General features: G+C 44.3%; 1 protein-coding gene across 5 annotated transcripts; it reads right to left on the reverse strand.

Moving 5' to 3' along the window:
• Positions 1 to 13,621: 13,621 nt before the first annotated feature.
• On the reverse strand, positions 13,622 to 240,599 carry cdc42se2 (CDC42 small effector 2). 5 transcript variants are annotated; one of them, XM_068030164.1, is made up of 5 exons: positions 240,350 to 240,599; positions 81,950 to 82,264; positions 28,337 to 28,441; positions 17,893 to 18,013; positions 13,622 to 15,549 (listed from the first exon to the last, which is right to left on the reverse strand). In XM_068030164.1, the coding sequence occupies exons 2-4, from the start codon at positions 82,001 to 82,003 to the stop codon at positions 17,912 to 17,914; spliced, it is 261 nt and encodes an 86-aa protein (XP_067886265.1). In that variant the 5' UTR covers positions 82,004 to 82,264; positions 240,350 to 240,599; the 3' UTR covers positions 13,622 to 15,549; positions 17,893 to 17,911. The 5 variants fall into 5 exon arrangements, with proteins under 5 accessions (XP_067886265.1, XP_067886269.1, XP_067886268.1 ...); XM_068030168.1 differs by lacking the exon at positions 240,350 to 240,599 and adding an exon at positions 175,281 to 175,370; XM_068030167.1 differs by lacking the exon at positions 240,350 to 240,599 and adding an exon at positions 82,636 to 82,777.
• Between the last annotated feature and the right edge of the window lie 47,759 nt (positions 240,600 to 288,358).

Raw genomic sequence — 288,358 nt, forward strand, 5'->3', positions numbered from 1 at the left:
TTAAAAATTCATTCATGGGATGTGGGCATCGTTGGCTAGGCCAGCATTTATTGCCCATGATGAAGGATCAGCTGTGCCCCAGGGGACTTGGTGGAAAGCCAATGCCATTGGCCCTGAAGGTCACCATGGTACTGAACATCTATGCCTCTAGATCATTCCAGGGATCCAGTTGGGACATGTGTGGAATCTCACTTTCAGCAGCCCATCGTTGCATCAAGGAGGTCACCAGTGCCCGTTTCAGGAGGGGCGGCGACTATGTGCACTTCCACACGGATCCCAACACTCAGGCTGAGAGGGCCATTAGGTTCAGGACCATCGCTGGATTCTCCCAGGTGTCATTGACTGTACAGGTGGCCATCAGGGAACTGGAACACCTTCATCAACAGGAAGGCCTTCCAACCCCCTCAATGCACAACTGGTCAGCGACCACAGTAAACAGATCCTGCAGCTCTGGGAAGTTGCCACAATGCCTACATTTTGAGGTAGTCCCAAGTGCCAGAAGTTTTCCGGCCACACATGTGCCTTCAGGGATGGATCCTTGAAGACAAGGGCTACCCACTGAGGACATGGATATTGATGCTGTGAGGAACCCACAAAAGGATGCAGAGGAGAAGTACAACACCTGCCATGGGACAAATTGAGTGACCAGGCCAGTGCAGCCCAGTCTCTGCCAGTCATGGATGAGCTGGACGAACAGCCAACAAAATCGGAACTCAGTGATGCCATTGATTCTCTAGCCAGTGGAAAAACCCTTGGAAAGGACGGCAGTACCACTGAAATAATCAAGAGTGCCAAGCCTGCTATACTCTCAGCACTCCATGAACTGCTTTGCCTGTGCTGGAATGAGGGAGCAGTAAGACAGGACATGCGTGATGCCAATATCATCACCCTCTATAAGAACAAGGGTGACCGCGGTGACTGCAACAACTACCATGGAATCTCCCTGCTTAGCATAGTGGGGAAAGTCTTCGCTCGAGTCGTTTTAAACAGACTCCAGAAGCTGGCTGAGCATGTCTACCCTGAGGCACAGTGTGGCTTTTGAGCAGAGAGATCCACAATTGACATGCCGTTTTCCCTTCGCCAGCTACAGGAGAAGTGCCATGAACAACAGATGCCCCTCTACGTTGCTTTCATAGATCTCACCAAAGCCTTTGACCTCATCAGCAGACGTGGTCTCTTCAGACTACTGGCAAAGATCGGATGTCCACCAAAGCTATTAAGTATCATCACCTCATTCTGTGACAATATGAAAGGCACAATTCAGCATTCAGTCCTCATCAAACCCCTTTCCTATCCTGAGCGGCGTGAAACAGGGCTGTGTTCTCACACCTACACTGTTTGGGATCTTCTTCTCACTGCTGCTTTCACATGTGTTCAAGTCTTCAGAAGAAGGAATTTTCCTCCACACAAGATCAGATGGCAGGTTTTTCAACCTTGCCCATCTTAGAGCGAAGACCAAAGTACGGAAAGTCCTCATCAGGGAACTCCTCTTTGCTGACGATGCTGCATTAACATCTTACACAGAAGAGTGTCTACAGAGACTCATCGACATGATTGCGGCTGCCTGCAACATATTTGGCCTAACCATAAGCCTGAAGAAAACGAACATCATGGGACAGGACGTCAGAAATGCTCCATCCATCAATATCGGCGACCACACTCTGGAAGTGGTTCAAGAGTTCACCTACCTAGGCTCAACTATCACCAGTAACCTGTCTCTCGATGGAGAAATCAACAAGCGCATGGGAAAGGCGACTGCTGATATGTCCAGACTGGCCAAGAGGGTGCGGGAAAATGGCGCACTGACACGGAACACAAAAGTCTGAGTGTTTCAAGCCTGTGTCCTCAGTACCTTGCTCTACGGCAATGAGGCCTGGACAACGTAAGTCAGCCAAGAGTGACGTCTCAACTCATTCCATCTTCGCTGCCTCCGGAGAATCCTTGGCATCAGGTGGCAGGACCGTATCTCCAAAGCAGAAGTCCTTGAGGCGGCCAACATCCCCAACATAACAGCCTACTGAGCCAGCGGCGCTTGAGATGACTTGGCCATGTGAGCCACATGGAAGATGGCAGGATCCCCAAGAACACATTGTACAGCGAGCTCATCACTGGTATCAGACCCACCGGCCGTCCATGTCTCCGCTTTAAAGATGTCTGCAAACGCGACATGAAGTCCTGTGACATTGAACACAAGTCGCGGGAGTCAATTGCCAGTGATCGCCAGAGCTGGCAGACAGCCATAAAGGCGGGGCTAAAGAGTGGCGAGTCGAAGAGACTTAGCAGTTGGCTGGAGAAAAGACAAAAGTGCAAGGAGAGAGCCAACTGTGTAACAGCCCCGACAATCAATTTTATCTGCAGCGCCTGTGGAAGAGTCTGTCACTCTAGAATTGGCCTTTATAGCCACTCCAGGCGCTGCTCCACAAACAACTGACCACCTCCGGGCGCTTACCCATTGTTTCTCGCGACAAGGAGGCCAAAGAAGGTCTGCTGAAGATGAGTCTCAGGTACCTAGATTGGTCCGGTGGAGCCCTTCAGTATGCCCCAGCGAGGGTCTCAAGTATTGTGGTAGTCTGCTGTGCACTGCACAACCTGGTAGGACAGAGGGGGGAGCCACTGAGCAACGAGGAACGTGAGGAGCGGGTTGTCTTCTGAGACGATGAGGATGTGGAATGGAAAGATGGGTAAGCCAGGCCAGATGAAGGAGTAATCTGTTCAGCCATGAACTTATTGAATGGCAAAGCAGGCTCGAGCGGTCGAGTGGCCTACTCCTGCTCCTAACTCAAATGTTCATATATCCTAGGGGTAAACAGGAGAGTGGCTTTGAGATACATGTAAGGGAGGCTCGCGATTGCCATTGACATTCTCGTTTCCTTTGTTCTTTATCGCTAGTTGTAGCTTGACAAATAAATACCCACCTTTATGCAGCCATGTTGTTGCCTTCCTTCCTTAAGGACTCATTGGCTTATTAAGCATTCACGCAGGGTGGATCTGATGAGGCTCGAGTTGACCCCGCGCAACATGCTCCAGTGCCTCCGGATGCAGCAAAGGGCCAAAGGCTTGATGGAAGAGAAAGGGAGGGAGTCCATGCTTAATAGAAACAATGTATTAACATTCACAATAGAGCCTGCCCTTTTCATGTGAAAGACGCACTCACCCGTGATAACCCTGTGATTCTATGTGCACTTCTTAATTCCCTTACATGAACTCTGCGCTGTCAGCTGAGGTGGAGGCTGGCTGCTGATCTTGCTGCTTTATTGCTAGGGATGACCTTGGCGGTCTTCCTCTGGATGCCTGGAGAGCCCGGCCTGCTGTGGGCCTCCTGCACAGAGCCTCTGTCAGCAGGGATGAAGGAGAATCTGGCAACACTGGCAGGGGGTTGGAGGAGCAGCTGGCTAAACCAAGAGCAGCCTGTGAGGATCCCCCAGCTGTGGGAGGCGGCCATTGCTCCTCCCTAGCAAGGCAGACCTGCCACCTGGCTGACCTGTGAGTAAAAAGGTCCTGTTGATGACTCCAGATCCCTCATCTCCCTCTCGTTTTGCCAGTGCTGTCTTGTGCCCATGGTCAGGACAAGCAAGACGAGGGTATGCAGGTCTACACAAATCTCGTGTCGACACTGAGTGCTCTGTTGGATGTGGCTCTCCATCAGAGCTGCCAATCTCTCAATGGAGGACACCACTTGTGCACCAGTCAGAGACAATGCCAAGCTGAAGGCCTGGATGGACTCCTCCATTTTCCACCCTTGGGCACGTGTTGCCTCTGGCATCTCTGCCAGATGTTGCTGCACCTCTTGCTGCAGCTGCAGCATTTCCCATGACGCTGCTGACACCAGAGGCACGTCATGAGCCTAGGGCTCAGCATGAGCCTGTTCTCCCACAGGTCTCTGACTGTCAGAGGCCTGGGCTGTCACAGCCTCCGTCAGCTGCTTGGGTGCATGTGCGCTGTGCTCACTAGCTTGTGTGTCCAGATCTAAACTCGAGTGCAATGTCCCAGTATCTGCTCTATTCGAAGGTGCAGGAATATGAGGTGCCGATGGACTGTCTGAGACTCCTTCCTCTCCCTCAGAGGTGACAGGCTCTCCCACAGATCCGGGGCTCTCTTATTTGGCACCTCTTGACCTGCATGAGAAAACAGACATGTAAGGGTCAAGGGCCTCCCCTCCCACCATAGCACACACACCCCTGTGATGCAGACCCCTGTGGGTACTGGATGCCTGATGAGCAGCATAGCTCCATTGCTGCTGGTGTAGCCTTGTGCCCCATGGCGACCTTACTCACCGTCTTGGCAATGTGGAATGAACTCGGGGTCTGAACATGGAGAATGGGCAGGCCACTGCCACTCTTGGCCCACTCTCTCTAATTATGTGCTATCTTCTCCTGCAGGCAGAAGGAAGGGAGATGTTGGTCCCCAAGTGAGATCAATTCCAATATATAGGCTGCTGGCAGTCCAACAGCCACTGACAGGGGCACACAGATGCCTCTTGCCTGTGTCTCCTTTCCAGGGACCTTGCGAGATTGTACTATGACAGGGGGTCTTGGAAAGCGGACCTCGTTATGCCGCGGTCAGTCACCTTGCATCCCCTGACCCTTTGACTGCGTCTGGTGGGGCTTGATCCCTCTCCTCCCAACGCACCTTCCAGCTTTACCAGGTGCAAGGCCCAAGAGGATGCAGGCATTAACAGGTACTCACTTTCGCAGCCCGGATGAGATCGTTGAACTGCTTGCAGCACTGCATCCATGTGTGCGGTGTGACCCCGCTGCTGATGACCTGCTCTGCGATCTGGAGCCAGGCCTGTTTGGTTTGGATCCCAGGTCTCCTCCTACCATCCTTCAGGAGCAGGATGTCCTTCCTGTCCCTTGCAGCCTGCAAAAGCACCTGCAGCGAGGCATCAAGGAAGCGTGGGGCCGCCCGGCGTCTCCTCTCAGCCATCTCTTCTGTTTCTCCAACACCTCCTCCTCTCCCAGACTTTCACAGTGCAGCGTTTAATGGAAGACTGGCAGCCCTTTAAAAATGGCGCCAGCACCTGCTGAGGCATCACCTGACGCTGCATTCACCGCCTCCGACCATGCAATTGGTTGGGTGTCACGGCTCATTAAGCTTAATTGGCTGGCTGCCGCTGAATTGCATACAGCTGGCCCACTCCTGCCCGACATGCCTCATGCCCAGTTCCTGTCCCAATGGTGGGACTGGCATCTTCAACACAAAATTCAGCCCTAATGTCTTAACTCAGAATCAAAGCATCTCTTCTTGCGCTTGGGCATATTAGATTGCCTGGGTGCTGTGGCTAGAGGAATATTGCAGGGAAAGAATCAAACACCCATCATGGAGCCCACCCGATATCCATCCGTTTATATATTTTCTTATTCGTTCAGGGGATGTGGGCATCCCTGGCTAGGCCAGCATTTATTGCCTATCCCTAATTGCCCTTCAGTTGGTGGTGGTGAGCGGCCTACTTGAACCACTGCAGTCCTTGGGGTGTAGGTACACCAACAGTACTGTTAGAAAGGGAGTTCCAGGATTTGACCCAGCAACAGTGAAGGAACTGCGATATAGTTCCAAGTCAGGATGGTTAATTAATAATGATATTAACACAACAGAGAGGGATGACCTAAGTTCAGGAAACCAGGATGTAGAAGCGGTTTCGGTCTAGATGAGAAATGATAAAGGCAAGAAATCACTTTTGGGAGTGTTGTACAGGCCCCTGAACAGTAAGTACATGGTAGGATGGGATATAAAGGAAGAAATGATGGGAACTTGTCAGAAATGGTACAGCGATAATCTTGGGGGATTTTAATTTACATATAGACTGGAAAAATCAGATGGACAAAGGTAGCCAAGATGAGGAGTTCATAGAATGTTTTCAGGATAGTTTCTTAGAACAGCACATTCTGGAGCCAACTAGAGAGCAGGCGATAATAATAATAATAATAATAAAAACAAGAAATGCTGGAACCACTCAGCAGGTCTGGCAGCATCTGTGGAAAGAGAAGCAGAGTTAACGTTTCGGGTCAGTGACCCTTCATCGGAACTGACAAATATTAGAAAAGTCACAGGTCTTAAGCAAGTGAGGTGGGGGTGGGGCAAGAGATAACAAAGGAGGTCTAGATTGGACCAGGCCACATAGCTGACCAAAAGGTCACGGAGCAAAGGCAAAAAATATGTTAATGGTGTGTTGAAAGACAAAGCATTAGTACAGATTAGCTGTTAATACACTGAATATTGAACAGCAGCAAGTGCAAACCTGAAAAAAACAGTGGGTAAGCAAACTGAACAAACTAAGATGAAATGAAATAAATGCAAAAAAAAGATTGTAAAAAATGTAAAAAAGAATGTAAAAAAAAAAGGAAGAAACAAATAACTAAAAATGAAAGTAAATGAGGGGCTGTCATGCTCTGAAATTATTGAACTCAATGTTCAGTCCGGCAGGCTGTAGTGTGCCTAATCGGTAGATGAGATGCTGTTCCTCGAGCTTGCGTTGATGTTCACTGGAACACTGCAGCAATCCCAGGACAGAGATGTGAGCATGAGAGCAGGGGGGAGTGTTGAAATGGCAAGCAACCGGAAGCTCAGGGTCCTGCTTGCGGACTGAGCGGAGATGTTCCGCAAAGCGGTCACCCAGTCTGCGCTTGGTCTCCCCAATGTAGAGGAGACCACACTGTGAGCAGCGAATACAGTATACTACATTGAAAGAAGTACAAGTAAATCGCTGCTTCACCTGAAAGGAGTGTTTGGGGCCTGGGATAGTGAGGAGAGAGGAGGTAAATGGGCAGGTATTACACCTCCTGCGATTGCAGGCTATACTAGACCTGGTATTGTGCAACGAGATAGGATTAATTCATGACCTCATAGTGAAGGCGCCCCTAGGCAGCAGTGATCATATGATTGAATTTTACATTCAGTTTGAGGGAGGGAAGAGTGGGTCTGCGACTAGTATTTTAAACTTTAATAAGTGCAATTATGAGGGCATGAAAGCAAAGCTAGCTAAAGTGAACTGGCAAATTAGGTGAAGGGATAGGTCAATAGAGTGGCAGTGGCAGACATTTAAGGGGATATTTCAGAACACACAGAATAGATACATTCCAACAAGAAAGAAAAATTCCAAGGGAAGACCCACCATCCGTGGTTAACTAAAAAAGTTAAAGATAATATCAAACTTAAAGAAAAAGCATATAATTGCGCAAAGATGGGTGGCAGGTCAGAGAATGGATAGAATATAAAAAGCAGCAAAGAACGACTAAAACATTCATAAGGAGGCAAAAATTAGAGTACAAGAGAAAGCTGGCTAGAAATATAAAGACAGATAGTAAGAGTTTCCATAGATATTTAAAAAAGGAGAGTTAAAGTGAACGTTGGTCCTATAGAAAGTGAGTCTGGGGAATTAATAAGGGAAAATAAGGAGATGACAGATGAACAGGTATTTTGCATCGGACTTCACCATAGAGTGTACAAGTAACATCCAACCAATAGCTGCAAATCAGGAAATGGAAGGGAGGGAGGAACTCAAGAAAATTACAATCACCAGGGATGTAGTACTGAGCAAATTGTTGGAGCTGTGGGCTGACAATGTCCCGGGTCCTGATGGACATCACCCTAGGGTTGTAAAAGAAGTGGCTCGTGAGATAGTTGATGCGTTGCTTTTGATTTTCCAAAATTCCCTAGATTTGGGGAAGGTTCCATTAGATTCTGCAGTCTCTGCAGTCCTGCCACATCCAGTCGGGAATGGCAGTGGACAATTAAACAACTAACTGGAGGAGGTGGCTCCACAAATATCCCCATCCACAATGATGGGGGAGCCCGGCCCATCAGTGCAAAAGATAAGGCTGAAGCATTTGCAACAACCTTCAGCCAGAAGTGCCGAGCTGATGATCCATCTATCCTCAGCCAATTCGATTCACTCCGCGTGATATCAAGAAATGACTGAAGGCACTGGATACTGCAAAGGCTCTGAGCCCTGACAACATTCCGGCAATAGTACTGAAGACCTGTGCTCCAGAACTTGCCGCACCCCTAGTCAAGCTTTTCCAGTACAGCTTACAACACTGGCAGCTACCCAGCAATATGGAAAATTGTCCAGGTATGTCCTGTACACAAAAAGCAGGACAAGTCCAACCCAGCCAATTACCACCCCATAAACCTACTCTCAGTCATCAGTAAAGGGATGGAAGGTGTCATTGACAGTGCTATCAAGCGGCACTTGCTTAGCAATAACCTGCTCACTGATGCTCAGTTTGGGTTCCACCAGGGCTGCTCAGCTCCTGACATCATTACAGCCTTGGTTCAAACATGGACAAAAGAGCTGAACTCAAGAGGTGAGGTGAGAGTGACTGCCCTTGACATCAAGGCAGCATTTGACTGATTATGGCATCAAGGAGCCCTAGCAAAACTGGAGTCAATAGGAATCAGGGGGAAACTCTCTGCAGGTTGAAATCATACCTAGTGCAAAGGAAGATGGTTGTGGTTGTTGAAAGTCAATCATCTCAGCTCCAGGACATCACTTCAGGAGTTCCTCAGGGTAGTGTCCTAGTCCCAACCATCTTCAGCTGCTTCATCAATGACCTTTCTTCAATCAAAAGGTCAGAAGTGGGGATGTTCGCTGCTGATTGCACAATGTTCAGCACCATTCACAACTCCTCAAATAATGAAGCAGTCCGTGTACAAATGCAGCAAGACCTGGAGAATATCCAGGCTTGGGCTGATAAGTGGCAAGTAACATTCGCACCACACATGTGCCAGGCAATGACCATCTCCAACAAGAGAGAAACTAACCATCTCCCCTTGACATTCAATGGCATTACGATCGCTGAATCTCCCACTATCAACACCCTGGGGGTTACCATTGACCAGAAACTGAACTGGAGTAGCCATATAAATACCATGGCTACAAGAGCAGGTCAGAGACTAGGAATCCTGCAGCAAGTAACTCACCTCCTGGCTCCCCAAAGCCTGTCCACCATCTACAAGGCTGAAGTCAGGAGTATGATGGAATACTCTCCACTTCCCTGGTTGGCTGCAGCTCCAACAACACTCAAGAAGCTCAACACCATCCAGGACAAAGCAGCCTGCTTGATTTGCACCCCATACATATACTCCCTCCATCACCGACGCACAGTGGCAGCAGTGTGCACCATCTACAAGAGGCACTGCAGCAATGCACAAGACTTCTTAGAGAGTACCTTCCAAACCGGCAACCTCTACCACCTAAAAGGACAAGGGCAGCAGATGCATGGGAACACCACCAACTGCAAGTTCCCCTCCAAACCACACGCCATCCTGACTTGGAACTATATCGCCGTTCCTTCACTGTCGCTGGGTCAAAATCATGGAACCCCCTTCCTAACAACACTGTAGGTGTACATACCCCGCATGGACTGTAGCAGTTCAAGAAGGCAGCACACCACCACCTTCTCAAGGGCAATTAGGGATTGGCAATAAATACTGGCCTAGCCAGCAATGCCCACATCCCAGGAACGAATAAAAAAAAAGATTGGAAAATAGCCAATGTCAGACCTTTATTCAAAAATGGAGGGTGACAGTGTTATGAAAGTGACTGTTTTGTCAAAATATTTTTTTTTTAAAAAAGGGATTTATAGTTAAGCTAAATAAATGTTTTAATCAAGAAGACAGTGAGGGCTGGATTGGCAACAGTATTATTGTTTGTCACCTGGTTCGGGTTAGGCTTAGGGCAGAATCCATGACAACAGGAGCAGAAAATTGACAACTTTCCTTTGATTGGACAAGCCGAGTAGCAGGCACAGAATATCTGGGTGAGCAAAACTGCCAAGCTGTTCGGCTTTTTATCAGTGCGTGCATCAAGCCTGGAGGAGAAGTCAAGGAAGAACAAAAGACTACAGCCGTTGCACCTCTTTCAGCTGAACAAATAAATGACAGCCATTCACTGGTTCATTCCTCAGGGAACCTTCATGCCTTGACCAGTCAGAGTCAAGCTGCCTGGTTTAAATTTCAAATAAAGCTTGCTAGTCAACTGTCAGTCACCGTAAACTGGTGCATTCTCCATGGCAACGCCTCTACCAATCAGAGTTCACTTGCCAACCAATCAGCACTCTCTTCTCATGCAGTCTCAGCAGTTTTCCCTTACATTGGTTATACTTGGGGATTGTCCTGATGAGTGCAAGATGAAAAGCTTCGACAACATGTCTCTTTTTCAGCAATACTCTGGTTCGGTACTACTAAACAACTATTTAGATACTACAATTAATTAAGTAAACACGCAAATTAACTTACCTGGTCCTGGTGGCCGTCTCATGCCAATATTACAGGCCTCCGCTGCAACTCGCACGCCTTCAGAACTCTGTTTGGAGTTCCGAGACGAGTTACTGGTGGGGAGGGGGGAGGAGTGAAATTAGCAGGGCGGCGGGGGGAGGGGGAGTGGGAAAAACATTTTTTATTGGCTGTAGGGATGGTGGGAAGGGGTTGAAGGGCAAATGTGATGAGGTTGGGGGGGGAAGTTCGGGGTGGGAATAAAGTTATTGATTGTCATATTGGACAATAAAAAAGCATTGGAGAGGTTGGGAAAGGGCATCCAGCTTTTGATCATTTTTATTACAAATTTTAGAGTAATGTTCGTTTAAAAATTCAAATTTTTGCTAAGGGCTTGAAGCCCTTTAAAAGTGGCGCCAGCACACGTGCAGTCGTGTCGGATGCCATTGCTGCGGATGGAGCAGCCTCCCTCTTACGTCATTGGGGGTGGCCGCTCTGCCCCCTCCATTTAAATGAGCCCCCACGCGAGATATCGCAGGAACTCAGCAGCAGCGTTTCCGTTTTGAAGGCCGCCGACTTCAAAGCGCACTGCCGCGATGTGCAGCACGCTAATAAATTCAGCCCAGTGTATCCAATTAAATTTTCCACTTGTTGAAACAGTTAAAGAATACGTTGTGAATGGTGGAGAAGTGGGACTGAATTAACAGTGCACTCTTCCCACCTTGGTCATAACTTATTTAATTGGGGGCTCGTCCGGACAAAACTACAGGCCAGTTAGCTTAACACCTGTCATAGAGAAAATGTTCGAAGCCATTATTAAAGATGTTGTAGCAGGGCACTTAGAAAAATTCAAGGTAATCAGGCAAAATCAACATAGTTTTGTGAAAGGGAAATCATGCTTAACAAATTTATTGGAGTTCTTTGAAGAAGTAACATGTGCTGTGAATAATGGGGAACCAGCGGATGTACTATACTTAGATTTCCAGAAGGCATTTGATAAGATGCCACATCAAAGGTTATTGCGGAAAATAAAAGCTCATGGTATAGGGGGTAACATTTTGGCATGGATAGAAGATTGGCTAGCTAACAGGAAACAGAGATTAGGCATAAATGGGTCATTTTCTGGTTGGGAAGATTTAACCAGTAGTGTGCCGCAGGGATCAGTGCTAGGGCCTCAACTTTTTACAATTTATGTAAATGACTTGGATGAAGAGACTGAAGGTATGGTTGCTAAATTTGCTGATGACACAAAGATAGGTAGGAAAGTAAGTTGTGAAGAGGGCATAAGGAGACTACAAAGGGATATAGAGAGGTTAGGTGAGTGAGCAAAGGTCCGGCAAATGGAGTATAATGTGGGAAAATGTGAAATTGTCCATTTTGGCAGGAAGAATAAAAAAGCATCTTATCTAAATGGTGAGAGATGGTGAGGGATCTGGGTGGCCTCGTGCATGAATCACAAAAGGTTAGTATGCAGGTTCAGCAAGTAATTAGGAAAGGGAATAGAATGTTATTGTTTATTGTGAGGGGAATTGAATACAAAAGTAGGGAGGTTATGCTTCAGCTTTACAGGGCATTGGTGAGACCACAAGTGGAGTACTGTGTACAGTATTGGTCTCCTTATTTAAGGAAGGATGTAAATGCATTGGAAGTAGTTCAGAGAAGGTTTACTAAATAAATACCTGGAATGGGCAGTGTCACGAATGGATGCGAATCCCCTTGTGAATTATGTTGTGCATTTGAGTGTTAATGTCAGCTTCCATTTTGTACAGCATATTTTAAGTTTGTACTTCTGTGTTCCGATCGTCAAAATGGAGGAAAGAGTCTAGCTTTAGGACCCAGGAGAGCCCATATTCAACATGCATGGATAATTTTCTATTTCATAAATGTCCTTTTTTATGCCTTTACCCTTTTCCTGAATGTTTGCAAGCATGCGTGGCAAGGTTAAATGCATTCCCGAGTTTAAGAGTGTGTTAATAAACCCTACCTCTTTGTTTTAACTTTAAAATCAGTGTTGTTGAAGTGGTCATTTATTATTAGGGTTTAAGGGAGGGAAAGAAATTCAATCACTAATTTAATTATGGACAGGTGGTTGAAAAAATAGGGAAATTTGTACATAAGAAAAAAAAATTTAACTGCCTGTTCGTAACAGCGGGTTGTCTTATGAGGAAAGGACAGACTAGACTTGTATCTGCTGAAGTTTAAAAGAGTAAGAAACAACTTGACTGAAACATAAGACTCTGAGAAGTCTTGACAGGGTGGATGTGGAAAGGATGTTTCCTCTTGTGGGTGAATCTAGAACTAGGGGTTACCATTTAAAAATAAGGGGTTGCCCATTTAAGACAGAGATGATGAGAAATTTCTTCTCTCAGGGGGTCGTGAGTCTATGGAACTCTCTTCCTCAAAAGGTGGTGGAAGCGGAGTCTTTGATTATTTTTAAGGGAGAGGTAGATAGATTTTTGATAAGAAAAGGGGTGAAAGGTTATTGGGGGTTGGCAGGAATGTGGGGTTGAGGTTACAATCAGATCAGCCATGATCTTGTTGAACGACGCAGCAGGCTCGAGGGGCGGAGTGTCCTACTGCTCATAATTCGTATGTTCATATGAACTTGCAGGTGGCGGTGTTCCCGTGCATCTGCTGCCCTTGTCCTTCTAGGTGGTAGAGGTTACGGGTTTGGAAGGTGTTGTCGAAAGAGCTTCATGTCTGTGTAATTTGGGTGGGCTATAGTTAACATATATTTAGAGTATGATTTACTGGATCCTGTAAAGTTGTGCTGAAGTCCCTACAACTGCTTTTATTTTCATATTTAAAATATCTGTAAACGTTCCAGAAGTTCTTTTCGGCTTGAAAGGTAGAACTATAATAGGCTCCAAAATGTCAGAAAAAGCACCAAATCATGTCAAAATCAAAACTTTCTGGGGATGCTCCAGGTCCTCCACAGAAATAAATCTGTTACCTCCAGCAACCTAACCCCTTCAGTAATTTTTATATCCACCGCTGCTGCAAATTAAGCTTTTGTGAACTTCAGGGTTTTTTCCCCGTCTGGAATTAAATAGAAACAATGGAATATTAGGTATCCCTGCAACTTAAGTTTGACAAGCCCACATCCCACTGCACTTTAACTCCTCTTCTTCGCATGTCATTAGGAGTATATTTTGCTGGCCATCTGAACAACTTTTGCTCGTTTTTTTTCACATTGGTATGTATAGTTTTAGTGTCCATGTTCAGGAGTTCTGCTTCTAAACGGGTTCCTGCGATCACAGCGTTAATGAGTTCAGTTCCTGAGCAAGCTGCGACAGTGGAGTTGGAAAATTCTGTTACTGAATGTTTTCTAAAGTGACAGTGAGTACTCAGCAACAGTCATGCCAATGAATTCATCTAGTGAACAGTAAACAAGAGAACTGCAAGAGCAAATTACACTTTTATTTTAATCTGAAGTCACTTTGAAACTATAAGCCATTATGAACTAAACCGATTTCACTCAGGAATGAAGAACATGTACAAAATTGTATGCATTATAAAAATATGCTAAATCAACCTTTCAGTTACGTAGCTGACAAAATTATTTGCCTGCATATGAAATGATAAATTATATTTCAATTAATGGCTTGCTATGGCAGCACTAAGTGATAACAATTTGCACACCCCTTTACATAACATTTACCACAGAGAGCTCAGGGAACCAGTACTGGGATGTATTCAGATCAGTCATAACATATCCCAAAGGCTGTCAAGCCACAGTATCCAGCTAATTCATTCAAGTAATTATTATCCTACTCGTTAATATTTCAAAAATACTTTATATCTTGGTGTCAGACATTCTGTCACAATTTGTACTGCACTGCTCCATGTAATAATGTTTCCCGATCCGTTAGACGTACGTATCACAGGTTCCTGCAAATCAGTACTTAGCAAAATATTCTGGATTGTGAAGATTTTGTGCTAAAATACTAGCTCTAAAACTACTTAAAATATCACGAGTCACATTTCACAGAGTACATTCTTGAGTTAGGCCAATATTTCACTTACTGAAAACAATTTTTTTATTCAGCTCTTTGTTTTTAAAATCACTAAACATGCACAATTAACATTATTATGAAACAGTGCAATATTAGTACACCATATGTGAGTGGAATGGGTGCCCTGATAAACCTGAGCAAGATATTTGCTTTCTTATGCTGGAGAGCGAAAGCCACTCTGTTGAACAGAATTTTCTCTGGCGTTTGTTCAGACAGCTCACAATATTGCCTATGGCAACTTGTACAATTCCATATCGCACCCTTCCCCTTCCCCCCCATCCCCGGAAAAAGGTACTTTTTAAAAAAAGTTTGATATTCACCCAAAGAGCTGCAGAGAAAAGTCTACAAAACTGTACAGAAATTTATGTGGACTGCACTCTAGGGTGCTGGCAGGTTTGTAAATTCAGAATCCAGGCATTTTTTAAACAGCTATTGCAGCACAGCTAAAGGGTGATACACAGAGCACTACCACATCACTGCGTTACAGGTGTAAATGGCCTGGTTACCTGCTCGTGGTCAAATGTATTTTTTAAAAATCTGTTCATATAAAATACAGGAGTATGCTGAATTGCACATTTACCACAGGCCGTCATACAAATGCCAGTTAATGTATTCAGTTATTTGCAAGAGGAGTTTGATAAACTGAACAAATGTAAAAGTATGTAGGCAGCTCGGCTAAGAGGAGTGGGGATGGGAAGTAGAGGCAGGCATTTGGCAAAACTGGCATGTTGGCTAGAAACTTGTCAGCAATAGTATCATCATTCCGCTGCAACAAATACATTGGCATCAGTGAGCCACTGGACTGAGCTACATTACATGCAGTCATCTACCATGCTGACTTTCTAAGAGGGAGCGCAATAATGTAATTGTGCTTTCAGGTTCCAGACCTTTAGACATCCTTAATAATAAACTAAAATTGCAAACAAATAAAAAAAAAGCAAAATAAGAAAAAAGATGCTGCATGATTTGAGAAAGATGGGCAAATTCAAAAGATTCATGGGAATGCTTTGCTCTGGCACTTGTAGACCTTGAAGAGAAGAACATGCTAAAAGTCTATTTTGTATTCTTTTAAAAAAATATGAGAAGCTATGTCCATAACTTCGGCAAAGGCCAAATCCATGCACGTCACTGAGGGGCAGGGCAGGACCAGTCCCATTAATGACATCTTCAGAGCAGAACACAAGACTTTAACCGAAGAACAGCCACAGGAACAAGTGATGGGTTGTTGTTAGGCCTTTCTCATCATGAAGAACTCAGAGAAACAGTCACCAAAGTTAAAAGGAGGATGAGAGGAGGAAACACATGAACTCAGAAGAATCTGTGGAAAATAAATTGTACATTCTGTTAGAATATTTATCACCTGATTAAGCTTTCACTCTTTAGGCAGACTAGGTATATCATCATAATGTTAGGGCAATAACAACTTGCATTTACATAGTGCCTTTAATATAGAAAAGTGTCCCAAAGCACTTCACAAAGTGTGATCAGAAAACAATGCACCTTGAGTCGAAGAAGGAGTAACCAAAAGCTTGGCTGAAGAGGTGGATTCTGAGGAGGGTCTTAAAAAAGGACAAGGAGGTGGAGATGTTTAATGGGAAATTCCAGATTCTGAGACCTAAATGCCTGAAGGTACAGCCACCGATGGTGGAGCGAAGGTGTGGAGGATGAGGGGGATGCAGAAGAGGCCAGAATTGGAGGAATACAGATTGCTGGGGTGGGGAGGCACAGAGGGTTGTAAGACTAGAGGAAGTTACAGAGATAGGGATGGGCGAGGTCATGAAGGGATTTAAACATGAGGGTGAAAATTTTAAACTGGAGCCATTAAAGGATAGGAACCATTGTGCATCGGCAAGCACAAATGTGTTGGGTGATTTCACTCATTGCAGGGCAACACATGAGCAGCAGAGTTTGAGATAAGCTGAAGTTATAGTGAGTAGGAGCTCTGATTAGTCAGGTCCGAAGGCAACAAAGGCAGCAGATAGACTGAAGTAGTGGCAGAGGTGGGTGATGTTACAGAGGTGGAAGTAGACGATCTTTACGATGGAGAGGATATGAAATTGGAAGCTCAGCTCGGGACTGAATAGAGCATTAATCTGAAAGCAGTATGGTTCAATGTGAGATAATGGCTGGGGAGGGGGATGGAATTGGTGATGAGAGTACAGGGGCAGAAACTGATGATTTCAGTCTTTTCAAAGTTTAACTGGTGAAAGTCGCAGCTCAAAGACTGATAAATAGTCTGACAGGGCAGAGGCAGTGGAGAGATCTGGAGAGGCGGTGGGGAAAAGCCAATCAGTACTAGAATCCCTTAGTGCTCCAAAAAGGCATGATTATGTCTGAATGCTGACCAGATACTCCAAGATTGACAACATCCAAAAAAGTTACAGGCTAGATTTTATATCTGTTAGAAAAACTAGCTAAAATGTTTTTCAGCAACACCAAGTATATCAGGAAGCCTTGTGACCAGTTCACTAAGCATCTCTCTCCCTATATTCATGTGATTATTTTCTAAAAGAGTTTTCTCTCCCTTCCTCCTCTTACTGTTCATCACCATCAAGCATCCTCTTCCAAGGAAGAAGGTGGGCAAGGTCATGGACTGCTTCATGCTCAATATTAATATTCCTCAGCTGCGGACAGGAGGAGACAGGACTGAATTTGGCTGTGCTAGATGAATTTCAGGGAATAACATTATGGTCAGATCAAGAGTTCCACTGACTGAGACTTGCCCTTCCACCCATCTTCAGAGAAGCCAGTGGAAAGGAAGACAGAAAAATCCTTAGTTAATGACTTATTTGATATGAATTGCTGAATGTGGTCCTCAGACATATCTACCTGGGAGGTTGCAGGTTCAATTGCTAATCTGTGCTAAATTAGTTGATCTCATCCATGAAGAATAGTAGCAGCATGACAATTAGTCTCTGTATTCCTCAGCTAGCGAGGAGAAAAATCAGCCAGAGTTCCTGCTTCTGATCACCATCCAGTGATTTTTACTGGAATGTTCAGAGGGATCGGTATTGATTGAAGGTAGAATTCGACTTTATTGCGATAATGCCCTTGTTTAAATATTCTCCCCTGACTCACTATCTAGGTTCACACTTGAAGAATGACCACTTATGTGACATATGAGAGGGTAACTGGTCTTTGTGCCCAGTATATGTCTAATGAGTCTGCGCTTTCAGCAGAGGATGTGAGAAAATTGGATGTAAGGGAAAATAATAAAAAAGTAACATTCCATTAAAGTTAATAAAAGGGGACCATGCATTTAGAATAAAATGCTCCATGGCCAGGTTTGATGCAATGAACATTAATAGTTTTGGGATAAAGTTACATAAATGTAATTCCAATTACAAATCGATGCACATTAAGTCAATAACTTAAGATCTCATGATAGTATTTCAAACGAACTTTTGAAGACGACAAATGGCGCTCTTTAGAGCATTTTCCTAGTTCTGCACTCTTGTGAGCCAGTGCACCTGAAGTCATACCCCAGAAAATCCCTCTAAAATGTCTCAGGCTGTACATTGCATCCTACATGTGACATATTTATCTTAATTGTCCTGCTGAAAGATCACTCTCAAATTGTTAATGATGGGGAGTTCTTTTCTCCTCACCAGCTGCAGTACCCTGTTTAGTCGATTCTGGGAGATTAGGCCTTAGTACTTACCACAGGTTTTATGTAAATGTTATCCGGCCTTTGTGTCCACGAGCTGCATCTGAACATTAACTGGTATGGGAGGACCCGCATAACCGCCCTTGGACTGCATTTGGTTCTGAATTGAGTTCACCTACAGATAGAAACAGAGGAGGTCAGATGCAAATTGGCTAGTTTTGACAGCACTTGTCCACCACAGCTGCCACTGCGTGCTGTGAGAAGATGCCCACCAGCAGGCTCACTGAAACTTTCACATAACTCTTACTTAGCAAGTGTTCTAGTGTAAGATTGCAAGGGTGATGCTGACAATGACTGACTGCTTTTGTTCCCATCTCATGGTTACAGCTGCAATCAATGGCACAAAGGCCAGAGATTTCATTAATCTTTGCTGAAGTCCTAAAACATACAATTGGTCTTTTTGAGGCAGAAGATAAATTGAGTGCCTCGAAGCTGATGTATTCTGCAGTGTCCTGAAGCGATAATGTCTGCCTTTCATAGACGTTTTTCACATTATTTGGTGCTTGCTCCATCCTTTGAAGATCAGAGGACTTTGTGACTTCCTCACACGTGAAAGAACAAATAGAATCTGAAGTCACCTTGTGTGATAATCTGTTTATTTTAAAAACAGCTGTTTATTGTCTCTGAACACCTACACAGGAGATAATCTCCATACATCTAATTAGGCAATTAATTAACCAAAAAGTCTTTATAAATTTACGATTTTGTGATAAATAAGGCCATGATATGTAAGTGTTAATTTTGTTATGGAATTTCTAATTTTTTGTGTTAAAACTTGGGATTCTATATTTTTCAAAAAACCAAACAAAAAAGTTTGCATGGACATTGAAACATCTGGAGATAGCTGAACTTTATGGATGCTTTAAAAAAAAAGAAAAAAGGAAGGTCAACAAGAGGTTCCTGGTTTTGACCAGTAAACAAGGTGATTTCAAGTAAGCACCACAGGAGGGGTTGACTTAAGATCTATCCTTTGTTTTGACTTGAAAGAATTTATGATTAGCATGAGACGTGCTTGAAAAAGCATTTTCATTTTGAACTGTTAAAAGCCAGTGGGTTTGGACTAAAGCAGGCAATTGGAATTTGAGATGGACCTGCCAGGAGTTCAGAAGAAAGCTAGTCCCTCTCTTTGAAGGGTCCCTGCTATTGAAAAGCAAAAATCTGTATGAAGTGGTACTCTTCCTCCTGCATTGTTAAGAAAGCCTGAATATTTGCAGAAACCTTGCATCTTCAAATGAACTTTGCATTGAATGTGTTGGAACTAAAACTCTGTTGCTGTATACCTGATTGGAAGACCTATGTGAAGCCTTCTGCAGTTGAACTTTCTTGAACACCTACCCAAACAGATTGTTCATCAACCTTGCCTGGAAAATTCCTAGTGGCAGTCAAATATTCGACTTTGGGGCAACTTGCCAGAACAAAGGACTTCCCATCTCTTTTCTTCAGTAAAAGTTATATTTTTTATTCCTTCTATTCCTTTTTAACAGCTGTAAACAAAAATCCCTTTTTTCCCAGTTAACTGTTTTTTGGATGTATTTGAGTGTGTGTGAGAGGGCTACAATATAAAAAAAAGGGGCTTTAATATTTCAATTCACGTATATATTTATTTCATTATTGGTTAAAACGCGGTTTTATAATAAATGGATAATTTTGTTGTTTAGTAAAGAAACCTGGTTGACGTACTTTATTTTGGGGACAAATAGTGTATCTAATTGGCTGCTTTGGTAAGTGGGAAAATTTATTGATATGCTGTGACCTGTGGAGAAGTGGGACTGAATTAACATTGCACTTCTCCCACCTCTGTCGTAACAATTTCTAGTAGAAAAGCGAAGTGTTTCTCACTGAGATGAGTACCTTTTAGGGAAGAATATGTTTTGTAGATAAATCAGGACTTTCTTCTTTTTCATGGAGCCATTACACACAAATTTCTGCATTCAACAATTGAATGATCAAACTTCCCATCAGTTATGCTTGCTAAACAGTACTTTAGCTACTTGAGAAGTGCAAAAGGAGCATTATTACAGGTGTGATGTTCCAAGTCAATCTGTCTGTACATTAATTGTGAGTTTTACAGTGTTGTCAGCCAATCAGAGGCATTCTGTGTCCATAATTGCATTAAAAAAAAACAGCAGTGCAGAATCTCCCTTTAGCAGAGAAAAATGCTTGGATCCTCTAAGTCTTCATTTTGTACTGAGAAGATTATCAATGGTTTCTCTATTCATGAAAACTGATGTTTTATAAACATTATTCTTCCCTCTTTGAGGTCTCAACTGTGCCAAGCACCATTCCATAAACAAAAGCTTGGGCAAGATAGCTGCTCTCAGGCTTCCAGCATTCTGTAATGAGATGTTAAGAGGTTTGCAGAAGCAAGCCTTGATCAATTTTCCATCAGACTTCTACTCTTTTTTTCCTGATTGCTTGGCTTATCTCCCACACAAGCCCATGTATGACAGGGGAATCCATGTCCTATTACTGCACTCTGGTACAATGATGCAACTATGCAGAGTGGAGATACAGTGCATCATTAGCCATTTTATGGCAAAGAATGTTCGTGATGGACTCCTGCCATTTGAAAGCTCACAAAATAAAGTGCATCAAAACCATAGTAAGGAGATATTTTACTAAAATGCTGCAACTTTCTTAACAGCTACAATTTTAACTTATGCATTTGCAGTAAAGATAACTTACAGTTCAGATTTGTACTGCAGAAGCTAGCTTGGCTGTGCCTCCTGCTTCAAACGCACTGGCTATTTTTGCAATGGTAGCTGCAAACCTGAAATCCTTGTTGAGACAACACTTATCTTTTTACAGAACAAATCCAGTCCAGAAAAACTATTTAACACCAACAAATAGTAAGTTTCACCCAGAAAGGAAGAGGGAATGGTGTTACAACTCCAATGGTGGATGGACAACATTTTCACAAGATATTTTTCCCATAGCCCTGTAGTAATAGAACCCACTGACGTCACCTCTTTTCATGTGCGTCTTGTAAAGAGCAGAGGGCAATGTACCATATTCTTGAGCCAAGAAAAGCAATATTTCTTGAGTGTACAGGGAATGAGGTTCTGTAGCTCTGTGGGAGTTCACACTTGATCCCGAGGTCAACATTTTGGCTCACTTTTCCAAGCATGATTAATATGAGCCTTTTTTTTCCTGATCAAAATGGACAATCAGCTTGTTGGCTTTTCATTACTCAATCCGTAAAAGTTTATAAGTTTTGCAGAAATATTACAATGTTCCTATACACTTCAAAAGATGCAAAATGCCTAGCCTGTTTTTTAAAAACTTTAGCTACGTTCTCTGGTGGTCTGACACATCAATTGATAAGTCCTGTCAGAAAAGAGGAACACGAGTTCTTTAGTAGCTTTAAAATGTATTTTGACAATACTTAAAAATGCTTCAGCTACATTATTTACCATAGAGCAAATACAAAACTTGAATACTCGAACTGTGGCTGAATTTTAGGATATACCAATGAATTTAAACTCTAAACAGAATCTCGACACTGTTGTTGTTTTAATGCTGTGTTTTATTTTTTGTAGACTTGTTTTAAATTTGATAGCTGATGCGCTAATGTATTTCTTGATGATGACTGTACGCCTACTGTTGATTCCCTAGACTGCATGTGACTATTTTAGCTGGACATATTTTATATTTCATGTTAAAAAGTAAGTTACTGCACCTCCTATGGGATAGCTCAAATGCATCGCAGCCAGAGGACTGGCAGCAAACCCAAACTCATGCTGGCCAAACCCAAAGTATGAGATAAAGATATTGTAAAGATTTAATTATTTGGCTGATGCACATAATGAAGTAGCTTATTGAGCCCAACATGTATTACCATTTACAATTCCCAAAGGGACTTCAATATAGGATGATCAGTATTTTAGTTCCTCATATTCATACATAACATCACTTACAGAAGGAATAAACAGTGTTTCATGAAAACATACCAGACACTAAAAGCAGCCTGAAAAGAGGAAGCACTACTGTTATCATATAAAACAGAATTCAACTGGCAGCTGCAATACCAAAAAAAAAGACTTGATTTGAGCTCTTTATTTAATAAAGCAAGAGAGAGATAAATATCGTAGTCCTGAGTTAATCTGAAGCAACGAAATTCACCTCTTGCACATTGTGCATCCAACACAAGTCTGATATGCTGAAAGACTCATTGTTGCCAATCAAGTTGATACCATTTCCAGTAGTAACGTGGTTTTATTGGGCAATTATGCTTTACACTTGGTGTCCACGTGAAACAATTTCATATTCCACTGGTACAAGAAAAGACAACCAGCATAACTGTAGCTTAGATCTGCTGCAGTCACATCAATATGTTGTTAATCTGGTAGTGCGAGATCACCTGGAGGAGTTATGATATTGCATTTGGCTTTGCACTGGATGCAAAATAAATCAATAACTGGCCATAAAGCTGAATTAAAAACTATCAGACAGTCATATAAACAATTTTAAATCTTAAAATGTAACTTTTTTTTTTAGAAAAGAGCTGGGGGGATAACCAGCACTTTTCTAACTCTAGTTATATACATGCACAGAGCTGTCCTTTATTAGAGGTCAGTTCTGTGCTATCTGCTCCTACTACTCCAAAAATACCAGTGTAATAAAAATTAGGTTTTTTTTTACAAAATAGAGGATTATTTTTCTCCTTTCCCTCCTTTTTCCTTTACATTTTAAATGTTGCCCTCCTGTGATTGATGGCATTAATCCCTGCTTGTATCAGAACACAGCCAGTAGAATTGTTCCCAACCCTTATTAATTTCAGGAATTACATGAGTACTGCCACATACAATGTTGATCTATATCCCTTTACAATTACCAGTATAGATATTAGCCAAATGCAACTCTGGCTGTTGAGTCATATTCCAGCTGAATTGTAGCTGATAGTAGCCACTGAATGAGACCTAACACATAACCCATTGCCATCAGAAACAAATACACAGGGTTTTAAGATAACTGCTTAGTCCTAGTAAAGCCACAAAATGAAGTCTGGCCACAACTTTCATTTCCTGTTATTTGAAATGTATGTTAAGCTTCATGTTTATTGGGGAGAAGGGGAATATTTTGCTTTGATTTTTGTTTTTTTCAGGAGTGAACCTTATTTTTTTTTTCATTTGTGTAATACTGGAAATGGGACTTCACTGAACATTGTTCTTGTTTGATTCAAACTAAAAACAATCCAAGTTAGTTCCAATTTAAAATTCATTCGCCATATACTTTACTTATGCCAAACCTGATACTAATTCATATTATTTTGGAAATCAGGCCTCTAAGGCTGAGACCTTAAACTTAAGGCTTAAACTTCACAAACTCATTTTACTATGATTAGAAACTACCAGTTATTCTCTCAATCTTTGAGTCAGACTTCAACCTTTAATGGAGTTGTCAACATTCTGCTCAAGAGATTTTAGGTTGTATGGCTATAATCCTACTTCCTTATACCAATGCTTTTTCAATTTTTCCATAGTTTGAGAATTTACTTGAGGGAACAATAATGCCTAAATTCACAATAGATATGGATGGTATAGGGCTTTAGCAACACTAACCTTTCACCCCTGGAATTTGAGCTTGAGTGGGGCCCAAATTATGGGAGGCGCTGGCACAGTGGCAATGTCTCTGGACTAGTAATCCAGAGATCCAGGCTAGTTCTCTGGGGACATGGTTCAAATCCCACCATGGCAGATAGTGAAATTTGAATTCAATTGATAAGTCTGGAATTTAAAAAAAAAGCTAGTCCAATGGTGACCATGAAACCATTGTTGATTGTTTTAAAAACCCATCAGGTTCACTAATGTCCTTTAGGGAAGGAAACCTGCCGCCCTTACCTGGTCTGGCCTACATGTGACTCCAGACCCACAGCAATGGGGCTGACTCTTAAATGACCTCTGAAATGGCCTAGCCAGCCACTCAGTTCAAGGGCAGTTAGGGATGGGCAATAAGTGTTGGCCGAGCCAGCAACACCCACATCCCATGAATGAAAATAAAGATCAAAGTCTCATCTTAAACACTGGCTGGAAGGATAATTGAAATCTCTTTGGTCAGGCTCAACTCAATTCATTTGTCACATGACTCTACAGTACAAAACTATATATACTTACCACAGATGGGTACAAACAACAAAAATAGCAGATATAGAAACTGGTGGGTGAAGGCAATGGAAATAAAGGGATTTAGACACTGAGCGCGTACATGAGATTAGAATTTCTGCTCATGTGGAGAACAAACAGTTGGACCTCATCATCACAAGTCTCCTTAAACAGCATTCAAATCACATGCAGATTCCACAGTGCACACTGCAACACCGACCACTCCCTGGTGTACAGCAAAGTTAGACTCAAACCAAAGAAGTTACATCACTTCAAGCAGAATGGCTGCCCGCGCTTTAACACTACCAGAATTTCTTATACACAGCTGTCACAAAAGTTTCTCAATTAGCTTGAAAAAGCCCTTCAAAACACTCCTGCAGGGGATGCAGAGACCAAGTGGACCCACATCAGAAACATCATCTATGACTCAGAAATGACCACCTTTGGCAAACGTGAGAAGGAGAATGTAGACTGGTTTCAATCTCACTTTGAAGAGATGGAACCAGTCATAGCCGCTAAGCGCACTGCACTGCTAAAGTACGAGGAAGACCCCCGTGAGTTAACATCCTTAGCACTTAAAGCTGCCAGAAGCATCGTGCAAAGAACAGCCAGACGTTGTGCAAATGACTACTGGCAACACCGATGCAGTCGTATTCAGCTGGCCTCTAACACCGGAAACATCAGAGAAATGTATGACGGCATTAAGAGAGCTTTTGGGCCAACCATCAAGAAGATCGCCTCCCCCCCCCTCAAGTCTAAATCAGGGGACACAATCACTGACCAATGCAAGCAAATGGACCGCTGGGTGGAGCACTACCTAGAACTGGACACCAGGGAAAATGTTGTCACTGATACCACCCGCAATGCAGCCCAGTCTCTGCCAGTCATGGATGAGTTGGACGAACAGCCAACAAAATCGGAACTCAGTGATGCCATCGATTCTCTAGCCAGTGGAAAAGCTCCTGGAAAGGACGGCATTGCCTCTGAAATAATCAAGAGTGCCAAGCCTGCTATACTCTCAGCACTCCATGAACTGCTTTGCCTGTGCTGGAATGAGGGAGCAGTACCACAGGACATGCACGATGTCAATATCATCACCTTCTAGAAGAACTAGGGTGACAGCGGTGACTGCAACAACTACTGTGGGATCTCCCTGCTTAGCACAGTGGGGAAAGCCTTTGCTTGAGTCATTTTATACAGACTCCAGAAGCTAGCCTGAGCGTGTCTACCCTGAGGCACAGTGGGGCTTTCGAGCAGAGGGATCCACCATTGACATTCTGTTCTCCCTTCGCCAGCGACAGCAGAAATGTAGCGAACAATAGATGCCCCTCTATGTTGCCTTCATAGATCTCACCAAAGCCTTTGACTTCGTCGGCAGACGTGGTCTCTTCAGACTATTAGCAGATATCGGATATCCACCAAAGCTACTAAGTATCATCACCTCATTCCATGACAATATGAAAGGCACAATTCAGCATAGCGGTGCCTCATCAGACCCCTTTCCCATCCTGAGTGTTTGAAACAGGGTTGTGTTCTCGCACCTACACTATTTGGGATCTTCTTCTCACTGCTGCTCTCACATGTGTTCACGTTTTCAGAAGAAGGAATTTTCCTCCACACAAGATCAGATGGCAGATTGTTCAACCTTGCCCGTCTTAGAGCGAAGACCAAAGTATGGAAGGTCCTCATCAGGGAACTCCTCTTTGCTGACAATGCTGCATTAACATCCCACACAGAACAGTGTCTGCAGAGACTCATCGACAGGCTTGCGGCTGCCTGCAACGAATTTGGCCTAACCATCAGTTTCAAGAAAACGAACATCATGGGACAGGACATCAGAAATGCTCCATCCATCAATATCGGCGACCACGCTCTGGAAGTGGTTCAAGAGTTCACTTACCTAGGCTCAATCATCACCAGTAACCTGTCTCTCGATGCAGAAATCAACCAGCACATGGGAAAGGCGACTGCTGATATGTCCAGACTGGCCAAGAGGGTGTGGGAAAATGGCACACTGACACGGAACACAAAAAAGTCCAAGTGTTTCAAGCCTGTGTCCTCAGTACCTTGCTCTACGGCAGCGATGCCTGGACAATGTATGTCAGCCAAGAGCGACGTCTCAATGCATTCCACCTTCGCTGTCTCCAGAGCATCCTTGGTATCAGGTGACAGGACCATAGCTCCAATGCAAAAGTCCTCGAGGCAACCAACATCCCCAGCATGTACGCTCTGCTGAGTCAGCGGCGCTTGAGATGGCTTGGCCATGTGAGCCGCATGGAAGATGGCAGAATCCCCAAGGACGTATTGTACAGCGAGTTCGTCACTGGTATCAGAATCCCCCAGCCGTCCACGCCTCCGCTTTAAAGACGTTTGCAAACGCGACATGAAGTCCTGCGACATTGACTACAAGTTGTGGGAGCCAGTTGCCACCGATCGGCAGAGCTGGTGGACAGCTATAAAGGCGGGGCTGAAGAGAGGTGAGTCAAAGAGACTCAGCAGTTGGCAGGAAAAGAGATAGAAGTGTATGGAAAGAGCCAACTGTGTAACAGCCCCGACAACCAACTTCACCTGCAGCGCCTGTGGAAGAGTCTGTCACTCTAGAATTGGCCTTTATAGCCACTCCAGGCGCTGCTCCACAAACCACTGACCACCTCTAGGCACTTACCCATTGTCTCTCGAGACAAGGAAGCCAAAAAGGTAAATGCAGGAAAGGAGAACAAACACCAATACAGACTGGTTGGGCTGAAAAACTTGGTTCTGTGTTGTAATTTCTATGTAATGATACAGCTGCTTTAAATCACCTGGTGTGATACTGGCTCTGAATTTGCAGTTGTAACAACAGAAAAAAAACATGGTCAGCGTCACTGCCATTACTGTGTCAAACTGACAACATCTGCACATCCACTGTTAAACGTGGAAATACAGAAATTGCTATCCGTGATATCCTACTCGTCCATAGGACGCACTGTTGCAGTCCTCGCATATGCAATGATTTGACATTAACTTCAATCTTTTATGCACTGTAACAGCCAAGGAAAATGTAAAGTCTTGTTTGATCAGGAGCAACTGAGTTTTAATGACTTATTAAGTCAATATTACTGATGAACAACCTCTCTGGCCCTGAAAAACTAATTTTACAAATGTGGAGTCTCATTACCTCAGAATAACTTTTAAAATGTACCTGATTTTTAAAATCATAAAAAAAAATAATTTCAAGTTTGATATTGCACTTCCTCTCATTAATACCATGTGTATATCCCCAATCTTTGTTTTGCTTCCTTTACAATGATTAAAATGTGAATTATAATTCCTGCCTTTAACGTCCTGCTTTGCTGCCTGTAAGAATAATGCAATCTGATTGGCCGATCAGCCTGCTTGTTCTCTGCACTGTTGTTGAATGCCACAGGTGGCGTCAAACTCAAAGTTAAATCAGACTCGAGGAAGAAAAGCTTGAGAGCTTGCTAAATCTTTGTGGGCATCTTTTCTCGAGGTCAGCAGCGAGCGCTCTGCCTTCGCCCCTGACTGAAAAATGTTGGCCATTATTAATAAAGGCATTGGTGCGTTCATGTGAAAGTTTTTGGTGCACTATTTTCACAAAGGCAATTACCCGATTAGAATAAACACATCTTCATTAAAATAGGACACATGTTTATTACTAGCATTGCACAACAGAATTTCAACCCATTTATTGGGGTAAAGCAGAGTTTGTAAATACACTGCCTATAGAGCACAACTGAGCAATATAAACCAGGAAGGTGCCAGGTTTGATCCCTGCTCTGCAGTGACTTCATTGGTCAAGTTCAGGTAGATGGTAGGGTACGAGAATGGTCCTCAGTGGCCCCGAGCAACTGAGAGGAAAATCATCAAGGATTTCTATTCCTAATCGTTGTACAACGACCCCTGATGGAAAGCGATTAAGGGATTTGGAGCAAAGGTGGATAAATGGAGTTGTGGTACAGATTAGCCATGATTTAATTGAATGGTGGAACAGGCATAAGGGGCTGAATGGTCTACTCCTTTTCTTATGATGTTGGGTGAGAACAGGATCAGTCTTGGCTATTGTGCTCAAATTCTCAGATATCTGTCAGCACTCTATTTCTTCACTTACACATGGAGAAAGGGCTCTTGGGTGAGTTACTGTAGAGGTGAGAGCACATATGGGAACATATGCCCAGAAGGCGTCTATGCTTTCAGGTCAGGAGAAAATTAGAAGGGGAGAAAAAGGGACAAAAATAAAAACACCAAGAGATGGTTAAATAAAGGATTGTTTAGCCTAAAGCAAAAGCTGTCCAATCTGCTTTTACAACATTACTTCAAAGGGAACTGTTTGTACTCACGGAGTTCATTCCACTATTGAAGACATCTCCTGATCCTACATGGGCTGTGTGAACAAAGTTTGTCGGCTCTCCTATCATGCTTCGGTCAATCCGCCGTCGCCTTTTCTGAAAAAGAAAGGGTCATTAGAACTTTCCCAGTTACACAGCTTGGTGAACAGAACAAAAAGACAAAAAGAACATTGCTTCAGTTTCCATTAAAAGCATGGCTGCTACACGTGCTTCCATTCGGCAGCAACACTGACATCCTTTCACCGCCCCAATGAATGGTATTCAACTCGAATTCTGCACCATTATAGAAACTAAAGAGCTAACAAGCCTAAATGGTCTCTGGCATACACAGCATGTCTTACTAATGGCTTCTGCCTTTATCCCAACAGTATATAAATCCAGCAATTGTTTGTGCCTTTTGTCCCAGGGCACATACTACAAGTTTATTAATGCATATGTTGGTACAGTACAGGGTGTTTGAGACTTGATCGCATGCCACAGAACTGCAAGACCAGAGACTCGATTTTAACTTGAAGCTCATTCAGGGCAGCTGGGAAAGTCCTGCAGGAAGTTGAGTTTGATGCCCGGACTAGCTTAGCTTCCGGCCCTCAATTTAATTGTTCTGAACTACCTCTTCCCAACCCTCCCACCCCTGAAGCCGGCAGGAAGGATGTCAAAGCTGGTGGGAGGGAGTGGGAATTTAAGCAGGAGCCAGACACCACTAGGAAGCAATGGAAATGGTCCCTCGGCATAAGGTTAGTGCTGGGGAGAAGGTTTCCTAACAGATGCCGATGCTGGAAGGGAGAGAGAACGCCAGGTCTGAGAAGCTAACGAGGCCATAAGGACCGATCCTGCTTCTCAAAGAAATTAGCACAAAATAATTACATTTGCCCCTTCTGGCCACTTTGCTGCCTCCCAATGAGTTTCACTGAGGCATTGGTACACTGTGGGCCTCCTGATATCTGGAGTTAAAATTGTAGTGTGGTGGTGATGATATCATTGGGCCTCAACTTCAGCATGTTACGTAGGCCCAACCATGTCCAAATTCTGCCTGATTAAAATGGCGGGGGTTGCAGTGGGCCCCACTCAGCAAAATTTTAATGCGCACAGGATGGGCTGAGTTAAAATTGGGGCGAGAAGGACTGATCATGCTAATGAAACTTTAAATCTACCTTAAAACCCTTCACAGTCAACTGCTCACAAGTAGTTACACACTTTGTAGTCCTTCCGACCATCAAATCAGGTAATATTTCCCAGTAATTATCCAGCGCGTGTTAACTGTGGCTTAATTAGTTGCACTTGTGCCTCTAAGTCAGAAGGCTGTTGGTTCAAATCCCACTTCAGGACTTGAGCACTAAATCTAGGCTGACACTTCCTCAGTATTGCAGAAGTGCTGTCTTTCTGATGTGACTTTAAACCAGAGGCCCATCTGCCCTGTCAGGTGGATGAAAATGATCCTATGGGATAATTCTGAAGAGTAGGGGAGTTATCTCTGGTGTTCTGGCCAATATTTATCCCTCAATCAACATCACAAAAAAAATTATCTGGTCATTATCTCATTGCTGATTGTGGGAGCTTGTGTGCAAATTGGCTGCTACATTCTCTACATTGCAACAGTGACAACACTTCAAAAGAAAATACTTTTTTTGGCTGTAAAGCACTTTGAGACATCTGATGGTCATGAAAGGTGTTATATATAAATCTTTGATTTTATGATTAATTGTAAAATAAAAGGCTAAAACTGCAAATCCTGGAAATGTAAAATAAATACAGAAATGCTTGATAAACAGGTCATTTAGCATCTGTTATGAAGGAAAGGACAGTGTATCCTTCATTGGACTGAAGGCAGAGATAAACATACATCTTAGTAAAGCTGGAAAATAAAGAAAGTGTGAGGACAGTGGAAAAGAATGAGCAGATAGATCAGAGAGAGAATGTGCATGTGCTAAATGGCCCATAAACTGTCTTATAGAAAACAATTATGCGATATAAAAGATTAGAGATAATGCAGACAAACAGAAAAGGTCAAAAGTGCAAATGGTGCGGGTGGCAGAGAAGTGCAAAGACACAGAGGGGAGGCCCATTTACAGGAAATACATGAAAAATGAAGAAACAATAAAAAGTAAAAGTGACTTGGACACTGACAAACCTTCCCCCTCATCACAAGGACCCACTACTAGGAAGAAAATAAGAGAGATTAAATCTGAAGTTACTAAAGCTATGGTTAAGACTAAAGGGTTTTCAGGAGGTATAAAGTTAAAATAGCAAAAATGCAAGTGGAACATGGTGGATCTTCCGCCAATCATTAGAAGAGAAAAATAGGTTCACACCATGGGCCTGTTCACTCTGTAATGCTCAGTGTGATGATGTAAGGCCCCAATGGCAACTTGGACACTGACAGACCTTCCTCTCATCACACTGTCTGTGTGGAGTTTGCAAGTTCTCCCTGTGTCTGCGTGAGTTTTCTCCGGGTGCCTCGGTTTCCTCCCACAAGCCAAAAGACTTGCAGGTTGGTAGGTAAATTGGCCATTATAAACTGCCCCTAGTATAGGTAGGTGGTAGGGAAATATAGGGACAGGTGGGGATGTGGTAGGAATGTGGGATTAGTGTAGGATTAGTATGAATGGGTGGTTGATGGTCGGCACAGACTCAGTGGACCGAAGGGCCTGTTTCAGTGCTGTATCTCTAAACTAAACTAAACTAAAGGACCCATTACGAGGAAGAAAACAGAAGGAGTAGATTAAATCTGAAGTTACTAAAGCTACTGTTAAGAATAAGGTTTTTGCAGAGTGCTCAGCAGTAAGATAAGATCCTGCTCTTAAAGCTTATGATTGGTTTACCTGTTAGCTCTACCTCTCTCCTCCCCTCTTTCCTCTTTATTTCCCCAACCTTACTACAATGCTTCTAATTCTGATGAATGGTCATAACCTGCTTTTTGTCTTTACAAATACTGGTTGACCTATTGCATTTTTCCAATATTTCTGTCTTTTATTTCCGAGTTTAAATTATGTCTCTATGTAGTATGTGTCATTAAAGATTGGGTGGAATGCAAGACTGCGAGCACACAATAGCCCCGATCTTAACCAGCCATCGCTGATGAGATCGGGGCATGTAGGGGCGTGGGGGTTTAAAACCCCGGCACCATTGCACCTACAGAGCCACACTTCATTGGGCAGCATTGAGAGGCCTTTGCTCCAGGCAGGCGAGGGTCTCATTGAAATTGAAAAGTCAGAGTCTGATGATGTCATTCAAGAGGGAAGACATCACTGTCTGGTCATGACAAGGTAGATAAATCTATATTAAGGAGGAATTTTACAGTAATGCTTGGAATTTCTAATCAGGAGGGTGAAATGATAAAAGCTTTAAAAATAATTCTAAATAAATTCTAAACTATGCTCAACTTGTACAGCTGTATGTAAGCAACATATACCGTACAATATCTGGCATGCAAAATACATCTTTTGCTGGATTTAACAGGCTTAATTGTTACATTGTGTTGGCCCCAGTACCTGCATTGTTAAATCGACAGCCCAGTGCAGTACTGAGCCATCCAAATCAGGAAGGTTTGATTCCCAATCTGCACTGACCTAGTTGATCTCAGATAGAATTGCAGAACTGGTGCAACAGCAGGCCTGATCTAGTTACTGGGCAAAAAAACAAAGTTCCTGTTTGCAATTGCTATTTATTAACTTCTGCTGGAAAGGCTCGAGTGTCCAGCACTTGGGTAAGATGCTGCAATGCACTTGTGTATCGCACCATGGATCCACCTCTTCAGGAGAGGGAGGAGAAAGAACTGAAGAACAAGAGCCAAAAGGAAGTGTAAAAACCCACATCACTACTTCCCTGCTGCACCCACGGAATTGCCACAGCAAAGCACATCTTCCTCAGCAAGCACTCTGCGGACTGCTCCAGTTTATATTCAACAATGTCCAAATGGGCAAATCATAAACTCTGCCAAAACTTGAACAAATGCAGTGCAGATGACAAGCTTGTGGATAGGTCTTCAATTGAGGACTGAAGAATTCCAGACGGATTTTTTTTAAATATAGTAATACTAGCCCAGAAAATTAAAGTGCAACTGCTTATTGAAAGTTGAAAAATGTATTTATTTGAGTTCTGTTTAGCCTGTGGATTCCATTCACAAATGATTTCATAACAGAGGATCTCCTTACAACCACAACATTATTTCCTATCCTTTCCTCTGTGAATTTTATAGTAAACCTCTAGAAAAGTAGAAAAATGATTTCAGTTCTGTGGCTGCTACATGCAGGAAAGTTATTGTTTAACATATTTGAACAAACATTCTGTATGAGAGAATTCAGATGAAGCTTAAGGTGAACAATGTATATAAACAGACACATGGAAAAAATGCCACTGAGTCTTGATCATTATTCTTCTGTCAAAACAAGTCCTCAAACCTAATATCTGGTTCTATGCAATCAAATGTCCATGACATGCATGCACTGCCAAAACTGAATTACTCCCAGTCATTCCTTGCCCTTCCTGATAGGCTTGCCATTTCAAGAGATGCAAATCCACAACAAAATTGCTTTTTGTGAGCTGCTAATAAACCAAAAGGGAAGATTTCCTTTGTTCACCATTTGTACTAAAACTGGGGCTGCCGCTTCTGCCAGAAACTTCAGTGCAATCGGGACAGAATTGGCCAAATCAACACAAAATATTGGGGAATTTTAAACCTGTTACGCCCAAAACCGCTTATGCTTGTGTTTTCCACGCTCTCTTACATCGGTTTAAAATTAAATTCACCCGGATCAGGTCCCTCCCACAAAATTGACCACACCCCCAGATCAACATTGCAAGATTCTGCCAACTATGCTGGTTCGGGAAGGCTCTTCCAAGTTGTACTTTTTTTTTAGGCACACAGGCATGGGCAGGAAAAATATTAAGTTTTTTTCATATCAAAACATATTAATTTACCAAGAAAACGACCAGTGCTCACCAAATGGTTTGCTTTTTTTAAATGTTATTTTTAGTGATTTTAAATCAGGTTTTGCATAAGTGGAGAATTGGACATCCCTATTAAAAAGGCTTATTTTTGATAATAAAACCATTTTCAGCTGTATTGACAAAACTGTACCAGGTTACCACTCTTAAATAAAAACAGAAAGTGCTGAAAATACTTAGCAGGTCCAGCAGCATCTGTGGTGAGAGAAACAGAGTTAACATTTCAAGTCTGATGTGGCTCTTGTTCCGAACCTAAGGAAGATAGAAATGTAATAAAAGCAAAATACTGCAGATGCTGGAAATCTGAAATAAAAACAAGAAATGCTGGAAATACTCAGCAGGTCAGGCAGCATCTGTGGAGAGAGAAGCAGAGTTAACGTTTCACGTCAGTGACCCTTCATCAGAAATGTGATAGGTTTATGCCATTGAAAGGGGAGGAAGAACAAAAGGGAAGGTCTGTGATAGGTCTCCTGCCCACATTTCTGTCCTTGGCCTGCTGCAGTGTTCCAGTGAAGCTCAGCACAAGCTCGAGGAACAGCACCCCTCATCTTCTGATGAGGCACTTTACAGCCTTCTGGACTCAACATTGATTTCAACAATTTCAGAGCATGACCTCCAATTTAATTGTTTTTTTTCTACCATGTGCTGGGCTTAAACTTGTTTTTTGTGTTTTTGCTGTTGGACAGAGCTGTCCACTATTCTGCCATTCACACTCTCCCTGGACAAATGCTTTGTCTTTTACTACAACTATTACCACTCCTTTTGCATTTTGTTCCATGACGTTTGTCATTTAATCTCTCCTGCCCTCTACCATATCACAGACCTTCTCTTTTGTTCTTCCTCCCCCTCCCCCCCTTCAATGGTATAAACCCATCACATTTCTATCTTCCTTCGGTTCTGAAGAGTCATATCAGACTCAAAACATCGAATCTGTTTCTCTCTCCACAGATGTTGCCAGACTTTTATTACCACTCTGAAATACATTGAGGAATGGAAAGAGAAAAAAAGCAATTGAATCCTATCATGCTGATTCATGTGAGATTTTACGTTTTTGTTGTCTGAGGCTGAACCAAACTGCTTGAAACCTTGGTGTCACATTTGACCAGAGATGAGCTTCCAAACACATGTTCATGCCATCACCAAAACTGCCTACTTTCACCTCCGTAATATCGCTCCACTCCGTCCCGCCTCAGCTCAACTGCTGTTGATACCCTCATCCATGCCTTTGTTACCTCTAGATTTAAGTATTCTAACGCACTCCTGGCTGGCCTCTCACATTCTACCCTCCACAAACTTGGTCATCCAAAATTCTGCTGCCTCTGTCTTAATTCGCAACAAGTGCTGTTCAGTCATCACCCCTGTGCTTGCTGACCTATGTTGGCTCCCGTTTAGTGATGCCTCTTTCATAATTCTCAACCTTCTTTTCAAATCCCTCCATGTCCTGGCCCCTCCCTATCTCTGCAATCTCATCCAGGCCCACAACTCGCCAAGATATCTGCACTGCTCTGTCTCTAGCCTCATGAGCAGCCCTGAGTTTAATTGCTACACCATGGGCAACCTGGTCCCCACGTTTTGGAATTCTCTTCCTAAACCTCTCTGCCTCAGTTTCTTCCTCTAAGACGCTCTTTAAAACCAATGCCTTTGACCAAGCTTTCAGTCATCTGCCCTATATCTCCTTTTGTGTTTAGGTGTCATATTTAGTTTTATAATGCCCCTGTGAAGCACCTTAGGACGTCTTATTACGTTAAAGGCACTATATAAATGCATGTTGTTATTGTTGGTTATTATGCAAATAAATTTTAGAAAAACTTGAACTTTAACCTAACCAGTCCATTTTGAAGTGCATTTTGTGTGCAATTTCACAATTGTGCCGAAAGGAGAAACTCCACCCCTCATTTTTTAAATGGCAATTACAATTTTACTATGAATAGTTATACAGGAACTAAAAATATCTGGGTATTTCGGCGGGCCACGGCAGAGCTCTGCCCTTCCCTCCTGTGACCAGATGGCTAGTTGAGGTTGTTATTTGTGTTGACTACAAAACACTTTTGCACCCACTGTATTCTCATGTTGGTGGTAATTCATTGTAATACTTGTAAGATACATGAACATTTGGCAGGGCCTAACCTCTGCTGTATATATCTTGAAATCAGCACCCATTCTGGCTGGGAAATGAGTACACATTTACTTAATCAGGAGCATGAACCAACTGGGTTCCTGCAAGATTATTTGACAAAGATTAGATTAGACCAATTGATACAATTAAGACTGACACTTTGCTAAAACAGGAAGATAAACACAACTCAACCCAACCCATTCAAGTCTGCATACTTGTAATTGTAGAACAACAGCACAACCATTTTGTTTTAAAAAGTGTTAAAATTACTTGGGTGGACAAGTGTAAACTCAGGTTCCTGTGTGCCATGTGATGTGGACCTAGGATTAGGTTTTTGAGCTCAGCACTGGTAATCTAACCATTGGTCCTTTGGGCAGTCAATCTATAATACTGTAACATCACATTGAATACTGGTCACTGGATTACAACTGAGAACAATCAGTTCTACTGATTTTAAAATTCTCACTTGTTTTCAAATCCCTCCATGGATGGCAGAACCCCAGGAAGTACCGAGGGACCTTGGTGTACTTGTCCACAGTTCACTGAAGGCAGCAACACAGGTAGATAAGGTGCTTAGGAAGGCATATGGGATACTTGCCTTTATTAGTCGAGGCATAGAATGTAAGAGCAGGGAGGTTATGATGGAGCTGTATAAAATGTTAGTTAGGCCACAGTTGGAGTACGGTGTACAGTTCTGGTCACTGCACTGGAAAGGGTGCAGAGGAGATTCACCAGGATGTTGTCTGGGCTGCAGCATTTCAGCTATGAAGAGAGACTGGATAGGCTAGGGTTGTTTTCCTTAGAGCAGAGAAGGTGAGGGGGGACCTGATTGAGGAATACAAAATTATGAGAGGCATTGATAGGATAGATAGGAAGAAACATTTTCCCTTAGCGGAGGGATCAATAACCAGGGGGCATAGATTTAAGGTAAGGCGCAGGAGGTTTAGAGGGGATTTGAGGAAACATTTTTTCACCCAGAGGGTGGTTGGAATCTGGAACACACTATCTGAAGGAGTGGTAGAGGTAGAAATCCTCACAACATTTAAAAAGTATTTAGATGATCACTTGAAAGGCCATAGCATACAAGGCTACGGGCCAAGTGCTGGAAAATGGGATTAGAATAGATAGGTGCTTGATGGCCGGCACAGACAAGATGGGCCCAAGGGCCTGTTTCTGTGCTGCATAATTCTGTGACTCCCTGACTCTGTAACCTCCTCCAGTTCCACAACCCTTCATGATCTCTGCGCACCACCAATTCTGGCCTCTAATGCATCCCCGGTTTTAATCATTCTATCATCGGTGGCCATGCCTTCATTTGCCTGGGCTCTAAGCTCTGGATTTCCATCCCTAAACCTTTTCGCCTGTTTCCTCTTCCCTCCTTTAAGATGCTTCCTAAAACCTACTTCTTTGACCAAGATTTTGGCTATCTGTTCTAAGATCTCCTTATGTGGCTTGGTGTCAAATTTTGCTTGATAGCCCTCCTGTGAAGGGCCTTGGTGTGTTTTACTATGTTAAAGGTGCTATATAAAGTAAGTTGTTGTTATTGGAACCTGAATGGCAGTACACTTGGCCACCTATTTTTCTGAAAACAAGTTTTGATATTCTTCTCATCAGTAGCATCTATTCACCAACACCAGCACCAGACCAGCCCAACCACAGGGCCCCATTACTGCCATACATTTTAGCATCACACGCTGATCTTACATCAGGCTTTTATCATTAGTTTGCTGGCAAGAAAATACACACCTTACAACAACACTGCAGTATAAAATGGGCAAAACACTCTGCTGAAAGTGGGTGAGCCAAAACTTTTCTTTCCTGAAGAAATACCTCCAGTGAAATTCTTACGGAGACGACAGTGTGAGATTACAATGTGATTGTCCTTCGACACTTTTCTTTTTCCTGGGATTTTGATCATAAGCACTCCTTACTGCAAAAGAAAGAATCGAATTTCCTAGTGGTAGAGACGGCAATATTGCTAAAAGACAGCTGTCGCTGAGCAGTTATGCAAAGAGGCCTGAGGCTGGCTATTTCAATTCAGAAAATGTTATTTCTAACATATAAGCAGTACAGAGAACTATAAGAATGTTGAAAACTTTCATGATGTCCATTGAAAAATCAGAGAACAAGTTTGGGCCTTCAAGGGTGCAAATTGGTCAGAATGCTCGCTCACCTCCCAACTTATCCACGGTAATTCATTAGCAGAATGGCCCAGCATAATAATTATGGCACCTCTGATGTCATTTCCAGTTGCAGTTTTAATATCTCTACCATAATTTTTGCCAGAACTGCTTTCAGTGCCGTCCTCTTAATCATTGCACTCTGTGCATTGCTTTATCAGTTTCTCTAAACTATTTAAACTCAGTTTAAAAACACTAGAGTCATACATCTTAGAAATGTTTTAATAGAGGACTGCAGAAAATAAATACTCTGTTACAACAAGGTTGTTCACAGCAACACAAAAGAGTCAATCAACGATATGCTTTGGGACTAATAATTAACATTAGGAATAATCTCCATTATCCAAAATGTGCAGCTCTCACTGAAACGTACATGGTGCACCAGCAGCAGAATTGAGGGAGCTGCAGAATACTTTCTTGAAGTAGAAAGATAAATGGGAGTTCTCCGCTGGCATAACATTATTTACATCTTTCCAGTTTTTGGCAGTAGATTTTAGACACAAATGCAGTTGCATTTACAATTCTGGTGAAGTTTTGTACTGAAGCAGTAGGGGGGAGAACCTTATTTAAATATGCTTGATGGGTGTCCCACCACTGAAGGCACATTTCAAGTGTCCGTCAGACAGATAATGTATTGGTGGGTAGGAGAGCTGACCATCTCTAAAATATTCAGGAGTCCATTCAATGGCCTCCTTTAAAGGTCGACTGAGAAAAATCTGAAAAATAGAGGTGCAGGCCATGTCTGAGGACCACAGGTGGACCCCATCCCTCCCTAGTCAATAAGTCAGTGTGTCTCTTCAATGCTCCATCAAGCTGGGGATGAAGAAACTCCCAAAAACAAGGCCCTTCAGTAATTTGCAACAAAGACTAGGATCCAGCCCTCCCACCACACTCTCATAGCAGAACACCAGAAATGCCAGTGATTTTCAGCCTCATTTTATAGATAATTTTGATCATTCTTTGGCAAATTTCGTAATTTGTAACTGTTATAAACATTATTTCCTTCCATATTTGCTCCATTTGGTTCGGAAATCAAAATGGCCATGTAAAGGATTTTCCAAAATCTCGCCTACTGATTTGATTTCTTGTCTTCTTTCTCTTACTGGCCGATTTGGCAGACTGCTTAGCTTTTGATCTTTTGTTTTTGTGTGTGCTTATTAGTTTTTTGTTGGATATTAATAAGTTAATTTACCAATTTTCCTTATACCTGATTTGTATATTCCCCTCCTCTTCCATTGTAGCTTGTTGCTGTTTTATGAATAAGAAATTTGAGCCAATCAGGTGCAAGTCTGATACACTCTTTGCATATCGTGTGTGATTACTGAGCATTGAGTGACCAATCTCGTTGTCCTTAAAAGGGACAGCTGCAGGCTGCTTGCAATACACACAAACAAATGCAGCAAATATTGGGAGGATCTGAGGGACATGCATGCTCCACATGACCCTAAAAAAAATCACATCTGCTGCCAATCCCTCTGTGCCACCCCATCTCCCCCATGCCCTTTAAGCTCCACTTCTGGCTCAGCTCACGTAGGAGCTGTCAGATCTCCCATCCCTCCTGATTGGTGGGATGTGTCCGATGCTCAGTGTCGGTAGTTAACTACAAAAGTTTCAATGAAGCCTGACTATGAAAATTGGTCCAGCTTAGTACAGATTCCATCAGTTAGGTTTACAATACCCAGCTCCTGCCAAGTGGAATTGGACACACCTCCCAAACCCATGCATATTACAGACTACAAGATGCAGATAGGCTTATGATGCAAGAATTTTAGAGAAACCACCGTGGTCAACCTCTGAATAGATTTGGCATTACGCGTCAATTAAGATGGCAAATAAGCCGAGTAGTGAATGAGCAGCTTTTCTAACCATATTTATCTTCTAGAGTGTGGAAGGCGTGAAGCAGCTACTGACACTGCGCAATGAATAAAGAGTCAAGGACACTGTGTACTGAAAACATTGGGATGGCCTATAATCGTAAAAAGACCTCAAATCCAACACAAATTGCCACAGATTATTTTGCTGAGCACAGTTACTGCCTCTGCATGGAATGTCCCTACTTTACTCGTGCTGATGAGGTCAACATGTAATGAAAGCATCGATTTTCTGGAAATTCTTCTTCCTGTTTAATTAAAATGGTGAGTGGAACTTCTCAAAGTATGCACGTGGCTGACTGCCTCACTGTGGTCTTTAGTGGCTTTGACACCGGGGAGAAAGAAATAAGGACTAAGAGAAAAAGAGCCTTCCTTCATACACCCACACAACTACAATTACAAGTAACCTCCAGTAACAGCTTTCCAAACAGTAGCTCTATTTGCTCCTTGCTGAATAACCTAGCTTTGAGTCAACTGCGCTGGACAATAATACCAGCTGTTAAGTTCTGGAGGTGTTGCAGGAAGCAAGAATCATTGTACTATGTTTTCAAGAAACTTTTCAGATAGTTTTACAGTGTACTGGCATGATACAGGCCCTTATTAAAAAATTTTATTGAATATATGACATTCACACTGAAGAAGCCCACAATGATCTTTGCGAATGTCTTCAATAAGTTACATTTTCAAAATATAGTTAAACATTCCCATGCTTTTTCTATTCCATCTTGACTCAGCATCTGGGTTATCTCCTCCCCTTTCTGTGAGAAAATATTGACTGTCCCATCAATAACCCTCTCCCTACTCTGGACAAGACCAATAACAATTGTGGCTGCAAACTGATTTTCAATGCCTTCATAGCCTGGTGGTTTAATGTGTCAGCTCAGTGTACCAAGCCCTTATCACTTATTTCATAACAGTCCAGTCATTTGACCATAGAACTAAGCTATGAGAAAACACAGTGGAAAGTAATTGCTTCACAATCTAGTGGCCAATCTTCGCATGCATTGAGAAGCATTGGAAAGTTAACACAATGGAGCTTTAGGTGTTTAGACAGTACCAGGTACCTCAATTTTATTAAAAGCAAAATACTGCAGATGCTGGAAATCTGAAATAAAAACAAGAAATGCTGGAACCACTCAGCAGGTCTGGCAGCATCTGTGGAAAGAGAAGCAGAGTTAACGTTTCGGGTCAGTGACCCTTCTTCGGAACTGACAAATATTAAAAATGTCACAGGTTATAAGCAAGTGAGGTGGGGGTGGGGCAAGAAATAACAAAGGAGAAGGTGTAGATTGGACAAGGCCACATAGCTGACCAAAAGGTCATGGAGCAAAGGCAAACAATATGTTAATGGTGTGTTGAAAGACAAAGCATTAGTACAGAAAAGGTGTTAACGGACTGAATATTGAACAGCAGCAAGTGCAAACATGAAAAAAATACAGTGGGTAAGCAAACAGAACAAACTAAGATGAAATGAAATAAATGCAAAAAAAGGTTGCAAAAAATGTAAAAAAGAAATAAGAAAAAACAACTAAAAATGAAAGTAAAATGGGGGGCTGTCATGCTCTGAAATTATTGAACTCAATGTTCAGTCCGGCAGGCTGTAGTGTGCCTAATCGGTAGACGAGATGCTGTTCCTCGAGCTTGCGTTGGTGTTCACTGGAACACTGCAGCAATCCCAGGACAGAGATGTGAGCATGAGAGCAGGGGGGAGTGTTGAAATGGCAAGCAACCGGAAGCTCAGGGTCCTGCTTGCGGACTGAGCGGAGGTGTTCTGCAAAGTGGTCACCCAGTCTGCGCTTGGTCTCCCCAATGTAGAGGAGACCACACTGTGAGCAGCGAATACAGTATACTACATTGAAAGAAGTACAAGTAAATCGCTGCTTCACCTGAAAGGAGTGTTTGGGGCCTGGGATAGTGAGGAGGGAGGAGGTAAATGGGCAGGTATTACACCTCCTGCGATTGCAGGGGATGGTGCCATGGGACGGGGACGAGGTGGTGGGGGTAATGGAGGAATGGACCAGGGTGTCGCGGAGGGAACGATCCCTTCGGAATGCTGACAGGGGAAGATGCGTTTGGTAGTGACATCACACTGGAGGTGGCAGAAATGGCGGAGGATGATCCTTTGGATATGGAGGATGATGGGGTGGAAAGTGAGGACAAGGGGAACCCGGTCATGGTTCTGGGAGGGAGGGGAAGGGTTGAGGGCAGAGGTACAGGAAATGGGCCGGACATGGTTGAGGGCCCTGTCAACAGTGGGGGGGGAATCCTCGGTTGAGGAAAAAGGAGGTCATACCAGAAGCACCGTCATGGAAGGTAGCATCATCAGAGCAGATGCTGGGCCCCGTCGAGGCAAGGGGGGTGAGTGTTGTGTAGTGAGGGGGGTTGGACCGTTTGGGGGAGGGGGGCCCTCTGTGGGTTCAGGGTGCCCAATCTGGAGGGCCTCCCAGCCTGCAAGGAGGCCGCCAAGTTTTATTTGGTGGCCTCCTGAGGGACCTCAGCCGCCCACTGGTGAAATATATATTTTTTTAGGCCACTTAAGGGCCTTAATTGGCCTGCGGTGGGCAGACAGTTTCTCGCCACTGTCCCGCGTAAATTTGCTGCAGGGCAGGAAGGCGTCGGGAACGACACCCCCGCCTCCAACTCAAGTTTATGCTCCCCCCCCACCACCCGCCCACTCCTGCGGCGCAGGGGAGGGGGTGTAAAATTCCAGCCTACATGTACCAGTATCTCTCCATTATTCTGGTATATGGATTGTTAGAGCATGGAATGCTTTGCCACAGGGAGTGGTTGAAGCAGGGACCACTGCAATATTTAAGGAAAAATTAAAAACAAATATTTGAGACAGAGGAAGATACGAAGAGTCAGAGGATATGGGGCGAGTGCACAGCTGTGACATTAGATTTAGATTGCACAAGCAAAGAGCTAGCACTGACACGATGGGCTGAATGACTTCCATCAGTGCTATAAATGTGTTTGCTTTAATGGTTCAATGGCTGTCTTGCTAAGTCTCACTTTGCAAAAATAGAAAGCCTTCCTAAATCTCACAGGCAGCTAAACAGAGAAAGAGAAATGCAGTGAAAACAAGAAACAAAGGAAAAGAGACACAGAAAAGTGGGGAAAAGAATAGTAATCTATTAATGCCTTTTTACCATCTCCTACAGACCATTTGATGGCTGCCACTTTTAAACATGTTTATGTTTTTAACATGAGGCAATGTCCATGGTACGTGGTTTGTGACTGAAATTTGCTCACCTAAGATCTGTCCAGTGTCACTGCAGTGTACATCCTCAGGCTACTATACCTCTGTTAACTTTTAAACATCAACATGTTGTGCTCGACACGCTTCTACACACTCACAGCGTGAGCTGGGATTTTATATTGCTGAAGGGGACTGGAGTTCCACAGCACATCTATAGTTCCACAAATCTCAACCAAGAATACAGTTCAAGTCTGAGGTCATCATGCTGAAACTGTATAGTGCTCTAATCAGGCTGTATCTTGAATACTGCATTCAGTTCTGATTATGGAGACACAAGCGAGACCATCCATGTTTAGAAGCAGTGCACAGAAGGACTACAAGACTTTAGTCCTCAAAACCCAGTCTTCTGGGACTAATGAAGGATAGAAAAACTTGGGCTTTTCTGTCTGAGAAGGATACAAATGATAAGGGATCTTATAAATTTATACCATGTAGAATGCAGAAAGGTCAACTATTTCAAGTTAAACCATGACTAAAGGTCAAGATGACATGGGGACAAACTGGCAAAAGCCAAATTCAGAACTGAAGTTTGAAACATGTCTTTGTGGAAAGGCTAATTAATACCAAGGACAGTCTTCCAGTTAGGGGTTAGGAGAGCAAAGGCAAAAACTCAACTCATTCAAAAGGCAGTGAGATGGTATAAGGGGGTGGGTCACAGGCTTCCACAGGAGGATGAGCTTGATGGGCCAAATGGCCTTCCTCATCTATACCTATCTTTGCAATCTTTATTCATATTTGCCACAGATATTTTTTACTTAGAGACCGAATCTCATAATCCCCCTCCCCACTTCAACAAAATGTTGGTTTAAACCAACTCCCTTCAGAAAAAAAAAGCAACTGCCTCCCTTGATAGCTCAGATAGCAGCTAAGCCATTCGGAGCAGAAAGATTCCAGGTTTGATTCCAGACTGTGCCAACTTAGCTAGTCTAAGACAGGCAGTGATAGGAGTGCTGCAATTGGTCTCAAAACCTTATGGGTTAGAAAGGGAAAAGTCAGCCATGGTTCCTGTTCCTGATCATCAGTAAGGAGTCAACACCTTTAAAGGAATTGGAGGTGGTCAAAAACTGGTGAGGAAGAAAGATTCTGGCCCACCACTGCCCCAACCCACCTCCAGACAGATTGTACAATTTATCCATTTTGTAATAACAATAAAATTGAGGTTCTTTCTATCTCTACCCCTTACCCCCCCCCCCACCCATTGTGTGCATGTTGGTGTTTTGCTGCATAAGAGTCACATAACTATTTAATTTTATTTCTGGGAGACTCCTATGTTCCCACACTAGCTGCCAAGCCTGTAAGTGTGCTGTTTTGCAACTTAAAATCTTGTTTTCTGTAAAAAAAAACATCTGATTTATATTGACCCTGGGAGATGTATATGTGTCACTTAGATTTACATCAACTTTGAGGGAGGCCTGGACTTTCTTCCAGCTGCAGCAGGTATAAATATGTGGCACCCTGTTTCACAGTAAATGCTTGAAAACAATAAAATCACTGAAGTACTTGATGAGATTCAGCTATTTTCAAAATGAAACAGTGGAAATCGTGGGTGGGGTGGGGGTGGGGAGGTGGGAAATCCCTCTAGGCATGGAATGTGTTTAATGGATTTGTCTGCATACTTAATGTATGAGAGAGAAAGAAAAACGGAGGCTGAGAGAGCAAATTTTCCATCTAATTTTTGGGGCTTAATAGAAAGTGTAAAGGTGGCTGAGTGAAACACTCTCTGAAATACAAGGTATGGGCAGCAATGAAATTTAGCATGATAAATATATTCACAAGGGACACTGGATAAATCAAAAGTGATTTTGGCTCTATAGGATAAGCTTTGAACTGGGAACAGAGAGGAGAGCAAGTTTTCCAGTATGTCAGTAAAAGGCAGTGAGTAGCCACTGCTTGTATACATGGTCTGTGTGTATAATTTACATACATTGGGGGAAGGCCACAGTCTAAGGCCCTCCCGCCATAGTACAATGAGGGGCTGGACCCGTGTAAAATCCCTTGGGTTGTATGCAGAGAATGTTTTGACAAAATGTAAATTTATATTGTAAATAAAACATGTAATTGTAAGTGTAGTGAGGCACCTCATGTAGTGTATTGAAACAAATTGATATGTATTGCACTTTATGTAATGTCATTTGAACGGTTTTGTAATGTACCTTTACAAATTTTATGAATAATGTATATCTTTGAAACAAAATTGAGGACAAACTGATACCAATGGTCAACCATTTCACACAGGAAGCTAAGGAGGCTTGTTAAGAATGATTAAAACCTTTAACATAGCTCCATAAACAGCTGCAGAAGTCTCATTTTTAGTACGTTGGAACTCCAGAATTGTGCTCTCCCTTGAAATGGGAAAATGTACTTAGCCATCAATCTTTTATGTATTTGGGAGGGTCAGGGTGGTAACTGCTTAAACATTACTGCCCAGTTACTGAATGTCTGCACTCATTTTTACCATTGACTAGAAGCATGATTTCACATGCAAAAGGGTGAACAAATGATGGGTACTGCACAAGTTTTTATCTCTTATGTTTTCATCAGAATCTGCACATATCCAAAATTTTAATCAACCTGTTGTTTTGAATTAAACATCATCTCTCTGTGTATTAAGTTTTTACTCAACAAGGTCAGAGATACACTGTGCCAAATTATTGATCATGTCTTACTGGATACCACAACACTCTCAGAATGTTTTATCGAGAAACAAACCGAAGAAAAACAAAAATGCTTCGTGATATCCCTGGCATAAGAATATTGGATGTAACAGCAGCAAAAAGGGGCAAAATTCTTCCATCCATAAAGATTTCCTCTGGTGGTGACTTGTTAGTGACACTGTTAACCATAGTGGGGCAATTTCTTTTGCTAAATATTTCTAGAAAAATCAGGAATCTTTTGCTTTTCAAATTAATGATGATTTAGTTAAAAATAGCCAATGTAAGAAATCTTCCCACCAGGTTTATGATGTTATTGACAGTGTCCATCGGAAATACTTCCCAAATATCACCTCAACAGCACCTTTTCTTGTTAGTCAATGAACACGAGACCAAAGCAAACCTAAACCTCCATTAGTAATTAACTTTTATGCAAACACAGTATACTAATGACATATGTTGCTATACAACCCTTAATAATCTGTGTCACTTTATAGGGAACTACATTTGCTAAATTATCTTGGATACACCAAGGTTTGTTTACCTCACAGTTTAAGTGGTGTTTTTTAAATAACTTTTAATTTTAAGATAAATTATTTCTATAGTGATACACTGATCCTCAGCCATTGCTCATTGGGCTTTAGTGTGGGATAGAATCATCAGGAATAGAAAATAGTTTACTATGTTCCAGCTGTTAGTACTGTGAGGATCCTATTGGCGGAATTTTGAACTCTTAGTCCCACCCAAAACAGCCAGACAAGTAGCGGGTCGGGAACCTGAATGTTGAAGCAGTGGGCTTTGCCATGGCTGTTCAACTCAGCCACGTTACTGGCACTCATTGCAGGAGAAGTAATTCCACAATCCAGGAAGAAGCAAAGAACCAAGGGTGGACCTGCAGCCATTGCCGCCCTGTAGATCAGCAGCGTGACACACTTACTGGGCATTGGCAATGGAGAAATGGAGGTGGCCCTGAGACCTGGTGTTAGCATTAGATGATGGCCTACTCCTGCTCCTGGTTTCTATGATGCACTGCCACTTGACACTTAACTGTCACTCCTGTTGATGTCACCACTATCTGAACTGTCATGATAAGCACAATTTTTTTTTATTCTTTCATGGTATATGGGTATTGCTGGCAAGGCCAGCATTTGTTGCCCATCCCTAATTGCCCTTGACAATGGAGTGGCTTGCCAGGCTATTTCAAAGGGCAGTTAAGAGTCAACCTTGTGGGTCTGGAGTCACATGTCGGCCAGGCCAGGTAAGGACAGCAGATTTCCTTCCCTAAAGGACTTTAGTGAACCAAATGGCTTTTTACGACAATTGATGGTAGTAATAATGCTATGAAACTGAGACGAGCTTTCAATACCAGATTTTTTTTAATTAATTGAATTTAAATTCCACCAACTGCCATGGTGGGATCTGAACCAGTGTCCCCAGCGCATTTGCCTGGGCCTCTGGATTACTAGTTGAGTGACATTACCACTACGCCACCATCTCCCATAGCTGGAACCCTTTTTTCACTTTCAGCACAAACTCATGTCTTTCATCTCCCAAAGGTCCTCCATGGGTCACAACGGAGATGATGAGGGACCAGCATGAGGAGTCCTCAGAGGAGGGCGAGTACTCTGAGGATGTACCATCAGATGCCTGCTGTGCACCTTCCCCCAGCGCATATACACACACCTCAGTGGGTCCTGCATTATAGATAGGTAGGTTATCACATGGTGAAGAGCACATCATATGTGAACACCTGCAGGTGCAGGAGACAGGGACAAAGAATCTTGATTGGAGGACGCAGGATACACCAAGCTCTGCTCAGCTGGACATATACGCTGAGCCTTGGAGGTCATCCATGACAAAGAACAAAGAACAAAGAAAATTACAGCACAGGAACAGGCCCTTCGGCCCTCCAAGCCTGCGCCAATCCAGATCCTCTATCTAAACATGTCGCCTATTTTCTAAGGGTCTGTATCTCTTTGCTTCCTGCCCATTCATGTATCTGTCCAGATACATCTTAAAAGACGCTATCGTGCCCGTGTCTACCACCTCTGCTGGCAACGCGTTCCAGGCACCCACCACCCTCTGCGTAAAGAACTTTCCACGCATATCCCCCTTAAACTTTTCCCCTCTCACTTTGAACTCGTGACCCCTAGTAATTGAATCCCCCACTCTGGGAAAAAGCTTCTTGCTATCCACCCTGTCTATACCTCTCATGATTTTGTACACCTCAATCAGGTCCCCCCTCAACCTTTGTCTTTCTAATGAAAATAACCCTAATCTACTCAACCTCTCTTCATAGCTAGCGCCCTCCATACCAGGCAACATCCTGGTGAACCTCCTCTGCACCCTCTCCAAAGCATCCACATCCTTTTGGCAATGTGGCGACCAGAACTGCACGCAGTATTCCAAATGTGGCCGAACCAAAGTCTTATACAACTGTAACATGACCTGCCAACCCTTGTACTCAATTCCCCATCCGATGAAGGAAAGCATGCCGTATGCCTTCTTGACCACTCTATTGACCTGCGTTGCCACCTTCAGGGAACAATGGACCTGAACACCCAAATCTCTCTGTACATCAATTTTCCCCAGGACTTTTCCATTTACTGTATACTTCACTCTTGAATTGGATCTTCCAAAATGCATCACCTCGCATTTGCCCTGATTGAACTCCATCAGCCATTTCTCTGCCCAACTCTCCAATCTATCTATATTCTGCTGTATTCTCTGACAGTCCCCTTCACTATCTGCTACTCCACCAACCTTAGTGTCGTCTGCAAACTTGCTAATCAGACCACCTATACTTTCCTCCAAATCATTTATGTATATTACAAACAACAGTGGTCCCAGCACGGATCCCTGTGGAACACCACTGGTCACACGTCTCCATTTTGAGAAACTCCCTTCCACTGCTACTCTCTTGTCTCCTGTTGCCCAGCCAGTTCTTTATCCATCTAGCTAGTACACCCTGGACCACATGCGACTTCACTTTCTCCATCAGCCTACCATGGAGAACCTTATCAAACGCCTTACTGAAGTCCATGTATATGACATCTACAGCCCTTCCCTCATCAATCAACTTTGTCACTTCCTCAAAGAATTATATTAAGTTGGTAAGACATGACCTTCCCTGCACAAAACCATGTTGCCTATCACTGATAAGCCCATTTTCTTCCAAATGAGAATAGATCCTATCCCTCAGTATCTTCTCCAGCAGCTTCCCTACCACTGACGTCAGGCTCACCGGTCTATAATTACCTGGATTTTCCCTGCTACCCTTCTTAAACAAGGGGACAACATTAGCAATTCTCCAGTCCTCCGGGACCTCACCCGTGTTTAAGGATGCTGCAAAGATATCTGTTAAGGCCCCAGCTATTTCCTCTCTCGCTTCCCTCAGTAACCTGGGATAGATCCCATCCGGACCTGGGGACTTGTCCGCCTTAATGCCTTTTAGAATACCCAACACTTCCTCCCTCCTTATGCCGACTTGACCTAGAGTAATCAAACATCTGTCCCTAATCTCAACATTCGTCATGTCCCTCTCCTCGGTGAATACCGATGCAAAGTACTCGTTTAGAATCTCACCCATTTTCTCTGACTCCATGCATAACTTTCCTCCTTTGTCCTTGAGTGGGCCAATCCTTTCTCTAGTTACCCTCTTGCTCCTTATATATGAATAAAAGGCTTTGGGATTTTCCTTAACCCTGTTTGCTAAAGATATTTCATGACCCCTTTTAGCCCTCTTAATTCCTCGTTTCAGATTGGTCCTACATTCCCGATATTCTTTCAAAGCTTCGTCTTTCTTCAGCCTCCTAGACCTTATGTATGCTTCCTTTTTCCTCTTAGCTAGTCTCACAATTTCACCTGTCATCCATGGTTCCCTAATCTTGCCATTTCTATCCCTCATTTTCACAGGAACATGTCTCTCCTGCACGCTAATCAACCTCTCTTTAAAAGCCTCCCACATACCAAATATGGATTTACCTTCAAACAGCTGCTCCCAATCTACATTCCCCAGCTCCTGCCGAATTTTGGTATAGTTGGCCTTCCCCCAATTTAGCACTCTTCCTTTAGGACCACTCTCGTCTTTGTCCATGAGTATTCTAAAACTTACAGAATTGTGATCACTATTCCCAAAGTAGTCCCCTACTGAAACTTCAATCACCTGGCCGGGCTCATTCCCCAACACCGGGTCCAGTATGGCCCCTTCCCGAGTTGGACTATTTACATACTGCTCTAGAAAACCCTCCTGGATGCTCCTTACAAATTCTGCTCCATCTAGACCTCTAACACTAAGTGAATTCCAGTCAATGTTGGGAAAATTAAAATCTCCTATCACCACCACCCTGTTGCTCCTACATCTTTCCATAATCTGTTTACATATTTGTACCTCTATCTCACGCTCGCTGTTGGGAGGCCTGTAGTACAGCCCCAACATTGTTACCGCACCCTTCCTATTTCTGAGTTCTGCCCATATTACCTCACTGCTCGAGTCCTCCATAGTGCCCTCCTTCAGCACGGCTGTGATATCCTCTTTGACCAGTAATGCAACTCCTCCACCCCTTTTACCTCCCTCTCTATCCCGCCTGAAGCATCAATATCCTGGGATATTTAGTTGCCAATCATGCCCTTCCCTCAACCAAGTCTCAGTAATAGCAATAACATCATACTCCCAGGTACTATTCCAAGCCCTAAGTTCATCTGCCTTACCTACTACACTTCTTGCATTAAAACAAATGCACCTCAGACCTCCAGTCCCTTTGCATTCAACATCTGCTCCCTGCCTACTCTTTCCCTTAGTCACGCTGACTTCATTATCTAGTTCCTTACAGGCTTTAGTTACTACCTCCTTACTGTCCACTGACCTCATTTGGTTCTCATCCCCCTGCCACATTAGTTTAAACCCTCTCCAACAGCGTTAGCAAAAGCACCCCCAAGGACATTGGTTCCAGTCCGGTCCAGGTGTAGACCGTCCAAATTGTAATAGTCCCACCTCCCCCAGAACCGGTCCCAATGTCCCAAAAATCTGAACCCTTCCCCCTCCTGCACCATCTCTCAAGCCACGCATTCATCCTGACTATTCTTTCATTTCTACTCTGACTATCACGTGGCACTGGTAGCAATCCTGAGATTACTACCTCTGAGGTCCTACTTTTTAACTTGGCTCCTAACTCCCTAAATTCTGCTTGTAGGACCTCATCCCGTTTTTTTACCTATATCATTGGTGCCTATGTGCACAACGACAACTGGCTGTTCACCCTCCCCCTTCAGAATGTTCTGCAGCCGATCTGAGACATCCCTGACCCGTGCACCTGGGAGGCAACATACCATTTGGGAGTCTCGTTTTTGACCACAGAACCGCCTATCTACTCCCCTTACAATTGAATCCCCTATGAATATAGCCCTTCCACTCTTTTTCCTGCCCTTCCGAACAGCAGAGCCAGCCGAACCTGGCTACTGCTGCCTTCCCCTGGTGAGCCATCTCCCTCAACAGTATCCAAAACGGTATACCTGTTTTGGAGGGAGATGACCGCAGGGAACTCATGGGGCAGCAATGTGAAATGTGTGTGCTGCTGTTAGAATTTCTAGAGGCAGTGCAAACCCTTGGGAGAGAGTTTAGAGGAGTCCATCTCTAACATGAGTGCTATGATGTCTCAGGCCTTTGCACTAATGTCCACCTCCGTGGAAAGAGTGGTCACCCTCATGCAGAATCAGATGTGGCAGGCCACCTAGTGCATGTTGGCCCAGAACAATGGCCTACAGACACTGACTGCCACTTTACACAAGATGGAGCAAAGCCTCACCTTGGTGGCTTACCACCTTGTTAATGTACAGCCAAGTACTCTCCACATGGAGAGGGAAGATGGAAAAAGGCAACATGGCAGTGGGGAATCTTCTCAAGGCACCCCCACTTCTCATCCCCTGCCATCCTCAGACAGAGCCGCACATGCTGCCTCCTGTCCCGATGACCGAGACTACCCCCGCAGGTACAGGTGGCGCAGTCTTTGGCAGGGCCCTCATGGGCTCCAAAACCTAGAGGAGGTCTGTCATGGGCATTTCATATGTCACAGCAGGGGAACGAATAGCCTGCCTCCAGCTCAGCTGAAGCCACAGGAGTTGCACCATGTAGGGTAATACAAAATGAATGAGAAAGACTTAGTGGTTGCAATCACCCAAGTGCTTCACTTGGGTGTTTATAGCAATGTTAATGGAGTGATGCTGATGTTTATTTCAATGAATGGAATACATTATTTGAAATCCGCATTCGCATAGCCTCTACTTTGTTGCATTGGAAAGGGTATGGGGGAGCGGGGGGGGGGGGAGGATACAGGGGGGGGATGAATCTATCAGATGGTTGCACACACACATACTCAGTAAGAATTGCCTGGACGAATCTTTCATGGGCTTCTCTGGCAGCCAGGTGTGCAGCTGCTGAAACACTGGGCATATCTGGCTCTTCCTCTCTCTTTCTATCCTCTTCCATGGATGCTGGTCACTCTCCAACTTCCCTTGCTGCAGTTCCTCTCCTCTCTGCAGTGCCATGTTATGAAGGGCACAGAAGATCACAACAATCCTGGGGACCTTGCTGGGACATGCGGAAGACTGGCTCCAGACCCGTCGAAGCACCTGAAGTAAAGGCCTGCTACCTGACCCGAACCCGACGGGATCCAACAGCATGTGTCAGGTTCAGGTCGGGTCCACCTTCCAGGTCCGGCTTTCGGGCTCAGGTTGGGCCGAGTCCAGGTCAGGCCAGGCTGGATACACACGGTAAGTGCTCTGTTGGTAAGTATTAAAAATAAAAAAACGTACCTGAGCTGGGAGTCCGGGATGAAACTGAGTCTGCGCAGTGAGCGAGTGACGTCACTGTGACGCCATCACACATGCGCTGCAGCTTTCTGGAGCTTCCCAGTCGGAAAGTAAGTAAAGGGATGGTCGGGTCGGCTCGAGTTGGGGTCGGGTCGGAGCAAAGTTGGAGGGACTCAGGCTGGGTCGGGCTCGCGTCCGCTGTGGTTTGGTCGGGTTCTTTTTCCCAACCTGAGCAGGCCTTTAACCTGAAGCACATCTTGAGAAAGGCAATGGCTTCTCTAATATTGCCCTGGTAATAATGTGGCTCCTGTTGTATCTCTACTCTGGCTCAGTGGTAGGGATCCTCACAGGAGTCAGCAGCCAGGTCTTCAATGGTAACCATTATCTCCCAGAAGTCAGGCACTGAGGCTGCGTCATAGATAAAACACCGACAATAGATATGATTGGCACAGAATGAAGGAGTCATGGCAGCACCCCAGCAGACATGCATAATTACCTTGCAGTGATCACAAATTAGTTGGACATTAAGGGAATGGAAGCCCTTCCGATTCACGAAGATACCTGGCTGATCTGATTGTAAGCATGTGGCAATCACCCTGGACCTATGGAAATCCAGCCAATGCTGCGAAGCCAACAGTCCTCTGGGCTTGAGTGGCCTCATCTGTGGCTAAGATGATATAAAAACAAGAAATGCTGGAAATGCTCAGCAGGTCTGGCTGCATCTGTGCAGAGAGAAGCAGAGTTAATGTTTTAGGTCAGTGACCCTTCATCAGAACTAAGATGATATAATTGGCATACAAGGCTTCGGTGACCTGGGAGTTTCAGTTGTGAGCAGTAGACTGAAATCCTGGAAATGTCTCCAGCAGATCCCTGGAAGGAGCCAAAGACAAAAAAATTCAGGGCTGTGGTGACTTTGATAGCCACTGGCAATATGTGCCCACCTGGTCCTATTAGGAGGAGGTCTGGTTCTAGATGGCTGCAGATGTTTGTCATGACCTACTGCAAGAGCTTGAGACTCCTGATGCACTGTTACTCAGGCATGTTCAAGAAGCTCACCCTCAGCCTATATAACCTATGCAAGGGGTATTGCCTCCTTCGAGCTGTCCAACCCCTCTGCTCTGTGGAGTGGCATGTGGCTGCGGAGAAGGCAGCGACAGCTGCCGGTGTGGCTGCTCCTGATCAGAGATCCATGCTACTGCTGTATATGTTGCTCCCATGTTGCAGTGAAGGCTGACAGCAAGGAGATTAAAATGCAGCTCAGTATAATCCAAGGCACTTGAAAGTAACTCCAAAAAGTTGCAATTCTCTCTGAAACTCTTGACTTCAGCCTGACAGAAGTGTCAGTACAAGCCTTTCACTGTGGCTAACCACAAACTTGCCGATTTCAGTCTTTATAGTCTTTGCAGCAGGTCAATTTCAGTAAGCAATCACTCCCCACTGTACTCTTGCCTCCTGCACCCTGGCAAAATGCAGACAGACTGGGGAACCCATGTGCTAAGACAGACTTAATTGGGTGTTTGAATATTTTTTTTAGTTTCCTGAGAGCTAGTCAGGGCTCCCCCAGTCACCTCCGAAGCTGCCCGGGTGAAATTTGGAAGAGGGCGGGACCATATTGAGTTCTTGACTCAGACGCCACTTTTTGGGGATCTCACCCCTTCCCCCCGCCCCCAACACACCAGTGCCCACCTCCCCTTTCTCATTAAAATTCCTTCCTACAGATCAGATTTGGCCAACCCTGCAAAGATCAAGAGCCAGAGCAAGAAACTCTATTTTGACAGTGTTAAACTTAGCATGCTCACCAGTGTTCTCACTGTAACTACAAATGCTACACCATGCAAAAAAATTGAAACCTAGCCTATCAATGTGATTTAACATGCCTTGCTTCAAATCATTTTCTTGAAATCCAGATTGTACTTTCATACCCTGCTCCTGTTTCATTCTCTCCCTTTCTAATTCTTTGACTCTTCTTATTGCCAGTCTTTCCTTTTCTTTCCCTCTCCTTTTTCCCTGTCTGTCATCAATCTTCTTCCCTCATTTCATACATACCCTCTCCATTCCTCTGGGTGCTATGTGAATACAAGTTGTTGTTGTACTCCTCTCAGTTTACGAAAAAGCTACAAAATGCAGGCACGAATTGCATTGTTGGGACACAAATACTTTAATTCAGTGCCATTCTGCTCCTCTCCCATTGGTTGTGGTGTTGTGGAGGAAGTGATGAGCTTCCAGGGGTAGTCTGATCTTTTCACCTTGGCACAGTGAGGTATTTGCAGCATGCAGCACATAATTGATAAAAATGCATTTAAAATTCCTTCCCCTGCGTTTTTACTGTGGGGTGGGGAGGGGGACTGACCTCTGGATATGTATGGCCCTATAAATTTCCTGCTTGTTCAACAGAGGGAAGTAGCATTCTGTGCCTACAGGGTTGGCATGGACCCTGACACTCCAGGTGGGGTAATAAGCTCTTCAGCTAATAGGTTACCAGTTGAGTAGTGCTCCAATAAATCTAGCCAACAACACATTTAAATGCATTTTTACACAGCTAGAAAACGAATGCAGTTCAATAAAATGTAACAAAAATCTGCTAGATTTTATATTACAATCTTTGACAGTATCGTCATTTGAACAGATTGCACAAATCTGCTTTTAGGGTGTGACATTTTCTGTTTCTCAGCTCCATATAAAAATGTGACAGTCAGAAGTTAAATCACGGTGTAGAGATGAGCTCAGAATAAATAAAAATAGAACCATAACTCACAGATCACCATCTACTGGGAATCAACATTCAGATACTGTCAGGTTTATATTAAATGTTTGTACAGGTTTTTAGACAATACTGGCAGTGGGTTTTGATTCAAAGTGTTCATATCAATTACACTGAAGAGTCATTTCCTGCTTTTGCAATACACTGTACTAAGGGACCTTATGAAGTCAGACGCTTGGGGGATTAGATTTCTTGTTAAATTAATCAATTAAGAGCTCGGAATTAGAGTTGTCCTGAAGCTATGGGCTGATTTTCATCCCCATTGCTGAGCGGGCACAAGAAGCCAGTGCGCTGAAATAGCAGCACAGTACTTATCGCCCTGTTTTCCATCTCCCCACCCACCCAACATCTAGGTTGCCGACATTTTGATGTGAGCCTTGAAATGGGTGAATGAGGCGTGTAGGGGAGAAACATTCAGAAGCCTCGTTGACCCGTGTAAACTGGGCGCCTATGACATAAATTGGACCCTGATCCAATTTTGACAGATCAATAGGTGGAGTGTGTGTCGTGCATGTTCCACATATTGGTACATGCTATTGATTAGCCTGATCAGCATTCCATAAAGAGACAGCTGTAGGCCGCTCAGAAAAAGTTTATAAACAGGTTTTGTTTGGCAGGTTTTGCTCCTCCTTCCCCACAAATATCAACCCCATGATGCCCGACCCTTGGCCCCCTTCCCTTGAGATCACCTCTTCCTGCCCTCACCTTACCTGGACTCGCTGGGTTCCGCATTGGAGCTGCCAGAGTTTCAGTCCTTTCTCTCGATCGCTGCAGCACAGCTGCCATTTCCCTCAGAGTTAATAGCAGGCTCCTGTTTTTTTGTTGGTGGTATCCAGTCTTGATAATAAGTCCCGGCTCAGGGTTGGGTTTGGGGTGGAATCCAGGGATAGGCAGAAGTTCTTCCCTCAAGAGGATAATCCCAGCCACTGGCCCAGCAATTCAGTCGAGTGCATTTGTGGGCACGAAGGGGGTGTAGTGTACATTCTTGGCACCTGAATGGTGAGGCCCAAGGCTCCCCAGATATAGGGCTTTAGGTCTCATTACAATGGAGGAATGTATTGGCATCCTTGCATCTATGAAAGATGATGGACACACAGCAAACATTCCATTTAGGTGGAGTGTCTTCTCGGTGCACCTTTACTGATGGCTGTGAAGGCCAATCCTTGAGAGGCAGGTTCTGCCATAAGCACCGCACATGAAGCTGCCAAATGACGCTGAGAGTTAACAACTAGTGCTGGAAATGCTCAGCAGGTCAGGCAGCATCTGTGGAAAGAAAAGCAGAATTAATGTTTCTGGTCTGTGACCTTTCATCAGAACGCTCAGAGTTGTTGTTTTCGGTGTTGGCGTCGTTGCCAAGCTACTGTAGCCATTGGTCGTCATGGTAGTGCATGCCAGTCCACAGGCCATGTCATCATTTCCCTCTTTCGTCAGCTAGTGACTCCCAGGTGCAACAGTCAACATTTAGGGTCTGCATGTCATGCTTGCAAGCATCCTTGAAGCAGAGCTTTGGCCCTGGCTACCTCACCACACAGAAGGTCCTTGGGTATGTGATCATCTTCCATCCTGCAAACATGTCTGATCCACCAAAGCTGCCTCTGTTTGATTAGTGCCAACACACTTGGGAGCTCTGCCTTTGAGAGGACTGCCACATTTGTGATTTTGTCCTGCCAGTATATACCCATAATGCACTGCAGACTACGGAGATGGAAATGATTTAGCCTCGTTTCTTGGTAGCTGTAAGTCACCCATGTTTCACAGCCATTCAGCAAGGTGCTAAGAACACAGGCTTTATAAACCATCAACTTGGTCGTAGGGGTCTGCTTGATGTTATTCCATGCGCGTTTCGCAAGTCGACCAAATGTGGTAGCTGCTTTCCCAATGTGCGTATCAAGCTCTGAATCAAGGGACAGATTGTCTGTCACTGTGGACCCAAGGTGGCAGAATTTGCTAACCACTTCCAGTGGTGGAATACAAGATATGTTACCTGGTCCCAGGGTTCAGGTTCGGGATTGGGTCGGTCAGGGAGAGATTGGGCGTTAGAGCTGGAAGGTGGCGATCAGTTCTTTTAATGTGTGGTCGGGAGGCGCACTCCTGTTCCTCCCGGCTCCACATTCAGATAAGTTACTTACCTTCTTGGTTGGGCCTCACGGACAATCTCTAGGCTTGGCTTTCCTGTTGCTGATGCCTCAGGGAAAACCTTTTTGGAGTGAGAACCTCAAACTGGAAATTTATTTGCTTTTGCAAAGGGACTAACACTACTTCAGACTTAGAAAAAGGAGACATATTTTTTATCCTTACCTAATATGGTAGTCGGTACACTTCTGGCTGGAAACATGTGCAAGCTTCCTGCAGGCCATAATGAGACCCTAGTAAACTGAGTAGTGCCTGTTTGGATCAATTTCTAGGCCATCATATACTTATAATGGGCTTGTGGAGGAGTCAGTCAGGGTTCTCTACTCTAGAGTATCAGCATTTTGGAATTCTGCTCAAGACATTTATATATTTTTTAGAAATACAGCAGTATTACAGTAGGGAGAGGACTGAAGCACATCCCAATTTAACCAAATCTCTTAAATTGCTTTAACATCAGCACAGGAAATGATAAAACTTTAAAGTGACAGAAAATTTAAGCACAACAGGATGTCTGCCAATACACATGACCACAATGCTTCCTTTTACAGTCAAGCAGCACAAAACCAGATGCAAAATGGGTCATTTTGGAATGAAAGGCTCCATCAGTTCACATACAGCCAGAGATGGACAGAAGTTTATACTTTTTTTTTCAGCAGCATATCCACCAAGGGTTTTAGGACACTTGTCATGAGTGCGTAACAGATTGTAACCCAACCCTCAAGGTACTTATCTCATCTGCTTGAATCAAGTGAAGCAACATTAAATTAATAATACCCCATCAAAGTAACTCCTCTGGGCTTTCCAGTTCATATCTGTTACCCTTCTCTTCTCTTTGGCCTACTTGTCTCGAGAGACAATGGGCAAGCGCCTGGAGGTGGTCAGTGGTTTGTGCAGCAGCGCCTGGAGTGGCTATAAAGGCCAATTCTAGAGTGACAGAATCTTCCACAGGTGCTGCAGATAAAATTGGTTGTCGGGGCTGTTACACAGTTGGCTCTCTCCTTGCGCTTCTGCCTTTTTTCCTGCCAGCTGCTAAGTCTTCGACTCGCCACGCTTTAGCCCCGCCTTTATGGTTGCCCGCCAGCTCTGGCGATCGCTGGCAACTGACTCCCACGACTTGTGATCAATGTCACAGGACTTCATGTCGCGTTTGAAGACGTCTTTAAAGCGGAGCCATGGATGGCCGGTGGGTCTGGTACCAGTGACGAGCTCGCTGTACAATGTGTCCTTGGGGATCCTGCCATCTTCCGTGTGGCTCACATGGCCAAGCCATCTCAGGCGCCGCTGGCTTAGTAGGGTGTATATGCTGGGGATGTTGGCTGTCACGCGGACTTCTGTGTTGGAGATACGGTCCTGCCACCTGATGTCAAGGATTCTCCGGAGGCAGCGAAGATGGAATGAATCGAGACGTCGCTCTTGGCTGACGTACGTTGTCCAGGCCTCGCTGCCGTAGAGCAAGGTACTGAGGACACAGGCTTGATACACTTGGACTTTTGTGTTCCGTGTCAGTGCGCCATTTTCCCATACTCTCTTGGCCAGTCTGGACATAGCAGAAGAAGTCTTTCCCATGCGCTTGTTTAATTCTGCATCGAGAGACAGGTTACTGGTGATAGTTGAGCCTAGGTAGGTGAACTCTTGAACCACTTCCAGAGTGTGGTCGCTGATATTGATAGATGGGACATTTCTGACGTCATGTCCCATGATGTTCGTTTTCTTGAGGCTGATGGTTAGGCCAAATTTATTGCAGGCAGCCGCAAACCTGTCCATGAGTCTCTGCAGACACTCTTCAGTGTGAGATGTTAATGCAGCATCGTCAGCAAAGAGGAGTTCCCTGATGAGGACTTTCCGTACTTTGGTCTTCGCTCTAAGACGGGCAAGGTTGAACAATCTGCCATCTGATCTTGTGTGGAGGAAAATTCCTTCTTCTGAGGACTTAAATGCATGTGAGAGCAGCAGGGAGAAGATGATCCCAAACAGCGTAGGTGCAAGAACACAGCCCTGTTTCACGCTGCTCCAGATTGGAACGGGGCCTGATGAGGCGCCGCTATGCTGAATTGTGCCTTTCATATTGTCAAGGAATGAGGTTATGATACTTAGTAGCTTTGGTGGGCATCCAATCTTTTCTAGTAGTCTGAAGAGACCACTTCTGCTGACGAGGTCAAAGGCTTTGGTGAGATCAATGAAAGCAACATAGAGGGGCATCTGTTGTTCACGGCACTTCTCCTGTAGCTGGCGAAGGGAGAACAGCATGTCAATGGTGGATCTCTCTGCTCGAAAGCCACACTGTGCCTCAGGATAGACACGCTCAGCCAGCTTCTGGAGCCTGTTTAAAGCAACACGAGCGAAGACTTTCCCCACTATGCTGAGCAGGGAGATTCCACGGTAGTTGTTGCAGTCACCGCGGTCACCTTTGTTCTTATAGAGGGTGATGATATTGGCATCGCGCATGTCCTGTGGTACTGCTCCCTCATCCCAGCACAGGCAAAGCAGTTCGTGCAGAGCTGAAAGTATAGCAGGCTTGGCACTCTTGATTATTTCAGGAGTAATGCCGTCCTTCCCAGGGGCTTTTCCGCTGGCTAGAGAATCAATGGTATCACTGAGTTCCAATTTTATTGGCTGTACGTCCAGCTCATCCATGACTGGCAGAGACTGGGCTGCATTGAGGGCGGTCTCAGTGACTACATTTTCCCTGGAGTACAGTTCTAGGTAGTGCTCCACCCAGCAGTCCATTTGCTTGCGTTGGTCAGTGATTGTGTCCCCTGATTTAGATTTGAGGGGGGCAATCTTCTTGATGGTTGGCCCAAAAGGTCTCTTAATGCCATCATACATCCCTCTGATATTTCCTGTGTCAGAGGCCAGCTGAATATGACTGCATAGGTGTTGCCAGTAGTCATTTGCGCAGCGCCTGGCTGTTCTTTGTGCAGCACTTCTGGCTGCTTTAAGTGCTACGAATGTTAACTCGCTGGGCGCTTTCTTGTAGTTCAGCAGTGCAATACGCTTAGTGGCTATGACAGGTTCAATGTGAGATTGAAACCAGTCTGCATTCCGCTTCACACAATTTCCATAGGTGGTCACTGCTGAGTCATAGATGGCATCTCTAATGTGGGCCCACTTGGTCTCTGCATCCCCTGTGGGAGTGTTTTGGAGGGCTTTTTCAAGTGAATTTAGAAACTTGCGTGACAGCTGTGGATGAGAAATTCTGCTAGTGTTGATGCGCAGGTGGCCCTTCTGCTTGGAGTGATGCAGCTTCTTTGGTTTGAGGCTAATCTTGCTGCACACCAGGGAGTGGTCGGTGTTGCAGTTCGCACAGTGGAAGCTGCGTGTTATTTGAACATTATTTAAAGAGGCTCGCCTTGTGCCAACGACGTGATCTTGGGTGCCTCCAAGAAACCTGGTGACAGGGTTTAGTGTGAAAGAATGAGTTGGTGATGCAGAGGTTATGATAGGTACACAACACAAGCAGTCTCTGTCCATTCTCATTCATCCTTCCAATGCCATAGCGCCCAAGGCAGGAGGGCCATGAGTCATGGTCGGCCCCAACCCTGGCGTTAAAGTCCCCCAGCAGGAATAGGTATTCGGTGTTGGGGATGCTACTAATGATATTATGGAGTTCCTCATGTAACTGGTCTTTAGCTTCAGGTGGGGAGCAGAGTGTTGGAGCATAGATGCTGAGTGGGTGTACTAGACCAGAGGCGGTGAACAGTCGGATGGACAGTATGCGTTCCGAGTCATTTGAGGGTGGCTCTATCATGCTGAGCAAAGAGTTTCTGATGGCGAAGCCCACTCCATGCTGTCTTGGTTCTTCAGGATCCCTACCCTGCCAGAAGGTGTAGTCTTGCTCTCTTAGAGATCCGCTTGCAGGGAGGCGTGTCTCCTGAAGTGCCGCAATGTCCACATTGAGTCTACTGAGCTCGTTGTTAATGATGGCAGTCTTCCGAGAATCGTTGATTTGTGTGAAGTCTTCCGACAGGACAGGACACATGGTTATGACGTTCCAGCTTGCAAATCGAAGGGCTGGTACCTTCTTTCCTTTTTTGGTCGTGCTGTTTGGTGCGGTGTTACAGTCCACTTGTCGGGCAATGACCCTGAGCTCCAAGCACCCATTGAAGCAGGTGGATTGTAGCGGGACAGAACCTTACTGACCGGGGGCTGCCCGGTTTGAGGCGGGCGGTAGCTGTCCAGTGAGATGCGATGGCCTCTCCCACCGACAAAGGCAACCCGTGGCGCCCAATCTCTACACCAATTGGGCTGGACTTATAACCCGTAACTGCTGCCTTCCGTGTTGATTTGGTTGCTATGAGGCGACTATGGAGTGACCACTCCATGGCGCATGCCTGGGTGGATGTACGGAGGTTGTGAGTTGCCCAAGCGTCAAAACCCCCCTCTCGGCCTTCCTGGGGTCCAAAGGAGTGCAGAGCACGATGTTTGGCACCAGTGTGGCTGCAGGAACTGCCGGAAACATGCCAAAGGTGACACATGACCGCCTTCGGGGTTCCGCTCCGAATTTTCTGTTAGGGTTGACGCCTTCTTCTTCCCGAGACGCCCACAAGGCAGTGGGGATGATGGGGCCCCTACACAGGGGTAGGTGGATGCCGGTGGGAAGAGGTGGAGGGAAGGGGAGGGGGGGTGGGGGGAAGGGGTGCGAGGAGGAGGAGTGCGGTAGGAAGGGGTGGAGGGAAGGGGGTGCGGGGGGAGCTGGGAGGGGTCTACAGGGGGTAGGGGAGAGGGGTGCAGGGGAAGGGGGTGCAGGGGAAAGATGGTGCAAGGGGGGAGCTGGGAGTGGGGGGGGGGGTGGGGGTGGGGGTGCAGGTAATAAAACATTGCATCAGCTCCCACCATTGTCCCTTTTACAATGCTGCTCGTCGTAGAAATGCTAAATTTAGCAGCTTCCATTCCCCTCTCCAGCCGCCCATGCTTTTAAATAACGAGTGATGCAGGCAGAACAGTTAATATTCTCTTTCGTGCAATATAGAGTCCAAGCGTTACTCGTTCTTAAATGTCCAATTTAATTGAAATTGATTGACGAGTCGCCGAGTGAGCGGGAGCCGCTGCCGGGACCACGTGACCGCTCTTCCTCCTGATCGTCGCCGTGGACGTGCTCCCTGAACACAACCAAGTGGCCTTCCAAGCTTGGCCACAACTGGCAGGGTCTTCATCAGCAGTCCTTACCCGGATTGCCAGCCGTTCACCCTCTCTCTGCGGTGAGTTCCTCTCGCGGCCTTACGCGACCACCGTCCTGGACGTCGCCATCTTATTACTATTCTTATTATTACTATACCTTCACTATTACTGTTATTCAAAGCCCCCTAAAGGTACATCTTTTGGCATTGTCGGACCTCACTGTAAAACTCGAAGAATGTACTAACCAACATTCAATTTACCATGCATTTGCATGCCTGGGTGAATTTCTTTCCCTCATCACACTGGGTGGATTTTGTCCGGCCAGCAGGAGCAGGAGCGGAGGAGTGGAATACATGAGAATACCACCCACTAAAAAGATAGACAGACAGATGGACAGGAAGACCGAGCCGAGTGTTTATGTTATAAACTCTGGTGGCACTGCTACCCTTAATAATGCAATTAGTCCATGTCAAAATACTTTTCTCTCTATGTATCTCATGGTTTGAGAAGTTGGTGATCAGTGCATCCCATACTTTCCAATTTCACATAGAGGTGGATTGAACCTGCCCCTGATGTTTGAACCAACCCATCAGATAGCCCTGTTCTTTATCTGAAACTTTTTTAGACAGTAACAACCTTTTCTGTAACATCTGAATAATTTTCCCACGTATGTTTCCTTGCTTTTTTCTTGGGCTAGTTCCAGAACCTTTTCATAAGTCATTATTCTTATCTGACTAGTTTTCAACGCAGGTATGTAAATCATACAAGTGAAAAACCTCTGGTCTTTTTCTTACTTTACTGTTCAAGATCCAATTTTCAGTCAAATTGCAAGTGTATTTTGGTGTACATAGGTTTATGATATCTTCAGAGGAAAGAATGTCAGTCTGCTGTGACTATACCAAAGTCAATGGAAATAAAGAGAGGAAGGGATGTGACAAGGGCTATCAACTTGCTATCACCTGTTTTACGCCATCATACAAACCACAATCTACACCAATGTTTCTTAATGACCAAATGTAGTTATAGTATGAGAAGCTATTGCTCAGAGCCAACATAAGAGAAATACAGCTGCCAAATCCCCACAGCCAATCCACTGGACTTCCATAATGATTTGTAAAAAGACCAGGACCTGGATACACTGAATCCCAACCACAGTTGAGAATTCCTGTTTGATCTTTTAAGGGGTGGAGTCTCTACCCCCAGGTTACAGGGAAGGAATGAAGGCTTCCTATGCTGGGAGTTCCAATTTCCCAGGTGCTTAAGAGATCTGGCATAGCACTGCAGGCTGGTACACTGATGAGGTAAAGCAAACTGTCCTCCAGATGTACCACATCTGTAGCTGGAGGATTTGGAGGATAGAAAGGATCTGGACCTCTGAAGTTGGCTAGGTTCTTAATTTTTTTTATGGGTTAACCCCTTTATAGAAGGCTATAGGAGAGATGTAATGCATGGGGTCTCTGGGGTAGGGAAGGGTCAGGGACGCCTCTACCCAACGGTGTTCAAGAGCCATGATTTTTAACTGCATGGGACAGACAGGTTCCTGAGATGTGCTTGTCGTGGCGTGGCAACCATTGGTCCCATGCAAATCAGGTGTCTGTCAACTGTATAAAAATTTGGTGTTAACCGTATTCAGGTGGAGGGTATTAATTGGGTACACACTAATGCTTATAAATAGGAGCAGGCTGAAAGAGGGCTGTGATGTTGGAGGTGCATGGTATTTATTGTGTATTGCTGCAAATAAAAGCTCATAAGTGAATAAAAACTTGACTTCAGTGTTCTTTCTTTTACCGCCTGGCTGTCCGAGTTTTGATATTGCCTTCCTACCAACCTCCCAAACAGTGGCAGGGGTTAAGTTTAAAATTTCCCTTCCAGACTACTGAATGGGTTACATGGAATTATTTCAACAAATCTATATAAAATTTTAAAATGTAAGTTTTTGTTTAAAAAAGGCATTTTGCTTTTGCCCATTTATTCTACTAATATTTTGGATTTTGAAAATGCTGTGAATAAATGCGTGTTTTAACTTTTATTAACATGACTATCTGTGCTTAAATATGTTATGCATCATATAACACATACAGACTTTAAAGATAAAGTAGTTCTGAGTTGACTGGGAATCCCCAATATCTACCAGGGTCCAACTGTTGTTTTTCTGGATTTCTCAGTAATTACTAGATGTTCTGGGACAATCTGGCTTATATTTTCACGCTGCTCTGTGAGGTTTCATGCCACTTTGTGAAGATAAGACAACACTGAGAAAATGATTAAATTAAAAAATCACATCAATCTATTTAAGATTTCCACCCACAGTTTTTTTTTTCTTCCAATTTGAGTCAAACTGACACCATATTTGGTGATTTTGTTATACTGGTTCTATTGAATGATGTTCTATTCATGCATTTCACCAAATACAAACTCAGAGCATACAGGGGAGAATGCTACTTGTTTGACGTTGTTGTGAAAATATGCTTACTGTGTGAATACACTTTTGCGGCATACCCAGGAAGTGCTACATTTTCTCTCCCTCCTCCTCACTGCACATTTCAAGGCATTAACACGAAGTTCGTGCTGCATTACCCACATTAATGAGCCACACGATGTTTAGATTAACCACCATCCTACACTACAGTAACTGCTCTGCAAATGGTCATATAAGCATTATAGCAAAATTAAATTTACTTCCAAAATAAAGAAAAACAAAAACAAAATTTTTACAACTGTATATAGGGCTCCAAGTATACAGATCCACATTTTCTAGTCTAAAATACATTGCATTTTCTCTTCTGAAAACAGAATTTCTGATGTACTACAACCGATTGAAATCTTTTGCCCCGATCTCATCTGTTTTTGACCCAATAGTTTACCTACTAATTCCTACTCAATCCCAACCTATTTTTTTCAAAAACAGAAGCAATTAAAAGTATTTATATATTATTAAAAGAGCAGGTGATAGAGCGAATACAAGTGTGCACGCAGTTTGGTTTGGGTTCTGTGTGGGCTTGAGCAACTGCGTCATCTCTGCATGTTCAGCTTTAAACCGAAGAGTAACTCAGAGCCTTGTCTATCTCAATGAGGACCTTCCCTTCTCTGACTGCACACATGTACAAGAAACAGATTTGGCTGTTCAGTAGATTTAGACACACATTCAGGGTAGTTTTGACTTTGTGTGATGGTGTAAAATGAACGAAAGCAAATCAGCAGCATGTTTTACACCTCTTTCAATAAATATTTCCACAAAATAAGAATGAGGAGTGATGTAAAATGGACTGCTAGCTCACAATCACTCATTTCACCCCCATTCATTTAAAAATAAATTGACACTAGATTGCGCAATGTCTGTGCATCTGTGGGCATCTGCACAAGAATGAAACCAACTGGATTTCATTCCATGCTTTATTATTGATGGATATTAATAAATATGAATGATATGCTGATTTCTTTTCTAAGAATCAATGGAAATGAAAATTGGCAGAGATGTAAAATAGGTTGTCAATTCACTAGCATCCATTTTACGAACGGAGTAATGACAGGCAGAGAGATCTGGGTGTACAGGTCCACAGGTCACTGAAAGTGGCAACGCAGGTGGATAAGGTAGTCAAGAAGGCATACGGCATGCTTGCCGTCATCGGTCGGGGCATAGAGTATAAAAATTGGCAAGTCATGTTGCAGCTGTACAGAACCTTAGTTAGGCCACACTTAGAATATTGCATGCAATTCTGGTCGCCACACTACCAGAAGGACGTGGAGGCTTTGGAGAGGGTACAGAGGAGGTTTACCAGGATGCTGCCTGGTCTGGAGGGCATTAGCTATGAGGAGAGGTTGGAAAAACTCGGATTGTTTTCACTGGAACGATGGAGGTGGAGGGGAGACATGATAGAGGTTTACAAAGTTATGAGCGGCATGGACAGAGTGGATAGTCAGAAGCTTTTTCCCAGGGTGGAAGAGTCAGTTACTGGGGGACGTAGGCTTAAGGTGCGAGGAGCAAAATTTAGAGGGGATGTGCGAGGCAAGTTTTCTTACACAGAGGGTGGTGAGTGCCTGGAACTTGCTGCCAGGGGAGGTGGTGGAAGCAGATACGATAGCGACGTTTAAGAGACATCTTGACAAATATATGAATAAGAAGGGAATAGAGGGATATGGGCCCCGGAAATGCAGTAGGTGTTAGTTTCGGCAGGCATCAAGATCGGCGCAGGCTTGGAGGACCAAATGGCCTGTTCCTGTGCTGTACTGGTCTTTGTTCTTATTATTTTACACAGTCAAAACGACCTCCAATATATGTAAATCCACTGAACAGCCAAATCTATTTCCGATACGCGTGTACAAGAAGCAAAAAGTAAAAATACAGCCAGCTGGATTTTTAAAGGATCCTCCAAAAAATCTGAACACATTTGACAAATTATACTGTATTAACAAGTACAATTCCCTGCCACTGACCCACACTATTTTCTCCCCAACTCTCCTGAAGAGTGTTGGCAGCCCTTCAGTGCCTGGTGGCCAAGTGGGCATTCTTTGTGTGTGAGCCTAGAGAAGTGGATATTACACTATTTCATGAGGTGCAGGAATCTGGACTGATTTTATTTCTACCTTAAAAGGTGATAGGCCAGCTGTAGAACTATTACTGTTGCCCTGCCTGAGTTTAGCTGTCTCAGCACAGAAACTTGAATATGGGGGGCTGGATTTTAAAGCCCCTCCACTGTCAGGAACAGTGGCAGGGGGAGGGGGGGCAATGAAGATCGGTACGGTGGAGGCCCGCCACCAGTCCCGATGGCGGCAGGCCCCGTTCAGATTTCGGCGGTGGCAAGGCCTCATGGCGGCCACCCTGCCGCTCGGCGGGACCCCCACTTCAATATGTAAATCAATTTACATAGCTGATTTAATGAAATTCCCGTTGCCTCATTAATTGCCACACCGATCTTCATTCGGGCGGCCAACAATGCTGCGCCTTCGAATCCCCGTTCGGGGAAATATGGTGCGACACCTGTGGGGAGGGGGGGGGGAGGAGGTTTTTTCCTCTGTGCGGGAGGGAAGGAGCAGGGTGACAGCGCTGCAGATTGGTCAGTGAGGTGGGGGCGGTGATGGGAAGAGGTAAAGGGAAAAAGTGCCAACCTTTGTGGGGGGGGGGGGGGGGGAGCGTGGGAAAAGGTCAAATATTCAATGTTGGAAATCCAGGTGCGGGGGGGAAAGGGCAGGAATGTTTGGAAATGCCTTTGGGGGTGGGTGGGAAACTGCATGGGAAGGTCATTTAATTGTGTTTAATGAAACTTTAACTTACCTGGCCCTTTAACTTCTAAACGCGCATTGAGGGCTGTAAGCCCTTTAAAAATGGCGTGGCGCCTGCGCATTTACATCAGATGCCGTTGCCTGTGGCGGCTCACCTGCCCACTTCACGGGGGGCTGGTCCCACGGTATTGTAAATGAGCCGCTGCGTTTGCCGTGATGTGGTGCCTGTGCACGCAGGCCCATTTTTTTTTTACATCCGCCACCGACTCTTAAAATGCAGCCCAGGATGTCTGATCCACATGTCCTGGTGTAGAACCAGGTGGCACCTTTATCCACAAGGCCATTGAGGAAGCTGTTAATCATATTTTTACGCCACCGCCACATGGTAAAATACATCTTTTGCATTTTTTCAAATATAATAAGCTGTCAAAGCTCCCAATGCTAAAGTTCTCTTGTTCTTTTAAAGTAACCACAAATACCTCCTAATTTAGAAGCTCAAGGAAGCCATGACTGAAAGCAGAATGCATAAAATTTCCATTTACCACCATCATTTTCTCTTGCTTATTTTGAGCTGTATTTATGTAGATCTTAGCTTCTGTATCTCGTCAGGTATTCCTAATTATTAGGAAGACCAGTTAGATTTCCCATGGCACGTCCCTCAATAAATTGGCAGATTATTGTTCCAGCTCGGTTTCTTTTTCATTCTGGGTATGTGGTGGAGGCTTTTGCAGCAGCAGTGGCATTGTTTGAGAGTTGAGATGCTGCAAGTGGAAATGCTCTGTACATATCCAGAGGGATTCAGTGGCCTAGATTATCAACTATTCATCCTGTATGTCAGAACTTTTATGGAGCAGAAACTATGTAGCTATTTTGATACAATAGCTCACTAACTCAACAGGATTCTCTCCTCTATCCAAAATCTATTGGCACTTCTCCCTTTCAGGAGAAATGAAAAGAACTGGAATACAAGGAAAATAATCAATCCTTGATAAGCACACATTCCTGTCTGTATAATTTTATAACACCCAGCAAAATTAATCTTAAAAATTGCAGCTTGCCTTCATGAAGAATTTGGTTGCAATGGAATCACTAAAATATGATTGTACCAACAATCTCTCAGGCTAAACTAATCTGTTCTGATGAAAAGTCACAGACTTGAAACATTAACTCTGCTTCTCTCTCCACAGATGCTGCCTGATCTGCTAAGTATTTCCAGCACTTCCTGTTTTTATATGATATATATACTGACTGTTATACTCTGGGAAGCACATGATGTGGGTTGCCTCCCCAAGGCTGATTAGGGAAACGCACCTGTAGACTCCATGGTCAATTCCCAGTCTGTACCAAGGTAAGTGGCCTCAGCCATGGTACCACCTGAGTGCTATAATTTGCCTCAATGCCTACGGACTAAAGAGTGAAAAAACAAATTAGCCATCATTCTTGCTCCTGAATTCTGCCAGTGAGAGCTGCTGGAAAGGTTGTGTGTGTGGATATTGGGCAAGGGCAGGATTGAGCTCAGTTGTGATGATCTTCAAGTTGAACAGCCTCATACTCACTCTCTCGGTGAGATAGTACATGCAATTATACGGAATTTACAGCACAGAAACATGCCATCCGGCCCAATTAGTCTATGCCAGTGTTTATGCTCCACACAACACTCCTCCCATTCTACTTCAATTAACCCTATTAGCATATCCTTCTATTCCTTTTTCCCTCATGAACTGACCTAGCTTCCCCTTAAAGGCATCTGTGCTATTCACTTCAACTACTCCATGTAGCTAGTTCCACATTTTCACCGCTTTCTGGGTAAATAAGTTTCTCCTGAATTCTTTATTGGATTTATTAGTGTCTATATTTTATTTATGACCTCTACTATTGGACTCACTCACAAGTGGCATCATCATCTCTATATCAACCCTATCAAACCTCTTCATAATTTTAAAGACCTCTATTAATTCACCCATCAGCCTTCCCCTTTCTAGAAAAAAAAAAGCCCCAGGCTGTACAATCTTTCCTGATACCGCTCTGGTATCATCCTTTCAAACTTGAAGACCAGAACTGTGCAGACTATTGTCATATCAGACAACCTGTGGAAATGTACCCCAAGGAAGAGAGGAGGGGAAGAAAACTGGAAATAAACTGGAAAAGGAAACAATCCAAAAATAGAACAGTGGCTCCACCAACTCGCTATGTTATTAAAATTAATTGCTACATTGATGGATTTTCCAATTCTGATTTCATCTCAGGGATCAAACAATGGTTATCTGAACCCCTAGGTGAGATTACCGCCCTGCATTCACTCGCAGGTATCTACTTATTATATCAATAGTTTTCCACCATTTTAGAAGTACACTGTCAATGGAATGAAAATCAGATGGGTTCTGAATGGGTGAGCGATCTGCTCAAACAGATTATTGCCCGTGAGGTGAGGACAAAAATTTGCAGATGATGGGTTATTTGTGAGGAGTGCAAAGTCACTTCCATTGGGAAAATATATATTTATAAATTTATACAAAAGGTGTTTTCACATTGACACTTATTTAGTTTGAATGGCAGGAGAGTGGCAGTCTGCCCATTTACTCACTCAAGTTGGTTCCTGCAGAATAAGGGAGTCGGTTTTAGCAATGTAAACATAGAAAGCTGATGCACCATGCTATTCTATGATCTGAATATTGTCAATACAAAAGTGCTCTATAAAATAAAACAGCAGATTGCATGAAAACTGACACAGTTGCCCTTCTCACATCATCCAATGCACATTAAAGTCCGAAGCCAGACAACAATAGATAGGTTTCATCACAATTCACAGAAAAAAACAAATGGTTACAAGGGTAAGAAAAGAGAGCAGTGTATGCCTGTACCTGTACATTGAGTGCACCTGGCGTGCGATCTAGTTTTGGGACTGGTGAACATAGGAATTGTCCCTAGTTTGCCTGTGGACAGGGTTGACCTGCTCCTAGCTAATGATCTGGCGGGGGTGAAGTGGTAGCCTTCCCAGTAGTGAAAGAAAGACCGCAAGAGGTCAGAGAGACAGGGCAGTGGAGGGAGACAATCCCCTGCAGTTTTCCTGAATGTGTAATGGGTCAGGCCATGATCAAACCAGCTCCCCCAGAGGAGACTGAATTAATACTGCAGGCAGATGACCAGGTCTGAGATTTTCTTTGGAAAGTTAGGAGACCCAGGGAATGAATTAAATGGATTTTCTCTAGCTGAGGCTCAGCGGGCCGACCCAGTATTGCGAGAGTTAGCACAGGCTGCCCAGTCTGAAAGTGAAGCAGAGGGAGTCCCTGACTGCTACTATTTAAAGAATGAGGTACTGATGAGGAAATTGAGTTCTCCTCACAGACCTGAGAGCAAGGAGTGGACAGTTAGTGGTGCCGCAGAGGTACCGGAGAGAAATATTAAAGGGCCCATGAGACTACAGTGGCTATACATGCTGGTATATGAAAGATCAAAGCCTGCATAAGTCAGCTGTTTGACTGGCCAAAACTCCGCAAAGATGTGGTGGAGTACTGCAGGAGTTGCCACATTTAGATTAGAGATACAGCACTGAAACAGGCCCTTCGGCCCACCGAGTCTGTGCCGACCGTCAACCACCCATTTATACTAATCCTACACTAATCCCATATTCCTACCAAACATCCCCACCTGTCCCTATATTTCCCTACCACCTACCTATACTAGTGACAATTTATAATGGCCAATTTACCTACCAACCTGCAAGTCTTTTGGCTTGTGGGAGGAAACCGGAGCACCCGGAGAAAACCCACGCAGACACAGGGAGAACTTGCAAACTCCACACAGGCAGTACCCAGAATCGAACCCAGGTCCCCAGAGCTGTGAGGCTGCGGTGCTAACCACTGCGCCACTGTGCCACCCTAATGTGCCAGGCTGAGGGGAAACACCAACCTACAGTGAAATCTGTACCCCTAAATCCTGTACTGGTGTTAAGAGGACCCTCCAGCAGAGGGCTGGTGAACTGTAAGGGAGCCCCTCCAAGTACAAAAGGGGACAGGCAGGCACAAGGCTGGCAAAAGTTTAGAAAGGGAATGGAAAAAGTGACCAAGAGGACAGGTTAAAGGAAGGCCAGGAGGAATCTCAGATGAAAACCCTTATTGTCCGGTCAGCCAATCATGAAAAATGTGAAAAGTTAGACCTCACACCCTCCTGCATAAATGCAGACAATAGAAGCACCCAACCAGAGTTTTTAACAGCATTTACAGGAACCTGCAGAGACAAATAAAGACCTCTAGAGGGGCACAGAAATCGTGAGGGTGATGCTTCACCTAGCCGAAGTGCCATAGGGGAGGGCAGTAGAGTCTGCACAAATACATGCAGGCAGGAGTGTCCTCTGGGACAAAGGGGAGATTAGCAAAGGATCCTCCCCCACAATCAGAAGAAAACAAACCACCACCCCCCTAACGTCAAAAGCCTTTGCATGACTTAGCAAAGCAGTGAAATAGTGTTCAGGCGGGCCCCTCCCACTACTGCCTCTTCCGAAAAAAATTACCTTAGCAGGAACAAAGACCCTAGGCAGCCATGGACCTGGGCAAACGGAAGAGAAACTTCCCCAAAAAATAACCACATGTTTATTGGGACGCCAATAAAGGGGCGATTTTAATACGTTTTGGGATTTGTGAATGGCTTTGTCAGGGGGAGATCGTGCCCAACTAACTTGATTGAATTTTTCGAGGAGGTGACTAGATGTGCAGATGAGGGTAAAGCAGTTGATGTAGTCTACATGGAATTCAGTAATGCTTCTGATAAGGTCCCGCATGGGAGATTGGTTAAGAAGATAAGAGCCCATGGGATCCAGGGCTATTTGGCAAATTGGATCCAAAATTGACTTAGTGGCAGGAGGGAGAGGGTGGTGGTCGAGGGTTGTTTCTGTGAGTGGAAGCCTGTGACCAGTGGTGTACCAAAGGGATCGGTGCTGGGACCCTTGCTGTTTGTAGTGTACATTAATGATTTAGACGTGAATATAGGAGGTATGATCAGTAAGTTCGCAGATGACACGAAAATTGGTGGTGGCGTAAATAGCGAGGAGGAAAGCCTTAGATCACAGGATGATGTAGATAGGCTGGTAAGATGAGCGGAGCAGTGGCAAATGGAATTTAATCCTGAGAAATGTGAGGTGATGCATTTTGGGAGGACTAACAAGGCAAGGGAATATACAATGGATAGTAGGATCCTAGGAAGTACAGAAGGTCAGAGGGACCTTGGTGTACTTGTCCATAGATCACTGAAGGCAGCAGCACAGGTAGATAAGGTGGTTAGGAAGGCATATGGGATACTTGCCTTTATTAACCGAGGCACAGAATATAAGAGCAGGGAGGTTATGATGGGCGGCACAGTGGCGTAGTGGTTAGCACCGCAGCCTCACAGCTCCAGTGACCCGGGATCGATTCCGGGTACTGCCTGTGTGGAGTTTTCAAGTTCTCCCTGTGTCTGCATGGGTTTACTCCGGGTGCTCCGGTTTCCTCCCACAAGCCAAAAGACTTGCAGGTTGATAGGTAAATTGGCCATTATAAATTGTCACTAGTAGAGGTAGGTGGTAGGGAAATATAGGGACGGGTGGGGATGTTTGGTAGGAATATGGGATTAGTGTAGGATTAGTATAAATGGGTGGTTGATGTTTAGCACAGACTCGGTGGGCCGAAGGGCCTGTTTCAGTGCTGTATCTCTAATCAAAAAAATCAAAAAAGCTGTATAAAATGCTAGTTAGGCCACAACTGGAGTACTGTGTACAGTTCTGGGCACCACACTATAGGAAGGATGAAATTGCACTGGAGAGGGTGTAGAGGAGATTCACCAGGATATTGCCTGGGCTGGAGCATTTCAGCTATGAAGAGAGACTGAAAAGACTAGGGTTGTTTTCCTTGGAGCAGAGAAGGCGGAGGGAGGACATGATTGAGGTATGCAAAATTATGAGGGGCATTGAGAGGTTAGATAAGAAGAAATGTTTTCCCTTAGAGGGTTCAATAACCAGGGGGCATAGATTTAAGGTAAGGTGCAGGAAGTTTAGAGGGGATTTAAGGAAAAGAAATTTCACCCCCAGAGGGTGGTTGGAATCTGGAATGCACTGCCTGAAGAGGTGGTAAAGGCAGGAACCCTCACAATATTTGAGAAGTTTTGAGATGAGCACTTGAAAAGCCATAGCATACAAGGCTACAGGCCAAGTCCTGGAAAATGGGATTAGAATAAGTAGGTGCTTGACGGCCGGTACAGACACGATGGGCCAAAGGGCCTGTTTCTGTGCTGTATGACTCTATAAAAATATACCTTAAATTTAAAAATTCACTGTCTAATTCACGTGAGAGCAAAGATATCCAATCTTAGGTGTTTGATTCAGCAATTATCACGTGAGCTTTCCTCTCATAGTCAAGCACATGATCTGAACCCTTTCAGGATTACTGGCATCACTCACCATCTGGTATCCATCCATCAGTGGTTATTCTAGAACTGGTGTCATGAGCATTATTCAGAACAGCATCAACTTAGAATCAAAGGATTTTCTAATAATACAGCAAAATGTCCACACTTCCCACAAAAGGACAAATAAAACAAATTACTTACAAAATGCCATGCTTTGATATAGCTTGCTCTTAAAAGAAGTACAAGCAAGATGCTGTTTAAATAAAGTGCAATCGATGACTGCAAAACCTTGGTGCTATATCCCAGAATGTCAGTATATGATTACCTACTTGTGATTTCCCGTGTCGCAAGATGCTGGTTGCCAGTGGCCTAACTCAAGGGTTTACCAGCTAGGGTTGGTTGTTTTAAATTTTAGGGATTATGATGTCATCCAGTGCTTTAACAGCATGTCTAACTTCTAATTGAAAGTGTTAGAAGTAAGATTTCAAAAAACAAGAAGTCTACATTTTGCGTTAAAGATCTCAATTCTGTGAAAACAAAGCCGCTGACCCTGTCTATTAAATATCCTTCTGATGTACTATGTTTACATATTTATACATGAGTTCCAAAAATAGTGGTTTGTATATATTTTAAGCCATCACACATTATGGCAGCATAGGGTTGGATCTTTAACAAGTAGCTAGTGTTTTAGATCCTGATCTTCCCAGCTCCACATTCAGGTACGTATTTTTAACAAATTTACCTTCTTGGTGGCGGCTCGTAGTGCTTCTTTTAAGGCTAATTATAACAACGGGAAGGTTAATTATAACAATATTAGGCAGGAACTGAAGAATTTCGATTGAGGGCGGCTATTTGAGGGTAAATCAACATCTGACATGTGGGAGTCTTTCAAATGTCAGTTGATTAGAATCCAGGACCAGCATGTTCCTGTGAGGAAGAAGGATAAGTTTGGCAAGTTTCAGGAACCTTGGATAACACGGGATATTGTGAGCCGAGTCAAAAAGAAAAAGGAAGCATTCGTAAGGGCTGGAAGGCGAGGAACAGACGAATCCCTTGAGGAATAGAAAGACAGTAGGAAGGAACTTAAGCAAGGAGTCAGGAGGGCTAAAAGGGGTTATGAGAAGTCATTGGCAAACAGGATTAAGGAAAATCCCAAGGCTTTTTATACGTATATAAAGAGCAAGAGGGTAACCAGGGAAAGGGTTGGCCCACTCAAGGACAGAGAAAGGAATCTATGTGTGGAGCCAGAGGAAACGGGCGAGATACTAAATGAGTACTTTGCATCAGTATTCACCAAGGAGAAGGACTTGGTGGATGATGAGCCTAGGGAAGGGAGTGTAGATAGTCTCAGTCATCTCATTATCAAAAAGGAGGAGGTGTTGGGTGTCTTGCAAAGCATTAAGGTAGATAAGTCCCCAGGGCCTGATGGGATCTACCCCAGAATACTGAGGGAGGCAAGGGAAGAAATTGCTGGGGCCTTGACAGAAATCTTTGCATCCTCATTGGCTATAGGTGAGGTCCCAGAGGACTGTAGAATAGCCAATGTTGTTCCTTTGTTTAAGAAGGGTAGCAAGGATAATCCAGGAAATTATAGGCCAGTGAGCGTAACGTCAGTGGTAGGGAAATTATGAGAGAGGATTCTTCGGGAAAGGATTCACTCCCATTTGGAAACAAATGTACTTATTAGCGAGAGGCAGCATGGTTTTGTGAAGGGGAGGTCGTGTCTCACTAATTTGATTGAGTTTTTTGAGGAAGTGACGAAGATGATTGATGAAGGAAGGCCAGTGGATGTTATCTATATGGACTTCAGTAAAGCCTTTGACAAGGTCCCTCATAGCAGACTGGTGCAAAAGGCGAAGTCACACGGGATCAGAGGGGAGCTGGCAAGATGGATACAGAACTGGCTCGGTCATAGAAGACAGAGGGGAGCAGTGGAAGGGTGCTTTTCTGAATGGAGGGATGTGACTCGTGGTGTTCCGCAGGGATCAGTGCTGGGACCTTTGCTCTTTGTAGTATATATAAATGATTTGGAGGAAAATGTAGCTGGTCTTATTAGTAAGTTTGCGGACGACACAAAGGTTGGTGGAGTTGCGGACAGTGATGCGGATTGTCAGAGGATACAGCAGGATATAGATCGGTTGGAGACTTGGGCGGAGAAATGGCAGATGGAGTTTAATCCGGTCAAATGTGAGGTAATGCATTTTGGAAGTTCTAATGCAGGTGGGTAGTATACAGTAAATGGCAGAACCCTTAGGAGTATTGACAAGCAGAGAGATCTGGGCGTACAGGTCCACAGGTCACTGAAAGTGGCAACGCAGGTGGATAAGGTAGTCAAGAAGGCATACGGCATGCTTGCCTTCATCGGTCGGGGCATAGAGTATAAAAATTGGCAAGTCATGCTGCAGCTTTACAGAACTTTAGTTAGGCCACACTTAGAATATTGCGTGCAATTCTGGTCGCCACACTACTAGAAGGACGTGGAGGCTTTGGAGAGGGTACAGAAGAGGTTTACCAGGATGTTGCCTGGTCTGGAGGGCATTAGCTATGAGAAGAGGTTGGATAAACTCGGATTGTTTTCACTGGAACGACGGAGGTGGAGGGGTGACCTGATAGAGGTTTACAAAGCTATGAGTGGCATGGACAGAGTGGATAGTCAGAAGCTTTTTCCCAGGGTGAAAGAGTCAGTTACTGGGGGACATAGGTTTAAGGTGAGAGGGGCAAAGTTTAGAGGGGATGTGCGAGGCAAGTTCTTTACACAGAGGGTGGTGAGTGCCTGGAACTTGTTGTCGGGGGAGGTGGTGGAAGCAGATACCATAGCGACGTTTAAGAGGCATCTTGACAAATACATGAATAGGATGGGAATAGAGGGATACGGACCCCAGAAGTGCAGAAGGTTTTAGTTTAGGCAGGCGTCAAGATCGGCGCAGGCTTGGAGTGCCGAATGGCCTGTTCCTGTTCTGTACTGTTCTTTTGTTTAAGGGGGCAGTTTTGTTCGGCCATATGTAGACATAGTTTTCTTGAACGCAGTAGGTCTAGTGCCGGCATCGTGTTCAGGGTAACCCTATATTGCAGAGAGGGCCTCAAACAGGGAAAGGGTTTCAGGTGCAGGCCCTGGGTGTCTATATTTTTGTCTATATGGCAGGAGGGTGGAGTTCCAGCTTTTTTAAAAAATTCTTTCATGTTCGGGAGGGAGTTCCAGGATTTTGATCCAGCGACAGTGAAGGAACGGTGATATATTTCCAAGTCAGGATGATGTGTGACTTGGAGGGGAACTTGCAGGGGGTGATGCTCCCATGTGTCTGCTGTCATTGTTCTTCTAGGTGGTAGAGGTTGCGGATTTGAAGGAGCCTTGGTGAGTTGCTGCAGTACATCTTGTAGATGGTACACATTGCTGCCACTGTGCGTTGGTGGTGAAAGGAGTGAATGTTTAAGGTGGATGGGGTGCCGATTACGCAGGGTCCTTTGTCCTGAGTGTTGTTGCAGCCGCACTCATCCAGGCAAGTGGAGAGTATTCCATCACACTCCTGACTTGTGCCTTGTAGATGGTGGACAGGCTTTGGGGAGTCAGGAGGTGGGTTACGTACTATAGAATTCCCAGTCTCTGACCTGCTCTTGTAGCCATAGTATTATGTGGCTGGTCCAGTTCAGTTTCTGGTCAATGGTAACACCCAAGATGTTGATAGTGGGGGATTCAGCGAGGGTAATACCGTTGAATGTCAAGGGGATATGGTTAGGCATAGAAAAGGAATGGATGCATCCAGTGCCCGTGTTTCTAGTCGCTTTCGTAATCATTACTTGGTTCCTATGCCTAGTCCTACAAATGATTTCTATCGTTTTACGTTTATGTATGTACCTGCCTTGTGGGCGTCTCGGGAGAGACCAAGGCTAAGGGAGTAAACCCTAACAGAAAATCCGGAGCGGAACCCCGTAGGCGGTCATGTGTCACCTTTGGCATGTTTCCGGCAGTTCCTGCAGCCATACTGGTGCCAAACGTCGTGTCCTGCACTCCTTTGGACCCCACCAGAAAGGCCGAGAGGGGGGTTTTGACGACTGGGCAACTCTCAACCTCCATAAATTTGCCCAGGCATGCGCCATGGAGAGGTCACTCCATAACCACTGACCACCTCCAGGCGCGTATCCATTGTCTCTCGAGATAAGGAGGCCCAAAAGAAGAGATTAGAGATACAGCACTGAAACAGGCCCTTCGGCCCACCGAGTTTGTGCCGACCATCAACCACCCATTTATACTAATCCTACACTAATCCCATATTCCGACCAAACATCCCCACCTGTCCCTATATTTCCCTACCACCTACCTGTACTAGTGACAATTTATAATGGCCAATTTACCTATCAACCTGCAAGTCTTTAGATTCTCTTTTATTGGAGATCATCATTGCCTGGCACTTGTGTGGTGCGAATGTTATTTGCCACTTATTAGCCCAAACCTGAATGTTGTCCAGGTGTTGGACACGGACTGCTTCAGTATCTGAGGAGTTACGAATGCTACTGAACAGCATACAATCAGCGAACTTCCCCACTTCTGACCTTATGATGGAGGGAAGGTCATTAATGAAGCAACTGAAGATGATTGGGCCTAGGACAATACCGTGAGGAACCCCTGTCGTAATGCCCTGTGGCTGAGATGATTGGCCTCCAACAACCACAACCATCTTCCTTTGTGCCAGGTATGACTCCAACCAGTGGAGAGTTTTCCCTTGATTCCCATTGACTTCATTTCGGCTAGGGCTCCTTGATATCCAGGGTAATCAATCTCACCTCGCCTCTTGAGTTCAGCTCTTTTGTCCAAGGCTGGAATGAGGTCAGGAGTCAAGTGGCCCTGGTGGAACCCAAACTGAGCACTGGTGAGCAGGCTATTGCTGCTTAAGTGGTGCTCGATAGCACTGTTGACAATACCTTCCATCACTTTGCTGATGATGGAGAGTAGACTGATGGGGTGGTAATTGGCCAGAGTGGATTTGTTCTGCTTTTTGTGGATAGGACATATTTGGGCAATTTTCCACATTGCCGGGTGGATGCCAGTGTTGTAGTTGTACTGGCACAGCTTGGCTAGGGGCACAGATAGTTCTGCAGCACAAGTCTTCAGTATTACAGCTGGATGTTGCCAGGACTCATAGCCTTTGCATATCCGGTGCCTTCAGCCTTTTTTTGATATCACATGGAAACTGTAGACCAATATGTTTTTAGAGATGATAACTGAAGGATAAATGTTGGCAAGGACACAGATAAAATTCTACTCTTCTTCCAACAGTGCCATACATCTTTTACATCTAAACAAGGCCTTGGTTTGTCATCTCAACTGAAAGATGACACCTCCAACGATGCAGTACACCATCAGTACTGAAAAAGGAGTGTGAGCTTAGATTATGTTTTCAAGTCTACAAAGTTGAGGAAAATGTCTTGCAGGTAATGACTGCTGAACACAAATTAGGTTTTGGTAACATTTGAGCTTCTGATTAGCATGATTTGATATTGAAAGAACACTGAAAGGACCAGGCATAATTAAAACTAAGTAGGCTGCCTTTGTCCTTTGCCTGATGGCTGCAGCTGAGGTGAGGCTGCCACTAACTTCCCTGTGTCTGGCCATCAGAAAATACCCAAAGGCCACTCACTTCTCCAATTTTCCCTCCAACCTCTACTCAGTGCCTTCCTGATCAATAACTGGGAGCTGCACGGAAGAAAACTGGAACCTCTGTCAAATGGCACAGGACCAGACATGAGATCTAAAAAATATAAGGACCCAACTGCCAAAATTCGATTCAGGGTTGAAAAACTAAACCGCCTCTCTCTTCCTGTTTCAATGTGAAACAGCAACGAACACACTTCTTGTGTCAGGCAGGAAGATTCTGAGAAGTCTAACATCAGAGTGATGTGGTCTATACATTCAGAAACTGCCTCTATGAGCTTGTACTCAGCTCACAGCGTAGCAAATTATAAATAATGCAGGAGATTTTTTTTTTGGAACTGGCTTAAAGTTAGATTTTGCTGAAGTTTAAAACTGAGTTTTTTGCTTCGCTTGGTCTGATACTTTCTTTGATAAATGAGCTGGTACAAGGGGTTATTCTCCACCACAGTGACAAGATGGAAGAGTGCGTGATGGATAACTGACTAAATTTATTCAGCCAGATTGGCCTTAATTAGAAAATGAGCACCTAATTAAGGAATGCATTTGCGAAAACCTTTTTTTGAAAGGCTTTCTCAGTGCAGTCTTGTGAAAACAATTTTTAAAGAGGATATTTTTAGTACGGGTAAAATAGATTTCTTGCTGTGTAATGCATATTCCCATAACACTAATCTGTGCATTGTGTTAACAAGTAGTAGTGTACAAGCCAGGATATTATATCATCCAGTCAGCCAGAGGTTTAGCAAGTGTTGCTTGGTATGAAGTTTTATTTTCAGATGTTCTACTGCATGATTCACATATTACAGTAATTGTTTTACATTTCCCCCCACTATTACTGCTTGCTTCTGACCCTTGATCGATGTTTGAGTGAGCAAGTCAGACAGAACATTAGAAGCAAAATACTGCAGAGGCTGAAAATCTGAAATAAAAACAGAAAATATTGGAAATACTCAACAGTATCAGGCAGCATCTGTGGAGAGAGAAATAAAGTTAATGTTTCCGGTTTGTGATCTGTTAAAATGTTAAAAGATGTAGTGGGTTTTAGGCAAGACAGAGACAGGTTAAGGGTGGGCAGGAAGGTCTCTGATAGGGTGGAAGGCAGGAGAGATTAAATGACAAAAGAGATGATGCTTCAAGGCAAAGGGAGTGGTAATTGGATAAGTTAAAAAAAGAAGCTAAGTCTAGAGGAGGTGTAGGAACAGGACTCATCACCAGCAGCAGCTATCTGAAAAAATGGGGATAAAGGTTATGATAACTGGTTTCTGGTTAAGAAACTACCATCATTCCTTTCGTCATCATTTAACCTCTCCTGGCTTCCACCCTACTCCAGACCTTCCCTTTTGTACTTTCCCAGCTGCCGTCCCTGCCTCTGTATTTGCTTCAAACCTGTTACCTCTCTAACTTTTTCTAGTTCTGACAAGAGGTCACCAACCTGAAACATTAACTCAATGTTTCTCTTTCTACAGATGCTGCCTGGACTGCTGAGTATTTCCAGCCTTTCCTTTTTTGAGTCAGATGTCAAGTCTATCGTATCTCCATGATCATCAGTGATGGCATTTCTTGTTCAATGTACCTGGAGCTGCCCATGCATTTATCCTTTGAATGAAGGACTGAAGTACAGAGTGCTGCTAGACTCACCCTCACTTTATTAATGGAAGTAAGAAAAAAGATAACAGCTTGGGACACTGCAGTCTGCTGCAGATAAACTGCAGTTGTGAATTATAGCACAAGCAGTTGAGCAACATTTCCCATCACTGAATGTCCAAATATCAAAGTAAAACTAATGGAATAGTAGTTACTGCAGATAGCGATGTTGGTTCTGACGGGGAGGGAGAATATCACTGCAGCAATGCCAGGTGATTGGGACGTTACTACAGATAATGATGGCAGGTGAGGGCAGTGGCAACTTTGGGAAAGGGATGGGTGGGATGAAAAAGTATCACTCTGGATGTCGACAGTCGGGGAGCAGGGATATTGCTGCAGACAGTGATGTCAGGCAGGGGCAAGAGGAAACATTCTACAGACAAGTGATGGCAGATGGTGGAGGGGAACTTTACAATGCAGCAGGATGCACTAAGTATAAGTGTAATGAGCACAAATGCCTCATAAAATGGTGTCTGCTGATTGTTGGATGACTGAAAATCTTGTGGAGATGGTCTGGGCACCAAAAGGCAACACATTTACACATAATCTAATGCATGCTCAATCAAGAGACAGTTAATGATGTGTTTAAACCGGAATACAAAGTGAGAGTTTCAAATAATGACACTCTAGGGAAGAAAGTTCCACAGCACTTGAACTACAGAATTAGAAACTATGGTGTAAATGGCATACTAATCCTGTTTGGATTCAACCCTCCTCCCCACCAAACCAGGCAGTTGTTATGATTTGCTTAGAACAACTGACAAACCTAAAATATTTTAGACTTTTTCTCTGAAGCATCTGTGGTTTGATGATACTTAAATTGGTTGGGAGGCTTTTTATTTAAAAAAAAAATTTCATTAACTGAATTAGGTCACACTTACCGGTTGAGGTTGTTCTGCAATACAGCAATTGAAACACAACCAGAATTCACTCATGATTTACAGTCCAACACCAAAACGTCCTCTCAGTGGCACAGAATCCAGATTCTAAATCCCAGTGTGGGAATGTCCACCTGTCCTTCACTAGGCAGATTAGCGTGTGCAATACTGAGAGAAAGCAAAGTTCTTCCTAGTGCAGGGAAGCAGCTAAGGTCACAATGGTACAGATGTGTTAACAGTCCAGCCAGTCCGTATTGGAAACTTCACTCAGGATTTGGGCAGCTTTTCCACCTTACCTCCAGGGCTCAGGATGACAACCTGCAGGAAATTTAGAAAAAAAAGAGATGTTGGCAAATATAAGGATGAACAAAAAGAAGTGATGGACTATTATTCCCAGTCTGCATCATGAGCTGACAGCACAGCTGCCTGTTACACCACATACACACAGACAGTATGGCAAAAGGCAGATAGAAATCGCTCCTGCATATTTGCCAGCTTGTCTAAATCGTTTTGTAAAAAATCTCAAGCACAATCACCTAATCTCCTTTGACTGCTTCGCTCGTATCCTGCTCCTGGTTTCAAAACATCAAAGCAGAAGAAAGAGAAAGGCAAGTTGATGCAACTAAGAAAACAGCTGAACTCAGGTGCTAAACATTCTTTTACCACAACCTTGAGAACCTTTTTCTCACTTGATTGCGTCAGGAAATATTCCAGGTATGAAGCTTCCTTGTAATGATTGATAGCAGCCTCCTTTAAAGCTTGTGAACCAGAGGCTTTTGGGCTGAACAGACCGCCGTGTGGGTCTGGCAGCAAGTGTGTTAAAGGGAGGAGGGCTATGACTGCACTGCAGCTTGCTAGGAGAGAGGCGTACGGCAGGTGGGCGGGGAATAGCAGGCATTGTGCAACTCTACATGCCACAAAGCAAAATTAGCTCAAGAGCTCTAAAGAAAATCAAAAGGCTGCTAAGAGAGAAACCCCATTATGATTCTGGAGCAGCAATGTTTTGCTCTAATTCTCCATTTAATGAATGTATCAAAATATAACCACTGCACCAATCATTCTTATTAACCCACACGCTTGGATGATATTACAATTAAACAATCTCATTAAAGTATGGCCCCCTCCCCTGTGAAACTGTTTCCTATTTCGATAAAGCATCTAAAAAGAAAACTACTGTGTAACACAGATTAAAATATTCAATAATTTAAAAACATTTAAAAGATTAAAAATATGAAATTATTTATAGAAACATTTTACATTTTGACACTGATTCAGCAGAGCAAAATTTCCACTGGAGAAAAGGAGCACTGTGCAAGCCACAGCTGTTTCTGCTGTGCTGTTAAACAGCGGAAATGTTCTTATCAGGGACAAGCAGATGATCCCTAGAATCATGATTAACCACACAATTAAAAGACTAGTTCTAAGATGCACCCTATGGTATATCCTTTCCATTTTTTAATCCAGTCTATGACATTGTAGCATTATGACACACTTATAGCAACACTCAATTATTCATTTTACAAAAGGAAGTGTTTCCACATTTAAATCTTATTCTATAAATAGAGTTTTTGAATTACTAAAAGCAGATTGACTTATTCTACTTCTGAGACAGTTTATAGATTTTTTGACACACCTTTTACATGGTTATTTATCCATGATGGCAAGGATAAGGAGGGATCCTGCACCTGCACCTCTTCATCTGTCACTGGAGATGGTTTAAAAGGGGATGGTGAATGGCTTTCCAGCTGGAGAAGGGCTCTCTCTATTAACAAGGCTGAGACTGGCAACTTATGTGGGGCAAATCTGAACTGTGAACTGGCACTCTTCCACTACCTAGGCACATGACCTTAAATAGGAAAAGTTTATTGAACTTGTCACACAAACACTTCAACTTTATTTTAAAAACTCAAAGTGCTCAAAATATACAGTGCCATGGAAATGCATGTCATACTCCATTTACAATATATATACACACGTGTGTGAACTTTACAAGTACTGTACTTCTGGTCTTTTGAGTACAGTCATGAGATTGAAAGGGACACGATCATTTCTTTGGGGAGATTGGGGTTCACAGTTTGAGAGAGAATCTGCTCGTGGCACAGGAATAGTAAGTACCAAAACATCATAACTTTGGCCACTTCAGGAAAGTTTGAGAGCTTTTGAATTTATGGCGATACCGATACGAGGTGCCAGACACAAATGACATCTTATAGTTAATGGTAAAGTCACTACGACCCTAGAAAAAAAGACTTACTAAACAGTTTTGTCCAGATAATAATTCCCCTTAAAATATTGTATCAAATGCCAACATACATCCACATACAGCACAGTTGCATTGCAGATTGCGTGAAATGGAGCAGATGGTTTGGGCATGCTGAAGAAAAAGCAGTCCAATCATATTAAGGGAATCAATGTGTGTTGGGGCATCTTGATCTTCTGAACACTGCTTCTATATTTTATCAGTGCTTGAAATCAAAGATTAGTCTTTTAAGCTGGTCTTTCTCAGATGAAGTTATGAAAATTGGATTATTGGTAGAGATATCTATCCTAATAAATCTAGATGCAATAGTCTTGAAAGTCCATGGGCGTGATCTCAGGATTGCCCAGAGATGGCGCCCGCTAGGACCATCCAGAGCCGACTCCATCAAAATAAGCAAGTTCAATTTAATTAATGTCAGGCCTCTGAGAGGCTGGAGCTGAGGAAACAGCCAGCCTGGGAATTCCTGTTCTTAACATACCCTCTCTGATTGGCTGGCATCTCTGCAAAGCCAGAACTTCTGGCTATGGGGTCCTAAATCCTATGGAAGGCCCACCACTGTCCAGTTAAATGCCTGATTGGCACTAAATTCGGCGGGCCTTCCATAGAAGAGGCGATGCGGGGATCTTGGCATTGGTTTCCCCCGATGTCGAGATCCCTGCCACCTGTAATTTCTACTTGCCACCCAAAGCCTGCCTGATGCGAATTTCGAGCAGGCCTCAATTTAGATGGCCAGTGCTCCCACCCAAAAGAGGCAGATTTGTTAATACATTTAAATCAGGGTGCTCAGGTGCATTTAGGACTCTCATACAATTTTGTCTTTCATTAGGCGGCATGCGTGTATAGTGGAATTGAGCGTATAGAAGCCTAACCAACGGTCCTTACTGAGACAACTGGAGGTTGCTCCAGAACAATTACACTTCTGGCCCCACAAAAAGCATGCCATCTGATGCCTGTTCCTCCCTGCCCCACTGCTTCCATCCCACTTCCCCCCCCCCCCCCCACCAACAATATACCACCGCTCAACTCAGTGGTGGAAATCACCAGATATTCCATTCCTCCCGCCTCAAGCAGCTTGTCAAGAGTTTCTTTTGTGCTGATACCTTGCAGTAATGAACCTAGACCACAAAAAATGGATTGGGCCTCCAGCCAGTGGCATTGGGTGGCACATGCAGTCGCCCCACCCATGACATCCACCCAATGTCCATGCAAGGGAAAAACCAGTACCCACTACCCCACTTCTCCTTGAGAAATGAGTGAAAAGTAAACTGATGTTCCTTAGTTAGAAATAGTTTAAAGTGAAGAATAATTAAGAAGGTGGAGTTGAGTTAGATCAGCCATGATCTTGTTGAATAACGGAGCAGACTCTAAGGCAACTGGCCTACTCCAACTCCTATTTTTTGTGTTCTTATTCTACTGTTGCCCCCTCCTCCCTCCCACCTTCTGATCAAACCCAACATCCACTTATCCCTGAGCTTCCGGTTGCTTGCCATTTCAACACTTCCCCCCTGCTCTCATGCTCACATCTCTGTCCTGGGATTGCTGCAGTGTTCCAGTGAACATCAACGCAAGCTCAAGGAACAGCATCTCATCTACCGATTAGGCACACTACAGCCTGCCGGACTGAACATTGAGTTCAATAATTTCAGAGCATGACAGCCCCCCACTTTACTTTCATTTTTAGTTATTTTTTCTTCCTTTTTTTTTTACATTCCTTTTTACATTTTTTACAATCTTTTTTTTGCATTTATTTCATTTCATCTTAGTTTGTTCAGTTTGCTTACCCACTGTTTTTATCAGGTTGTTTTTCTTCAGGTTTGCACTTGCTGCTGTTCAATATTCAGTATATTCACACCTAATCTGTACTAATGCTTTGTCTTTCAACACACCATTAACATATTGTTTGCCTTTGCTCCGTGACCTTTTGGTCAGCTATGTGGCCTGGTCCAATCCGCACCTTCTCCTTTGTTATCTCTTGCCCAACCCCCACCTCACTTGTTTATAATCTGTGACTTTTCTAATATTTGTCAGTTCTGAAGAAGGGTCACTGACCCGAAACGTTAACTCTGCTTCTCTTTCCACAGATGCTGCCAGACCTGCTGAGTGAATCCAGCATTTCTTGTTTTTGATCCACTTATCCTGCCTGATCCCTTGCCATTCTATTGAGTCTCTCCCATCTCGTTCCTCTACATTCTCTCCAAGTTCATTCTTTCCATGAGACCAACCACTTGTTCACCTGACTCCTTCCCCACACAACTCCTGATCATTCAATTGCCTTTCTTGGCCTCCACACTTGCCAACATTGTTAATAGCTCCTCTCCAACTATTTATCCATTTCTAACCTATGTTTTGTCTAAGGTTCTTAAATATGTTGGAAATTGCCAGCTCCATGTCAAACTTTCCCAAAACCCCCTCTTCAAATTCCTTCCACCTGGCTCCCTTCAAGCTCACAGCACCAAGAGCATTCTTTCCTAACAATATTGTCTGTGATAGCTATTTATTTGTTTTTGTCTTCAACATGTTGATGGTATTTGGTACTTGTCAGCCATACAATCCTTCTCAATCACCTCACCTGTGCTGTCCAGTACTGTGGGACTGTCCTTGCAAGGTTCCACTCCTACCTGTCCTAGCGTAGCCTGCATGGTCCTGAACCAAGTAGCCTGAAGATATATCCATGACCATTCCCTCTTCCTCATTTACATGCCACCCCTTATCAATAAAAAAAGGGATCAGCTTCCATACGCAATCACCTCCATGTTGATAGATTGGCTGCCTGAAATTAGGTGATGAATGTGTCAACTTATCAGGATGGCTCGACCCATCATTTTCTGCATGCCCCCAAATCCTATTCCTTTGCCATCAATTCCAACACCCTCCCTGGCCAGCTGCCGAGGTTGAAACAGGCTGAGCAGAACCTTAACATTCAATTCAATCCATAACTGAGTTTCTATCCCTCAGCAAGATGACTTACTTCTGCCTCCAACATATCTCAATCCCAGCATGTTTATGTCACCTCCAGACTTCTTTCTTTAGGAGTTCAAGCCACTATCTGATTTGGATACCCAACTGGGCTCCACAACTACCAGCAATCCAGGAGATACTCTGTCTCTGCTGACCATAGGTAGGACCTCTTAGAGGTCCCAGGACATGGGTGTTCCCGACTAAAGTCTACTTTAGCAAGAGGCCTGGACTTGGTGAATCTAGGCCAAGGTTTAGAATCTGCAGACTAAAATGACAGATTTTGGGCCTGAATTTTTATCCACTTTCTAACTCAACCATCATCAGCAGAGTAGGATCTTGTGGCATTTATAGCAGTCATGTTAAATACAGCTGCATTGAACTAAAACTGAGTGTCCTCTTTGTCTGCCTCTTACCCATGTTATACAGTCCTACCTCTGTTACAGGATGAAAGGGTTTACTGTCAAAAATCAGGGAATTTTGCCTTCAAAATCAACACAAATCAGAGTTTACATTAAGAGGAGCTCACAGGAATTAAATCCAAATACAGCCCACGCCCCGGACGTGGCGAGTGAGAGACACCCGAACTTCAGTTCTGCACAGGGTAGAAGTGGTGCGTGACTCGTCGGCAGATCACCTAGTACAGTGCTCACACCCACTCACAGTTAATCATTCAAAGTTTTGCTCCCTATAATATGGACTATTTCCAATGAATGTGGTTGCTTAAAGGAGTGAAAATGAATGGGCAGTTTACCATACCTTTGCAAAAAGTTTGGCTGGAAAGACTGCAAAATTCAGAGAATGTGTTTAACGATGGTTAGAAATTTACCAAAGGATTAGCTCAGATGCTGTGGTGTCTCTGTGGTTGCTGATATTCTGACAACTGATATACCTGCCTATGCATTATCTGTTGCACAGCTAACCTTCATTTTGAAAGAGGTGAGGATAAGCAGAAAAATGATCAAGTCATGTCTTACATTGGTGCCTGGAGTTACCCCACAAAACTTTAATCTGGGCACAGTCAAGAAAAGGAACAAATGTTCTGTTCATAATTCTTCAAGAAGGGTATTTCTGATCATAAATGAAGTGCTTCGCACAGTCATCATTAACAGAGGTTAGCATGATGAGATACATGTATCGCAGGGCGGCACAGTGGCGCAGTGGTTCGCACCGCAGCCTCACAGCTCCAGTGACCCGGGTTCAATTCTGGGTACTGCCTGTGTGGAGTTTGCAAGTTCTCCCTGTGTCTGCGTGGGTTTCCTCCGGGTGCTCCGGTTTCCTCCCACAGCCACAAGACTTGCAGGTTGATAGGTAAACTGGCCATTATAAATTGCCCCTAGTATAGGTAGGTGATAGGGGAATATAGGGACAGGTGAGGATGTGGTAGGAATATGGGATTCGTGTAGGATTAGTATAAATGGGTGGTTAATGGTCGACACAGACTCGGTGGGCCGAAGGGTCTGTTTCAGTGCTGTATCTCTAAATCTAAAAATAAATCAATGCAAATGTCTACTTCAAGCAGCACCAAGGATTTACTTGATAGGCATCCGGTCTTAAACACAGGAATGGTAACATGGCCAGCATTACCATGTAAAACTAGGTATACCCACGATCAAATCTGTTTTTGAAGGTGGAATAAAACATTTGATGAATTTATAGAACTGCAAGGTTGCAAGATTCAATAAGGCCTGAAAACGGGCGCGGGGATTGCGGTGCACTATTAACTCATGCCCGTTCCTTCCGATGCAGGCAGGTGCAAACTTTGTGCTACCTACTCATGTGCATGACTGCAGGTTGCTGCCAGCACTAAAATGCACTGTTGAGTGTCTGCACACCTGAACAGTGGGTGCAAAATCATGACAGGCTAGCATGAGTTAAAGCTAACATGCACTTTTTAAAGGGGAGGCACAGTTTGACTGGAGCAGGTGCTGGAAGTCATTCTAGCAGCAAGTTTCCCCTGAAAAAGAGACAAGAATGACACAATATGGCAGAGAATGGATCCAAGGCTCTCCAAGACAGCACTGTGCAGGAGGTGGACAGGAGGATAGAGGGCCTCTATTCACAGAGGATCAGGAGGCCCTCCAAACAGACACTGCAAAGCTGTCCCAGTCAATGCCAGTAGTCAGCCCTGAGAACCTGGATGCCATGCTGCAAGCAGCTCAATGACCTCATACGAGTGGTTAAGGTAAGTGAATGCATATCTATACAACTGAACTACTAGCCTCACACACTTTTCAATGCGCCACCCACTTCACCTACTTACCAACAACCTCTATCAACCACGACGCATACCTCACAATCATAGCTTCACCACTTAGCACAGGTGCAAGCCTCACACCCAGATCTCTCAGCTCGCACACACTACCAGCTATTCAACTATGACAAGCACATCACCCAAACAGATTGCATCACACTTGATGACACCCTCTCTCTTGCAGAACAAGGTGGCACACAACTGCGGGCAGCAGCACCTAACTGACTGCATGTCCTCACCCCAAAGGAGGAGCTGATGCCATCATTGGAGCGGCCATGACTGAGGCTGTGGGCAGCAGTGGGTCTGAAACCATAGATAATGACAATATGCTGATAGCTAATTCTCCATCTCACATCCGACTTCTCCTCATCCCAAATTTCTCATAATATATAGTTGCAAAGGGTGTCAGCATGCATCTCTTACTTTCCAACCTTCTCCTCACTGCTCCTCTACCCTTGCCCTTTTCTCCTTTCAGATATCCAAGAACTGCAACCTGGTCAGACAGTGGTGCAGGAGGAAGAAGAGACTGATGATGAAGAAACACTGTCACTTGTTCTCACACTCATAGCCACCAGCTCAGACAATGACACTGTGCATACTTCATAGAATAGCTCAGAGGGGGGGGGGGGGGGGGAAATCTGCACACGATGAGACACTGGGCATGACTGGCCTGTAGCCAGGGCAAGGGGCAAAGGTAACACAGGTGCCAGCTTGCTGGAGGGCAAGGTCACGCAAGTTCTGCTACTGTGGACTCAGCTGAGAACTTTGATAGGGCGGCCTACAGAAAAAAGTTGATGGGCATGCACACAGAAATGCTTAGTGCATCAGAGGCCTGCCAGACAGCCTACTGTTACTATCGAGCATGGAGGAGACCGGCACCAACTTTGCATATAGCTTTGTGCAGAATTTGGAACCCATCCTTTCCAGTGTGGAATTGGTAGCCAATTCTATAACCACACTTGTGGATCCAACCATGATGCAACATTTGATGTCTCAGCTTCCATTGCAACACACACAGAAGCCACCCAACATCTGAATGCTGCAGCGGAAGCTCAGACTGAAACCATGCACAAGAGTGCTGCCATCAGCGCTCAAAGGGACTTGCAGTTTCTCACAGTAGTCCAGTAATCTGTCCTTCAACAGACTTCTAGGATTGCTGAGGTTTGGCCTCAGGAGAAATGGCAGTGGCTCCATGGAGCACGAACCTGCTATCCTCTCCCAGGATGATACCATTTGACCTTCCACCACTGCAACTCCATGGGTGTCCTTGATGTTGCCTGTCAGTCAGCCAGCCCAGACTGCTACTTCCAGTGCCCAGTTGGTGCAGTCCAAAGCTGGGTCTTCTAGGGTCAGAGCCTCACGAGATGGTCCTGCAAGACCATCTGCAGCCTCCACCAGTCATACTGCAGCCGCTGGGGTAGCACTACATGGAAGCACCAGAACCGGCAAAGGCACACGGAAGGCACAAGAATGATTAGTTTAGTTTTTCATGCATATTTGATGGTTTGATTGAAAATGTTGGTTTGGATTATTTGTTTTGCAGTGTCTTTTGTTGTATCATAGTCATGGTCAGTAACAGAGGAAAGATAAGGTATGGAACTTTTGGTGAATGGAGAAATGGGGGTTGCATTGCAGTCAGACGAGCTGATCATTAACAGCCCAGCTAGAAGGGGCTGTATAAGTTGCCTGCTCCTCAGTTACTCGCTGTATACCTGGTGGCTAGGGCTGTGTCTTCAAGAGGGTGAGATTGTGCAGGATGCAGAACACCATGATGAATTGTTAGATGCAGTCTGGAGAATGCAGCGGAAGTACTCCAGGGCAGTCCAGGCAGCAGAAGTGCTGCTTAAGCACCTCAATGGTCTTTTTTTAATTCGTTCCTGGGATTTTGGCTAGTCCAGCATTTATTGTCCATCCCTAGTTGCCCTCGAGAAGGTGCTGGTGAGCTGCCATCTTGAACCGCTGCAGTCCACGTGAGGTAGATATACCCACAGTGCTGTTAGACAGGGAGTTCCAGGATTTTGACCCAGCGACAGTGAAGGAATGGTGATGTAGTTCCAAGTCAGAATGGTGTGTGGCTTGGAGGAGAACTTGCAGATGGTGGTGTCCCCATGCGTCTGCTGCCCTTGTCCTTCTAGATGGTAGTGGTCGCGGGTTCGAAAGGAGCTGTCTCAGGAGCCTTGTTGCGTTGCTGCAGTGCATTTTGTAGATGGCACATACTGCTGCCACTGTGCGTCGGTGGTGCAATGAGTGAATGTTTGTTGATGGGGTGTCAATCAAGGAGGTTGCTCTGTCCTGGATGGTGTTGAGCTTCTTGAGTGTTGTTGGAGCTGCACCCATCCAGGCAAGTGGAGAGTATTCCATCACACTCCTGACTTATGCCTTGTAGTTGACAGACAGGATTTGGGGAGTCAGGAGATGAGTTACTCGCCGTAGGATTCCTAGCCTCTGACCTGCACTTGTAGCCATGGTATTTATATGGCTACTCCAGTTCAGTTTCTGGCCAGTGGTAACCACCTGGATGTTGATAGTGGGGATTCAGCAATCGTAATGCCACTGACTGTCATAGAGTCATAGAGTCATACAGCACAGAAACAGGCCCTTCGGCCTATCGTGTCTATGCCGGCCATACAGCACCCAACTATTCTAATCCCATATTCCTGCACTTGGCCCGTAGCCTTGTATGCTATGGTGTTTCAAGTGCTCATCTAAATACTTCTTAAATGCTGTGAGGGTTCCTGCCTCCACCACCCCTTCAGGCAGTGCATTTCAGATTCCAACCACCCTCTGGGGTGATAAAATGCTTCCTCAAATCCCCCCTAAACCTCCTGCCCCTTACCCTAAATCTATGCCCCCTGGTTCTTGACCCCTCCGCTAAGGGAAAAAGTTTCTTCCTATCTAACCTATCAATGCCCCTAATAATCTTGTACACCTCAATCATGTCCCCCCTCAGTCTTCTCTGCTCGAAGGAAAACAACCCTAGCCTTTTCAGTATCTCTTCATAGCTGAAATGCTCCAGCCCAGGCAACATCCTGGTGAATCTCCTCTGCACCCTCTCCAGTGCAATCACATCCTTCCTATAGTGTGGTGGCCAGAACTGTACACAGTACTCCAGCTGTGGCCTAACTAGCATTTTATATAGCTCGATCATAACCTCCCTGCTCTTATATTCTATGCCTTAGCTAATAAAGGCAAGTATCCCACTTGCCTTCCAAACCACCTTATCCACCTGTGCTGCTGCCTTCAGTGATCTATGGACAAGTACACCAAGGTCCTTCTGACTTTCTGTACTTCCTAGGGTCCTACCATCCATTGTATATTCCCTTGCCTTGTTAGTCCTCCCAAAATGCATTACCTCACACTTTTCAGGATTAAATTCCATTTGCCACTGCTCTGCCCATCTTACCAGCCCATCTATATCTCCCTGCAATCTAAGGCTTTCCTCCTCACTATTTACAACACCACCAATTTTCATGTCATTTGTGAACTTAGTGATCATATCTCCTACATTCATGTCTAAATCATTAATGTAGACTACAAACAGCAAGGATCCCAGCACCGATCCCTGTGGTACACTACTGTTCACATGCTTCCAATTGCAAAAACAGTACTCGACCATCACCCTCTGCCTCCTGCCACTAAGCCAATTTTGGATCCAATTTGCCAAATTGCCCTGGACCCCTGGGCTCTTACCTTCTTAACCAATCTCCCAAGCGTGACGTTATCAAAAGCCTTACTGAAATCCATCTACTGCTTTACCTTCATCGACACATCTAGTTACCTCCTCGAAAAATTCAATCCAGTTAGTTAGACACGATCTCCCCTTGACAAAACCATGCTTACTATCCCTGATTAATCCCTGTCTCTCCAAGTGGAGATTAATCCTGTCCCTCAGAATTTTTTCCAATATTTTCCCCTTCCCACACACAGAGCAGGTGAACGGCTGCTCCCCAGTGTGAATGCAGTGGTGTTTCAGCAGATCATTTTTGTGTTTAAATCTCTTCTCACAGTTGGAACACTTAAAAGGTGTCTTATCAGTGTGAATAAGTTGGTGTTCAGTGAGTTGTGATGACTGTGTGAATCCCTTTCCATACACAAAGCAGGTGAACGGCCTCTCCCCAGTGTGAGTGTGTTGGTGGTTCAGTAAATTCTTTGTGCTTTTAAATCTCTTCTCACAGTCAGAACATTGAAAGGGTCTCTTATCGGAGCGAAACTGCTGGTCTGTCCAGAGGTTTGATAAAGCATTAAATCCCTTCACACAGTCAAGGCAGGTGAACGGTCTCTCCTCAGTGTAAACACGCTGATGTGTATAGAGGGTGGATGACTGAGTGAATCCCTTCCCACACACGAAGCAGGTGAATGGTCTCTCCCCAGTATGAGTGCGTTGGTGGTTCAGTAAATCAATTTTACTTTTAAAGCTATTCCCACAGTCAAAACATTGAAAAGGTTTGTTACCATAGAGAACACGTTGGTGTCTCAGTCAGAGTTGTGATGACTGTGTGAATCCCTTCCCACACACGGAGCAGGTGAACGGCCTCTCCCCAGTGTGAGTGCGTCGATGAATTTCCATCTCGGATGGGTAATTAAATCCCTTCACACAGTCCCCACATTTCCATGGTTTCTCCATGGTGCGGGTGTCCTTGTGTCTCTCCAGATTGAAGCCTCATCCACACACAGAACACATCTAAAATTTCTCCCCGCTGTGAATGGTGCGATATTTTTGCAGGCTTGTAACTGGTTAAAGTTCTTTCCACAGTCAGCGTACTGGAATACTCTCACTCGGGTGTGTGTGTTTCGGTACTTTTCCGGTTACACTGATGTTTGAAATCTTTTCCCACAAACAGAACAGACAAACATTTCTCCTCCATATTCAAAGGCCGATGATATTCAGGTCCTGAAGAGGAGATGGTTAGATTCTCTCTTGTTGGAGATGGTCATTGTCTGGCACTTGTGTGGCGCAAATGTTACTTGCCACTTATCAGCCCAAGCCTGGATATTGTTGTTGCATTTCTACATGGGCTGAGTATCTGAGGAGTTGCGAATGGTGCTGAACATGGTGCAATCATCAGCGAATATCCCCACTTCTGACCTTATGAAGGAAGGTCATTGATGAAGCAGCTGAAGATGGTTGGGCCTAGGACACTACCCTGAGGAACTCCTGCTGTGATGTAAAAGCAAAATACTGTAGATTCTGGAAATCTGAAACTAAAACAAAAAGTGCTGGAAATACTCAGCAGGTCTGGCAGCATCTGTGGAGACTGAAGCAAAGTTAGCGTTTCAGGTCTGTGACCTTTCATCAGAACTGGCAAAGGTTAGAAAAAAATTCAGTTTTAAGCAAGTGAAGGGGAGGGGGGTGGGGGAGAGAACAAAGGGGAAGGTGTTTGATAAAACAGGAGAGATTAAATAACAAAGCTGTCCTGGGACAAAGGCAAAGAGTGTGTTAATGCTTGTGGAGAAAGACAAAGCATTAGTCCAGAGAGTGCTAATAGCAGAATAATGAGCAGCTCTGACATCATGAAAAACAGGCACATGGTTAAAAAATAAAATATTAAAAAAAGGCCAGTCATGCTCTGAAGTTATTGAACTCAATGTTCAGTCCGCAAGGCTGTAGAGTGCCAAATTGAATGATCAGGTGCTGCTCCTTGAGCTTGTGTTGATGTTCACTGGAATACTGGAGCAGGCCAAAGACAGAAATGTTGGCATGGGAGTGGGGAGGATGTTGAAATAGCAAACAACCGGAAGCTCGGGGTCATGTTTTCGGACTGAGTGGAGGTGTTCAGCAAAGCGATCACCCAATATGTGTTTGGTCTCCCCAATGTAGACGAGACCCCATTGTGAGCAGCGAATACAGTATACTAAATTGAAAGAAGTACAAGTAAATCGCTGATTCATCTGAAAGGAGTGTCTGGGGCCTTGGATAGTGAGGAGAGAGGAGGTAAAAGGGAAGGTATTACATCTTCTGCGATTGCATGGAAAGGTGCCGTGGGAAGGGGACGAGGTGTCGGGGGTAATGGAGGTGTGGACCAGGGTGTTGCGGAGGGAATGATCCCTTCAGAATATTGACAGGGGAGGGGAGGGGAAGATGCATTTGGTGGTGGCATCACACCGGAGGTGGCGGAAATGGCGGAGGATGATCCTTTGGATGTGGAGGCTGGTGGGGTGGAAAGTGAGGACAAGAGGAACGCTGTCACGGTTTTGGGAGGGAGGGGAAGGAGTGAGAGCAGAAGTGCGGGAAATGGGCCAGACACGTTTGAGGGCCCTGTCAACCACAGTGGGGGGGGGGGGAATCCTCGGTTGAGGAAACAGGAATACATATCAGAAGCGTGTTGTGGAAGGTAGCATCATCAGAGCAGATGTGTTGGTGATGGAGAAAGTGGCAGAATGGAATGGAGTCTTTACAAGAGGCAGGGTGCGAGGAAGTGTAGTCGAGATAGCTGTGGGAGTTGGTGGGCTTATAATGAATATTAGTGGTCATCCTATCCCCAGAGATGGAGACAGAGAAGTCGAAGAAAGGAAGGGAAGTGTTGGAGATGGACCATGTAAAGGTGAGAGAATGGCGGAAATTGGAAGCAAAGTTCATAAAGTTTTCCAGTTCGGGGTGGGAGCAAGGAACGGCACCGATACAGTCATCAATGTACTGGAAAAAGAGTTGGGGGAAGGAGCCTGAATAGGACTGGAACAAGGAATGCTTAACATATCCCACAAAAAGACAAGCATAACTAGAACCCATGTGGGTAGCCATTACAACACCTTTTACTTGAAGGGTGAGTGGAGTTGAAGGAGAAGTTGTTCAATGTGAGAACAAGTTCAGCCAGGCAGAGGAGGGTGACGGTGGATGGGGACTGGTTGGGCCTCAGTTCAAGGAACCATCCTGGTGGAGGATGAAGTTGTAGAGAGATTGGATGTCCATAGTGGAGAGGAGGCGATTAGGGCCAGGAAACTGAAAATGTCCAAATGATGTAGGGCAGCAGAAGAGTCACGGATATAGGTGGGAAGAGACTAGACCAGCAGAGAAGAGAGTCAAGATAGGAAGAAATAAGTTCAGTGGGGCAGGAGCAGGCTGAAACGATGGGTCTGCCAGGACAGTCCCGTTTGTGGATTTTAGGAAAGAGGCAGAAGCAGGCTGTCCGGGGTTGCGGGACTATGAGGTTGGAAGCTCTCCGGAGGAGATGAGGTCAGTGACAGTCCTGTGGAGAGTAGATTGATGTTTGGTGATGGGTTCATGGTCTGGGGGAGGTAGGAAGAAGCGTCTGAGATGTGGCACTCAGCCTCTGCAAGTTAGAGGTCGGTATGCCAGACAACAACAGAACCACCCTTGTCTGCAGGTCCTGCAGTGATGTCCTGGAGCTGAGATGATTGGCCTCCAACAACCACAACCATCTTCGTTTGCGCTGACTATGACTCCAACCAGCGGAGAATTTTCCCGATTCCCATTGATTCCAGTTTGCGAGGGCTCCTTGATGCCATACTCAGTCAAATGCTGCCTTGATGTCAACGGCAGTCACTCTCACCTCACCTCTTGGGTTCAGCTCTTTTGTCCATGTTTGAACCAAGGCTGTAATGAGGTCAGGAGCTGAGTGGCCCTGACAGAACCCAAAGTGAGCGTCAGTGAGCAGGTTATTGCTAAGTAAGTACTGCTTGATGGCACAGTTGACGACACCTTCCATCACTTTTTTTAATTCATTCCTGGGATGTGGACGTCGCTGGCCAGGCCAGCATTTATTGCCCATCCCTAATTGCCCTTGAGAAGGTGAGCTGGTGAGCTGCCTTCTTGAACCGCTGCAGTCCATTGGAGGTAGGTACACCCACAGTGCTGTTCGGATGGGAGTTCCAGAATTTTGACCCATGGACAGTGAAGGAACGGCAATATAGTTCCAAGTCAGGATGCTGTGTGATTTGGAGGGGAACTTGCAGGTGGTGGTGTTCCCATGCATTTGCTGCCCTTGTCCTTATAGTTGGTAGAGGTCACAGGTTTGGAAGGTGCTGTCTAAGGAGCCTTGGTGCATTACTGCAGCACATCTTGTAGATGGTACACATTGCTGCCACTGTGCGTCGGTGGTGGAGGGAGTGAATGTTTGTGAATGGTGTGCCAATCAAGCGGGCTGCTTTGTCCTGGATGGTGTCGAGCTTAAGTGTTGCTGGAGCTGCACCCATCCAGGCAAGTGGAGAGTATTCCATCACACTCCTGACTTGTGCCTTGTAGATGGTGGACAAGTTTTGGGGAGTCAGGAGATGAGTTACTCGCTGCAGGATTCCTAGCCTCTGACTTAGACTGATGATCGAGAGTAGACTGATGGGGCGGAAATTGGCCGAGTAGGACTTGCCCTGCTTTGTGTGTACAGGACTTACCTGGGCAATTTTCCACATTGCCGGGTAGATGCCAGTATCGTAGCTGTACTGGAAAAGCTTGACAAGGGGCATGGCTAGCTCTGGAGCACAGATCTTCAGTACTATTGCTGGAATGCTGTCAGGGCCCATAGCCTTTGCAGTGCCTTCAGCCATTTCTTGATATCACACAGAGTTAATCGAATTGGCTGAAGACTGGCATCTGTGATGTTGGGGACTTCAGGAGGAGGACGAGATGGATCATCCACTTGGCACTTCTGGCTGAAATTTGTTGCAAATGCTTTAGCCTTATCTTTTGCACTCAGCATTAAGGATGGGGATATTTGTGCAGCCACCTCCTCCAGTTAGTTGTTTAATTGTTCACCACCATTCACGACTGGATGTGGCAGGACTGCAGAGCTGAGATCTGATCTGTTGGTTATGGGATCGCATGCTGCTTATGCTGTTTGGCACACAAGTAGCCCTGGGTTGTAGCTTCACCAGGTTGACACCTCATTTTCAGGGATGCCTTGTGCTGCTCCGGGAATGCCATCCTGTACTCTTCAGGAACCAGGTTTGGTCCCCCAACCTGATGGTAATGTTCGAGTGGGGGCTATGCTGAACCATGAGGTTACAGATTGTGGTCGAGTACAATTCTGCTGCTGTTGATGGCCCACAGCACCTCATGGATGCCCAGTTTTGCATTACTAGATCTGTTCGAAATCTATCCCATTTAGCACGGTGATAGTGCCACTAGGGCGGCACAGTGGCTAGCACCGCAGCCTCACAGCTCCAGGGGACCCGGGTTCGATTCCGGGTACTGCCTGTGTGGAGTTTGCAAGTTCTCCCTGTGTCTGCGTGGGTTTTCTCCGGGTGCTCCGGTTTCCTCCCACAAGCCAAAAGACTTGCAGGTTGATAGGTAAATTGGCCATTATAAATTGTCACTAGTATAGGTAGGTGGTAGGGAAATATAAGGACAGGCGGGGATGTTTGGTAGGAATATGGGATTAGTATGAATGGGTGGTTGATGTTCGGCACAGACTCGGTGGGCCGAAGGGCCTGTTTCAGTGCTGTATCTCTAATCTAATCTAACACAATGGAGGGAATCCTCAATGTGAAGACGGGACTTTGTCTCCACAAGGACTGTGCGATGGTCACTCCTACCAGTACTGTCATGGACAGATGCATCTGTGGCAGGCAGATTGGTGAGGACGTGGTGAAATATATTTTTCCATCTTGTGGTTCCCTCACCACCTGCCGCAGACCCAGACTAGCAGCTATGCCCTTTGGGACTCGGCCAGTGCTGGTGCTACTGAGCCACTCTTGGTGATGGACATTGAAGTCCCCCACCCAGAGTACATTCTGCACCATTGCCACCCTCAGTGCTTCCTCCAAGTGCTGTTCAATATGGAGGAGTACTGATTCATCAGCTAAAGGGGGACAATAGGTGGTAATCAGCAGGAAGTTTCCTTGCCCATGTTTGACCTGTGACCATGAGACTTCATAGAGCCTGGAGTTGATGCTGAGGACTCCCAGGGCAGCTCCCTCCTGACTGTATACTACTGTGCAGCCACCTCTGCTGTGTGTCCTGCCGATGGTGCAGGACATACCCAGGGATGGTAATGGTGGTGGCTGGGACATTGTCTGTAAGGTATGATTCCGTGAGTATGGCTGTTCCTTGACTAGTCTTTGGGACAGCTCTCCCAACTTTGGCACAAGCCCCCAGATGTTAGTAAGCAGGACTTTGCAGGGTTGACAGGGTTGGGTTTGCCGTTGTCATTTCCGGTACCTACGTGGATGCAGTCTGTCTGGGGTAGTCTGTCTGGTTTCATTCCTTACTGACTTCGTAGCCGTTAGATACAACTGAGTAGCTTGCTAGGCCATTTCAGAGGGCATTTAAGAGGCAATCACATTGTTGTGGGTCTAACAAAGCTTGTTGTGGGAAGTAGAAAAGCTGTGAATGAAAGTGGAAAGCAGCAGAAACAAATGCGAGAACTAACCAGGGTCAAAATACAGAATAGTGTTAAAAAGGCCGAATTAAAGGCACTCTTTCTGAATGCATGCAGCATTTGCAACAAGGTGGGTGAGTCGATGGCTGCAGAGTGACCAAGACTGGGAACTGAATATTAGACTGGCTTTTTCTTAAATACCAGATTTATTAACTGAACTCAAATTCCACCTTCTGTAATGGTGGGATTCAAACCCATGTCCCCAGAGTAATACCCTGGGTCTCTAGGTTATTAGTCCAGTGACAATACCACTACACCACCACCTCCCCTCTGATTAATGACATGTCGTATGGCAGCATGGCTCTCGTTATACACATGCTGCGCACTGGAGTCATTAGCTTGACAGTCATTGGATAGCCCTGGTCACCCAATAACCATCCTCTGGTTTCTCTTTGTAACTCAAATGCTGATGGCACAGTGAACTGGTGCAGAATCAAGGCATCATGACTGCTGCCAGGAAATGGGTTATTGACATGCATCATGCTCAGAGTATGGTTGCACACCAGCTGGACACTGAGGAAACGTAAACCTTTGCGTAATATATCTGAATTTATATGTAGTTCCCACATTAGGCCAAATGGCCTAATCCTGCTCCTATGGCACACTGCAGCATCAGGAAGCCCACTATCTTGGCAATGCAATGTTCTCGCTCTGCCTGCTTGTCTCTAGAAAGAGAGAGTGCAACATATGTTTTGCATAAGGATGTCTTGCTGCAATTATACAAGGCCTTGGTAAGACCACATCTGGAGTATTGTGTGCAGTTTTGATCTCCTTATCTGAGGAAGGATATTCTTGCTATGGAGGGAGTGCAGCAAAGGTTCACCAGACTGATTCCTGGGATGGCAGGACTGACGTATGAAGAGAGATTGGGTTGATTAGGATTGGACAGACTAGATGCAGGAAGGATGTTCCTGATGGCAGAGGAGTCCAGGACCAGGGGTCACAGTCTAAGGATAAGGGGTAAGCCATTTAGGACTGAGATGAGGAGAGATTTCTTCTCCCAGACAGTGGTGAACCTGTGGAATTCTCTACCACAGAAAGCAGTTGAGGCCAAATCATTAAATATATTCAAGAAAGAGTTAGATATATTTCTTAGGGCTAATGGGATCAAGGGATCCGGGAAGAAAGCGCGAACAGGTTACTGAGTTTGGAAGATCAGCCATGATCGTATTGAATGGCAGAGCAGGCTCGAAAGGCCAAATGGCCTAATCCTGCTCCTATATTTCTACGTATTCCCTCTCTTTGCATACAGAGCGTCAATGACATCCCTTACACAGCAGTGGATGCTGAACTGCGAGAGGTCGGAGATGTTGCCTACTTCAAACTGGATGGAAAAGAAAAAAAAATTGCATTTATATCATGCTTTTCATGATAATTGGATGTCTCAAAGCGCTTTGCAGCCAAAGAAGTACTTTTTGAAGTGTAGCCACTGTTGTAATGTAGGAAACGCAGCAACTAAGTTGTACACAACCAACTCCCAGAAATAGCAATGTGATAATGATCAGATAATCTGATTATTTTGTAATGATGATAGAGGGATAAATACTAGCCCGGACACTGCGGATAACACCCCTGTTCATCTTCAAAATATTTCCATGGTTTCTTTTATATCCATCTGAGAGGGCACACAGGGCCTCAGTTTAATATAAAACAAAAAGTGCTGGAAATACAGATCTGGTAGCATCTGTGCAGAGTGAAGCAAAGTTAGCATTTCAGGTTTGTGACCTTTCATCAAAACTGGTCACAGACCTGAAATGTTAACTTTGCTTCTTTCTTTTGGTTTTGTTTCAGATTTCCAATATCTTTAGTATTTGGCTTTTATACTGCCTCAATTTAATGGCTCATTTGAAAGATGGCACCTCAGACAGTGCAGCACTCCCTCAGTACAGCACTGGAACATCAGTTCTGGAGTGGGACTTGAACCCAGAACCTTGCGACGCAGAGGCAAGAGTGCTCCAACAGAGCCACGGCTGACACTAACAAGGTGCCAGACATGAAAAAGTTGAAAGCCGCCGTCACTTTTAGAGCCACTGGCAATGCCACCTTCGCGCTGCTCTGAGGCTGCAGGTCTGCATGCAACAGGTGCAGATTTCAAATGAGCACTTCCTCAGTAAAATGGAGATAGCACATATACTGTTCATTACTGAGGTTCAGTTCGGAGAACTGCTCCCTGAAGACTGTGGGGGGAAAATGGTCACCTGCTGAGAACCCTATTCCCCCTCCTCCTCTTCCTCTCTGTGCCACTTCTCCTTATTCTCCCTGTCATGCTGCAGGCCAAGGGAGATAGAAACTGCAGCATGCATGACTATGAGAGAGCCTTGTGAGAACACTTGAAGTGAAGACTTCACCACGTGCCACACCATTCCTTGTAGACTACATCAATTTTAAATAGCAGTACAAACCACCAAACACTATTAACTCAGCAACAGTCAGCAGAAATCAGCACTGAAAATGGTTGATGATCGCTTTAAATAGTGCTGGTCGGGGTGGGGGTGTGGTGGGGGGCGGGGTCCTTCCTGTTGCTGATTGCAAGTTCAATTGGGTGAGGATAAGAGAGGGAGTAGCTGGAACATTCAGGTGGAGAATGGCACCATTAGATTCAAATCAGCATTTCATGCTGACCGACATCACGAGCTGCCTCTACATACTTCAGGCACATGCTCCCAGCACTTGTATTAACAATCTGCCCAAAATGGTATCTGGCACGGTCAGCACCAGAAGGGTGCACAAGCAACACAGATGCCATTTTGGAACCAAAGCGGCACCCGTAGTACTGAATATATGGGCGTCATGCAATCAAATTTTACAGCCCAAGCTTATACTGGAGATTACAAGTCATAGTGCATCCCAAGTCTTCCAGTCAGAATCAGATCTCTGACTCACTAGGTAGATGTGGAAAATTTTGTGCATGCAACCAATTTTAAGTAACCAATCTCTCTGAATAGGTTTCATGTCAAGAGTAATTTGAAACTGGCAATACAGTCTCAACACTCTGATGCCATAACTCACTCACACCTGCAACCTTCAGAAGTTAGTTGTCCAGTGTTGATTGCTGATTTTTTTTCAGCCCACTGGGCTCTTGCTGTGCTTATTCTATCTCGTCAGAATCTGAAGCAACACATACTCTATAAATAGGTAGTAAAAATTAGAGTACTCAGCACAACTTGTGATATTGCTTGCTTTCATGGTCATGAAACTCCTGTGTTTTAAAAACATATATAAAATACAGTAATACACTGTGTGATGAACGGTGTCTAGACATGAGGGCCAAATCTTCCACAGATGCCTTTTTCATTCACCTTAGCCAAATGCAAAACTATAATTAACAGAATGGGATCAATCAAACACACACAGGGGCCAGTGTTTTTTCTGCATAGGTCTTTTGATTTTAACTGTTGTTTAAGTAAACTAACCTCAAAAATGTTGTAATGGCAAGCTTTGAAAATCTGACACTTTTGGCAAGTTCTGTCATTGTTTAAATTTCAGATGCTCGAGTTGCATCATAGGAAACAGTCAAACTCTTGTTCCTTATGTCGCACGTTCTGGCTGCCCAACCAGCAATTGGGGGAATCTCATTAGTTCTTGGCTAAAACCACAGGACATAGAATGGTATTCCAGCATCGTGAGGGAAAGAGAAATGACTGAAGTCGAGCAATAATGCATTTTGAGACATTATTCTTTGTAAAGGTGTGTGAATATGTATGTAGGCTTCACAGGAATTATGAACAAGTGTGTGCCCAATACTATCCTACACTCTTGGCTGAAAGAGTGGTCAATAACTAGGGTCGTAGATTTAAAGTAATTGATAGAAGGATAGGAGGGCAGTTAAGAATTTTTTTTCCCCAGAGGGTGGGGGATGGGGTGGTCGTCGGAGGTTCTGGAACTCACTGCCTGAAAGGCTGGCAGAGGCAGAAATCCTCGTCGCATTTAAAAAAAATTCTTGGATATGCATTCGAAGTGCCGGAACCTACAGGACTACAGACCAAGAGCTGGAAAGTGGGATTAGGTTGGCTAGCTTTCTCAGCTGGCACAGACACCATGGACCGAATTTGTGCTGTAAAATTTCTATCTTTCTAAAAGCAGAAAACCAGATTATTAACAAGTTGCTTCAGCACTGTTGGAGAATAATCTTTTGGAAGCAAACACAAACTCGAGTTCCACTCTGCTCAGTCATGACTCAACCATAAGGTACAGAAAAGTAACAAATGTAGGCTGCAATATTATAAAATCGAGAAAGATAGGCAAACCCCAACAGTCTTTGGCAACGCCTGTCAGTACGTTACAAAGAAGCTTGCTGGCAGCCTGGGTGCAGGAATTGAAGTGAAGAAATGGGCATTGAAAAAAAGAAACCAAAGAAAGAAAATTTACCTGGAAATGAAAGTTTTTAAAAAGTACAGCCTTTCAATCCAGCAGGTCTGTCCATTCCTCAGTTCATACGTAGTTTGACATATGATTTTGAGTCCATTTCAAGAGCTGAAATAGTTCTGTAAAGTCACTCACAATGGGTGCTCTCTTGTGGGCTGAACAATGCAGACCATGCAGTGACATTGTTGCAAGTTGCATTAATCAGGACTATTCACATAATAAATGTACTTATCACAGGACTGCAGCTCATAGCTTCATTAGTTGCATTAGCTGCTGACTGCTTTGGCTTAGTTGCATATTACAAGAGCAGGCTGACAGTAAAGAAAAAAAATTATCAATACATTCATAATTTATATTAACAATTTAAATTTTGAAATCGAAAACACAATTTCTAAATTTGCAGATGACACCAAATTGGATGGATAGTCAATATCGAGGACAATTGCAACACATTATAAGACATTAAGAAACTTGCAGAATGGGCAGATAATTGGCAAATGAATTTCAACACAGATTAAGTGTGACGTATTACATTTTAGTAAGAAAAATAAGGAGGTCACACATTACATAAAAAATAAGAATCTAAATGGGGTAGAGGAACAAGGGGATCTGGGAGTACAAGTACACAATTCACAAAGTTAGGACACAGGTCAATAAGGCCATAACTAAAACAAACTAAACACTGGGATAGAATTGAACAGTAGAGACGCTATGCTAAACTTGTATCAAAGTTTGGTTAGCCTACATTTAGTGTACTGTGTATAGTTCTGTTTGTCATATTATAGAACTAGAGGCACAGGAGAGGGTACAAAAAAAGATTTACAAAAATGATATCAGAACTGCGAGATTATATCTATCAGGAAAGGATGAGTCTCTTTGCTCTTGAGGGATGAGGGGTGACCTAATAGAGGTCTTTAAAATTATGAAAGGTTTTGAAAAGAGTAGACATAGATAGTGGAAACACTCTAATGGAGCTAGAGACCATCAATACAAGAGCATCACCAAGAAATCAAATAGTGAATTCAGAAAAAAACATCTTTACCCAGAGAGTGGAGAGAATGTGGAACTCAGGACCACATGGAATGGCTGAGATGAATAATATAGATGCATTTAAGGAGAGGCTAAATAAACATATGAAGGAGAAGGGAATAGAGGGTTATGCTCATATGAGTTAGATGAGCAAGGATAGGAGGAGACGTGAGGAAGCATAAACGTCAGCTTGCATTGGTTGCGCTAAATGGCCTGTTTCTGTGCTGGATATTTGATATAATTCTATGTAATACAAAAAGACAAATCTTTAACTGTTTGTGTTAATTTGTTATTTTGTTTTAGGAAATAAAAACTTGTTCGAATGATGACATTCCCATTCACTGGGCTATGGCCCCAGATTCCTTGGAGAGGGTAACTTCAAAAACATTACAAGATCACTAAGTGTTAGGTGAGTGAAGCAATTTGTCCAGATGGTAGGTGAGTAATTGTTTGAAGTGGTATATTGGGAAGGACCTCTTTTCCCTATCATTCACTTGTAAGAGGCCTACCTAAAAACATGCTGTTCAAACCAAAGGGTAAATAAAAGTAAAATAAGTAAAATCCTCACGATCCAGTTGTGTTTGTCCTTTGTAGTCAAAGATGACCATAACATACATACATATATATATATATATATATATATATATATATATATGTATGTTATGGTCATCTTTGACATATATATATGTATGTATACACAAATATCCTTGCAGAAAGGTTTGCTAGTGCTGTTGGGGATGGTTTAAACTAGTTTGGCAGGGGGATGGGAACCTGAGAGCAGTTTCAGATAGAACAATTTCAGGGCAGGGAACGGAAGGCAGAAAATTAGCGAGTGACTTGGAAAGACAGAAGAAGCAAAGGTTAAAAAGTGTGCAGCACAGGAATTTGGCAGTGTTAAAATGTATTTATTTAAATGCAAGGAGTATATTAAATAAAGCCAATGAGCTGAGGGCACAGAGAGACACATGGCAACACGATATTGTTGCTATAATGGAAACTTGGCTTAAAGTGGGGCAAGAATGGCAGTTCAACATCCCTGGATATAGAGTTTTCAGGCGGGATAGAGAGGGAGATAAAAAAGAAGAGGGTGTAGCATAATTGGTTAGGGAATCAATAACAGCTGTGAGGAGGGATGATATGCTAAATGAATCATCTAATGAGGCCATATGGGTGGAGATCAAAAATAAAAAAGGGGCAGCCACACTACTAGGAGTGTACTATAGACCTCCAAATAGTGAGAGGGAGATAGAGGAACAAATATGTGGGCACATTTCTGAGTGTAAAAACTATAGGGCAATAATAGTTGGGGATTTCAACTACCCTAAAATCAACTGGGATACAAATAGTGTGAAGGGCACAGAGGGCACAAAATTCTTGAACTGCATTCAAAAGAACTTTTTTAGCCAGCACATAACAAGCCCAACAAGAGGGTGCGCAATTCTTGATATAGTCTTCAGTAATGAAGCTGGGCAAGTAGATGATGTAGCAGTGGGTGACCATTTTGGAGATAGCGATCATAATACAGTTAGTTTTAGCATGATCATGAAAAAGGACAAAGATAAGACAGAAGTTAAAGTTCTAAATTGGGGGAAGGCAAATTTTACAAAACTGAGAGGCGATCTACCGAAAGTGGACTGGACACAGCTACTGGAAGGAAAATCAGTGGCAAACCAGTGGGAGGCATTCAAAAGCGAGATACTACAGGCACAGTGTAGGCATGTCCCCACAAAGATAAAGGGTAGTACGGCCAAATCTAGAGCCCCTGGTTATCTAGAGGCTTACAGGGTATGTTGAAGCAGAGAAAGCTTATGATGGTCACAAAAAACTTAATACTTTAGAAAGCCTAAAGGAGTATAGAAAGTGCAGGAGTGAAGTAATAAAGGAAATTAGAAAAGCAAAGAGAGGTCATGAAAAAATATTGGCAGGTAAAATCAAGGAAAACCCAAAGATGTTTTATCAGTACATTAAGAGCAACAGGATAACTAAGGAAAGGGTAGGGCCTATCAGAGATGTACAAGGGGACTTATACGTAGATGCAGAAGATGTGGGCAGGGTTCTTGATGAGTTTTTTGCCTTTGTCTTCACAAAGGCGAGGGATGATGCAGACATTGTAGTAAAAGAGGAGTGTGAAATATTAGATATGATTAGCATAATGAGAGGGGAAGTACTAGAGGGTCTGACATCCTTGAAAGTGGATAAATCACCAGGGCCGGATGGATTGCATCCCAGGTTGTTAAAGGAAGCGAGGGAGGAAATTGCGAATGCGCTGCGGATCATCTTCAAATCCTCACTGGATACAGGCGAGGTGGCAGAGGATTGGAGGTCTGCGAACATTATATCATTGTTTAAAAAGGGTGCAAGGGATAGGCCAAATAATTATAGGCTGGTCAGTCTGACCTCGATGGTGGGTAAATTATTAGAATCAATTCTGAGGGACAGGATAAACTGCCACTTAGAAAGGCACGGATTAATCAGGGATAGTCAGCATGGATTTGTTAAGGGAAGGTCATGTCTTACTAACTTAATTGAATTCTTTGAGGAAGTAACAAGGAGGTTTGATGAGGGTAGTGCAGTGGATGTGGTCTATATGGATTTTAGTAAGGCATTTGACAAGGTCCCACATGGCATACTGGGGGTCAGTAAAATGAAAGCCCATGGGATACAGGGGAATGTGGCAGGTTGGATTCAAAATTGGCTCAGTGACAGGAAGCAAGGGTAGCAGTCGATGGATGTTTTTGTGAATGGAAAGCTGTTTCCAGTGGCATTTCACAGGGCTCAGTGTTGGGTCCCTTGCTGTTTGTGGTATATATTAATGATTTGGACTTAAAGGTGGGAGGCATGATTGGGAAATTTGCTGATGACACAAAAATTGGTCGTGTAGTTGAGAGTGAAGAGGATGGCTGTAGACTCCAGAATGATATCAATGAATTGGTCGAGTGGGCGGAAAAGTGGCAAATGAAATTCAATCCAGAGAAGTGTGAAGTAATGCATTTGGGGAGGGCAAATAGAGCGAGGGAATACACAATAAACAGGAGGATATTGAGCGGGATAGAAGTGGTGAGACACATTGGAGTGCATGTCCACAGGTCCCTAAAGGTGGCAGGACAGGTAGATAAAGTGGTGAAAAAGTCTTATGGAATGCCTTCCTTTATTAGTCATGGTATAAAATACAAAAGTAGGGATGTAATGCTGGAACTGTATAAAACGCTGGTTTGGCCAAGTTAGAGTATTGCAAGCAGTTCTGATTGCCACATTACAGGAAGGACATAGTTGCTCTGGAGAGAGTGCAGAGGAGATTTATAAGAATGTTGCCAGGGCTTGAAAGTTGCAGCAATGAGGAAAGATTGGATAGGCTACGGTTGTTTTCCTTAGAACAGAGGAGGCTGAGGGGTGACTTAATAGGGGTGACACAATTATGAGGGGCCTAGATAGAGTAGACAGGAAGGACCCGTTTCCCCTAGCAGAGTGGTCAATTAGCAGGGGGCACAGATTTAAGGTGATTGGTAGAAGGATTAGAGGGGACATGAAGAAAAATGTTTTCACCCAGAGGGTGGTGAGTGTCTGGAATTCACTGCCAGGAATGGTGGTGGAGGCAGAAACCCTCAATTCTTTTAACATGTACCTGGACATATACCTGAAGTGCTGTAACCTGCAAGGCTATGCACTAGGTGCTGGGAGGTGAAATTAGATTGGGCTGCTAGTTTTTGGCCAGCAGAGATATGACAGGATGAATGGCCTCCATCTGTTCTGTAATTTTTCTATGGTTCTACAGTTCAACTAGAACTCATGGAATTACGTTTCGGGTGCAATGTGTTCCAAGGAGACTAATCAGTCCAATTTATTTTTTATTTATTTAGAGATACAGCACTGAAACAGGCCCTTCGGCCCACCGAGTCTGTGCCAACCAACAACCACCCATTTATACTAATCCTACATTAACCCCATATTCTCTAACACATCCCCACCATTCTCCTACCACCTACCTACACTAGGGGCAATTTACAACGGCCAATTTACCCATCAACCTGCAAGTCTTTGGCTGTGGGAGGAAGCCGCAGCACCCAGCAGCAACCCACGCAGACACAGGGAGAACTTGCGAACTCTGCACAGGCAGTACCCAGAACTGAACCTGGGTCTCTGGAGATGTGAGGCTGCAGTGCTAACCACTGCGCCACTGTGCCGCCCAAATTTGAGCAGGAAAAAATCTGTTGCATGTTGGCCACACATGTATTGTTGTTGTGGACGAGGTGTTTGTGACTCCGGACTTGTGAAGCTCATATTTCCTATTGGTCAGTGCGACTCTGTTCTGTTCATAGGCGGTGGTGCTTTTGCTGATGAAACTGCGCCATATAGAACAATCCTGTGCGAGATTCTCCCAAGTCTCAGGGGTGATGTCGAAACTGTTCACGGAGACCTTCAGGGTGCCCTTGAAGTACTTTTTCTGGCCTCCACGTGAACATTTCCCTTCAATTAGCTCACTGCAGAAGAGCTTTTTTGGCAAGTGCTCATCAGGCATTGTGGCAACATGTCAGAACTTTGCCATCTGTACGATATCTAATGTAGATGCCACTTTCACGAACACAATGCTTCAGAAAGCATGGCAGAGAACATCCTGCTGAACAGGTTAGGACCAAACAGACAGCCCTGCTTCACTCCATTTGTGACTGGGAAGGCAACAGAAGACTCTCCACCGGCCAGGACATGAGCAAGCATGCCGTTGTGGAATTGCCATAGCTTAATGAGGAATTTTTCTGCACAGCCAAATTTTGCCAGGATCTTCCATAGGCCCTCACAAATAACTGTATTGAAAGCTTTAGTTAGATCAAGAAATGTTGAGTACAAATTTCAGTTCTGCTGTTGGCATCTCTCCTGGAGCTGACATGCAGTGAACACCATGTGGACGGTACCATGACCTTTTCTGAAACTGCACTGACCCTCTGGTAGAAGGTTCTGTTTGAGATGCAGTGTTAAGCGATCTAGCAGGAGTCTTGCAAGTATTTTCCAAGCAATGCACAGTGGAGAAATTCCTCAATGGTTGTTGCAAGCTCGATGATTTCCTTTCCTACAGTAAAGGTGGACAATTGATGCATCCTTGAATTCCTGAGGAATGGCTTCCTGGCTCCATATTACCTGGAATAGTTTGGTGAGTTTGTCAGTGAGTATTGTGCCTCCTGCTTTGTATATTTCATCTGGTATTGTATCTGACCATGCTGCTTTACCATTTGACAGGAGACTGATTGCCTTCAGGATCTCAGCTTTGTCAGCAAGTGACATGTTGATTTCAGTTTGCGAAAGCAGGCAACCGCCTCATCATTGATTGTTGAGGGACAATTCAGAACATTGTTAAAACATTCTGCCCATCTCACCAGGATTTTGGTCTTGTCTGTAATCAGTGTGGTCCCATCAGCGCCGAGGGGAGGAGAATGTCCAGAGATCGTCTTCAGAGCATCATAGATTTTGTATCATTTCTGTCTGTGTACGATTGCATTTCTTCTGCCTTTTTGCTTTTTGGAGTGTATAGGATGTATCTGGGAGGGGTAGTACTCTAAAAATGGGGAGGAATTGTCACACTCTTTGGAGTGGTTCGCCTTTCATTGAAGTAAGCAGGAAACTGCTGTGTAGCTGAAGCACGTTTAGAAGCCCCTTAATGAAACTGTACAAATACATAAACCAAATGGAGTGTGTTGCTTTTGGTGGCTGGGTGTACTGGGATTCTCACCCTAACTTTACTCCACACCCCAGTCAACAAAGGAATAGTCATGGCCTTTTCCAAGTGCTGTGCTAACTCCAATTTCAAAACTGCATAATAATGTCTGATATAGAATATATCTAAGTTTTATATTAAATGATACATCTGAGATCCTCTCGCCATGACTGGATTTACTGTGGTCATGGAGAACTGCTTATAATTGTGTATATTTTAATAAACATCCTTAATTGTACAGTTTATTCTTATTCCTGTAAAGTCCAATATTTTACATTTCCACTGGTCAGCCTCCCTGGTGACATATATTGTGAACTATACCCATATGTCTTGAAGCACTGCCACTGGCCTTCTGGACACCTGTCATTTGCAACTAGCTGACCGGTCAGTTTGGAATTATTTAACATAGAAAAAATAAGTGTTCTAGATAGAAAGAAATGCTTTTACCAAGCCTAATGCCCTTTTCTTGTTTCAAAAGGTTTTAGGCATGTTCCAGAGGTCTTTCTGGAGTTGTGTAGCTCTGGACAGGCTTGCTGATCTGTACAAAAAAAAGCTATCCTTATTTCAAATCAAGCAACCTTTGGATCCTTGTAGTCAGCTACTGTAACATACGTTACGTCAATGGTCAGAAAGGAAGTAGAGACTTAAATTGACAGCCTCCGTGGATATAAACATAAGCTCTAAATCAACGACTGTTTCTATGAGATGATGTGGCGACTATAGTTACAGCAAGAAAAAAAAACAATCTGTAGTAGAGTGATCCCGGCGCTTGCCACTGGCATCCTGCCCAGTGGACTCTCTCGAGTCAGGGGCATGTTCCGCCCTTACCATGCTCCTCATAGGTGCCTGTACTCTTAGGGATGCATACAGAGCTCCTGCCATTCTGTTGAAGACTGGAGGGCACCAAAAGATTGGCGATATCCCTGTGGCCCTCTTTGTAAATGGCCACCTAAAAATTTGCAGCCAGAACAAACACATCCTCCACTTCAGATGCCCAGGCTGTACTTCTGGCCAGAACCCTCAAACTGCACCCCACATTCACCACTTATCATCAACTGATGATACTCCACCAGGCCTCTATGCCAGGAATCTTCAGGAACGTACCCTCAGCCCAGGCCTTACTTGGCATCCTTGTCTCGAGAGATAATGGGTAAGCACCTAGAGGTGGGTAGTGGTTTGTGGAGCAGCACCTGGAGTGGCTATAAAGGCCAATTCTTGAGTGACAGACTCTTTCACAGGCACAGCAGATAAAATTGGTTGTCAGGGCTGTTACACATTTGGCTCTCTCCTTACACTTGTGTCTTTTTTCCTGCCAACTGCGAAGTCTCTTTGACTCGCCACTCTTTAGTCCCGCCTTTATGGCTGTCCGCCAGCTCTGGTGATCACTGGCAACTAACTCCCACGACTTGTGGTCAATATCACAGGACTTCATGTCGCGTTTGCAGACGTCTTTAAAGCGGAGACATGGACGGCTGGTGGGTCTGGTACCAGTGACGAGCTCACTGTACAATGTGTCCTTGGGGATCCTGCCATCTTCCATGCGGCTCACATGGCCAAGCCATCTCAAGCGCCGCTGGCTCAGTAGGGTGTATATGCTGGGGATGTTGGCCGCCTCAAGTACTTCTGCATGGGAGAAATGTCACTCTTGCATTAATGGTCTTGTTTGGGCAGTCAGAGGCTCTACCTCTCCAAGAATGGACAGAAATTCTGGTGCAGGTCAAATGCCACACTTACGTTTTGCACCAACATGATGACACAGCATCGCCATGCAAAAGGGTATCACTGATTTGTTCCTCTAATCCCTCAAGATTCAATTTCCTGCTCCTGACTGCTTTCCTGTAATCCATTCTCGAAATACGTTGGGTATATGTGTGGTGGAGACAGGAAAGTGATGAGCTGCAATGTGCCATCATTATAACAGTTGAATAACACTCAATGTCTGGGTTTGCACAAAGAAAGGGCACGTGGGCAAAGTGTTGCTGGCACACAAGGAACCATATGCCAGCATAAATTAGCACCTTCAGGAAAGGAAGGAAGTTTTTGCCTACATAGCAAGTCACAGAATTTCAACAGCAATTCATTGTGTGAAGCTCTTTGACACATTTTGACATATAAATCTTCCTGGGCCCCTAAGCTAGCTGACATTGCAAATGATCCCATCTCCACAGTTACTGTGCCGTTGCCTTTCAAAACTGCCATCATAGTCTCCTCCTCAAAAAAAACATTAATTCACCTGCTCAAGCAAACTACCTTTCCATTGCCAAATTCACTCTTCTCCTCAAAAAGCCTTGAATTTCTTGTTACCTTCCAGATTTGTGCCCATCTCTACCACAACCCCCTTTTTGATTTTCTCTTAGATTTCTACTCCTTCTTTAACCAACATTATGAGTGATATTCTCTGTGATTGCGACCATGCTGCATTATTCCTCCATGTCCTCCTTAACCTCTCTGCAGCCTTTGATGTGGTCTTGCTCCAACTATTCTTTTCTAATGATTCGCTTCCGTTGTCCAGCTACATAGGATACCACTCAGTTGGTTCTACTCTTACCAACTGTAGCAAGAGCATCTCAATCAATGGCTTATCCTCCTAACCTGCAATGTTATATCTGGAGTCCCCTTCTTCAGTTAAAATTGAAGACATCATATTTGGCCTCTGCCACAAACTGTCTTCCCATCACCAATTTTAAAATGGAGATGAATTGCTAATGGGATCAGGCCAGATTGATTGATCTGGAAATCAATCAAGATAAGAGGGCTCTGTTTTGGGTGCTAATTTGGTTGTATATAGTTAAGACATTTAACAGGCACTTGGACATCAGACAATAGGCAAGCACCTGACCATCAAAATCTAGAAAGTCTACATGAGACCTAGCAGACATATATTAATCAAAAGGATATTATCCTTATGGATAGATTACTATCATAGTAAATATTACATTGATTCAATATTAGCATCATTTGGCTTCTGCATACTAATTAACCTGTAAATAAATCAAATCATTACTTTTCGTGTACACACACTGGTCGGTCAGTATGCTGATTTTCAACAGGAGAGGCGAGAAAACATGATAGTCTTTCCAAGTGATCGCCAGTGTACCATATATTGCAGTTAATGGGTAATGGGTGACACTGGGCAAGATATCTCAGAAAACTGCCTCTTTGTCGTGAAATGTTGATAAAAATTCAAAACTGTAACAAACTGGTGGCAGGCAAACAACTTGCATTTTATACAGCAACTTTAACATAGCAAGACATCCCAGGGCACTTCACAAGAGTGTTATCAATCAAAATTTGACATTGGGCCATAGGAGCTGAGATCAGGACAGATGATCAAGAGCTTGGTCAAAGACGTAGGCATTAAGGAACATCTTAAAGGGTGTGGGAGCTAGGGAGGGAATTCCAGAGTTTAGGGCCAAGGCAACTGAAAGCACAGCTGCCAATGGCGGAGCAATTAAAATCCGGGATGTGCAAGCTTTTTTTATTCATTCATATGATGAGAACATCGCTGGCAAGGCGAGCATTTTTTGCCCATTCCTAATTGGCCTTGAGAAGTGAGCTGCCTTCTTGAACCACTGCAGTCCATCAATGCTGTTAGGGAGGGTGTTCTAAGATGTTGACCCAGCGACAGTGGAGGAATGGCGATATTTTTCCAAGTCAGGATGGTGGGTGACTTGGAGGGGAACTTGCAGGTGGTGGGGTTCCCATGCATCCACTGCCCTTGTCCTTCCAGGTGGTAGAGGTCATGGGTTTGGAAAGTGCTATAGAAGGAGCTTGGTGAGTTGCTACAGTGCATGTTGTGGGTGGTACACACCGCTGCCACTGTGCGGCAGTGGTGGAGGGAGTGAATGTTTAAGATGGTGGATGGGGAGCCAATCAAGCAGGCTGCTTTGTCCTAGAACACAGAATCAGATGGTGTTGAGCTTTGAGTGTTGTTGGAGCTGTACTCATGCAGGCAAGTGGAGACTATTCCATCACACTCTTGACTTGTGCCTTGTCGATGACAGACAGGCTTTGGGGAGTCAGGAGGTGAGTTACTTGCAGTAGAATTCCCAGCCTCTGACTTACTCTAGTAACCACAGTAATTATATGGCTGGTCCAGTTAAGTTTCGGGTCAATGGTAACCCTCAAGATGTTCCTGGTAGGAGATTCAGCGATAGTAAAGACATTGAATATCAAGGGAAGATGGTTAGATTCTCTCATATTGTAGATCGCCATTGCTTGGCACTTATGTGGCAAGTAATATTTGCAACACACATAAGCATAAGCCTAAATGTTGCTCAGGTCTTGCTGCATGTGGGCAAGAACTGCTTCAGTATCTGAGGAGTTGCGAATGGTACTGAAAACACTGTGCAATCAGCGAGTATCCCCAATTCTGACCTTATGATGGAGGGGCGGCCATTGATGAAGTAGCTAAAGATGGTTGAGCCTCAGACACTACCCTGAGGAACTCCTGCAGCGATGTCCTGGGGCTGAGATGATTAGCCTCCAACAACCACAACCATCTTCCTTTGTGATAGGTACGACCTGGATCACTGGAAATTTCCCCCCATCCCTGATTCCCGTCGACTTCAATTTTGCTCGGGCTCCTTGATGCCATACTCAATCAAATGCTACCTTGACATCAAGGGAAGTCACTCTCACCTCACCTCTTAAATTCAGCTCTTTTCTCCATGTTTGGACTAAGGCTGTAATGAGGTCTGGAGCTGACTGGCTCTGGCAGAACCCAAACTGAGCATTAGTGAGCAGGTTATTGCGGAGTTAGGTGTCACTTGATAGCACTATCGACAACACTTGCCATTATTTTGCTGATGTTTGAAAGTAGATTGATGGGATGGTAATTAGCCAGATCGGATTTGTCCTGCTTTTTGTGTACAGTACATATCTGGGTGATTTTCCACATTGTTGGGTAGGCTCCAGTGTTGTAGCTATAATGGAGCAGCTTGGTTAACGGCACAGCTAGTTCTGGAGCACAAGTCTTCACTACTATAGCCGGAATGTTGTCAGTGCCCATAGCCTTTGCTGTAACCAGTGCCTTCAGCCATTTCTTGATATCACATGGAGTGAATTGAATTGACTGAAGACTAGCATCTGTGATGCTGGGAACCTCAGGAAGCGGCCAAGATGGATCATTCACTTAGCACTTCTGGCTGATGTTGGTTGAAAATGTTTCACCATTGTCTTTTGCATTAGCGTGCTGGGCTCCCCCATCATTGGAGATGGTGATGTTTGTGGAGCCTCCTTGTCCGGTTAGTTGTTTAATTGTCCACCACCATTCACGACTGGATGTGACAGGACTACAGAGCTTTGATCGAATCTGTTGGTTGTGGGATCACTTAGCTCTGTCTAGCATGCATGTGCTGTAGCTTCACCAGATTGGCATCCCATCTTTAGATATGCCTGTGCTGCTCCTGGCACACTCTGCTCTCCTACAATCCTTATTGTACAAGAACTGATTTCCTAGCTTGAGGATAATGGTAGAATGAGGGCTATACCGAGCCAGGAGATGACAGATTGTGGTTGAACACAATTTAGCTACTGCTGATGGTCCATAGCGCCTCATGAATGCCCAGTTTTGAGCTGCTAGATTTATTCTTAATCTATGCCATTGAGCACGGTGGTAGTGTCACATATGATGGAGGGTGTTCTCAGTGTGAACGAGACTTTGTCTCTACCAGGACTCTGCAGTGGTCACTCTTATCAATACTTTCTTGGACAGATGCATCTGCGACAGTTAGATTGGTGAGGACGAGGTCAAGTAGTGTTTTCCCTCGTTAGTTCTCTCGCCGCCTGCCGCAGGCCCAGTTTGGCAGATATTTCCTTCAGGTCTCCGCCAGCTCGGTCAGCAGTGGTGCTACTGAGCCACTCTTGGTGATGGACATTGAAGTCCCCCACCCAGAATGCATTTTCTGCTCTTGGTACCATCAGTACAGAATGCAAAATTGGAGGACTGCAGAGATTTTGAAGGCTTGTCAGGCTGAAGGAGATTACAGAGATAGGTAGGGGCAAGGCCATGGAGGGATTTGAAGACAAAGATGAGAATTTTAAAACTGAGGCATTGTCACACCAAGGAGCCACAGTAGCTCAGCAAACACACAGTGTTGGGTGAACAGGACTTGGTATGAGTTAAGAAATGAGCAGCAGAGTTTTGGACGAGTATAAATTTATGTAGGGTGGAAGATGGGAGATGACCACGCGACCACTGGAATAGTCAAGTCTAGAGGTAAAAATGGCATGGATGAGGGTTTCAGCAGATGGGCTGAGCACAGTCAGAGTCAGGCAATGCTACGGAGGTGGAAGTAGGCAGTCTTGGTGATGGAGCGAATATATGGTCAAAAGTTCATCTCGTAGTCAAACACAACACCAAGGTTGTGATCTTCTAGCTCAGCTTCAGACATTTGCCATGGAGAGGGCTGGAGGTGGTGGTCAGAGAATGGAGTTTATGATGGAATGTTTTGGATATTTACAACTTGAATTTTCTTTTTAAATTTTAAGACATTTACGGCAATTGTTAAAAAAATTTAATGAGGAGCAAACTAAAAGCAAAACAAAATAATAACCAAGAAAGCTTTTTGTGCATGGCAACTGGTGCTTCTTAGCATTTATAAAAGGTTTAAATCCTGGCTGAATTTAATCTGTTCTTTTGATCTAAACACTACCATGGAAACAGTGCAATTATGCAGTCTGCATCAAAAACACTTACAAAGACAGGTGGCTGAGCTTGTTACAAGTAGCCTCAATTCAAAGACAAGTTACAACTGAGTAGATACTCCAAAAAGGAAGTGCACAACTGCCCACTTACCTGAACATTGTAGGTCTAACTGTACAAAGCAAGAAGCTACTACCCGTACCCTTTATATGCGACACGTGGCAGGATAACAGAGAATTAGAATCATAGAAAGTTTATGGCACAGAAAGAGGCCACTTTCAAGGATGCTAATCTCCTTAATACTTCCTCTTCCTATGTTTATCACATCCAATACTTCACTCCTCCTCCTTAACTACAATATCTGCATCATTCCCCTCATTTGTGAAGACAGATGCAAAGTCTTCATTAAGAACCATACCCACACCTTATGCCCCTACACATAGGTTACCTTTTATGGCCCCTCCTCTTTCCTTAGTTATCCTCTTTCTCACTTGCCAATATTCTTTTGTGTCGTCTTTGCTTTCTAAATTTCCTTTTTAATTTCATCCCTCCACTTTCTAAACTCCTCTCGGCTTTCTGTAGTATCGAGTCCTTGGTGTCTGACATAAGCTTTCCTTTTCTGCCTCATCATACCCGGTAAGCTCCTCGACAACCAAGGGGCTCTAGATTTGGCCGCCCAACCTTTCTCTTTGTGGGAACATGTTTACTCTGAACCCCATGAATCTCCCCTTTGAATGCCGCCTACTGTTATGACACTGATTTACCTTCAAGTAACTGTTTCCAGTCCACTTTTGTTAAATCACTTCTCAGCTTAGTAAAACCAATTTAGAAATGTAATTCCTTTTCTATCTCTGTCCTTTTCCATAATTATGTTAAAACTAACTGAATTATGATCACTATCACCAAAATGCTCTCCCACTGCCACTCCTTCCACCTGCCCAGCTTCATTACCTAAAACCAAGTCCAGAACTGCGCCCTCTTTTGTTTGGCTTGCTATATACTGGCCAATAATGGTCTCCTGAATGCACCTTAAGAATTCTTTTTTTTTAGCGATACAGCACTGAAACAGGCCCTTCAGCCCACCGAGTCTGTGCCGACCATCAACCACCCACTTATACTAATCCTACCCTAATTCCATATTCCTACCACATCCCCACCTGTTCCTATATTTCCCTACCACCTACCTATACTAGGGGCAATTTATAATGGCCAATTAACCTATCACCCTGCAAGTCTTTGGCATGTGGGAGGAAACCGGAGCACCCGGAGGAAACCCACGCAGACACAGGGAGAACTTGCAAACTCCACACAGGCAGTACCCAGATTTGAACCCGGGTCGCTGGAGCTGTGAGGCTGCGGTGCTAACTACTGCGCCACTGTGCCGCCCTCTGTTCCCTCTTACTTTAGATACTTTAGAAATAACTTTAGAATCACAACACAGAAACAGGCTGTTTGCCTAAGCAGTCTGTGCTCATGTTTATCCTCAACATGAGCCATATTCTTTATTCTATGTGCCTGGCTTGTTCCCCTATCCCTTTATTCCTGTTACCTTCAACCAGCTCTCCAAACAGTACTTAAACACTGACATGGGCTCTGCTTCTAACACTAACTCTGGAAGAGTACTCACAGCCTTATAACTCTGTGTAGATAGGTCTTGCTGTCCTAAATCTCTCATATTTAATCTTATATCTAAATCCCCTGGATCTACCCCTCTCAACTATTGGAAGCAGCCAGTTCCTATCCACATTGTCCCATCCCTTCATAACATTAAATACCACCATCAAATCATTTCCTAATCTCCTGTTTTGAAGGATAGACTGTTTGAATCTTTCTCTGTATTTGTGTTTCCTTATACCAGGCACTATCCTAATGAGTCTGCCCTGTATCCTCGCAACATCCATTCCAACATGGAGCCCAAAGGTTGATGCAGCAATCAACTGTGGTCTTGTTTAGATTTTATATAGATTCATCATTACATTTGGACTTTTATAATCTATAGTTCTTGCTATAAAACTCAACATTCCATTCACTTTTCTGACCTTATCCACTTACGAAGCTGCATTTCATGTCTTGTGAATCTGAAATCCCAATTCCCTCTTCTCCGCCATGTCATTGAGTTATTTCCCATTCAAAGTACTTTTTTTTTGAAAAAGGCCAAAAGTACCAAGTCACATTTACTGACATTGACCTCCATCCACCACTTTTTCCCCCTTCCATCATCATGTCAATATTCCTTTGCAGCTTCCTTTGGTCCTCATAGGCCTCCTATTTTAGCATCATCTTCGAATTTGGACACCACTCTCTCATGCCTATATCCAAATCATTGATATACACAGTGAACAGAATCCTGTCTATCACTGCTCCCTACTTACAACTATTAAGAAACTGCTCTTGACTCCTACTCTATTTCTCCCCCCTAAGCAGTTTTTTTGAAGCAGCTTGCTTCTCTCTCCTCATTTCTTTACCCCTTAATCTTTTCCAAGTCTCCAACCGTTTGTCTGTCCAGTTACATAACTGACCATTATAGTAAATCTTTTGCTGCATTACCTGTGATCTATACCTTAGACCCTTCAGTAATTTTTAAATTGCATCTACTGTCTCTATAATAGAATGGTTCAGAACAAACTTGAACCTCAGAAACCTGAGGTCGATCCTTGAGAATAGTCTCAGTTATACCTTGCTAGGTTTATTGGTGTCAGTTACTCCTGTTAAAGGTTTGAACATCTTAGTCTTATGAGAGCTGATTCACATGATCCTATATCAATCTGTACGATAGCAAACCTGGAGGTACCTAAACCAGACATCTGTGTCTTTTGCACATGCATTTCTTCAATCTATTTGACGTTGAATTGAGTTGACACCAGATGAGGCAAGGCATGATTTGAATCACTATCTGCACTTGTTAATGACTGGTTACCATCTTGGTAATGCTCCTCTCTTTTAAACCTAGTTTGAAAATCTTTAATCCCAGTACTCATTAAGCATGACCTGACAGTTTGCTAACTGTAGACTCAACCACTGCACCCAATGGGTTTCTGTGCTGACTACGCCATTTTATTCTTATAAACTGAGGCCGGAAATTTACTTTCGTTGGGCAGGAGCCGTCCACCACCTAAAAAGTCGGTGGCAATCCCGCCTCCACCTGGCTTGGGGATCCAGACCGCATTTTACGGTCCCCAGGCCCTTAAATGGTCTGAGGCGGACTTCCATCTCACTGAGGCAGGAAGTCGCGTCTAATGGAGCTTTTGGCCAATCAGAAGGCCAGCAGCTCTTTGCCCCAGCAGTGCCACCGGGAGTAGTATGAACAGGATACTACATAAAGAATCATCTGTCAGAGAAAAAAAGCTGCTTCAAGAATTTTTGTGCTCAACATGGTGAGGGTCCTCTATGTTGAATGGAATACATTCCCCATAGTGAGCTTGCAGCATCAGAATTAGGCAATCCCAGAAGACTAGCAGAAGAGCAAAAGGTCCTTCAATTTTTCCTCAACAGTGCATTGAAACCAATTTCAGACAAGTAACTTCTTACAGCACAAGGACCTCCAGTTCCCACATTCATATAGCTTCCCAATGTGGGATTAGCAACTCTAGCCAGCGGAAAAGCCCCTGGGAAGGACAGCTTTACCCCTGAAATAATCAAGTGCCAAGCCTGCTATACTCTCAGCACTACATGAACTGCTATGCCTGTGCTGGGACGAGGGAGCAGCACCCCAGGACATGCGCGATGCCAACATCATCACCCTCTATAAAAACAAAGGTGACCGCGGTGACTGCAACAACTACCGTGGAATCTCCCTGCTCAGCATAGTGGGGAAAGTCTTTGCTCGAGTCGCTCTGAACAGGCTCCAGAAGCTGGCCGAGCGCGTCTACCCTGAGGCACAGTGTGGCTTTCGTGCAGAGAGATTGACCATTGACATGCTGTTCTCCCTTTGTCAGATACAGGAGAAATGCCGTGAACAACAGATGCCCCTCTACATTGCTTTCATTGATCTCACCAAAGCCTTTGACCTAGTCAGCAGATGTGGTCTCTTCAGACTACTAGAAAAGATCGGATGTCCACCAAAGCTACTAAGTATCATCACCTCATTCCATGACAATAGGAAAGGCACAATTCAACATGGTGGCTCCTCATCAGAGCCCTTTCCTATCCTGAGTGGTGTGAAACAGGGCTGTGTTCTCGCACCCACACTTTTTGGGATTTTCTTCTCCCTGCTGCTTTCACATGCGTTCAAATCCTCTGAAGAAGGAATTTTCCTCCACACAAGATCAGGGGGCAGGTTGTTCAACCTTGCCCGTCTAAGAGCGAAGTCCAAAGTACGGAAAGTCCTCATCAGAGAACTCCTCTTTGCTGACGATGCTGCTTTAACATCTCACACTGAAGAGTGCCTGCAGAGTCTCATCGACAGGTTTGCGTCTGCCTGCAATGAATTTGGCCTAACCATCAGCCTCAAGAAAACGAACATCATGGGGCAGGACGTCAGAAATGCTCCATCCATCAATATTGGCGACCACGCTCTGGAAGTGGTTCAAGAGTTCACCTACCTAGGCTCAACTATCACCAGTAACCTGTCTCTAGATGCAGAAATCAACAAGCGCATGGGTAAGGCTTCCACTGCTATGTCCAGACTGGCCAAGAGAGTGTGGGAAAATGGCACACTGACACGGAACACAAAAGTCCGAGTGTATCAGGCCTGTGTCCTCAGTACCTTGCTCTATGGCAGCGAGGCCTGGACAATGTATGCCAGCCAAGAGAGACGTCTCAATTCATTCCATCTTCGCTGCCTTCGGAGAATACTTGGCATCAGGTGGCAGGACTATATCTCCAACACAGAAGTCCTTGAAGCGGCCAACATCCCCAGCTTATACACACTACTGAGTCAGCGGCGCTTGAGATGGCTTGGCCATGTGAGCCACATGGAAGATGGCAGGATCCCCAAAGACACATTGTACAGCGAGCTCGCCACTGGTATCAGACCCACCGGCCGTCCATGTCTCCGCTATAAAGACGTCTGCAAACGCGACATGAAATCCTGTGACATTGATCACAAGTCGTGGGAGTCAGTTGCCAGCATTCGCCAGAGCTGGCGGGCAGCCATAAAGACAGGGCTAAATTGTGGCGAGTCGAAGAGACTTAGTAGTTGGCAGGAAAAAAGACAGAGGCGCAAGGGGAGAGCCAACTGTACAACAGCCCCAACAAACAAATTTCTCTGCAGCACCTGTGGAAGAGCCTGTCACTCCAGAATTTGCCTTTATTGCCACTCCAGGCGCTGCTTCACAAACCACTGACCACCTCCAGGCGCATATCCATTGTCTCTCGAGATAAGGAGGCCCAAAAAAAAGAAAGAAATTAGCAACTTGCTTCAAATTGTCTTCTGTCTCAAGTTATTGACCCATGCTAGCAACTTGAATAAGCTCACTCATTTCACAAAGAGCTATTAAAGGCAGAAGAGTGCAATCTTTGATCCCATTGCCTGAACTAGAGTCAAATGCAAGCCTTGGAGATAAAAGCACATTATGCTCATGAACGGCAGCACTTAGCCCAGTTTGGTAAACAATTTTACTAATGTCTTGCATCTGCACACAATTGAGGCAGAGTGTTTTAGAAATCAGCTATACCATAGATCCTGATTAGGAGGATTCAATTGTATTGTCTGTCTTAGGTCTGTCCACATCCAAGCGTTTCTGGACAGTCAGTCAGTCACACATCGAAATGGTCTGTCAGAGGATGTGGGATCTGACAATGTCCCCAGTGTTGTTTAAAATGAAAATGGGACAAACGTTTTGAATGAAAAGATAGAGTCTGCCCCTTTATGTTTCTATATTATGCAGACTGAATTGTCACATTATAAAAGGCATGTTTATTTCACTATTTACAACTTGCAAGTCAGTTACATTACACAGAATATTTTGTTCGACTAAATGATCATTTAAGATTTAAGTAAATTTGTAGTTGAGGGCAGGAACTGTACTCAGCCTTACAGTCTAAAAGATGCTCCAATAGCACAATGACCTACTGTGAAGAAACAGCACAATTAAGTCACTTGCTTCATGATATTCATTGGGAAGTAGTGGTCATCTAAGAGTCTGAAAAGAAAAGACGATAACTACAGTACTTTATTATTGGAACATTCAAGAAATAAAGCTAAATGAAGATCGTGGCCATTTAAAGTACTGGTCTAGTTTTTCCCTGTTTCCACTGAAGGCAGTGTCTCATTCTCGGAGTTTCAGAAGCAAGTTTTGCCGGCTACTATCTCACTGGAGTAGTCGTTCTTTGTGTGCAATCCTGAACAATAAGTGTCAGCAAACTATTTTACAGCTGATCCTCAACCCTGTTGAAGTCTAGTGTGCACACACATGCTCTATTGATTATGAGTCTGTGAAACTGATCTAGAGCAGGAACTCTGGCTGATTTTTCTCAGTGGCACCAAGTCAGTTCTACTATCAAACCAGCTGAGACTAATTAACCCAGCACAGACCAGACAGCGAACCTGGGATCTTCCTGGCCCATATGGCTCAGTTCCACATGGAGCAATGGCAATCCTTCATGTTCAGGGTTTTTTTTTAAAAAAAGCTAATTTTTGACCATTTCCTCCCTTAAGCGCCTAAAAGCACAGCCACTAGTGGCAGGATGGAAGGATATCCAAGATGCTAGAGCCAGAGGAGAAAACAGTTCAGTGAGAGGGTTGTAGGGCTGGAAGAGGTTACAGAGTTAGGAAAAGAAAGGCCTTAAATTTGGATTTAAACACAAGGATAAGAATTTTAAGTATGGGGCATTAGGGAATTGGGAACCAGTACGGATCATCAAGGACCGGGGTAATGAGTAAGTGCAACTTGGTGCGGAATAGACTACAGGCAGCAGGGTTTTGGTGAGCTAAAGTTTAAAGAGATGTGTGAGGGAATGTAGACCAGGGGACAATTTGGAATAGTCAAGTCTGGAGGTGACCAGCAGTAGATAAGTTGAGATACGGTTGGAGGTGGGCAATGTTACAGAAATTGCAGCAGGTGTTCTGTGTAATGGGCAAGATATGGGGCAGGATATTTCTGCGGGCTTCAGGACCCCACTATCAGGTTCAAATGTGGGTCAGAAGCCCACCCTGTGTGGAAAACAAACAAACAGTCATTCATCTGTGATTTTTCCTGAATTGGCCAATTAATGGTCAGAGGGTGGGTTCACCATTCAATTAAGGGCAGCAGGTGGGCTCTCGAAACTGGAGGGCCAATAGGATGACCTCCAGGTTAAAAGCAGCAGCAGGATGCCCTTACAGATAAGTGAGGGAGAGGGCGCCCCAAAATGGAGCTGCCCCTCTCCACCTTTTTCAAATGTAAAAGAAAAAGGGCTTTGCAGCAATGCTAATACTGTATTGGGGGGTGGGGCAGGGGGGGACCTTGCCACAGAGCAACCTATGGTTGCTGTTAAACCTAGGCAAGCTGGGGTACAGGGCCTCTAAGCCTGCATAAAGTGCTGGCTCCCTAGTCTACCGCTGGGAGGCCACCTCCAGGTAGCTGTGCTGTCCCTTGCCGCCTGTGGGGACCTGGAGGCTAACTGGAATAATCCCAGTCGGCCTCTGACAATTGCCCTTAAGTAGCCATTAACAGACTCAAGTGGCTACCCGCTGCTGGTGGGCGGGTAACTCTGCTGCTCCTCCATCCCCACCCCAGAAAAATGGTCCGGGGGTAGGATGGAGCCAGGAACCGGCACACAGTCCAGCGGCACAAAATTCCACCCACACCTGCCTTCATTCCCACCCCCAGCGGGGGCTAAAAATCCAGCCCATGGAGTCGGAACCTCCACTTGGGCTGAATAGGACATCAGGGTCGCAAACAGTCTGGTGAAAGTTTTATATTATTCTTAGCACAGCCAACAAGTGGCAAGTAGATTTTATTTCTTGTGATAGTTTGTAGAAAAGCAAACAGGTCATGGATTGTTTCACAGCTTCCAATGTAAATAATGCTTTGTGAATACAGAGGGTGGATGCCATGCATTCAACAAATGAGGTAGTTTTAATATTTTTACCATGTTCAAGGGAACCGCAAAGATCATCCTACTAAGAAGCTGTCCAACTCACCACCTGCAAACCCAGCTGACACTCTATACACTGTACTAAAATAAATGGGTTTAATTCCAGCACCACTTTGCAGTGTAATTTCCTCTATTAGTGTTAGAATACAATCCACCCAGTGCCGTAATGTATAAATTCACTTTGTGATACAGTTGCGTCCACAACAGTATTTGCACCTCAACTCAGAGCAACTCCAGCAGACCTTATTCTGCACAGGCCCCATCTCTGCATTATTTACTTAGTTGCTGAGACACCTAAATTGCACGCATAACTTTACAGGCCATGATCCTTCATGGAGTAACAAGGATGTAACTAAGTTAGAATGAAATCAAGTTGGTTTCATTTTGAACTGGGACAGACAAACTTTGAAGGTTGCAGTTTCTCACATCAACCCCGAAAACTGAACAGATCTCTCAGCCTACTCAAGGTTATAAATAGGTGGGTGTTGACTATTAACTATGTTACTGAGTAACATCTGCTTTACTACTTGTAATAAATGCAGATATGCTCAATTAGTTTCTGTTAGATATAAATAAGTAACCTACACAGACATATAGGCCCTGATTTTAAAGTGGAGATGTGCATGGTGTGTAGGAGGTCTAAAGCTGACAGTATACATGGCAGTTATGAAGGAAGTGAGGCTCAGCTAATTTTAACTAAAGAGCCACATTTAAATAATTGAGATCAGTGTCCCGCTCGAAACTGGCAAGTACAATGTCAAGGCCAGTAGGCGGGAATGGGAATTAAGGTGGGAGTCAGCCACTGCCCAGAACCTAAGGGAACAGGTCCTTGCATAAAGTAAGTGTCGGAGGTGGGACGGTGAGGAAAACAGATGCCAGTGCGCTGAGGAAAAGGGAGAGGCAGGGATTCTTATTTCATGTTGTACATAGCGTTATGAACGCTGGACTTTGGAGTATGGTTATGTTTTTAAAACTGTGATATTTCTTCTTCTTTTCTTCTTCTTTTGGGCCTCCTTATCTCGAGATGATATTTAATGCAGTGTAAAATGGATTCCAAAGAAACATGTGACCTCAGACAACTTCTGCCCAGAGACAAGTCAGGAGTCTAGGTTACAATGGAAACAAGAAACCCAGATCAAAGATCCTTTTGAAAGTAGGGTACAAGGCTTTGACATCTAAAGGACAATGGGTTTCACTCTCCCAGACTTTCAGATTATCAACAGGGAGCCAGGGGCTCTAAAATGCAAGCATAAAAGCAAAATACTGCGGATGCTGGAAATCTGAAACAAAAACAAGAAATGCTGGATTCACTCAGCAGGTCTGGCAGCATCTGTGGAAAGAGAAGCAGAGTTAACGTTTCGGGTCAGTGACCCTTCTTCGTTCTGAAGAAGGGTCACTGACCCGAAACGTTAACTCTGCTTCTCTTTCCACAGATGCTGCCAGACCTGCTGAGTGAATCCAGCATTTCTTGTTTTTGCTCTAAAATGCAGATTTGAGTTGCAATTATTAACACCTGGAAACAAAGGAAAGCCAAGATGGTTTACCTATGGTCAGATTTATGGGGCTGAATTTTATTAGCTCGCCTCCGTTCTTGCCGGTAAGCTTCAAAATGTGCGCAGTGCGAGATGTGCGCCGCAAAGCCGCCATGATATGTTGCAAAGTGGCCCATTTACATAGGAGGGGCGGGCAATTCGTCCCCGGCAACGACGTCCCGCGCAACTGCACAGGTGCCATTTTTAAAGGGCTTCAAGCCCTACAGTTTAATTTTTTTTTAAAGTGACATATGTGAAGTGGAAACAGTATCACTATAAATCCCTTCTCCCAACTCCCTCCCAATGAGTACTCAATATCTAAATAGCCCCTTGCCAGCTAAAAAAATTAAAAATTAGATTCCAACCTTTCCCCCCGAACTTTCTCCATTTTACCCATCAACCCCTCCCAGCATCCCCTCCACCAATCGCGCAAGTTTTTGCTGTTTTCCACCCCCCCTGCCCACAACCAACCTCGCGACCTGAAAATTTCACTCCTCCCCCCTCCCCACCAGTGTTATGCGTCGGATGGCCGAATGAAGATCCGAAGGCGCGGGATGTCCGGTAACCGGCTGGAATATCGGCTTGGGACGGCCGTCGCTACAAGGCAAGTCATTATGCATTAATTTTAATGTAATTAACACAGTTAAATAAAGTTTCCGTTGCCTCGCCGCCGCCAGGAAAATGCAGCGGGCCCTTCCTGGCATCGAAGCCCATGGTGGGCCTCTCCCGAAAGTATTTTCCGGGCCGGCCCGCCACAACCCCCGAGGTCGGGGGGCTTATAAAATGCAGCCCCTGGTCTCTAAGAATTGTCAAAGGCAAAAGGCTTTTGATCTGGATAAATGTGAGAGGCTTTCCTAGGTCTGGAGACTGAAAGAGAGAAATGAAGGCCAGCAATCAGCTGAGCAGTAACAGCCACAGCCTCTCCTGTCTGCGCCCATCTCTTTCCTACAGAACTTCAAATACACTGAAGACACTTGAACGCCAAGAGAGAAAAGTCTCCTACGGCGAACAAGGTTTAAGAAGAATACTGGGACCCAACGAAAAGCAAGATCTACCTATAATCGAGGACTCTACTGTGAGCTTGAAGATCCGTAACAAAAACCCTCTTTCGAGATTGCCTCAAACTTTTCCACTTTATTTCTTCTGCTCTGTTCTGTCTCTATCTGCATGTGTGTATCGCATATGCATGCTAGCATGGGCATGCCCGTGTATCCATAGGCGTTAACCGAATCAGAGTTTAAGTTTAATAAATTTCAACATTTTTTCTTTAAACCTAAGAAAACCTGTTTGGCTAGTTTCTTTGCCTTAGAATTGGAAGTTAGTGAACAAGGATTAACTGAGGGGGAGCTAAAACATAGTGTGTTTAAAATTAAACCCTGTTGCGATAAGATCAGGTGAAAGGCTTGGAGGGAACCCTAAACACTTTTTTCACCTGGTCGTAACAACTATTAACACAATAATGTGGATTGCTTAAGAAGTACTGATTGTGGCACAATGAGGAAGTGCTTCAAAAACAGTAATGGCAGATTTTCTTGAAAGATGATGCTCACAAAAAGAGATTTCTGCATGAGATTCCTTGGAAATCAGTCAGCAGAGCTTGGTAGCAATGCAAGTCAAAGATGGCAATCATCTTGAAAACTGCTGAAATCTGGTCAGCTTTCTAATGGAGCTGAGCAATCGAGCAACTGCAGATTAAAAGCCTCTGGTTTCCATAATGTTTGCACAACCTCAAATGGGAAGGGGGTGGGTTAGTAGCTCCTGTAGTTGTACTGATCTTACCAGACAGATATAAAAACTTTCAAAACAAAACTGGATATATACTTGAAAAGGAAAAATCTGCAGTGTTATGGAGAACAAGCAGTGGAGTGGGACTAATTGCATAGCTGTTTCAAAGAGATGACACAGGTTTGATAAACCAAATGGCCTTCTTCTGTGCTGTATGATTCTGTGCTTTCCACCACTGAAGGATAACCATGCACCTTGTGTAATGAGGGATCCTAGACACAGATGAATTCAATCCTTGGCTGTGTCCAGGGAGTAACATGTGCAAATTTTACAAAATGTAATCTGATTTTTTTTTTGGTTTTTGGTTACGCCATTTTAGATTTTTCTCTATTTCCACAAATAGCCTCATCCTCCCCACTCCAAATGCAGAATAGACTAATCTAAAATTAGATCTCCAAAAAAGGCCACTGAAACAGGCAGACTGCTTGAATAGGAAGTATCAGAGGATCTTGTGCCGATCATGAGAATGAGGTCACAGCAGGAATAGGAGATTACTTCACGTTCTGCAGCCAATATCAGCAACAGACAGTCCCAGGTCACTTAGAGAACACAGGTTAAAAGCAGGTTATGTTGTGTGATTACCTTTAAGAGTGATGTCCCTTTAAGATTTTAGTATGCTAATGAGCTACGTGCCAGGTTACAGTCATGTGACTACTTGCCAGATTCACTCTGTAGCTGTAACACCAAGAGGCAAGTCATGTAAATGGTTAACTGAATATATTTGTTAGCTGTTTAATAAACCTGTTTGAGATCTTCAATCAACTGAACTCCATGCCTCTCATTTATGTTGCATCCGACAACATGAAAAGCTTCTCATTACAGGTTAAAGCCCGACTACTTTGTATCAATAATTCACTGTAACATTTCCAAATCAGCCATTTATGTCCTGTCATAATCAATTTTTAAGAGCCGCTACGTTTTAGTCCACATGACTCCAGTCACTGCATTTCAAAGTAATTTGCTGCATATGTGATGTTTTTGAGAGATATGGCGGGCGGGGGGGCAATATATAAATGCAAGTCTTTTTTTCCAAGTAGCAAAAGCATACAGAGATTCATCACAATCCAGTGCCGAAAGTGGACGAACCTCAGTTTACCCAAATTTTTTTGTTCCTTGAACAAAGGTGGCCACTTGGCAGTCTGGCTGCAGTATAACTGCTGCCTGCCACTTGAACATTTCTTCAGCTAACTGAGCAACTCTCATTAGGTTCCAGTATAGCTTCCTGTTTTTGTGGTAGATTTTTACTTTCATTGGCAGATCTCCCATGGTGTTGCTCAAGGTGAACTGGAGGATAGACTATGCTATAATAAGGGCTAGATTTCCCGCTGGCAGAAAACTGGGCAAAGAGGCCTACCATTGCATTCCCACCAAAGCTACATTTTCCTCCCACTGACCCAGCGAAGAAAGCAGCAGTCGGAGGCCCCGTCACCACCCTGTCACTTATAAATGATGGCAAGGAGGCTGGGCCCAAAAACACAGCTTTGTGCTACTGCTGCAGCTGATCCTATGGACCAGCCGGAGAGTGAGTGTTGACAGCAATGGTGGACCTATTAGTTCATCGCCTCTTCCTTCACAAAGACACTAAACACCAATCACTTGAGTCCAAGTCTTTGGGGTGTATCCGCCCCTTTTAAATGGGTTTCTTCCTCTTCTAGGCACTGCTGTGGGTGCCCTACCAGAAGCTGAGAAAAGGGGTTTGGGGTTGAGGCAGCGGACTAAGATCCTCTGCCCTGATGCTCCTCCAGTAGGAGGAAAATCCAGCCCAAGGAATATCAATATGTCAGGTCCAGTGTGACACTTACAGGAAATGCATGCTAAACACAAGACTTTATTAGATTATATGTGTATCGAAAGTAGTGAACATAATTTGTTCTGTTTACTTTGTATATTATTGTCTATAATAAAAATATTGATAATTGTCCATTCATGTGTCAATTAGAATGAAATTGTGGAATTGGATGGGCGATCGTCAGTAGGATGTACACTAGAAAGTTTGGCCCAGGTGACAAAGAGGTGTGAAACATTAGAGGTGCAAATAGCAGCACTGTGTAGAGGGTGGTGGTGGCAGCAAGTAGGGGAATAGGTTACAGTGGCGAACAGCTGGTAAAAATCGACAGGAAATGTGAAATATTGCAGAGGAAAAGGAGGAGGAAAGTTAGGAGTTCCAGAAAATTTGTTGGTAGTCAGTAGTGAACACGGAAGAAGTTAGTGGGGTGGGATGAAGGTTGAGAGGGAAAGTGGGAGTTAGGGCAGATATGATAAACAGGATGGCAATAGAATAAATAGAGAGGGTGTCCCAACTGCAGCAATACTGGCATAGGCACCTTCCAATAATATGCTAATTGCCTGACCTAATTCTAATGGCATGAAGTGCATTTCTCAAATGATACATTTATTGTTCCACTCCGCCAATGGCAGAGCAGTGTTGCAGGTATTCAGGCCCAATATATTTATAAACACTGGGAGGTGGGACAGTTTGGGAGGTTTCATGCTGTAGAGAATTAAGAAAAAAACACCAGAAGTGGTACTGAAAAAAAATCACTGGGCCAAGCCCAGCAGATGATTGAAAAAAAATTAAATGCTGTTAAATGCTGGTGGCAGGAAACTTGCGACTGAGCCAACTGATGGGAAAATAAAAATCTCAAGCTTTGTTTGCGATTGATGGTCAGAATACTGCGGGTGAGGGCAGCTGGCAGGAACCTAACATCTTAACATACAATTGTCAATGGAAATCCTAGTCCAAGGAGAGATCGGAGGGGCACTGTCGGGCTAGAACAAGTTACAGAGATAGTGACTGATGAAAATATTTTAACCCTGTGGATCAGAATTTTAAATTTGAGGCATTGGGAGACCAGGAGCCAACGTCTATGAGTGAGTCCTGGTATGGTTTAGGAGATGTGCAGCTCCGTTTAGATGAGCTGAAGTTTACAGAATGCAGAAGGTGGGAAGCCATTGGAATAATCAAGTCTGGAGACGACTAAAGGGCCTGGGAGAGAGTGACTCAGTCTCAAAATGCTTCTTTTCCCCAAATAAAACCCGAGCTTTGTGGTAGCTGGGTGGAAATGGGAGATGTCAATTTGGACTCATGACAGCATCACCCATTGTTGGGGAGGGGGGGGGGGGGTGGGGGTGTCTGCATCTAATAGTATCTAATAGTAAATACATTAGTGTCCAGGCAGTATAAGAGTTAGGAGGAGTAGTGATCTACCCAAGGGCAGGTCCTCTGCTCATTTATTTCTCCACACCTCACGGTCCTGCACTTTCCTCTTCAGTTGCTCATAAGAGCCTCCTATTTTTTTAACTTCCATGAGAAATAAGCAATATGACTAGAGAAAAAGTACATGAAGTATTCCCCGTGTGCGCTTTAAAGGAAATACAGGTTCTCTTCCCGAAGGATCCTGTAAGTAGCCGTTGTCCCTCAAGGTTCTAGCTCTTCACCGAATATTTGCTGGTTCCACTGTTGACCCTGGCTCTTAACCCGAAGCATGGGATCCTTACCTGAGCCTGCGGAGACTTGCAAAAGGACAGGGCGACCACCCCGAGATCTCAAATGACCCCGCTACCCTAAGGCAACATAGGCATAAGAAAATAGTGATGCAGAAAGTAAGCTGTGACAAACAGGAATTGCATGCAATGACCAATTTTTAATATATTGCAGGCAATATGGTGAAAAAAAATGGTATTGCTTAGGATGTCAATAGATGTTGTGTTTTACTAAGATAACTGGTCCCCATTGCAACAAATTCACTTCTGTCAAGTGAAGGCAGAGACCAGTACAATAAAAAAAAAACTACACCTGCATTCTCTGATATAGGAAATAAATGCTTGAAAGCATTTCTGAATAGAGTTAAAACAGGTTATGGGCAAACTGGTAACCTTGTAAAAAGTCCATCACACTGTAAAACTGGGGCTGCTACATATAGATAACCAGTATGTATCCATACATTTCAGTAATAAGTTGGCCAGCATTACCCCATTTATTAATCACTTCAGGAAAGTAGATTGCATATTTGAACTCTACCTTTTCCTGCCAATCCCAGCTTTTCCTCAGTTGTCTAGGCACATTTCTAGCCTAGGACAGTTCTGACACCTTCAAATCCCCGATATCTACCACCTAGAAGGACAAGGACAGCACACGCATGGGTACACGACCACCTGCAAGCTCCTCTCGAAGCCACACAGAATCCTGATTTGGAAGTGTATCACCGTTCCTTCACTGTCACTGGGTCAAAAACCTGGAACTCCCTTCCTAACAGCACTGTGGGTGTACCTGTACCACACAGACTGCAGCAGTTCAAGAAGGCAACTCACCACCACCCACCCTCTCAAGGGCAATTAGGGACAGGTAATAAATGCTGGCCTTGCCAATGATGCTCACATCCCATGAACAAATAAGAAAAAGTGTTACTCCTAAACTGCTGTTTGTCTTCTTGTCAGCCGCTGACCAACCTTTATTTCATACCAAGACTTCTCTATCACAGGATGGAATTTTATTTTAAAAATGTAAGAGTGTAAATTACTGCCCCTAAAGGTGCAGACAGCAAGATGTTGATTTTAATTGGGATTAGAGACCCCCACTGGGAGCTTGGCATGAGGCCTGGACAATTTTGACTCCTGATGCTCATCTGAATAAAGCAGCACACAACCCAATAGAAACGTATCAGGGTCAGTGCACAGGGGCAAAAATTGTATTGGAAGCCCGAGGCTGCTGGGGACCCAAAGGAATGATCCCGGTCATAAATTTAGTGTCGGGGAGAGGTGGGGAGGGTTGGGGGCTGGCAGCCAATACTGGATTGACAGGGAGAGGCAAGGCTGGGACCTGGCATTCAGTAGGTTAAAGACTCCTGGTGTTGCCCTCTCCCTCAAAATGACAGTCTTGGCTGTCAGCATTAACTGTATGCCAGGCTTCTTTGGCTGCCCAGCCTCCTCCAACTGCTGACCCAACCTTTCCTTTCACCCGCCTGTTCTGAAGTTACTTCTGCCAGCTTTGGACAGGAGACTGTCCAGGATTCATTCAAATGAGGGCCAGGAGTTAAAATTACCTGTACCTCAGGTGAACTCCCTGCAGGGGTTTGCCATCCACACTGCACCTGGCACCCCACATCAAATCAACCCCACTAAGAATGAGTTTCAAGATATTACTGAAGGGGAAAACATGGACAAGCTCACAACAGCCAACCCATAATGATTATGCTGGAGGCAAATTGCACCTGGCCCTACAAAATACAGCCATTACCACACAACGCATATTTTTAAAGCCTACACAGTACACTGAACCTGCACAAGCTATTATACTTGTAGTGCTTCCTGTATATACTGTGACAGGAATCCAGGAGCTTCAACTGCAAAACAACAGACAACTAAAGGAGACATATGCTACACTTCAGCAAGTTCACAGTTTCACTAGCATCTCCATTAAGAACAATGAAAATGTACAAAGTCATGAAAAAAATGCATACTCCAAAATACTTCCAGCCATTGAGAATGGAGGTTTACTGAGTTGATGCTTCCCCCCACCCCCCAAATTTTCATCAATGCAGCAAGTAGATCTCAGTATGCCACAAGCAAAATATGGGTTTCCTAGTTTGTGCAGCTGACACTTCAGTTTTAAAGGTTACATCTCATTGACATTGGTGTTGAGAGATGAGACACTGAAGTAAGAACTCAACCAATGCAGTGGCTCATCATTTCATACTTTATGACGCAAAGACTACTGTTAGTAAATGAAATTGAAATACACATTTTTTTTGAAAAAACAAATCAAGAGAATAATTTAGAAAATATGACTGTGGAATAAATACATCTCATCAGTTCCATCTGTTTTTTTGGCTTTTTTTGATCTTATGACTGAAAGCTCAAACACTGTGCTTCTCTCCACTCACTTTGCTGGTGGTGGTCAGCTCGGTTACTTCTGCTTTAACTGAAAAAAAAAATGTATCTCAGTGGTTTAACATTGTACCATCGAAAGGAAGTTACATCAACAGTGTATCTACTTCTGTTTTACTCCAGAAAGGCAGTTGGTGAAGGATGATACTGGAGCCAATCTTTGCTTAGTCTTACATTTATTTACAGAGCGAAAGATTACAAGCATACACCTCCTAACTCAGCCACCCCACAGTTTCAGTAAGTGCCTCTTCTTATGTGCTCAAGTGAAACCCCAGTTAATGCCCTCCACCCACATAGAATTAAACACAATTGATATACAATTAACAGATTCCCTTTTTTTTCTTTAAATAAAACTTTAAATGAATATGGACAAAGTTTCAAAACAAATCAAAAAATGCTTCCATATTCTGTACAAAGCATTGCACTGTGAGATGTTCCTCCTCTAGGACCCCTAACAATTTCTTTATACTTGCATTTCTTTTTGTAAAACAGTGTTGAAGACTTGCATCCATCCATTGAATTTTGGAGATTTCTTTTCTCTCTAGCATTTGTTTCAAGCCAGCAAGTTCAATCCATAACTTTTTCTCACTAATGTTTTGTAGAGTACACATTATCACATAAGGTATGATTATCTCCATAACAATGGATATACTATGTTCAGTACACCCTTTGTCTAGAATCTCACCTAAAATATTTGACAAATAATATCCCATATCCACTGTTTCAGCAGTTAAATTACTTTTAGCAACACTTTTTATTTTCTTAACTTGAGAACATAGAACATAGAACAGTACAGCACAGTACAGGCCCTTCGGCCCACGATGTTGTGCCGAACCTTTAACCTACTCTAAGATCAAACTAACTACCTACCCTTCATTCTACAAATCAGCCATGTACCTATCCAAGAGTCGCTTAAATGCCCCTAATGTATCTGCTTCTACTACCACCGCTGGCAGTGCATTCCACGCACCCACCACTCTCTGTGTAAAGAACCTACCTCTGACATCTCCCCGAAACCTTCCTCCAATCACCTTAAAATATGCCCCCTGGTGATAGCCCTTTCCACCCTGGGAAAAAGTCTCTGACTATCCACTCTATCTATGCCTCTCATCATCTTGTACCCCTCTATCAAGTCACCTCTCATCCTTCTTCGCTCCAATGAGAAAAGCCCTAGCTCCTCAATCTTTCTTCGTAGGACATGCCCTCCAGTCCAGGCAGCATCCTGGTAAATCTCCTCTGCACCCTCTCTAAAGCTTCCACATCCTTCCTATAATGAGGCCACCAGAACGGAACACAATATTCCAAGTGTGGTCGAACCAGGGCCTCATAGAGCTGCAGCATAACCTCGTGGCTCTTAAACTCAATCCCCCTGTTAATGAGAGCCAACACACCATACGCCTTCTTAACAACCCTATCAACTTGGGTGGCAACTTTAAGCGATCTATGGACATGGACCCCAAGATCCCTCTGTTCCTCCACACTACCAAGAATCCTGTCTTTTAGCCTCTATTCCGCATTCAAATTCGACCTTCCAAAATGAATCACTTCACACTTTTCCAGGTTGACCTCCATCTGCCACTTCTCAACCCAGCTCTGCATCCTGTCAATGTCCCGTTGCAACCTACAACAGCCTTCCACACTATCCACAACTCCAGCAACCTTCGTGTCATCGGCAAACTTGCTAACCCAGCCTTCCACTTCCTCATCCAAGTCATTTATAAAAATCACAAAGAGCAGAGGTCCCAGAACAGATCCTTGTGGAACACCACTGGTCACCGAGCTCCATGCTGAATACTTTCCATCTACTACCACCCTCTGACTTCTATGGGCCAGCCAATTTTGTATCCAAATAGCCAACTTTCCCTGAATCCCATGCCTCCTTACTTTCTGAATGAGCCTACCATGGGGAACCTTATCAAACGCCTTCCTAAAATCCATATACACCACATCCACTGCTCTTCCTTCATCAATGTGTTTTGTCACATCTTCAAAGAATTCAATAAGGCTTGTGAGGCATAACCTGCCCCTCACAAAGCCATGCTGACTGTCTCTAATCAAACCATGCTTTTCCAAATAATCGTAAATCCTGTCTCTCAGAATCCTCCCCAATAATTTGCCCACTACCGACGTAAGACTGACTGGTCTATAATTCCCAGGGTTATCCCTATTCCCTTTCTTGAACAAGGGAACAACATTTGCCACCCTCCAATCATCCGGTACTACTCCAGTGCACTGTGAAGATGCAAAGATCATCGCCAAAGGCGCAGCAATCTCTTCCCTCGCTTCCCGTAATATCCTTGGGTATATCCCGTCTGGCCCCAGGGACTTACCTGTCCTCATATCATTCAAAATTTCCAGCACATCCTCCCTCTTAACCTCAACCTGTTCGAGCATATCAGCCTGTTCCACGCTGTCCTCACAAACGACCAGGTCCCTCTCACAAGTGAATACTGAAGCTAAGTATTCATTTAGGACCTCCCCTACCTCCTCCGACTCCAGGCACAAGTTCCCTCCACTATCCCTGATCGGCCCTACCCTCACTCTGGCCATCCTCTTGTTCCTCACATAAGTGTAGAACGGCTTGGGATTTTCCCTAATCCTACCCGCCAAGACTTTTTCATGTCCCCTTCTAGCTCTCCTAAGTCCATTCTTCAGTTCCTTCCTGGCTACCTTGTAACCCTCTAGAGCCCTGTCTGATCCTTGCTTCCTCAACCTTAGGTAAGCTTCCTTCTTCCTCTTGACTAGCTGTTCCACATCTCTTGTCATCCAAGGTTCCTTCACCCTACCATCCCTTCCCTGCCTCATCGGGACAAACCTATCCAGCAGCCGCAGCAAGTGCTCCCTAAACAACCTCCACATTTCTGTCGTGCATTTCCCTGAGAACATCTGTTCCCAATTTATGCTCCCCAGTTCCTGCCTAATAGCATTGTAGTTCCCCCTCCCACAATTAAATATTTTCCCATCCCGTCTGCTCCTGTCCCTCTCCATGACTATAGTAAAGGTCAGGGAGTTGTGATCATTATCATCGAAATGCTCTCCCACCGAGAGATCTGCCAGCTGGCCTGGTTCGTTGCCAAGCACCAAGTCCAACATCGTCTCCCCTCCAGTCGGCTTATCTACATATTGAGTCAGGAAACCTTCCTGGACACACCTGACAAAAACTGCTCCATCCAAACTATTTGCACTAAGGAGGTTCCAATCAATATTAGGGAAGTTGAAGTCACCCATGACAACAACCCTGTTACTTCTGCACCTTTCCAAAATCTGCCTCCCAATCTGTTCCTCCGTATCTCTGTTGCTATTGGGGGGTCTATAGAAAACTCCCAACAAAGTGACTGCTCCTTTCCTGTTTCTGACTTCCACCCATAATGACTCAGTAGACAAACCCTCCTCGACGACCTCCCTTTCTGCAGCTGTGATACTGTCCCTGATTAACAATGCCACTCCCCCACCTCTTTTACCTCCCTCCCTATTCCGGGGTTTAGATGTTTCAAAAGGAACATCCAACATCCATTCCTGCCCCTGTGATATCCACGTCTCCGTAATAGCCACATCGTAGCTCCAAGTACTGATCCATGCTCTAAGTTCATCACCCTTATTCCTGACACTTCTTGCGTTAAAATAGACACACTTCAACCCATCATACTGGCTGCAACTTTGCCCTGTCAACTGTCTAACCTTCCTCACAGACTCTCTGCACTTGGTATCTGCCTGTTCAACAGCTACCCCATCCACTGATCCGTGGCTCCGGTTCCCATCCCCCTGCCAAACTAGTTTAAACCCTCCCAAGCTAAAGGACAACATTTCCCATTTTCACCCATCAGAAATATTATGAAACTAGCTGCACTCGAATATCCATCAGGAAGATTAGCATGTTAAACCTCACAAAAAATGGATTAGTTTCACGTTCTTTGGGTCATCTAAAGATGGGAACTTAAATATACATCTCTCCAGATTAAATTTTTTCAATGTTTTATTTGCCCTTAAAACATTCTTAATTTTGAGGGTTTCTCATCATAGTACTTAACTCCAACACATCAAAACTAACATCTGAAATAAAAGCAAAATACTGCGGATGCTGGAAATCTGAAACAAAAACAAGAAATGCTGGATTCACTCAGCAGGTCTGGCAGCATCTGTGGAAAGAGAAGCAGAGTTAACGTTTCGGGTCAGTGACCCTTCTTCGGAACTAACATCTGGTCTAGTCTGAGTGCACAACTAATTCAACTGACTAATCAAACTTTGCAATTGCTCTGTCTCTTTCTCTATAACAACATCTTTCTGTGATGACCTAGCACGGTTAACACTTTCTATATAGGAATGTTAATTTAAAGTTATTCCAGACCTACTCTGCTTAATATCTAAACCAATATATTTAAAAGCCCTAGAAGCCTGACTTCCAATATTAAATTCTACTCCAATCTTAACACATTTCTCAAATTCCGCAGTACCACCCCATAAGAAATCATCAGCATGCATTATGAAGATGCCTGAAAGCTTTTCTTTATGATACCAATAAAACATTGCAGGTTTTGCTTTTAGTTGAATACAACCTCTTTTCAGCAAGATGAATCTCACCGAAAAATACCAAACCCTGGAAGCATCATTCAGGCCAGAGACACATTTGTTTCGTTTCCATAGTTTCCCTGTTGCATCTGCTGCTTCTTTGGGTGGTTTTTGAAACAATTCTCCCTGAAAAGTATTGCCCTGGAGAAATGCAACTTTTATGTCAAATGATCTATACTCCAATGAATATGTGACCAAAGTAGCAAATAAGATTTAAGATTACGTTTCCAGCTGTGGTAGAGTCCAATCTAACATCTGTATCCCCCAGTCACTCTTCAATACCCGTCACAACAAGCCTCACTTTAGCCTTATAAGTCCCAGCTGCAAGGACTTTATCAGTAGAAATCTATATGTGACAAAGCTGGCTGCCCCTTATCTGGTGCCTCAGAATAAATTCCAACTCTCTCCAATTATCTAATTCCTGTTGTTTTGCCTCCCTTGTTAGTTTATCTTCAATTTTATTGGCAGCCACCAAAACCTCATGGTCATGTGGATTTCTGCTTCTAGTTCTGTTCAGAGACTATTCTGCAGCCTTAACTTCCTTGTGTAATCTATTTAAGCTACAGCCTGTACTTGCACTTTGATGTCTGTCTGGACTGTTACTGTGAGATTTCCCTCTCACATGTTTGATAACTATTGTGTTACCATCACGACTTATTACCTTACCAGGGCCTTTCCATTCCCTTTGACCCTCTCTTTTATAATACACCAAATCTCCTGAATCAAGTTCTGTCTCGGATGGTCTTATACGACGCCTCAGAGCTCTCTTAAATTTTCCAAGACCTCAGTCTTGATGAAAGCCCATCCCCCTGCATGTAAAGCATGCAAATGTGCAGAAAAAAAAGGGAACTAATTGTAGTACTTTCCAGATCAGGAGGACTATTGCACAGCACAGAAGGAAATCTAGAATTTCGTCCATAGATTAATTGATAGAGACTATACCCTCCAACCATCTGGAATGAATTCTTTGCATAAACTGCCCATGCTAGGATGGTTGTCAACTTGCAGTCTGGTTGATCAGCTAAATATTTCATGCAGCATTTCATCGATCACAGCATGATTCCTTTCACAGAGTCCATTGCTGAAAGGACTTTCAGCTGCAATATTCATGACCATAATGTTCATGTTGTTACATGTCTCTGAACCTGCCATTGGCAAATTCCCCCTCCATTATTAGTTAAAAATTTAGCTGCCGCCCAAGTCCAGTCCTTATCAATTCCACCATGATTTTGTCTATAATCACTCTTTTGTCTTTACAATATATTATTGTAGAAAGAAATCTGGTTGCCAGGTCTAGAATACGTAAAATGAAAATATTCCTGTCTTTGTCCCATACCTTTAGATCCGTGGTAACTACTTTGTTAAAGTCACGTGCCAATGGACAGCTTATAATAGGACATGGCGGCATCCTCCAATACTTTTTCTTTTACAGATTTCACATTTCTCACTAATCGCTCTATTCACCTCATATATTCTTCATCAACTACATCTGCATCTTTTAGCAGGGTTTTTAAATCTTAGACAATTTTCTCACCCTTCTTGTCAATATAACTTGAAGACAATTTGCTTTTTTCTCTCTGATTTTTATTACCTGGTGTAATTAATACTTGACTAACACTCTGACGAGAAACATCAGGTTTTGTTAAGGAGATACAATAATAGCCTGACTGGGTAAACTGCAGATCCACTGACTTTTTGAAAATAATTGCCATGTCACGCTCCATGACATGTTTCAATTGTGTCATTTTCGTGGAAAATTTACTCAACAGCAAAGATATCTCACTAGAGACTACATCAGTACTGATAAAGTAGCTTACTCCAGCTGTCTTACATGGAATTCCAACTTTTTAGTGACCTCAATGTGTTGTCAACAAACCTAAAGCAAGTAGTACTATTACACCCCTTAACCTTGCATCGATCCTTGCTAGTTAATGAATCTCGATAACATTTGAATCTCGATAACATTTTAACCAATCTATTCCACATACTGTTGAAGTGCAAGCACTGTCTAGCACAGCTGATCGAGGGTCCGTGACTAATATTCATCACAGGACTAAAATTCCTTGGCACTAGCACAATGTATTCGGATTCAATATCTTCGTCTTCTGCCTCAGAATTGTCTGTGTTCTGTGTCATTTGTGGACATGTGTCATTTCGAGGGCAAAGTTTAGAGGGGATGTGCGAGGCAAGTTCTTTACACAGAGGGTGGTGAGTGCTCGGAACTTGCTGCCGGGGGAAGTGGTGGAAGCAGGTACGATAGCGACGTTTAAGAGGCATCTTGACAAATGCATGAATAGGATGGGAATAGAGGGATACGGTCCCCGGAAGTGCAGAAGGTTTTAGTTTAGACAGGCATCAAGATCGGCGCAGGTTTGGAGGGCCGAATGGACTGTTCCTGTGCTGTACTGTTCTTTGTTTCTTTGACCCTGCCTCTCTGCTTTAGGCCGTTCATTGCATAATGATACTTTGAGTCACATCTGAAACACCTCTTAACAGATCCTTGGGAATTCCTGGGATTCATTTCTCCAATATTGCTGTTCCAATTCTGTCTTCTGCTGTAATAGTCAGATCCGATAATGATGCTTCCATCCACATTCTGCCTGTCAGTAACCCTTTCATTGCACTGAGGCCTGCATCCAATATCTGGCCCATTTCAAAGTCTGGCAATCATCAAGTCCTCTATTCTTTGTGTCACCACAGAATGTCCTATTTGTTCCATCAAAACTGCAAGAAATGACTGACTGTTTCCCCAGGAAATTTTTCAAGACAGCAGACACGTGCTCCAACAGTGAGTCTCTCTCTGAGAACGGAGCTCCAGTTAGAACCAGGGCACTGTCTATATGTGAAACCTTAGCACAATCCAGCTATTTAAATACTAGCACTGAACCAGGGATCTCTAAATTGAATTTCCTCAATCTTTGATACAGTCTGTTAAAGTTCATAATATATTCCTTCATTGAATAACCATCTGTTTTCCAAAATCTATCAAAGTCTGACCATGCCTCATTGACATTTAATAGATTATCTTTCTTGTAAATTTCATCCAAGTACTCTAATAGAAGAACCAAACCTTCATTAGTATCCAACTGACAGGCATCCACTTCACAAAATACTTAATTACAGACTTGCCAAGGCCATATCTTGTTTCCTCTTTGGTAGAGGACGTAACCCATGTCCACATATTGACTGCATTCTTTCACTGGTCACATGGTTCAGACTCAGAACATCGGAGAACATCGAACCCCGACAATTGACATTTGCTTTCTGCCACTTTCCACAATGATTACTAGGATTGTAGTCTTAGAATTTTTTTTTGAAATTTCCAACCTATAGGCAACCATTCTCTGCTACCATATTATATTACAGAAAGCCAGTTGGTGAAGGATGATACTGGAGCCAATCTTCACTTAGTCTTACATTTATTTACAGAGTTAAAAATTAAAAGCATACACCTCCTAACTAAACCACCCCACAGTTTCCGTAAGCGCTCAAGTGAACCCCCAATTAATGCTCTCCACCTGCATATAATTCAACAGTTCATATACAATTAACAACTTCAACTGCTGCATGCATTTCCTTCCCTGCACCTAAAACAACTTAAAATTTGAATAGTGACACAGCAGTTCCTTTCATTCTGGGCTCCTGCAGTCAGCTGTCTACATACCAAACCTTGGCAGAGAATCATACCAAGCTGCATTAGGCCCCATGAATAGACACTGGCACGTCCGGCCTCCCCCGAGTACTGATCGGCCGTCTCATAAACAATGTAAATTGGACAAATATTTATTTCTGCAATTTGCGCCTCATTGGTCTTGCACCAGCCAAGAACTTTACAGAAACAAATTAAGTGAAAGTATCAAGGAATCAGAAACAGTGAATGCAAGGTCTCAGTAGCATTACAGTAAATTGCCTTTGACCCAAAGCCTCAAATGTGTGGCAATCTGTGGTAAATGACGATGGTTCTATCTGTATAACAGCTTTACTAATTCAAAAGAAAGAAAAGATTTGTAAGAATAACTCAGACTAATTTTCCTTTGCTGAACTTCATCTGAAAGCTTACCACTCACCAACTTATTGTTACACAGCATCCCATAAAGACTAGGCAGAAAGCTATGTGCTAAAAGGACACAGAGACCAAATGACCCAGTTACAAAGAGAACTACTCTGAGAACCTTCATCTGTGTTAGAGTGTCGAACTCAGACCATTTAATGCCAGAGATTCAAAATCTGACTCTCTGTAGCTGCTCAACTGGCAACACCTTTAGACTCTTCTACAGAAAGCTGGATGCCAAAAAGTATCAATGTACTTTAGAAGGAATTGAAAAGGTGTATGGTGGATGCTGTATTCAGTGCTGGTGCTCTCTCCTTTCTCTCTCTCTCTTACACATACACACAATATACTCCAGCCTATGGTATTTGATTGCAAAATTACAGCGTCCTGAACCAATCTTTCTCTTTATTGCTAAATATTTAAAGATGTAATTATGTGTCAAAATTATGAAGGGAAAAAAAGTTGTTCTACCTCTCAGCTTTTCTTCTGCACACTCCTGATAACACCACTTTTTACATTCAGCTTCATTTACTTGGCTCTAAATGGGACAATCACCAGCCTTGTTTGAAGAGCTGCACCAATTCTTCACTCCTGGGCCCCGTTGCCAGGGTTGCAGCTGCGGAGCTGATCCTTGTCAAAATGCAGCCGTCGGGATAAAGGCCTTTATTATCTTCCTTCAGTCCACACAAACAGCGAGGACAGTGCACGCCCGTGACAAAATGTTCAAACAGGCTCAGCAACTCCATCACAGTACATTTGCATATCAATTGCCCACAGCAGGGCTGTGTGAACATTACCCAGACGTAGACATTAGGAGGACATATCCATCAGTCAGTCACTGTCACAATTGCTTTTTAGGTCTTAGCTATAATGGGGCTAGAATAGGGTACTGGCTTCCTGCCAGTAATATGCTATTAGCCAATCTGAGAACCAATTTTACAAATTATATAAAGCAATACTACACCTGGGCTTCCCTACTACAAAGAACTGAAAAAACTAAAAACACTGACTTTAATTATATCTCATTTCATAAAATGGGTATGCATTTGAGATGCGTCATATTCGTTATGAATTGTTGTGGATTATAAGAACATATAAAATCAGAAATTGCTGGAAATGCAGATGGTCAGTAGGCATATAAAGGAGACAACAAGATACATTGTTTTTGATGAAAATCTTCATTGATTCTAGTATCCAAAATGTTAACCCACTTTCTCTTTCAGGTGCTGACTGATCTGCTGTGCATTTCCTGCATTTGTGAGTTTTACTTCTTTTTACCTGCAAGAGTTCCAAACTGGAATATATACATGAGCAAATCCATGAAAATAAAGGTGTTAAATGATCCAGAGGGAAGTCTTGAAGAATAAGCAAGTTCGAATTTCCAAAAATCTACAGTGGACATTAATTTGCAAGACACCACTGAAAAGAAAGCTGCCACATAGTCGGGATTGTTGGATAGCAGTGGATTTTAACATATCATCCATACAAATGACTCATTTAATAATGGTTATTAAATCTCCTCAATTCTGGAAACTCTTTACTATCTAATGATAAGTTGATAGATTTGAAACACCAAGGTCTATTTGAATCATGCGACCAGGAACAAGAATGCCGAACAAGCCAAGCATCTCTCCCAATGTATAAACAATTTAGACAGTATTGTACAAGTCAGAAGAAACTACAATGCAACCTCAATGAAATCTGTCATTCTTTTTTAGCTATACTTGAACAGGTCAAGGCTTTCATTGAGGGAGAAGAGAACGTTGGCTTTAATCACATGATACTTAAACAGGATTATAAAAATTACCATTCTGAACCCTGAGGTGACCTTTGAAGCCAACAAAAATCATTCCTATTTATACTTATTTCTTATTTTTCAAGCTTGTCTAGTTTGCTTGTTGTGGAGGTTTAGAAACAGCTAAGCTGAACATTGCAGTCTCAAATAGTGTCAGCTGTGGCTCAGTTGGTAGCACTCTTGCCTCTAGATCAGAAAGTAATGGGTTCAAATCTGTGGAATAGACTCACCAGTGCATATTTGAGGAAGTGAGATGTTAAAAGAAGACCCTGTCTTCCCTCTTGGGTCTTTTTTTAAAAATTCGTTCATGGGATATGAGCATCACTGGCAAGGCCAGCATTTGTTGCCCATCCCTAATTGCCCTTAAGAAGGTGGGTGGTCTTGAATCACTGCAGTCCAGGTGGATGTAAAAGATCCCATGATGCTATTTTGATGAGTAGGCAGTTGTCCCCAGTTTTTGCTCACTATTTATCCTTCAGCCAAAACTTAAACACAGATTATTTGGTCATTATCACATTGCTGTTTGCGAAACTTTATTGTCTGCAATTTGTACTTCAAAATGTACTGAGGTTGTCACAGGTGCTAAATAAATTCAAATCTTTCTTTCACTCATAAATCAGAACACAAAGAACTGCTGTCAATAATTTAAGGTTAATGGCTTACACACCAGGGCTGGATTTTGTAGTCCCGCCATCAGGAGCAGGGGTGGACATGGAAAATGGCAGCCATCTTCTATGGGACCTACGTCATCGCACCACAGCGATTGTGCAGTGGGCGGCCACTTTACATATTTACAACGCCCACCCCCCCCCACCCCCAAATCACATGGCGGGAGAGGCATTGACGACGCTTTTCACAATGTCACCAATATGGAAGCAGGTGTTGGCGCCATTTTTTAAAGGCTGCCAGACCTGCAGACAGTTCAACAAAATGCAGAGTTACCGCCTTCCCCATCTCGGTGGCACCAGCTTTACCTGGACGGGAAAGTGAAGGCACACAAGTGCTGCCCGTCGCGCTGAAGATCAGGAACTGGAGGTAAGATCGCTGTGGGTTACATTTAAATTAATGCAAACATCCACTTAGCATATGGAAAGCAGGGTCCCATCACAGAGCGGTGTAGGGACCGCCACAGAACATCCCCGCCGCCAGGAAGATCAGGCCCGGCAATCCTGGCATCTGGCTCTGTGGTGGGCCGCTGCTGCTCCAATTCTCCGGCCCTCCCCGCCACGAAACCCGAAGTCGAGCTGGAAACAAAATCCAGCACATATGCAACTCTTGCAATTCAATGGCAAGAATCTATACAACCCACAATGACAAGAATCTTGGATGCTCCAGGTATGCCAAAAGGTGTTTTGCCTTTGTTAAAATTGCAGCATGAAACTGGGCCGCAACTTTTAGATTTAAATTAGGCCCCTGCCTGCTTACAGAATGAGCTTCAGCCAACTTCATAAATCAGTGATGATATGGTGATTTTAACCTCTCCAAAGCACTGTCCCCAACAGGTTGGGAGGTTAAAATCGACCCCCAAGTCCCACTTGCCTATCGCGCCGGTCATCATCGGCTTACATTGGCACCTGGTCCCAGTGTCTCAAATTTAAAATCAATATTGCTTCATATCGCTGTAACCTGCTCCAGTACTGCAACCAATCTCCCAAACTCTCTGATGAAAGGCCATCTACCTGAAACATTAACTCTGTTTTTCTCTTCACGGATGCTGCTAGACTTGCTGAGTATGTACAGCATTTTCTATTCTTATCCCAAACTCCGAAGTCCTCTAACCACGGCCTATTGTGCCTCCTCCTCCCACCATTGGTAGATGTGCCTTCAGCAATATAGGAAACATAATCTAAACCCATCCACCTGCCTCTCCTCCTTCAAAACCATCCTATGGAAATCTATTTTTGACCCAGAATGGTCAAGCTTCCCGATATCTCCTTCTTTGGCTTAACGTTCAACTTTTGTGATTCATTTCTGTGAAAGATTTTGGGATTATTTTTCTCGGCTCAAGGCACAATACAAATGGAAATGTTGTTGTTGGTGGTAGTGCCGCTGCCTAACAAAAAAATTATGAATAACGACTTTAAAAAAAACTGTGCCCCTGCACCTATTTAAAATATTGATCTGTTGCTGTAAAACCTGCTTCATGGGATCAACCGAACAGCGCCTTATAACGTGCAGAGCTGTACACAGCAACTTAGGACGGATTTATGGAAGTCTTCTTCAAATTAATTAGATTCCCACCCACTACATGCAAAAGCAGATTTTAAAACAGGAGAGACAGCCAAGATACTGCAATCTAAATATTAACAGCTTCCTAAATGTCCATTTAAAAAGTTTTTTTTATAAACATAAATCAATTTAAATTCATTGCTCATTCACACAATGGGAGTGATTTTAACCATAACAGGGTGGAAACAGGGCAGTTAAAAGTGCCCAAGTTACACGCCAGAAAGCTGAAACTATTCTGAATTTTAATCTGCTCCACTGAACAGACAACAAGGAAAGCGACCCAAAGCTGACAGGTCCAATGATGACATCGGTGGGGCAAATGCAATTTTAACTGCTGGCCACAGTGGAGAAGCCAGTGTACTTTTAGTGCCGGGTGTATCATGAGGAAGGGAAGACATGGCCAGAAGAGGCCCACACAGGTAAAGTTTTCACTCCAGTTGTAGGACTTGGTGGAGCCACCTTCTACCTTCACATTTCCATCCCCTCCTTTCCCATGCTCCTCTCCTCGTTCCCCTTTCTCCTCCCCTCCACTCTCCTCCTCTCTCCTTGTCCTTCTACCCCATCTCTCATCTCCCTCCTATCCCTTTGCTCTTCCCACTACCTTCCTTCAGTTCACCTCTCCTCCTCCTCTTATCCCCATCCCCAGTCAACCTCCATCTTTCTCACTCCCTCCTCTCTTCACCTGCAGTCTTTTCCTTCTCCCAGCCTCTGATCCTACTTGATGTGTAAAGTGCCATGAATTGAGACTCCTCATAAGTAACTCCACAGGAGGAGACCAGCTAGTTTATAAGCAACACTTAGTTTTTTTTTTAAAAAGTTGTCAACGTGTAATTCAAAAACCCTGCCTCCAGTTTTAATAGATATTGGATCAGATTCTGCAGTCAACACCAGCTGGTTGTTACGCTTGTATACAGAGTTTTTCTACGGTCTAAATTGGATAGCCCCTAAATCAGGGGATTGTGATATGCAATTACCCAGTGCCTGTTCAAAATGATGCAGGCAGCACACAAACCTTGTGCTGCCTTTTTTTTTTAATTTGTTCATGGGGTGTGGGTGTCCCTGGCTAGGCCAGCATTTATTGCCCATCCCTAATTGCCCTTGAGAAGGTGGTGGTGAGCTGCCTTCTTGAACCCCTGCAGTCCATGTAGGGTAGGTACACCAATAGTGCTGTTTGGAAGGGAGTTCCAGGATTTTCACCCAGCGACAGTGAAGGAACGGCAATATAGTTCCAAGTCAGAATGGTGTGTGGCTTGGAGGGGAACTTGCAGGTGGTGGTGTCCCCATGCATTTGCTGCCCTTGTCCTTCTAGGTGGTAGAGGTCACGGGTTTGGAAGGAGCTGTCTAAGGAGCCTTGGTGTTGCTGCTAATTATAATGATTGTGGCATGCAGCCCAGTACTGAACGTGCTGCTAAGTGGCTGCCTGTTTCAGCAGGGCGACCAAATTTGTGCAAGGCTAGCACCACTTAAAGCCAACCTGCACCTCTTAAAGGCAAAGTGCATTCTGGCTGCCCAGGGGCAGAAACCATTTGAAAAAGAATCTAAGTAGGAACAGAAATGGCACAACAGGCCAGAGAGCCTACCCCCAGGTTTTCAGATGCTGTGTTGGAGACGTTGGTGCAGAAGGTGAACAGGAGGAGAGAGGTCCTCTTACCTCAGAACCCCCAGCTAAGATGGCAGTGGGAGCAGGGAGCCATAGCAGTCAATACCAGCAGTCTGGCCCCGAGGACCTGGATGCAGCACCGAAGGTAGTTTAATGATCCCACAAGAGTGCTCAAGGTCTAAGAATGCATCTTCACACCCAATATCCTACCAACTGCATCACTCGCCTCACACACTGTTACATTCACTGCACCCGTTTTGGTCACCTACCAACAATCTCTATCAACCACAACTCATACCTCACATTCACATGTTTTACCTCATCCTCACACACTGCTGAAAGTTGCACACTCATTGCATAGTTCTTTGGCAGTAATTAAGACTTAGCACGCCATTAAAAATTCACACACCAGAATAAACCAGCACTAACCTTTGCTGGCGTGTGGCATGGGTAATTAATGGATAAATAAAGCAACTTCATGCCCTCCATGTATTTTAAAGTCTAATCACTCAGCAGCAGGGCAACTCGAACTGCAACTTCTGGATTTCTGCATTTAACTGTGCATGTGTAGACTCAAGAAGTTGCTGTTCGATTTACTCAATAAAAAGTGAAAGCTGTTAGCTGCACCAATACTCTAACACAAAATCTGGGCCAATATATGTTCACAACTAAACTGTGCCCTATTTATGCAACAATAAAGTTCAGTACTCTGCTCTGCAGGAAGATATAGCCACAGTACAACATTACAAAGTAATGGCAACAAAAGTTCAACGTCAACAACCACTTTTTGTAATTAAACATTAAGATGACAACAATAGTCTGAACAGCTCCATAACCTGTACCCAGCTGCCAGAGAATATCAAAATATAGCTAAGGTACATCTAAGATTCTTGCAACTAAGATTTTCTTCTCCTCTTAGACTCTATGCATCTATTTGGGTTACTTAAATGCAAAGAAATGTGAAGTGATACATTTTGGTAGGATCGAATGAGAATATGGAATATAAAATAAAGGACACAATTATAAAGTGGGTACAGGAGCAGAGGAACATGGGAGCATACATGCACACATCATTGAAGCTGGCAGAGCAGGTTAAGAAAGCAGTTAATAAGACATATGCAATCCTAGGCTTTATAAATAGAGACAGAGAGTACAAAATCAAGGAAATTATCATGAACCTTCATAAAACACTGGTTCGACCTCAACTGGAATATTTTGTCTAGTTCTGGGCACCACACTTCATAAAGGATGTGAACTCATTAAAGACAGTGCGGAAAAGATTTATGAGAATGGTTCCAGTGATGAGGAACTTCAGTTCCGTGGATAAATTGGAGAAGCTGGGGCTGTTCTACTTAGAGAAGATTGAGAGAAGATTTGATAGAGGTCTTCAAAATCATTTGGGATCCGGACAGAGTAGATAGGAAGAAACTGTTCCTGTTGGCAGAAGGGTTGAGAACCAAAGGACACTGATTTAAGGTGAATGGGAAAAAAACCCCTAAGGCAACACGAGGAAAAACTTCTTTACGCTGCGTGTGATTAGGATCTGGAACATACTGCCCGAGAGTGTGATGAAGGCAAATTCAACTGTGGCTTTTAATAGAGAATGGGATCATTATCTGAAGAGAAAAAGAATTGCAGGGCTCTGGGGAAAAGGCAGGGGAGTGGGAATAACTGAGCTATTCTTGCAGAGAGCCAGCACAGAGACGATAGGCCAAATGGTCCCCTTCTCTGCTGTAACCATTCTAAGACAAATTAGAGCTGGAAATAGGGAAGAAATGCAGCATTGTTTAGAACTGACTTCTTCTGTAAAATTAGGAATGATTGACGATCCCTTAGGGAATTGATTCACAGGAAGGCATAATTATGATGATGTTTTTTGTGATTTTGGCCCCTGTATTTTCTCTATTATTGAGAGTTTAGGAAGAACATGACCCAAGTCAATTTATCATTCCTAAAGGATTCATCTGTTGTAGTTTTCCATCATTTAAACGAACAAAAAAAAAAATCCTTAGCATAACATTGCTTTGCTTTTCCAGTTCTCACTTACTGTCCCAGAGTCGAGTGCTACAGTTTATTTGCACAATGTAGACTGTCTGTACATATCATTAAGGATACCCCACAAGCAGTTTTATTTACAAGGTCAAGGCAAAGTACACCTGACAGATTGGAAATGACTTCCCAGAATTTCCCTTCAGACCAGAACCACACATTGTGATCCTGAACTGGCAGATAACTCCACTTCCCCACCCAATCACAATAAAAGGAAGCTACAGCACCTCTACTGCCTAGTTACAAAAAGCTTTGAATTTAAACAAACAATTTTCTTTCATTCCTTCCTTGCCTGAATGTACAGGGATTATTGCTCAAAGCTTTAATGGAAGGCGAATTAAAACAAAAACTTCTGTTAGCATGTAAAGAAGAAAAGACATATAAACTCTTCAGATACTAGATATGGTATTTTGTATGTATTTTTTCCATTGTTTGCAACTGCAATCCATTACTAGGTTATTTTTGTTGATATATATTTATTCTATTGGTTTGAGTAGGAATCAGAGTTTAATTAATATTTCCCTTTTTTTACCAAATCAGAATGCTTACCAACAGATGTTGCAAACAATAGAGCTTGAATAATATAACCAGAACAATTTGCATTTACATTTTGCCTTTAAAGGTAGAAATTCATCCTCTGTTGCTTCCCGGAGGTCTAATCAGGGGAAAAAAAACAATTGTATGCCGATCCAAAGTGGGAGATATTATGAAAAGTAATCAATAGCTGGGTCAAAGAAGTGGATTTTAAGGAGCATGCTAATTGAAATGAAGGCATGGAGAATTGCGGGATGGAATTTCAGGGAATGGGGCATAGGCAGCTGATGGTAGGCCCACCAATGGTGAGCGGAACTAAAGAAATGATGCACAAGATACCTCAGTCACTGCGAAGGAGGTTACAAAGATAGGGACAAGAAAGGCAGGCGGGATTTATATACAAGGATGGGAATTTTGCGTTTGAGATGTTCAGGGAGAGAGACTTGATGTGGGGTAGAATACAGACAGCAGGCTTTTGGATGACCTGAAATTTACAGAGGATGGAGGACAGTAGGCTAAGAATGCAGATAAGCTGAAGAAAGGATGGGATTTGTAAGTAGCAAGACTTTGTGAAGGAGAGGATATCGGATTGGAAGCAAAGTTTGTGGTGGAACAGGACTTTGATGTTGCAAAACAGTCCGATTCAGCCTGAGACACTGGCAGGAGATAGGAGAAAAACTGGAGAAGGGTGCAGTTCCAGGGTTACGGTAATTTGTTGGAAGTCTAAGACGGGGGTCCTTAGCGTGATGGACAAGGGCTGGGGGGTGGGAAGGGGGTTGTGACAGAGGTAGCTGAATAGATCGGTGTCAATCTTAGTGACAAAAGAAGTCCATGAGCTCCTTGCAGTTGTTGTTGGAGGTGAGGGGGGAGGGGGCAAGGGGAGTTAGGTTTAAGGAAATGGTTAGTAACGGAGCAAAGAAGTCGAGGGTTATCTTTGTCCTGGGCTGATTGGTGGTTTTATCAGAGATGAGTGAGGCACTGACGTGGTCCAACCAGATCTAATGGTGGATGGCTAAATCAATTGTGCCAGATTAGCACAGTTATGCACCACTAGGATTTGAGAGTGGGAAGTTGCGGACTGTTCCTGGGCATCAACCAAGATGGGAGTGAATAAAGGTTTTACTGCAGACAACGGCATCAAATGTGGAAGTGAGAGAATGATCAAAAGCTGCAGAAGTATCGTGGGGAATAGATGGTCGAAGGTTATGCAGCTGGAATTTGAACGTGCAGCTGTAAGTCACTTGTGGGCTGAGGGTAGAGGTTCTTCCAGAGGCAAATTCATGAACAAGTAGAATTGAAATGGGGGTATGGGATATGAGTGTTGAAAGATAATAGGAAATCAGAGCTGCCCTTATCTATGATCAAGGCTAAACTAGTTCCTGGGATGAGGGGATTGTCCTGTGAGGCTAGGCCTATAATTCTCTGGAAGCCTGAATGGGAAGCACCGATGCTGGCATTGATGAGCTTAGTGACTTCCAAGTTTCAATCATTTATGAAGCAGCAGAAGCATCATTTGGTAAAGGCAAACCCGCAACAAGGGCGGGTTTGACGCCTACTCAGCTGAGATGATATCTGTCATTGATGCAAATAACAAAGCCTACATTATGCACAACATAAACCCAACAGCTAAGATACTGCATGAACTGAAAATAGCCAAGAACGCCATGCAAAGGAGAGGGAGACTCTTTGCAAACAAATACATGGATTAACTTATGTCAAGAAATCCAAACTGCATGTCACAAAGGAAATCTAAGAGCTATGTTCGAAGGGATCAAGAGGCTGCTTGGCCCTGCCATCACCAAAGTTGCTCTCCTGAAGTCAGCAGATGGTGAAGTACTCACCGACAGAAGTTAGATTAGATTAGATTAGAGATACAGCACTGAAACAGGCCCTTCGGCCCACCGAGTCCGTGCCGAACATCAACCACCCATTTATACTAATCCTACACTAATCCCATATTCCTACCAAACATCCCCACCTGTCCCTATGTTTCCCTACCACCTACCTATACTAGTGACAATTTATAATGGCCAATTTACCTATCAACCTGCAAGTCTTTTGGCTTGTGGGAGGAAACCGGAGCACCCGGAGAAAACCCACGCAGACACAGGGAGAACTTGCAAACTCCACACAGGCAGTACCCGGAATCGAACCCGGGTCCCTGGAGCTGTGAGGCTGCGGTGCTAACCACTGCGCCGCCCCGCAGCCCGCTGGGCTGAACACTACTGTGAGCTGTACTCCTGTGAGTCGGACATCTCCCAGTCTGTACTCGATGCTGTCCCGCAACTTTCTGTCATGGATGAGTTGGATGAAGAACCCTCATCACGCGAGAAAACCATAAAACGCTTAGCAAACAGAAGGGCACCGAGCAAGGACAGAATCCCAGCCGAGCTGCTCAAGCATGGAAAGTCCCATCTCTTGCCACACCTTTACAACCTTGTCTTTCTCTGCTGGAAAGTAGGCTCTGTTCCACAGGAGATGCATGATGCCAAAGTCATCACTCTATACAAAAACAAAGGCCACAGCGGAGACTGCAACAACTACGGGGGCATCTCACTACTTAGTGTCATGGGGAAAGCCTTTGGTTGGGTCATACTCAAAAGACTCCATTTACTTGCAGACCGTATGTACCCGGAAGCACAGTGCGGTTTCCCTGCCGGCAGATCTACTGTGGATATAATCTTCTCCATACACCAGCTACAAGAGAAGTGTAGGGAACAGAGTATACCCCTTGACCTTACTTCTGTAGATCTCACTAAGGCATTCGACACAGTCAGCAGAGCAGGGCTCTACAAGATTTTGGAAAACATTGGCTGTCCACGGAAGCTCCTCAGTCTCATCCACTCCTTCCATGACAACATGCACTGCACTGCACAGTTTTATGGCTCCACTTCCGACAGTTTCAGAGTGAATAATCAAGTGAAACAAAGTTGTGTCCTAGCCCCTACTCTGTTTGGCATCGTTTTCTCCATGCTCCTGACCTTTGCCTTCCCTGCAGATATGGAAAGAGTCTACTTGCACACTAGGTCAGACGGCAAGCTTTACAATCTAACAAGGCTGAAATCAAAGACAAAAACACATCACGTCTGATCTGAGAACTCCTCTACACTGATGATGCTGCGCTAGTTGCTCACATAGAAACTCAGCTACAAAGACTCATGGACTGTCTCTCTCATGCCTGTAGTTTGTTCTCCATGACTATAAGTGTCATGAAAACGGTGGTCGTGGGACACGGTGTTGCATCTCCGCCGCCATCACACTAAATAACACCCTACTGGAAGTGGTTAGCAAATTCTACTACCTTGGTTCCAGGATGACAGACAATTTGTCCCTTGATGCAGAGCTCGATACACACATTGGGAAAGCAGCTACCACATTTGGCCGATTTGCGAAACGTGTATGGGATAACACCAAGCTGACCCTAGAACCAAGCTGATGGTTTATAAAGCCTGTGTTTTCAGCAGCTTGCTGTATGGCTGTGAAACATGGGCAACTTACAGCTACCAGGAAAATAAACTCAATCATTTTCATCTTCATTGTCTGCGGCATGTTATGGTTATATCCTGGAAGGACAAAATCACAAATGCAGCTGTCCTCTCAAAGGCAGAGCTCCCAGGTGTGTTGGCACTAATCAAACAGAGGTGGCTATGGTGAATCAGACACATCCGCAGGATAAAAAAACGATTGCATACCCAAGGACCTTCTGTATGGTGAAGTAGCCTGGGCCAGACAACCAATGGGGCGCCCAAAGCTCCGCTTCAAGGATGCTTGCAAGCGTGACATGAAGACCCTAAATGTCGACTATAGCACTTGGGAGTCGCTAGCTGGCGAAGGAGGGAAATGGCAACACATCCTGTGGACTGGTGTGCACTACCATGATGGCCAAATGCTACAGCAGCTTGGCAACAGGCGCCAACATCAAAAACAACAACTCACAGCGTCACTAGGCAGCTTCACGTGCGACGCTTGTAGCAGAACCTGCTTCTCAAGGATTGGCCTTCACAGCCATCAACAAAGGTGCACCAAGAGAAGACACCCCACCTAAATGGATTGTTTGCTGCGTGTCCATCATCTTTCGTAGATAGAAGGATGCCAACCATATTCTCTGGAGTTTAGAAAAATAAGAGGTTGCCTCATTGAAACATTCAAATTCTTTTTAAAGGGGCTTGACAAGGTAGATGCTGTGAGGATGTCTCCCCTGGCTGGGGAGTCTAGAATGGCAGGGAGGCGATGGTGTAGTGGTATTGTCACTGGACTAGTAACCCAGTCACTGGACTAGTAACTAGAGACCCAGAGTATTGCTCTGGGAACATGGGTTTCATTCTCACCACGGCAGAAGGTGGAATTTGAATTCAATTAATAAATCTGGAATTTAAAGCTAGTCTCAATTGTTGTAAAAACCCATCTGGTTCACTAATGTCCTTTCAGGAAGGAAATCAACTGCCCTTACCTGGTCTGGCCTACATGTGACTCCAGACCCACAACAATGTGATTGACTCTAAAATGGCCTAGCAAGCCACTTAGTTCAAGGGCAATTAGGTTTGGGTAATAAATGCTGGCCTAGCCAGTGATGCCCACATCCCACAACAGAATAAAAAAACTGGGGGGAGAGGGGGGGGTGGTGGCAGGTCAATGTCTCAGAACAAGGAATTGGCCATTAAGGACTGAGATTAGGTGAAATTTCTTCACTCTAAGGGTTGTGAATCTTTGGAATTCTCTACCCCAGAGAGCTATGGATGCTCATTTGTTGAGTATATCAAGACAGAGATCGATAAGATTTTCAGATATTAAAGAAATGAAAAGATGTGGCAATAGTGCAGGAAGGTGAAGGTAGAAGATCATCCATTATCTTATTGAATGGTGGAGTAGACTCAAAGGGCCGACTGGCCTACACCTGTTCCTATTTCTTATGTTCTTATATTCTGAAGCCCTTGAGAGTTGAGAGGCTATGGGAGACAGCAAGATCAAGGGGGTGGCTATAAATACTGGTAGGAGAGTTGATATGGTGGAGTAAAAGCATCCTCCAAAAAAGTAGGCTGTTGTAAGCTGAAATCCAATTTTTATGAATTGGTGTCAGCTAATTGATAGTGTCGCTTTTTACATTCTGGGCGATCACATCATGAATGCAAACTGGTTGATCTATGATGCTTCACTGAAAAGTTTGGTAGCCCTATTAACTAATGATTTCACATCTTGAGACAAATGGATTTATATACACTTTTTTAAACTTTAGATATTTGGCATTAGATTACATTTTGAAAAGCTCCAGGCAGCCAATTCAAAATTGTAATGTCTGTACAGAACTTTAGTTAGGCCACACTTAGAATATTGCGTGCAATTCTGGTCGCCACACTACCAGAAGGACATGGAGGCTTTGGAGAGGGTACAGAAGAGGTTTATAGAACACAGAACAGTACAGCACAGTACAGGCCCTTCGGCCCACGATGTTGTGCCGAACCTTTAACCTACTCTAAGATCAAACTACCTACCTACCCTTCATTCTACTATCATCCATGTACCTATCCAAGGTTTACCAGGATGTTGCCTGGTGTGGAGGGCATTAGCTATGAGGAGAGGTTGGATAAACTCGGATTGTTTTCACTGGAACGACGGAGGTGGAGGGGCGGCATGATAGAGGTTTACAAAGTTATAAGCGGCATGGACAGAGTGGATAATCAGAAGCTTTTTCCCAGGGTGGAAGAGACATAGGTTTAAGGTGAGAGGGGCAAAGTTTAGAGGGGATGTGCGAGGCAAGTTCTTTACACAGAGGGTGGTGAGTGCCTGGAACTTGCTGCTGGGGGAGGTGGTGGAAGCAGGTACAATAGCGATGTTTAAGAGGCATCTTGACAAATACATGAATAGGATGGGAATAGAGGGATACAGTCCCCGGAAGTGCAGAAGGTTTTAGTTTTGACAGGCATCAAGATCGGCGCAGGCTTGGAGTGCCGAATGGCCTGTTCCTGTGCTGTACTGTTCTTTGTTCTTTGGATAAAAAGCAGAATGACATTTACTGCCACAGGTAAGATACAAATTTCATAAATGTTATGTAGTTGTTTAGTGAATACAATGTCATACATAGATTATCAGTATAGTATTTCTATTGCTTTAGGGAGGCCTTTCTTTACCACTGGCATTCCAAAGTAATGTTTCCATTGCTCCTGCTGCTACTTATAACATGCTTATTGGCTCTAATATGCAAACAGACTTGGTTAATGCTGGAAAAACCTCTGATTTGTGTTAATGGAAATTACATCAACACAAAGCTGTGTTATGCTGAAGGCTCTCAATTTATATGTATTATGCAACTCTTTTATCAGCATACACCTGTGCCAAATCACACCTTTATACAAACAGGAACTGGAGACAAATATGAAAAGGGTACAGATACTTGCAATTATGCATGATAGCTTTAGCCAATCAGCTCTTCAGAATTCAGTCCAGTCAAGAAGGGTCAAGAACTAGAGGACACTGAATGGCAAAAGAACCAAAGGCAACACGAGGGGAAACATTTTTACTCGGTGAGTGGTTAGGATCTAGAATGCACTGTCTGACAGAGTGGTGGAGGCAGATTGAATCATGGCTTTCAAAAGGGAATTGAATAATTACCTGGAGAAAAAAATCTGCAGGGTTACACGGAAAGGTGGGGGAGTGGGACTAGCCCTGATGCTCTTGCAGACAGCATCCTTCTGTGCTGTAACCATTCTATGATTCTATTCTAATCATGTTTGCATCTTTGCTTTCTTTTTTCTTTTCAGTTTTGCCTCTCTCTCCATAGCCCCTGCCCATTCAGCCTTGGTAAAGGCTGCTAATAGGTTGAGATTCCTTTTGAGACTCTCCAAAAGCTTCCTTAATACCTGTTCTCTTATTGTGGCAATTTTCTTTAATTTCTTCCATCCATTTAAAATTAACTTACTCACATATTTTCACTGTCACTACTAGTGTATTCCTGAGATCTGTCAAAATCTGCACCTGAAGTTATGCTAATAAACTGACCTAGGAAAGCTTCCATTTCAATCTATCTCAAACCCACCAAATATAACACTGGCATAAATTATGCCAATAGAGGAAAATCTAGACCACTGACTTCCAGCAAGGATATGGTTTTACAATTCCAGTTGAGTTATAGTACTCAGAATGTTAATAATTCATGTGTGATGCTTGCCAGCAAGTGTCAGCAGGCTATTCACCATATTGTGGGGAGGCAGCACATTACAGCCAAACTAGATCTTGTCTGCACTCTTCATGCATGACACACATTTCCAGCAGAGATCAAATTCCATCCAACCTTTTTCTTCCCATTGGGTACAATTGGAATTTTTTTTAAACTACATGCATAATAAGCCTCATTGCAATTCTGTCACACAAGAGACCTTTGTAACATCTAAAATTCCAGCACTAAATTGCTGAATGCACTGATTTATGAAACAACATCACCACCTCCTCGGAGCATCGAAAGTACCAGGCAATGCTAAAAATAAGAAATTTCTGAATAATTCCCACGTCAGAACCAGCACAGCCTGGAAGAAGAAAGCATCATCTAAACATAGAATCAGGTCAAGTTCCACAGGCTGAATAACTAACAGTCATGCACTGAAGCATCGCGATTCAACTCAGTTACAATAAAATATAAGATGCGCGAAAAACCTTTTTTTTTTTGCTATTTCTGTGGGGAAAAAATCTTCAATATTACTTTGCAAATAGCGTACTGCAGATAATAAAATGTAAAATGTAATCTCAAAAAAATTCTATTTCAAATTTTCTTTCTTAAAGCAAGGTCAGAAATGTACAAAAAAAACCAAAATCCTAACTTTGAAGAATGGATTTACATGATGTAAATATCTACTGCCAGGCTTAATGCATTCTGAAATACACCAGGCATTTAAAGGAGTTACCAATTTAAAAAGCACACGAGTAAATATTCAGATTAATTGGTTAGAATTTATGAACTTTGGTAGCAATCAGTGGAAATGTTAACAGCAAATATGTTACATCTTTCTTTATGTGTATTCACATACTGTATAGAAGCATAGAGCGCCACCATAAAAGCTTGTTCAAATATCTGGAGTATTCCGTTAATAACAACTAGGAAAAGGCTGAAAATTATTATACAAGTTACAATATTGAAATGAACAGACTTTCAATCCATGGTAAATAAGCATGTTTAGCTAGACTCTGATATTTTTTCAACAATAAATGTTGTAAAAATGTTAATTGGGCAGTCATAAAATCCAGGATCCTAACACTCAAGAAATCCTTGATAACTTCAAAGGTTTATTGCCTTCACCATGACAACTGAATGCGCTCTAACTCTTGTCCGTTTTGAACACACAGAAGAGCTGAAAGCAGGCAGTTTGGATAGGGATAGAAGTCAGATCTGACCTGAGTTAGAACTAAGTTTAGCTTTTGGAATATTTTTGGCTTTGAAGAGAGACTGGAAAGTTCATTCTGAAGGACAATAAGCCCCAAGGGAGGAGAAGATGTTTCTTACTTAGCAAGATCGGCCAGTATCTAAACTGCATGCATATATCTCAATGAATGCATCTCTTTATAATTGAATAGGTTGCATATTACAACATTTATACTGAAGCAGTCTCAAAGTGAACTGTAATTCATTACTGCATTTAATTTTGGCACCATTTTGGATCCCAGAACACTCAATGGATTATATCTACACTATAAATGCTCATCTAGATGATAAGGTAAATTCGGAAAAAGGGAAGCAGCTCATTATAGCTAATCTGCTTAGAAAAATTTACTGTGCATCCATTGCAGTGATCCATAGTCTCTTAAATTATTCTAATTTTTTTTTGCTTCTACTACCCTAAGCAGAAATTCATTCGAAATGTTTATCACTCTTAGCATGAAGAACTACATTTCTCATCAGTTTCATGCTTATGGCTGTAAAGGTCAAGTTTCCCCAGCCTTTCTTCATAACTCAATCCACTGACATGAGAGATCAGCTTCATGGTGACCAGTTCCTTAACCCTTAATAACCCAATGATGGGTGGGGTGATGAATGGCAACTGTGAGAAATACTTTCCACCCAATGTTCACATCAGTCAGGCTCTCACAGTACAAGTATTACATGCAGATTACAACTCTTTCACTACCACAGTTATGCGCTTACACTCCAGAATCATAGTACTCCTGCACCAGCAACACTTCTCCCTAACATCCCTATAGCTTCGAAGAAAAAGTACCTCCAATTATGTAGATTGCTCTAACTGACCACTTAGCATGCATGCAGGAGTTTGTGCTCTTCCTAGCTCCATAGGAAGGTATTTCTCAACAAGAAATTTCAAAAACTTGACCAAATTGTGAAAGGGATCCTTTAACAGGTGTTAGACCACCAAATTACACAATTCAAGAAGCCTCCCACCTGTTTCAGGGACGACTAAAAAATGGGCCCCGTGCATTTGGCAGTGGGATTGATGCTTGTACAGATTGGGCGGAGATTGTTCCACTGCTGAATTGGTATGCTTTTCACCCATTTTAAAACCCATCTATTTAACCAAGGTTTTGGTCAACCTGTCCTAATAATCTCCTTATATGGCTCTGTGTCAAAATTTGTTTGGTTATGCTCCTATGAAGCACCTTGGGACATATTACAACTTAAAGGTGCTATATAAATGCAAGTTATTGCTGATGTTTTACATCCGAAAATGTCAATTTCATTCCTAGGTGCTTTCACTGAATCATGGGTGTGCCAATGCAATCCTGAGATTTAGAGGATACTGAAATACTGATTCGGTGCAGTGAGAACAACATATTAAATCTACTGAACAGTGCCAGTCTGTGGAACCAGACTCACAGTGGTACTAAGATAAAGGTACAATTAATTACGCATTGCCACATGCACAGCACATTTTGGAGAATAAAATACGATGACAATTACAGAATTTCATGTCCATAGAGAGTTCTAATATGGTTAAAGGAAATTTATCTGCAGTTGAGAAGAACTGTATGGTTGGTGATCTAGTATTTATTCAGAGTGTAGAATGAAAACTGTTCATACAAAATTGGCTTGGGTGATTATGAGAATCCATACTCAATGAGAAACTACCTCCAACTGGCAAATAGGCTTCAGAAGCTACATCCTCAGGCTCATGAAAGTCATTTCTTTGATGATATTCTGCGCTAGTCCACGTCAATTTCTCAGTAAACAGCAGATTTATTAAGCAGCCAGGATACTATCATGATTCAAGACATTTTGGTCAATCGTACTGTACGATGCTTTCTGACCCGTAAAGGACACTGAATCTTCATTTGATCACACCCAGCATGTGCTCAGTGATGGCTCTGATGGATGTCTCCATCTCACTGTACCTGTGCTCAACAGCTGCAAGGGACTTCTGTGTGGTTGCAATGCATAATGAGTGAAGGGTCAGCCTTGGCCTCCTAGAAACCAAACTTTCACTTTTCTTTCCCAGGTCAAGGTGGTGGGGGTTGCGGGGAATATATTTCCTTATATAAGGCATCATGACTGCTGCTGAAGGAGCAGCCATTGACCTACATATTGCTGTGCAAAGAAGAACATAAGAAATAGGAGCAGGAGTAGGCCATTTTGACCTTCGAGGCTGCTCCACCATTCAATGCAATCATGACCGAACTTCTACCTCAACTCCACCTTCCTGCATTATTTATTTATTTATTTTTAATTCATTCCTGGGATGTGGGCGTTGCTGGCCAGGCCAGCATTTATCAACCATCCCTAATTGCCCTTGAGAAAGCGGTGGTGAGCTGCCTTCTTGAACCACTGCAGTCTATGTGAGGTAGGTATGGCCACAGTGCTGTTAAGGAAGGGAGTTCCAGGATTTTGATCCAGCGACAGTGAAGGAACGGCGATATAGTTCCAAGTCAGGATGGTGTGTGACTTGGACAGGAACTTGCAGGTGGTGGTGTTCCCATGCATTTGCTGCCCGTTTCTTGCTAGTTGGTAGAGGTCGTGGGTTTGGAAGGTGCTGTCTAAGGAACCTTGGTGTGTTGCTGCAGTGCATTTTGTAGATGGTACACACTGCTGCCACTGTGCGTCGGTGGTGGAGGGAATGAATGTTTGAGGATGGGGTGCCAATCAAGCGGGTCGCTTTGTCCTGGATGGTGTCGAGCTTCTTGAGTGTTGTTGGAGCTGCACCCATCCAGGCAAGTGGAGAGTATTCCATCACACTGCTGACTTGTGTCTTGTAGATGGTGGACAGGCTATGGGAAGTCAGGAGCCGAGTTACTCACCGCAGGATTTCTAGCCTCTGACCTGCTCATGTAGCCATGGTATTTATATGGCTATTCCAGTTCAGTTTCTGGTCAATGGTAGCCCCTAGGATGTTGATTGTGGGGGATTCAGTGATGGTAATGTCGTTGAATGTCATGGGGAGATGGTTAGATTCTCTCTTGTTGGAGATGGTCATTGCCTGGTCCTTGTTGACAGGGCCCTCAACCGTGTCCAGCCCATTTCCCGCACCTCTACCCTCACCCTTTCCCTCCCTCCCAGAACCATGACAGGGTTCCCCTTGTCCTCACTTTCCACCCCATCAGCCTCAATATCCAGAGGATCATCCTCCGCCATTTCCGCCACCTCCAGTGTGATGCCACTACCAAACGCATCTTCCCCACCCTTCCCCTGTCAGCATTCCGAAGGGATCATTCCCTCCGCGACACCCTGGTCCACTCCTCCATTACCCCCACCACCTCGTCCCCTTCCCATGGCACCTTCCCCTGCAATCGCAGGTGGTGTAATACCTGCCCATTTACCTCCTCTCTTCTCACTATCCCAGGCCCCAAACACTCCTTTCAGGTGAAGCAGCAATTTACTTGTACTTCTTTCAATGTAGTATACTGTATTCGCTGCTCATAATGTGGTCTCCTCTACATTGGGGAGACCAAAAGCAGACTGGGTGACCGCTTTGCAGAACACCTCCACTCAGTCCGCAAGCAGGACCCTGAGCTTCCGGTTGCTTGCCATTTCAACACTCCCCCCTGCTGTCATGCTCACATCTCTGTCCTGGGATTGCTGCAGTGTTCCAGTGAACATCAACGCAAGCTCGAGGAACAGCATCTCATTTACTGATTAGGCACACTACAGCCTGCCAGACTGAACATCGAGTTCAATAATTTCAGAGCATGACGGGCCCCCCATTTTACTTATATTTTTAGTTATTTTTTCTTTTTTACATTTTTTTGGTATGTTTATTTTATTTCATCTTAGTTTGTTCAGTTTGCTTCCCCACTGTATTTTTTTCATGTTTGTGCTTGCTGCTGTTCAATCTTCAGTCCATTAACACCCTATCTGTACTAATGCTTTGTCTTTCAACACACCATTAACAGATTGTTTGCCTTTGCTCCATGACCTTCTGGTCAGCTAATCTGTAGCCTTGTCCAATCTACACCTTCTCCTTTGTTATCTCTTGCCCCACCCCCGCTTTACTTGCTTATAACCTTTGACATTTCTAATATTTGCCAGTTCCGAAGAAGGGTCACTGACCCGAAACGTTAACTCTGCTTCTCTCTCCACAGATGCTGCCAGACCAGCTGAGTATTTCCAGCATTTCTTGTTTTTATTATCACTGTGTCATCTGGTGGTTTCCTTGTGAAAGAGGTACCAATGTAAAGTGCACCATCGAGATTGTAGAATATTGATGAATGACATGGGTTAAAGGCATTGACACATAAATAATCTTGTCCCATTTGCTTTCTATTATTGATTAAAAAAATAGACATAACAGTGCAGTTTTGCCTCAACAATTTTGATCTCATCAGAAATATTCATCAATGAAATTAACTTCACGTAATGACAGTTTGATGGTGGTAGAGATCCATGATCTCTTAAAAACTTAGTTGGAATTGTTTGAAGATTGAAATTGTCCTTTGAATATCTATACACCTAACAATGTTTCAGATGTGGTTCCCCAAATGGCAACTAACGTTGAGCACAGAATCTAATCAATGTGTCATCATGAAGGACTAATGCACACTGTAAAACTGCAAAAAATCTACTCTTTTTGGGCCCTCCAAAGGACTTTAATAAACTTTACATGTACACTTTTGAGAGGATTAATTTCAAACTTTGGATATACTTTCTGTTTGCCTAGCACAGTCACAGGTACCAGGAGAGCTCATGAATTATTCTGATTAATTTATTTTCTTTGCTGGGTTGAGGATTGTGTTTGAAGAATTCATAGTTTAACAACATAAAAATGATGTAATACATTTAAAAAGGCATCCTAACAACATACTGATGGACCCTCCAATAGCCTCATCCATCAGCTATGCTTGTTTGGAAGCAATTACTCGAATGTATGGAGTGAACTACACTTTGACAAATTATTCCTCTTATATAATTGATAAAGCTTGAAAATATTTTGTAGTTGAAATTCCTATCCGTATGTTATCATTTTCTTTTCTTTTAATACTCAGGATCGAGAATGACAATATTTATCAAGAATCTTTCCTCAATATTGACTATAAATATACTCTCCAAAAGGTTTCTAAAATATATAAGGTCAATCAACAATCCTTACAATATGTAAGTGATCTGTTAATAAATCAATACAGTAGTCTTTAGTCTTCACAATTGGCTTAAAAAAGCAAGATTTAAAAAACATTATTCAAGTTTGAAACCTATTGGCAAAAAATTGCATACTAATGCTTCAAGGCAAAGTGAGGTCAGTAATCTGATTTCGGCTACAGGTTGTACTTTCCAATTATTACAGTAAACGTCTGCACCATCTATTAATTTTTCTTTGAAAATGCTTTTGGGTCCACTAATTACAGGACTCTTCAAAGGTGAATGATTATATTCAGATGTCAAACCCAACTGCTAAAAAAAAAAAGTACCTGTAGCACACTCTGCTGTTTTCACATTAATGATTCCATCAGAGTTCTTTGGACAGCCTTCCACATACTGAGGAATGTCAAGAAGGTAGATGTTAACCAGGGTTCAAGAGCAGTAATGATGAGCTGGAGGAAAGAACTATCCAGTGTGATTGGGTTCTAATTGCCTCTCTGTCAAGAGAACCATTGAAATTCTGCATGCATTCACTGAAGAGAAAGAGGGTTTCTTGCAAGAGAGCGAGAAAATATATTGAGATGTTTCATTACTGTAACTATAGCTCGCCAGTCAGAACGCAATTTGCTGACTTAACATCAGTTTTAACATTCATTTCTATATTGTGTTATCCATGTACTCTCATCTAACAGGTGTAATGGCTTAATGTCAATTTACAACATGAAAGCATTTAAAAAAGCACTGCTGGCCTCAAGAATACTTTGCAGACTTCAGCATGAACCAACCCTCTTGAAACATTTTATCCATTTCTCAACAGCCTTTTGCAAAAGCTTGGCCACACTGTGTGCCATTCTTATCTCTATTGGTGTTTGTACCTTGATACAACTGTATGGGACAGTGGGTCTTTCTCAAGCTGTCATTTTCATACGTTTATCAATGTTGGAACAGAAAGCCTAAAGGTTGCTTTGACATAATTTTGGTTAGGCAAGGGTATTAAGGGTTACAGAACCAAGACAAGTAGATGTTGTTAAGATACAGATCAACCATGATCAGCAGACTCGAGGGGCTGAATGGTCTATTCCTGTTCCTATGTTCCTAATATGATCTAAACTGACCATTGTGAGAGGAGTAATGACAAAAGGTATAGAGAAATATCCTAAACACCATCTGCAGCAAATTACAGAAAGGCCAATTCAAAATCACATATCACACATAGTAAATCTCCCACAAAATCCACCCCTCCGTGCCAAGTAACAGCTAGAGGGGTTGCAGACTGACAGGCATCCTCCTCTACATATCCTGTTCAACCTGGCCCGACTAATATATTTGGGTCTCTTTAGTGTAGTTCCCATCAGTGGTGCCTTTAAGGACCACTGGTTTGGCCACTCACTGTCTGGTAGAAATGGGTGAAGCATGAGCAATGTTCAAAACAGCTGGGCTTGCTGTGTGGCCATATATAGGCCTGCCTGAAATCTGTCTCAGACAAACTTTGGACGTCCATGGGAGGCTAAGGGTACCCCACCCCCAATTTTCTTCTGCCAGGCGCTCATTTTCAGGTGAGAAATGGGTGGGCAGCATTTGAAATGTTTCTCTCTTTATCTCGTATTCTTCCCTCCCCCTTCTGCCAATGTTTAAGACACCCTTTAGATGTGTACTAAGAAATTGTGAAGTAAAAAATTATTCCAAGTTAAGAAGCTAACATTTATCTATGGTACAATGGAAACAAGGTGATAACCAAAGTTGCGATGTCTCTAGATAATGGAAATGAAATTCAGGTTCAATGCTTCTGCTTGCCCCCAATCTGCTTTGTGCATTTCACTCCTGCATCATGCAATGGTGCACATTTCCAATTCTTGTTTCTGTTTTTTTTTTAATTCGTTTGTGGAATGTGGGCATCAGTGGCTAGGCCACATTTACTGCCCATCCCTGATTGCTCTTGAATTCAGCGGCTTGCTAGGCCATTTCAGAGGGCATTTAAGAGTCAATCACATTGCTGTGGGTCTGGAGTCACAAGTAGGCTAGACCAGGTAAGGTTGGCAGATTTCCTTCCCTAAAGGGCATTACTGAACCAGATGGGTTTTTACAACAACCAACAATGGTTTCATGGTCACCATTAGACTAGCTTTTAATTCCAGATTTTTATCAATTGAATTCAAATTTTACCATGTGCCATGGTGGGATTCAAACTCATGTGCCCAGAGGTTCCGCCTGGGCCTCTGGATTTCTAGTCCAGTGAGATTACTACTATGCCACCACCTCCCTCTGTTTACAACACAGCTTTAAATATGGATTCTTCTCCATTTTCAGCTACTCTTAAATTATACAAAATCAAGCAAAGCTCGAATCTCTTCCAGCACGACTAGTGCTGGTGCTAAAAATATTTAAGCACAAAAATAGTGCAGATTATTTCCTTACAATTTCTGTCTACAGATAACTTCCCCAAACAAGGTGAAATTTTACTTTTGATCTCATCATTTAGTGTGTGTTGTCTGGAAGGTGCTGCGAGGGGCAACGACTAAGCTTTATCCCAACAGTCCAATTTCACACAGTCCCACTTTAACCTAAGAGAAGAATGGCAAGGAAGCACATCATGCGCAATATTGCACATTTATTTAGTCAGATTTTACTTCAGAGTTCAAAAAATAACAAACCTATGAACAATGCAGGTGTACAACGTACAGGTGGACCAATATATTATGTTACAGAAGTATAGCATTCCTACTGAAACCTTCAACTCACTATACTGCAAGGAGTTAGAAAGAAGGAAAGAGGAAATGAAAGTTCAACACTGCTCATTCATAGAGCCAGCACAGTGAACTGAATGGCACTCTTCCGTGTTGTATGACAATTTGAATCAGCTCAGGTCACTCTACACTCCTTCTAGTACTCAAATTACACAGTAGCATTTGCAGAGGGCTAGCAGCAGCTAGTTGCCTATTTACCCTCCTGTTTGAGGATGAGCACATAGTATGTGAGCACCTAAAAAGAGGGTAGAAGAAATGAGGAGCAAAGGAAAACATGCTTCCTAATGACAGCTTTCAAACAATTGGCAATGCAAATAGATTCAAATCAACCTTGTGTAAAACCACCCAGTTTAAATCCCCATGCTACATGCAAGGCAGACCCACCAGTACTGAGAGAGAGGGCCTGACTTTCCTTCCGGGGTCAGGAAACGGATGCCGGGACTGTTTACGGTCCCGATCCCACCCCCAAGGGGAAGCAGTCACAGGCCTGTTAATTGCCTACACGGTGGGTTGGGCAGCCAATTGGCAGCTTTGGTGACAGGAATGGAGGTGGGGCTGAGCGAGTGTGGGCCAGATTTAAACAGACCACAGCAGCCATTACTGTGGCTGCCATCTTACTGATTCAATTGCTGTACTTCTGATGGAGTAGGCAAGGCAGAGGGCTGGAACTCAGGGCAAAGCTGTCCTTCGCTTTGCCAATATAGACCTCGAGGTCCTCCTTGAGGCAGTGAGGGAGAGCAGGGAGTTCCTTTGTCTAGAGAGTGGCAGGAGGTCACCCTCCCAGACCAAGCAGGCCTGGACAGAGATGGCTGAGACCGTCAGCAGACAGAGTGTGGTCAGGAGTAACTGGATGCAGTGCAGGAAAAGATCCAATGATCTTCTTTGCTCTGGCAAGATGAGTGCAACACCAGACCCTCAGAACAGGCATCTGGATATTCAACCTCCAGGAGACACACGAGCTGAGGAGCCTGAGGGCACAAGCTGCTCCTCAACATGGGAATAATGTGTACCCAGGATACTTACTGACCCCTCAGCAAGGCTCAGAGCCATAGTGCTGCTGAGGACCTGCCTGCACTGATCCATGCAGCTTCCTATGTCAATGAATCTTTGGCATTGGCCATAAGGTCAACTGTGCTTTATCTCCCTCTCTTTTGACCTTGCAGGATAAAAGGGTGCACAATGCCCACGAAAAAGCACAGACCAGAGATGACATCCCCATCTTTCACATCATCACCACCATGGAAGAGGGAGCAATGGAGACTGCCAGGATGGGTGACCATAAATAATTAAGTCAGAGAAGGCAAGATGGGCATCCCTGGTGCAATGGGTGACTGGAAACTGCAATGCGTTGATGAACGGGGTACAGTGCACTCCAGCCTTTCCAACAGCATGTCAAAGAGTCAACTGCATTGGGAAGCCTCAGCACTATAAAAGGCTTCTGCTCTCCAAGGCTAGTTCTCATGATCACTTGTATCTCACAAAGGTTCAAACGTCATGGCAGAAGGACAGATTCCTATGTCTGCACCAAGCCAAGCACTGCCAGAAGGAACATCAGAGTAATCACCGTCGCACGTAACTAACGCACCCTCCACCAGCACAAATCCACAGTCACCTCAGTGGGTCCTCAAGCTTTCTTAGATAGGGTGACACTGGGTGATCAGCATGTTACAAGTAAGCAGGAGGAGGTGAGAGAGGCAGAGACAACCGTGACCAGGCCCCTCAAAGGATGGAGGACAGACACAGCCAAGCTCAACTAAGCACAGATGCAGGATCTTGGCAGTCACAAGAAAGGAGGCTCTACTCAGTCCAGCAGCGACTGGTGTGTACCCACATGTCAGAATTCCCTGAGGCAGTGTGGGGTCATGGGCTGAGAATGGAGGAGTTCATTAAGCTCATGTGTGCCACAATGCCTCAAGGGCTTTGATCGCATGAGCTCCTCCATTGAGAGAGTGGCCAACCCCATACACAGCAGGACTCGAAGTGCATGCAGAAACTGAGCATCAATGTTCACAGAATGCATGCCACACTTTGTAGCATGAAGCAGTTGGTGATACTGGTGGCATAGAGGTATTTGGAGGGCAAGCACCCCAGCTGATGCTCCCTTCCAGCCATCCAGTACGCCAACCAAGGGCTGAGGCAGTCACCAAGGAGGATGAGGGTGCCAGCCCTCATAGGGGGCCACCATTATCATCAACCTCCTTGGCTCCTTTGATTGAGGAAACATTTGTGCAGCAGGGCGCGGTGACAGAGGCTGTCCCTGCATTGACACCAGTGCACAGTCTCCAGAGGTGTCCCCACTGGCTCCTCCATGACGAGAACAACTTTCACATGCATCTCAGCTGCAAACAGACACGTAAGCAGGCTGCCTCTATCTCATCCCAGGCCACAAGGGGAGTACCGCATAAAAGTGGCTGAGAGCGGAGGCCATGGTGTCAGGAAGAGCACTAAGGCAGTCACTGGGACTTGTTTCACCTGTAATTGTGCACTTTTTCTGTTTTTTAACACGTGTAAATATTAACACATGAGACCAGATGAGTGAGCTTCCATTCTTTAATGGCGAGTCATAGAGGGATGAACTAGTGAAGTGGAGCAAGGGTCCTTTAATGGGGGCAGTCAAACCTATTGACAGATCTGCATCCTTCATTGGCAGTAGGGGTGGATCTATTCAAGTTGTGTCTTCAATGGAAGTGTTCTCACAGGCAGCTCAAAGTAAGTTCCAGCCCATTCCGTCCCCCTGGGTTAGAAGGGCTCAGCTAAAACATGCTTGGATCAGATGATCCCCGACGTTGACAGCATCGTGATAAGAACTTTAAGTGCTGTATCTGTCCCAGCCACCTCCTTGTGCAGCCAAGGCACTTCTGTATTCTGTATATTCCTCCTCCTCTTCCAGGTCCTGCTCCTCCTCGTCCTCTGATAAGCTGGGTCAATCCAGCACTTCATCATCTTATAGGTCCACACCTCTCTGGAGGACCATGTTGTGCAGAGTGTAGCAGAACACCACCATGACCAAAATCCTTGCAGCAGTTTATTGCAGGATACCACCAGACTGGTCCAGGCACAGGAATAGCATCTTCAGAAGCCCAATGGCCAGCTCGATGGTGGTCCTTGTAAGCAGGTGGCTTTGGCTGTATCGCCTCTGTGGCTCTGTCTTGGGGTCGCATAAAGGGGTGAGTAGCCATCTCTTCAAGGGACATCCTTTGTCCACTAGAATCCGTTCATGTAGATTGGTGGGGTGGAATGAAGAGCTGTGGCACCCTGGATTGGCAGAGGATGAAGGAGTCATGGCTGCCAGGAAAGTGAGCACACACGTGAAGGAAGCTCTTGTTGTGGTCACAGACCAACGGAATGTTGAGGGAATGGAAGTCCTTCCTGTTGATGGATCTCACTGGCCAGTCACTCAGTGCTTTGATAACCACATGCGTGCAATAGATAATGCCCTGCACCTGGGAGAATCCAGCAATGGAGGCAAAATCCACTGCCCTCTGTCCTTGCGAGGCCCTATCTGTCTGAAACTGAATGTACTGTTCAATTCTCACAAAAAGGGCATCCGTGAAATGCAATGGTGTGCAGCCACTTGCGAGATGCCACCAAGGTCCACATCTGATCCCTAGAAAGAGCCAAAGGCGAAGACATTCAAGGTTGCAGTGACTTTGCCAGCTACTGGCAGGGAATGGCCAGCTGCTAGGTGTGAGGTCTTCCGTAACAAGGGCACAGATCTCTGTGACCATCTGCCTGGAGTCGCAGTCTCCTGCGGCGCTGGTTCTCCACCATCTCAAGGCAGCTCCATTTCTGCCAATAAATCCTATGCTCTGGGTTTGGCCTCTGTTGCCTTCCTTCCCCTCATCCTTTGCCACTGCCCTCCTGATGTCTGGGGCTCTGACCTTCCTGTGGAGGATGTTGCTCCTCGTCGCCACTGGACCCAAAATCTGAGAGTCATGCTCCCATTGCCAATTGCTGCCTTCCTTGTGCTCGGGTGGCCTCCCCAATTGGAAGCCTTGACTCTTATGCCCCTGCACTGCCCGAGCACAATAGTCAACTCTCTCCCCCCGCAACCTGTGCACACCCGATGGTACCTTTGTGCCAATGGCTCAGTGCCCTCTCAGCCATTCTCCCTTTTATCGGCCCAGCTAATTTCTTGGGGCGGCCACGACTGGCCCCCTGCTATGTTGCTGCCTCCATGCACCTAGGCTGCCCCTGGCCCAGCGTGCAGCCTGTGCACCCAAACCGAAATCTCAAGCTGGCCCTCTTCGAGCTCTCAATTAACTCTTTAACTACCTTAAATGAGTTTGATTTTGAATCAGAACCAGCCTTTCCCTTCCCGATGAAACTTGCCGGCGGTGGAAGTGGTATCGGGCAACTGGCATGCCAGCCGGCAGGGCAATTTTCAGCAGCCACCCACCTCCATTAGCACTTCTGGCAGACCTAAAAATTCAGCCCAGAGATCTAAGAAATAAAGTGTCACATAATGACAGGTGCAATGTCATACAGATCAATAAGATTCAAAATGGAAACGGCACCTCTTATGTAAACAACACTCTCACAATTTGCTTCCTTGTGTAAATGAGGAAGTGAAGTGAAGTGGAACCATCTTGTTTGCTCTGATTCAGATTATCAAGAGTTTACTTCAATTGTTCTCTATAAACGGGCTGAGCAAAGAAAAGCCCTTAACAACAGTACTTCAAGAAAATATTTAAAGAGCTTGATAAAGATCTTCTTTGCGAGTCAATACCCAGAATAGAACAAGGGGAGTGGGAAAAGTCAGCATTTAAAAAAATCCTCAACCTCAAAAGACAGAAATCCATCAACAGGATGTAAACATTTTACACTTTTGCTCTGCCACAAAGAACTCCTGAGGATGTGAATAACAATACTTCTAAACTGAAATCTAGATCCCAAAATCTCCAATTAAAAAGATAACCAACTACTAGCCCACCAAAAAAACAAAATAGGATCATAATACTAGAGCCAGTATACTTTGTGTTCTCTTTTGGGCCTCCTTATCTCGAGAGACAATGGATATGCGCCTGGAGGTGGTCAGTGGTTTGTGAAGCAGCGCCTGGAGTGGCTATAAAGGCCAATTCTGGAGTGACAGGCTCTTCCACAGGTGCTGCAGAGAAATTTGTTTGTCGGGGCTGTTGCACAGTTGGCTCTCCCCTTGCGCCTCGGTCTTTTTTCCTGCCAACTACTAAGTCTCTTCGACTCGCCACAATTTAGCCCTGTCTTTATGGCTGCCCGCCAGCTCTGGCGAATGCTGGCAACTGACTCCCACGACTTGTGATCAATGTCACACGATTTCATGTCGCGTTTGCAGACGTCTTTATAGCGGAGACATGGACGGCCGGTGGGTCTGATACCAGTGGCGAGCTCGCTGTACAATGTGTCTTTGGGGATCCTGCCATCTTCCATGCGGATCACATGGCCAAGCCATCTCAAGCGCCGCTGACTCAGTAGTGTGTATAAGCTGGGGGTGTTGGCCGCTTCAAGGACTTCTGTGTTGGAGATATAGTCCTGCCACCTGATGCCAAGTATTCTCCGAAGGCAGCGAAGATGGAATGAATTGAGACGTCGCTCTTGGCTGGCATACGTTGTCCAGGCCTCGCTGCCGTAGAGCAAGGTACTGAGGACACAGGCCTGATACACTCGGACTTTTGTGTTCCGTGTCAGTGCGCCATTTTCCCACACTCTCTTGGCCAGTCTGGACATAGCAGTGGAAGCCTTACCCATGCGCTTGTTGATTTCTGCAACTAGAGACAGGTTACTGGTGATAGTTGAGCCGAGGTAGGTGAACTCTTGAACCACTTCCAGAGCGTGGTCGCCAATATTGATGGATGGAGCATTTCTGACGTCCTGCCCCATGATGTTCGTTTTCTTGAGGCTGATGGTTAGGCCAAATTCATTGCAGGCAGACGCAAACCTGTCGATGAGACTCTGCAGGCACTCTTCAGTGTGAGATGTTAAAGCATATATAATTTGTGTATACCTTGTATATGATACCTTGTATCCTGAAGCGTACCAAGTCCGATTCACCATACCCTTATGCGCGCTGACCTATACTGGCCCAAGCTCCAACAACACCTCAAATTAAAAATTCTCATCCTTGTATTTAAATCATAGAAACCCTCCATGATCACAGCCCTCCCTATCTCTGTAACCTCCTCCAGCACTAAAATCCTCCTGATATCTCTGCGTTCCTCCAATCAGGCCTCTTATACACCCCTCAAAGTCCTTTGCCCGACTACTGGCAGCCATGATTTCAGCTACCCAAGCTTTTGATCATCTGTCCTAATACCTCCTTCTGCAGCTCAGTGTCAAATTCTGACTGATAATGCTTATGTGAAGCACCTTGGGTTGTTTGATTACGTTAACGGTGCCATATAAATACAAGTTGGTGTTGTTCCAGCTTTGGGGAAAAGGAAGAAAGCTGGCCAATTCTCACCAATTTGTTTTCACACCTGGTGTCGTTCAGCCACCAATAGAGCTGGCGAATCCAGTGGCAGTTGTGAAAAGGTGGATCTCCACTGCTGCCAGAACAAGACAAACCAGGCCATTCATTTTTCCAAACGGGGATAGTGGAAGAGCTGCTCATTTGTGGGCACCTACATTCTTGTGACATAAAGGTGGCTGTACGTTAGTCAGTGTAACTATTGGTAAGCACTTGACAGTTTCTAAAATCTCTAACTCCACAGTTCAAATAACCTGACATTCCAGGAACAACCCATAGAAATGTGTCTGGTTTAAGGACGTATGTTCTGCTAAAAACTCGGAGCCAGAGCACGCATTGGTCTCTGGGTGCCTCTCTGTGTTGCACAACAGAGGCCAGCACCCATACAGAGAACAGCAACTGACTGTAAATGGAAAAAGGGGAGAGTGGTGCACGAGCGACGTCTTTTTTAAGCAGCAGCACCAGTACCTTGGATGTGTAATCAGGCAGCTGTAATGTAAAGCTGATCATATCAAAAGATCTTTCCTCCTGCAAAAATTGCTGGGAACACTCAGCACATCAAGCAGCACAGTGCAAGGAACATTTTGGGTTAGGACCCTTGGTCAATCCACATCCAAAACCTGAACTCCTCTGTTTCCTCTGCAGATGCTACCTGACCCGCTGAGTGTTTACAGCATTTTTAGTTATCATGTCAGATTTTCAGCATCTGCAGCTTTTTTGTTTTTAGTCACTTTCCCTCCAGCTCCAGGTTCTCTCTCGCACATGAATTATGCAAGGTAGACAGGAAAAGTGACCCTGGAAAGTAAGGTTCCTTTCCCCAACACCACACCTACCTCTAAGCAGATCAACCAGAGAGGCAGTATTAGCTGAATTCATGAGGCTGTGGAGTTGTGGCTCATTCAGTTCCTTCTAACTGACAAGAACTGCATAGAGGCAGAGAATGAAAATAAAAATGTACTGTACATTACCTTTAGTTTCTGAAGCCTATTTGTATCCCAAGTCACTCAAAGAATGCAAACACCTGTAATTTTTAAAAAGTATCAAATGTGTACCTCTATACCTCTGTGGTGAAAGTCCGTCTGTGATGTGAAAACACTGAAGTAATAAAATGGAGTGGCTCTGCATTGAAGAGGTTACAGTAATTTCTTCACATGTCTCTCGTTACAGATTTGACTTCAGCAGCAACTCGCAAAAAGTTGCCACAAGTGTACTCTGGGCGATGATTTACAATTCATTTCCAGAGAAGCGAGTTTCCTGCCAATTACCACAAGTAGCACAAAACCGGCTTAGAGACTATAACATGTCTGCTCATCCTGCTGTGTGAGACACTCTGGTTCAGACTAGGCTGGAGAGCAAGAAAAAGAGAAAGGAAAATAACTTGCATTTATATGACACCTTTTTCACAATGAGATAATGACCAGATAATCTGATTTAGGTGCTGTTTGATGGATAAATATTCCAGGACAATAGGAAAACACCCCTGCTCATCTTCAAATAGTAATGTGGGACCGTTTACATCCACCCAAGAGGACAGAAACAGGTTCGGTTTCATGACTCATCCAAAGGAAGGCACCTCCAACAGTGCAGCGCTCCCTCATACTGGAGCATCAGCCCAGATTACGTGCTCAAGTCTCTGGAATGAGGCTTAAACTCACAGCCTTGGATTCAAGTCTGAGCCAAGGCTGACACCTTGAAAGTACAGGGCGGGCTATTTTCCATTCCTATAATATGCCATTGTCTGATTGTTTGATCTCACTGGATGGTGTGGGGTTCCCCTTATTTGCGTGTGCTCAGAAATAAAGCTCCAAAGCAGTTTGTTTTCTTTGTTGGTATGCCATCTATGCCTGAGTGCTGAAATATTTCTGGTACCTGTGTAACTAGGGGTTTGGAATCTACACACAATCACCATAGTATGTGCGTGTATTTTCAGGCAAATTAGGACATAGTGAGAGGCAAACCAGCCTGAATCCTGTACAGGACACTAATCAAGTATGGCAACCTTTCCCCAATCCAAAACTCTCATCAGTCTGCCACAAAATAAAACACAAGGAAACAGAAGCATCAGTCAAGGCTCTTTTTCCCACATTGGCATCTACAATCACTACTTTAGTAGGCTGACTTGTTATACATTAGGAGGTTAAAATTCCTCTGCTTGATTATTTTAGCAGGAAAGCTGGCATTTCCTCTTTTATCCTCACAAACCTTTCAGTAAGATTAGAAATTTAAATGACCACAAGGCTAGTCCTAAGGCCTAACAACAGTCATATTTGGCCTCTGCATGACCAACGTTTTTTAGCAGTGGGCCCATAGCTTGTGCAGATTGGGTGGAAGCTGACCCACTGCGAAAATGATATGTTTTACAGCAGAACATCAGGCAAAACACGTACCAATCCATACCCCTGCATTAATAATAAAGCACATATTACAATATACCGCACTTAAATGAAACTACCCCTGGTGGGGTCCCTGCATTTGGCTATATCTCTGGGGCATGTGTCCTGTAGGCCCACATGATAACCCTGATGTGTCAGATTGTCTCCAACTCCTTCTCAAGAAAGGACAGACCCACTAGAGGTGGCGGCACAGTGGTATACAGTAGGGACGGAGTTGTCCTGGGAGTCCTCAACATCGACTCCAGACCCCATGAAGTCTCATGGCATCACATCAAACATGGACAAGGAAACCTCCTGCTGATTACCACCTACCGCCCTCTCTCAGCTGATGAGTCAGTACTCTGCCATGTTGAACACCACTTGGAGGAAGCACTGAGGGTGGCGAAGGCACAGAATGTACTCTGGGTGGGGGACTTCAACGTTCATCATCAAAAGTGGCTCAGTGGCACCACTACTGACCGAGCTGGCCGAGTCCTAAAGGACCTAGCTGCTAGACTGGGTATGCGGCAGGTGGAGAGGGAACCAACAAGAGAGGAAAACATACTTGACCTCGTCCTCATCTATCTGCCTGCTGCAGATACATCTGTCCATGACAGTATGGGTAGGAGTGACAACCGCACAGTCCTTGTGGAGACCAAGTCCCGCCTTCAAATTGAGGATACACTCCATCGTGTTGTGTGGCACTACCACCGTGCTAAATGGGAGAGATTTCAAACAGATCTAGAAATGCAAAACTGGGCATCCATGAGGCGCTGTGGGCCATCAGCAGCAGCAGAATTGTACTCAACCACAATCTGTAACCTCATAGCCCAGCATATCCCCCACTCTACCATTATCATCAAGCCAGGAGATCAACCCTGGTTCAATGAAGAGTGCAGGAGGGCATGCCAGGAGCAGCACCAGGCTTACCTCAAAATGAGGAGTCAACCGGGTGAAGCTACAACACAGTCTGCGTGCCAAACTGCGTAAGCAGCATGCGATAGACAGAGCTAAGCGATCCCATAACCAACGGATCAGATGTAAGCTCTGCAGTCCTGCCACATCCAGCCATGAATGGTGGCGGACAATTAAACAACTAACTGGAGGAGGTGGCTCCACAAATATCCCCATCCTCAATGATGGGGGAGCCCAGCACATCAGTGCAAAAGATAAGGCTCAAGCATTTGCAACAATCTTCAGCCAGAAGTGCCGAGTTGATGATCCATCTTGGCTTCCTCCTGAAGTCCCCAGCATCACATATGCCAGACTTCAGCCAATTCGATTCACTCCGTGTGATATCAAGGAACGACTGAAGGCACTGGATACGGCAAAGGCTATGGGCCCTGACAATATTCCGGCAATAGTACTGAAGACCTGTGCTCCAGAACTTGCTGTGCCCCTAGCCAAGTTGTTCCGGTACAGCTACAACACTGGCATCTACCCTGCAATGTGGAAAATTGCCCAGGTATATCCTGTCCACAAAAAACAGGACAAGTCCAACCCGGCCACTTACCACCCCATCAGCCTACTCTCAATTATCAGTAAAGTGATGGAAGGTGTCATCAACACTGTCATCAAGCGGCACTTGCTCAGCAATAACCTGCTCAGTGACGCTCAGTTTGGATTCCGCCAGGGCCACTCAGCTCCAGACCTCATTACAGCCTTGGTTCAAACATGGACAAAACAGCTGAGCTCATGAGGTGAGGTGAGAGTGACTGCCCTTGACATTAAGGCAGCATTTGATTGGGTATGGCATCAAGGAATCCTAGCAAAACTAAGGTCAATAGGAATCAAGGGGAAAACCCTCCGCTAGCTGGAGTCATACCTAGCACAAAAGGAAGATGGTTGTGGTTGTTGGAGGTCAATCATCTGAGCTCCAGGACATCACTGCAGGAGTTCCTCAGGGTAGTGTCCTGGGCCCAACCATCTTCAGCTGCTTCATCAATGACCTTCCTTCAATCATAAGGTTGATTGCACAATGTTCAGCACCATTCGTGACTCCTCAGATACTGAAGCAGTCCATGTAGAAATGCAGCAAGACCTGGACAATATCCAGGCTTGGGCTGATAAGTGACAAGTAACATTCGCGCCACACAAGTGCCAGGCAATGACCATCTCCAACAAGAGAGAATCTAACCATCTCCCCTTGACATTCAATGGCATTACCATTGCTGAATCCCCCACTATCAACATCCTAGGGGCTACCATTGACCAGAAACTGAACTGCAGTAGACATATAAATACTGTGGCTACAAGAGCAGGTCAGAGGCTTGGAATCCTGCGACGAGTAACTCACCTCCTGACTCCCCAAAGCCTGTCCACCATCTACAAGTCACAAGTCAGGAGTGTGATGGAATACTCTCCACTTGCCTGGATAGGTGCAGCGCCAAAAACAAACACTCAAGAAGCTCGACACCATCCAGGACAAAGCAGCCCGCTTGATTGGCACCCCTTCTACAAACATTCACTCCCTCCACCAATGCACAGTGGCAGCAGTGTGTACCATCTACAAGATGCACTGCAGCAACGCACCAAGGCTCCTTAGACAGCACCTTCCAAACCCGCGACCTCTACCAACTAAAAGGCCAAGGGCAGCAAATGCATGGGAACACCACCACCTGCAAGTTCCCCAAGTCACACACCATCCTGACTTGGAACTATATCGCCGTTCCTTCACTGTCGCCGGGTCAAAATCCTGGAACTCCCTTCCTAACAGCACTGTGGGTGTACCTACCTCAAATGGTCTGCAGGGGTTCAAGAAGGTAGTTCACCACCACCTTCTCAAGGGCAATTGGGAAAGGGCAATAAATCCTGGCATAGCCAGTGACGCCCACATCCCATGAATGAATAAAAAAAAACTGAGATTTTGAGCATGAGCAATTGAGTTAGTGACATTTCCCACAGACAAATCTTCCCAAGTCAAGACTTGTGATATGAATTATTTACATCAAGTTTGATTTTCATGAAAGATGGAAAGGGACATCCGAAACACTATCGGATGTTAGGTGAGGAGAGCTAGAAACGTTTCTATGGGCACAATGCTTCTTTTTCATCTTTGAACTTTCCTATGGTATATCGTCTTCAAGTCTTCAAGCCAGCAATAGTATGAAGGATATGCAGGAACTCAAAGCCAATTGCTCTAATTTATACCAGTAAAGGGCAGTGCTTTCATTCAGCCAATATACAAAAAATGATAGCTGATCAAGAAAGCACTTATTGCAAAAGTTGAGTGTACTCTGAATCTGGCTCTCTTTCAATACCCACCCAACTACAATAACCTGATAGTTCACAGCATCTGCTGAATATCCAGGAAATGCTTTGTAAACAAGATCCAAATCATACTAAATGAGGTTTCATTTGATATCAACCTCTTTCATTGCTTTAGTTAAAAAGAAAATACACAGTGCATAGGAGCTCATGCAAAACAAATAAACATACTATTTAAAAGGAAGAAATTACAAACAGTGCAAAATAAATAATTGCATAATGTACCAGAATCTGAAATTTTATATTTGGACTTGAATCAGGCAAGAATTTAGCTCCAGGGGATTGATTGATGATTCAGTTGGCGACCTGGTCACTGAAAATTGCATTCTGCAGTACATTAGCAGTCCCATCAAGTCATGCACAGTGGACTTGAGTTTAACTTCCCCCTGTCATCCACCCTTGTGGTGTGAACCAGGCTGGGGCAGGGTGGGGGCAGTAACATGGGGCAGGGAATTTAGCCATTTTTTCCTGCCCTGATCTGGTTGACTACAATATTAAACTGTAGTCAGCAAGGACACCCGCCCCAAGTCGGCAGGGTTTTCTTTAAGCAGATCAAATTTCATTAATGTCGTCAGGGCCTGACCTGCCATTTTAATCTGAGGCCTGAGTGTGGGAGCAGTGGTAACTTCCCCATCAGGCAAAACCTGTCGGGAACAACAGCCAGGGCCAAAAGAGGTCCAGCAAAGTATAGTTTCAAAAATGTATTTTAGTTTCTTTGTGGGCTGAATGTAGTGATACCACTATTCCCAATCTTTCTTCTTTTGCCTCCTTATCTCGAGAGACAATGGGCAAGCGCCTGGAGGTGGTCAGTGGTGTGTGGAGCAGCGCCTGGAGTGGCTATAAAGGCCAATTCTAGAGTGACAGGCTCTTCCACAGGTGTTGCAGAAAAATTTGTTTGTCGGAGCTGTTACACGGTTGGCTCTCCCCTTGCGCCTCTGTCTTTTTTCCTGCCAACTGCTAAGTCTCTTAGACTCACCACACTTTAGCCCCACCTTTATGGCTGCCCGCCAGCTCTGACGAACGCTGGCAACTGACTCCCACGACTTGTGAACAATGTCACAGGACTTCATGTCGCGTTTGCAGACGTCTTTAAAGCGGAGACATGGACCGCCGATGGGTCTGATACCAGTGGCCAGCTCGCTGTACAATGTGTCTTTGGGGATCCTGCCATCTTCCATGCGGATCACATGGCCAAGCCATCTCAAGCGCCGCTGACTCAGTAGTGTGTACAAGCTGGGGATGTTGGCCGCCTCGAGGACTTCTGTGTTGGAGATACGGTCCTGCCACCTGATGCCAAGTATTCTCCGGAGGCAGCGAAGATGGAATGAATTGAGACGTCGCTCTTGGCTGACATACGTTGTCCAGGCCTCGCTGCCATAGAGCAAGGTACTAAGGACACAGGCTTGATACACTCGGACTTTTGTGTTCCGTGTCAGTGCGCCATTTTCCTAAACTCTCTTGGCCAGTCTGGACATAGCAGTGGAAGCCTTTCCCATGCGCTTGTTGATTTCTGCATCTGGAGACAGGTTACCCAATTCCCAATCAGAATGGAGATAATTAAGTAATTCTGCTGAAAATCACGTACTGCTGTAAGTGACTGAAATTGCAGTTACACACACAATTGATATCAACTATCACTGTATTTTGCTGGAGAGATCACTGTGACTTTGCACAATTTGCAGAAGTTTGGGTCATGAGTTTTGCTTGCTGCAGATTCTTATTACCCAGTAAATTGCAAATAAACGGTTTACTGTAAAATACATTGTTTGCTGCAAGTCCCGCCCACCTCTACCTCATTGGCTGACACAGTGATGCCAATAGGCAGTCCGTAGGCCAAGAAGAGCAGGTGTGCTCTTCCGAGCCCACAAAGAAACCATGGGCCTCCCCTGCCCCATGCTTCCTCCCCCAATGAGGGGGCAATTGAAAGGGGGGAGGGTAGGAAAGAAAGTGATTTTATAATAACTTATCCTGCAGAATACAACAATTCTGAACAGTCACAAAATAAATCTAATTGCCCAGCAATCAATCTGATGCATTACAGGAAAGAGAAGGCAGAATCTGTAGAGTTGCCAAAATACTCAAAAGAAAAACTATTCGTTGCTTTGTTCTTTCTTCCTCCAAGAACATACAGATGCAACACTCCAATTTTTCCCATGAGTGCAAGGCTAATGCTACAATTTGTCCTTTGTGATTTTACTTCACTTTCACCATTTACACACTTGATAAGATTCATAAAATGGACTCAGGAGGCAAAGATTACAAAAGTTAATAACCAGACTCTAATTAAATAGCACCAGTTAACCAAACCACAACAATGAAGTTAATTATTAACAGACAGACCTCATAGCAAAGGCTCAGTTGGTTAAAATCAGTGAAGCAACTCGGCTATTCAGGTGCAGAAAGTCCCAGGTTCAATTCTCAGTCTGTGCTAAAGAACCTGGCCAGGGTGATGATACAACTGGCCTCAGTACGTGCACTTAGAAAAAACATTAGCCAGAGTCCCTGCTCCTGACTGCTAATGACCCTAGATGACCCTGTATGCATACAGACATTAGAGGAGTGAATTTGTGTGTGACTCCTTTCGCTATAACACTACTGCAGTTTGTTCACTGAAGTTTCAGGAGGATGCTCAAGAGAACCCCAAGGGAATGTACCCTTCAGGTTTGGTCAGGACTGGATTGCTGTGATACACTTCAAGGTCAATAAGATCTTGACAATCAAATCCCGGTTTTAACTCAGGGCAAAGATTCAGCGTTAAGGCCTGGGGCATTTTAACTACAGGGCCTCATTACCATAGGCCATGTCGGTCTCCGGACAGGAATGGCATGATGGCCAATGGGCGGGAGCAGGAAGCAGGACAGCTAGAGGGATCCATGGCAATGGTCCCCAGCAGTCATGTAAGTTCATCGAGGGGGTGCTGGGATGGCCCAAGGTTTCCTTGTGAGGCTGAGGAGCATATCTGATCCTCTTGGCCCTCATGGGTACAGAAGGGAAAGGTGAAGAGAAAGAAGAAAGTAGTGGATGTGACTCGTCAGCAGAGTGCCAGTTCCTGGAGAAAGTGAAACTGCAAATGCGACACAAGATTTTTAACTTCCAACAGTCTCTCACAAAGGGATATTTCCATGACATTAGAGATTGAACAGTCTCTTTGCAAATAGTACAAACATGAGACCTGCATGATACAAACTACAAATAAAACAAAACCAATGACATCTGTCAAACAGCTGTTTAGGTCATAGCAACAAATCAACCGGTGAGCACCCCAAGGACACTGAAATGTTAACAAAATGATCAGAGCAAGCTACATGTCTGTCCTGATCCTGGCAAAGGTTCACAGTTTCTGAGGTTTGCTCCAAACTAAAGACCCTCTCTTTTTTTAAAAAAATAAATGCCTGACTTCTTTTTGCAAAACTCCAGAGGGAGTTGGAAGAGAGAATCAAAAGTGACTCCCTGCACAAACTAACCAAGGCAAACCCCAAGCAGAGTAAATGTGAAACAGATGTAGTTCTATAAAGACTTGGATTTTTTTTTTAAATGATTCAATTAACTTCAAAAAGTGAATGCACTGGGATTTATACACTGAAGCAGTTCATGTTGATGGTAAGGTAATCCCAATGCGAGCACACTCACTAAGACCTCCAAAGTCACAATTCCAACATAGACCAAGATTTTTACATGTTGCAGTCAAGATTTTATTTCCTAAGGTCACAGAATCATAATCCTTCCCTCTTGCCCATCAATGATTCTGCATTGCTGGGTTTGTATTAGTAGCATTGTAGGGTGTTCTAGAGAAAGTCTTAGACTCTGGTAAAGGTTAACTAACAACTCTATTATTTACAGTTACTATATACACTCTCCGCAAGCGACCAAAGCTAAAATTCTTTGTGCTGCTATAACAACTTCTTCTCAAGCCTATCTCATGTGACTGTTACATCATCGTTTGTACAGTGGGAGGGTCTCTCTCACTGTCTTCGGTATTAACCCTTTACATCCTGATACTACAAATGATAGATGCCCAGCCTCGATAGGCCTCAAATTGCAGCAGCAGCAACAGGGAATGGGATATAAAGGGGAAAACAGCACACAGGAGCCAGTTAAGCGAGGATCTCCTGGAAGGAGCCCATTTTAAGCATAAAGGACTCTCACTGCAACCTAGCAGCTGGACATGGGCTCGCAACTAGAACAAAATCAGCTGGTCAAGGGGTTAATTCCCAGTAACCAGAATGGAAGGTCCTAGGAGCCAGCTGGTTACAATCTGAAATGGAATGCATGTTCACAAAGGGAGGGTAATGAAAATGTTTTAAAGGTAAACAAAACACTTGGGGGTTTCTCTTCATTGATGAACGTTTTGGTCGGAGATGTTTAGGCTAGAGCTCCATCAGCAATGCCTGGAGAATCACCTCTTGCAAAGACTGCTATGGCACTGTAGCATCACCATCATCCTGTTTGGTCCCTGCAGGAATTAACATCCTCTGCACCTTGTAGTGTGCACATGAATGTTTTCTACCTGTGTAAGGGAAACAGATTCTAAGGCAGATTCTGTAAAATGCCTCCGAGAGCCTGAATAAAGATTTAGAGCAGTTGTTAAATTGAGAAATGTCATCAAGCCTGTTTGGAAAGCTTAACTTACACAGTGATAATGGCAGCACAGTTCATGTCAATGTGCAGCATATCACAAAATCATCATGCTGTTGTTGCGTGGTTTGTTAATGTGACATAAATGGTCTGCGGATTTCCCATTTTGTCTCCCTTGTCTGTCCCAGATCATTGCCTTTTTCGTCAAAAGTTAAATCAAATCACAAGTTGACACAAATGCCTCAAAAGGTGAATAGAATTCCCCAAAGGGTGACGCAAATTCCCTTTTATTGAAAGAAACCCTCTGATTAAGCTGAGAGAGGGTTAATTCAATGGTCTTCTCACATTCGGCATGGATGAAGAAAAAGCCTACGGGCACATTCCTCGCCAGCTCCAGGAGCAAATGTTTGGAATGTCCCAGTGTCAGCTCCCCATTGTAAAAACAACGAGAGAAGTAGGGATTGTGTGCGGCAATCACTGTTGCCATGAACTTGCTGTTTCACTTAAACAATATGCAAGCAGGACACCAGAAGAGGAGGAGGGGAAAATGTCTCAGATGATTCTGACTGCTAACAGACCCTAAAATCAATCCACAGTCAAAAACTGACCTCCACTCAGTAACTGTTTAAGACTGATGTGAGGCAATTCTATGATCAAAGAGGATACAATGCAATTACTGTACACTGAAAATGTAACATCTTTAAGCGAAGGACAGTTAGAGGCAAATAAAAATCAGATTTAAACAGCGAAAGTAGAGTTTTGATCTGCAGTTTCAAGTTTCCCTAACTCAAATATAATTATAAATGCAACTGACACACAGCAAATATCAGCCCACATTCTCCTCCCATCTTGGCCTGAAAGAGCTGACTCGTTCTGGACTACAGATTCACTGGGGCCAGTAGTCTCTCAGAAACTTGAGAAAAGCGACCATTCAAGTGTGAAGAAGGCAGTAAGGAGCCGCAGACTATTCTGCACGGGGAGCAACACTACCAGCCTGATCTTCTTGACACCTGGGCCTTGATTTTATTGGCCTCCACCTGGTGGAAACCAGATTTGGGGGGTGGGGGTTGGTGGATGCAGTTAAAGTAGCATTGATCCCGCTGGCTTCCCAGCACATCCCCAAGTCAATCTGCTGTTTTGAGTAGGTGAGCAAGACAAGTACAGAAAGGCAGGATGTTCCTAAGTTAAATATGCAGTTGTTGGGGTAGGGGCGGTGCTGGTGGAATGCAGCGTTGACCAAAACCTGCCAAAGAGGCCCAACAGATGTGGCTCTGTTCACTGTTTCCCCATGCCCCCACGTTGCGCCCCCAACATCGTTCGCTGCCGATCATGATCCCAACCACTGCCACCCCTTCCGACCACCCCAAATTTCCTCCCCTGACTAATCGTCAAGGTCTGTTTCCACAGATCCCCAGCGGCAGCCTCCTGCCGCATGTTGAGGGTCTGATGTTATGATCGGTAGAACCTCCATGTCCCCAGCCTTGGCGGGTTTTCAACACGCTACCATACTCCCCCTCACCCTCCTCACTTCCCCATTGATACTGGGGGCCCTGATATCCACGCTTGCATTTTGAGAACCAGGAGGTGATATTGATCAGCACTGAGAACACTGATTGTTCCCTTATCTAATCTATGGGCACTGAGCACAACTGTTGCGAGTCTATTGCTGTTCCATCTGAGAACAGCAAGTTCTGGACAGAGCAGATCCCTTTCTGCTGAGCCCTGGGTGGGAGTAATTCAAGTCTCTTTGGCTGCCCCAATGGAGTTTATTCAGTGAATAGCTGAGCCGTACAAACTTGAACGATCTCGGATTTGACCCTCAGTCCATGCTGAGTTCCTGATGTGACAAAAATTAAGCATTTGTTTCTGACAGTGAGCATGGTGCAGACTACTGTAACACTGTCTCTGTAAAAAAATGATTAATAACATTTTCATTCACAGAAATCATGGCCCAGTTCATCTTAACACAATTGCTAACCGATTTTTGTTGGTTTATCTATGCCTGAAAGCTGAGGAGTGGGGAAGGGATCAATTTTAAATTCAAATATCTTGTGAGATTTCTTCAAATATGCTTTTCATTTGATCTGTTACTTAAATCCGCTCAGGTTCAGTCATGTTTTGAAAGTATTTATTAATTTTGCTTTTTAAATTTGTCTGAAAACTTCACAGGAAGATAATCAAGTAAGCTTCTGTCGATGATAAGAAAAATAAGCATCTCGATATTAACTCCTCCACAACCGTGGGAGCAGGTCGGGGTGGGAAGGGAATGCAGCCTAAAAAACAGGGCATGCATCTCCAATCCAGAAATGTCCTTTGCAGTTTTCACGGTGGCAGGTTTTGCGTCATGTGGAGACACTTCATTAACATATTTAAATTAGGCTCCCACAGTGCAATTGAGAGGGGAAGGTGTCTTGAAGCAATTGGGGGCAAGATGCGGGGGTGGGGTGGGGGCAGCGGAAGCCCGGTACAAGGGAAGCCCAAAGCTTCCTTGTGATGCCCTAAGGAGCATGTCTGGCCCACACAAGATAACTCCTTGTGGGCCAGGAGCAGGAGAGCTCTGCCCAGCAGCTTAAGGAAGCAATCGGCCTCCCTTCTATTGATTGCCGGCTTCTCTCTACCCCTGCCACGATCGATGACCAACCCGCCAACCCCAATCTGCAGCCTGCCCCATGATCACTGATGCAGCCTGCCTCACAATTGTGATTGTGGGGGATCCTCTCCAAGGGTCCCTGGATGCAGCCTCCTGCAACTGGTTTACCCGCCCCAGCAGCCGGTTAGCCTGTCAATTTGCCTGGGTGCTGGGTGTGAAATAGAAGGAACTATAATGAGGCCTTGCCGTTAAGTTTGGCAGGATCACTGTATTCCCATCTTTGTCCGGTTTCTCCAACACTACCGTACTTCCCTCACTCTCCTCGCCTCCCTGCAAATATCAGGGCCAACAAAACCACTATGTAAAAATATTGCTTATATAATTGTTTCATGCAGTAGTTAAACAATATATTATTCTCTGAAGACATGGTTAAGCTTAATAATTTTATATTATTCTACTGCTAATTCTTCTACTATTTAATAAACTTGTCTGACAGTTTGAAGCTTAAGTCAAAGTCTAGTGCCATATTGCCTTCCAAAAACACGGACAATCATGTGTTAAAATCAGCAAGTGAAATAAACTAAAAGTTGATTCTCTGCTTGCTCCTAGGGCACACCATGAATCTACCACCATATTTTGGCAGAGGTCATAGGCAGCAGAAGCTCACCTGCAGAGTAATCTGAAATATGGAAGCCAAAATTATACCAAAAAAGAACAAACCCAAAGAGGTAAAAATCCACATTTAGTTGGGCTAGTGCTAGAGGCACAATTGGCCTTAGCAAGGAGTTCAGAAACAGAAATTAGCCATGGTTCTCACTCATAAACCCTTTTCAATCACCTTGTTAGAGACACTATACTCAGTGAGATTGTACCGAGGAGTCTATTTTGTGAATCAAAGGCAATGGCTGCAAAGAACTGCTGAAGCAGGTCGTATCTGCACCACATAAAAAAACAGCTCACACCCTCAAGACCCTTAGTGGCTGGTACAAGGTGGAGTCATAAAAGATAAATTTGATTTTTGTGTATTTCTGACCTTCTGGTAGATAAATCTATTTGTCTTGCAGCCATATAAAGAGTGAGTAAAAACAACTCCTTATGTTAGACAGGCAACTTATGTGGGTCTCTATCGCATAGATAGCGACTCCTACAATGTTGACCCAATAGAAGTCAATGTAAACCGATATAACAGTCTTGGAAAGTCTATGGTGTCATGGCTTGAAGCTGAAATTAATAACTGGACCACAGTGATACAAAGTTAAGGGAATTGAGAGTTGGCCACCCTGCTACTGAGCTCAGCGACTGTAATGTGAGGTTTCCCACAGCTATTGGCACCATTGCGTGTTTTAATTGTAGCATCATTTCCAATGTGTGTGGACATTGGGTAAGAATAGGAGCTAGCTTGTCTATTGTGACTTCACCTCATGCTGAAATATCCTGTAAATAGTTACTGTTAAGGTTCATGTTAATACTAGCCACTTAGGCAAGCTAGCAGAGGATGGCTGAGGTCTGTGGAACCACACCTCAGCAAGGGAGTCAGCACCTTCAGGAGAAGATGGGGAGGGGAGTAGTTGGCAAGAGAAATAAAGAAATTCTATCATATTCACCCTCAATGCTCTGATTCAATTGTAATATTGTCAGACTTAACTGAAATTTAGAATGTTGCTCAGTGACTCTGGTATAAGTGTTCCGAGTTTAAAATTGTATCCAAGGAAACCCTACTGCAATAGCAATGTCCTACCTGCAAAAAAAAAAATGAAACTATATACTTTTGTGCAGTTCCAGTGTCAAAGCACATCTTGCGTCACTCAAAGTGCAAACAATCGCTAAGACTGTTTGCTTTTGCTGGATAAATTAATCTAGCTCATAAATGCAACTTGCCAAACAAACAGATAGCCTTTTTGTTTCCTTGTTTGTTTTCTTCTGATCCACCATTGTACTTCAGCTGAATTTGCTCAAACGAATCATGGAAGAGCAATGATGCAGTGCGCCTGACAATTTGTAATAACTACTTTATGCAAATTCATAGGGATTCCATACCGTTGTCTAGCGACTGTACAGAATGCTAGTAATCACAGAAAACAATACAATACTTAATTGATACAGCACAACCAGACTGATTAAACAATTTAAAGACAGCAAGTATATTTCCATGGTGTTTGATGTCATACGAACAGGAACACATTTATTAAAAAATTCTCATTAACTGCTTCAAGTCTCTAAATAAACAAGATGAATGGTGCCAGCTTTAGAAGCACTCACTTTTGCCACTTTCATCTAATTAATGAAGAACTGATCTCTTCAGAGAAAGTAGGGCATTAAATTCATATTCAGTGTTATAGGAAGGCCACACTAGCTTTCTTTTCCAATGAAGGAGAATATGAGTAAAAGAAAATCGATAGATCCTCCTTATGCCCCAATAAACAAAATTCAATCAATGTCCAATTACGCAGACAAAAATCAACATTCTGCCCAAAGTCATTCATTTTCCTTAAACTGAAGTTGGAAGCCTTCGTAGTTCAGAAAATTTTTCCTTGATAAAATACATTGGCTTGGATTTTGTGGTCAGCAACAAAGGTATGGTGCTCGCCCTCCATTATGCTTAAAACTTCCCATTGACTTTTCATAGGCTTTTGTGCATCAACTTATGGTAGAGAGCCATTTCAGTGTGACTCCCTCTACAGGGGATCTGGGATCTGTAAGAACAGGGAAGGCAACATTGGGTCTCTTCAACCAGTGAGACTGAAAAATCCTTACTGAAGCATGCAGAGTTTAAACCAGGAAGTGTAAATTAGAATATGGAATTCAGGCATAATCATGAACAGAAAGCAAAACAGAGATAGAGAAAGCTGGGATTAAGACAGAGAAAAGAGGCAGAAAGAAAAAAGTAGAAAAAGTTTTATGTTAACTTTAAAAATTTCCAATAGTAATTAAAATCTGAAGGAATGAATCTACACACTTGTAAAATTAAACTTTCAGTGCCAGACAGGCTGTTTGTCAGTAATTTTTCAAGTCATTCAAATTCACTATTTCTTGGTACACTTATGAGCTCTTAATGAGAAATCTTATGACAAGAACAAACACAAAAAAAAACATTTAAAAAAGACTAAATAAAACACACAGGCCAGAATTTTACATTGGGTTGGAGGCCCCGCTCAGGGGTGAGCCCGCTTCCACTGGGCTTGGGAGCCACAGAGATTTTACGTGGCCCCTCTGAGGCAGGAAGTCCCACCTGCAGCAGCTGTCAACCAATCAGGTACCGGCAGCTCCTCAGTCCCAGCAGTGCCACTGGGAGCGGTAGTCACTGCTGGGACTGCACTCAGCTTAAGGAGGATCGTCGATGCCAGCGTGAAAATGGTAAGTGCGGTTTTCGGCCTCGCCGGGGACAATCGACTGGGCCCTGGCGAAGGGGGGGGGGGGGGGGGGATCAATCAGGATGGCGATAGGAGGTGCACTAGTGGGTGCAGAAGGAGCTGCTGGGGATGGCCCTGTTTGGGGCATAGGGTGCCTGATCAGGAGGGTTCGACCACCCCCCACCCACCGCAAGGAGGCCGCCTGGTATTAATGGGCACCCTCCACAGCTAACGAAGTGCCTGTCTGGCGGTGGAAGAAGGTCCTTAAATGGGAATTAATTGGCCACTTCAGCCCTCAAATGGTTTGGAGTGAGCAGGCCTTTTGTCACCTCTCCTGCCACTCGTAAAATTGCAGCAGGGGCGGGAAGGCATCAGGAATGACAGCCCCGCCTCCCACACATGTATACGCCCCCAACCCCCAGCCCGCCTCCAGCCTGCTTCTGCAAGGGGTGGGGGGGGCATAAAATTCACGCCACATGCCTAGTATATCTCTTCAAGTGTGTAATGCATCAACATAATTTTATAAAATTCGGAAGGTCAGATTAAAGATTTAATTCACAGGTATTTTATTACCAAATCAGCACGATGTAATGATAACGAGATATAGTTGTGTGCCCTGTTAATATGGGTAAATGTATTATATAATCATAGAATGATACAGTACAGGAGTCCATTTGCCTCATCATGCCTGTGCTGGCTCTTTGGAAGAGCTATTCATTTAGTTCCACACCTCTGCTCTTTCCCCATAGTCCTGTAATGTTTTCACCTTCAGGTTTTTATCCAATTTTCTTTTTAAGGCTGCCATTGAATCTGCTTCCACCATCCTTTCAACCAGTGCATTCTAAATCTTAACAAGTCGTTGCATAAAAATTTTGCAACAATATGGCCGAAGACTCTGCAATTTCCACTCTTACTTCCCTCAGCAACTTAGGATGGATCCCATTCAGATCAAGTGATTTTTCCACTTTGAGTATTCCCAAACTTTTAATTTTAATTAATTATATATTTATTGTTAATTATTTTAAATAATCTTTATTTGTTATCCTATCAAATCTCTCTACTATGTCTTCCTTTACTGTGATATTGGCAGTATCCTCTTCTTTAGTGAAGACAAATGCAAAGTACTGTATTAGTACCTCAGCTATGCCCTCTGCCTCCGCAAGATGATCTTTTTGGTCCATAATTGGTTTTACTATTTCTATGTTTGTAGAAGAGTGCAGATTGCAAGCTGAGTGTGGAGATTTGAGTTTGGTGAGTGGGGATTTTAAGTGTTGTTATCTTTATAAAAGGTCTGGTCTGCAGTTAGCCTTTAACTGGGATTTACTCTCCAGATAAAGTAGGGTTAAGATTTTTTTTTTAGATTTAGAGATACAGCACTGAAACAGGCCCTTCGGCCCACCGAATCTGTGCCGACCATCAACCACCCATTTATACTAATCCTACACTAATCCCATATTCCTACCACATCCCCACCTGTCCCTATATTTCCCTACCACCTACCTATACTCGGGGCAATTTATAATGGCCAATTTACCTACCAACCTGCAAGTCTTTTGGCTTATGGGAGGAAACCGGAGCACCCGGAGGAAACCCACGCAGACACAGGGAGAACTTGCAAACTCCACACAGGCAGTACCCAGAATTGAACCCGGGTTGCTGGAGCTGTGAGGCTGCGGTGCTAACCACTGCACCACTGTGCCGCCCCAAGTAAAGTAAGTTTTTTTACAGTCTTAGGCAGAGTAGCTGATTAGTTAAGTAGCTGACTAGTCAAATCTGGTTGCTGCAGTTTCAGCTTCAAAAGGTATAAATACAGAGGTCTGGGTGCAGCCTGCAAGCTGAATGTGGCTATTCGATTTTAATGAGTGGCAAGTTTGGTGAAGGGGAGAGGAGGTGCTCCATTTTTCTACTTTTTTTCATGCGTTTTTAACCTTCCAGAATTTGGTTCCTGCTTCAGTGCAGTGGAAGGAGCTGTTTGGCGAGTACCTGGTAAGCTATTCTACATATAATAAATAGTCTGTAAAGTTAAGGTATGACAGGGAAGCTCTGCCAAGTGGAATGTACATCCTGCGGTATGTGGGAAGTCATGGACACACCATGTGTCCGAGATGAACACATCTGCACGAAGTGTCACCGGCTGCAGAAGCTTGAGCTCTGGGTTTCGGAACTCAAGTGGTGGCTGGAGCTACTGTTGTGCAACTGCGAGGCGGTGGACTACATCGATAGTACGTTTATGGAGGTGGTCACACTGCAGGTTAGAAGTATGCAGGCAGATAGGGAATGAGTGACCACCAGGCAGTCTAAGAGAACCAGGCAGATCTCACTCGCTAATCCGTTTTTCATTTGGATACTGGTGAGGGTGATGGTTCCTCACAGGTGTTCAGTCAGAGCCAGGTTTGTGGCACCACAAGTGGCTCAGCTGCACAGGAGGGAAGAGGAGTGGAACAGCAGTAGTGATAGGGGATTCGTTAGTTAGGGGAATAGACCAGCATTTCTGCGGCAGTAAATGTGACTCCAGGATGGTGTGTTGCCTCCCTGGTGCCAAGGTCAAGGATGTCACAGAGCAGCTGCAGGACGTTCTTCTGGGGGAGGGTGAACAGCCAAAGGTTGTGGTCCACATCAGTATCAATGACATAGGTAAGAATGGAGTGAGGTCCCAAAAGCGGATTTTAGGGAGCGAGGAAGGAGATTAAAAAGCAGGACCTCAAAAGCAGTAATCACAGGATTACTCCCAGTCCCATGTGCAAGTCAGCATAAGAATAGGAGAACTGAGCAATTGAACACGTGGTTGGAGTACTGGTGCAGGAGGGAGGGCATCAGATTACTGAGACATTGGGACCGGTTCTCGGGCAGGTGGGACCTGTAAAAGATGGACGGGTTGCATCTTAGCAGGACTGGGACGAATATCCTGACAGGGAGATTTGCTAGTGCAGTTGGTGAGTTATAGAGTCATAAACTTATACAGCACAGAAACAGGCCCTTCGGCTCACCATGTCCATGCCGGCCATCAAGCCCATCTATTCTAATCCCACTTTCCAGCACTTGGCCTTGTATGCTATGGCGTTTCAAGTGCTCATCTAAATACTTCTTCAATGTTGTGAGGGTTCCTGCCTTTACCACCCCTTCAGGCAGTGTGCTCCAGATTCCAAGAACCCTCTGGGTGAAATTTTTTTTCCTCAAATCCCCTCAAAACCTCCTGCCCCTTACCTTAAACCTATGCCCCCTGGTTATTGACCCCTCCACGAAGGGAAAAAGTTTCTTCTTATCTATGCCCCTCATAATTTTGTATACTGCAATCAGGTCCTCCCTCAGCCTTCCCTGCTATAAGGAAAATAACCCTAGCCTATTCAGTTCTCTTCATAGCTGAAATGCTCCAGCCCAGGCAACATCCTGATGAATCTCCTCTGCACCCTCTCCAGTGCAATCACATCCTTCCTATAGTGTGGCGACCAGAACTGTACACAGTACTCCAGCTGTGGCCTAACTAGCATTTTATACAGCTCCATCATAACCTCCCTGCTCTTATATTCTATGCCTTGGCTAATAAAGGCAAGCATCCCATTTGCCTTCCGAACCAACTTATCCACCTGTGCTGCTGCCTTCAGTGATCTATGGACAAGTACACCAAGGTCCCTCTGACCCTCTGTACTTCCTAGGGTCCTACCATCCATTGTATATTCCTTTGCCTTGTTAGTCGTCCCAAAATACATCACCTCACACTTCTCAGGATTAAATTCCATTTGCCATGGCTCTGCCCATCTTACCAGCCCATCTATATCGTCCTGTAATCTAAGGCTTCCTCCTCACTATTTACAACACCACCAATTTTCGTGTCATCTGCGAACTTACTGATCATACCTCCTATATTCACATCTAAATCAGTAATGTACACTACAAACAGCAAGGGACTGAGCACCAATCGCTGCGGTACACCACTGTCCACAGGCATCCAATCGCAAAAACAACCCTCGACCATCACTCTGTGCCTCCTGCCACTAAGCCAATTTTGGATCCAATTTGCCAAATTGCCCTGGATCCCATGGGCTCTTACCGTCTTGACCTGTCTCCCATGCGGGACCTTATCAAAGCCTTACTGAAGTCCATGTAGATTACATCAACTGCTTTACCCTCATCTACACACCTAGTCACCTCCTCAAAAAATTCAATCAAATTAGTTAGACACGATCTCCCCCTGACAAAGCCATGCTCATTATCCCTGATTAATCCCTGCCTCTCCAAGTGGAGATTAATCCTGTCCCTCAGAATTTTTTCCAATAGTTTCCCTACTGATGTTAGACTCACTGGCCTGTAATTACCTGGTTTATCCCTACTACCCTTCTTGAATAATGGTACCACATTCGCTATCTTCTAGTCCTCTGGCATCTCTCCTGTGGCCAGAGAGGATTTGAAAATTTGTGTCAGAGCTCTTGCAATCTCCTCCCTTGCCTCACGTTGCAGCTTGGGATACATTTCATCTGGGCCTGAGGATTCATCCACTTTTAAGCCCACTAAAACTGCTAATAACGCCTCCCTTTCAATGCTAATTTGTTCAAGTATATCACAATCCTCCTCCCTGATCTCTACACCTACATCAACCTTCTCCATACTGAACACAGATGAAAAGTAATCATTTAAAACCTCACCTACGTCCTCCGGCTCTACACAGATTGCCATGTTGGCCTTTAATGGGCCCTATTCTTTCCCTGGTTATCCTCTTGCCCTTAATATACTTATAAAACGCCTTGGGATTTTCCTTTATCTTGCCCGCCAGTGTTTTCTCATGCCCCGTCTTCGCTTTCCTATTTACTTTTTTTAAGTACCCCCCTACACTTTTTATACTCCTCTTGGACCTCCGCTCTTTTCAGCCCTCTGAATCTGCCATAAGCCTCCTTTTTTTTCCTGATCCAATCCTCTATATCCCTTGACATCCAGGGTTCCCTGGACATTGGCCCTGGACTCTCACTATTTCCTTATTGAATGACTCCCACTGGTCTGATGTAGACTTTCCTTCAAGTAGCTGCTTCAAGTCCACTTTGACCAGATTCTGTTTCATCATATCCAATCGGCCTTCCCTCAATTCAGTACCTTTATTTCCAGTCCATCTTTGTCCTTTTCCATAACTATCTTCAATCTTACAGAGTTATGGTCACTATCCCCAAAATGCTCCCCCACTGACACTTCTACCACTTGTCCGGATTCATTCCCTAAGATTAGGTCCAGTACCGCCCCTTCGCTTGTAGGACTTTCTACTTGCTGGCTCAAAAAGCTCTCCTGGATGCACTTTAAGAATTCCGCCCCCGTAAAGCTTTTTGCACTTAGACTATCCTTGTTAATATTGGAGAAGTTGAAATCCCCTACTATTAATACCTTATTATTTTTACCTGTCTGAGAATTGCCTACATATCTGCTCCTCTATCTCTCCCTGACTGGAGGCCTGTAGGACACTCCCAGCAAAGTGATTGCTCCCTTTTTGTTTTTAAGTTCTACCCATGTGGCCTCATTTGAGGAACCTTCTAAGATATCATCCCTCCTTTCTGCAGTAATTGACTCCTTAATCAACAGTGCAAGATCAACTCCCCTTTTACACCCCCCCACCCCACCCAACTGTCTCGCCTGAAGATTCTATACCCTGGAATATTGAGCTGCCAGTCCTGCCCCTCCCTCAACCATGTCTCTGTGATAGTAATAATATCATATTCCCATTTGTTAATCAACGCCCTCAAATCATCTGCCTCACTTGTAAGACTCCTTGCGTTAAAATAGATGCAATCCAGCCTTGCATTATTTGCTTGTGCCTTAACAGGTGTATATTTGCTCTGCCTTCCGGACTGACTTTGTTTCTCTTCTATATTTGGCTGTTTATCACCCCCTACTGTACCCCATCCCCCTGCCAAATTAGTTTAAACCAAATTGTTAGGGGATGGGAACATGAGAGGGAGCTCAGATTGGAGGGAAGCAAAACTGGTAACTTGTCTGGGGTGTGGGAACCAAGAGCAAGTATTGGAGAGGAATACCAAGGTGCACAGAACACTGGGGGAGATAGATAGCACAAGAGTAGGGAATAGTACGTTATTAGGTGGGGTGAGAGTCAGGGAGAAAGTAATAAAGTCTGAATCAGGGTTTTTGCCAGTTCTGATGAAGGGTCACTGACCTGAAACATTAACTCTGCTTCTCTCTGCACAGATGCTGCCAGACCTGCTGAGTATTTCCAGCATTTCTGGTTTTTATTTCAGATTTCCAGCATCTGAAGTATTTTGCTTTTATTATCTGAATCAGGGTTAATGTGCATGTACGTGAATGCACAGTGTGTGGCTAATAAGACTGATGAGTTACAGGCGCAGATTGCCATGTGGGAATATGATGTTGTGGCTGTAACAGAGACCTGGCTCAAAGAAGGGCAGGACTGGGTGTTGAATGTTCCCGCATACTAGACGTTCAGGAAAGATAGGAAAAGGAAAAATGGGGGTGGGGTGGCGGTACTGATTAAGGAGTGCATTGCAGTGCCGGAGAAAAACGATGTCCCAGAGGGGTCGAGGACAGAATCAATTTGGCTAGAGCTAAGGAACAGAAAAGGTGTGGTTACATTGCTCGGTGTTGTCTATCGGCCACCAGCTCGTGGGAAGGACATGGAGGAACAAATTTGCAAGGAAATTACAGAATGGTGCCAAAATTATAGAGTAGTTATAATGGGGACTTTAATTATCCAATTATAGACTGGGATAGTAGTGGTGTAAAGGGCAGTGAGAGGCAAGAGATCCTGGAGGGTGTTCAGGAAAATATTTTACAACAGTATGTTGCTAGTAGAGCATGGCTTCTCAACCCGAACCCGACAGGACCCGACGACATGAGTCGGGTTCGGGTCGGGTCGCTCTTCCGGGTCCGGCATTCGGGCTCGGGTCGGATCGGGCCGGGTCAGACACAGTGGAAGTGCTGTCTTTTGGACAGGGAAGTAAGAGTAAGAGTAAGCATCATTAATTTCTGGTAGTCAAGTTGAGTCGGGTTAGGCACGGGAAAAATCCGAAGGACTCAGGCCCGGGTTAGATGTGGTCGGGTCGGGCCAGGGTCAGGTTTAAATTGTATACCCGAGCAGGCCTTTAGTTGCTAGTCCAACCAGAAAGAAGGCACTGCTAGACCTGTTACTTGAATTACTTGGCCCACCTCATTCCCAAGCATCAGTAGGATGACAAAAGAGATAGAGATTAAGATAAAGAAGAAAAAGTGTGCTTATGACAGATGCCAGGTCAAAATACTATTGAGAACCAGGCTGAATATAGAAGGTCCAGAGGGCAAGTGAAAAAGCAAATAAGAGAAGCAAAGAGAGAGCATGAGAAGAGACTGGTAGCTAGCATTAAAGGAAATCCCAAAGTTTTCTATAGGCAAATTAATAGTAAAAGGGTGGTGAAAGGAGGAGTGGGGCCGATTAGGGACCAGAAAGGGGATCTACACATGGAGGCAGAGGGCATAGCTGAGGTATTAAATGGATATTTTGCATCTGTCTTTACCAAGGAAGAAGATGCAACCCAGGCAATGTTGAAAGAGGAGGTAAGTCAGACACTTAGAGGGATTTAAAATTGATGAAGAAGTATGACGTAGGCTGTCTGTACTTAAAGTGGAGAAAACACCAGGACCAGATGAGATGCATCCAAGGATACTGAGGGAAGTGAGGGGAGAAATCACAGAGGCACTGGCCATAATTTTTCAGTCTTCCTTAGACTCAGAGGTGGTGCCAGAGAAGTGGAGAATTGCAAACATTACACCCTTGTTCAAAAAAGGGTGTAAAGATAAGCCCAGCAACTACAGGCCAGTCAGTTTAACTTCGGTGGTGGGAAAACTTCTAGAAAAAATAATTAGGGACAAAATCAATAGTCACATGGACAAATGGGAGTTAATTAAGGAAAGCCAGCATGGATTTCTTAAGGGAAAATCATGTTTAACTAACTTGCTGGAGTTTTTTGAGGGGATAACAGAGGGTTGATGAGGGCAATGCTGTTGATGTGGTGTACATGGACTTTCAAAAGGCATCTGATACAGTGCCACACAACAGACTTGTGAGCAAAATTGTAGCTCATGGAACAAAAGGGACAGTAGCAACATGGATACGAAACTGGCTGAGTGACAGGAAACAAACAGTAGTGGTTAATGAATGTTTTGCGGGCTGGAGGAAGGTTTGTAGTGGAGTTCCCCAGGGATCAGTGCTGGGACCCTTGGTTTTCCTGATATATATTAATGACCTAGACCTTGGTGTAATGATCTAGACATTAGATCTAGATCTTAATGATCTAGACCTAGACATGGCTTGGCCATGTGAGCCGCATGGAAGATGACAGGATCCCCAAAGACACATTGTACAGCGAGCTCGCCACTGGTATCAGACCCACCGGCCGTCCATGTCTCCGCTTTAAAGACGTCTGCAAACGCGACATGAAATCCTGTGACATTGATCACAAGTCGTGGGAGTCAGTTGCCAGCGTTCGCCAGAGCTGGCGGGCAGCCATAAAGGCGGGGCTAAAGTGTGGCGACTCAAAGAGACTTAGCAGTTGGCAGGAAAAAAGACAGAAGCGCAAGGGGAGAGCCAACTGTGTAACAGCCCCGACAAACAAATTTTTCTGCAGCACCTGTGGAAGGGCCTGTCACTCAAGAATTGGCCTTTATAGCCACTCCAGGCGCTGCTCCACACACCACTGACCACCTCCACGCGCTTATCCATTGTCTCTCGAGATAAGGAGGCCAAAGAAAGACCTTGGTGTACAGGGCACAATTTCAAAGTCTGCAGATGATAAGAAACTTGGAAGCATTGTGAACTGTGAGGAGGATAGTGCAGAACTTCAAAAGGACATAGACAAGTTGGTGGAATGAGCAGACAGGTGGCAGATGAAGTTCAATGCAGAGAAATGTGAAGTGATTCATTTTGGTATGAAGAACATGGAGAGATAAAATATAATAAAAGGGATGCAGGAGCAGAGGGACCTAGATGTATATTTGCATAAGTCATTGAATGTGGCAGGACAGATTGAAAGAGCGGTTAGTAAAGCATACTCTATCCTGGGCTTTATTAACAGGGGCATAGAGTACAAGAGCAAGGAAGCTATATTGAACTTGTATAAGACACAAGTTCGGCCTCAGCTGGAGTATTGCATCTAATTCTGGGCGCCGCACTTGAGGAAAGACATGAGGGCATTGGAAAGAGTACAGAAAAAATTCACGAGAATGGTTCCAGGGATGAGGAATTTCAGTTATGAAGATAGATTGGAGAAGTTAGGACTGTTTTCCTTGGAGAAGAGAAGACTGAGAAGTGATTTGATAGAGGTATTCAAAATCATGAGGGGTCTGGACAGAGTAAATAGAGAGAAACTGTTCCCACTCGTGAAAGGATCAAGAACAAGAGGGCACAGATTGAAAGTATTTGGTAAGAGAAGCAAAAGGGACATGAGGAAAAACTTTTTCACGCAGCGAATGGTTGAGGTTTGGAATGCGCTGCCTGAGAATGTGGTGGAGGCAGGTTCAATTGAAGCATTCAAAAGGGAATTAGACAGTTATATGAAAAGGAAGAATGTGCAGGGTTATGGGGAGAAGGCAGGGGAATGGAACTGAGGGAGTTGCTCTTTCAGAGAGCTGGTGTGGACACGATGGGCCGAATGGTCTCCTTCTGCACTGTAACGATTCTGTGATTCTGTGAAGAGTTTTCGGTTCCCTTTTATGTCATTCACTAATCTATTCTCAGACACATGTTATGCGCTCTTATTCTCTTTTTCAGTTCTCCTCTTACTTTCTATGTTTAGTTTGGTTCTCTGCTGTATTATGAACCAGCCATTTCTCATAAGCTTCCTATGGTTCAGTTTCTCACTGGGCAGTAGAAGTATCAAACAACAAGAACACTTCAATGACGTATCAAAGCATAAACAAATTGACAGAGACCACCACTTCCCCAACCTCACACTGACAATAATTTTTACATTCTCCATAATACAGTTGCAAAACTTGCCATTTTGTAATATACCAACATTGAGTCTACTTCAGCAGTTGCAGAGAATCAGCCTTTAGTTCCGCCTTCACATACAGCAGATCAAATGTCATTGTGACTTCAATTGTAGCATTTCACCTGATTCATATTAAGGCATTAAACACTTGTTTTTCTCCAATTTATTTCCTTTGGTCGAGGTACTGACTCATGTTGGGGTATGGTTTCACAGGTGCTAGACATTTCATTCGATTGGGTGCTCTTCACATGTGGTTCTAGGTAGAAAGTGGCAAGCTGTTCAATCATCGGAGACCAGAGATGACACACACATTCAAGATGGGTCACTGGATATTCATTAGGAGTATGATTCCTAGCTGCCCACCAAGACCAAATAAAGAGCCCCATCACAACTTAACCTTAGATCCACTCATTCAGCACAGAAAAGAGATCAAATCCGAGACTCTCACCTCTGAATCAGAAGGTTGTGGGTTCAAGTCCCACGGCAGGATTTGAGCACAAAGATGAAGGCTGATACTCCAGTGCAGTACTGAGGGAGTTTTGCACTCTCGGAGGTGTTGTCTTTCAGATGAGTTGTTAAATTGCGGCCCTGTCTACCCTCTCAGGTAAATGTAAAAGATCCCACGGCACTATTTCGAAGAAGAGCAGTGGAGTTATCCCTGGTGTCCTAGCCAATATTTATCCCTCAAAAAGCAGAAAATTTGGTCATCACATTGCTGTTAGTGGGAGCTTGCTGTGCACGGATTAGCTGCTGCATTTCCTACATTACAACACTGCCTACACTTCAAAAGTGCTTCATTGCTGCATGGCCATGATAGGCCAAATGTTCTCCTTCTGTGCCCTAAATCTTTCCATGTTTCTATTGGCTCTAAAGTACTTTGGGGGGTTCTGTAGTTGTGAAAGGTGCTATATAAATGCAAGACTTTCTTTCCTTCCTCATTTGAATAGCTCAGTCAACAATGGGTAGTGTCTTTGCTGACTAAGCTGGTGGGGCTGCCTTAACAACATACTTTTGTACGTGTAACTCTGCTGTCCCTGTGCTAAATTTGCACCAAATCCCATTCACCTATCAGCCCTGTGCTCACCAACCTATATTGGCTCCTGGTTAAGCAACACCCGATATTAAAATTCTTACCTTTGCTTTCAAATCCCTCCATGGCCTTGTCCCTCCCTATCTCTGTAATCACCTTCAGCCTGACAACCCTCTGACATATTTGCGCTCTTCCAATTCTGGCCTCTTCAGCGTCCCCAATTTTAACCACTCCACAACTGGCAGCCATGCCTTCAGCTGCCAAGGCCCTAAGTTCTGGAATTTCCTTCCTAAACCTCTCCTCCTCCCCACCTCTTTTTCCTCCTTTAAGAGGCTCCTTAAAATCTACTTCTCTGACCAAACTTTTGGTTATCAGCCCCAATATCTCCTTACATGACTCAGTGTCAAATTTGTTTTGATAAAGCTCCTGTGAAGCAGCTTGGGCTATTTTACTATGTTAAAGGCACTATATAAATACAAGTTGTTGTTGTTTAGGGGATGACCTTATGTGATATACATTGTTTGTCTTAAAAGTCGAAAGAAAGGAAGACAGTCTTACACCTTTCACAAAGTCAGGCCATCCCAGTGCTTTTCAATTAAGTACTTTTCATTTGAAGTTTAGTCATTTTTGTAATGCAAGAAATGCAGCAGCCAATTTGCATAGCAAGCTCCCACAAACAGCAATTTGAGGCTGAGAAGATATTCTGTTTTGGTGGTGTTGGACAACTCCACCTGCTCTTCTTCAAAATATACCATTGGATCTTTTACTTCCACCTGAGGGGGCAGACAAGGCTTTGGTTTAACATCTTACCTGAAAGACAGATGTGAAATATATTCCATGAACGCAAGACAACAACTCATTCTCTTTCACATCATGTAGCAGCAGTTAGAAAATAAATCACATCACAATAAAGTTCATTCCCAGCCTTAACATACTAAATGTGACCATGGTCATAAGTGCCCCCAGACATTCTGAAATATCAAGAGTACAAAAATATTCAATAAAGCACACAACTGACCCGTTACTTACTTATGCAACAACAGTCTAAATATATTAAAACCAAATTCTGTCGAGGTTAAATCTATTCCTCCATCACAACGTCCTCTGATCAGCACAGAACCTGACAGCATCACAAGTACCAAAGAATTCTGGCTGCATCCAAGCAACAAACACGTCACCGTTTTGGAATAGAACTCATACCAAGCAAACTTAATATTCGATTTTAATTATACCCACAAAAAATACAGTGGACATACACTGTAAAATCAGAACATTGCATATGAAGTTGTTCAATATGAAGTTGAATCTACTTCAACTTCATAAATTCCCATAGAGCTTCCTTTATTTATTTGATATAGAATTAGCAGAGAGGATATTCATTAATATCTAGATTAAACTGAATTATTCTCGTTACTGGAATATTGCTATTTTTCTTTCTTCCCAGAAACTATCTGGCATCAATGTATCCATCCGTTTAATCCAGTCTCTCTGAGTATTCAGCTGGTGCTGAGAAGTCTGGGATGATTTTACTCCCAAAGCTAGCAGCTTAATCTTACCGGGCTACACACCTGCAATAGTCTTCACTCAGCATATGCGTGTGTTTGAAAGGGCATGGACAAGAGTGGGCAAAAATCATACTACTCAGCAACAGGCTTATATGAATACAGGTCCATACAATCATTTTTACTAACAGACTACAAAAAGAAAAAATTGCTGCTTTATCTGCAAATATATATATATATATATATAAAGAAGGTCAAAAGGTACATTAACCATTCGTGGGCTGAATCAGATTATTTCAGTAAAATATTTACAGATAGGGTAAGGAAATGTCTCAAGTTTGAAAGCACTGAAAGGCAACTAGTAGTAAAAATAGATAACAGTGCTGGCACTGCTCATCAGTTTAAATGTTCCCACTTAGTGCAGGTTAAGTACAAAATGTTCCATGTTCCACAGTGCCAGTAATATCACTATCTGATGGTTCAATTCCTGCAAAGGTTTGATGACATGAAGCCAAAAGAGATTGGGGGTCTGGTCGACTAGACTCCGTTAGGTAGGACAAACCCTTCAACTCAAATATAATAAAACAGGATAATAATATATAGATAAGCGTGTTCCTGCCATTTAGATCAAGGATAATAAACAATACAGACATATGTGTGTGTTCCTGCCATTAGATCAAGGATAATGAATACATTATTCAAAATTGAGTTGGAAAGGCTGAGTATAGAAGTGGCAGCTTTGAAGAATGAGAATTTATATTGGTGAAAATTTACAGGATATTGTTCGATAGCAACACAACGCTAAATATTTCAGTCATCTGTCTGTTTCCATTCCTTTTTATATACATCATAGCATTTCGTGCAAGTGTCAGCTCGGATAAGTGTTAGCATTCTTGCCACCTACTCAAAAAAAGAGATGGTTTCAAGCCCTAGCGCAGGATGTGAGCACAAAATGCAAGGCAGTTCTTGGGAAAGAGCTACTTGTCAGAGGTGACAGCTTTTGGATATAATTTTAAACCAAGGTCCTGTCTGTCTATTGAGATGAACATAAAGATCCCACGAGCAGTAGGGGTTATCCTGGTGTCCTTACCAACATTTTTACCCTCAACCAACAAGATTAAAACAGACTCACTGGTCATTTATCGAATTAGTTTGTGGAATCTTGCTGTGCATAAATTGGCTGCCATGCTTCTCTCCGTAACAGAGACACTTCAAAAATAATTAATTGCCTGCGAGGTGCTTTGGGATGTCCTATACATATAAAAGGTATTATGTAAGTCTTTTTTGTCTGAAAAATAATTACGCACATACACAAGGGGCTGGACTCATAAATTCTTCTAACACAGTTCTGACATCCACATAAATAGATTTTTCTCCAGGCTCCCTTAAGTCTCTGTAAATGCACTGCTCAGTGAGGTACTTAACAACATGGACCAAGAAAGTCCTTGATTCAATCTTTAGTCAAGACTGCATTAGTTGCTCTTGGCTGGATTGGTGCAAGGAATGTTACTCCTGGCCTGAGTGTAAAGGAGTGGGAAAAGAAAATGAGACAAGGTTCCCACTCCTGATCCCTATCCTGTGACCTTTGCTGGAAAGTACACGTGTTAATGTCAGCTAAGGACACGACCGGGCCCATTTTTGATACTCCCCATGGTACTTCAGAGTGGCTGTCACCTCCGGAATTGTATCTCACCACAAAATACCATCAGAAGGAGTGAAAAGAATTTGCTGATAGGTTGCCTGAGGTGGTCCAGTTGTGGAGGAAGGTTCAGAAAGAAAATCTATCCATCTTTCTCAAATTAAAAATAACTGTACATTTAGATTCATAATTTTAGTGGGTAATGCACCACATACTGATATGGCACTGATGACCAAGAAGGTTTTCCAGATCAATCCCCAACCTGGGCCAAGTTAAATGATGCCAGCCCATGTCACAGAGATTTGACACATCCCTCCCCTCCTTATTCAAGTGATGGTACAGTCTTTCTTTCCTTTAGATTAACCCTTTCTCTGATGTTCTTGTTTTAATGTCATCTCTCAGATAAACAGACACATACAAATGAAAGAGATCCAGCCCACTCAGGAGATGTTACAAAATAAACAAGTGCAGAAATTCAAATATAAAAAGTTTCACTCGTCATCACATTTGGATGTTGTTGGTGAGAAGGCTACAATTAACCTCAGTGTTTCTGGGCATACGTTAAAAAAAAAACCACCCTGATTTATAGCCCCAAATTGCTATCCATTGCTCATGAAGCCAGTACATGTACATCCATGGGGATCAAGTTCATCTTTGTTGCCACTCACAGTCGAATAGCCCATCGGCATTATCCAGGCTCATTCTGAAGAACAGCCATTTGGCAAGGTCACTAGCACCTGTGGAGCAGTAGCCCAGCGTGAGTTGATGAATTATAAAACAAAAACTGAGGGGGGGAAGAATTTTATCCTGGCAACGGGGGTCTCGATTTTGGGACAAACCAATGCTGAGATCCCCACATCACCTCTTTTCCAGAAGTCCTGCCAAATTTAGTGCCAATCAGGCACTTAAGTGGACAGCGGCAGGCCTTCCATAGGAATTAGGACCCTGTCACCAGAAGTCCCGCCCTTGGAGAGCTGCCAGCCAATCAGAGGCCAGCAGCTGCAGCGCCACCACGGAGGCAATGGCCGCTGCTGGAGGTGACCATCCTGGAGGCCAAGGAGCATCGCTGGAGCCAGGCCTCAGGGAGGTCATGGCGGGAGGGTCTTGCAGCGTGGGGGTTGCAGGAGAGGGGAGTCAGCGGCATGGGAGGGAGAGTGGCCCTCAGCAGGCCCCCACCCTTCCTGATGCCAGCTCCCTCGTTCAGGCACTAAGTGCTTTTTAACGAGGACCCCAACCCCCGGAGCCAGGAAGCAGCCTGCATGTTCTTCCGCCGTGCTTCCCGTGCGGCAACAGGGCCGTTCGCCACACGGGTAACTGTGGCTGCGGTGGGAAGGGGGGGTTAATGGCCCAGTTAAGGGCCTCAATTGGCAGCAGGGTGTAAAGGCCATTCGCAGGCCTTCCCACCACAGATTAAATTTCAGTGAAGGCGGCGGGAACCCGCCCACGGCCACCATCCCACCCGATTTTATGCTCTCCCTGCCTCCAAACCCACCACAGGGGAGAGAATAAAATTCTACCCTAGGAACTAGTTGGAGTCTGATTCCCAAATAAGGCACAACTCCAAATGTTCATTTACTTTTTTTTTATTTCCAAAATATACTTTATTCATAAAAATCTGTAAAAATTACATTCCCAAACAGTTTAAAACAGCACCGAGTCAAAAAATACAAACAGTATCAGTTTCCTTCTATACAATCATGAGTTGCCTCACAACCCTTCAATTTCATGTCATGCCATATACATTTTTACATTTACAGCACACAAAATTTCTGATACAGTTCGAGGGGTTTCCTATGGATCCAGCCCCTCCGCTCAGCTTGGTGCAGGGACCTTACTCTGTGGTCTTTCCCCATTGAGCCTTTGCTGTGGCTGCCCCAAGCTTTAGTGATTCCCTCAGCACGTAGTCCTGGACCTTGGAATGTGCCAGTCTGCAACATTCGGTGGTGGACAACTCTTTGCGCTGGAAGACCAGCAAGTTTCGGGAAGACCAAAGGGTGTCTTTCACCGAATTGATAGTCCTCCAGCAGCAGTTGATGTTTGTCTCGGTGTGCGTCCCTGGGAACAGCCCGTAGAGCACAGACTCCTGTGTTAGAGCTGCTTGGGATGAACCTCGACAAAAACCACTGCATCTCTTTCCACACCTGCTTTGCAAAGACACATTCCAGGAGGAGGTGGGCAATCGTCTCTTCCCCACCACAGGGGCATTGCGCGGAGGAGGCGAGACTTCGGGCGTGCAGGAAGGATCTGATGGGGAGGGCCCTTCTCACCACCATCTTGGTGCTTGTTTGAAAGTTCTGGTGATGAGGCATTCCGCCAAATGACTTTGGCGGTCTGCTCGGGGAACCATCCGACAGGATCACCCGTCTCCTTTTCCCGTAGGGCCTTGAGGACATTCCGTGCAGACCACTGCCTGATGGATCGGTGGTCAAAGGTGTTTTCCCACAGAAACTGCTCCACGAAGGATAGGTGGTATGGCACGGTCCAACTGCATGGAGCGTTCCGCGGCAATGTGACCAGGCCCGTCCTTCGCAACACCGGGGACAGATAGAACCTCAGCACGTAGTGACACTTGGAGTTTGCATATTGGAGGTCTACACACAGCTTGATGCAGCCGCACACGAAGGTGGTCATCAGGATGAGGGCCACATTGGGTATATTTTTCCCAAATGTTCATTTACCTCGCAACTGAGGGACAAGTTGTTTTTTTTTAAAAAAACATCTATGTGGCCCAAGTTTTCCACCCCAGACCAGATTAGTCACACATTTTCATAACATTGACCATTTCAAATGGCAGTATTACTGCCACCAGTGGTATATTTGAATATTTAAATAAACAGGTTATATTACCCTACAGAAAACAATCCAGGAAAAGAGCAAACTTTTTCTAGCTGATAAGGTCTTGCACCTGCAAATTAGAATCTAGGGATTGTTGCTCAGATATTTGAGCCACAATGAAAGGTCGTGTCTGTTACAAAGACTTTTCATTCTCCTTACACCATGACATTTAAATGTCCTTGAAACAACAGCTGTAACCTTCAACAGATCAAATCAATGGTCAACCCTGCAAGTTGTCAAGGCTATTTAAACAGTTATTTTGTTTTACAAAATGAGACACTAAATGGACAAATAGCTACAAATAATGGCCGGGATTTTATGCTGGCGATGAGGGTCTCAACGTCCGGTTAAATTGATGCCGCAAACCCCGTGTCACCTCTTCTCCGGGAGGCCTGCCGAATCTAGTGCCAATCAGGCACTTGTGGACAGTGGTGGGCATTCCACAAGATCAAGGACCCTGTCGCCAGAAGTCCCGCCCTCAGAGAGCTGCTGGCCAACCAGAGGCCGACAGCTCTTCCAATGAGCAGCGCCACCGCACAGGCAGTGGCTGCTGCCAGAGGAGCATCCAGCCGAGGTCCAGGAGGGTCGCTGGACCAAGGCCACAGGTAGGTCAAGGCAGGAGGAGTCTCACGGGGTGGGGGTCATGGGGAAGGGGGTATAGCGGGGTCAGTTAAGGGCAGGGGGTGGCTCTCAGCAGGCCCCTCCTCAAGAGACACCATTCCCCCCCCCAGAGCCATGGTTTCTCATGCTGTGCTTTCCATGCGGCAACAGGACCACCCACCGTACAGCTAATTGCAGTGGTGGCAGGTTGGGGATTAATTGCCCAGTTAAGGGCCTCAAATGGCGGCGGGGCAGGAAGACCGTTCACAGGCCTTCCCGCCCGGACTAAATTTTGGTGGGGGGTGTAAGGTGGGGGGAAGCCCCCCCCACCCCACCCCCGCTACCATCCCACCTGATTTTATGCCCTTCCTGCCTCCAAATCCGCCGCAGGGTAGAGCATAAAATTACCCCCAATGTCACTCTTTTAAACTAAGAGAATTGATGTTTTAAGTAGTACGAAACATAATCTTAGTATTGACCACAAGATCATTATTCAGCTTTTAGACACAGCAACGTATTTCAAGATGAAAATCGATATCTGCCATTTGGAGAGATTCTGACACTGGAATACAACTACAACGGTAAAGCGAATCTGCATAATATAAAAGAAGTACCTAAATTTATTGATATTACATGGAAACATAGAAAATAGGAGCAGGAGTAGGCCATTCGGTCCTTCGAGCCTGCTCCGCCATTCATTATGATTATGGCTGATCATCCAACTCAGTAGCCTGTTCCTGCTTTCACCCCATATCCTTTGATCCCTTTAGACCCAAGAGCTATATCTAACTCCTTCTTGAAAACATACAATGTTTTGGCCTCAACTGCTTTCTGTGGTAGTGAATTCCACAGGCTCACCACTCTCTGGGTGAAGAAATTTCTCCTCATCTCAGTCTTGAAAGGTTTACCCCGTATCCTTAGACTATGACCCCTGGTTCTGGACTCCCCCACCATTGGGAACATCCTTGCTGCATCTTCCCTGTCAAGTCCTGTTAAAATTTTATAGGTTTCTATGAGATCCCCCCTCACTCTTCTGAACTCTAGCGAATATAATCCTAACCGACTCAATCTCTCCTCATACGTCAGTCCCGCCATCCCAGGCATCAGTCTAGTAAACCTTCGTTACACTCCCTCTATAGCAAGAACATCCTTCCTCAGATAAGGAGACCAAAACTGCACACAATATTCCAGGCGTGGCCTCACCAAGGCCCTGTATAATTGCAGCAAGTCACCCCTGCTCCCGTACGCAAATCCTCTCGTTATGAAGGCCAACATACCATTTGCCTTTACTGTCTGTTGCACCTGCATGCTTACCTTCAGCGACTGGTGTACGAGAACACTCAGGTCTCGCTGCATATTTCCCTCTCTCAGTTTATAGCTGTTCAGATAATAATCTGCCTTCCTGTTTTTGCTACCAAAGTGGATAACCTCACATTTATCCACATTATACTGCATCTGCCATGCATTAGCCCACTCACTCAACTTGTCCAAATCACCCTGTCAACTCACCCTCCCACCCAGTTTTGTGTCATCTGCATATTTGAAGATATTACATTTAGTTCCCTCATCTAAATCATTAATGTATATTGTGAATAGCTAGGGTCCTAGCACCAATCCCTGCGGTACCCCACTAGTCACTGCCTGCCATTCGGAAAAAGACCCATTTATCCCTACTCTTTGTTTCCTGTCTGCCAACCAATTTTCTATCCATCGCAATACACTACCCCCAATCCCATGCGCTTTAATTTTGCACGCTAACCTCTTATGTGGGACTTTGTTGAAAGTCTTCTGAAAGTCCAAATAAACCACATCCATTGGCTCCCCCTCATCAACTCTACTAGTTACATCCTCAAAGAATTCTAGTACATTTGTCAAGCATGATTTCCCTTTCGTAAATCCATGCAGACTCTGCCCGATTGATAATGGACTCTAGAATTTTCACCACTACAGATGTCAGGCTGATTGGTCTATAATTCCCTGCTTTCTCTCTACTGCCCTTTTTAAATAGTGGGGTTACATTAGCTACCCTCCAATCTGTAGGATCTGTATTAATTCCATGCATGAAAGCACTTTACAAATAATGGGTTAAGCAATACAATGGTAATAGTAAACATGGGTCCATTGCAGAGCTGCTCCAGCCTCTTCCATTTCAATTGCACTGACAGATGTGATGGCGAGTCTAGTTCCATATTTCACCTGTGGGATGAGATCAGCTACAGGTGGGATGGACGGAATAGTTACTCAGGCCCATCATTTGGATGCCCTGTGGAGGGGACAGACGGTGTGTTAGGGATGATATCCCCTACTCAGTTTGGTCTCAACTCTCAGTGTGTCGGAAACAATTTCCATCAGGTCAACGACAGCAATGTGGCTTATTTGGAGAAGGGGAAGAGAGAGCGTAGCAGTCCTGGGTCAAGTGTTGCTTAATAGGGGACTGGGGGATGGATAGTAGAGGTTGGTAACCAAGAACCAGAATTCTGGTCAAGTGGATAAGGGGAGTATAGGTGTTGCAATGCTGCTCAATGTCAGACAGATGGTCAAAATCCAGAAAGCTACTCAACTGGTTGGAGGGCTAGGACACTATAGACTGGAATTTGCGGGGTTTTTGACAGCGAACTGCCAGCATTCAGCATCATTACCCCTCTGAAAGTTACTGCAACTTCAGGATTTAGAACATGCACAGATAAATACGGGAATTCATGGTCATTCACTGCTCCACCACAAGCAGCACTGTGGACCACCCCCACCCCCAGAGGCAGCACTCAGTTAAATCAATGGATCTGACAAGAACTTGCCCTTTCCTGTTCTCATATCCCTGTTCGGAACCCCATAAAAACTTAAGCCTTGTTCAATCAGGTGTAACTGGGGTTTTAGCAGAGATTGAGTAATAATTACTGAACAACCATATCTGGCCCTGAAAAAATAATTTAATATTTGTAAAATGCAGTTAAATTTCTCCATTATGATTAATTATTAGGTTTTTTAAAACTAGAAATTTAAAATAATTTAAAAAAATTATTCATGTTATTTCAGCTTCTACCTTAATTCCATGTATTTGTTCCAATCTTTATTTCGCTCTCTGTAAAATTTTTAAACAATGATTTGATTATTAACGTTTTCATTTCCAGGCTGGCTGTCTGTGGGAATTCTTTAATGTGATTGGCTGCTCGGACAGCTTGATGCCATCACTGCAGCTTCACATTGGAAACCCTATTAAAGAACACTACAATCAATAGCATATGGTGAGAGGTGAAGTTCTTGCCACAGAGATTGTGAAATACAAACATATGAATTAGGAGAAGTAGGCCATTCGGCCCCTCGAGCCTGCTCTGCCATTCAATAAGATCATGGCTGATCTGTTTGTGTCTTGAATACAACACTCCCATCTACCCCCGATAACCTTTGATTCTCTGTGCGCAGCTTTCTTCAAGGTCAGCGACACTTGCTGTCGCTTCACTGCTGACCCCAAATGACAGACCAATGTTTATGGGTGGTGGTATTAGTGGGTGTGGTAAAGGTGCCCACAAAGGTATCCTTTGTAAGGATGGGGGAAGTCAGAGAGAAAGATGTTGCTCAGGGAGAGTGGGGAGGTGTGGAGTTCTACACAATGTTAAATGGCAGAGTTGGGGTACAGTTTTGTTTCACTGGAGGCCAAGAGACTGATGCAGCTGGGGTTAGTCAGTATAAAGGGGAAGAATTCAAAATCTGAAACCAGCCATGAAGCATGCATTTACCATTAGTTGCTGACGCAGGGCAGCAGATATGTGGTATGGGGGGCTGCTTGGCAATGACTGCTAATGACAGGATAAAGAGGTGTTTTCAACTGCCCTTGGACTTACCATGGCTTGTAATTAGGCAATTTGTCCAATAAAAAGGCAGGTGGGACAGCGGAAAGGCAGCAGTAGGAGAATTCTGCATGGTCAAATGGGGATATTAGCAGGGTGGCGAGGCTGGTGGTCACATTGGTAGACGTGAGTGCAAGCGGGCTGGGCAGGGGCCAAAAATTCTCAGTGAGCAAGTTGCAAATTTAAAACTTTACTTCCCTATAACCAACATGGTTGCTGGCCAAAACAAATCAGGCTGTTCCACAGATGCACTCAGTGACCACAGCATGCAAATACTTCCAGATTCAACCAGATTTTTGGACTTGCCTTTCAATGCACTACATACCTTCTGATGTTTTGGCAGCTAACTTTACGTGACATTTAACAATGGAAAACCTTATCACAGCACTACCTGCAGGTGTAGGAAATAGTGCAGGTAAATGTTGATACTTTTGGAATGATTTTTTCCAGTGAGCCAAGATGACACATGTATTTTCAAAGGGAATGTTGTAATCCACTCAGCAATTTTAATAGATAACATGTCAGACAATATTGAAGCCGTTTTTAATGAAAAAAATGGAACAAGCCTCTTCCAGTGCTTTAATATATCGAACTGGCACACAATTACAAAAATGAATGCACTGCTTGTCAGTGAAGATAATGCAACAAGAATGATATCCAAAGCTCGCATTGGAATCTTTCAACAGTACACCAGTGGCCAAAGTTGATTATTGTAGTCACAGCCAACCTTGACAACACTTAAGAGAATTTAACCAGGATGTAGCATGGACTGAGGTAACAGAAGTGAAAAAGGAAAAAGGACAATTAGGGCAGACACTGCCTCTTGCCTGCAACTTAAGTTAATCACTTAATCACTCTTAGGCATTCAAAATTCTTTAGGAGTCTTTATGTATCTTCATTTGGGGTTTAATGTCAGTAAGTTCAAGTGTACATTATTTCTTTTCATAAGTGTCTCCTTGAAACCAAACATTAAAGGATAATAATACAGATTTTGGCAAAAAATCATAAATTGGCTCACACAATCCACTGTCCAAACACTAGATAAGATGCCCAAAATCTCGTGCCATTGGCAGGTGCCAGTATCTTCCCCAGCAAAATTAAAAACCTCCAAATCTCGACTACTTGGTATGATATTGTATAAGATTAATCAGCAATAAACCACTTTAAAAAATGGCTGTATTAAGTCAGATTCTCTAACCAAAAGTACAAGAGTGATTAAAAAGTCTACTTCCTGATGGTTATTACAAACAGGAAACAGGCTCAGTAATTCCATTGCGTTGCAGTGTAATGGATACTATAAGTGCCCCTGCTTCTGGATCATGAACAATGCGACTAATGTCTGTTCTGAGAGCAAGTGCAAATCAGGATTCATTTTCAAACAAGGATTCTCAATATGGACTACAGGTTTCAAAAATAATGCACTTCACATTGAAGATGCCAATGAAAAAGTTTTGTATGAGTAACATCTCAATTCAGTGTTGGAATTAAACAGCTTCACTTCAAGCTTATTGCATTGGCTGGATTCTAAATAAATTTTATTTCCCTCCATTCATCTATGTTGAGAATATGACTTACTGAACTCTTTCGTGAAGGGTTTACGAGAGGATGAGGTAAACCTAATTTAGAGGCCATTTTGGTTCATGCTTACAATGAGTGAACCAACATTTCAGTGAACCAATTGAATGTGAAGTTATGGCCACTTAATGCTCGATTATCAAGAAGTGTAACAGACACTTCGGGTATTAAAACAGTACAACTATCATTTTCACATTGTCGCAGGGTTAGAAATGTGCATGTTTTGTTGTAGAGTAAAGGAAGAGGGCAGTGTTGAAGAAAATATCTGTCACACTGCATCAGAGAAAGTACAAAGCACTCCTCAGCTATTACCCTCTCACCGCAGTGCCCCTTCAAGCTGTAATGGCCAAAAGAGTTGCTGAATTCAGAAGCAGTTACATGCCAAGCACTCTTGTCCACTGGGACCAAATCTGACACTGCTATTTTTCAATGTTGTTGTATTACATTCCGCTTACAGCAACTTGAACCCTCGAGCTCATCTCCCTTTCCTGGAATGAATTTAAAACATGTCTTAAAAAGGTAAAAAGCACAGCAGACCCAAGTCAACTGGAGACCACAAGCAAATCTAGAAATTATGCCGGATATGTACATTACTTTGTACAAACATTTCCTGTAACCTACTGTATATTTTATGAATTCGCTGTCATGACACAAACATTATGCAATACTGCAGAGAGATTGGAGCTCACCAGAAAATTGCAACATGATTAAAAAGGGAACACACAATGTATATATTACAATAACATGATAGACCTGAAATTGGCTGATGATCTAATATGCCAGTTGAAAAAGCTTTTATAAACTATAGCCAACATTTATCCCTCAACCTACATCGCTCAAACATGGTATCTGGTTATTTATCTCACTGTTGTTTGTGGGAGCTTGCTGTGTGAAAATTGACTGCTGTGTTTTCATTCATTAAGACAGTGACTACACTTCAAAAGTATTAATTGATTGTAAAGCACTTGGGAACATGCACTACATAAATGCAAAATTCTCTGAGCCCACTGATTGGCCAGCAGCTCCATTAGGCGGGACTTCCTGCCTCAAGGAGGTGGAAGTCCTACCAAAGACCAACTAAAGGCCTGGGGAGCGAAAAATCCCGGTCTGGCTCCCCAGGTCCGGCGAAGGTGGGCTCGCCACCGACTTTTCGGCCGGTGGACGGGGCCTCCCGCCCAATGAAAAATTCCAGCCTTTATTAAAATCTCAGTTTACTCTCACGATTTGAACATTTCAGATTAATCTAGTGTGTAATATTGTCAATCAAGTTAAATTGTTCCTAAGACTATTAACAGAAGTTAACCAATGGTGCATCAAAAGTGGTAATTGTGCTAATGAAGTGGTTTTATTCCCAACTGACATAGTACAAAAATCTCATTTGCCTCCCATTAAGATTTACAGAAATCCCAGGGACAACTGTGGTAAGCTCTCTGTTTGAATTTTGTATTTGAGTAAGACTGTATGAGTAAGTATAATCAAATACACGTATGAAGTTGGGTGTGTAAATGTATGAGCACAAAGGATGTAGCAAGATTAGGCCACTTAGTGCCAGTTCCCTCCACAGGTCATGTAGAATTTATTCCATCATGGAAACTACCCAGCCTTTTAAGTGTGCACATTTAGTTAGAGTGGGAGTATGTATCTGTAAGTGCAACATTGTTGTCACCTATGTGGTATTTGCTGGTGATTTTCATATCAAACAACAACTTACATTGATATATCACCTTTAACGTAATAAACTGTCCCAAGGTGCTTCACAGGAGCATTATAAAACAAGATATGACACCGAGCCACAGAAGGAGATATTACATACATATTAGAAACCTGCATTTAACAAGACTTTTACCAAAAATGTTTAGGAAAATAAAAAATAAATCACATTTCAGAATCCATCCTAAAAACTGATCTTAATGTTGTAACAAAAGCTTTTGTGTAAAATTTAAAATAAGTGAACAGGAATACCTGAAAACTGTTTTGTACCTTTATCATTCAAGCTGCTATCTTGTTTAGCCTGTTCAGAAAAATGCTTTTTAAGAATTCACAAATATGATTATTGATCTCATTTCTGTGCTTACTGACTTGCACACACCTTTCAACTTCATAATAAAAAGATTTGCAAAGATTTTGCAGAGACTTTAACACGCAGCGGTTTCACCTTGCTACCGTATGACCACGGCCGGGATTTTACTCTAGGTGGATGGGAGCCGACCACCAACTAAAAAGTCGGTGGCGAACCCGCTTCCGTCTCGCCTGGGGATCCGACCAGTATTTTGCGGGTCACCGGGCTTCAATTGGTGTGAGGCAGGGCTTCCACCCGCTTGAGGCAGGAAGTCCCGCCTAATAGAGCTGCCAGCCAATCAGCGGGCCGGCAGCTCTTAATCCCAGCAGCACCACCGGGAGTGGTGACCACTGCTGGGACTACAGCCCAGCATAAAGAGATGTCAGGGAGCCTGGAGCACAGGTAAGTTTTGGTTGCCTCGCTGGGGGAATTGGTCGGGCCCCAGCGAGGCAAGGGTGGTCGATTGGGAGGAAGGGGGGCATGTGGGGGTGGTTGGGGTAGCGGGTGCCCGATTATGAGGGCCCACCCCCGGGACATTCCAAGAGCCGCCTGGTTTTGTCAGGCAGCTTCTCTCGGTCCTCGGCCGCCCGACCAGCCACAGGTAAAATCCGCATGGAGGCAGGCGAAAGCCCTTAAGTGGCTGTTAAGTGGCCACTTAATGGCCTTGACTGGCCTGGAGCGGGTGGGCCATTTATCGCTGCCGACGTCGCCCTGCGTAAAGTGGCGGCGGAGGCAGGAGCGAGTCGGAAAGGGCCCCCGGAGCCTCCAGTTCCATTTTACGCCACCCCCGTCACCATCCTGCTCTTTGGGATGGCGTAAAATTCCGGCCCACACTCAACATTGCACAGACAACTATTTCATCACTTTAAAGCAAATTCAGTAGCTCACAACAAATATACAGGGAAAATAAAACTTTTGCCTATGTAATTGGAGACCCACTAATCAAATGTTAGTTTAAACATCACACAAGCATACAAATTTTCCAATTCAGTGGTAGACAAAAATAATTGTTCAATTCTAAATGTGTACAGTAGGGTTTCTTTCTACACCGAGGAGTTTTCGTGAGTTTTGAAGATGGGAATAGCCTCAATATTACAAAAAATGCTCAGTTGTATTCACTACCATGGATGTTTAGTGTAAACAATCCTTTACGAAGTCTCAGCTTTTACTGGCTCAGTTAGTATGATTGTATTAGGCAATCTGATTGTAGTCCACCTTGCTAATCCACTCTCATTCATCCTGGCCTACTCCATTACATGCTGTCCTACTGTATTATGGACATGCAAACACAAGTTACTAATATTCCTAAACTATCCATATGCCAATCTAAATGTAAAATACATTATGGGGATGCAGTCAGATTCATTATCGGCACTTACATATGGTAATAAAAGTCTTTTCAATAAAACCCCGACATATTTAGAAAAATATACTGGCTGAACCTTTAAATGGCAAATTAAAAATGGCAAATTAGCACCAACAACTTGAATTTATATAGCAGCTCTGACAGTGAAATGTCCCAAAGCCCTTCAGAAGGAGTTATTAGGAGGGTGACTGAAAACTTGATCAAAGAGCTAGCTTTTAAGGAGGGTCTTAAAGGGAGAGAGAGAAGCAATGAGGTTTCGGAGGAAATTCCAGATCTTAGGGCCCAGACAGCTGATGGCACAGCCTTCAAAAATGGGGTGATGAGAGCGGTTGATGTGTAAGAGGCCAGAGTTGGAGGAAGGCACGAGTACTCACAGGATTGTGGGCAGAAGGAGATTACAGAGAAAGTAGATCAATTAATAACAGCCTGTGGAAGCAACTGCCTTTTATTTTTGCATTGGTTTCCCACAAAGTATAAGAGTTTTATCCTTCGTCCAGTTCCATAAAAGAATTAGCTTTTAATTCCATTCATCTGTACTAGTTTCAGGCTTACAGACCTAGGGCTGGATTTTAAGAACCGCCACGATCTTCCGCACGGCGGCTTTTTTAAATAGCCTGATAGCCCACCCTCCCCCCCCTCCAATCATGTGGAGGGGGCGGGCTGTCCATCCCCAGCAATGGCATCAGCTGCCTGTGTGCAGGCGTTGGCGCCATTTTTAAAAGGCAGCCATATTTTAAATTTGTAAAGAAGTATGGCCCCAAAAAATATACAATAAATTTCTAATGTCTCTTTCCCATCCCCCAATAACATTTGCATTAATTATTTGCCCTTTCCCCCCAAAACACTTATCTTTTAAATGTGATCTTCCCCCCCCCCACCCCCAGACTACACAAAGTTTAGAGTTCACCTTTCCCACCATCTCCTACACCCATTATTTGACCCTGTCTCCCACCCATCCACAGAAAATATTAACTCCTTCCCTAACCCCTCCACTGGTCATTTCAATGCCCGAAATGACCAACACATTGCTTTTTCCCTACCCGAACTTTACCCCCTAAAATTATATCATTCGGCCTATAACCCCTTCCCACCATCCCCACAGCCAGTAAACATTAATTTACCCACTCCTCCACCCCTCCCGCCCTGAAATTTTTATTACTCCCCCTCCCCTCCCCACCAGGTTCTCACCTTGGAACTCTGTGCGGAGAGTTCGGAAGGCTCGCGAAGGCTGAACGGAGGCTGTAAAATTGGCGTGGGACGGTAGGTAAATTCATTTGAATATCATTACTATAATTTAAATATGCAGATGAAGGGCCCGCCGCCAGACGGCGGGGAGGGGCCGCACCAAGGTATTCCCCCCCCCCCCCCACCGCCGGTAATATGCGACGGGCCCTTTGCAACATTGCAGGTCGAGGCGGGCCCCTCCCCGCAATATTTTACCATCCCACGCGCCACGACATTGATGGGCCGGTACAATTCAGCCCAGAATAACCTTTTTTCATTCAAGGCTACTGGACATTTGGAACTCTCTCCCCCAAAAGACTGTGCATGATAGGACAACTGGAGCTTTCAAGACTGTGGTAGATTTTTGTTAGGTTAGGATATCAAGCGATATGGAGCAAAGGCAAGAAGATGGAGTTGAGGTGCTCATCAGCCATGAATGATCTAACTGAATGACAGAGCAGGCTCAAGGGGCTGAATGGCCTACACCCCTATTCCTAATGTTCCTCTGTTCCTAAAATTCAATAGGTTGACAAAAGAAATTGTCAAATGTGTAGCATTAATGCCAAAACTTTCCCAGCACTGATACAAAACATATTCCAAATGTCACTGGCACAAGATCAACTGGAACTAGCAACTCAACTGCATTCATTTTAACACAGTGGTTAGCATTTGGGGAAAGGGCTGTTCAATGCTATCCCCACTTATACCCAGGTTATACTGAATCCAAGACTGTTGCACCAGTTTTGATTTACCTAATCAGACTCGAAAGTTCCAGACAGTTATATAATCTACACTGAAATTTGGACAATTTGGACTAATGTTGTGGTTCATGTGTGATTTATCCAATATGCACTGCAAAAAAAAAAATCATCACCACATGATGCATTCTGGGACTTACAATCAGAGCTCAGGTCTCCTTACTGTAGCTAAGATGTTGACCAAATCACTGACAAAACAGCTCATTCTGCCAGTTTTGCTTGCTCCAGCCTTGGGTACTTTACAAACAAAACATGATGGTTTCCAGTATTTGTGTGCCAAATTTTGGAGATGTTCTTCATCAAATGTGCCACAATATATGGTAATAATTTTACAAGGCCATTGAGTTAAGGTACTGAGGCTTTATCCCTTTACTGCCACTCTACCTGTACCTCTACAGCCTCACTGGGACTTGCAATTAGAGACTGGGCCATTGTAAAATCTTTGAACATCAATTCTGAGTAGAAAGCAAACAGATGAGCCTCCTTTTGGACAACATACTGTTTAACCCTTTCAAATTTGCTGCCATTGAAAAAGATTGTCGTGTGCTTCTGCCTCCCATAACATTCTGAATACATTTTTTGAGCAGTTCAATGTTAAATAAAAAGGAGCCTTTGCGGAGACAGTGGCACTGTACGATGCAGTACCTGCATGACGCAATACAGCGCAAGTCAGAAACTTGATACTCAACTTTGAGATTTTTATACCAGGTACTTTGTGTACAAAGGTGGCTTCTCAACAGCACAGGCAAAACTTGAAACATGTTGTCACAATATGTCCTTGCCCACTTCCCATGACCAGCTATATCAGCCAAATAGCATTGGCAGAAGGATGGGAGAATCCTACCCACCTGCCATCTTACCACAATTCAGTGTGCCAAGGACAAAGGGATGGAGAAAATAATTTAGAGGTACATCTCAGCACAAAATAAAATGTTTGTAGTACTTAAAACTCGATAATAGGGCCAAGCCAAAAGGTTAATTAAAGTCAGGTGACATTAAACAGAAGGTTCCCACAGCTTCTCTGAACATGGAAGCCCTTTTAATTGTATGCAGAAGAATTCTGAACAAAGGAAATCTGCTCAAGTCTGTTACATTTTAAAGATTGACGCAGAGTCACATGAAGACAGAACTGTAAATGTCAGAAAAGCATGATCCAAAAACGATAACCCCATTTTAATCATAAGATTTTGACTTGAAGATTTTAAATATGAACATTCACAAATTAATCTGCAAACTTATGATTTCTAGTTTACTTTAACCATCACATTAAATGTGGTGTCCTATGCTAATCTGTAACTAACTCCATCCTTGGCTTAATCAGAGCCTCGTTTCCTGTTAAAAAGTGAAAATGATGTACTATACCTACCTCTGGAAATGTGCTCAATTATTTTTCTACTTCATTGTGTAGTGATATATTATAGACCTGAATGGGTCAGGCATTCTTCATTTCTGTGTAGCTTTCCAATTATTGCTAGCTTACGATAAGGCTTTGCATGGTGTTGCATTTTGTTGCCAATTGGGCAAGACAGAGAATTTCACTGCACACGGCATGCAATCCAAGGTAAAGATTATACAAGTACACCAATCTAAATCTTATGAATGGGACACATAAATTTGCCTGTCAAATACTGAGGAAAAAGCAAATATGCCATCTCTAAATTACAGATACAACATTGAAATAAATGCAGAATACTGATGTGTACGGATAGGAAACCAGAGACAAGGGGTTGAACCCAGTGCTCTTGAAATGGATCTGCTGAGAGTTATCTATCACTCAGGAACAGCAATGTTTCAAAGCCTTAAGTCTGTAAAATCTGTGAGAACTGCAGACCTCACAGGTCTGCACATGGTCGATTCAAACCTCAACTGTTTGCTGTATCTTCACTTTTTTTCCCCAACACAAACTGTTCACAATTTTAAGACTCTAATGGAGATGCCCATTTTGCAACATTATCCTGCAGAAATTTAAATTAGATCCAGGTCCGGTAACTCTGCATCTAAGAGTAAAACATCTTGATGCACATTCGTTGAGGTTGGACTGTGATAATTCTGACATTCACTGTACCAGACCACACATGAAGAACAATCATTTGGACAATGTGCCAGAGGGCTGCCGACATTCATGAAGCTTAGTCACATTGAAGAGAAAATTGGGGGGTAGGGGTGGGAAATGGCTCTTATTTTCCCTCCATCTCACTAATTTGTGAATTGGGACCTCCAGCAACCTGCTATCCACTGATCACTAAATGTCGTGGTGAGATCTCCTGAGGTCAGAGTCATTATATATGCACAATGTGCTTGCTTCCTGCAGGAGTCTCCTATCAATGGGCGGCTGGAAATTGCAAGCAGCTGCAACTCTTTTAAAGGTTGCAGCTAGTACTTAAGTGGCAAATTACTTGTTGCTGGGCAAAAAAGAGAAATGGAAGAAAATCAGCGCTATTATTGGATACATGTTTTGGCGGCTCCTCTTAAATGAAGTGCAGTCTCTTTGACATCCCAAGCCACCCACCTCCTGCGGTTGACGGAAGGTATAACATTTTCAACACTCAGAGGACCTAAAAGCTGATGAGGCCAAGATAAGGCTAGTCAACATTACGTATGTTAGGTATCCGCCATTCTATTAGGTGGATGGGCAAATGTGCAGAGCGTTCAGTTTCCTCTCACATTGTTACACTGTGGCTGGGTTGATTATCAAGTCCTCACCATAAAGCTCTGTCCAAGCTTCACATACTGCAGGACCCACGTTATTACTGCACCTTCACATTGGTATGGTTGTTACTTGACATTTGAAAAAGTACCCTAGCAAAGCAGGCAGCACTATAACTAACCTGCATGCTGCATGTTCAATTACTCACCCACCAGCTGCAATGCAGAATAGTCATTAGTCTCTCACTCTCAATAATGTGCAGTGCAACTTTCTAACATTTCAGCACTACAACTCTGATTGCCGGAACCAAAGGCACATAACCATAGTGCGCAAGTCTCAAAATGGAGGAGAATCTCCCAGTCAATAGGAACAGGCCAGTTTGGACATGATGGTACCTGAGAACATGCAGGGAGTGGGCCATGATGAAGGTGAAGGAGCTCAGTGTACTGTACTTGTCTCATTATTTTTCATTCCATTACTACTCCACTTGCATACATAGCAGTAAACTACTATGGCACACACTAATAGATATAAAAGTTCTGTTTCAATGGTGCTTTTTAGTCACCATCCAGCAATGTCTTTCTTGTTAATTGTATATTAATTGTGTTTAATTCCATGCAAGAGGTGGGCATTAACTGGGGATTCACTTGTGCTCCTTTATATAGGACCAAACTGAAACTGGGATTGTTGGGTTAGGTGCATGTCTGTAATGTGTATCTCTGTAAATAAAAGCTTATAGAAGTGTGTAACGATTGGCTCCAGTTCTATCCTTCACCACCTGGCTTTCTAGAATTGAACACTTTGTCTGTTTTTAAAGTCAGCACCAAAGAACAAGCTGCAGCCCCAAGTGACACACAGCGTCACTCACTCCAACTGTAACCAGCACCATTACAAGCACATTAAACACAGGTGATTTAGATAGTCTGTTCAGGGTAGGTACACCAGGTGAAGCAAGGCATAAAACAGTGAAGAAAGAACTTAAAACTATATTGCGTCTTTAGTGACGCCCAAAGTCCTAAAGTGCTTTACAACTGTGGAACATTGCGACAGCTAACAATAACCAATGAAGTACTTCTGAAGTGTAGACAGGGTTGTAAAGTGGGAGCAGGTGGAAGAGCCAGAGGAAAAGAAGCAACTAGAACTTAATAAACATACGTATTAGGAGCGAGAGTAGGCCACTTGGCCCCTCCACCATTCAACAAGATCATGGCTGCTCGGATTGTAACCTCAACTCCACATTCCCACCTACCCCCGAAAACCTTTCACCCGTTTGCTTATCAAGAAACTATCTAACCTCTGCCTTAAAAATATTCAAAGACTCTGCTTCCACTACCTTTTGAGGAAGAGAGTTCCAAAGACTCACGACCCTCAGAAAAAAGTACTCCTCATCTCTGTCTTAAAACAGACAACCCCTTATTTTTAAACAGTGACCCCCTAGTTCTTGATTCTCCCACAAGAGGAAACACCCTTTCCACATCCACCCTGTCAGACCACTCAGGATCTTATATATTTCAATCAAGTCACCTCTTAAATCTTCTAAACTTCAGTGGATACAAGCCTAGCCTGTCCAACCTTTCCTCATAAGACAACCCACCCATTCCAGGTATTAGTCTAGTAAACCATCTACCAGACAACAAGATCACATCCTTTCTCAGCCCTAGGATTCAGACCCCATAGGACCGGTAATTAAAAGAATACTGTCAGTACACCAACATTTGCTTCAATCATTAACAGGCGAGTTCAGCAACTTGCAAGCCTGCAACAGTGCAGGCCACAAGCTGCATCTGGGCAGTTTATGACCATTTAATGGAACTGAAGTGTAGTATGGATTATGAGGCAACTCCACAGCTATCTTTTGCACAGTCCCAGTGATGGTTCCTAAACCCAGAGTTATCAGACTGAATTTTGCCAACAGCAGTGAAGCAAGGGTGCTCGCCACTGACTTTGAAGAAAGCTGCTCACGAAGATCTAGCGACCTCTATGGTGGGAATTTCCCCTTTCCTCACAGCGCTTTAAATCTGGCACCAAATTAAGGGGATGTCTTGGTGTGCAGCAGCAGTGATGTCAGCAAGCATTTAGGTAACCAATCAAATTGAAGTCTTCACACACAGCAAACCAGGAAGATAAAAGCACTTAAAATCATTCAATTTTTGAATTTATATTTTCAGATAGCGAAATCGATGTATGACTATATTAAGATAGAAGCTGAAATGAGACAAATAGACTTTTTTTTTTAATTTAGAAGTTTTTAAAAAATGTAGCATTTGTAATCATTGTGGAGAAATTTAACATTGCACAAATATAAAATTAGCTTTTCAGGGCTAGTAAGAGCGTTTAGCAGTAATTATGAAGTCCGTAGGCCATTTGAAAAGCCAGTTACACCTCATTCGACAAGGTATAACTTTTTCCAGGGTTTCTATAGTGAGACTAACAGTGTGAAATGGAAGTTCTCATCAGTTCAGGATTGCAAGGGAGATTGCAGTCTGTGGGAACCTCAACAGTGTACTCTTTGGAGGAGTACACACTCACTGACAGCAACTTATGGATTTCCGCATTATTCTGCATGTCTGAACTCTTGAAGTTGCTGTCAGTTTTAGTGGAGTAATGACAGTGAATGCCAACCGTTTTTCCACCATTACTACAGCAAAATCCAGGCCATCACCACCAAGAGACTGTCTTATCTAGTTTAACATGCTGGGTGGAATTAGAACAAGAGAGCCATAACTGTCCTCATTGCTGCCTGGAGGTCAACTGGACATGCTATCAGAGTGCCCAGCAGCAGAGCTATGGCTTCAATAAGCAAAGAGTGGGTGATACCACTCAAGACAACATCACATGCAATCCCTTGCAGCCTATCTCACCCCTAAATGTGGCAGAAAGCAGGCAATCACCACATCAGATGTGGTAGAGGCAGTTGCAGAGCTAGCTCTTGACGCAGCAAAAGGAGGCAATGTGGTCCCATCAGCATCAAGTTAACTCTCCTCCACCATGACAGATGGTAGGAGTTGCATTAGGATAAATTCTACAGCACACACAATAAACCAAAGGTAGCAGCAGGCCAAAAAAACATTAGCCGCAATCAAATCACTGAAACGGAATTACATCTGGTTGCACTTTATGTTAACTATATTCAGAATTTGCTTGGAATGCTGAGGAATAAAGTAATTGCAAAAGAAAGGAATAAGATCCATGTCAAATTAATTGGTACAGAAGCCAGTGCCGGCATTGTGAATTGAACTGTGCGCATATGGAAGGCAGTTAATGCACTAGGCGGATGTGCGAAGGTCGGATCAGTGAGATTCTATCTTATTACTCTTGCTGGCTGCAAAGGCAATTCAGCAGGAATTTCTTCCGGCTCTTTCCCTATAGCTTGTTTGGCTCTTGGTTATCAGTGGGTGTAATCCTCCTCCACCTGCTCCTGTTAATACCTCTTTGGATGGTAAAGTTATAGAGCATGCAACAAACTACAAAGATCTTGGAGGCCTTAGTGGGCTGTATTGTTAGAAACCCAAAGTCTTGCCCAGACCTGTGAAACTCTACTTTAAGATGCCTATAGTATGTTTGATGGCTGGATGAGCAGATTACATCTGCACTTAGCTGCTGTTTGTGGCTGTCTCAGGTTATCAGGAGTTTATTTTTAAATAACATTCTTGGAATGTGTGCATCACAGCAAGGCCAGCATTTGTCGTCCATCGCTGGTTGCCCTGGAGAAGGTGGTGATGGGTCACCTTTTTGAACGGCTGCAGTTCGTATTGTGAAGGTACTCCCACAGTGTTGTTAGATAGGGAGTTCCATGGTTCGAGTGAGTAATGAAACCTCACATAGGTAATCTGTATTATCAGTGCTGACGGTACAATGAAAAATATTAGCTGGAGGTATGCACAGATGTAAGATTTTTAATATATTATACAAGTTTGAAAACAGGATTTTTATTCAGAACCTCTCTAAACTTGAACAATAATGTAGTTCCTCCAAGTATGTGCAGTTTACATTATGTACATTATGTCTTTGTTTTGGTTGCTGTTTTGAAGTCTCACATGAACACAAAATAAAGGAAGTACTGCTGGTAAACACTAAAAAGGTAAATTACAAAATATAAAGACTAAAGAAGACCAAATTTCAAAGTGTAAAGGTTTCATTTATTACACATGTATTATGTTGTATTCGTAAATAAATAATCCCTTTAATGTAGTAACCTTTTTTCAGGAAAGTTACTTGAGAAAACAATTGTGGGTTTATGCTTTACCTTGTTCTGACATACAAAAAATAATTCCAGTTGCTTTCACTATTCCTAAAATTGGTTTCCCTGGGGATTTTGTCCAGAAGAATTTTTCAATTAGAAAGCTGGGGAGTGGTTGGGGTGGGGGGCGGGGAGGGATTGGCATTCACAATCGGCATGCTCTGTAAATAGACAGTCTAGCCAATCATAACAACCCCCCACCAAGCACCAAAATGTGGCTGTATTCATGAACCTCAGGAAGACAGCTTTAATGCAAACTGAGTTCTCTCTACAGATTACAGGAGTATGATTTGAAATATAGTATGCTTTCATGGGTCTTCCTCTGAGCAGACAGCGTGTTCGCCCAGGCTAAGTTTTATCACACTGCTCATTCTGGATTAGCTGTTTTTACATGTCGTTAGTAGTTCTCATTAGACATTGCCACATTTTCTGTCACAAATCATGCTACAGGAAACCTTTCTCCCCATTACATCCCAGCAAAACAAAATCTGGGATACAGCTGCCATGACAGTACCACTACAAAATAAGTTCAAAATTTATCACCGAACACACAAAGAAATAATCACAATTTTACTCATAAAATTTTTGCTCCAACAACACTCTCCTCCAATTCCACAAGAAGCACAACGAAATATGTGCTGGATCCAGTGGACTGTCCACCCTACAGTGGTCGAGAGAGAGGTAGAGCAAATTCTGATCACATGTTGAACCAGCAGCAGTAAGAGGTAAGAGCCCAATACAGTTAAATCTATAAGCAAAACCACAAGCGAATAATTAGTACAGGATATAATGTCCTCAACTATTGCGGGTGGTTGTCTGATCTGTATACTCCATTACAGTAACCAAAAATGCTGAAAATCAAAAATAGAATATTCTGGAAACATTCAGCAGGCCAATCACCATCAGAGGACAGAACAGATGAATTAAGGTTTCAAGTGTGGACCCTTCATTAAAACTGAAAGATATTACAGATGGGCGATATTTTAAAAGAAACAGAATTAGAAAAAGGAGCAGGGAAATATAAAGGAAAATAGAACATGAAAGCAAAATACTGCAGATGCTGGAAATCAGAAATAAAAACAGAAATTGCTGGAAATACTCTGTAGGTCAATGACCTTTCATCAGAACTGGAAAAGTCAGAAATGTAATGGGTTTTAAACTTCTCAAATGGGGGCGGGGGGAAGGGGAGAAAGAAAAAAAGGGAAGGTCTGTGATAGGGCACAAGATGGGAGACATTAAATGGCAATAGTTGGTGAGGCAGAGTCCAAGGAAGTAGTAATGGATCAAGTAAAAAAACAAAAGAGGAGTCCAGGGAAGGTGCCAAGGCAGAATAATGAGCAACTGCTGTCCGACATCAAAATGAGGGCAGAGATTACGGTCTGAAATTGTTGAACTCAATGTTGAGTCCGGAAGGCTGCAAAGTGCCTGATCGATAGATGAGGTGCTATTCCTCAAGCTTGCATTGAGCTTCATTGCAATACTGCAATAAGCCGAGGACAGCGAGGTCAGCGTGAGAGCAAGGTGGGAAATTAAAATGGCAGGCCATTGGAAGCTCCAGGGCATGCTTGCAGACTAAACAGAGCTGTTCCACAAAGTGGTCACCCAATCTGCGTTTGATCTCCCCAGTGTAGAGGAGAACACATTGTGAGCAGCAAATAGAGTACACTAAATTGAAAGAAGTACAAGTAAATCGCTGTTTCACATGGAAGGAGTGTTTGGGGTCTTGGCTAGTGAGGAGAGAGGAGGTAAAAGAGGTGTTGCATCTCCTGTGCTTGCATAGAAAGGTGCCATGTGAAGGGGAGGGGGTGTTGGGGGTGATAGAGAAGTGGACTAGCGTGTTGCAAAGGGAACGGTCCCTTCAGAATGCTGAAAGGGGAGAGGAAGATGTGTTTGGTGGTGGCATCGTGTTGGTGGTGGTGGAAATGGTGGAGGATGATCGGTTGAATACGGAGGCTGGTGGGGTGGAAGATGAGGACAAGCGAAACCCTATCATGTTTTTGGGAGGGAGGGGAATGAGTGAGAGCAGAAGTGTGGGAAATGGGTCGGACACAGACGAGGGCTCTGTCAACCAAGATGCACGGCTGCAACACACCAAGGCTCCTTAGACAGCACCTTCCAAACCCGCGGCCTCTGCCACCTGGAAGGACAAGGGCAGCAAATGCATGGGAACACAATCACCTGCAAGTTCCCCTCCAAGCCATCCTCACTTGGAACTATATCGTCATTCCTTCAGTCACTGGGTCAAGATCCTGGAACTCCCTTCTTAACAGCACTGTGGGTGTACCTACTCCACATGGACTGCAGCGGTTCAAGGCGGCTGCTCACCAAAGGCAATTAGGGATGGGCAACAATTTCTGTCCTAGCCAGCAATGCCCACATCCCAAGAACGAATAAAAAAAAAACCACGGTCGGGGAAATACTCAGTTGAGGAAAAAGGGAGACATATCAGAAGTGCTGGTATGGAAGGTTGCACCATCTGAACAGATGCAATGGAGATGGAAAAACTGGGAGAATGAAATGAAGTCCTTACAGGAAGCATGGTGTGAGGAAGTGTAATCAAGGTAGCTGTGGGAGTCAGTGGGCTGATAATTAATATTAATTTCAGTCCAACCCCAGAAATGGAGACAGAGATGTCGAGGAAGGGAAGAATCAAACATGGACCATGTGAAGGTAAGAAGGGCGGAAATTGGAGGTCAAGTTGATGAAGTTTTCCAGTTCAGGGCGAGAGCAGGAAATGGTACTGATACAGTCATCAATGTCCCAGAAAAAGAGTTGAGGGAGAGGGCCCCAAGTAGGGCAAAAAGGCAGGCATAGCTAGGACACATGTGGATACCCATAGCAACATTTTTTACTTTGAGGAAGTGAGATGATTTAAGAGTGAGGTTGTTCAATGTGACAACAAGTTCAGCCAGGTGGAGGAGGGTGGTGCTGGATGAAAACTGATTGGACCTCTGTTCAAGGAAGAAGCGGACAGCGGTCAGACTGTCCTTTTGGGACATGGAGGTATTGAGAGATTGGACATCCATGGTGAAGAAGAGACAGTTAGGGCCAGGAAATTGGAAACTATTAAAGTAACGGAGGGCATCAGAAGAGTCATGGATGTTGTTGGAGAGAGACTGGACAAGGGAAGAAAAAAAAAAAAGTCAAGATAGGAAGAAATCAGTTCAATGGGCCAGGAACAGGCTAAACGATAAGCATACCAGAGCAGTCATGGGAAGGAGGTAAAAGCGAGCTGTTCGGGATTTGGGAACTATAAGGTTAGAAGCTATGGAGAGAAGATCTACGGAGGAGATGAGGTCAGTGACAGTCCTGGAAACAATGGCTGGATGTTCAGTGGTGGGGCCATGGTCCAGGAGAGGTAGGAGGAACTGTCGTAGAGTTGGCGTTCGCCTTCTGCTAGGTGGAGGTCAGTTCGCCAGACAACAACAGCACCGCCTAGTCACCAGGTTTGGTGACAAAGTTAGGGTTGGACCTGAGAGAACCGAGTGCAGCAAGTTCAGAGGGAAACAGGTTAGAGTGAGTGAGGGGAGCAGAGAAATTGAGACGGCCGATGTCACGCCAGCAGTTCACAATGAAAAGATCAAGGAAGTGTAAAAGGCCAGAGGTAGTATCAAATTTAAAGGATGTTTAGTTGCTGATAGGCTAGGCTAGGTTAAACCTATCTCTTTCAGGCTGCTTCTTAGGTACTCCCTACGAGGAAGGGTCTAATTTGGTAAATCCTGCAATCATAGAACACTTAAATAGAAAACAGGTGCTGGATAAATAGCAGAAGAGATATTAACAGGAAACGATAAATATTAAAGATATATACTGAGAGTATATCATGCCTGTTGGGCTGCGTATGAGACAATTGGTAAAATATTCATTTTAATTTGGTGCAGTTTTTGAAATTTGAACATTTAAGAAAAAATAAATAGAACACTTTTTATACTGAACTTTGTAAGGTAGGTCCTTTGAGCTATGACAATCAGCATACTAATTTTTCTATTAGTGTGGGAGGTTTAAAAGCTGTGGTGAACAGAAGAGAAAGGACATTACACCTCATTAGGTTATTTAGCCAGAAGGATTAAAGCATCATGTGACAGGGGGCGGAGTACTGCAAGATTTATTTGTCTGGGTATTTTTAAAAAGTTGGGTAATTCCACAGTACTATGGAAATGAAAACCACCATAAGATACCTAGCTATGAGGTAAGAGATAAATTAAAAATTGAGCAATTTTGATATCAGCTCTCAGTAACTTGCCTGTACACCAGACGTGGGATCTACACAGCTACAAAAGTATTTTTTAACACCACTCTTGATCAAAGGACTGAATCAAACAAGCAGAAAAATGCCCACCTCTCATAAAAAGCATCCAAATAGTGTTGGCACAGGTGGTGTCGGAAATTACCTAAAAGCACAAGTACACATTGGCCTGCCTATGTCATTGTAAACCAGTCATTGCAGCACTTACTAAAAGCTTTGCTTTCTTTGATTTTTACAACAGACATCATGAGGCACTGGTCAAAATTAAATTTAAAAACTCAAATATAGTTTATTGAAGTGATCGAACATCCCTCGCACCCCCCAGCCCAGTTTCACCCCCTCAATCCACCCTCACATTCCACCTCAACATCAAAGTTACATAGAACTAACCAGCATTTCTCAGAATTTTGAGATTGTAGATAAATACAGCATTTCAGTTTCTTTTCAGTTTTGGTGAGAGGAGCTACATTTTTTTTTTCAAGATTTATCTATTAAAAGCAAAAGGTCTTGCATATTGCAGAGATCCATCACACTTCAATTTCAAAATTATATGTTTTTCGCTGGTTTTCACTCCTCGAGAAATGGTTCGTCCTCAAGGGCAGGAGCCATGAAATTACAACTAGTAAAAACTCCCCTCAACAATTAGGCCAGAAATGATTGCAGGATTTACCTATTTAGACCCTTCTCGTAGGGAGCATCTAAGAAGCAGCCTATCAGCAACTAAGTAGGAACTCCCTTCCTAACAGTGCTGTGGGTGTACCTACACTTCACAGACTGCAGCGGTTCAAGAAGGCAGCTCACCACCACCTTCTCATGGGCAATTAGGGATGGGCAACAAATATTGGCCTTGTCAGTGACGCTCATATCCTATGAATGAATATTTTAAAAAAACTCTTCGGAGTAATTTTCACCTTTGTTGCAGGTGGGAAGCAAACAATTATCATAGAACATTACAGCGCAGTACAGGCCCTTCGGCCCGCAATGTTGCGCCGACCTGTGAAACCATCTGACCTACACTATAGAATCATAGAACATTACAGCGCAGTACAGGCCCTTCGGCCCTCGATGTTGCACCGACCTGTAAAACCATCTGACCTACACCACAGAATCACAGAACACCACAGTGTAGATTGCCCACTCATTATAGACTCTGCCCAAATTTCCTTTCCATTGAAGTCAACTGGGCGGGTGGGAAATGAGGTGGGGGTGGATGGAGAATGAGTGGCCAATTCACTCTTATTAATTTTCTGAACATGGTGAAAATGACCGCTTTTGACTAATAATTATACTTGAAACCTTAACAAGGCCTTCTTCCCTCAGGTCTTTCCAGCATTTCTGCTTTTATTTCACATTACAAGCATTTTCGATTATTCTTATCATTACTATTCCATTTCAACAGTGTGAATTCTCCAGTTTTGCCGAGTAGTCACCCTTAGTCTCGTGAGATTAGTTATTATGGTACTTAATGGCAAATAATGACCAGACTTGTTTTACTGTGGACACACATCCATCAGGAGTCGAATTGATTTTGTGTAGAAGCCTTCCAGCCGGCAGAAACATCACCAGTTTTCATTGCATCTTTGTGGGACTCAGAAACAACAAGCAGTGCGTGAAGTAACCTCACCACCTAATCCACAGATAGATGTCCAAAGCAGGAATCCCTAAAATTGAATGTTATTATTTAAAAAATCTCTACCCTCAGGTCATCATTTTCGGAACATCCTTCCCTGAATATATTAATGCAGTTGGCAAATGAGCCCTTGAGTTCTTTTAAAAATAAATTACTGTATCCATAGATTTTATGACTAATTTCATACCTTTCAGGTATGTAACAAGCCTGAATCTTGCTAGTTGCAGCATGTCCAAAACACATTTTCAATAACACTATAACAAAAATGTCAGAGCATGCCAAGTGTTCATAAGGACAGAGTTAGGTTTAGAGCCAAGTGATGACTTTTCTCCAGTTATAAGCAAAGCTCCTATATGGATCAGCAAAGGTGTAACAACAAAGATACAGCTACCATCAGCTCTATTGTAAAGTGTAGTTTATAACTTCCTGATCAACGCAAACAGCACACTAATAGCTTTTCTCCAAGATGCACTTCTTTATAAAAACACTTCACATGTGACTGCCAACACAGTAACTTTAGTAACTGATATCATTCTGTGGGCAGTAATTCTTCCTGTAAAACACTGGACTTCCCCCACATGCATCTCATATTGAGTACACCTGCTTCAGCTTTCTGGAAACTTCTTGCTTGAACCATTTCCTCGTGCCTGCTGAATAATTAGACAGGTTTAATCTTGGCCATCAGTCACACAAACGGCCATTTCCAGGTTTAATCAGGCTCTACCTCTTTTCATGTGCACACATGGTTGTGATCAGCAGTATAGGTGGCTTGCTTTTTAAAAAATATATAAAACTAGGATTCTCCATCTGCTTGTTCCTCACAGTTGTTCCCTTTTCACTTGGAACAAATAAAGCTGATGGCAAAATGGGAAACCATCATGTAAGCACTGATGGCCAAAGACTGAAAGTGGACTTTCCCTGAAAACTTTAAAGAATACTAGTTGACCAGCAGAAATTGCTACGTCAAAGGGGGAACAACAGCAATGTCCTCAACACTTGCCAGGGTCTTGATTACACCTCTGTCATTTTATTTCTGAATTTATAATGAGACAATCTTCTCAGCAGAACAAGAAAAACAGGGTTGTTATTGAAACTAATAATAAATTGCCCTTCTAAAGCAGAGCATTGGCCTAGATAACAATCTTTGTTTATTTTCTTTAATCATATCTTTTCAGATCTACAAGGTTTCATTCATCTAGAGCAGTCGTGTTCGCTTTGCTATAAAATAATGAAGAGGTTTGATAGGGTAGACATACAGAACATTTCCACTTGTGAAAGAGATGAAAACTAAGGGCCATAAATATAAGATTTGATTTAGATTTAGAGATACAGCACTGAAACAGGCCCTTCGGCCCACTGAGTCTGTGCCGACCATTAACCACCCATTTATACTAATCCCATATTCCTACCACATCCTCACCTGTCCCTATATTCCCCTACCACCTACCTATGCTAGGGGCAATTTATAATGGCCAATTTACCTATCAACCTGCAAGTCTTTTGGCTGTGGGAGGAAACCAGAGCACCCGGAGGAAACCCACGCAGACACAGGGAGAACTTGCAAACTCCACACAGGCAGTACCCAGAATTGAACCCAGGTCGCTGGAGCTGTGAGGCTAATAAATCCATTAAGGAATTCAGGAGAAATGTCTTTACTCGGAGAATGGTTAGAACATGGAACACGCTACCACCAGGAGTAGTTGAGGCGAATAGCATAGGTGCATTTAAGGGGAAGCGAGATAAGCACATGAGGAAGAGAGGAATGGAAGTATATGCTGATAAGAGTTTAAGAGGGATGGGAGAAGGTTCATGCAAATGGCCTGGTTCTGTGCTGTAGATTCCATGCAAAAAATTAACTCATTTTGAAGTATTTCACACTGATAAATGTACACAGCTCTGTGCTCAAGTGGTTTTATAATCAGTCTCATTCTTTTTGAAGATACATCTCAGTCCTAATATTTCTCTAATGTTGGTAGCTTTATGTATACCAATACCTTGAACACAACATTTGGGCTTAATGGCCTCCTCATAAATACAGCAACAACATACAAATTGCTTTTCTCAAATTACACATGATGGCTCCCAAAAGCATTGTAATAGAGGGTCAACTGCATATGTTAAATAGATTGGAATTCAGTTTAAAAAATGGTTTAGCGTCTGGATGGCTCAGTGATTTTACTGCACTACTAGCATGGTACTCAGCCACAAAGACCAGAAAGATTCCAGGTTTCACAATTGTTCTGTATTGAGTTAGTTGATAGTTAGTAGCCAGGGAAGCAGCTGAAGTACTGCAATGAATATCAGCATTCCTGAATTAGTGGGGTGGGGAGGGAATAGAACAGGATTTCATCTCCTCGTCACTATCCACTGCCCCTTTCTGGAAAATGTTTGCAAGTGTAGAAATTGAGCGAGGACAGGACTGGGCTTGGCTGAGATACCTTGTGTTGTTGAATAGCCCATTGACAATCACTGGCTAGGTTCTCATGAGTGAGTTACCAGATTGCAGCTGACATCCTTGGAACCGTATGTCAGCACAACTCAGGACCTTCAGGAAGGGAGGGAGGAAAATGGAGAATTTTGTTTTAGCTATTGGATTAGTTGAAATATCCTTCACAAACCAAATCGTAAAAAATATCTTATTAACACGCATAAGAGCTGTGAATCAATGGGTTATATCATTCTGTGATATCAGATGGCAATACAATCACCAGTTAAATTTAATTCTCCATCCTTTCCTCCTGCTTTTTACATCCTGGGGTGTGCGTTATGCAATTGCAAACATCAATAATTTTTTGTAAAGTGACCTATTATTTATTCTTTACACAAAAAAATCAAGACATAACTTAAAAAGGAAAAAATTTCAGGACTATGGGGAAAGAGCAGGGACCTCAGTTTAATTGGTAGGAGAACCAGCACAGACACAATGGGCAGAATGATCTCCTTCTGTGCTGTATTCTATGACAACCTCAAGATATTGGATATACTAGATATTTAATTCAATAGGAATAGAAAGACTGATCAAGGAATGAAAAAAAGTATTTTAGAATTGGGAAAATCGCCACAATCTGCATGATAACACACATCTTTATCTTCCATTATCTCAGAACAATTTGTTTCATCTACTGATTTGTATCTATTGTTAATCCCTTTCGGCATGACTGTGCCCAAAACAGACACAATTTTCATTATATTCAACAATTCCCTTGACTTCCTGCAACTTAAAAGAAATAATCAGGTTAAAATAATAAAAAAAGGTGATTTGCTTGATTTTTAGCAATTACTGTACATCCCCTGGATTTTTTTTTGGAGGGAGAGCATGCCAGTTTACTATAAAGCCAACTTTGTTCTATTTCCATTTGACAAAATTCCCTTGTCTAATATCACAACCTGGCATGCAAAGCAACGCTGATGTGTTCACCCTATTTCTAACTAACTGGCTGCAATTAACATAACCACGATTCTTTACAATTTCCAATCAACTGTTTGTACAGATCAGTCTAAAATGTTCTGAAAGAGAAAGCAATAGGACATTACAGTACATTTAAGACTGTCAAAGAGTTTTCTCTGCATCAGTATGGAACTTGCAAATCTCACTAATATTTATGCAAGAAATGTTTCACAGATGACAGGGGATATTCTTTGGGCCTTATGTTATACTTCAGCTGTGAATGAGAATCAGTTGGAACTTACAGCTATTGGGGATCGCAATGTACCATCTGAAAGGTGAAAATTTAATCTTGGATGTTAGTTCTGACTAAAATACTCCAGCTCCTGCTCTGAATTTAAATACAGTGCATTCCTATTTAAACCACACAACTCAATCTGATACTAAATACAATCCAGAAGTACACTGTCATTTGCCCAGCTTCGATTCCTCTATTAAGTGATATTAAAATATCAGCACATGTTAGAGCACCATAGTGACACAGCTATACTGAGCAGAGGGAATTGGGGCCATGTCTATGACGCTCCAATCACTGTGTTACCTAAATACAACAATGTTGCTATGAGACATGGCGTGGATATTGGGCCTGCCCTGATCAGGAAAGAGAGAAACTTGGAGAATGTCAGGGTGGATTTTAACTTTTGGGCGGCCGACCACCGGAGGCACCAGCTGCCTGCCTGTCCCAGTGGTGAAGAGGCCACAGGAATTTTGAAGCCCAGGCTTCATTTCAATGGATACAGCTATCCCAATGCAGCCCACTGGTTACAGTCCTGAGGAATTTCGGCCAGCTCCTAACCCAAGCCAGCCCCTGGTAGGTCCTGGAGGGAGGGGGACACCAGGCTGGCAATGACCCAGAGTAGTTTTGTGGAGCAAGGAGGTGTATTTCTGCTCCCTCTACCTCCATAAACCATAATATAAAAAAAAAATCTTAAACATCCAACAGCAGTTTCTTGAAGTATTCTCCATCCATATGTCCCTTAAAATTACAACGTGGTCCTAACTATGTCATAGGGCAGCTATTTGCATAAGCAGGGGAGGCAGTGGTGTAGTGGTAATGTCACTGAACTAGTATTCCAGAGGCCCAGGCTAATTCTTAGTTAAAATCTGATATTTAAAAAATCATTCAGCAACAGAAGGTGGTGATAGAGAGATGGAATACTTATTGAATTTAATGCTCCATTTTTCAAGATGTTTCAGTAAAACTCTACATACATTACATTGCATTTCTGGGTCTGCTACTTTGTCAAAATCTTCAGAAATCTAGTAATAATGTGTCATTTTAGTAAGTGCAGAAAAAAATTGGTCTCAGAGCAATTTAAAGACATGCCATTTGTAATTCTAGCCAGCAACTCCATGTCACTTTATCCTCCATAAACCATTGGTACTTTACAATCATGTCACAGCACACGTACACACTAAGCTTTAATGGTAAATTATTTCAGCTTCAGATGACATTTCAGCTTTGTTTCTGTACTCTCTAATCTCATTTAAAGTTCTGACCAAAGAGATAACAGTGTCCCTGAATCAACAGCAAACAAAGTTTGAAAGAAGATCTTGTATGTGCATACATAATTGTGAAGGTAACAAACACAGAAGTGCAGGTATGTGCGAATATGGCCGATAAAGTTGGATCAACCTTGGCAGCTTGGCTTACACAAAGTCACTGTCTGGAACTAGAATTGGGAGAGCACCATGAGAATTACAATACTACTTTTCCACTGGATAAACAGAGCCTTAGAAGTTCGCACCACGCAAAACAGAAATAACTGGTCACTTCCACACCATCAATTTGCCTTTATATACTGTCTTTTAAATAGTTAAATGCTCCCAGGCTCTTCACAAGAGCATAATCAGACAAAGTTCGACACCAAGCCAAAGGAGGAGACACTGGGATAGGTCAGAAGCTTGGTCCATTAGTTAGATTTTAAGGAACGTCTTAACGGAAGAAAGACTGGTAGAGAAGTGAAGAGGCTTACAGAGGGAATTCCAGAACTTAGGTAGATGGCCGAAGACATGGTCACCAATGGTGGAGCAAGGGAAATGCGGAAGGCTCAAAAGGCCCGAGTTGTAGAAATGCAGAGTTCTTGGAATGTTGCAGGGTTGGAGAAAGTTAGAGAGGTAGGGAGGGACAGTGCCCTGGGGGGACTTCAACATGTGGATGACATTCTGGTGGGCTGGGAGCCAATGTAGGTCAATGAGCACAGGGGTGATGTGGGAACGGGACTTGGTGCGAGTTACATATGGGCAGCAGAGTTTTGGATGAGCTTAAGTTTCTGGTGGGTGTAAGACAGGGTACTGGCCAGGGGATTATCAGAATAGTTGAGCACAGAGGTAATGAAGGCATGGATGAGGCTGTCTTTGTGATGGGGACAATATAGGATCAAATAGGACATCGAGGTTGTGAACAGTCTGGTTCAACCTCAGACAGTGGTTAGGGATGGGAATAGAATTGGTGGCTAGGGAATGGAGTTTGCGGCAGACAGCCAAAGACGATGTTTAATTGGCAAGAAATTTTCAGCTCATCCAGGACTGGATGTCAGTCAAGCAGCCTGACAACTCAGACAGTGGAGGTGTCAAAAAAGGTGGTTGTGAGGTAGAGCTGGAAGCCAACACCAGTATAAATCAATCAGAACAGAGTTTGGTGTGAAATAATGAAAACCAAATTGTGCATGAATCATTTCTAATTGCTCAAACTCCATATTAATTTTCAAATAATTCAACCTTGCTGAGCAACTACTCTTAAGTGAACTGTGGCCATAATTAAATTACAACTCACTACACTGCCTTCTGAGGCTGCCAATGAAAATACCTCTGAATTCTGGCAAAGTTTGTCTGAATGATGTGTGCTGTACATTGCTGTATACCAGCTATGTGACTCTAGGTGGGGTTAACCATCTATATCTGACTGAATGCACAGTTTGAATGTATTGTGGTCGCAGTATAGAGGGTACAGAGGAGATTACAAGGAAGCTTCCAAAAAAAGGAGAATTTTAGCTATGAGGAAAGATTGGATAGGCTGGGGTTGTTTTCCTTGAAACAGAGAAGACTGAGGGGAAATTTACTTGAGGAGTATAAAACTATGAGGAGCCTAGATAGAGAGGATAGGAAGGACCTATTTCCCTTAGCAGAGAGGTCAATAACCAATGGGCAGAGATTTAAAGTAACTGGTAAAAGGACTAGAAGGGAGGTGAGGAGAATTTTTTCACCCAGAGCGTGGGAGGGGTCTGGAACTCACTGCCTGCCATCACATTTTTAAAAAAACTTGGACCTGCACACAAAGTGATGTTACCAACAAGGCTATGAACAAAGAGCTGAAAAGTGAGATTAGCTCTTCTAAGCCAGCACAGACATGGGCCAAATGGCTTCCTCCTGCACCGTAAATTGTCTGTGTTTCCATGTTTGTGGACAATAACTCAAGTAGAGACTATTACAATCTCCCTGATTCTTTAGCAGGCCAAATTCCTCCAGAATTGGGCCCTTTCTTGGAGTACAATTAGCAACATTGAGATGAAGGGCATTCCTAGCCCCATCATACCTGACAAACACTCTCTGGAAACATCTGGACTGAGATTTGACACCAGGAAGCTATATCTTCATCTCTAACTGACCGCAAAGTGTCGACAATCCTCTTTGTATTCCCCAGAAATAGTCCTGCTAAGGTTGGGAAAATTTGCTGGCAAGAGGGTAGAGAGATTCTTATCTCCCCCTGTAAGCACACTGGCCCAAGTCTGCAGCAAACCCCATTCTAGTGTTTACACTGGCTTTTTTCCTCTCCGGCAAGGAACTTTATTCATGCAATGTATGCAATTTTGATACATTATTTTGCCTTCATTCCATCTTCATGTTATTGTTCCATTACTGTTATTAGACCTTTAGTACCAATTTCAGTGGTATTCATGCACTTTTGTATTTTTTGCAAAAACATACCTAAATAAAGTACTTGAAAGCTCACATTCCAAGTCAATCAACCAGCGACATTTGGGAGCACGTGAGCATTAAACAGATTTTAAGAGCCATTCAACTACATTTGTTTCCAAAGTCAAGAGTGAGAGAAACTGGACTTTAAAATTACTTGCGAGATAGGGAACAGAAGTATGTTTAAGCTGGGAGCAGGCATTAAGATCCAATTCTAACAGTGTGATGGTAGAGGTTTAAATGATCCCCTGTGTAAAACAGGGAATTACTGTCTGTGTTAAGCTGTTGCTTAACAAGGACAGGAATAGGTAGAGGAAAGGAAATTGAACTTGAGGGGGATGGGAGCGAGATACATGGTGGGGATAATAAAGCAGGTGTAAGTGATAATAGGAAGCCGGGGCCGGAAAATCCGAGCTTATCTCAGTCACCAGCAGAGTGCTCTGAGCTACTGTGGAATTAGAGAATGGGTCACCTGTCAACTACTGTACAATAAATCACTGCAGAGTATGTTCAGGATTGCTTCTAACACACTCGCAGTGATGAGTAATTAAATAAAATCTGCTTTATTTACATCAGTTTTAAGATTTACAACAAACCATTTTTTTTAATCGGCCTGCTGAATACATTTGAATTAACACACTGAATAAATCGGCCTGTATCTAATTGAAACAAAAAGACTGTGTTAAATGTGACCTGAAGTGAATGACTGAGGATATCTGTGTTTGTACTTTTGGAGCTAATGTTGGTGCATAACAAAAAGTCACAGCCTCCTGCCCCAGGATGCAAGGATGCAGTTTAAACGCGAGCTCTGAGATTTGCTCTGGATGAAAATGTTACAAATCTCTCACGCTCCGGTCTATCCGTGCCGTGAAACCAAGACTGCGCCCAGACCCACATATCGCCAGACAGATGCCAGCCAAACATCCATCTCATACATCTGCAACATCAGCCCTTTGTGTATTCAATTCACCAGCTTCAAACACCATCTACAGGATTCAAACCAGAAATACTTGGTCCAGTTTAGGAAACACCATTTCAGAATGAATGCAAATACCTTCCTCGGTTCCTGAAGTTTCGCACACAAAATCTGCTGAATAAGAAACGTGTAAATCTGAAGAAAGGCACATGCACTGTTAACATCTACACTGGCAACATGCAAATGGTCTTGCACGCGAAATTCAAATTGAAGTGTTGATTCTTGGTAACATTACCATCATGGATACCAGAAATCAGATCACCCATTCATTCTGAGGAAAGGATTAAACAGCAGCACATCTCCTTGCTGCTCGCGTCAAGCCGCCTTTCTGCATGAGCGGTGGGATTTGGAAGTGAATGAGTGCGCCGCAGACTCCATCCACATCACACACCCAGCTAAAGCAACAGGGAAGGGGAGTGGAAAGACATCTGGAAATAAGAGGTCGGAAAATAAAGCGAAGTTCACACACCTCAGCCTGCGCCTTTTGCTGCTGGCTTCTCCCTGGATGGTTATCGCAGAGACGCTGCAGAAAGCCGTGCGCTCTGAGTGCTGTCTGCTGTGTCAGTGTCTCACTCACTCAGCCACTGCCTCTCCCAGGCTGCTCAGCCTTAACACATTCCGCTAAACAGGAAGATGGCGACTCGGGGCTGAGTGTGCAGAAGAACTGAAAAAGCCCTGCTGCCTGGAAAGAAAGAAAACCGAAACGGCGAATACTGAGAAAGAAAGGAGGAGACTAAGAGGCCCTCCTCCCTGAGAGACTGAGAGAGGACAAGCAGCGCCTTTGCTGGTCTCACTTGGGACAGCACCAGCGCAGGGCATTTTTCAACCTTCCCCAGTACCAAACGCAGTAAACCGAGCTAAGGGAGAAAGGCAGCATCTTGGGATGTGGGAAGTAGGTTTCCATAAGTGTAAATGGTTGGGATGCCAACATCATCAGGGTAGCCTACAACCCTACAAAATAGCTGCACTCACAGAATTGTTAAGAGTACGGAAGCAGGCCATTTGGCCCATCATGTCCTCACTGGCTCTCTGAAAGAGCAATTCCCTTAGTTCCATTCCCCTGCCTTCTCACCGTAACCCTATACATTCTTCTGATTCATATAACTGTCTAATTCCCTTTTGAATGCTCCAATTGAACCTGCCTCCACCACACTCTCAGTCAGCACATTCCAGACCTTAACCACTTGCTGAGTGAAAAAGTTTTTCCTCATGTCATTTTTGCTTCTCTTACCAAATACTTTAAATCTGTGACCTCTTGTTCTCAATTCTTTCTTAAGTAGGAACAGTTTCTGTCAATTTACTCTGTCCAGACCCCTCATGATTTTGAATACCTCTATCAAATCACCTCTCAGCCTTCTCTTCTCCAAGGAAACCAGTCTTAACTTATCCAATCTATCTTCATAACTGAAATTCCTCATCCTTGGAACCATTCTCGTGAACCTTTTCTGTACTCTCCCCAGTGCCCTCAAGCTTTTTCTAAAGAACGGCGCCCAGAACTGGATGCAATACTCCAGCTGAGGCCAAACTAGTGTCTTATACAAGTTCAACGTAATCTCCTTGCTCTTGTACTCTATGTCCCTATTCATAAATCCCAGTTAACTCTAGCCTCTTGTGCGTCCCTGAGTTACTTCACTTTACCTTTGGTGGTCTCATCTTCTACAGCCTGGGACCTAAGCTCTGGAATTCCTTCCCTAAACCTCTCAGCCTCTCCACCTCTCCTCCTTTAACACCCTCCTTAAAAACTACCTCTTCGACCAAGCATTTGGCCACCTATCCTAGTATCGCTTTATAAATAAAAGCAGAAAATGCTGAAATACTCAGTAGGTCAAGCAGCATCTGTGCAGAGAGAAGCAGGGTTAAGGGGCAGGATTTTATAATGGATCCCGGCAGCACGTTGGGGGGGGGGGGGGTGACCTTGCCTCGTTCCTCTATCAGAACCCTAGCTGAATTCAATGGCGGGCAGGTAAATGAAATGCTTGCCATCGGAGATGCCATCCCTTTAAGGGATGAGCTCCCGTACCTAGAACTGCTGGCCAATTGGAGGGCCAGCAGCTCAGCAGTACCACTGGGAGTGGTGGCCACTGCCGGTACTACAGGAGGCTCAGAGCAGCGCCAATGGTGAAGACCCCGGGACCCCAGGTGAGTGGGGTCAGAGTAGCCGAGGACAGTCAGGCAGGCCCTAGTGAGGGAGTGGGCAGTTGGTTGGTGAGGGCGGGGCAGGAGGTCTGGCAGCAGTGGTGGCCATCGCTGCCAGGGGGGTGGACCTCCATGGGTCATGGATTGCCCTCCTCCGAGGAAAGACCACCCCCCCCGCCCCCGAGCTCGCTAGGAGGCGGCCAGAAATTACCTGGCAGCGTCTCCATGCGGCAGTGAGCCCTCCACACAGGCTAACGGGACACTTTTGTGGCTTAATTGGCCTCCCAGCAGACTTCCTGTCCACCATGGTGCCCACTGCAGACAAAATGGCATGGGGCAGGACAATGTTGGGCATGCCACCCCACTCCCCCTGCAACCCGACTCCCACCCCATCTCCAAGGGCAGGATAAAATCCAGCCCAATGTTTCAGTTTTCAGGTCAATGACCTTTTGTCATAATCTCTTTATCTGGCTTGATGTGAAATTTTGTCTGATAATTGCTCCTGTAAAGCACTTTGAGACTTTTTAACCTACATTAAAGGTGCTATATAAATGCAAGTTGTTGTTATAGCTGAGTCCAAAGCCAGACTGGGAAAAAGCCCTGCTGAAGTCTCTCTTTTAATGGGCATGCCTCAGAGGCTTCTGGGAACAATGTAAAACTGAGGCAAAGCCCCTGAATTTCAAACTTCAGCAGCCAGTGTCAGGTTGTGCCACAACAGGATGGTGAAGAGTCATAGAGTTATACAGCACAGAAACAGGCCCTTCGGCCCATCATGTCTGTGCTGGCCATCAAGCACCTAACTATTCTAGTCCCATTTTCCAGCATTTGACCTGTAGCCTTGTATGCTACGGCGTTTCAAGTGCTCAACTAAAAACTTCTTAAATGTTGTGAGGGCTCCTGCCTCTACCACCCCGTCAGGCAGTGCGTTCCACATTTCAACCACCCTCTGGGAGAAAATTTTTTTCCTCAAATACCCCCTAAACCTCCTGCCCCTTACCTTAAATCTATGCCCCCTGGTTATTGACCCCTCCACTAAGGGAAAAAGTCTCTTCCTATCTAACCTATCAATGCCCCTCATAATTTTGTGCACCTCAATCATGTCTCCCCTCATCCTCCTCTGTTCTAAAGAAAACAACCCTAGCCTTTTCAGTCTCTCTTCATAGCTGAAATGCTCCAGCCCAGGCAACATCCTGGTGAATCTCCTCTGCACCCTCTCCAGTGCAATCGCATCCTTCCTATTGTGTGGTGCCCAGGACTGTACACAGTACTCCAGCTGTGGCCTAACCAGCATTTTATACAGCTCCATCATAACCTCCCTGCTCTTATATTCTATGCCTCAGCTAATAAAGGCAAGTATCCCATATGCCTTCCTAACCACCTTATCTACCTGTGCTGCTGCCTTCTGTGATCTATGGACAAGTACACCAAGGTCCCTCTGACCTTCTGTACTTCCTAGGGTCCTACCATCCATTGTTTAATCCCTTGCCTAGTTAGTCTTCCCAAAATGCATCACCTCACACTTCTCAGGATTAAATTCCATTTGCCACTGCTCCGCCCATCTTACCAGCCCATCTATAACGTCCTGCAATCTAAGGTTTCCTCCTCACTATTTACGACACTACCAATTTTTGTTGCATCTGTGAACTTACTTATCATACCTCCTATAGTCACATCTAAATCATTAATGTACACTACAAACAGCAAGGGTCCCAGCACCAATCCCTGTGGTACACCACTGGTCACAGGCTTCCAATCGCAAAAACAACCCTCAACCATCACCCTCTGCCTCCTGCCACTAAGCCAATTTTGGATCCAATTTGCCAAATTGCTCTGGATCCCATGGGCTCTTACCTTCTTAACCAATCTCCCATGCGGGACCTTATCAAAAGCCTCACTGAAGTCCATGTAGACTACATCAACTACTTTACCCTCATCTACACATCTAGTCACCTCCTCGAAAAATTTAATCAAGTTAGGTAGACACAATCTCCCCCTGACAAAGCCATGCTGACTATCCCTGATTATTCCCTGCCTCTCCAAATGCAGATCAATCCTGTCCCTCAGAATTTTTTCCAATAGTTTCCCACCATTGATGTTTAACTCACCGGCCTGTAATTACTTGGTTTATCCCTACTACCCTTCTTGAATAATGGTACCACATTCGTGGTCCTCCAGTCCTCTGGCACCTCTCCTGTGACCAGAGAGGACCTGAACATTTGTGTTAGAGTCCCTGCTATCACCTTCCTTGCCTCACATAGCAGCCTGGGATACATCTCATCTGGGCCTGGGGATTTATCCATTTTTAATCCCGCTAAATTCCTCCCTTTCAATATTAATATGTTCAAATATATCGCAATCCCCATCCCTGATCTCTACATCTACAGTGTCATTCTCCACAGTAAAAACAGATGAAAAGTAATCATTTAAAACCTCACCTATGTCCTCTGGCCCCACACAGATTGCCACTTTGTTCCCTAATAGGCCCGACTCTTTCCCTGGTTATCCTCTTGCCCTTAATATACCTATAAAATGCCTTAGGAATTTCCTTTATCTTGCCTGCCAATGTTTTTCCATGTCCCCTCTTCGCTCTCCTAATTACTTTTTTAAGTACCCCCCCTACACTTTCTATACTCCTCTAGGGCCTCCACTGTTTTCAGCGCTCCGAATCTGCCATAAGCCTCTTTTTTTTTTCCTGATCCAATACTCTCTGTCTCTTGACATCCGGGGTTCCCTGGACTTGTTGGTCCTACCTTTCACCGTAACGGGTACATGTTGGCTCTGAGCCCTCAATATTTCCTCTTTGAATGACTCCCACTGGCCTGATGTAGACTTTCCTACAAGTAGCTGCTCCCAGTCCACTTTGGCCAGATCCTGTTTTATCAAATTGAAATCGGCCTTCCCCCAATTCAGTACCTTTATTTCTGGCCCGTCTTTGTCCTTTTCCATAACTACCTTAAATCTTACAGAGTTATGGTCACTATCCCCGAAATGTTCCCCCACTGATACTTCTACCACTTGTCCAGCTTTGTTCCCTAGGATTAGGTCCAGTACTGCCCCTTCTCTTGTCGGACTTTCTACGTACTAGCTCAAAAAGCTCTCCTGTATGCCTTTTAAGAATTCCTCCCTCTTTAAGCCTTTTGCACTAAGACTATCCCAGTTAATATTGGGGAAGTTGAAATCCCCTACTATTATTACCCTATTATTTTTACATCTCTCTGAGATTGCCCACATATCTGTTCCTCTATCTCTCCCTGACTATTTGGAGGCCTGTAGTACACTCCCAGCCAAGTGATTGCCCCCTTTTGTTCTTAAGTTCTTACCATATGGCCTCATTTGAGGAACCTTCTAAGATATCATCCCTCCTTACTGCAGTAATTGACTCCTTGATCAACAGTATCATCTCCTCTTTTATCCCCTCCCCTTTCATGCCTGAAGATTCAATACCCTGGAATATTGAGTTGCCAGTCCTGCCCCTCCCTCAGCCATGTCTCTGTGAAAGCAATAATATCATAATCCCATTTGCTAATCAATGCCCTCAATTCATCTGCCTTATTAGTAAGACTCCTTGCATTAAAGTAAATGCAATCCAGCCTTGCACTTTTCACTTGTGCCTTAACAGGTCTATATTTGCTCTGCCTTCCAGACTGAATCAGTTTCTCTTCTATATTTGGCTGTGCCTCACCCCCTACTGTACCTCCACTCTGTATCCCATCCCCCTGCCAAATTAGTTTATCCCCCCCCCCCCCCCTCCACCCCAACAGCACTAGCAAACTTCCCCGCAAGGATGTTGGTCCCATTTCGGTTCAGGTGCAACCCGTCCAACTTGTACAGGTCCCACCTTTGCCAGAAACAGACCCAGTGATCCAGGAACCTAAAGCCCTCACTCCTGCACTATCTCCTCAGCCATGCATTCATCTGCTCTATCCTCCTATTCCTATACTTTCTTGCCCGTGGCACAGGGAGTAATCCAGAGATTACAACCTTTGAGGTCCTGCTTTTTAATCTGCTACCTAGCTCCCTAAATTCTTGTTGCAGGACCTCATCCCTCTTTTTACCTATGTCATTGGTGCCAATGTGTACCACGACCTCTGACTGCTCACCCTCCCCCTTCAGAATGCTCACCCTCCCCCTTCCATGACATCCATGACCCTGGCACCAGGGAGGCAACATACCATCCTGGAGTCTCGTTTGCGGCCACAGAAACGCCTATCTGCACCCCTTACAATAGAGTGCTCTATCACTATAGCTCTTCCACCCCTTTTTCTCCCCTGCTGTGCAGCAGAGACCTCCGTGGTGCCACGAACTTGGCTGTTGCAGCTTTCCCCTGGGAGGTCATGCCCCCCAACAGTATTCAAAGCGGTATATCTGTTTGAGAGGGGGATGGACACAGGGGATTCCTTCACTATCTGCCTGCACCACTACTCCGCCTGGTGTTCACCCATCCCTTTTCTGCCTGTGCAGCCATTACCTGCGGTGTGACCACCTCGCTAATCATGCTATCCACGATGTTCTCAGCATCAGGGATGCTCCACAGTGAATCCACCTGCAGCTCCAGCTCCATAATGCGGGTAGCCAGTAGCTGCAGAAGGATACACATCCTGCACACATGGCTGTCAGGGACACTGAAAGTGTCCCTGATTTCCCACATAGCGCAGGAGGAGCATATCACGGGTGCGAGCTCTCCTGCTATGACTTACCCTTAGATTAATTAGTTACTCCCTTAATTTAAAAATACTAATTACACTAGGGCCTTGTTCTACCCACTACAATCTAAAGTCCTTAATAAGTTACACTGAATAAAAAAAAAACACTTTAGTAGTACTCACCTTATCACTGGAGGTTATTTTCTCAACAAAAAAAAAACTTTCCCCTTTTTTTAAGCTATTTAAGTGCACTAACAGCTGCTACTCACCCAACCAGATTTCACGTGATGTCACTGTAAGTTTTTTTTTCAAGTCTCTGCGTGCGCTGAGAGAGAGAGCAGGTCCCCCAGCGCCACCGCTCCCGTCTTCAGGTAAGTGAGGGCCTCGAGCCCCGCGCTCTCTTTTACAGCTCCCGCTCCAGATCAGCTTCCGCCCCGGTCTGCCAGCCGCCGCCGCTCCTGTCTTCAGGTAAGTGAGGATGGGAGAAAATTCAACATTATATCCTGGACAATAAAATGACCCCAAACTGGGTCTAGGTCTACAGGTGCTGCAATTCAACATGAATATGTGTGGGGTTGTGGGGTGGGGAGGTGGAGGAACTAACATCTTTTAAAAGACAAACTTTGGATATCCAGTTCACATGTTGCAAATTTGCCATTCAAAAACCAGACTGTCCTGTCTGAAACTGGAAGGTCAACAACCCAATCGTAAATCAATTATATAAGTCTGTTAATTACAATTTGGAACTAGTTGTGAGAATTAGCCTTATTGGTGAGGAAGATGTTGTTTACTGAGTCACAGCTTTTTGTCCTGAATAAAATATGTGATGGTTACATCATAGATTACATAAATTTACACCTATATGCAGAGCAAATGCTCCTTTTTTCCTTATTTTTTCGTCAGACAGTCTCAGTTGGAACATCACAGTAACAGGGTATTTTTGAAACCTTTGTCTACTCACTTTTAATTACATTCCTGTGATCCAGTCTTGTGACAGTATTACCCATTAGAGGTTATTATTTATAGATTGGAGGATAGAGGATGAAAGTAAATTTGCAAGTCAAACTTGAGACTGTATAAGCATAGTGGACTAGCATGCATACTATCCTTTCATGTTAACGTATTTTCCTTTCATCTTTGGGACCTGAATCTGAATCCAGACTGTTAGGATAAATGTCTTGTTTCCCTGCCTGCTAATAGTATCTTTCATGAAATGGGTTTGGGCCATATTATAAATCGCAAATTTTAGGGATTTCCAAGAATGGAAGGGTAATAAGTCCAGCTCAATTGGCATCGAGATTGGGTGCCACGGGTTGCCTTTGTCGATGGGAGAGGTCATTGCATCTCAATGGACAGCTACTGCCCGCCTCAAAACGGGCAGCCCCTGGTCAGAAAGGTTCTGTCCCGCCATAGTCCACCTGCTTCAATGGGTGCCTGGAGCTCAGGATCATTGCCCGACAAGTGGACTGTAACACTGCACCAAACAGCATGTCAAAAAGAAGAAAAGAAGGTATCAGCCCTTTGTTTTGCAAGTCAGAACTATGTGTCCTGGCCTGTCGGAAGACCTGACACAAATTAATGACTCTCGGAAGATTGCCATCATTAAAAACGAGCTCAGTAGACTCAATGTGGACATTGCAGCACTTCAGGAGACATGCCTCCCTGCAAGTGGATCTCTAAGAGAGCAAGACTATACCTTCTACTGGCAGGGTAGGGATCCTGGAGAACCAAGACAGCATGGAGTGGGCTTCGCCATCAGAAACTCTTTGCTTCTTGAGTGTTGTTGCAGCTGCACCCATCCAGGCAAGTGGAGAGTATTCCATCACATACCTGACTTGTGCCTTGTAGATGGTGGACAGGCTTTGGGGAGTCAGGAGGTGAGTTACTCGCCGCAGGATTCCTAGCCTCTGACCTGCTCTTGTAGCCACGGTATTTATATGGATACTCCAGTTCAGTTTCTGGTCAATGGTAGCCCCTAGGATGTTGATAGTGGGGGATTCAGTGATGGTAATGCCATTGATTGTCAAGGGGAGATGGTTAGATTCTCTCTTGTTGGAGATGATCATTGCCTGGCACTTGTGTGGTGCGAATGTTACTTGCCACTTATCAGCCCAAGCCTGGATATTGTCCAAGTCTTGCTGCATTTCTACATGGACTGCTTCAATTTCTGACGAGTTGTGAATGGTGCTGAACATTGTGTAATCATCAGCGAACATCCCCATTTCTGACCTTATGATTGAAGGAAGGTCATTGATGAAGCAGCTGAAGATGGTTGGGCCTAGGACACTACCCTAAGGAACACCTGCAGTGATGTCCTGGAGCTCAGATGATTGACCTCCAACAACCGCAACCATCTTCCTTTGTGCTAGGTATGACTCCAACCAGCGAAGAGTTTTCCCCCTGATTTCCATTGACTTCAGTTTTACTAGGGCTCCTAGATGCCACACTTGGTCAAATGCTGCCTTGATGTCAAAGGCAGTCACTCTCACCTCACCACTTGAGTTCAGCTCCTTTGTCCATGTTTGAACCAAGGCTGTAATGAGGTCAGGAGCTGAGTGGCCCTGGCGGAACCCAAACTGAGCGTCACTGAGCAGGTTATTGTTAAGCATGTGCTGTTTGATGGCACTGTTGATGACACCTTCCATCACTTTACTGATGATTGACAGTTGGCTGATGGGGCAGTAATTGGCTGGGTTGGACTTGTCCTGCTTTTTGTGTACAGGACATACGTGGGCAATTTTCCACATTGCAGAGTAGATGCCAGTTTTGTAGCTGTACTGGAACAGATTGGCTAGGGGCGCAGCAAGTTCTGGAGCACGGGTACTATTGCCGGAATTTTGTCAGGGCCCATAGTCTTTGCTGTATCCAGTGCCTTCAGTCGTTTCTTGATATCACGCAGAGTGAATCAAATTGGCTGAAGTCTGGCATCTGTGATGCTGGGGACTTCAGGAGGAGGCCGAGATGGATCATCAACTCGGCACTTCTGGCTGAAGATTGTTGCAAATGCTTCAGCCTTGTCTTTCGCACTGATGTGCTGGGCTCCCCCATCATTGAGGATGGGGATATTTGTGGAGCCACATCCTCCAGTTAGTTGTTTAATTGCCGATCACCATTCACAGCTGGATGTGGCAGGACTGCAGAGCTTAGATCTGATCCGTTGGTTATGGGATCGCTTAGCTCTGTCTTTCGCATGCTGCTTACGCAGTTTGGCATGCAGATAGTCCTGTGTTGGAGCTTCACCAGGTTGACACCTCATTTTGAGGTATGCCTGGTGCTGCTCCTGGCATGCTCTCCTGCACTCTTCATAGAACCAGGGTTGGTCTCCTGGCTTGACGGTAATGATAGAGTGGGGGATATGCCAGGCCATGAGGTTACAGATTGTGGTTGAGTACAATTCTTTGCTGCTGATGGCCCACAGTTCTTCATGGATGCCCAGTTTTGCATTTCTAGATCTGTTCGAAATCTATCCCATTTAGCACAGTGGTAGTGCCACACAACACGATGGACCGTATCCTCAATGTGAAGGCGGGAATTTGTCTCCACAAGGACGATGCGGTGGTCATTCCTACCAATACTGTCATGGACTGATGCATCTGCAGCAGGTAGATTGGTGAGGACGAGGTCAAGTATGTTTTTTCCTCTTGTTGGTTCCCTCACCACCTGCTGCTGACCCAGTCTAGTAGCTATGTCCTTTAGGACTCAGCCAGCCCGGTCAGTAGTGGTGCTATTGAGCCATTCTTGGTGATGGACATTGAAGTCTCCCACCCAGAGTACATTCTGTGCTCTTGCCACCCTCAATGCTTCCTCCAAGTGTTGTTCAACATGGTGGAGTACTAACTCCTCAGCTGAGGGAGGGCGGTAGGTGGTAATCAGCAGGAGGTTTCCTTGTCCGTGTTTGACCTGATGCCATGAGACTTCATGGGGTCCGGAGTTGATGTTGAGGACTCCCAGGGCATCTCCCTCCCAACTATATCACTGTACTACACCACTGTGCCGCCACCTCTGCTGGGTCTGTCCTGCCAGTGGGACAGGACACACCCGGGGATGGTGATGGCAGTGTCTGGGACATTGTCTGTCAGGTATGATTCCATGAGTATGGCTATGTCAGGCTGTTGCTTGACTAGTCTGTGGGACAGCTCTCGCAACTTTGGCACAAGCCCCCAGATGTTAGTAAGGAGGAGTTTGCTGCGTCGACAGGGTTGGGTTTGCCGTTGTCGTTTCCGGAGCCTAAGTCGATGCCGGGTAGTCAATTTCAAATAGCCTTATGGTCAGATCCAATTTTTCCAACGCTGTATAAGAAAAACACATTAAATTCAAAATATAGCCATTTCACCTATCAGATCTATTTTCCATGGCAGCATTCAGCAATGTATATGTGCAACACAGCACAAATCTCAAATTCACAACTAACCTGATTCACTCAAAACTATGGGCTGAATTTTTACAGCTCGCCGCCAATCCCGGCAACAAGCTTCAAAAATGGCGCGGCGCACACGCAAGATGTGCACCGCTGAGCCGCCGCGATATTTAGCGTGTTGGCTTATTTACATGGAGGGGGCAGAACACCTGCCCTGATGACATAGAGGGGCCAGATGCTCTGTCCTCGGAAATGGCGTCCGGCGCCACAGTGCAGACACCAATGTCATTTTTAAAAGGTTTCAGGCCCTTCCAAGGCATTTACATTTTTAAAGGCTCAGTTCCTCAAAAACTAAAATTAAAATTTTATTTAAACATCCAATCCCCTATCCCACCCCCAATGACTAATCATTTTATTAATTGCCCTCTCCTCCCAAAAAGTTTTCTTCTGATTCCAAACTTTCCCCCCAAACTTTAGTAACTTTGACCTTCAACCCCTTCCCACTCAACCAAGAGCAAGAATTTTCCCCACTCCCCCCACCCTGCCCAGAAAACTTCACTCCTTCCCCCCTCCCCACCAGTGTGCTGCCTCAGATCTCTGAATGGAGGTCTGAAAGTGCGGGAGTTCCAGAAACCGGCTGGAATATTGGCGTGGGACCCCTGTCACGCCGAGGTAAGTTATTATGCATTCGTTAAAATTTATTTAAATATTTAAATTAAGTTGCCGTTGCCGAGCGGCAGGGGGGCCGATCTGAGGCCCCGCCGCCACTGGTAAAATGGGGCGGGGCATTCCCAGCACTGGGGACCAAGGTGGGCCTCTCCCGTAAGTATTTTCCAGGCCCCCTGCACCATGACCTGCGACGTCATGGGGCTGGTAAAATCCAGCTCATTTGACCCAATGTTTTATTTTCCCCAAACATCAATACTATATTAACTTTTTTTTTAGTTACTGATAGCTTGGATGAAAATTTGTGATATTTCATATATATGCAGTTTCAATGCCATTTCTAAATGAGTATGGTTCAGAACACAAAATTGCCAACAAATTGAAACTAAATTGACAATCTCACTCAGAGATGTCAGAAGGAAGGCAGGTGTAGGAATGGGAATATCACGCCTGCTGAAGAAGGGATCTGATCACATATTATGGGCTGAACTTTATTCGGGTACCACGGTCCACGGTGATGCCCTTTGAACTTGGCGGGGGCAGCAATAGGGAAAATGGAGAGGCTATGATGCGACACCTTCTTCTTTCTTTGGCCTCCTTGTCTCGAGAGACAATGGGTAAGCGCCTGGAGGTGGTCAGTGGTTTGTGGAGCAGCGCCTGGAGTGGCTATAAAGGCCAATACTAGAGTGACAGACTCTTCCACAGGTGCTGCAGAAAAAATTGGTTGTCGGGGCTGTTAAATAGTTGGCTCTGATGCGACACCAAAGACACGGTTAAAGAGGAGTGGTTTGAGAAAGTGGAGACGGAGCAGGGAAGGTGGCGTGGTGGCAGGGACTGGGAAAGAGTTCCAGAGATCAGGAGCCTAAGAGCTGATTAGCAGCTGCGAATAGTGGAGAGAACAAGAGATGAGGTGGAATTTGATACTTGACGAGCAGAGGGCATGTGTGAGGAGCTACAGCAAGAGAAGATCACTAAGGTGTAGTTGGGTGATCACATGGAGAGATTTAAAAACAATAAAAATTTTAGCTGTGGAAGGGGAAAAATAGGGAAAATGTTGTAGAGGTTGACATGTTTATAATACAGCAGAATTGAGGAAGGAAGCTGCGCTCAGGTTTGAACAGGGAACCAATGTTCCATCGGGATGAAACTAGACTTCACCAGAAATGCGCTCAAAGAGAATTGACAGCTAATTTTACATAGTGCCTGATCTTCTTTTACATTGAAGTCAAGGAAGGCAGATGCTGGAAATGGATATATCATGCTGTGCAGCAGGGGTACACTTCTGATATCATGGATCCAAAAGTGACAAATCAGAATATTATCTAAATGATCAGAGACTAAGAACTGTGGAGAAGAAGCAAAGGGATTTGGGTGCTCGTGTACATATATCACAAAAACTATCCTTAAACTCACCCATTACGTCACCCTCATCCTTAACTCAGGTACAAAGTGAAAGGAGCTGATGGACTTTCTTGTGTCCAAAATCAAGGCAACCTGCATAGTAACAACTGTCTCCACTGACTGTACCAACACCCATCTGAGTCCTGAAGATCCCCACCGTCACCCGTTTCCTTTTACGTAACCATACCTCGGGCTTTTTGTTTTATGCCATTTCTCTGCAAGGAAGCAGTTTGTGATGGAAAGACGAATTTTTGAGTAGTTTCAGTTGTTTCAGATTCAAAAGGAGATATTGACCTTGGAGGGAGTACAGCATATGTTTATCAGAATGATAGCTGGACTCAAAGGGTTAAATTACAAGGCGAGATTACATAAACCAGGGTTGTGTTCCCTGGAATTTAAAAGGTTGAGAGGTGATTTGATCAAAGTTTTCAATACATTAAGGGGAACAGATAGGCTAGATGGAGAAAAACTATTTCTGCTGGTTGGGGAGTCTAGGGGACATAGACTAAAAATTAGACCTTGACCTTTCAGGAATGAAATTAGGAAACACTTCTACATACAAAGGGTGGCAAAAGTTTGGAACACTCTTCCGCAAACAACATTGATGCTAGGTCAATTGTAAATTTTAAATCTGAGATTGGTAGATTACTGTTATCCGAAAGGTATTAAGGGATATGGGCAAAGGCAGGCATATGGAGCTGGGTTGCAGATCAACCATGATCTCATTGAAAGGTGGAACAGGCTCGAGGACTAAATGGCCTACTCCTGTTCTTATGTTCCCACAAGGATCATCTGATATTGCTGAAAATAGAGACATGTTGTCGAAGTTTTTTGTCTTGCACTCATCAGGACAATTGCAAGAATAACCAATGTAAGGGAAAACAACAACTTATGCTGCAAGCGAAGAGAATGCTGATTGGTTGGCAAGTGAACTCTGATTGGTAGAGGCATTGCCATGGCAAATGCACCAGTTTACGGTGACTGACAGTTAACTGCCAAATTTTGTTTAAAATTTAAACCAGGCAGCTTGACTCTGATTGGTCAAGGCATTTCCCTGAGGAATGAACGAGCGAATGGCTGTCACTTATTTTGTGCAGCTGGAACAGGTGCAATATTTGTACATATTCTTTCTATCTGCAAAGAACTCTAGGTATAAATACTGTCAGTAATTGCCTATTTAAAATTGAATGATTAGTATTTAACACTTCAAGAAACTAATTAACCAGACAGTGACATTTCTTTTCATAAGTTTAAAATTAATATATAAATTAACATGAAATCAAACAATTTATAAAGTCAACAGAAGTTGAAAATCAAAGGGGCACCTTGACTGCCTCCCACCTCCATAAACTTAAGTTCATCCAATACTCTACTACTCGCATCCTAACTTGCACCAAGTCCCATTCACCCATTGCCCCTGTGCTTGCTGACCTACATTGGGTTCTAATTTGGTGAATGCATGGGAGACCGCAGAATCAGATAGGGGCATAAGATGAAGGGAGAATTGGGTAGCTATTTGAGGGAATGTGCGATTGAGACGTATTCGTTTTTGAGACTGCAGAGTCTTTTCTAAACATGTGCTTCCTTATGTTCCTCTTAATTACATTAAATTTTCTCAAGGCTAGGAGAGCATCACTCTAATATTCATACTAGGAAAGCCTTGTGGTCAGTAACTTAGTTATTTTAGTGGATGTTTATGAATGTTATGTACTTTTGGAACAGAAAGAACAATTTGTGCTACTACAAGGGAATTGATAATGTGTATCAATTTGAAAGATTCCTGATGAGCTGCATATAATTAAAACAAGTGACTGGCTAAATCAATTTGCTCAATACTCAGAGCAAAGTAGGGAGTACACCATCAACAGTCTGAGCAAATACACACAAGGCAGAACTTCATTCATAGGAACAGAAGTAGAATATTCAGTCTTTTGAACCTGTTCTGCCATTCAATTAAAGCATAGCAGATCTGTACCTTAACTTTCATTTGCTTGCCTTTGATGCAGATAGTTGCTATACTCACCAAGCAAAAATCTATCACTCTCAGTCTTAAAAATTTCAATCGACTCATCTTCCATAGCCTTTTGGGGAGAGTTCCAGATTTTCATTTTTCCACACCCCTTTATGTGAAAAATGCTTCCTGATTTCATTGCTGAAAGGTTTCACTCTAATTTTAAGATTGTGCCCCCATGCTCTGGATTCCCCCACCAGAGGAAATAGTTCCTTTGTATCTAACCTTTTATCATTTTATTTAGAGATACTGCACTGAAACAGGCCCTTTGGCTCACCGAGTCTGTGCTGACCAAGAACCACCCATTTTATACTAACCCTACAGTAATCCCATATTCCCTACCACCTATGTACACTAGGGGCAATTTACAATGGCCAATTTACCTATCAACCTGCAAGTCTTTGGCGGTGGGAGGAAACCGGAGCACCCGGCGAAAACCCATGTGGTCACAGGGAGAACTTGCAAACTCCGCACAGGCAGTACCCAAAATTGAACCCAGGTCCAGTGCTAACCACTGCGCCACTGTGCCATTAACATTTAGCATTTCTTTATAATTTAGGTTTATAATTTATTTCTTATAATTTTAAACAGCTCAAATAGGTCACCCATCAACCTTCTAAACTCAAGGGAATACAAGCCAAAGTTATACAACCTGTACTCATAATTCAATCCTATTAATTCTGGTGGCTCTCTGCTGTATCCTCTGTAAGGCCAAATATATCCTTCCTGAACTACAGTACCCAGAACTGAACACAGTAATCCAGCTGGGTCTGACAAATGCTTTGTACACCGGAAGCACAACTTAGCTCCCCTTTGTATTCCAATTTCCTTGAGAGAACAGCCAACTATCCATTAACCCTTTTCTATTACTTTTTGTACCTGCCCACTAGCTTTCAGTGAGTTGTACACCCAAATCTCTTTGCTCCGCCCCAGTTCCTAGTTTCTCATCATTAATAAAATACTCCAAATTGTCTTCCATAGATCCAAAGTGGAATACCTCACACCTCCCGCCATTGAACTCCATTTGCCTCAGTTTTGCCTATTCACTCTTTTTCTTTCATTAGAGAAAGGCAACAATAATACTTACACTTGTAAGTAAGTGTCTTTTGTAAAAGGTAAAAGGTAATTTTCCTTTCCTGTACGAGCCAGTCATTTCTAGCTCAAGACTTGGGCAGAAGTTGAACTTCGATTTTGTGACAATGGCGGAGCCGACCCTGGCACCAGGCCGAAAAGGCAGGGGGAGTTCTGCCTGGCCAGCTGGATGCGATTCTATGGCACCAGGCCAATTAACAGCCCGGCACTGGGTACACCATCCCTTTAAAGTCTGGATCCCTCCTCCAAGAGCTGCCGTCCAATCACAGGGCTGGCAGCTCAGCAGTATTGGCAGCGCCTCCAGGAGCAGTGGACACTGCTGGTACTGCAGAGGTCTTGGACCCAGGCCCAGTGCTGGAGCCTTGATCCAAGGTGAGTGAGCCGGGGTCGCCAGGGCCAGACTGGCAGGCCCCAGCAAGGGGGGAGAGGAAAGTTGGGCATTTAGTGCAAGGGGATGATAATGAAAAATCAAAACTTACAGGGAGATGCAGGTTTTCCCAGCGGGGGCCCTCTGTGGGCCACAGATAGTCCACAGAGGAGGCCCCCCCTCCCCAAGACTGCAGGGGGGGGTCACCTTATTTTACTAGGCGACCACCCCACATGGTGGAGGCCACCCCCGTCACTCGTTAAATCCCAGTGGTGGCAGGAAGAGGCCCTTACGTGGCCGTTAATAGTAATTGTCCTCAAGGGAATGACCTCTGGAAATTGAGTAGCCATATCCATGATAATGAGTATGTATTGATGTCCCACTTTTGTTTTTGGCAAGGGCCCTACGCACTCTACCAATACCCTACTAAATGATTCCTCAATAACTGGCATGGGAATTAGGGGTGCCTGTTTTATGGTTGCAGTTTTCCCACCATTTGGCACGTATGGTATGTCCTACAAATCTGCACCATGTCCTTTGTAAGACCTGGTCAGTAATAATGTTGGCTTATATGTGATTTTGTCTTCTGGATCCCCATATGTCCTGATAGACTGCTAATCTTAATAATTTCCAACGATATTTAGGTGGTACCACTACCTGTCGAACAACCATCCAGTTTTCATCACAGATCTATGAGGTGGTCTCCATTTCCTCATCAGAGTCCTGTCATCAACATAATAGCCTTCTGGAAGTCCTTTTGCTTTAGCCGACTATGCTATTCTATGGTAACTCTGGGTCAGCTTGCTGTGTTGTGATTAAAAAAGATGTGTTAAACATCTCGTTTGGATTATTTAAATCCCCAAGGAAAGTTTCAGCCACTCTGCATATCTGTCTGTGCTGCCAATTTACCTCCGACAATGGAACTTGTTTAGCTATTGCTCAGGTTACCTCACACGCAGGAAATATTCCCGGAACTTGTTCCCATAATTGTTCTGTTTCTTTAACTTTACTTGGTTTCTCTGTAACTACAGCAGAAACTGATACTTTTGCTGCAGCCAAATAATTCCCTTGGAGTAGGTTACTTCTGTCTACTGGCAAACTATGGACAACTCCTACAGTCACTATCCCAGACATTGGGTCACACTCTAGGTACACGCGATACAAAGGTACAGGTATATACTCTTCACCAATACCATTAACTAAAACTTTAGCATTCAGTGTGCTCTCTGGTGGAAATGTTGTACCTTTCCCCAGCAAAAGAGTTTGGGTTGCTCCTGTATCACTAAGTATAATGATAGATTTGCCTGCCTCCTTTGAGGGATATGGAGTTACTTTTCCTTTTGACAAGAATCCCCTATAACTTTCAGGTATCTTATTCTCGACTCCTGCACTCATTTTGTTTTTGTATATGATTTTGCAGCTGCTGTCACCACTACAGCCTGGTCTGCTATAGTCTCAGTCAGAGTCCCTTGTGTACCCCAACAAGTCCCATGGGTTTACCTCGCAACTTCAAGCATTCTGAACAAAGATGTATATGACATTCAAGAAGAATAGGAAGCTAGGTAAAGGTGGAGGGGTAGCACTGTTAATCAAGGATGGCATTGGTGCAATAGTTAGAGATGACCTTGGTTCAGGAGATTAGGATGTAGAATCGGTTTGGGTGGAGATGAGGAATGCTAGGGGAAAGAAGTCACTAGTGGCAGTGGTCTACAGGCCCCCTAACAGTAATCACAATGTAGGATGAATTATACAAGAAGAAATATTGGGTCCTTGTGATAAAGGGACGGCAATAATCATGGGTGATTTTAATCTACAGATAAACTGGAAAAATCAGATTGGCAATAATAGCCTGGATGATGAGTTCATCGAATGTTTTTGAGATAGTTTCTTACAGCAACATGTTCTGGAACCAACCAGAGAGCAGGTTATATTTGAGTTGGTATTGTGTAATGTGACAGGATTAATGAATGACCTCAGGTGGCAGTGACCACAATATGATTGAATTTTACATCCAGTTTGAATGAGAGAAGAGTGCATCTAAGACTAGTATTTTAAACTTAAATAAGGGCAACTATGTGGGCAGGAAAGCTGAGCTAGCTGAAGTGAACTCGGTTACTAGGCTAGGAGATAGATCAATAGAGAAGTAGTGGCAGACATTTAAGGGGATATTTCAGGATAAGTATATTCCTACTGTAAAGAAAAATTCTAAGGGGAGGACCCACCATCCGTGGTTAACTAAAGAAGTTAAGTAAAGCATCAGACTTAAGGAAAAAGCATATAATGGTGCAAAGATGAGTGGCAGGTCAGATGATTGGTCAGAATATAAAGAGCAGCAGAGAATGTCTAAAAGGTTAATCAGGACAAAGAAATTGGAGTATGAGAGGAAGCTAGCTAGAAATGTAAAAACAGATAGCAAGAGTTTCTATAGGCATTTAAAAAGGAAACGAGTAAGTAAAGTGAGTGTTGGTCCTCTAGAGAGTGAGAATGGGGAGTTAACAGTCGGTAATAAGGAAACGGCGATGAAATAAGCAGATATTTTGCTTCTGTCTTCACTAAAGAGGATACAAAAAAATATTCCAGGAATAGCTATAAATCAGGAGGTGGAAGGAAGAGAGGAACTTGGTGAAATTACAATCACCAGGGAAAGGTTACTGAGCAAACTGATGGAGCTGCAGGCTGACAAATCCCCAGGTCCTGATGGGCTTCATCCTAGGGTCTTAAAAGAGGTGGCTAATGAGGGACTAGATGTGTTGGTATTAAATTTTCAAAATTTGCTGCATTCTGGAAGGGTTCCATCAGACTGGAAAGTAGCAAATATAACCTCTCTATTCAAGAAGGGGTGGGGGTGGGTGGGTGGTGAAGACAGAAAACAGGTAACTACAGGCCAGTTAGCTTGATGTCTGTTGAGGGGAAGGTGTTAGAATCAATCATTAAGGAGGCTATAGCTGGGCACTTAGAAAAACTCAAGGTAATCAGGAATAGTCAGCATGTTTTTGTGGAAGGGAAATCATGTTTAACCAATTTATCGGAATTCTTTGAAGGTGTAACATGTGCTGTGGATAAAGGGGAGTCCATTGACGTACTGTACTTGGATTTCAAGAAGGCATTTGACAAGGTGTCACATCAAAGGTTTTTGCCCAAAGTAGGAGCTCATGGTGTAGGGGGTAATATATTAGCATGGATAGAAGATTGACTGGCTGGCAAAAAACAGAGAGTATGCATAAATAGCTCCTTTTCTGATTAGCAGGATGTGACGAGTAGAGACCCGCAGGGGTCTGTGCTGGGGCCTCAACTTTTTACAATTTATATCAATGACTTAGATAAGGGAACGATGGTAGCTAAAATTGTAGATGACACAAATGTAGGTAGGAAAGTATGTTGTGAAGAGAACATAAAGAGGTAGCAGACTGATATAGATAGGTTGAGTGTGTGGGAAAAAATCTGGCAGATGGAATATAATGTGGGAAAATGTGAAGTTGTTCATTTTGGCAGGAAGAATAAAAAAGCAGAGTATTACTTACACGGAGAACGACTGCAGAATTTCGAGCTGCAGAGGGATCTAGGTGTTCTAGTGCATAAGTCACAAAAAGTTAGTATGCAGGTACAGCAAGTCATAAAGAAGGCTAATGGAATGCTATCCTTTATTATGAGAGGAATTGAAAATAAAAGTAAGGATGTTATGCTTCAGTTATAAAGGGCATTGATGAGACCACATCTCGAATACTGTGTGCAGTTTTGGTCTGCTTATTTGAGGAAGGGTATGAATGCGTTGGAGGCAGTTCAGAGGAGGTTTACTCGATTGATACCTGGAATGAATGGGTTGTCTAATGAGGAGAGGTTAGACAGGCTGGGTTTACTTTCAATGGAGTTTAGAAGAATGAGGGGAGACCTGATTGAATTATATAAGATCCTGAAATGATCTTGACAAGGTGGATGTGGAAAGGATGTTTCCTCTTGTGGGTGAGTCCAGAACTAGGGGGCACTATTTTAAAATTAGGGGTCGCCTTTTTAGGACAGAGATGAGGAGAAGTTTTTCTCTCAGAGAGATTTGCGACTTTGGAACTCTGCCTCAGAAGGTGGTGGAGGTGGGGTCATTGAATATTTTAAAGGTGGAGGTAGATAGATGTTTGTTAGGCAAGGGAAGTAAAAGTTACATGGGAGTGTGAAATTCGAGACACAAACAGATCAGCCATGATCTTATTGAATGGCGGAGCAGGCTAGAGGGGCCGAATGACCTACTTCTGCTCCTAGTTCGTATGCATGTTCGTATGTCCCACCTTGTGGAAATGATAACGCTTTGGCTTGTGGACCTCACTTCTACCCTCAGCACCTTCCTTTCTGGCCTGAGGAGGGGATCCTGGGACATTCCCAGCTGGTCCTTCTTGTCCCCAGCTTCTTGCCTTCCTTTCACTCTCCCACTTTCTATCCTTCTCGGGTTTGTGGGGGTGATAGACAAGGGGTTTTGGCTTATCCACCAGCTCAAAATCATCAGCGATTTCTGCTACTTGTCTGGCTTTTGAAACTTTTTGGTTCTCTACATGAGTTCTCACGACTGGAGAGATTGAATTTTTAAACTCTTCAAGACAACCAATTCTCGAAGGTTCTCATATGTGGTTTCCATCTTTACTGCCCGTATCCAACGATCAAAATTAATTTGCTTTACCCTCTCAAATTCTACATAAGTCTACACAGCCAATCTCCGGAGGTTACAAAACTTCTGTTGGTAAGCTTCAGGGAGTAACTCATACGCAGCGAGAATAGCCTTTTTTGCCATCTCATAATCTGCAGAAGTCTTCAGAAAGCATGGAGTAAACCTCATGAGCTCTGCCATCAACCTGCTTTGCATAAGCAGTGTCCAGCTTTCCTTTGGCCATTTCATTTCTTTGGCTATATTTTCAAAAGAAATGAAAAATTCCTCAATGTCCTTTTCCTCAAACTTAGGGAGAGTTTGTATAAATATAGACAGCTTTTCACTGGATCTAGGCCTGGATTCAGATTCTTCCTCACCAGAATTTTCCCTGGAGTCAATAATACCCCTTTGTCTTAGTTCCATCTCTTTTAATCTAAATTCCCTCTCTTCTCTTTCACTTTCTCTTTGAAGTTCAAGTTTTCTTAATTCTTTTTCAACCTCAAGTTTTTTCATTTGTCACTGAATTTTAGCCAATTCAACTGCATCACTCTCTGATTTACTATCTTCTTCTTCTAATGTCATATGTTGGGCTATTACATCAATTATCTCTGCTTTTTTAGCACCTGATTTCAATTCTAACTTCAATTGTGCTGTCAAATCTTTTAGTTTAATCTTGGTTAAAATTTTCAAGTCACTGAGGTACACATTCTCCTTTCCCAGAAAAGCTGTTGCAACTGCTAATGCCATTCTGATGTTGTACACTTTACCCGATTGCACAAGAAACCTGGTTCCTTTTTTTTATATCTTTCAGTTATTACTCCCCTCATAATTAACATTATTAGCTTTGGATTTTGACCCTGAATGAGCCTCCAAATAATATGTTACGACCAAAGCGGGAGTAACGCACTGTTAATTCAGTCCCACTACTCCACAAGTCACAGCATATCAAGAAAGTTTCCCACCTACTGAAGAATAGTCAAATTAGACGTTCTATTCGTCCCCAGAATAAAGCACACCAAACCAGGTTTCTTTAAACAACTCTATGCAGTAGAGTCTAAGCGAGAGGGGGGACAAGGAATCTGCTCCTCCCTCCGAGTGACCCTTCCCCTCAGGGGGACAGGCAGGTACCATTGTGCACACAGATGGAGGAGGAGTGTGTGCCAGTTGCCCAGGGGCTTTCAGTGGTGTCTCACTCCCCGCCCCACCCACCCCCCCCCCCCCACCGCCGCCCCTGACATTGACCCCTTTAACTCCAGCAGGCGAGCACACAGGGGATACTAAAGCATCATTGCTGCATACCCAAGTAGGACGGAACCATCAAGGCCCTGTTCCTCCAGAGGACACCCACCACTGTCATCCACAGCAACGGGGCAGCGTACTGAGCAGACTGTCTTACCTCAGCTGCTAATGTCAGGGTAGCACCTAGACATAGTGACAGAAAAAAAAATTGAAACAGTTTTGAGCACGAAGGTGGCATGGGTGCTGTACAAATTGTGACAATTGTAAAGATTTATTGATACATTTTTATTTCATACAAAATTTGATCCACTCTCGGTAATGTTTTGCTTGGTTACAGATGGATACAAAGATTTTTTTTGAGGCCGATGGCAGGAAAGCAATGATGTTTGCAAAGCATCTCAGGATGTGTCCAGTGTCAATATCTCATTGGAATTTGAGCCTTCACTCTTCAATGATGGCTATTTTCCTATTGATGATTAATAACTTTGTCCAATACTGTCATACTTTACTTGTGTTTTTAACGGTCATAACTTAACGCTGCTTGCAATGATATGTAATCGCATTCATCGTAGCCCATAGATGATTTCAAATGCCAATCACAGGAAAGTGCAGCCATGCTTTGTTAAGATTGCAGAGATGAATAAGACCACATGCAAAAGTGAATTTCTGTTGGGAATTATTATGTTTCTCCTCCCAATGTTCCCTGACGATATGGCTTACTGTTGGCTGAAATGTGCTTAATTTAGGTTCTCCCTGATCTTCCTTGCTTGTCTCTCCATGGCCCTCATATCGATGACGTCATTGTTGTCCTCCTCCTCACCCTCTTCATTGTCATCCTCATCTGAGGATCATCCTGTTCCTTTGCCTGCAGAATGTTGCCGTGTATAATTGCAAGGCACAGCAGACAACAATTATTTATGACACCCTCTGTGGCACATACTGAAGAGCCCATCCAGACCAGTCAAGGCAGCGGAATTGCATTTTCAGGATGGCTCTGGTGGTGCGTGAACATTGTCCATCTCTTCAGCAGTGCTTTGGGGATGACGTACTGGTGTCATCAACAATGTACAAAGGGGGTAACCCTTGTCACCCAGGCTCCATCTGCTCACTTTGGCTGGTTCCTTGAAAACTTCTGGCAGCTGGGAGTTCCTCGAAATGAGTCATGATAGCTCCCTGGGAAACGTGTGCAAACATGCATGATTCTTTGCCTGTGGTTGCAAACCAGTTGCACATTTAAAGAGTGGAAGCCTTTGCGATTGACAGGACAGCAGGCTGGTCCCAGGGAGCTCTAATGGCTACATGAGTACAGTCGATCACCCCTTGCACTCTAGGGAACCCACCAAGGAACCGAAGGTTGCAGACTTTGCTGCCTGGCTGTCCTCATCCACAGGTAAGTAGATGAAATCATTGGCATGTCAAAAAAGGACATTGGTCACCACTTTGATGCACTTGTCGGTCGCAGACTGTGAGTTGCCATATATGTCACCCATGGATCCCTGCAAGGAGCCGCTGGCGAAAAAATTTCAGTGCAGCAGTCACCTTGAGGGCAACTGGCATGGGATTCCCACCAAACCCAAGCAATTGCAGGTCATGCTGCAGGATCCTACAAATTTCTGTGACCATTTCACGTGACATCCTTAGGCATCTCTGGCATTGCCTCATTGACATTTGTAGGTAATTTCTCCTTGTCCTGAGGATGTGATGACATGCCAGTGCCTGTCTTTGATAAGGCTGTTCCTGGATGTTATCATTTGGAGCATCCTTACCTTCCTGTTCTGCCTACCGCTAGCACTCAGGCATGATGAGTTGAGGGAAAAGAGCCCTCCTTAGTCTCTCCCTTTGCTCTTCTTCCCATGGAACTGGAAAATTGCGTAGCTGAGACCCATGTCACCGTGGCTTTTCTGAACAATAAATAAGCAGAGCGTGGCGATTCAGCCCTCTGTTGACATTCAGCTGAAACATCGAGGCAATGAACAGCTCCCATATATCTAGTTTCAAACTGCAGCCAAGTAGAAGACACACCCACTGTCATTTGCCTCCACCCACTGTCCTTGCTGTCCTTTCATGTCCACGTGGTTTCCATTAGCATTGGAGAAAATGGTGCGCATGGAATTCAGGGCGAGTCTCCCCACCTTCCAACCTCCTCCTGCAACCTTCCAGCTTGAACCCATCACCCTTGACACACCCAATATTACTGTTACCCTTCCCTCCATTACCATTAAGCCTTCCCCCATTACCGTGCACAGTGTAATTATCAACGTACTCATACCATGCCTCCCTCCCTGTTCCTAATCCCATTTCTATTGACCAGCCAACTCTTACCCTTGAACCTCCTCACATCAAACTGACCATTGTTGCCGAATCTGGTTCCCCTCCAACTGTCGTTAGTCTTGATTTTCCCCCTTAAGAATCCATTTGCCCCCATTTGACTGTGACCGTGCCCTCTGCTAACCAGTACCCTCAATTTGCCCCACAGATTCCCAACACTGACAGTACTCATCCCTCCCTTTAGGAGCTTGCCAAATATCTACATACTGTACTGATCTAATCCACCCACCACCCTCGCGGCCGACAACATCTTCATCATTAACATCAACCATTCAACAAACTGGAAGCTCCACTCCACCCTCCCCTGCTCTTCCATGCACCTGATCGCCCTGCCCTTCCCTTCCTGACTACCTGGCCCTGCTCTTTCACGTTGTCCCCACCTATGCCTTCGCCTCCATCCCAAAAGATGATTCACCTTTGCTGGTTCCGAGCCTGGAGGAAAACAGTCATTCTAATGCTGGCGTTAGATTTTGCAGATGTGTTGAAGAGCGTAGAGCACAGACCCGAGACTCAACTGCCCAAATCTGACTGCTGCACGCCACATTGAAAAATTTGGGAACTGGGTGGCATGAGAATAGCGTTTGCCATTCACTTAATCTGGTAGGTAGGACTAAATTGTAACCATGCAAATGGTAATGAGTATTCATGTTATTGAAATGAATGCAAAGCTGCAATCCACCACCGCATTGGGAGAACCCTGGAATGCCACAAACCCACCGCCAACTTAATTCCTCTAAAATATTCCACCATTGGAACTCTGAAAAAATACCTCTCGCCTAATGCCACCCTGCATGCCACCAAATCTGCTACGGCGGACAGCATGAAATTCCCCGTTAACTCTGTTTTTCTCTACACAGATACTGCCAGACCAGCTGAGTATTTCCAGCACTTTCTGTTTTTATTACCCAAGAACTGTGGCCTGGCCAGCCACAGCAGCCCCAGGAGGAAGACAGAGAGAGCAATCCCTCACCAATGATGAGGAAGCACCATCACTTGATCTAACACTCACAGCCACCAGCTCAGATACTGGCACTGTGTGTAAGTTAGAGGATAGTATGAGTCGGGTTCAGCATGCAGTGTCTCACCGGGCATGGGTGGGCTGCTGCCAGGCCAGGGGGAAAGATTGGCTTGTGCGTCAGCTCACTGGAGGACTAGGTCACACGTGGGTTCTGCTGCAGGAGACTCTGATGAGGACCTCGATGGGGAGGCATATAGGAAAATGCTGATGAGCACATGCACCAAGATGCTTGATGCATTGGCAGGCCTTCCAGACAACGTCCTGTCACTGTCAATGAGCATTGAGGAGTCCGATTCCATCATGACATAAGGCATCATGCAGAGCTTGGAGACCATTCTTCCTACTGTGGAAATGGTGGCCAACTCTATGATAGCATTTGTGGACCTAGCCTTGATCTCAGCTTCCAATGCAGCACAATGGAAGCCACCCAATGTCTCCATGCTGCAGTGGAAGCTCAGGCAGAAATCATGAAATCCATGCTTGCTGCCATTCAGGCTTAAACTGCTGCCATCATGGCTGCAGATCTCAGCGCTTGAAGGGGCATGCAAGCTGTCACAACCATTCAGCAATCTGTTCTCCAGCAGATTACTAGGATTGGTGAGGCCCCAGCCTGTGGGGTGCAGGGAAGGGTGGTGCATGACCCTGCTACTCTCTCTCAGGATGACAATATTCATGCTCCCACAGCTACCACCCTGCCAGTGCCCTTGCTGTTGCCTCTCAACCAGCTAGCGCAGACTGCTGCTGCCCATGCTGAGGTGGTGCAATCCGAAGTCAGGTTCTCAAGGCCTAGAGCTGCTCAAGGGCATCCTGCAAGGCCATCTGCAGTCTCCCCCAGTGAAATTCAACCGTCTTCCGCCAGCCATTCTGCAGCCACCGGGTTAGCACTGCGTAGGAGCACTAGACCAGACAAAGGCACCCCTAAGACGGGCACTAAGGGTATTCAAAAGGGTGAATAGTTCATTTCCATTAGTATAATTGGATGTGCTGTTGGATAATGATGTTGGTGAGAAGGTTTTGTGGGTGGCCTTTATTGTTGAATGGTGGCCAAGTGAATGCTGTGTTGGGGCATCTCAGATAGATGTGATGGTGGGGAATGGTGCATCCATGGTGGTAAAGGGAAGTAGTTTTATTGAAATCGGAGTTTGAGAAAGCATTCTCAGACAGCCCATCCAGAGCAAAGGGATCCAGGGTGCATCCTCCCTGCCTCTTTTTCCCCCTCCTCCTCTCAAGGTGGTATTCCAGGAGGAAATGGCTGCGCCCTCATGATGGCGATGCAATGGAAGGTGTAGCAGACCACCATGACCTTCAAAATCCACTGTGGCATGTACTAGAGGGCTCCCCCTAGTGGTCAAGGCAGCAGAACCATTGCATGAGTGGGCCGATTTCCTGTTCAATGATGTTTCTTGTGGCTCCGTAGCTCTCATATGCCCGATGCTTGCTGTCCTCACGTGGTCGGATGGCAGAGGGGGATCATCAACCATGTGTACAACCACATGCCTTTGTTCATATGAACATACGAATTAGGAGCAGGCATAGGCCACTCCACCCCTCGAGCCTGCTCTGCCATCAATAAGGTCTTGGCTGAACTGATTACTGCACATTTCCACCTACCCCGATAAGCTTCCACCCCCTTGCTTATCAAGAATCTATCTACCTCTGCCTTAAAAATATTCAAAGACTCTGCTTCCACTGCCTTTTGAGGAAGAAAATTCCAAGGACTCACAACCCTCTGAGAGAAAAAATTTCTCTTCATCTCTGTCTTAAAAATAGGCAACCCCTTATTTTTAAACAGTAACCCCTCATTCAAGATTCTCCCACGAGGGGAAACATCCTTTCCACATCCACTCTGTCAAGACCCCTCAGGATCTTATATGTTTTAATAAAGTCACCTCTTACTCTTCTAAATTCCAGCAGATACAAGCCTAGCCTGTCCAATCTTTCCTCGTAGACAGCCCACCTATTCCAGCTGTCAATTTAGAAAACCTTCTCTGTCCTGCTTCCAATGCATCTACATCCTTCCTTAAATAAGGAGGCCAGTACTGTACACAGTACTCCAGATGTGGTCTCATCAATGCCCTGTATGGCTGAAGCATAACCTCCCTACTTTCATATTCAATTTCCCTCGCAATAAACGATAACATTCTATTAGCTTTCCTAATTACTTGCTGTACCTGCATACTAACCTTTTGTGATTCATGCACGAGGACACCCAGATCCCTCTGCATCTCAGAGCGCTGCAATCTCTCACCATTTAGACAATATGCTTCTTTTTTCTTCTTCCTGCCAAAGTGGACAATTTCCCACTTTCCCACATTATACTCCATTTGCCAGGTCTTTGCCAACTCATTTAACCTATCTATATCTCTTTGTAGCCTCCTTCTGTCCTCTTCACAAGTTACTTTCCCACCTATCTTTGTGTCATCAGCAAATTTAGCAATCATACTTTCCGTCGCTTTATCTAAATCATTTATATAAATTGTAAAAAGTTGAGGCCCCAGCACAGATCCCCATGGCACACCACTCGTTACATCTTGCCAACCAGAAAATGACCCATTTATTTTTTTATTCATTCATGGGATGTGGGCGTCGCTGGCCAGGCCAGCATTTATTGCCCATCCCTAATTGCCCTTGAGAAGGTGGTGGTGAACTGCCGTCTTGAACCGCTGCAGTCCATGTGGGGTAGGTACACCCACAGTGCTGTTAGGAAGGGAGTTCCAGGATTTTGACCCAGTGACAGTGAAGGAACAGCGATATAGTTCCAAGTCAGCATGGTGTGTGACTTGGAGGGGAACTTGCAGGTGGTGCTGTTCCCATGTATTTGCTGCCTTTGTCCTTCTAGTTGGTAGAGGTCGTGGGTTTGGAAGGTGCTGTCTAAGGAGCCTTGGTGCATTGCTGCAGTGCATCTTGTAGATGGTACACACTGCTGCCACTGTGCGTCGGTGGTGGAGGGAGTGAATGTTTGTAGATGGGGTGGCAATCAAGCGGGCTGCTTTGTCCTGGATGGTGTCAAGCTTCTTGAGTGTTGTTGGAGCTGCACCCATCCAGGCAAGTGGAGAGTATTCCATCACACTCCTGACTTGTGCCTTGTAGATGGTGGACAGGCTTTGGGGAGTCAGGAGGTGAGATACTCACCTCAGGATTCCAAGCCTCTGACCTGCTCTTGTAGCCACGGTATTTATATGGCTACTCCAGTTCAGTTTCTGGTTGATGGTAGCCCCTAGGATGTTGATAGTGGGGGATTCAGCGATGGTAATGCCATTGAATGTCAAGGGGAGATGGTTAGATTCTCTCTTGTTGGAGATGGTCATTGCCTGGCACTTGTATGGCGCGAATGTTACTTGCCACTTATCAGCCCAAGCCTGGATATTGTCCAGGTCTTGCTGCATTTCTACACGGACTGATTCAGTATCTGAGGAGTCACGAATGGTGTTGAACATTGTGCAATCATCAGCAAACATTCCCACTTCTGACCTTATGATTGAAGGAATAGTCATTGGTGAAGCAGCTGAAGATGGTTGGGCCTAGGACACTACCCTGAGGAACTCCTGCAGTGATGTCCTGGAGCTCGGATGATTGACCTCCAACAACCATCTTCCTTTGTGCTAGGTATGACTCCAGCCAGCGGAGTGTTTTCCCCCTGATTCCCATTGACCTCAGTTTTGCGAGGGCTCCTTGATGCCATACTCAATCAAATGCTGCCTTGATGTCAAGGGCAGTCACTCTCACCTCACCACTTGAGTTCAGCTCTTTTGTCCAAGTTTGAACCAAGGCTGTAATGAGATCAGGAGCTGAGTGGCCCTGGCGGAACCCAAACTGAGCATCACTGAGCAGGTTATTGCTAAGCAAGTGCCGCTTGATGGCACTGTTGATGACACCTTCCATCACTTTACTGATGATTGAGAGTAGGCTGATGGGGCGGTAATTGGCTGGGTTGGACTTGTTCTCCTTTTTGTGTACAGGACATACCTGGGCAATTTTCCACATTGCAGGGTAGATGCCAGTGTTGTAGCTGTACTGGAACAGCTTGGCTAGGGGCGCGGCAAGTTCTGGAGCACAGGTCTTCAGTACTATTGCCGGAATATTGTCAGGGCCCATAGCTTTTGCAGTATCCAGTGCCATCAGACGTTTCTTGATATCACGCGGAGTGAATCAAATTGGCTGAAGTCTGGCATCTGTGATGCTGGGGACTTCAGGAGGAGGCCGAGATGGATCATCAACTTGGCAGTTCTGGCTGAAGATTGTTGCAAATGCTTCAGCCTTGTCTTTCGCACTGATGTGCTGGGCTCCCTAATCATTGAGGACAGGGATATTTATGGAGCCACCTCCTCCAGTTAGTTGTTTAATTGTCCACCACCATTCACGGCTGGATGTGGCAGGACTGCAGAGCTTAGATCTGATCCGTTGGTTATGGGATCGCTTAGCTCTGTCTATCGCATGCTGCTTACGCAGTTTGGCATGCAAGTAGTTCTGGGTTGTAGCTTCACCAGGTTGACACCTCATTTTGAGGTATGCCTGGTGCTGCTCCTGGCATGCCCTCCTGCACTCTTCATTGAACCAGGGTTGGTCTCCTGGCTTTATGGTAATGGTAGAGTGGCGGATATGCCAGGCCATGAGGTTCCAGATTGTGGTTGAGTACAATTCTGCTGCTGCTGATGGCCCACAGCACCTCATGGATGCCCAGTTTTGCATTGCTAGATCTGTTCGAAATCTATCCCATTTAGCACGGTGATAGTGCCATACAACACGATGGACGGTATCCTCAATGTGAACGCGGGACTTCGTCTCCACAAGGACTGTGCGGTGGTCACTCCTACCAGTACTATCATGGACAGAAGCATCTGCAGCAGGCAGATTGGTGAGTATGAGGTCAATATGTTTTTCCCTCGTGTTGGTTCCCCCACCACCTGCCGCAGACCCAGTCTAGCAGCTATGTCCTTAAGGACTCGGCCAGCTCGGTCAGTAGTGGTGCTACCGAGCCACTCTTGGTGATGGACATTGAAGTTCCCCACCCAGAGTACATTTTGTGCCCTTGCCACCCTCAGTGCTTCCTCCAAGTGGTGTTCAACATGGAGGAGTACTGACTCATCAGCTGAGGGAGGGCGGTAGGTGGTAATCAGTAGGAGGTTACCTTGCCCATGTTTGACCTGATGCCATGAGACTTCATGGGGTCCGGAGTCGATGTTGAGGACTCCCAGGGCAACTCCCTCCCTACCGTATTCCACTGTGCCACCACCTCTGGTGGGTCTGTCCTGCTGGTAGGACAGGACATCCCCGGGGATGGTGATGGCAGTGTCTGGGACATTGTCTGTAAGGTATGATTCTGTGAGTTTGACTATGTCAGGCTGTTGCTTGACTAGTCTGTGGGACAGCTCTCCCAACTTTGGCACAAGCAAAGTAAGTAAGGAGGACTTTGCAGGGTCGACAGGGCTGGGTTTGCCGTTGTCGTTTCCGGTGCCTAGGTCGATGCTGGGTCGTCTGTCCGGTTTCATTCCTTTTTATTGACTTTGCAGCCGTTAGGTACAACTGAGTGGCTTGCTAGGCCATTTCAGAGGGCATGTAAGAGTTAACCACATTGCTGTGGGCAATGTTATGCCTACTCTCTGTCTCCTGTTAGCTAACCAATCTTCTATCCATGCCAATATGTTACCCCCTACACAATGAGCTTTTATTTTCTACAATAACCTTCGTTGTGGCACCTTATCAAATGCCTTCTGGAAATCTAAGTGCAATACATCCACCGGCTCCCCTTTATCCACAGCACATGTAACTCTCTCAAAGAACTCCAATAAATTGGTTAAACATGATTTTCCTTTCACAAAACCATGTTGACTCTGCCTGATTACCTTGAATTTTTTGAAATGCCCTGCTATAGCGTGTTTAATAATAGCTTCTAACATTTTCCCTAAGACAGATGTTAAGCTAACTGGCCTGTAGTTCCTGCTTTCTGTCTCCCTCCCTTCTTGAATAAAGGAGTTACATTTGCTATTTTCCAATCTAAAGGAACCTTCACTAAATCCAGGGAATTTTGGAAAATTAAAACTAACGCATCAACTATCTCACTAGCCACTTCTTTTAACACCCTAGGATGATGTCCATCAGGACTTGGGAACTTGTCAGCCCGCAGCTCCAACAATTTGTTCAGTACAACTGACCTGGTGATTGTAATTTTCTTGAGTTACTCCCTCCCTTCCATTTCCTGACTTACAGCTAATACTGGGAAATTACTTGTATCCTCAATAGTGAAGACCTATGCAAAATATCTGTTCAATTCATCTGCCATCACCTTATTATCCATTACTAATTCCCTAGACTCACTTTTTATAGGACCAATGCTCACTTTGTTAACTCTTCTTTTTAAAAATATCTATAGAAACTCTTACTATCTGTCTTTATATTTCTAACTAGCTTTCTCTTGTACTCTGATTTACCTTCTTTATCAATCTTTGAGTCCTTCTTTGCTGTTTTTTAATATTCTGTCCAATCTTCTGACCTGCCTCCCATCTTTGTGCAATTATAGGCTTTTTCTTTAAGTTTGATACTATCTTTAACTGTTTTAGTTAACCAGGGATGGCAGGTCCCACCCTTGGAATTTTTCTTTCTCATTGAAATGCATCTATTCTGTGTATTCTGAAATATCCCCTTAAATGTCTGCCACTGCATCTCTATTGACCTATCCCTTAACCTGATTTGCCAGTTCACTTTAGCTAGCTCTGCTTTCATGTCCTCATAATTGCCCTTATTTAAGTTTAAAATACTAGACCCACTCGTCTCTCCCTCAAACTGAATGTAAAATTCAGTCATATTATGATCGCTGCTACCTAGGGGTGCCTTAACTATGAGGTCATTAATTATTCCTATCTCATTGCACAATAGCAGGTCTAGTATAGCCTGCACTCTGGTTGGCTCCAGAATGTATTGTTCCAAGAAACAAGCACCAAGATGTAGCTTGGCTGGTGGTGAGAAGAGCCCTCCTCGTCATATCCTTCCTGCACGCCCAAAGTCTCACCCCCTCCGCACAATGCCCTTGAGGGGGCTGTGGTGGGGAAGAGACGGTTGCCCACCTCCTTCTGGAATGTGTCTTTGCAAAGCAGGTGTGGAAAGAGATGCAGTGGTTTTTGTCGAGGTTCATCCCAAGCAGCTCTGTAACACAGGAGTCTGTGCTCTAAGGGCTGTTCCCAGGGATGCACACCGAGATAAACATCAACTGCTGCTGGAGGACTATCAATTCGGTGAAAGACGCCCTTTGGTCTGCCCAAAACTTGCTGGTCTTCCAGCGCAAAGAGTTGTCCACGGCCGAATATTGCAGACTGGCACATTCCAAGGTCCAGGACTACGTGCTGAGGGACGCACTAAAGATTGGGGCAGCCGCAGCAAAAACTCAATGGGGAAAGACCACTGTGTAAGGTCCCCCCACCAAGCTGAACTGAGGGGCTGGATCCATGGAAAACCCCTTGAACTGTATCGGCAAAATTTGTGCTTGCTGTAAAATGTATATGGGATGAAAAATGAAATGGAAGGGTTGCGAGACAACTCACTCCTGCATTGAAGGAAACTGACCTCCTTTACACTGTTTGTATTTTTTGACTTGTTTTTTTGGAACTGTTTTGTCATGTATTTTTTACAGATTTTTATGAATAAAGTATATTTTGGAAATTTAAAAAAAATCTGCCTCTGCCCCACCCTGCCATGACCCCCGATGTCGAGGCGGGTGCTGTTACATTCAGCCTGAGGTCCTGCCTTCACATTGAGGATACCCACCACTGTGTTGTGTGGTATTACCACTGTACTAAATGGGATAGATTCCAAACAGATCCAGCAACTCAAAACTGGGCATCCATGAGGCGCTGTGGGACATCAGCAGCAGCAGAATTGTATTCACCCACAATCTGGAACCTCATGGCCTGGCATATCCAACACTCTACCATCACCATCAAACTGGGGGACCAACCCTGGTTCAATGAAAAGTGCAGGAGAGCATGCCAGGAGCAGCACCAGGCATACCTAAAAATGAGGTGTCAACCTGGTGAAGGTACAACCCAGGACTACTTACATGCCTAACAGCTGAAGAAGGATGCGATAGACAGGACTAAGTGCTGCCACAACCAACGGATCAGATCTAAGCTCTGCAGTCCTGCCATATCCAGTCATGAATGATGGTGGACAATTAAAAAACTAATAGAAGGAGGAGGCTCCACAAATATCCCCATCCTCAATGATGGGGGAGCCCAGCACATCAGTGCAAAAGACAAGGTTGAAGCATGTGCATCCATCTTCAGCCAGAAGTGCCGAGTGGATGATCCATCTCGGTCTCCTCCTGAGGTTCCCAGCATCACAGATGCCAGTCTTCAGCCAATCCAATTCACTCCACATGATATCAAGAAACGGCTGAAGGCATTGGATACTGCAAAGGCTATGGGCCCTGACAATATTCCGGCAATAGTACTGATGACCTGTGCTCCAGAACTTGCCGCGCCCCTAGCCAAGCTATTCCAGCATGGCTACAACACTGGCATCTAACCGACAGTGTGGAAAATTACCCAACTATGTCCTGTGCACATAAAGGAGGACAAATCCAACCTGGCTAATTAAATCCCCATCAGTCTACTCCAGATCATCAGCAAAGTGATGGAAGAAGTCATTAACTGTGCTATTAAGCAGACTTGCTCAGCAATAACCTACTCACAGATGCTCACTTTGGGTTCTGCCAGGGCCACTCAGCTCCTGCCCTCATTACAGCCTTGGTACAAACATGGACAAAAGAGCTGAACTCCAGAGGTGAGGTGAGAGTAACTGCCCTTGACATCAAGGCAGCATTTGACTGAGTATGGCATCAAGGAGCCCTAGCAAAACTGGAGTCAATGGGAATCAGGGGAAAACTCTACGCTGGTTGGAGTCATACCTAGCGCAAAGGAAGATGGTTGTGGTTATTGGAGATCAATCATCTCAGTCCCAGGATATCACTGCAGGAGTTCCTCAAGATAGTGGCCTAGGCCCAACCATCTTCAGCTGCTTCATCAATGATCTTCCTCCATCATAAGGTCAGAAGTGGGAATGTTCACTGATGATTGCACAATGTACAGCACCATTCGCGACTCCTCAGATACTGAAGCAGCCCCTGTATGGGCTGATAATTGGCAAGCAACATTCGCGCCACACAAGTGCCAGGCAATGACCATTTCAAACAACAGAGATCTAACCATCTCCCCTTGACATTCAATGGCATTACCATTGCTGAATCCCCCACTATCAACATCCTGGGGGCTACCATTGACCAGAAACTGAACTGGACGAGCCACATAAATGCTGTGGGTACAAGAGCAGGTCAGAAGCTGGAAATTCTGAGGTGAGTAACTCACCTCCTGTATCCTCAATGCTTGTGCACCATCTACAAGGCACAAGTCAGGAGTGTGATGGCATACTCTCCACTTGCCTGGATGGCTGCAGCTCCAACAACACTCAAGCGGCTCAACACCATCCAGGACAAAGCAGCCCGCTTGATTGGCACCCCATTTACCACCTTCAACATTTACTCCCTCCACCACAGATGCAGAGTGGCAGCAATGTTTACCATATACAAGATGCACTGCAGCAACTCACCAAGGCTCCTTTGACAGCACCTTCCAAACTAGTAATCTCTACCACCTAGAAGGACAAAGGCAGCTGATGCATGGGAACACCACCACCTGCAAGTTCCTCTCCAAGCCCCATACCATCCTGACTTGGAACTATATTGCTGTTCCTTCACTGTGGTTGGGTCAAAATCCTGGAACTCCCTTGCTAACAGCACTGTTGGTGCACCTACACCCCAAGGATTGCAGTGGATCAAGAAGGCAGCTCACCACCACCTTTTCAAGGGATAATAGAGATGGGCAATATATGCTGTCCTAGCCAGCGATGCCCACATCCACCGAATGAATTAAAAAAAAACTGCACAGCTGTGAAACTGGATCCAAAAATGGACTCCGATGAATTTCTACCCCACAGGTCCTTACTGCCACCCAATTTAAAATCAGCTAACTCAGTACAAATTGAAGATTAAACCTGACAGTTTGTGATTTCATTTGCTCTGTGCAGTTGAGCAAGTAAAAGCGCTTAATTATGCATTGGGTGTTAATTTTATGATCTGGCATTGATTGAACAATGCTAGAAGAGAACTTGGATTGGGTCAGCCTGCTAACACCAACTGGGTGTAAGGAACGATAAGTGTTCTGGGACAGATATATCTATTTGGTCTTATTTAAATTAGATCAGCGAGTCCGTTGTGTGTCCCCAGGCAGTGATGCTGGCACCTGCCCTCAGAATTTTCTACAAGGGAGGGAGGAGGTGATCAGGAGATGACTGACCAGCAACAAACTTCAGGACTGCTGTGGAGCCGGGAAGAGCACTCCTCCTCCTCCTAACTCCATATTCAGATAACTTCTTTTACAAAAACGTACCTATTTATTGGTGGCTTCCAGCAGTTCATTTAAAAATTGCTGATTAGACCATATGCGGACCTGACTGTAGCTGTGTTCAGGGCAGCCCAATTCTGGGTAATAGTCCGAAGACAGATGTTGGCCCCCTTTTTTGCATTTGCAAAGATCCTGATGTCTGCTTCAGTCATTGGCCCGAAACGCCCATAATAGAGCCATTACCAACATGATAGGTAAGATGGTGGCGTCCAGGACGGTGGTCGCGTAAGGCTGGGAGAGGAATTCACCGCAGAGACAGGGTGAACGGCTGGCAATCCGGGAAAGGACTGCTGATGATGACTGCCAGTTGTGGGCAAGCTTGGAAGGCCACTTGGTTGTGTTCGGGGAGCCTGTCCACGGCGACGATCAGGATGAAGAGCGGCCACATGGTCCCGGCAGCGGCTCCCGCTCACTCGGTGACTCCGCACTGCTTCCACACAAACTTTCCCTCAACACCGGCTCGGCTCCCAGATCCCGATCCCGATCCCAGTAGTAGTACACCATTGTAAAAGGGACAATGGTGGGAGCTGATGCAATGTTTTACTACCTGCACCCCCTCCCCCCACTGCCCGCTCCCAGCTCACCCCCCTCGCTCTCCCTTCCCCCCATCCCCATCGCACCCCACTTCCCAGCTCCCCCCTTGCACCATGTTCCCCACGCACCCCCTTCCCCTGCACCCCTCTCACCTACCCCCTGCAGTACCCCTCCCAGCTCCCCCCGCACCCCCTTCCCTCCAGCCTTTCCCACCGCCTTCCTCCTCCTTGTGCCGCCCCCTCTGCACCCCCTTCCCCCCTTCCCTCCACCTCCTCCCACTGGCATCCACCTACCCCTGTGTAGGGGCCCCAACAACCCCATTGCCTTGTGGGCATCTTGGGAGAGACCAAGGCTAAGGGAGTAAACCCTAACAGAAAATCCGGAGCGGAACCCTGAAGGCGGTCATGTGTCTCTTTTGGCATGTTTCCGGCAGTTCCTGCAGCCATATTGGTGCCAAACGTCGTGCTCTGCACTCCTTTGGACCCCACCAGGAAGGCCGAGAGGGGGGTTTTGACGCTAGGGCAACTCACAACCTCCATACATCTGCCCAGGCATGCGCCATGGAGAGGTCACTCCATAGTTGCCTCATAGCAACCAAATCAACACGGAAGGCAGCAGTTACGGGTTATAAGTCCAGCTCAATTGGCGTAGAGATTGGGCGTTACGGGTTGCCTTTGTCAGTGGGAGAGGTCATCGCATCTCACTGGACAGTACCGCCCGCCTCAAACTGGGCAGCCCCCAGTCAGTAAGGTTCTGTCCCGCCACAGTCCACCTGCTTCAATGGGTGCTTGGAGCTCAGGGTCATTGCCCGACAAGTGGACTGTAACACCGCACCAAACAGCACGACTAAAAAAGGAAAGAAGGTACGAGCCCTTCGTTTTGCAAGCTGGAACGTCAGAACTATGTGTCCTGTCCTGTCGGAAGACTTTACACAAATCAACGATTCTCTGAAGACCGCCATCATCAACAACGAGCTCAGTAGACTCAATGTGGACATTGCAGCACTTCAGGAGACACGCCTCCCTGCATGCGGATCTCTAAGAGAGCAAGACTACACCTTCTTCTGGCAGTGCAGGGATCCTGAAGAACCAAGACAGCACGGAGTGGGCTTCACCATCAGAAACTCTTTGCTCAGCATGATAGAGCCTCCCTCAAATGGCTGGGAACGCATACTGTCCATCCGACTGTTCACCGCCTCTGGTCTGGTACACCTACTCAGCATCTATGCTCCACCACTCTGCTCCCCACCTGAAGTTAAAGACCAGTTCTACGAGGAACTCCATAATATCATTCGTAGCATCCCCAACACTGAACACCTATTCCTGCTGGGGGACTTTAATGCCAGGGTTGGGGCCAACCATGATTCATGGCCTTCCTGCTTTGGGCGCTATGGCATTGGAAGGATGAATGAGAATGGACAGAGACTGCTTGAGTTGTGTACCTATCACAACCTCTGCATCACCAACTCATTCTTTCACACTAAACCCTGTCACCAGGTTTCTTGGAGGCATCCAAGATCACGTCGTTGGCACCAGCTGGACCTCATCGTCACAAGGCGAGCCTCTTTAAACAGTGTTCAAATCACACGCAGCTTCCACAGTGCGGACTGCGACACCGACCACTCCCTGGTGTGCAGCAAGGTTAGCCTCAAACCAAAGAAGCTGCATCACTCCAAGCAGAAGGGCCGCTGCACATCAACACTAGCAGAATTTTTCATCCACAGCTGTTACGCAAGTTTCTAATTTCACTTGAAAAAGCCCTCCAAAACACTCCCACAGGGGATGCAGGGACCAAGTGGGCCCACATCAGAGACGCCATCTATGCTTCAGCAATGACCACCTATGGAAATTGTGTGAAGTGGAATGCAGATTGGTTTCAATCTCACATTGAAGAGCTGGAACCTGTCATAGCCGCTAAGCGCATTGCACTGCTGAACTACAAGAAAGCCCCCAGCGAGTTAACATCCATAGCACTTAAAGCTGCCAGAAGCGCTGCACAAAGAACAGCCAGGCGCTGCGCAAATGACTACTGGCAACACCTATGCAGTCATATTCAGCTGGCCTCTGACACAGGAAATATCAGAGGGATGTATGATGGCATTAAGAGAGCTTTTGGGCCAACTGTCAAGAAGATTGCCCCCCTCAAATCTAAATCAGGGGACACAATCACTGACCAACGCAAGCAAATGGACCATGGGTGGAACACTACCTAGAATTGTACTCCAGGGAAAATGTTGCCACTGAGACCGCCCTCAATGCAACCCAGTCTCTGCCAGTCATGGATGAGCTGGATGTACAGCCAACAAAATCGGAACTCAGTGATGCCATTGATTCTCTAACCAGCGGAAAAGCCCCTGGGAAGAACGGCATTACCCCTGAAATCATCAAGAGTGCCAAGCCTGCTATACTTTCAGCATTGCACGAACTGCTTTGCCTGTGCTGGGATGAGGGAGCAGTACCACAGGACATGTGCGATGCCAATATCATCACCCTCGATAAGAACAAAGGTGACCGCGGTGACTGCAACAACTACCGTGGAATCTCCCTGCTCAGCATAGTGGGGAAAGTCTTCGCTCGTGTCGCTTTAAACAGGCTCCAGAAGCTGGCAGAGCGTGTCTACCCTGAGGCACAGTGTGGCTTTCGAGCAGAGAGATCCACCATTGACATGCTGTTCTCCCTTCGCCAGCTACAGGAGAAATGCCGTGAACAACAGATGCCCCTCTACGTTGCTTTCATTGATCTCAGCAAAGCCTTTGACCTCGTCAGCAGAAGTGGTCTCTTCAGACTACTAGAAAAGATTGGATGCCCACCAAAGCTACTAAGTATCACCTCATTCCATGACAATATGAAAGGCACAATTCAGCATAGTGGCACCTCATCAGCCCCTTTCCAATCCTGAGTGGCGTGAAACAGGGCAGTGTTCTCGCACCTACACTGTTTGGGATCTTCTTCTCCCTGCTGCTCTCACATGCATTCAAGTTCTCAGAAGAAGGAATTTTCCTCCACACAAGATCAGATGGCAGGTTGTTCAACCTTGCCTGTCTAAAAGCGAAGACCAAAGTACGGAAAGTCCTCATCAGGGAACTCCTCTTTGCTGACGATGCTGCATTAACATCTCACACTGAAGAGTGTCTGCAGAGACTCATGGACAGGTTTGCGGCTGCCTGCAATGAATTTGGCCTAACCATCAGCCTCAAGAAAACGAACGTCATGGGACAGGAGGTCAGAAATGCCCCATTTATCAATATTGGTGATCACACTCTGGAAGTGGTTCAAGAGTTCACCTACCTAGGCTCAACTATCACCAGCAACCTGTCTCTCGATGCAGAATTAAACAAGCGCATGGGAAAGGCTTCCCCTGCTATGTCCAGACTGGCCAAGAGAGTGTGGGAAAATGGCGCACTGACACAGAACACAAAAGTCCTAGTGTATCAAGCCTGTGTCCTCAGTACCTTGCTCTACGGCAGCGAGGCCTGGACAACGTACGTCAGCCAAGAGCGACGTCTCAATTCATTCCATCTTCGCTGCCTCCGGAGAATCCTTGGCATCAGGTGGCAGGACCGTATCTCCAACACAGAAGTCCTTGAGGCGGCCAACATTCCCAGCATATACACCCTACTAAGCCAACGGCGCCTGAGATGGCTTGGTCACATGAGCCGCATGGAAGATGGCAGGATCCCCAAGGACACATTGTACAGCGAGCTCGTCACTGGTACCAGACCCACTGGGCGTCCATGGCTCCGCTTTAAAGACGTCTGCAAACGGGACATGAAGTCCTGTGACATTGATCACAAGTCGTGGGAGTCAGTTGCCAGCGATCGCCAGAGCTGGCGAGCAACCATAAAGGCGGGGCTAAAGCATGGCGAGTCGAAGAGACTTAGCAGTTGGCAGGAAAAAAGACAGAACCGCAAGGAGGGAGCCAACTGTGTAACAGCCCCGACAACCAATTTTATCTGCATCACCTGTGGAAGAGTCTGTCACTCTAGAATTGGCCTTTATAGCCACTCCAGGCGCTGCTGCACAAACCACTGACCACCTCCAGGCGCTTACCCATTGTCTCTCGAGACAAGGAGGCCAAAGAAGGTGGCATGGAATCTGCACATTCACACCGCCACCTTAAATTGGACATTTAAGCATCCATATTACACCTGTAAAATGGACGCAGCCCAATTAATTTCTAGGCTATTAACATTTTCCTACATGCCTAAACTTGCACTGGGAATAAATAGGACTAAGTCATAAATGACTTGTGAGTTTCCATAAGCTGATAGAGTCCCTTGAAACTGTAACGTACAACTTTATTGCTTGCGTTTTTGGGTTGTAGTCCTGGTCTAATAATTAACCCCGATAACCACAAAATGCTTACTGGAGATTGCATGATACCCATTCGGTTCTATTGTCACTTCTGATGATGGAAAATATAATTTCACCAGAGCGTTTTATAGACTAAACCAACATTTTGCATTTATTTACATATTAGCTGCTATTTAGATGTAGGCAAGATACTATACAACATAATCATCAGACATTCTAAGTACAAGCTGTGTTGATTATTCAGAATAGTTGATAGTTATTCCAGCATTTCTTGGTACATCCTTAAAAAGACTCATGCCGCAAAATACGATAAGGCCCAGAAATGGGCAAGGGGATTGCAATGTGCAATTAATCCACACCCATTCTTGACAATGCAGCAGCACACAAACTGTTAAGTGCGCTGTTGAGTGCCTCAGCAAGGGGTGCAAAATTGTGAGAAGATAGCAGCATTGAAAGCGAGCCTGCACTACTTAAAGCCAACCTGCTCCTCTTAAAGGGAAGGTACATTTTGACAGAAGAAGGAGCTGGAAGTGGCTGGAGAAGAGTGTCCGAGCAGGAAGAACATTGAAAAATGGAGCAACAGGGCAGACAGCATGCTCCAAGAATCTCCAACACAGCACTGGAGGTCTTAGTGCAGGAGGTGGACAGGCGGAAAGAGGTGCTCTACCTATAGGGGATCATTAGGCCCTCCAGACAAACTCTGAGAAGGCAGTGAGAGCAGATAGCCATGGTGCTCAATCCCAGCAGTGTAGCCTGAGGTCCTGGACACAAGATGTTCAATGACCTCACACGAGCGGTTGAGGTCAATGCATTCATCAAATGCCATATCCTTACAAATAATCTATTAGCCTCACACACTGTTCAATTCAACCCATCTGTTCACTCACCAACAATCTCTATCAAGCATGACTCATAATTTACATTCATAGCTTCAGCTCACTGTCACACACATACCACTACTGCAAATCTCATACCCATATCTCAGAACTTGCACACACTGCCAGCTATTCAACCATAACATCATCCAAACACATTGCACCACACTCACTGACACACTTCCCTCTCTCTTGCAGGACAAGCTGATGCATAACTGGGGGCAGCAGAAGATAATTTGTGGGGGGACAGACAGGTCTGCATGTCCTTATCCCAAAGGAGGAGACGTCAGTAGCCATCATTGGAGCAGCCATGAGTGAGGGCATGGCCAACGGCGAGGCTGAAAATATCAAAGATGAAGGTATTTTCATACCTACTCCTCCTTCTCACATAGCAATTCCACCCCACCCCCATCCCACAATCTTTTCTGCTTTACAAGCTGCAGATGAGCTAAGTATGCTCCTCCCCCTGCTCCCCTCACCACAACCCTTATGCCTTTTTCCTCTCAGACATCCAAAAACTGAAACCTGGTCAGACAGTGGTACAGGAGCTAGAGGTGGAAGAGGAAGAAGAGACTGATGATGAAGAAACATGGTCACTCGCTCTCACACTCACATCCACCAGCTCAGACACTGACACTGTGTGTACTTTAGATCACTGCTTAGAGGCAGGATCTTCATGTGGTGAGACATCAGGCATGAGAGGCCTGTAGCCAGAGCAGGGGAAAAAGGCAATGCAGTTGCCAGCTTGATGGAGGGCAAGGTCGCACACTAATTCTGCTGCAGAGGGCTCAGGTGAGGACTTTGATAGGGTGGCGCACAGAAAAAGGCTGATGGGTGTGAACACAGAAATGCTTAGGGCATTGCAGGCCTGCCAAAAAACCTGCAGTCGTTATCGATGAGTATGGAGGAGTCCAGCACCAACCTTGCCTAGTACTTTGAGCAGAGCTTGGAGCCCATCTTTCCAGTGCAGAAGTGGTGACCAACTCCATTCGCACACTTGTGAACCCAACTGTGCTGCAACGTCTGATGATCATGTCTCAGCTTCCATTGCAGCACCAGCAGAAGCCACCCAACTTCTGAGTGCTGCAGTGGAATCTCAGACTGAAGTCATGCAAGCTCAGCTTACTACCTCACATGCTTAGACTTAGGCCATCATGGTTGCGGATACAAGTGTTTAAAGGGGCTCACAGAGTCTCACTGCAGCCTAGCAATCCATCCTCCAATGCATTGTTAGGTGGGCACGAACCTGCTATCCTCTCTCAGGATGACAGAATTCATCCTCCCACCACTGCCACTCTGCTAATGTTCTTGATGTTGCCTTTCAGCCAGCCCAGACTGCTGCGGCCCATGTCAAGTTGGTACAGTCCAAAGCCAGGCCTTCTAGGGTCACAGTTGCACAAGATCATCCTGTAAGGCCATCTTTAGTATTCCCCACTGAAAGACAGCAGCCTTCTACCAGTTAAGCTGCAGCCAGTGGGGCAGCACTGCGTAGGAACACTAGGTCAGATAAAGACACACACAAGCCAGGCACTAAGGGAATACACAAGGGTGATTAGGTGACTTTTGAATGAAAGTTTGGATGATTTGTTGGATGAAGTTGGTTTGGAATGTTTGCTTGGTGGTGGCTTTTATTTCAGTATTGTGGCCAAGGAGACACTGTGATGGTCAGTAACAGCGGGAAGGTAAGATGTGAGACAGTTGGTAAATGATGAATTGCGTTGCATTCACTGGAATCGAAGTTAGATGAGTTGATCATGGACAGCCCGGACAGAAAGGGCCAGTGCAACTCCTCCCTTTCTCCTCCGACCCCTCTTCCTCCTGCTTGCTCTATGCATGCCTGGCTGCACCATCAGGTTGTGCAGGATGAGGCAGACCATGACAAAATCTTACATACGCTCTGGAGAATACTGGAATGTCCTCCAGAACGATCCAGGCAGGAGAAGAGTTGTTTCAGCACCCCAATGGTCTGCTCAATGACATTTCGTGTGGCAATATGGCTTTCATTATATGTAGCTGCTCCATGGTGTTGTGTGCCATTGACTGCACACACACCGCTTTCCGGCCACTGCATGTAAATTCAGAGATGTATCACAACTGGAAAGGGTTCAACTCCCTTGCAGCCATCATGATATGTGCATGGGTTGCACACTGGAATCATGAGCCAGGTGATCAGTGGGTAGCCTTTGTCACCTTATAAAAACTCTTTGGTATCTTGTGGTAACTCAAATGCAGCTGACACAGTGGACTGCCACTGAATAAAGGCATCCTTTTTCATTGCAGCAGCTTATTCGGGAGCAGAGAGTGCGAGCGAGTGAGCAGCTGGGAAGGTCAGTTTCAAAGCAAATTTAATTTCCTTTTGTTTTCGGCGGAGACCAGGGGGCTGCTGGGTAAGTAAAACCCTATATATTTGGGCTGTTTAAAATAACTTGCCTTTCATTGCAGCAGCTTATTCGGGAGCAGAGAGTGCGAGCGAGTGAGCAGCTGGGAAGGTCAGTTTCAAAGTAAACTTAATTTCCTTTTGTTTTCGGCGGAGACCAGGGGGCTGCTGGGTAAGTAAAACCCTATATATTTGGGCTGTTTCTGAACCCGAGACACTACTCTTGTAGTGTCTCCCACCCGCCCTCCTCCTCGAACCAAAAAAAAAGGACTCGGTGGTGTGTAGATAAGGTAAGGCTTTGTCTATTTCTCTTTTTGTTTTATCGTGTGATTGGTAAAAACTTTGCGTTCCTTTTTCATTTAACTAAGTTAAGATTAAGATTAAAAATGGCAGGAGATCTCGGACCTGTGTCATGCTCCTCTTGCTCAATGTGGGAGCTCAGGGACACGGCTGATGTCCCTGACTCCTTCACGTGCAGGAAGTGTGTCCAGCTGCAGCTCTTGTTAGACCGCATGACGGCTCTCGAGCTGCGGATGGACTCACTTTGGAGCATCCGCGATGCTGAGGAGGTCGTGGATAGCACGTTTAGTGAATTGGTCACACCGCAGATTAGGATTGCTGAGGGAGAAAGGGAATGGGTGACCAAAAGGCAGAGAAAGAGCAGGAAGGCAGCGCAGGTGTCCCCTGCGGTCATCTCCCTCCACAACAGGTATACCGTTTTGGATACTGTTGAGGGAGATGGCTCACCAGGGGAAGGCAGCAGCAGCCAGGTTCATGGCACCGTGGCTGGCTCTGCTGTTCGGAAGGGCGGGAAAAAGAGTGGAAAGGCTATAGTCATAGGGAATTCGATTGTAAGGGGAGTAGATAGGCGATTCTGTGGTCGAAATTGAGACTCCCGAATGGTATGTTGCCTCCCAGGTGCACGGGTCAGGGATGTCTCAGATCGGCTGCAGAACATTCTGAAGGGGGAGGGTGAACAGCCAGTTGTCGTTGTGCACATAGGCAATGATATAGGTAAAAAACGAGATGAGGTCCTACAAGCAGAGTTTAGGGAGTTAGGAGCCAAGTTAAAAAGTAGGACCTCAGAGGTAGTAATCTCAGGATTGCTACCAGTGCCACGTGATAGTCAGAGTAGAAATGAAAGAATAGTCAGGATGAATGCGTGGCTTGAGAGATGGTGCAGGAAGGAGGGGTTCAGATTTTTGGGACATTGGGACCGGTTCTGGGGGAGGTGGGACTATTACAAATTGGACGGTCTACACCTGGGCCGGACTGGAACCAATGTCCTTGGGGGTGCATTTGCTAACGCTGTTGGGGAGGGTTTAAACTAATGTGGCAGGGGGAGGGGAACCAAATGAGGAGGTCAATTGACAGTAAGGAGGTAGTAACTAAAGCCTGTAAGGAACTAGATAGTGAAGTCAGTGTGACTAAGGGGAAGAGTAGGCAGGGAGCAGATGACGAACGCAAAGGGACTGGTGGTCTGAGGTACATTTGTTTTCATGCAAGAAGTGTAGTAGGTAAGACAGATGAACTTAGGGCTTGGATTAGTACCTCGGAATATGATGTTATTGCTATTACTGAGACTTGGTTGAGGGAAGGGCATGATTGGCAACTAAATATACTAGGATATTAATGCTTCAGGCGGGATAGAGAGGGAGGTAAAAGGGGTGGAGGAGTTGCATTACTGGTCAAAGAGGATATCACAGCTGTGCTGAAGGAGGGCACAATGGAGGACTCGAGCAGTGAGGCAATATGGGCAGAACTCAGAAATAGGAAGGGTGCGGTAACAATGTTGGGGCTGTACTACAGGCCTCCCAACAGCGAGCGTGAGATAGAGGTACAAATATGTAAACAGATTATGGAAAGATGTCGGAGCAACAGGGTGGTGGTGATAGGAGATTTTAATTTTCCCAACATTGACTGGGATTCACTTAGTGTTAGAGGTCTAGATGGAGCAGAATTTGTAAGGAGCATCCAGGACGGTTTTCTAGAGCAGTATGTAAATAGTCCAACTCGGGAAGGGGCCATACTGGACCTGGTGTTAGGAAATGAGCCCGGCCAGGTGGTTGAAGTTTCAGTAGGGGACTACTTTGGGAATAGTGATCACAATTCCGTAAGCTTTAAAATACTCATGGACAAAGACGAGAGTGGTCCTAAAGGAGGAGTGCTAAATTGGGGGAAGGCCAACTATACCAAAATTCGGCAGGAGCTGGGGAATGTAGATTGGGAGCAGCTGTTTGAAGGTAAATCCACATGTGATATGTGGGAGGCTTTTAAAGAGAGGTTGATTAGCGTGCAGGAGAGACATGTTCCTGTGAAAGTGAGGGATAGAAATGGCCAGATTAGGGAACCATGGATGACAGGTGAAATTGTGAGACTAGCTAAGAGGAAAAAGGAAGCATACATAAGGTCTAGGCGGCTGAAGAAAGACGAAGCTTTGAAAGAATATCGGGAATGTAGGACCAATCTGAAACGAGGAATTAAGAGGGCTAAAAGGGGTCATGAAATATCTTTAGCAAACAGGGTTAAGGAAAATCCCAAAGCCTTCTATTCATATATAAGGAGCAAGAGGGTAACTAGAGAAAGGATTGGCCCACTGAAGGACAAAGGAGGAAAGTTATGCGTGGAGTCAGAGAAAATGGGTGAGATTCTAAACGAGTACTTTGCCTATTCACCAAGGAGAGGGACATGACAGATGTTGAGGTTAGGAACAGATGTTTGATTACTCTAGGTCAAGTCGGCATAAGGAGGGAGGAAGTGTTGGGTATTCTAAAAGGCATTAAGGTGGACAAGTCCCCAGGTCCGGATGGGATCTATCCCAGGTTACTGAGGGAAGCGAGAGAGGAAATAGCTGGGGCCTTAACAGATATCTTTGCAGCATCCTTAAACACGGGTGAGGTCCCGGAGGACTGGAGAATTGCTAATGTTGTCCCCTTGTTTAAGAAGGGTAGCAGGGATAATCCAGGTAATTATAGACCGGTGAGCCTGACGTCAGTGGTAGGGAAGCTGCTGGAGAAGATACTGAGGGATAGGATCTATTCCCATTTGGAAGAAAATGGGCTTATCAGTGATAGGCAACATGGTTTTGTGCAGGGAAGGTCATGTCTTACCAACTTAATAGAATTCTTTGAGGAAGTGACAAAGTTGATTGATGAGGGAAGGGCTGTAGATGTCATATACATGGACTTCAGTAAGGCGTTTGATAAGGTTCCCCATGGTAGGCTGATGGAGAAAGTGAAGGCGCATGGGGTCCAAGGTGTACCCGCTAGATGGATAAAGAACTGACTGGGCAACAGGAGACAGAGAGTAGCAGTGGAAGGGAGTTTCTCAAAATGGAGACGTGTAACCAGTGGTGTTCCACAGGAATCTGTGCTGGGATCACTGTTGTTTGTGATATACATAAATGATTTGGAGGAAAGTATAGGTGGTCTGATTAGCAAGTTTGCAGACGACACTAAGATTGGTGGAGTAGCAGATAGTGAAGGGGACTGTCAGAGAATACAGCAGAATATAGATAGATTGGAGAGTTGGGCAGAGAAATGGCAGATGGAGTTCAATCAGGGCAAATGCGAGGTGATGCATTTTGGAAGATCCAATTCAAGAATGAACTATGCAGTAAATGGAAAAGTCCTGGGGAAAATTGATGTACAGAGAGATTTGGGTGTTCAGGTCCATTGTTCCCTGAAGGTGGCAACGCAGGTCAATAGAGTGGTCAAGAAAGCATACGGCATGCTTTCCTTCATCGGACGGGGTATTGAGTACAAGAGTTGGCAGGTCATGTTACACTTGTATAGGGCTTTGGTTCGGCCACATTTGGAATACTGCGTGCAGTTCTGGTCACCACATTACCAAAAGGATGTGGATGCTTTGGAGAGGGTGCAGAGGAGGTTCACCAGGATGTTGCCTGGTATGGAGGGCGCTAGCTATGAAGAGAGGTTGAGTAGATTAGAATTATTTTCATTAGAAAGACGGAGGTTGAGGGGGGACCTGATTGAGGTGTACAAAATCATGAGAGGTATAGACAGGGTGAATAGCAAGAA

The sequence above is a fragment of the Heterodontus francisci genome, chromosome 4, assembly GCF_036365525.1.
Source record: "Heterodontus francisci isolate sHetFra1 chromosome 4, sHetFra1.hap1, whole genome shotgun sequence".
NCBI classification, from domain to species: domain Eukaryota; kingdom Metazoa; phylum Chordata; class Chondrichthyes; order Heterodontiformes; family Heterodontidae; genus Heterodontus; species Heterodontus francisci.

Excerpts from the sequence above, each read along its gene's own strand:
- cdc42se2 (XM_068030164.1), bottom strand. The coding sequence starts at position 82,003 with ATGAGTGAATTCTGGTTGTGTTTCAATTGCTGTATTGCAGAACAACCT. Across the intron at positions 28,442-81,949 it reads TTGCAGAACAACCTCAACCG|AAAAGGCGACGGCGGATTGA; the intron begins GTAAGTGTGACC and ends TTTCTTTTTCAG. Across the intron at positions 18,014-28,336 it reads TCAATAGTGGAATGAACTCC|GTGAACTCAATTCAGAACCA; the intron begins GTGAGTACAAAC and ends TTCTATCTGTAG.